General features: G+C 49.7%; 7 protein-coding genes across 30 annotated transcripts; 5 read left to right on the forward strand and 2 right to left on the reverse strand.

Moving 5' to 3' along the window:
* The first annotated feature begins 3,318 nt into the window (after positions 1 to 3,318).
* On the forward strand, positions 3,319 to 10,841 carry LOC122391391. Of its 4 annotated transcripts, XM_043385225.1 has the most exons (8): positions 3,321 to 3,459; positions 4,767 to 6,941; positions 7,352 to 7,538; positions 7,906 to 7,996; positions 8,489 to 8,703; positions 9,115 to 9,380; positions 10,078 to 10,243; positions 10,575 to 10,841. In XM_043385225.1, the coding sequence occupies exons 2-8, from the start codon at positions 6,909 to 6,911 to the stop codon at positions 10,796 to 10,798; spliced, it is 1,182 nt and encodes a 393-aa protein (XP_043241160.1). In that variant the 5' UTR covers positions 3,321 to 3,459; positions 4,767 to 6,908; the 3' UTR covers positions 10,799 to 10,841. The 4 variants fall into 4 exon arrangements, with proteins under 4 accessions (XP_043241159.1, XP_043241160.1, XP_043241161.1 ...); XM_043385226.1 differs by lacking the exon at positions 4,767 to 6,941 and having other exon boundaries at positions 3,324 to 3,459; XM_043385224.1 differs by lacking the exons at positions 7,906 to 7,996; positions 8,489 to 8,703; positions 9,115 to 9,380; positions 10,078 to 10,243; positions 10,575 to 10,841 and having other exon boundaries at positions 3,319 to 3,459; positions 4,767 to 7,357.
* Positions 10,842 to 14,278: 3,437 nt separating this feature from the next.
* Positions 14,279 to 22,113, forward strand: LOC122391393 (calcium-independent phospholipase A2-gamma-like). Of its 5 annotated transcripts, none has more exons than XM_043385227.1 (10): positions 14,279 to 14,438; positions 16,725 to 17,095; positions 17,278 to 17,415; positions 17,773 to 17,927; positions 18,382 to 18,500; positions 19,022 to 19,227; positions 19,573 to 19,669; positions 19,989 to 20,083; positions 20,502 to 20,730; positions 21,012 to 22,113. In XM_043385227.1, exons 2-10 carry the CDS (start codon positions 16,742 to 16,744, stop codon positions 21,263 to 21,265), a joined length of 1,647 nt encoding a protein of 548 aa, XP_043241162.1. In that variant the 5' UTR covers positions 14,279 to 14,438; positions 16,725 to 16,741; the 3' UTR covers positions 21,266 to 22,113. The 5 variants fall into 5 exon arrangements, with proteins under 5 accessions (XP_043241162.1, XP_043241166.1, XP_043241165.1 ...); XM_043385231.1 differs by having other exon boundaries at positions 14,349 to 14,370; XM_043385230.1 differs by having other exon boundaries at positions 14,363 to 14,384.
* A 216-nt stretch (positions 22,114 to 22,329) lies between these two features.
* Positions 22,330 to 31,269, reverse strand: LOC122391394 (mismatch repair endonuclease PMS2-like). 5 transcript variants are annotated; one of them, XM_043385235.1, is made up of 15 exons: positions 31,210 to 31,269; positions 30,862 to 30,945; positions 30,337 to 30,482; positions 28,551 to 28,710; positions 28,140 to 28,345; positions 27,856 to 27,995; positions 27,272 to 27,488; positions 26,719 to 26,811; positions 26,186 to 26,350; positions 25,660 to 25,870; positions 24,559 to 25,436; positions 24,095 to 24,240; positions 23,649 to 23,876; positions 23,270 to 23,396; positions 22,330 to 23,000 (listed from the first exon to the last, which is right to left on the reverse strand). In XM_043385235.1, the coding sequence occupies exons 3-15, from the start codon at positions 30,454 to 30,456 to the stop codon at positions 22,935 to 22,937; spliced, it is 2,757 nt and encodes a 918-aa protein (XP_043241170.1). In that variant the 5' UTR covers positions 30,457 to 30,482; positions 30,862 to 30,945; positions 31,210 to 31,269; the 3' UTR covers positions 22,330 to 22,934. The 5 variants fall into 5 exon arrangements, with proteins under 5 accessions (XP_043241170.1, XP_043241171.1, XP_043241172.1 ...); XM_043385236.1 differs by having other exon boundaries at positions 30,671 to 30,945; positions 31,210 to 31,250; XM_043385237.1 differs by lacking the exon at positions 30,862 to 30,945 and having other exon boundaries at positions 31,210 to 31,266.
* Positions 31,270 to 31,563: 294 nt separating this feature from the next.
* Positions 31,564 to 45,912, forward strand: LOC122391395 (survival of motor neuron-related-splicing factor 30-like). Of its 6 annotated transcripts, none has more exons than XM_043385240.1 (7): positions 31,564 to 31,638; positions 37,010 to 37,097; positions 42,748 to 42,877; positions 43,249 to 43,327; positions 43,587 to 43,745; positions 44,779 to 44,905; positions 45,057 to 45,912. In XM_043385240.1, the coding sequence occupies exons 2-7, from the start codon at positions 37,044 to 37,046 to the stop codon at positions 45,210 to 45,212; spliced, it is 705 nt and encodes a 234-aa protein (XP_043241175.1). In that variant the 5' UTR covers positions 31,564 to 31,638; positions 37,010 to 37,043; the 3' UTR covers positions 45,213 to 45,912. The 6 variants fall into 6 exon arrangements, with proteins under 6 accessions (XP_043241175.1, XP_043241176.1, XP_043241180.1 ...); XM_043385241.1 differs by having other exon boundaries at positions 31,564 to 31,621; XM_043385245.1 differs by having other exon boundaries at positions 31,614 to 31,634.
* Positions 45,913 to 45,946: 34 nt separating this feature from the next.
* LOC122391397 (peroxiredoxin-6-like) lies at positions 45,947 to 55,810 on the reverse strand. Of its 4 annotated transcripts, XM_043385247.1 has the most exons (7): positions 55,720 to 55,798; positions 49,099 to 49,189; positions 48,484 to 48,627; positions 47,829 to 48,059; positions 47,123 to 47,195; positions 46,792 to 46,877; positions 45,947 to 46,468 (listed from the first exon to the last, which is right to left on the reverse strand). In XM_043385247.1, the coding sequence occupies exons 2-7, from the start codon at positions 49,182 to 49,184 to the stop codon at positions 46,435 to 46,437; spliced, it is 654 nt and encodes a 217-aa protein (XP_043241182.1). In that variant the 5' UTR covers positions 49,185 to 49,189; positions 55,720 to 55,798; the 3' UTR covers positions 45,947 to 46,434. The 4 variants fall into 4 exon arrangements, with proteins under 4 accessions (XP_043241182.1, XP_043241181.1, XP_043241184.1 ...); XM_043385246.1 differs by lacking the exon at positions 46,792 to 46,877 and having other exon boundaries at positions 55,720 to 55,810; XM_043385249.1 differs by lacking the exon at positions 55,720 to 55,798 and having other exon boundaries at positions 48,484 to 48,683; positions 49,099 to 49,184.
* Positions 55,811 to 65,781: 9,971 nt separating this feature from the next.
* Positions 65,782 to 123,975, forward strand: LOC122391398. 5 transcript variants are annotated; one of them, XR_006258340.1, is made up of 22 exons: positions 65,843 to 66,058; positions 67,981 to 68,171; positions 68,541 to 68,770; positions 68,951 to 69,099; positions 70,415 to 70,522; positions 71,521 to 71,619; positions 75,568 to 75,719; positions 79,264 to 79,416; positions 79,895 to 80,060; positions 81,743 to 81,921; positions 86,236 to 86,633; positions 98,346 to 98,433; positions 113,268 to 113,403; positions 114,483 to 114,578; positions 114,886 to 116,661; positions 117,190 to 117,411; positions 118,685 to 118,818; positions 119,300 to 119,421; positions 119,953 to 120,171; positions 120,734 to 120,832; positions 121,433 to 121,510; positions 123,312 to 123,975. XR_006258340.1 is itself a non-coding variant. In XM_043385253.1 (22 exons), the coding sequence occupies exons 2-22, from the start codon at positions 68,136 to 68,138 to the stop codon at positions 123,336 to 123,338; spliced, it is 4,617 nt and encodes a 1,538-aa protein (XP_043241188.1). In that variant the 5' UTR covers positions 65,843 to 66,058; positions 67,981 to 68,135; the 3' UTR covers positions 123,339 to 123,975. The 5 variants fall into 5 exon arrangements, 4 of the variants coding, with proteins under 4 accessions (XP_043241185.1, XP_043241187.1, XP_043241186.1 ...); XM_043385253.1 differs by having other exon boundaries at positions 121,483 to 121,510; XM_043385250.1 differs by lacking the exons at positions 65,843 to 66,058; positions 121,433 to 121,510 and adding an exon at positions 65,782 to 65,802.
* An 8,189-nt stretch (positions 123,976 to 132,164) lies between these two features.
* On the forward strand, positions 132,165 to 237,201 carry LOC122391400 (rho guanine nucleotide exchange factor 2-like). The gene is made up of 27 exons (XM_043385254.1): positions 132,165 to 132,228; positions 132,519 to 132,610; positions 135,432 to 135,539; positions 155,799 to 155,887; positions 169,416 to 169,524; positions 176,596 to 176,686; positions 179,372 to 179,448; positions 180,159 to 180,253; positions 181,089 to 181,204; positions 183,306 to 183,401; positions 184,970 to 185,042; positions 186,384 to 186,529; positions 189,699 to 189,731; positions 190,146 to 190,183; positions 191,646 to 191,740; positions 192,023 to 192,127; positions 194,850 to 195,130; positions 196,923 to 197,109; positions 198,724 to 198,878; positions 229,984 to 230,116; positions 231,208 to 231,362; positions 232,752 to 233,069; positions 233,789 to 233,931; positions 234,208 to 234,341; positions 234,558 to 234,667; positions 235,122 to 235,320; positions 235,607 to 237,201. Exons 2-27 carry the CDS (start codon positions 132,556 to 132,558, stop codon positions 236,471 to 236,473), a joined length of 4,008 nt encoding a protein of 1,335 aa, XP_043241189.1. The 5' UTR covers positions 132,165 to 132,228; positions 132,519 to 132,555; the 3' UTR covers positions 236,474 to 237,201.
* Positions 237,202 to 274,346: the final 37,145 nt, after the last annotated feature.

The raw sequence follows: 274,346 nt of genomic DNA on the forward strand, positions 1-274,346 counted from the left end.
TGTAGCGAGATACAGGTTCCAGGACAAGTTCATCGTGTTTATCTCGCTAAGACTAATCAATTGATATGCACATGACCTTTTTGGGTCAGGTCGTGACCTAGACCTGGGGTCAAATTTTCAGTTTGACCTTTCGGTCATCTTATATAGCATTGTTGAGCTCGAGACCACGCGCCTTGATGAGAGAAATGCTATGGTGATTAAATTGTTGACCCAGCAGAAGTTATGGCCGTTATGTCAGAAGTTTGCAAGAACAAAAAAAAGTTTCGTCAATAATTGCTATTTTGGCGATTTTTGGCGCCTGGAGGCCCAACCGTCGACCTGAGGTCAAATCTGATGCCTAACTCCAGATACCTATAAATGTGCTGTAAATGGGCAATCAATTCTTTTTTTTCTGCGCCGCTCTAGCTCAACTGGTTCTCGAGTTAGAGCGTCTGAAACTGAAATTCATCGAAAGCCGGGAGAACCGGGAACATTTTTACTGTGCTGATCTCTGGTGACCTTCAAAAGGTATTACCAATCAGGCATAACCCGCGTCCTAACCCGTCCGAAACGGCTCCCCCTGTCCTTTTCCGTCGATATCTCCTAAACGGCTAAAGATATCGCCACCAAACTTTAAGGACCCCTCCGGGTATCAATTTTACACATTGTGACCAAAAATTTTTCAGAGGCTTTGATAGGTTGGCCAAAAATGACGTCAGAATGACGTCATGTTCTGCCATTTTCGACCGAAAAAAGACCTTCGCGAGAAGAGCTGTCAGGCCTACAGCTTTGAAGCTACAGAAAAATGACCAAACATAAAGGTGTAGAATTGACAGGGCTACAAAACTGCTATCTCAGATTTTTGAAATTTTTGAGTTTTGACCCCAAAAATAAAAAAGCAGCTTTTTGGATATATTTGCCAAAAAATCCAAAAAGTTTTTTGAGTTTCGAAAAAACCGGAATATGTGTGATAGTAGGTACCTACCGTCTTCTATCTACATATCAAATTTCAGATCAATATCTTGTTTTTTGGCCAAGTTATAGCGAAAAAAAAAACTGTTCAAAAATGATGACGTCAAATTTTCAAACTTTATTTTTGGCAATTCTAGACCACGTAGAGCAAAAAAAAAAGACTACCATAGGCTCCCCGTGACGAGCTGCATCGAATCGATACCCATTTTATGCAAAAATATCAACTTTGAAATTTGACCTAATTTGACCTGACCTTGACCTGACCTTTACCAAAACGTGACCTAAGCTGGCCCCAAAGGCTGCCTGACCCACATAATCGCATTTGTCATGTAAAATGGACCATAAAACATGTATCACACGACACTTTCATATTGTGACCCCCAGGTGACCCTCAGTGACCTGACCTCTGTGACCTGCCCACATAACACACCCACATGGTAACCATATGGGTTTTAGATGGGCTAGGTGGGCTCACATGGGCATGGGAAATATATGGGCTGCCCACATGGTAACCATATGGGTTTTAGGTGGGCTATATGTGGGCTTATGTGATAAGGGGAGCACATGGGCTGCCCACATGGAAACCATATGGGTTTTAGATGGGCTGGACGGGCCCACGTGGGCATAGGAAGCACATGGGCTGGAATGCATGGTAACCATATGGGCTTTAGATGGGCTAGGTGGGCTCACCTCAGCAGGGGAAATACATGGGCTGCCCACATGGAAACCATATGGTTTTCAGATGGGATAGGTGGGCTTTTGTGGACATGGGAAGTACATGGGCTGGAATGCATGGTAACCATATGGGTTTTGGATGGGCCAGGTGGGCTCACATGGGCATGGGAAATATATGGGCTGCCCACATGGTAACCATATGGGTTTTAGGTGGGCTATATGTGGGCTTATGTGATAAGGGGAGCACATGGGCTGCCCACATGGAAACCATATGGGTTTTAGGTGGGCTGGACGGGCTCACATGGGCATGGGAAATATATGGGCTGCCCACATGGTAACCATATGGGTTTTAGGTGGGCTATATGTGGGCTTATGTGATAAGGGGAGCACATGGACTGCCCACATGAGAACCATATGGGTTTTAGATGGGCTGGACGGGCTCACATGGGCATGGGAAGCACATGGGCTGGAATACATGGTAACCATATGGGCTTTAGATGGGCTAGGTGGGCTCACCTCAGCAGGGGAAATACATGGGCTGCCCACATGAAACCATATGGTTTTCAGATGGGATAGGTGGGCTTATGTGGACATGGGAAGTACATGGGCTGGAATGCATGGTAACCATATGGGTTTTGGATGGGCTAGGTGGGCTCACATGGGCATGGGAAATATATGGGCTGCCCACATGGTAACCATATGGGTTTTAGGTGGGCTATATGTGGGCTTATGTGATAAGGGGAGCACATGGGCTGCCCACATGAGAACCATATGGGTTTTAGATGGGCTGGACGGGCTCACATGGGCATGGGAAATATATGGGCTGCCCACGTGGTAACCATATGGGTTTTAGGTGCGCTATATGTGGGCTTATGTGATAAGGGGAGCACATGGGCTGCCCATATGGAAACCATATGGGCTTTAGAAAGGCTAAGTGGGCTCTGGGCATGGGAAATACATGGGCTGCCCACATGGTAACCATATGGTTTTCAGATGGGATAGGCGGGCTCATGTGGACATCAGAAGTACATGGGCTGGAAATGCCTGGTAACCATATGGGTTTTGGATGGGCTAGGTGGGCTCACATGGGCATGGGAAATATATGGGCTGACCACATGGTAACCATATGGTTTTCAGATGGGACAGGTGGGCCCATGTGGACATCAGAAGTACATGGGAGCTGGAAATGCATGGTAACGCGCGCAAACCGGAAATCCCGCCCGCCATTTGCAAACTATCTGCTCATGCGCAATGCGGTCCTTTGTTCTGGCGGGCAACTTTGCTAGTAGGTTTTAATAGTAGGATATGCTGACAACCTTTGTTTGACTTAATATGTCATCAGTAATCTAGATAACCTCATTATTTTAAATATGAAATGTAAAACGCAAGAACAAGGAAATATAAACAGTCATTTCGGGGATTATGGTGCTAGTTGATTTTGTATTTCGCTGACATTGGGTTCTGTTCTAGTATCCCTTTTTATTTTCTTTCTAAAAATATAATTTTTTGGTACTCATAAATAATAGCAATACAATAATAACAAAATTTCATTTGAGATATTATTCAAATTGCTTAGTAGGTTGTTGAAGTAACTAAATTCTACCAAATAGCACTAGGGGGCGCGCAGGGCGCGTTCAAGGCACGCAACTCACGCAGCCTACCAAGGCTATATAAACGCATCCGAGACGACGCCATTTTCTTTTTCGGCTGTGGCGCGTGCGGGTGAGCCTGGTTTACGGACGCGGGTCGCGCAGTACAAGTACAAGAAGTGTTTAAGCCTTTAGATACAAGTTTTGCATAGGTTTTGTTCAACATCGTCTCTGCAAGTGGATGGTAAGAGCCCTTCTGTGTCTTCTATCGTCTAATGTCAAAATTTGCACTCGTTTTGCACTTGTATTACCTGCATTGGCATGACAATGATGTGTGTTTGGGAATAGCGTGATCAAGATTCTTTCAGTGTGATAGATCGTGGTGTGTCACATTAGTTTGGGAGGAGGTCAAGTTGTTGAAAATAAATAATAGGTTATTGCTTCAGAAGTGAAGGATGCACTTAATGTGAATTGTGAACAAATCCCTTGTGGAATTCATTTTCTCGAATTGAGTATTGTTGCAGATTGTTATGAATGGCTTGTGGCTTTTTTTAGGTAAGTGACAAAGGCAGATAATGGACCAGTTTTAATTTTCAGGGAGTAGGTATCTTAATATTAGGTATGCCATTCTTTTGTAATGGCTCTGTTGTTGTAATGACTGAAGGAAATAGTTCACTTTTAACACGGGGTTTGGAACTGGAATAGCAGTTCCATAGCTTGAGCTGAGGCAACCACATTCATTCATTCATTCATTCGTTTATTGACCGTGGGTATGGGGGGGGGGAGCTTCAGGAGCACAAATCAGGAGCTTTTACGGCCCAACGATCACCCTAGGCAAAGATTCCATTTCTTGTCCCGAAAAAGTGCCTTGCTGATCAAATGCGTGCCTTGCTGAAGAAATACCCAAAATGCAGCCACCTCAGCCTCAGCTTGGTGTCAGCCAATCAGCATGCTACTTACAGCCAATGGGTTTGTTCTACGCAATATGATTGGTCAATGCATAATAGGGTTCCGCGTCAAACAATATTTTACATAATATAGTTCCTCCTATATTAATATATAGAAAATAATCTTGTGAAAAGGTTTTATTTTATTTGCTGATCATTTTGAGCATAAAAAATCCAAAATTCATTTAAGTGACTATCCCACATTTAACATGGGGTTTGAGTTGAGATAGCCAAGTTTGCGGTGAGGTTCAGAAACCACTATCTATCTAGGTGCAACCCCCGCGGCAGTTTTTTTTAGGTTGCAGTTTTAAGCGATTTTTCAACGAACAAACCCATTTAAATCAGAATGACTAAACGAGGTGACATCACACTAACGGTCGCTCCATGTTGAAGATAGGGCCTTGCACAAGGCCCATTTTCAAATGAAGGGAACAAATTTCTTCAACACCAAGAGGCCGCGGGGGTTGCAACTTAGATGGATAGTGGTTTCTGAACCTCGCCGCAAACTTGGCTATCTCAACTCAAACCCCATTCCCTTTAAAGGGAATAGTGAGATTCCATGACATTTTTTAATGATCCTAGTTTAATGTACATTATATTACAGACAATGGGCAAGACATATACCGGAAAGAGTTACAGCGCCAGGAGGAGACGAATTCTTCAGAGAGTTAATGAGCATCTAACAGTAATTGAAGAAGAGCATGCTGCTGAAAATGGATTAGGTGTTACTGATCAGGGCGCTACTAGGAATGACCATGAAGTTTTGTCATCAACAACAACTGAAGAGTATACTGCAGGCCCCTCTTTTGGGGAACAATCGCGAGGTTATGATGCATGTTCTGAAGAGCAGGCATGCAAGGAATCTGATATACAGCTCAGTATGCCTTCAGCTGAGCATGGGCATGCACAGTTGATGAGTCATGAGCAGCAAAGCTCGCTAAATCCAGGCACTGACAACAGAACTGGCCCTAGTCACATCAGTGACATTGATGAGACCGAAGATGGTCAGCATGCAAAAATGCTAAGAGAGTGGGCAATGAAGCATGGCATCTCGCACATGGCAGTTACTGACCTTCTGCATATCCTATCCGAGGTACCTGTTCCAGGTATACCAACATCTGCCAGGACTCTGTTAAAGACTGAGCGATGTATAGATGTCAAGAAGAAAGCAGGAGGTGATTACTTTTATTTTGGCATAAAGGAAACTCTGCAAACCATTGCAAATCACCTTGAGCATACAAGTAGCAGCATGAGCACTCTTTCTCTTCAGCTGAACATTGATGGACTCCCATTGTTTAGAAGCTCACGTACATGTCTGTGGCCTATCCTATTCACTGTGAAGGAATGGCAGAAAGAAGTGTTCATGGCTGCAGTGTTCGGGGGAACTGAAAAACCAGCTTCCTTGACAGAGTTTCTGGCTGATTTTGTGGAGGAGATGAAAGTACTTGAAGCTAGTGGCATTCAGGTTTCCAGCAGAAACTTCAAGGTTTTACTGACATCAGTGGTTTGTGATGCACCAGCTAGAGCATTCTTGAAGTGTGTGAAAGGCCACAGTGGGTACCATTCGTGTGAGAGATGTGACCAAGCTGGTCGTCATATCCAGAACAGAATGACTTTTCCTGATATGGGTGCAAATGTTAGGAATGATCATCTTTTCAAGCAGATGCAAGATGAAGATCACCACACTGGCATTTCACCACTATCAGTGCTGAATGTTGGGATGGTTTCTTGTTTCCCTCTGGACTACATGCATTTGGTCTGCTTAGGGGTTATGAGGAAGCTGGTAGCCCTGTGGCTGCAGGGTCCTTTACTCTGTAGGCTTCCTGGGCACGCAGTTAGAGAAATATCAGAACGCCTGAAAGGTCTGTATGGAAGTGTGCCTCAGGACTTTGGACGACGACCAAGGTCATTGAATGAATTCCGGATGTGGAAGGCAGTGGAGTTCCGACAGATTTTGCTGTACACCGGCCCAGTTGTGTTGAGTGGTGTCCTTCCAAAGAAAAATTACCACCACTTTCTTCTTCTGTCTGTTGCCATGCGCCTTCTCCTGAGTGAGAAGCCGACTGCGGAGGAGATTGACTATGCTGAGAAACTGCTACGCATGTTTGTGGTGGAGTTCCCTGCATTGTATGGCAAAGAGAATGTTGTTTACAATGTGCATTCCCTCATTCATATCGCTGATGATGCCAGAAAGTTTGGGGGTTTAGATGGCATATCTGCTTTTGTGTTTGAGAACTTCCTGAAGGACTTGAAGAAATTGGTCAGGAAGCAGCATCAGGTAGTTCCTCAGATAGTGCGTCGGGTCCTCGAGGCACAACAGGTTGATTCTTCACTAAAAGGGCTCGAGTCTAGTGTACAAGGTGAACACTTCAGTGGGCCAGTGCCAGACGAATGCAATGGGCACTACAGACAGTTCACAAAGTTGAACGGAAAATTGGTACTCTCCATCAAAGACAGGGACTGCTACATTGAATGCGATGGAGGAATTTTCAAGATACTCAACATCATCCAGGACAAATCGGGTGAGGTCAAGCTTGTGACCGATCAGTTTGAAAAAGTGGGGGATCAGTTCAGCTTCCCTTTGCCTTCATCTAGTCTTGGCATTGTTCATGTCAGACAAGGATCAAAGAGGATGAATGTTACTGACCTGAAGTCCATCTCTCACAAGCTTTGGTTGATGAAAGATGCTCATGGCGTTTCTATCGTAGTTCCACTGCTTCATAACGCCTAGAAAGTCAGATTGCCAATGCTGTTCTCCACTCCATGGCATCCAGTACAAGTGAGTGGAGATTGGCTGGTTCCAAAGAAGCAATTTTTTCCTATCAGATTCTTATTGTGTGGTATGTTCACACTTCACATGCAGATAAATTAAAAATTAAACGTTAAACGTGTTGATCAGAGAAAATTTCTGCTCTCACATTAGTTTTGTGAGATATACACTTAGATCTGGGATAGTCGAGCAGGCTTTAACTATAAGGTAGGATTCATGAACATGCCTTTTAATTACTTAATTTGTCCATGCTGTCAGTCAGCCAAGAGTGTGCACATTGCGCACCTCATGAGAAAACGTTGCCATGGTACTGAGACGTGAGCCCAAATAATCATTTTGAACTTTTTTGTATGGTAAGGTTCTCAATGGTTATTGAACAAGTGTGGCATGCAGTGTTGATGTTGATCACTTTTCCCTAGGCCATGTATGCCATCGTGGAGTTCGTGGGAGAGAACAGCACCGCTATCATCGCCCAAAGATGGTTCGTGGACGCAGAGGAGACTTCTTGCTTTTGGCCTCCAAGGAAAGCTGATGAGCAGGCTAGAAACCTTGCCCCGGCTTCACCTTCATGGAACAAGCATGACGTCAGGGTGCTTGGCAAAGCAGGTATGGCATCCCATCAGGCTAGCTTTAATCTTTTGCAAATGATTCATTTATGAATGAAAATTTTGCAATGATTCATTTTAAACCTTAACAATACTTTATGTATATCCCTGTAAAGTGAGTCAACAGTATTGTTTAAGCAGTAATATACTAAAGCATGAATTTGTTTGCGCTTTGTGTCAACCTGAGAAGTTAAATTTGGATTCTGTAGGAATTGTCATTTTCCAAAGAATCTGATAATTTTGTTGCAAAGTTCTATCAATACTAGGAAAGAAATGACGCGTCTAGAGGCACCCCTCCCCATGTGCATTTTAGGGTGGGAAAATCGCATGTGCGGGCAACGATTAACATTTTATGTCATTTCCACTAGCAACCTATGAGCGAGCCAGAGAAAAACTGACCCGAGCCGACGAAACTTCGGACCTGCAGACCGAGGACGAGGAAACTGCACGTAAACGGCGGTAAGTGTTTCTTGTGCTAGAAATACTGAGAGTTTAATAGGTAACCAATTAAGAAATAGGAAAACAAGACTGCTCTTATTATAAGATGCAATCAATATGAGGAGCCACTTAACTATGACGGATGGCGTCGTCCATGACGGGTAATACATCACACCTCGAGAAGTTGCGGGTAATGCTAACACCTCAGGCTGTTTCACTCGCCAACTACCTGCGCCCCGTGAGGAATTACAGTGCCAGGGCATTGCGAGCAACCGAGCAAGTTTATTTGTCCTTGGTCCTTTCCATTTAATTTTCAATATTCATATGAACACATCAAGTTAATATATCATTTGAGCATCACATGCTTATCCTCAAATTAATGCTTTATTACATGTTTTTATGCCTTTCGCTAGCCTCAGTGACTCCAGTTGAACGCAGTTTAATTATGTACTGTGTGTGTGGGTTTATACACTTGTTTGTATGTGAATTGAGCATTTGTGATGTGTTTTGCAGCCGGGTCCGGCACAGAGCTGTGTCGTCCAGCTCGGAGTCCGGGGAGGAAGAGGAGGTGATGATGCGGGCTCCTACGCCGCCGCCCGCTATGCGCTGCACCAAGAGTGCGACAGCACGCCCGACCGTCCAGCCGAAACCGTCTGGCTCCAGCTCTGCGCCGAGCACCTCAAACGGGTCCGACTGTCGACCTTCCACGAACGGACAGAGCGGTGAAGGTAATTTGTTGTGCGGCATACTGTGGATGGCAGGATTTTTTTTTTCGCAAGCGAATTAAAAAGGTTAATGACGCCAGTCACGTCGTCATCAAGCAAACTCATGAATGTTATTTAAGTAATGGACACTGACTAGGTAGCTAAGGGTTAAGTGTTTCGCTTCTTGGTATGCTTTAAATAAAAATGTGTAAATTGACCTTATGCTTATAACTTCGGAGAATTTAATTGAAAGAAGGTCTAGAATACATTTTCGGACTTTGTTTTCTTTAGGCGAGATCAAGCAAAAATCAAAATTCAAAATTCAATTCATTGTTAAGCGGTATTGATTATTGCTTTCATCATAGCGACATTGATTTTTGCTTTCACCTTATGGTTGTCAACCTTTAAGGGATTGTTGTAATCGTGTCGTTTCAGACCAATCTTCAGTTCGTGGACTATTCGAACACTTGATAACGATGCTCGAGGACTACAAAGAGCGTCAAAATGAGATCCGCGAAACGCAGCAGGTCCATGGCGCCCTGCTGCACAGCATCCTGCGGCGGTTAAACGGCGGCGGCAGCGTCCCAGCCACGGCGGGAAGACTGCCGAGCGGAGCTGCCGGCCTGCCTCTGACCTCGATGGACGAGTTCAGAAGCCTTGAAGAGAGGCTGGGTGCGGACGAAGAGTTCGTGCAAGCCATGGTAAGTAAAAAAGGACAGTTTTTTTCAAACGGAACATAAAGCATATGTCACACGGCAGTTTCATATTGTGACCCTCAGTGACCTGACCTGAGGCCAGTTTCACCAACAAAAATAGACGGCTGCGATTTTTTTTTTTTTGACAAAACGATAGTCTTAAAATGCCATTTACTGCTGAAAATACTAATCGCTGACTTGAAAAATGTAACAGCTTAGCTTTTAAGTGCTATATAATTTGGTCAGCAATTACTTTTTTCATGTGTTATTTTTTTCAAAAAATAATTGCAACCGTCTATTTTTTGTTGGTGAAACTGGCCACTGGTGGTAGTGACCTTAAATAGCAAAATATTGTTTGACGAACAAGTCTCCGTCGATGATTTTCAATAACATGTGACGATTTTACAACACATTTCTTGAAATGCCTGTAAAAGGTGAAAATGCGACTCTTGACGTGACCTGTGACGTCATCGGTTTGACCGAGGTCAATGAAATTGGGTCACAAGGTAGTTCCCCGGTGGGGCTATCGAACGCTGTTTAAATCTTTAAAGTCGGCCGGTAACTTTCCGAGATCTGGGGGGGGGGGGGCGAAAGGCCTCCCCCCTCTACGGGTGGTAGGGTCCGCTGATAGACCTACGGGGCGCGGGTTAAGTTATCGGTTAGCCCGCCCATTACGTTAATCACACGAGGTCTGATTTCACAGGTGCTGTACCTGGGCGACAAAGGCGGCAGCACCGTTGGCGAGTGTGTCCGCCGCGTCATGGCCCAACTGATGAGGAGCGGCCTTGGGCAGCGCTTCAATATGAATGGGGCCCAGCGTCACGGAAAGACGGGCTTTAGAGCAACGAAGCTCTACACTGTCGTCTACAGTAAGCACATCTTCTAACCCGTTTTCTTAATACATTTCTATCGTGATGCTCATTTTATGGATAATGAAGTAGACAATTGTTTTTCTTTAATTACCTCATTAAAAACGTTACCTCACCAGTTTTGCTTTTATCACAGTATAAAGTTCTCGCTTCCTTTTGCTTCAACTGCGTTTATCTGAATTACCAGAAGCAACGCACGACTCTACCGCCAGCAAGACGCCTTTCTGGGCGACAAACTAGCGAGTGCGTCAGTTTCTTATTCTACATCTCGCTAGCTCATAACGGAAGGATTTGCTCGCTCGTAACAAGCTTTTTGTTGTTTTTTCGACAGGGGCAGTCAAACAGAACCCGGCCTTGTCGGTCACCGAGAAAGAGATCGCCAACGCCATCGGCAAGTGGCTGGTGAACAGCCGAGACCGCGAAGGCTACAGGACGGCGCGCCAGGCCACCAACAGTAGCGGCGGTGGCAGCGGGGGCGCCGACACCAGCAACGGCGGTGGCGGCGCCAACGGCGTCGAACAGAACGATGTCGCTGACGAGGGCGGGGCGGTGTAGTGCATCACCTAGTGTCTCGCGTGGAATATACGTTTAAAGGAAACTGTCGTAGTTGTTGATGTATGAATGTACCAGAAGTGAAAGGAAGCGACGTAGTTTTAGTCCACAAAAGGACCTACAGCCAATCAGTAGTTTACCATGTAGTCCTTGCGTGGGACAGCTGACAAAGTTGCCTATCGCGATACCTGTTTGATATTCTTGTGGGCAGCACATGGTTATCAAATGGGATAGCCTGATATGGGATGAATGGAGCAGCCACGTGGCTACCACAGGGGAAGCCCATATCGACAGTTCCGAGCAAGAACATCCTAAGTGTCAAATTTTTTCGAAATTGAAAATTTTTATACCATTCGACTCAGCTTGTCGAGCTGAGTCGAATGGTATAAAAATATCAACTTCGAAAAATTTGACACTTAGGATGTTCTTGCTCAGAACTGTCGATATGGTTATGAGGTGGGGCAGTCCATATGATTACCATATGGAGCAGCCCATATGGTTACCACATAGGAAAGCCCATATGGTTACCACATGGGGCAGCCCATATGGGTACCACGTGGGGCAGCCCATATGGTTACCACATGGGGCAGCCCATATGGTTACCACATGGGGCAGCTCATATGGTTACCACATGGGGCAGCCCATATGGTTGCCACGTGGGGCATCCCATATGGTTACCACATGGGGCAGCCCATATGGTTACCACATGGGGCAGCCCGTATGGTTACCACATGGGGCAGCCCATATGGTTACCATATGGGGCAGCCCATATGGTTACCACATGGGGCAGCCCATATGGTTACCACATGGGACAGCCCATATGGTTACCATGCAGAAACACCTTCCAATTATGTGTGGTGCCCATATGGGCAGCCCATGTGGGCACCATGTGGAATAGATGGGCATGCCCATATGGTAACCACATGGTTATGATGTGGGTGTGTTATCTGGGTGACCTGGTATCAGTGACTTCAGATAGCGAAGTATGTGTTTGACGAACAATGTACCATGACATCGATGGTTTTCAATAACTTACCAATTTAGGTAGGTACTCGATTTCACTGCACATTTCTTGAAATGCCTGTGAACGGTGAAAATCCGACCTTTGACCTGACCTGTGACGTCATCGGTTTGACCTAGGTCAATGAAATTTGGTCACAAGGTAGTTCCCCGGTGGGGCTATCGAACGCCGTTTGAATTTTGAAAATCGGCCGGTAAATTTCCGAGATCTTCGGGGGAGGCCGAAACGCCCCCCCCCCCTCCCCTACGGGTGGTAGGGTCCGCCGATAGCCCTACGGGGCGCTGGCCCCAGTGGCGGCGGAAGGTATTCTAGGATAGGGGTGCAAACGATATTGAAGCGCCCCTTCCCGCTGGGCGCCCCTTACCATATACACGGTTGTAGTAAACACAAACAGTGAAGAGACGTTTGACAATGTGTTGTACCTGTTAACACGTTCAGAATTACAGTTTTTATGTAACGAGAAATAGTTAGGTACATTCCATAGCGTAAATGTAGCCTTCATAATGTTCGTTTAGAAACAACCTCATCACCATATCATAAGATTCTCCGAATAAGGCATATCGAAAAGAGTTCCACGGTTCCAATACCTTTGTGTGGACTAGTGAATAACCCGCGCTCCAGTGGCGGTCTCAGCCAACTTCGCCCTAGTGGGGGGGGGGGGGGGCATATGTTACCACCCACCTCTAACTAAAAAACTAAGAGGGATAGAAAGACGCGGTAAAAAGCAGTCGATAGCTCTTAATCCGTACGTTTGAAAGTATTTCGATCATTTTTCATCTTAGAGCAATATTGGGGTCACTAGAGGTCATCAAAGGTCAAAATTTGCCAATGGTCATTATATTTTTCAGAAAACATGCCATTATCTCTGATCTCAGGAACTATGGTAGCTAGAAAAACGCATGGAAAAGCAACCGATAGCTTTTGAACTGTTCACACACACAGCTTTTGAACTGAACACACACAGGCGCCCCTTTTGCATGGCGCGCTTCTCGAGTGGCTGCGCCCTCCTAGCCTTTATCGCCTGGCAAGATTATATTCGACAGGGTCGGCAGCATCTGCCTTTGTTTCAGATAAGGATGCCCTCCACTCTTCAGCATATCAAAAGATACTTTTCCCACGTCATTGCCACCCTCTTCGTGTCACAAGTGCCTTTATCAGTTGCGGTGTCGCACTGCTCAGCTTTATGGCTGCCGCACCTCTTAACTTCCTGCCTCCTCTACAGATTTTCGAGGCGCCCCTTTCCATAGCTTTAGGGTGCAGCTGCCCCCCTGCTTCCGCCGCCACTGGCTGGCCCTGCTGGCTGTGTTACTCGTTGCCATGTTTGTTGTGCAGTGTGCACGGTGTCAGCCTAATGGAGAGAGAGAGAGAGAGAGAGAGAGAGAGAGAGAGAGAGAGAGAGAGAGAGAGAGAGAGAGAGAGAGAGAGAGAGAGAGAGAGAGAGAGAGAGAGAGAGAGAGAGAGAGAGAGAGAGAGAGAGAGAGAGAGAGAGAGAGAGAGAGAGAGAGAGAGAGAGAGAGAGAGAGAGAGAGAGAGAGAGAGAGAGAGAGAGAGAGAGAGAGAGAGAGAGAGAGAGAGAGAGAGAGAGAGAGAGAGAGAGAGAGAGAGAGAGAGAGAGAGAGAGAGAGAGAGAGAGAGAGAGAGAGAGAGAGAGAGAGAGAGAGAGAGAGAGAGAGAGAGAGAGAGAGAGAGAGAGAGAGAGAGAGAGAGAGAGAGAGAGAGAGAGAGAGAGAGAGAGAGAGAGAGAGAGAGAGAGAGAGAGAGAGAGAGAGAGAGAGAGAGAGAGAGAGAGAGAGAGAGAGAGAGAGAGAGAGAGAGAGAGAGAGAGAGAGAGAGAGAGAGAGAGAGAGAGAGAGAGAGAGAGAGAGAGAGAGAGAGAGAGAGAGAGAGAGAGAGAGAGAGAGAGAGAGAGAGAGAGAGAGAGAGAGAGAGAGAGAGAGAGAGAGAGAGACGGGGCCCACGCGCCTCTCCCACACGCGCCAGCCCCCAGGACCCCAGATCTTCCGCGCACGGCGCCCTAAAAATAAGCCAATGAGATACAATGTTGTGGACACACCCGTGCGCTGATTGGTCGAAAAAGTGGTGTGATGTGTGGTCCGTGGTGTGGTGGACGGGTCACGCCATGGCCCACTTACCCACAGTGTATATAAATACCCATGAATTACTTACCCATGAATTGGGTATGAACGAAATATATTAAGTGGAATAATGACGTCATTAAAATTATCTCTTCCGGGTTTTATTAAAACAGATTGTAGACGAAATTGGAGTTGGTGTCTTATGTTAACACATTATTGTCGTAATTTTAGAGACACAAAATGTTTTTCACAACAATAAACGCTTTAATGATGCTAATTTTCTATGTTTTTCGAAGCGAAATAAAATTGGCGTCTTTCCATTCGCCAACAAATCGGAGCGAGCTGATGACGACATAAGCTCAGGATACCCAAAGATAATGTTGTTACTGCTAGGCAAATGTGACGCACAATGGCCTTGAAAAACTCAGATTCATAACAAGCCCAACAAGCCCATTCATAACAAGGAACCAATACCCACTGTGACTTTCCCAAGGGACGTAGGAAGGCAGAGAGGCGATAGGGGTAGGAAACAAAGCGAAGGAGGAAGGTATGTTTGTGATTTTCCTGTTTGTAGGGAAATTTGATTTGTGAGAATTGGAAAACGAGTGCTGCGAATCCTGCATGGGACGGGAAGAAAGGTGTCTGTGTGCCGTTCTACCTGTTGAAACTTATCAGTGACAGGCCACAGGGTGAACGTGAAGTGAATGGGAATTTAGGGTGGGGGGGGGGGGGAGTGGCTAGTATAACTATTATATTTGTTTTCTCTATATGGCTTTGGTCTGTGTTATGTCATGTCATGTCAATGTCAACTCAGTCGGGCACACTGTGGTATTTCCGATCCATTTATGGAAACGTTTCCATTTTTGGAACAATGTTCCAAAAATGGATACGCCGTTTCCAAAAATAGAAACGATCTGTTCCATAAATGGAGACGCTGTGTGCATCGCTACCTTTAAAGCAAACTGGGCATTGATTGGTGCAATTTGGCATGCGCAGGATGCCACCAATCGACAGCCAGCATTCTAGTTTATGTTCCTGTTCTCCGACTTTCCGATCAGAAAACCGAAAGTTGACGAATGAGGCGATGCTTATAACATGTTGACGTGATAAAAAATTCACACGTTTTTCTAATCGAAAATAATAACATTTATGAATGTTTTGAACAAAAAAAATAACGTTTTTAACAGACTACTGAAAGACTGACCCATTGATTGGAACAACCACATCACCGGGAACTTCAGTTTTTCATTCATTATCACGCTGCGTTTTCCGGTGTACCAGCGGCCTGGTGGTCGTCAATCTTTGATTAAATCGCATGAAAGTTGTTGCAAAGCCCTATTTGGAGACTTAAGTGGGCATTTTATGATATTTCAAATGTGCTGAATATGATCGTAGGCTCGGATCAACGTAAATCTCCGTGCAAATACGTAAAAAGCAGGATGGAAATAAGGTCTGCAACGTCGTCACACCAAATACCATTGCATTCTGACGATGAATTTATTCATTCTAGCTCATGTGTAACATGGATATTAATTTTATATATTGAAATGATATCTACGCTTTATGTATTGCCCACTTTGGACCACATCTGTCCAGTAGTTTCTGGGAAATCTTAGTTTTAGTTGACTTTTGAATGTGCTCAAGTTGCGGCTCGTAAGGTATTATTATCGAACCCGACGTCCAAGGTAACTGCCGAGAGCCGAGATGCTAAACCAGTCCCAAAACATCAAATTTTTAGTTGCATGTGAATTTTAAAAACACATTTAAGCTAAGTTTGCACACATTTGAACTTCAGCGTTTCTATTTTTGGAACATCGGCGTTTCCATTTTTGGAAACTAAGTCTCCATAAATGGATACGATTCAGGAGCATTTTAAAGACGTGAATTTTAATGCATACGACAGCTTTCCATGCAAGAAGACAAGTGCTTTTGGTGTATCTGAGCTTGTTTTACGCGAAACAGTTGTTATACATCGAATCCAGCCACCCGTGGCAAGAAAATATGTGCGGAGATGTTAGCGTTTCTATTTATGGAACGAGCGTTTCCATTTTTGGAACAGAAGAGTAGTCAAAATTGGAAACGTTTCCAATAATAGAAACGTCTCCATAAATGAATCGGAGATACCACAGTGCGCCCGACTGAACTCATATAAAAATGAAATCCAAGTTATTTTTTTCAATTGAAAACAAACCTTTTTTGAGGAGTAGGTAGGTACGTACATATGCTGTGACCTGCATGAAATGGCATATTTCTGGATCCTCTAATAAAACTATTATGTACAAACTACAAAGCCAGATGGTATGGTAGCATATTACATCAAAGCATACCTATCATCTGAGAAGAATTTGATTGGGTTAATAGATCTCGACCTCAACATATTCTTCTAGAGCCCTTAAGACCTTGATATTTGATTCTGATTCCTTTAATAAATGCTGCTTGAGATGTGAGAATGGGTCCCAAAGTTCTTGGAGATGATGGGTCAAAGTGGCAGCAACTCCCTTCCTTTTTCAGGTACCTATAGTTCAGGAATTCCCTTTTGTGGGACATATTGATATCCTTTTTGGCATAAGTACTGAATGCTGAACTCTTGAACAGTCTCATCTATCAATTTCCAGGAACAAAATGCATCCTACTTTGCTGTTCCTATTTTCAATCACCAGCATCTGGTGAATCACTATAGTCTGTTACATGCCTATTGCCTACACACCATAACAAACTTATGTTTTGTACGAAAGGCTGCCGTAGCGTTCTTAGGCACGTTCTTATTTTATAAGTTATATTTTTGTGCTAATTGATTGTAACCACTTGCTAATTCAGTCATTTCTTCTTTCAGATTCATGCTGATTTAAGATGGCATCAAGAACACAACTCAGAAATGCTTCTCTTCATGTGAGGCTTACCCAGGTTCTCAGGGACTTGGTGCACAGAACCATTGGTGAAGCCCAGGCAACTAGTCCTGTGCAAAAGATTGTCAGCGATAATCAAGCAAAAGTACCAGAACTGCAGTCACAGTTGTCTTCAAAGTCTTCTGTTGAGCAGGAGGCCAAGTCAAGTCCTCCCCAAGAGCCTCTTCCTACAGCCAAGGAACAGAGAGTGCCCCCAGATGTCAGTTCATGGCAAAGTTACATGAGTCTTCTGAAGATTCCTGAAAAACCTCAACCAAAGGTGGTGCCTAAATGGAAACTGGAACTGGCATCAGCAAGGGTATGTCAAAGCAAATCAGTGTTCTGCCACCTGAACTGTTAAATCTTCTCAGGATTGTCATAATCCATGTCTGCCAATCCCAGCCCATTTCACATGTGTGACAAATACTAAATCCCCTGAATTAGTATATAAATTATTCACATGGAATTCTGACATCCCCCATGGCTCCGTCTGTCTGGTAGGGCGGCATTGACGCTCGCACCCGTGACCTGGTCGGTCTGGTTCGCTCCGCGCGCACCGACATGTCACGCTCGCGGCGCGTGGAGGACCTTTGTCGCCACCTGCAGCAGCACCCGGAGGCCATCAACCTGGCCTTCATGGTGAGAAATACCGAGTCTGACCGACCTGCGAGGGATCGTATTGGCTGGGGAGCTTGTACCGTCGTTGGGATGATGGAAGTTTGGGTGATGTGTCGTGGCTGGGAATCAAATAGATCGTTTTCGGCTGATCGCCAGCGGATAATTTGTCGCCAGCGGATTTACGGTGGTTTTCCGGTCAGGGATGACATAAAGGAACTTGTTACGCTTTTTATAAGACTTTATAAAATTGTTGCACAGTAACATTCTTCGGTCAGTTTCTTTCGTTTGTCTGAAGTGTTGTTTTGGCGAAGCGTGCGTTGCCCGCGGGGCTGTCATGGTGTCATCCCTGACACGGTATGTACTATGTACCGCCGCCAGGAGGGCGCCGTCTCCTGCCTGCTCGCCATGTACGAGGAGACGTCCGACAAGGTGGTCCAGATGCAGCTGCGCGAGGCGCTGGCGCTGCTCGGTTACGTGCGGCCCGTCACCGGCCGCGGCATCCGCATCCTGAGCATCGACGGTGGCGGCATACGGTTAGTGGCCGCGCGCGCAGCCGGTGCCGCCGTGCGAACGGGCCGTGACAGGGCTGGGTTTCAGGGCTGATCCGGCCATGAGTGGATTTACGGCTGAGATAATGACCGATATTGAGCTATGCTGAGAGGAATATTTTGCACGCCGTACGTACTCGTTCGGCTCTTGTCCGCACAGCAGTCTAACTACGATAGTGCGTCGGGATGATCGAAGTTAAAATTGAAATATAATTTACGATAGACATTAAACGTGATCCATATTCTATCGTATGGTACCGCGGTCGTGCATTATCAGCTAAGGTCTGTCAGTCTCTGCATTCCCTTTCCCTTTGATTCGTCACATAATGGGCCGTAAGTCTATCGGTATGTATCTGTCAGACTTTATCATGCTATCCACCATTGTAGCACGACATTCACCGCTGACGCGTCATTTCACCGCCCTGTCGCCGCCCTGCAGGGGTATCCTGGCCATCGAGCTGCTGCGGGAACTGGAGCGCCTGAGCGGGCAGCCGGTGTACCAGATGTTCGACCTCATCTGCGGTGTGAGCACCGGCGCGCTGCTCGCCTGCCTGCTAGGTGAGCGAGGGTCGGGGCCAGCACACGGGAAAATGATGGGCACTAAGTGAGAGCTGGGTGGTGCTCGCTTGCCTGCTGGGCTAGTCGGAGGCGATGGTGCGGGGGAACTACTGGATGCGGAGCAGGACAGCAGCGCGGGAAGCTGCTTGTTACCTGTCGTCTAGAATCGGGATCAATGACTCAGTAATGGACAGAATATGTGCGGTGACCGCGGGACCAGTTACACTCACGGCTCCCGGGTCACTGGGTAGGATCTCTGTAGGACTGTTAGTTGAGGGAGACGGGCTCGCGAACGGATGGAGCAAACAAAGTGCCGGAGGTTACAGCGGGCGGGCCAGGTATTGAGTGCTTCCGTACCTTTTAACGGGATATTATGCCTTATGGCGAGATCAATTGCCGGAACTTCTTGTAAAAGCTTAGTCCGTCTATTGGGTTACACCACATAAACGACTCATTTTAGGTGTCAGTATGCAATACATATCACTTTCTCCTACCGATAATAACGGACCGGCCGCCTGCAGGTCCCCTGAAGCGGTCACTGGACGAGGTGGAGGAGCTGTACACCCGGCTGGGCACGGCCGTGTTCACCCAGACCCGGCTCAAGGGCACCACCAAGCTGCTCTGGGAACACAGCTACTACGACACGGAGGCGTGGCGCGTCATCCTGCAGCAGAACCTGGGCATGCAGCCGCTCATCGCCTTCAGCCGCGACCAGGCGGCGCCCAAGGTACCGAGCGGGACGATCGAAACATGTGTGGTTCGAGTCGTAGATTATTGTCCATGATTACCTTTCAGGGTGACGTCTATATGGGATGACTGTGGAAATAAGTCGTTAGGTTTTTTTCGGAGGCGACTGAACGTACTGACTTATATAATTGACGCATGCCAGCGGTGACAGTTTTTTCACATCAGTCTTTGCGCTGGCCAGCCGTCTGTGGTCAGTCAAGTCCTCTAGACACAGCTTGTTTTTTCGGTAAATGGCGTAAACAACAAAAAACTAATCCGTTTACTGTTGGCCCAGCTGGCTCCCGAAACTAGCGTCGACGTGACTGTTTTCTCGTCTCTCCACCAGGTGGCAGCCGTATCGACGCTGGTCAGCAGTGACCAGCTGCAGGCGTTCATATTTCGGAGCTACAACCACCCGCACCACGTGCAGTCGCACTACCAGGGTACGCACTGGATGATGGACCTACATGTGCTCGGGGGCTTTCAGTTATCCAGAGGTTCAGTGGTCCAGGTTCAATGTCACTCGACAAGGTTCAATGTTAGTTAGTGTTGTTCAATGTTAGTTCAATGTTCAATGTGCATTCAGCTTTTACAGAAAGAAAACGATTGGTTGACAACAGTACTCATAATATGTTTATTCCCTTCCATCGTGTGAATAAGTCGTATCGAAACGACAGTAGGACACTGGTGCTGCCTAGTGCCTGCAGTGGTGATTAGCCTGTGCTGACCCCGATCTACGGTTGCGTTTGGCGGCTCCGGCAGGCAGCAGCCGGTACAAGGTGTGGGAGGCGGTTCAGGCGTCGGCGGCGGCCCCTGGCTATTTTCAGGAGTGTCGCATCGGGGACATGCTCCACCAGGTGAGAGCCGACAAGGGTGGTGGGTGGTGGACAGGCTCGTCACGCTGCCTCTGCCGTGGAACGGTGAGCGTTGCTTGGCGCTCACTGAATGCTATCTTCTCTTCATCGTATTTATGAATTAGTTTTGTCGCATCCATTTGATAATGTAAATGTTGCTGCAATCTGCATATTTATCAGCTTCAGCATTTTTCAACTAATATCACATTAGCCACCTACACCAGTTTTCTTTCTTGTGTACTTTCTTCGACTTTCACTTCTCCGATGTTTCGTGGAGTTCTCTTCAAGCGCTTTTGTCAAGCAGGCTGCCTCGTAGTGTCAGTGTCTGCATTCTACAAGATTGCCAAGGTGCGATGGTCGTTTCAGCACTCCCACATAGTCCTATCGCCATGTGCTCACCTCACACTCTCCTTACGCTCAGGACGGCGGCATCCTGGTGAATAACCCGGCGGCGATCGCCATCCACGAGGCGCGCCAGCTGTGGCCGCAGGAGCCCCTGCAGTGCGTGGTGTCGATCGGCACCGGCCGGTTCGCGCCCAGCATGCTCAGCACCCGGCCGACGGCCGCCGCCGCCGCCGCCGCCGCGCCCGACGCCACATCGTGGATGACCAAGATCCGGAAATTCGTCGACAGTGCCACAGATACTGAAGGTAAAAGATTTGAGTGTGCGTATTCTTTGCTTTCGCTTTGTGTGTGTGTTTTTTTCGCTTTTACTCAATGACTGACACGTTGATGGAGTTTATTACCCTTTCTTACTTTTGTGCCCTGTAAATGCCTGTTTCACAATTGGTCAAACGTTAGATTCCTTTCCGTTTAGTCTGCGCTGATGGATGACTTCTCGGAGCATTTCCCCTGGATTTAGTCTGTCAGTCTATAACAGTCCGAGACAGACCCGGGCCGACCATTGACCGACCCTCCTTCCCCATTCCAGGTGTGCACACCATTCTCACGGAGCTGCTGCCCACTCATAGCTACTTCCGTCTGAACCCCTACCTCACAGAGAACGTGCTTCTCGACGACAGCCACCCGGACAAACTGCGCCAGCTCAAAGAAGACGCCCGCATGTACCTGCGCAAGAACTCGTTCAAGCTGGGCCGCGCCGTCACGGAGCTGAACCGGCAGAGGCGCCGCCACCAGCGATTCATCGACTGGATCCACCTGAAGCGCGACACGCACGGATTCTGAGCGGTGGACTGCGGAGACCGGGTCAACCGGAGCGACGGCGGAGGGTGAGCTTAGCGGGTGGGTACGGAGGGGAATGGGAGGAGTGGTCGAGGTAGTTTGGGCTGCTAGATAAACGACCTGAAAGTGTTGGAAACCGAGCTGCCTAGAAGAATGACCCGAAAAGTGTTGGTGATATTATCGCGCAGATAATATTGTGGGCTGGGAGACTGGAGGAGGGGTGAGAACTGGCACAGTAGGACTAGACGGATTTGTAGAGATACCTCAGGTTCTGCGACGGTTGGGCTCAAAGCGCGTGTAATATTCGATAGCTGATGTCGCGCATGGTCACATTTGCGGGCATTGGACGACCCACTGCCCTGAGTGACCTATGTCCCATAGACGGGGTCCTTACCGAGCGCGTTATAGTTGTTCGACGAAATAATCTATAGATAGATTTCCGCATTTATCTCCCGCGAGTGTATAGTGTACTGCGACTAACGGCCAGCCTCGCCGTTATGTGATTGTTGTTTGTGCGCGCGCAGAGTGATTGCTACGAGAATGCGGTACCTGAAAATTGTGAGATTTGAGTGCTTGTTACCGTTTTATTGTATGTGAACTTGTAAGTGACCCAGACCAGCGAATGGTGCGGTGACGATCCGAATGCGAACTCGCCCCGATTCCTTCTTTGAAGATGTGCTTGTTTGTGTTGTGAAGTCGGCACAGCTGTGCTGCCCTGACGTTTGTGAACTGGTGCGGTTGAAAGTGATACGTTGCGGCTGACATTCTAGTCATGTGCAATGTGATGTGTGCTGATGTGCAATGCAGTGTGATGAGGCAACCACTCGGAAATATATGCATTTCGCGCAAAATTTTAGTCTTTCAGATGGTGCTTGTTATGAACCTGAAATCTTCTCTAAAATCTTTATTTGATACTTTTGGCACACGAGGTGGTGGCAAGCACCAATCATATCGAGTATTGACAGACGTTATTCACGGCCCATTTTGAAAACCACAGAACTGGACGAGGAGGATCGGCTAAATGACCCTCTTATTTGAACGTTACCTGAGCTTTCCTGTGCGACGGCCAAGAGTTTGTTCGTCATTTATTTTTAAACATACATCATGTATTCGTACGAAGGCATTCGGTCGTTGGCACACTATGGAATACTGTTTGAATGAATCATTACCCACCCGTTTTATGGGGGCGATGGCTTTACATATATGCGTTAGCACGGGGCAATTGCGACCAAGAGAAAGTGACGACGAGCACCTACAAAAATATGCACATCTAAAAAGTGTATAAAACGTCAGAAATGTTGGGTATGCACCAGTCACAGCTTTACCAGTAACTGCGAATGGAAGCAAGATTATGTGGCGATACACAATAAGACAAGTGGCGTACTCGTCTATGACAATGACAATCACAGCCGAGCAACAATTCTGCAATGCTCCAAAGGCAGGAAGGTGTGGGGGACTAGCCTTCAGGAATTCTATGGCAGTACGCCATCGACATGGCTCAAGTCCCGCAACACGACGAAGCTGAGCTACTACATTCATTCACAGCGACAAGCTCTACGGTCTGCCGCTGCCCTGATCCACATATTCTGCCCGGCCAAGAGTCCTTCAGATACCGGTCTGACGCGGGCGTTCACCGCTTCTAGAGCATTTTGAGGTACTCCGTCGCGGGCGGTCACGATTTCTCCAGCATGTTGAGGCACACCAGATGGCGCATCGTCGGCCGGCCATGGGGACAGTTCTGAAACACAGCGGACATCATGATTCATCACAACATAACACAACGGGGTTAACTCATCCGGACTCCGTAGCATTTCATCCAAACATTTGACCTATCGCAACTGCTGGCCTGAGTTGAAGACACGATAGGTACTCATTGATAATTATGATTGTATCATATCCTGCAAATAATTCTCAATCTCAATTCTTAATCTCTATATTCTAACGTGATCCCCCAAACTTCGTCCCAAAATCTGACCCCCCCCTAGGAGTCTGCCTCCGGCCACTCACCCAGGGGTGGTCCATCTCGGCCATGTGCTCCACCAGCCGGGCCATGCCCGAATGAGAGAGAGCCGTGCCGATCATCACAGAGGTGCGGCACGCGCGGGACGCCAGAACCGCGCGCACCCGCGACGGCCTGCCGGGCACAGAAGCGGTCAGCGGTCACTAGGTGCCATTTCATTGTTTATTTAATCAATTACTGAGTAGGTATTGATAATGTATAGGTATCGCAATTCATTCATTGCCTACAATAATTTTTGGTGGCCTGAGAACCTCCATCACACCAATGTATAACTTGAGAGCCACCATCGTAACGGGTTTTGCCTGAGAACCTCCACAATTAATGCCGAGATCTCATCTGAGAGTCGCTGCTGCGGCGCGGTCTCACCTGAGGGCGGCCAGCGGCCCGGGCGACTCCTGTACCAGCCAGATGAGCTCCTCGAGGTCGGATCGGCCGCACACCACGCCCTGGACGGCGGGCGCCGCCAGGAGGCGCAGACGGCGGCCCGGCGGCGCCGCCGCGTCCTCCGCCACGTGGAATCCGGCGGCCGAGAACACCTCCGGCTGGGAGAGCAGCGTCTCCTCGGAGGTGGCCGGCAGCTCCAGCTCCTGGGGGCTGCCCGGGGGGGGGGGGGCTGTCAGCTCCACTACGGGTGAGGGATTCATGGTATTGTACGTCTTGTGCACGATAACTGGGTAGTACCACTGTTAAACAATAGAACAATGAAAATGGCGGCTGTAGCATAAAAGTACATTGACGGGAAAAATGCCGCAAGGACTCGCTCCGTTTCCTGCACGGGACACAGCCAGTCAGTCCTGTCCGAAGCTACTCACACAACTAGCGGCTGTTTAGAGAGCGGCTGTCGACTGAGCCGCTCGAAGTTGTACTTCTCGTCGGTGGCATGCTGGTCAATCAGGAACAGGTCGCGTCCCAGCTGGGTCACCAGAAAGCCCAGGTTGAACTGGCCCACCACGCGCATCTGCACAACACACCACCGATCATTTGTTAGAAATCGACCAGTGGATAGTGATCAACAGAGAAAGATACAGTCACACACGTCGATAAGTTAGGCTTATAAGAAGACCGCACTGTGCGATGAAAATATTAAGCTACCTTCCTTAATCGCCATCTTCCACGTATGTTTGGTGATGACATGCTGAATCAGGTGATTTCGCGATAGCTGACAGCACTTGTCAGAAAACCCGTTCCTCTGTTCGTTGTGGTTTAGGAGCATGCAGAAAGCGAGGCCATCATGCGTCCATCCCCAACCCCGCTCCCACTACTGTACCGTGCTCACCTTCAGAAAGTCTTCCTTTTTGATCTGCAGACTGAGCTCCTCCTCCGCGGCCGAGTTGTCCGACGGTTTGATGCCGGCCCGGAACCGCCAGTCCCGTCCAGTACCGCCGCTCTCCGCCGTGGCGCTTTCCAGCTCCGTCAGCTGGCGCCGCAGCTCCTCCATACTAAACGCCATCCGCGCGCGCCTCCGACCCTGCCGCCTCGCGCCGTCATCACTCTCCTGAGAGGAGGACTCGGTAAAGCCGGAGTCGGAGGATATCACCGTCTCCACCTCCACTGGCTCAGAGGTTGGTATGGATGGGCCGACAGTGCTATTGGTTTTGTCCCGCTTTTGTAGCGCTTCATCTGACAGAGATTCCCATTCGTTCACGACCCCAGCTGTTCCGTCTACTGAAACTTCCATCACACCCAAACACTCCATAGTCTCAGAGTTCGTCCTCGGAGTTATGAGACCGTTTCCCTCCTCGCACGACGGCAGATAACCGTCTCCCTCCGACGACTGTGTCAACTCGACCACATCAGCGTCTTTGATGCGCTCGGCCCCACTGCATGTCGCCACTGAACTGTCCGTATACGATGTCTCTTCAGCAGCGTCGCAGTCGGTTTCCGGATAAATGACAGCGATTTCTGAGTCACCATCGATGCAGTCGTTTGGGACGGCAGCAGCGGAGACGGCAGTACTGACCCCAGAAGGGACAGCGGCGGAGGTAGCTAGCGGAGCACCAGAGGGCGTTAGCGGAGCACCAGAGGACAGCAGGCGCTCCCCTGGACTCTCGCCAGCGGTGGCAGGGTCGTCAGCGATTGCCTCCCCGCCGTCTGGTCCTCCGTCAGGTTTCTCCTCAGACGGCACCCGACGGAAGAAACGGTCCAGGCACTGGCCTGTCGAACGGAGGCAAACTGTGGTCAGGGAAACGCAGCTCCTAGGATGACAGTAAGGAATGCAAGAAAATCATCAAAAAAGAAAAAGAAAAAAGGCATCAATAAATCAGACAAATTCTTAAGTTGGGACCCTGGTAAAGGCAAAGTCTCGAACACTTTCAGCGTCCCAGGTAGATACATGTTTTTTATATGTGTTCCCTAACATTTGTCGACTCCGCCTTACGTTTGCTGCTGTCGGCCGCTGCTGACGTCGAGTCCCCGTTCTTTTGCGCGCTGCGCTTGATGGCCGAGATCCAGTCGCCGGACGGGCCGCCCGACGGAGACGATGACGTCACTGGGGGCGACCGTGACGTCACCGGCGGCAGACCGGGCGGCGCCAGCGCAGCCACTCTGAACGATGACGGCAAACTCTCGAAACACTGGACCAGCGACTCCTGCGAACGGCAGAAATAATATAAGAGCTTAGTCACGAATAAAGTCAAGCACGCATTAATGCAGCGAAGTATTGCTAATCTGTCATGAACAGGTGCCAGATGTTTTCAACATTAAAGGAAAAATGCTCCCATCCGTTCATGTCGTTCAACGAGCATCTGGTTTGGTTTGTAATTCCTCCATCAAGCATTTGAATACCCAACAGAAATATGTAAAATCCTTATAAAACGCATTGCACGCGCCATTTTTACCACAGTATCTCGAACCACGCTTTTGCACTCATCCGAATGACAAGATGGAGAACTGTTTCTACTGACCTTGACACAAGCGAGCAGGAACTTTTCGTTTTGGACGAACAGCATGCGCTTGTCGGGTGTCACGTTCACGTCCACATGCCGTCGGCTCAGCGTCAGTGACAGCACCAGGAAGGGACTCTGGTGGCGGTTGTAGCTCCGGTATACGTCGTTCGCCAGGCGACAGATCTGTGCAGAGTGGGGAAAAGGTCGCAGGTACGGCGCTACAGTTACCTGATGACATTACGTTACGATAGTTTCATATCAATAGGCCTGTAATGCGTCGATGCGGGCGAAATCGTAAAAACTACGACATCAGGACACTTAAAATGCAAAGTGATTGGTTGTTACCACAAGATCATAGACCAAAACATTAATGACCTAGTCAAGTAAAATAAAACTGCCTGGGCATCTGATCATTGGCATATTATGAGAGTTGGGTAAATACGTTTCACAGAAGAAAAAAAAAACGCATAACAAACTGTACGCATGGTAAGCAGTATATCTTTCCCATGTATTCTGTGAGAGCTGATTAACCCCAGCACCCTCGCACGTACCTTGGTATGATCACACGGACGGCCGTTGATGGCGATAAACTGACGGTCGGTCGCGCTACGGCCCTTGCCGTGCTCACAGGACGACACCAGGCCCTGAATAATTAGAATAAACAGATGAATAAATGATCAGACGTCCACCCTTGGACGACGGAACATACATGGTCACTGGTCATTCAAATTACTGTCTACGATCGTCACGATGTAGCCCATATTGATGATGTTTCAGGAAGTGTCCTCCCCTTCCGTCCAGCATTCTATCTTTATCCATATCCCACCAGATTATTTGCCATGAACACTCACCTAGAATAACAACCATGCACCACTCAATCTCGATAACAGTACTTAATCTTGCGTCGGTTACAAAACATGAGAGTATCTGATCTTCGTTTACCCAAGTCTTGACTCTTGTGCACAATGAAAGAGAAATTGCATGATCGAAAATAATGTTCAAAATGTGGTTAAAAAAGTCAGTCAGGCTCAGGCACAGGAACTCAGGCAAAGCAACCGGTATATCTCCAGCCCACCCAGTTCCAGCGCTCCCCATCTGTCGCACCTGCACCGTGACTTTGGGCTGTGTCCGCTCGGCCGCTGCGCCCAGCCCGAACTCGGCGCGCGTCCCGTCTGACGGTACAGTCGGCTGGAGCGGCAGCAGGGTGGCCGTCTGCTTCTGACCGAACAGCGCCGTCACGCGCTCGGGCAGCGCCGCCACGGCCGGAGAGCTCAGCAGCACGCTGCGCCGGCCGGCGGCCGCCTGCTGGGTGCACACCAGTCTGGAGAGGGACGGGCGGTCACGGAGAATGGCACGACCAAGGTCTGACGCAGCGGAGGGGAGGGGGTGTGATGGAGCCTGGAGGTCGAGTCGAAAACGGCGACAGGTCGGCGATCGTGAAAAGTCTGGAAGGCAAGTGATGAGTGAAGATCAGAATGACCGACTGACGGCAACACGTTGTACAGTCTGGTGACTGAAGTTAATGTGAGGTGGGCGAACCTCTGGATTCTGAATGGTTCTGCAAATCTAGCCAGGTAACTAAACTCGGCGTGCGTGTAGATTACAGCAAACAAAGTAACTACTGAAACCTGCCATCTAATAGTCGCTCTGCCTCAGCTGATATGACCCGACACCGTGTGCTGACTGACCTGACACCGTCGGCAACCAGGGCATATCCCCAGAGCAGCTGCAGGAGGTCAGTGACCTCACGGCGCGCCCGGCCACAGAACTGCCGCCGCCGCACCGGCAGAGTGCTGAACAGCTGGCGCACGGTCACCGTCGTACCCACCTGAACGGAGGACCAGTAAACACAGTGTAGCAGCAATAACAGCAACGCATGAAGAAGATTACGGAAAATAAAAACATCAATTAGAGCAAGTACTTTCCCGCTATTGAAACAAAGAGTATTGTGTTGTTTTTCATCCGTCCTTACCTGCCGGGCAGCTGGAGTTCGTTCGATGAGACGACCGTTTATATCAAACTTGAGTCGGGTGGCGACCGGCGCCTGGCGGTGACGTGTTACCATGGACACGTCGGCCAGTGCACACAGCGACCCCAGAGCCTCCCCACGGAACCCGAACGTCCAAACGCCGGGCAGATCGTCAAACTCGCGCAACTTGGAGGTGTGGTGCTTCAGGGCTGTGGACACAATACAACCCAGCTTTGAGTGCTCCAAAAACCAATTTTTACGAACAGTCTAACAAAACCGCTCAAACGTAATTGAAAAAGAAAGTCAGGTTAGCATGCCGAAGAAACGTGCCAATAGCATCATTCAAGCGGAGCACGCACTAAAAATTTGTGAAAATACATCTTCTAAGTTGCCATAAATCGTGCAATGACGTACCTACGGCCTCGAAGTCGTCCGCTGTGATTCCGTTGCCGTTATCGATGACCTCAATGCTGGTGGTGCCGTGGTCGCAGAGGTGGACCTCCACCGAAGTAGCGCCGGCATCCAGCGCGTTCTCCAGCAGCTCTTTTACCGCCGAGCGGAGGCTGGTTATCACCTGGATAAAACAAAACTCAGTTAGTTGGGTGAGCATACTACGATAAAAAATACCCCAAAGGCCCTAACCTACCTTAGTCGGGGAATTGAAATTCACTTGCCCTAAATTCCTCTAAGGAATATCGTGGAAGGACAGTTCCCCGCGGCAGTTACACAATGGACACGAAGGAGCTCAACTCTCGTGTACACACGGGAAGGGGAGACAGTTTTGGGAGCCATTGTTTCATATGATTAACCCTCGCCCGTGTAGCCCGAACGGACCCCCCCCCCTCGGTTTTTCGCGAATAACTCGCGTAAAAACGGCTGATCGCGACGAAAATTTCAGCACCATCGAGTTATTCAATTTTACACCAATCCTCAAAAATTTCATGACCCTGGCCGAAGTGACCTTTGACCTATTTCTCGAGACCATGTTTGGCCGGAATCACGATTCGGCGTATATCGGCTCGCATTAGCCGCACGTTTGCAGTCTTTTCGTGGTTTCAAGCGTTCGAACATATGATATGACGCTGGTCCCATGCATTAGGGTGGGTGTCAAGGTCACCTGAAAGTCAGATGAGGTCACTGACCTTTGATGACCTCGGTTCACACATATTTCCATGTTTCACATATTTCCAGGCTAGTTTTTTTTTTTTAGCTGAATTCGAATTTTAGCAGCATTGTGAACATTTACGAAGTAGTTTTGGTGCCTTTGTAAGATGTTACACAGCTGTCAGAGGCGGATGACACGTACTACGAATAACCGGCAGAACCCCTACTGGTTGACCTGACCTGACCTGACCTGACACGACCTGGCCTAAATGCATGAAGACATCATCTGTGATGAAAACTAACATGATATTCGTAGTCCACCCCGAAAAAAACCCATAGCAGCCACACTTTACGACGTTCTAACAGGTCCCGATTTTCCCGAATCTTGGGTCATTGCCCTGACCTGAGAGGTCAACCAATGACCTAGGACCTTAAACTTGGGTATCATCGGCTTCCTCTCGTCACGGGTAACACGCTCATTTTTTCCGCGAAGCTCTAGCTCGATCATGGGTCAAACGGCAAGGGGGTCTAACAGGCCTCCCCCCCCTTACGTTCGCGGCTGGCTAAACGCCAATACGGGCGAGGGTTAGTTGAAAAAGTATGAATATTTGATGTTCATGTGTCCATATATCCATACATCATATGGACTCCAGCACCTTGCACGTCATAAACACAGTGAAGCATACCCATGTACCTACACACAGGAGAGACTGGCCTCAGATCAGCAGGATATAAAGTCACTTAGATATCATTACACAAGGATGGATTATATTCAATACCTATGATTCAGACCATCCTTGAGTTAACTTTGCATCAATTTGTTAATTAAAAAGGAAATCTGTACATAGCCAAAATACAAACTTGTGCTGTTTGTTGTCTCACTGGGCAGGGAGTTGGTTATATGGACTCAACCTGAACTCAACCATAGGCATGAAGCAGGCACAGTTCATCTCTCTGTTATTTCTGGGTGCCTGATACCATAAACTCTGTTATTTCATTTTTTAAAGAATCCACACAGTAAGAAGTCAGTAACACCAGTTACTGACACCAGCACCAGTACTTACTGATTAGTTATTGAATTCAATTTCCTCCTCACCTGGCCAGAGCAAATATTGTGCACAGTGCCTTTATCAATTCTCTTGATTGATGCCTCTTGGCTGGGTTGCACATTTTCTTGAGTTTCAAAGTCAGCCTCTTCATTGACTAGCTTTTCCATATTGGAGCAATGTTGATCTGCAGTTCCTGAAATACAGCCTTTGGCTAGTGATACAAATATGAGCTTCTATAACACTAACAAGAGAAATTGTTTGCTCATATGAACTATTTTACATAATTCAATCAGGCATCTATACTGTCTGGTATTGATTTAGTTTAAATTGAGAGCATTTTAGGGGCTTATGAAGACCATTGCATATTGTATATGTAGGTACCTATGTGATGAGAGCCGGGAGGAGTTGGTGAGTGAGTATGCCACAATAGTGATGTGACAGCTGTTTTTTTTTTTTTTTGCTATTCGGTTTACTTTGCCGATAAGAGGATATTCACATTTCCTTCACTATGATGATAAATTGGCTGAGTGGCCAGCTGTTCCAATCCAACACCCTGCCACTTGAACAGTCACCTCAGGGGCTGCAGGTGACCAGGATGAAGTAAGCCGTATCACTGATTGGCTTGCAGTGATGGCCACTTACTGTCTCCATTAAACCTGAAAAGTGTGGCAAAAGACTGAACTGAGGTAAAGAAAAACAGCACCAACAGGGATGGGATAGCAATTCAAATTCCACACTAGCCAACAATCAACACCAGTGAGGCCAGAAATACATTCTAGCCAACATTTATAAATAAAAAAAACTTTTACCCGAACAAACCAAACTTATGAAGTGCAAAAACTAGGGTATATAGAACAGCGTCAAGCTGGTTGAAGCAGTTGCAAAAAAAATGTAAAGAGTCATATCGAGTCGCATGAGACCTGCCCAGTTGCCTATTGCCTATTGACGACTCAATGCGTGTAAAGCGACGGACCTCTATTGAAATTTGGCGGTACATTCTCTTTCACAAACGTCACATGTGCGCCAGTTTGTTGAAAAGGTTTGAATAGTGTTCAATTTTATTACTTCAAAGCGCGAGTGTTTCATGATATATTTCTATTTTCTTATGTATTCTGCCTTCAGAATTCAACAAAAATGTTCTAATTATTTTCTTTTATTTTGCAATATGCCCTGCCAAAAAAAATTAAAAACACGTAACCTTTTGCCAGATCTTGCTGAACTTTTCTTGGTGAATCAGCAGCATCTGGGACTACTATGTTATGAATAGAACACACATTCTTTTAATGCGTTTTGTTTGTTCGTTTGTACTTTGTACTACGGCCTTGAGAGTTTGTACGTTTGTTTGGTTTGTACGTTACAGTTTGTGCCTTGGTTTGTAAACTTTCTGTCCCTCCGGGTTATTTCAATTTATAAGAGTGATATATGGCATAGTATATGACATATTTTGTCTCTCTGAAGCTGTGTTGGTGCTGGAACAATTCACTTTTTTTTTTGCCCAGGGGACTAGACCAAGACGAGGTGCTCAGTGCTCACTGACCCAGACCTGGTTCATGGATGGTTTTGGATTGATTAGATTTGGAAGCATTGGATTGAACGGATGTGCATGGATACGGGGCGGGCCCTGTTCAAGGCACTGCACTTAATTACACCAGGTGGTGCGGTGGTGCTGCGGGTTTCCATGAAACCAACAAATTTGAATGCTCGCATTAGGATCAGGCAGATTGCATATCGCAATGCTGAAGGGTCATGGCAAAATAATCTCAAACGCTGTACAAATACAATAGATCAATAGTGCTCTCTTCAGGAAAACCCTAGAAGAGGGTAGGCTGCCGGAAGAATGGAAAACTGCCAAAATCACTCCAATATTCAAGAAGGGATCCAGAAGCAAGGCGTGTAATTACCGACCAGTAAGTCTGACCAGCCAAGTTTGTAAGATACTTGAGAGGATCATTCGAGCGCAACTGATGCATCATATGGAAATCAACAACTTGCTCAGCAAACATCAACATGGCTTCACCACCCGGAAATCATGCCAGTCAAACTTGCTGGAGACCTTTGAGGAATGGACAGAGGCACTGGACAATGACTTGGATCTGGATATAATATTCCTCGACTTCAAAAAGGCGTTTGACACGGTCCCCCACGAAAGACTAATCAAGAAGCTCAAGAGCTATGGTATAGCTGGCAAGATCTCTGACTGGATAGGAGATTTCCTACGAGACCGTAGACAGCAGGTATGTGTTGGTGAAGGACTATCCGAGTGGGGTCAAGTCAAGAGTGGGGTGCCTCAAGGTTCTGTGATAGGACCAACGCTATTCCTACTATATGTGAACGAGCTGCCGGAACTAGTAAAGAGCGGTATCAAACTCTTTGCTGACGATACAAAAGTCTATCGGACCATCAATGGAGATCAGGACACAAAGGCATTACAGGAAGACCTAGAAGTACTGTCCAAATGGTCCGAGGATTGGTTGCTCCAGTTCAATGTAGACAAATGCAAAGTGATGCATTGTGGTAGAAAGAACCAGAGGGCTAACTACACCTTAACTCAGGATGGAATTGAACACCGATTGATGAAAACAGAGCAGGAGAAGGACTTGGGAGTGTTAGTGGAGAGCAACTTGAAACCTACATTGCATTGTCATCAGGCGGCCAACAAAGCAGCAGCGGCACTTAGAAGGATAAAAAGAGCTTTTGTCAACTTTGACAGTAGCAGCTTCAAGATGCTATACACAACGTATGTGCGGCCTCACCTAGAATATTGCATGCAAGCAGTTGGTCCCTACATGGCCCAAGACTTCAAGGAACTCGATAAGATCCAGCGCAGAGCAACCAAACTGGTAAGAGGGCTGAAGAATGTACCTTATGAGGAGCGACTTAAGCGGCTGAAGATGTATGACATGAAAAGGAGGCTGCAAAGAGGCGATCTGATACTGATGTTCAAAATCATGAGAGGGATGACTGGACTAGAGTTCGACAAGTTCTTTGAAGAGAACACAGAGGAAAGAACAAGAGGACATAACAAGAAACTGAAAGTACAGAGAGCCAGACACAAACCGAGAGCAATGGCCTTCTCAAGACGCAGTGTGCAGCACTGGAACTCTCTGCCGCAAGGTGTGATCGAAGCCGAAACTGTTGACAGCTTCAAGAACAGGCTAGACCGACACTGGGCCACAACCATTCCTGAGTAATTTGTCTTTAAATCACGGCCAATGACCTATGACCGATGTGGACACCAAATAGACCATTGTCTAATCCTAGTCCACTGAACCTATACCTATACCTATCACTGCAGTGTCAGGCTGTGAAACACTGTCCAGATTAATCAGATCAAGATTATTGTTCATGGGTTAAAGTCCAACTTCACTTTTAACCCACGGCCGGCTGGGGGTCCTGGATTTCCACGCCCTGCTGAGTGCTGGCAGCTGGGGGAGGGTGTTTGAACACCCCCCTTCTAACTCGGCTCCTGGGCCACGTAGCGATACATGGAAGGCGGCGTTTGAAAGAGCGTCATAAATAAGGAAGAAATCACTTTGGTCACTTTTTGGTCAGTTCATAGGTCAGGTCAGGTCTGCTCACAAGAGGTTATTGAAGGCCAAAATTCGCTGATTTGTAGGTCAGATGCTGACAATTTTCAACAAATTGATGCACAGCTCTGAAACTAACAAAGCTACAGTGCTGCGGATAAGCTAATCTGATAGCCCTATTAATGCTCTTTCTGAGTAATCATCTGGGATTTGGCCTACCATCAACGGTTTTGCCTACAGGGGGCAAAAACTGCCAAAATAGCTGATTTTTTGGAAATGCTTTTCTGCAATAAGTTTTGATTGAAACCTTGCACAAACTTTCTTTTACCAGCATCGTGTTCCTCTCGTCAACACGCTTTGAATGAACTATCATTTGACCTTGAAAGTTAACTTGAAAATTTGACCTCAGGTCAAGCCTCAAGGTCATGACCTGACCGGTAAGGGTCAAGTTGCATATCAGTTGATCCGTTTCGTCGAGTCAAACACAACTAAAGTGTTTTCATTGCTCTAGCATGCCTCTATCAAAAGTTATTAGGATGCAAAAAACAGCCAGATACCATTGGTGAACTGAGATGACTTCAGGGGCAAAAAAGGGGTCACAGGTACCATTTTCATGTTCAGTGTGTCAAAGATGCTAGTAATTCGCACATAATTCGGTGTTTTAGAGTGTTTATAATGACTTTCGTCTAAAAAAGGCGACTTTCAATTTTCTCCTATTGACATAATGAGCAGGTCGCAAAATTGACCTGACCTCAGGTCATCGATATCAAAATTCCAAGACGAACATTTTGCACATAATGTTGCTCTTATCAGTCTCTGAGAGTTTCTAAGTGATAGGTCACTTGGTGTAGCTTTGGCAGACATGAAACTTTTTAGGTATGTAGGTAGTGAGATCACTTGACCTGACCTGATGACCTGACCTTAAGTGATCTGGGTCTGAAATTTTCACAACCTATGTAGAAAAGATGTATGATAAGGTGTGCCGCAAAAACCATAGGAGGGGGGGGGGGGTGTTCAAACACCCACCCAGCAGGGCGCGGGTTGAAAAATGTTGCATGTTCTTACATAATTTGACATCCTGGATCCAAATACGATACCCAGTCAGCATGTGGCGTGACAGAGAAGAAAACAAAACAAAAAGCATGACTTAACCTTACCTATTTACCTACAACCTACCAACCTACAACTAACAAACCTTAAAACCTACAACCCATTAGGTATTCATATTTTTAGTGGCTCTAACTTACGTTACTGGCCTCGCGAGGAGGGCGGCGGCCTAACTACGCCAAGCTGTCCTCACTAAGACCGGTGGCCACTGGGGCATTCCACGTCAAATCAAACACCGAAATCCGTCATCCCCTTCGATTTTTCTGAAAATTTGTAGGCAGACTGGTCATGGTTCAAGACTGAGTTACGTATAATATTTTCGAAATTTGATAACGTATCGCTGAGATATAGGTCATCGAATATAGCGAAAAATGCCACACATCAATTTTTTAAATGGCTATAACTCTGGTTCCTTTTCTGGTATCAAAATGATATTAACAGGGTCTTATAGGCAATTGATAAGGCTTTGATTTTTAATTATAAAATTAAATTGAAGTGACCTTGAAATGCATTTGACCTTGAATTAAAACAGAAAAACTTAAATAGCAAAAAACACGTCACCTTCGATTTGGGTAATTTTTACATATTATGTCCGTCACAATGTTCCTAACCATCTGTGAAAAAATTGGAGTGGGCCATTCATAACTTTCGCGGCAAACGCCGTTTTCATGCATCAACATCACGCAACCGCGCGTGACCTTGAAAGACAGAGTCAAGACATGCTTGCTTGTGTACACTTTCTGAAATGAATTATTGCTGATTAGTGATATCCCAAACTCTGCGAGAATGGAAATGCATAGTCATCGTAGTCAAGCATTCACGTTCCATAGTAAAAGTGTCTCAGGCAAACGGTATTTTGCGGTGAATTTTGAGCCGTGTGGAAATGCATCTGAAGTAAATTCAACGAAAACATTATCACGCAACGATGTCTTCACGTCTTTTGATCTTCACTATACGAAAGAACATACATTTTTTAGTATGTATGGGGAATTTCTAGTTAATCCAATAATAAATATGGCAGTTAGAGGCCTGCTAAGAGTAACATGTCACCGGCTGAGGCGGGCTCGGCCAATGCGGGAAACGCAGCAATCACAATTTTGTGTTTACACGTTCATATTTCAATTGTTTACCAACCGATTTTCAAAATTTTTTCACCATAAGATTGCCTGTACATTTCTTAGTCTTCTCACAAAATTTGACGCGAATCGAACGTAATCAGCGGTAGGGAGCGCGATGTAAAGACGGAACCGTTCCGTTCCGTCCCGGCACAGTCTACAATTCAGGCGGCGCGTAGCGGTCGACGCCGGCTGCCGAGTCGCCGCGTCGCCATGCGGCGACAGGATGTTCACTTTACACCGCTATTACTAGAACAGTTGTGAACCGATTTTCTTATTGCTTGCACGATGAGATGTCCAATTCAATTCTTGACAGGTAGCCATAATTAATTTCGCATTAATCTTATGATATATTGGCGAAAAACAGGAGGGGTGGGCGAAATTCGCTCTTCCCCCTCCACTGCGCGTGCTAACATACGTTTGCATATGTGCAATTTTCTTCAAAACTTATGAATGGCCCACTCTAATTTTTTTCACAGGTTGTTAAGAATATGGTAGGCAATAAAATATATGAAAATGAGCCAAATCGAAGGTGACGTGTTTTTTGCTATTTCAATATTTGTGCTTAAGAACAGAGTTAAGCAAATTTCAAGGTCATATATTTAAGTAGGTGCAATTCTAAACAAATGCTTAAGAAATTACCTAAACAGTAAGGTTTATTTCATTCAAATCAAACAAGTACAACCAAAGTTATGGTCGTTCAAAAATATAAAGATGCAACATTTTGTAAAAATTTGATGCCCTATATTTAGAAGACTTGTGGTCAGAATGTGCAAAAAACATCAATGTAATGTCCGGGGCCACACAGGAACTCGCTCACAAATTTATAATGAAATCGCTGATGGTAAGGTGCAAAACAGCCGATTTTTGTTCGATTTGACGTGGAATGCCCCCACTTTAAAAGTAAGGCAACATGTGGTAGGTACCCACCTACTTTCTACAGTATCACTAACCTGGAAACCTTGTTTCAGATTATTGAAAGGCTTTTTCCATTCACAATAAGACATGGCGGAAGATCTGGTTGACAATTTGAATACATACAACGAACAGCTGAAACAGGTATGTCGTGAATGGAAATGCAGTTGGTGGCTGCCATACCTTTGGCCAGAGAGGAATGGTGACCAGCTGGAGTATAATCTTTTGAGTGCTTGTGACTGGGTTGTAGCTTTCCCTACAGATCATTTGTCATATTTTGGTCTCACATCTTGAGTTTTCACAGCTTGTCAGCCAGCTGTCTGCTGTTTTTGCGACCGTTGTCATGTGTCATTTGGTCCCAAAGATTGGCGTGGATGTTTTTGTCGTCGTGCTCAGTGTGCGTTGCTGTTCAAACGATCCTGTAGTCAGTGGGTACCAACTAATAACCCGGCGGCAGTTGGGCCTCCGCATCTGCCAGTCGCTGGCGGGCAAATTGTTGGTATTAGGTACTGGTGCAGATGTCACACGAAGGTTTTCCAACCAAGGAGGCGTGCTTTCCCGGAGATGTTTCTTTCTAACTAAATCAAACAAAGACCACCATATGTCTCTATATCAGATATAACGTGGTCTATGAATCAAACCAAACCAAACGTAGCTCAGCCTACAACCTGCAAACTTGCAACCAAACCAACAAGCCTACAGTGCCTCTCATTGGTTGGAAAACCTTTGTGTGACATCTGCAATAGTAATGCTTATTTGCTGCCCCCTCCCCCCCCCCCCCACATACATAGCTTCTCTAAAGATATTTTCACAATGTTGTAAGGTGGATAAGCGAAACTCTTGCACGCATTTTTTAAAAAATAGTTTGCCAAAATGTTATCCAAAATGGACGTCAACGGTCAAAGTGGTGTAAAAAGTCTAATTTTAGATTGACTTTTCTTAGTTTCTGATAGATTTTGATAGTTTTGGATTCTTAGTTTTTAACCGATCACTGGTCAGGAACTAGTTAAAAATGCACTGATGGCAGGACTGGTGCCGTTAAGTTCATTTACCGTTACGTTTCATACTCATCAGGTTACGTTTTTTTTATATAAATTTAGTCCGAATGGTTGAATGGGCGGATTTGAGGAATCAGAGCCCGCACTAAGCATAGCTTGTTGTGCTGACCCTGACCCCACCACCCGATCGCGCAATTCCAGTTGTATGGCAGGATTTTGTCCGAACGTTTAACGTGCCCTCTCGACTGGACACGGTCCCCTCCGCTCACTCACGTTACCTGGCTTCTGTGCGGTCTCTGCCACAGACACGCACGCCATTACACGTAGGAGCTAAATGTGGCCGCCCGCACCGGGGCTTGTACCGGGCTCTCACTACCCGTTAAGCGTCGAATTCCGGCGCTTTTATCCACTCGGCCACGGAGAGGACAACATTTTACATCATACATTTTCATCATGTTTCGGAGACATCATACAAAACGTAAAGGGGGTCAACTTTATTGCCCTCCCCCTCCCAGGCGGCTCGTGGGTTAAGTTCCTTGACCGTGCTTTCTTGATATATGGAGATAAACCCTCGCCGGCACAGGGGGGGGGGGGTTGATGCACCCCCCCTAAGGTTTTTCGCGAATAACTCGCGTAAAAAGCGGCCGATCGCGACGAAACTTTCAGTACCCTCGCATTGATCAATTTTACACCTACCCTGAAAATATCATGACCCTGACCCAAATGACCTTTGACCTGTGACCTCTTTTCCGAGACCATGTGTGGCCGGAATCGCGATTCGGCGTATGTCGGCTCGCATTAGCCGCGCGTTTGCAACATTTTCGTGGTTTCAAACGTTCAAACATGTGATTTGATGTTGCTCCCATACATAAGGGTGAGTGTCAAGGTCGCCTGAAGGTCAGGTCAGGTCATTGACCTTTGGTGACTTCTGCTCACTTTTTCGAGTTTTACATGTTTCTAGGCTAGTTTTTGTAGCTGAATTCGAATTTAGCAACCATTTGAACATTTACGAAGTAGTTTTGGTGCCTTCGTAACATGTTACGAAGCTGTCAGAGGCGGATGACAGATACTACGAATACCCGTCACGACCCCTGCCGGTTGACCTGACCTGACCTGACCCGACCTGGTCTAAACGCTTAACGACATCATCTGTGATCAAAACTAACACGATATTCGTGATCAGCACTAGAGGTGGCAAAAGATGAAAATTTTGGGAACCAGACTCGAACCAGACCCGGCTGGATATTTCTGGAACCAGTCAGACCCGGTCTTAGTTGGAATCGGAACCAGTTGGACCCGTTCCCCAAAAGTCAATTAATACAAACTACTTGTAGGTATCGTTAGTTGCATCGGTTGCATCAAGTAAAACAGCCTATTTCCCACTGGGAATACTCACGAGCTATTGTGTGCAAAGAAACATTCACTTCATTCACTTCATATTTTGCAATAATGTGTAGTGTGCAATATGTATAGTTTATGGAAGGACCCGGTTGGACCCGACAGAAAATTTCCTGGAACCGGTCTGGACCCATATGGGTCCAGACTGGTTCTTTGGACCGGGTCCTCGGGTCCACATTTTGCCACCTCTAATCAGCACCCCGAAAACCCCTTAGCAGCCACACTTTACGACTTTCTAACCGGTCCCGATATTCCCGATTTTTGGGTCATTGACCTGACCTGGAAGGTCAACCGATGGCCTAGGACCTTAAAATTGGGTATCATTGGCTTCCTCTCGTGACGGGCAACACGCTCGTTTTTTCCGCGAAGCTCTAGCTCCATCAGGGGCCAAACGCGTGGGGGTCGTACCCCCCCCCCCCTTGTGCCGTCGAAGGACTCAAAAATGGTCTGTGCCGGCGAGGGTTAACAAGCAGTTCACACTCACTTATCAGTTGTTAATGCGAGAATCGATGGGACTAAGACGAATGGTACAAAACGCTCTACTAGCTTTTCTGCGCGAACGTCTACGACCCTTATTTATAATAGCATTGGGCTGAGACAGCTTGTTTGCGTGGCAATCAAGTAACTCATTTGAAGAACCATAAAGCGGCCAGCGATGTTTTGATTTGTTGACATGCGACATGCGATTCTTTCTCAGAGTTAGATATGGATAATGCTGATCACGAATATCGTGTTAGTTTTATCACAGATGATGTCACAAACATTCTCACTTAATTCTGGGCGCTTTACAATCCCAACACTCTGACTATTTAATTACGAGGCGGGATGGGCGTGTCTCGGTGGGGTGGCGTCGGCAACGGGGCTCTCTGGACAACCTCTAATGCGCGACGCGTTCGGCTTGGTGGCGGCGACCGGCGATTTAGTTTGTTTGAATCCATTTTAAGTTCTTGTATATGTGTGTATGTGTTTATTTGCTTGTATGTTTTTTAACAGAGATGGTGCCTCGAATTAAGCACTTTCGAGTGCTTTTGCACCAGTTCTTACTTATCTTGATTTTGTGTATTCTTTTGTTTCTTAACCCGCGCCCTGCTGGGGGGGGGGGGGTGTTTGAACACCCCCCCTTGTGGTTTTTCGCGAATATCTCAAAAACGGCGGCGCGGAGGCGCCGCCGTTTTTGGTACACCTTATCATACATCAATTCTACACATGTTGTGAAAATTTCAGATCAAGGTCATTCGAGGTCAGGTCACCAGGTCACTTGAAGTGACCTCACCTCATAAAAAGTTTCAATGTCTGTCATAGCTACACCGAGTGACCGATCGCTTTGAAACTTTCAGCGATTGCTAAGAGCAATAGCATGTACAAAATGTATGTCTCAGAATTTTGATATCGATGACCTAAGGTCAGGTCAATTTTGCGACCTCCCCATTGTAAGTCAATGGGAGAAAATTGAAATGCGCCTCTTTTGGATGAAAGACATTATAAACACTCCCAAACACCGAATTACAAGTGGTTTAGACACACTGAACTTGAAAATGGTGTCCGTGACCCTTGTTTATGCCCTGAGGTCATCTTAGGTCACAAATGGTATCTAACGGTTTTTCGTAAATAACTTTTGATAGAGGCATGCTAGAGCGATGATAACGCCTTAGATGTGTTCAGCTCGACGATACGGATCGACTGATATGCAACATGACCCTTTCCGGTCAGGTCATGACCTTGACCTGAGGTCAAATTTTCAAGTTGACCTTTCAAGGTCAAGTTATAGTTCATTCGATGCGTCTTGACGAGAGGAACACGATGCCGGTAAAAGTAAGCTCGTACAAGGCTTGGGTCAAAAGTTATTGCAGAAAAACTGTTTTTGAAAAAATCGGCTATTTTTGCAGTTTTTGCCCCCTGCAGGCAAAACCGTTGACGTTAGGTCAAATCTGAGAGAATTACTCAGAAAGGGCGTTAATAGGGCTATCGAATGCGCTTTTCCGCGGCGCTGTAGCTCTATTGGTTCCCGAGTTATGCGTTGGCTTCTTGGAAATTTTCGACATTCGACCTGGAAATCGGCGAAATTTTGCCTTCAATGACCTCTGGTGACCTGACCTTTGATCTGACCAAAAAATTGACCGAAGTGATTTCGTCATTATTTTTGACGCTCTTTCGAACGCCGCCTTCCGCGTATCGCTACGTGGCCCAGGAGCCGAGTTAGAAGGGGGGGTGTTCAAACACCCCCCCCCCAGCAGGGCGTGGAAATCCAGGACCCCCAGCAGGGCGCGGGTTAATAAACGTGATGATGATGATGATGATGATGATGATGTCTTTAAGCATTTAGACCAGGTCGGGTCAGGTCAGGTCAGGTCAACCAGTAGGCGTCGTGACGGGTATTCGTAGTACGTGTCAACCGCCTCTGACAGCTTCGTAACATGTTACGAAGTCACCAAAACTACTTCGTAAATGTTCAAATGGCTGCTAAATTCGAATTCAGCTCCAAAAACTAGCCTAGAAACATGTACAGCTCGAAAAAGTGAACCGAGGTCACCAAAGGTCAATGACATGACCTGACCTTGACATCCACCCAAATGCATGGGAGCAACATTAAATCTCATGTTTGAGCGTTTGGAACCACGAGAATCTTGCAAACGCGCGGCTAATGCGAGCCGACATACGCCGAATCGCGATTCCGGCCAAACATGGCCTCGAGAAATAGGTCACAGGTCAAAGGTCACTTGGGTCAGGGTCATGAAATTTTCAGAGTAGGTGTAAAATTGATCAACTCGAGGGTACTGAAAGTTTCGTCGCGATCGGCCGCTTTTTGCGCGAGTTATTCGCGAAAAACCATGGGGTCCATCCGCCCCCCCCCCCCACCTACACATGTGAGGGTTAAAAATAGTTTTATCTAACCAGCATTGGTGGTTGCAGCAGACTGATTGTGACAAGTTATCTCGAATCTATTCAACATGTGACTCGCGTTACCCTGAGACGTCTCAACCTTTGGCTCAAATGGCCTATACATATTGTGAATCGACTCGACTTTGATTTATTAAGCTTTCAAATTGTTTGATTCGCTTCAACTCATGACTTAAAGAAAATGACCGATTCTTGAGTCGATTCATGATTCGACTCTTGAGTCGTATACAACCCAATAATGAGACCATTTAAGTACCGAAAAGCTGTAGGATATTAGAAATAAGGGGATGGCATTGGTCTGAACGGCCACCATAGTCAGCGCTGCTGAGGCTGGCCACCCGGTCTTGCAAACGTCACCCGTTTGTCGCAGTCCTAGTTATTCCTAGACATACATAGGTATCTGAAAACCAATCCATATATTTGCAAATGTCATTCCACTTATGTATGGATTGACGGCTAATGAACGTTTCTCGATATAGTTATGTTCTTTTTGCTTATAGGTAGAGGCTGCTCTCACAAATAATCCGTCAGATGATGAATTGTTGAAGTTGAAGAAAGATTTGCTGGAGGTTATTGAGCTCACGACGGATCTTATCCGCGCTCAAGCTCCGGGTTCTTCGACGTCGCAAGGTAGGGACGTTGTCTTCATTTCCGTTGACATTCTGAGTCATCATACTGATAAATTTGGTAAAGAGCTGTACTTGATATTGTCTGTTATTCTTCTCAATGTTGACAATTATCGTAATTCTTCTCGGATTTTCAAAACATTTATAATTATAGGTATTAGGTTGAAAACTTTCACAAGCAGATATTTTACCAATTTAAGTATGAAAATGATTTGAATCAGCAACTTAACCTGTTTGGATAGACCTGTTTGGTATTATTAGGTAGAACTACGACATGAGCTTCCGATTACCGGCTCGTGTTTGTTTTTACCGATGTCCATATGTCTATCTTTGCTGTCCTTTTTCTACGCATGACGGGTATGGCGATGTTTGCAGATTCGTCTGAGGTTCAGGAGCCGATCCGCGACTGGGAGGTCGGCGACAAATGCTCAGCCATCTGGTCGGAGGATGGACAGTAAGTGCCTCTCATGGAACCACTACGGACGTTCTCGGTGTCAAATATCATCTCGGGCCTCGGGGTGGTGTTTGTTACTTGTCGGTCCTCGGACGTCCAATGAAATTTCTGCTGTTATATGGCGACAGATACATGGCCAAAAACAACACTTCTCAAACAAATGCTGATGATTTCCTCTTAGCCATAGCATTCTGTCTCTTACGAGTTGTGTCTTATGCATGGAAGAACAGTGTCACTGACTTGGTCGCCGCACCGGCAGGTACTACAACGCGCTGGTGGACGAGGTGACCTCGGACGGACAGGTGATGATCCACTTTGTCGGCTTCAAGACGGCCGAGGTGACGCGGCTGGCGCTGCTCCGCGACCCGCTGCCCGAGCAGCCCAAGGCCGAGGACGGCGCCGAGACCTCCAAGTCAGGGTGAGTCAGCTGCAGGAGCCCGGAACGGGGGCGACGTCGCAAGGATAGCTATTATGCGCATCTGGAACCATTCAGGGCGCCTTTCTTAGGCACATTTTAAGGGACGAAAACGAGATAAATGAAGCTGGAAAATGGTAAAGCTTTGTTACTTGCGCGCTAAGAAGCATTGTCCCATTCACATTTCATGTTCCATTATTTGGAAGGCCAATATGTCTGAGCTAGCTTGAATCGTATCTGTCTGCGTCTTGGCAGGTAACATTCGAGAACGATGTTGATTGCGTTACGTATAAAGGTGGAAGTGATTTCGCGGGCAGCGTTGTGGTAGACTGGTGATAACTCACCCAACTGCGACCTCTGCAGTGTTTCAGGGCCGTGAAAACGGCTGTAAGCCGTAGATGGCTGTCGCACACCAAACCACCGATTTTGACGACGCTGGACAACCGTACAGTGGATTTTGAGTCCATTTTGTATCTGTACTGTCCGTATCGCCCCCTTTATTCTCTTTCTGCTATAGCTGTTGGGAATAATGTCGTGTCCATCGTTGTCTTTTTCACAGTGCCTATAACTGATTGCTATTAAAGTAGGTACGATCTTTGTTAACGTATTATTTATAGAGAAATAGCCAGCCTGTAGACGTATTTCAGGTGACATTTTACTTGCGGCCATCGCTATTGTAAGAATTAAAGGTAGGGATGTTGTGCCATCGGTGTCGCTACATTCCATTCAGGTGTAGTCTCCCTTCCAGGCGCACGAACACGACCCGCCTTCCCGGTGCCTACCGAAGCCTGAAGATGCCTGGGAGAAGACACCGACATTCCGGCACCAACGCCCAGAATCCCGACCGTATTTGTGTCCACTACAACGGTGTCATTGTCTGGTGCCCCCTGTGTTTTGATCCCCCCAATATCGAGACAATGTACCGACCAACTCTTGTCGGTCTCTAGACCGGATGCACCGGCATGAGTGGTTGATGAGTTGCAGGAGCTAATAGTATGTTGATATTAACGTTCCCTTGTATAACGTCTGATTTCAGGCGGAAGACGAACCGTAACCAGCAAGAGTACTTGAAGCGCAAGAAGCAGAAGAAGGTACAGCGTTTCAAGGAGATGGAGGAGGTTCGCGAACAAGAGAAGAGCAAGTGGCAACAGTTCAACACCAAGGTAATTTTTGCAAGGGTATATTTTGTTGTCTTACCTGTGTGTCCATTCCCGGTTTATCTTCCCGGGGCGGATCATCAAGCATTTAAATGTTGATTATTCTCTTCTATCATCGGCATCTGTTGCAAGATAATCACAGCATTTTTATCTACAGGTAAGCAAGAAGAAGAACATCAAAGGCTACACCAAGTCGTCCATTTTCAAAACGCCGGAGGCTGTGAACGGCAAAGTGGGCGTTGGAACATGTGGCATCGGAGGCAGGCCAATGACCTCGTACACCACAGCGGACAAGTGGAAACGCGGCGTCTAGCGAAGCCTAGAAGCGTGTGTGGCTGGTGCTCTCGCAAAGAACCTGTCCGTTGCCGCGATGTCGCGTTGACATCTCACGGACTGGATCGGACGATCGTATCTATCCTCAAGGATCTCCACATCAGTTCGGCCGCGGCTGCAGTGAGTTTCCTCTCGCTGCTTCTCGTCAAACTGATGGGTCAGATACGTGAGTGGGTGCTTCTGACAACCCGAGATGCCTGGCGTTGGAACCAGACACGCTGGTGAGGCTGTCTGCCAATGATTGCTCCAGTGTTCACATAAAGACCTTCGAGCGCTGGAACTCGGATCCGCGCGGACGCCGTCAGGACCTCCTGCTGGCCGTTCCGTGTGTCCGTGCGAACCGTTGCACGGATTTGTGGTGTGCTGGGGACGCTCGAGTCATCGTTGCCCATGTCGTGTGGACGTGACCGATTCGAAAGTTGCGCCTGTGCTTGAATGTGTCAGGAGGTGTGTATCTAAGAGCTAGGAACTGTATGTGTGCCTGCCTATACATGTGGATGTGTGTGTCATGGGCTGCTGAAGTCGGCGAACTTGATCGAGTCTCTTTGTGGGTGGTTGAATGTTTCTTCCTTGTTTTCACACTGGAGACTGCAAGTCATATGATTGACGTGTGCTCTACTCTTTGGAATGTATGACGATGTGTACAAAATTAAATACAAATGAACATAAGTTACTTATCACTGATCCGGTATTCTGCGATGTTATACCACCACATGACTGCAACATTTATTTACACATTGTGAGGATTGTCTCCAAAAGAACACCGAAAAGGATGAGGAGACGAGCCATAAGTCGCGAGCGAACGCACCCGTATCTACGAAATAGGACCGTCAAAGTAAAGTGCTAAAATCGGTTGCTTGGCGTTCCGTATTTGATTTGCGAACTACGCGAATAAAACCACGAGAAACAAAACACACGAACATACAACAGGGAGCGCAGACAGTTTCCATTGAATTTCCCTCTGCGAATACTACTGAGATCAGCGTTTGAGGCTCTCACTACCTCACATACATCTCACTGCGTCAATAGTTAGCAGAAACATACTCGCTATGCCGCCATTATCAGTATCCGTTTTCGTCTCGGGTCCGTTGCTGCCGGGCTGGATTAGTTGGGCATGGGCGTGGTGCGCAGGTACTGTTTGCCGGAGGGCACCGGGTGCACCTGCACGCCGGCCGGGAACATGTCCTTGGCCTCCTCCATGCTCAGGAACGGCACCACGAAACACTTTTCGCCAACCTGGAACACAATGGCACTCTGTCACAGGAGGCTCGCAAGTCAGGGTGGGCTTGACTTATGATTGATACTTCAATGGCAATGTGATTCAAGTGACCTTCGTTTACCACATTTCCTTCTAAGGACCGGGCATAACTAAGAGTATACCAAGGCGCCATGGGCTTAGAAATCAGATGAATGTACAAGTATACGACGCTTTCCATTTCCACCTCGAGCTGTAGGTATGAACACTATCCCGGAGAGCAGGTGGTCATGAGCTGGCTACGTACGGCGGCTAAGCAAAGGAGTTGCGTGCATGTGTGTGTGTGTGTGTGTGCATCACTTACCACGCCCGTCTGGTATTTCTGCGTTCAGGCTCCTCGACGGGAGCCTGCTCCTCAGATACGGGTTTGCGGCGTATAGGCCGTCTCGTCTACCAAGGACGAAACCAGGAGTACGGATTGGTGGAAGAAATAAACAGAATCGTGAATAACATTACAGAATGAAAGTAGGCGCCGGGAAATGTAACGTAAAATCATGCTTAACTTAAGTTTTTACCGAAGCGTAAGCTGGGAGCATCTCCCCTATTTTAGCTTCCTTTTCTCTCTAATAACCCTACACCTTGTTCGTAATATCAGAGAGCGGTCAGTTGGCAAGGCGCCTCAGTGGTGTCCTCACCTGCCACTGCTCCGGCGTGACCACCTTGTGTTTGGCAGTGACCAGCAGGGACTCCATGATGCGCTGGATCTCTCTGGAAACGGTCAGCGATCAATAAGAGCTCATATCGTTCATATCTTGTAGGACGCCGACGGGGAAAGACGAGAGACAAGTCAGTCTTCAGAGGTGCCTCACGTACAGAACGCAGCACGAGATCGGTTAATTGACGGCCAACTATTCAAGGCAAATTAAAAGCTGTCTCAGCTGGTTGCCCGTCGGCGGTCGGACAGAGGGATATGAGTGTCCGAATAAGCAAACTTGGTGACGGGAGCCTGCTGTGCGGCATGTCCGCGCAACGTTCACATCCTCTACAAATCCGTGTTAATGAGGCACTACGCTGGCAAAGTTTTCACTCTTGTGTGATGATGATAGGAACTTGTGTTTATGTACAAATGTGGTGCCCCATGCTGATCACTAATCCCTGTTTTCAGAAGAATGTCCTTCCTACCGTCCTGCGGAATGCCTGCTATGTTCGGCTGATTCCCGGCTAAATGCCAAATGAGATTATTAAATTTCAGCCCTGGATTCCGGGTCATCTGCCGACCGAACTCTTCCAATATCGCGTCTGACCCGTTCCTCCCTTCCCGACTCCCGCTGTGGCCCTCTCGTCCCCATGTACCACCCGTGCACCTGCACCTGCCACAGCACCCTCCAACTGTGCACTCACGCAAAGTTCCTGCCGGTGGTGCCCGGGTAGAGCATGGAGAGCTTGAGCCGCAGGTCGGGCCCGATGATGAACACCGCACGCGCGGTGGCCGGCTTGTTGTCGAAGCGCGGCTCGTCGGGGTCGATCATGCCCAGCTTTTTGGCCAACTGGCGCTCCTCGTCCGAGATGATGGGGAACGGGAACGGGCCGGAGCCGAGCCCGTTGTACGCGCGGATGTCCTCGATCCACGTCCTGCCGAAACGGGCATGGGGTATTACTAGGGCGCCTGAACGGAACGGCACATGCAACCGCGTTACGATTCCCGACTTCTAGCTGACCTCAGGTCAACAGCATTGAAAAGCGAAACAACTATGCCAAACTCGATGAGATGCTCACCACGAAGTTTGAGGAACATCTGGCCTCACTCTGAGCTGGATGAGTGCAAAAATAAAAGTTTACATTTGACCCAATAAGGTACGGTAGTTTTGTGACCTGGTGAGGTGACCTGACCTAAGGCCAACGGGACTTGAACTTTCCATGAAATATGTATAGTGACCCATGCACCGTTTTTATTTTATCCGCGAAAATGGCTTTGGGGTTGCAACACTTTCTGTCCGCACTATGGTTAAACGGTTCCTTTAGATAGACGGGTCTGCTAAATTTCAGCTGCACTCACTTGTGTGACGAGACGGGGTCGCAGGAGATGCAGGCCATTTTGACGCCGCGTCGGAGCAGTGCCGGCGCCATTTTGGCCGCGGCGCCCATCTCGGTAGTGCAGACCGGCGTGAAGTCGGAGGGGTGCGCCAGCAGGATGCACCAGCTGCACAGCGGTTCGGCAGATATAGCCGTCAATGCACGTAGCTGCATTGTAGCTGGCTGATATGGAATACCTCGGTTTCTTTACTAAACGTCCTACTTAGAAGACGTGGTTTTAGTTTGGTGTGCATTATTTGGTCACCGTCATATGTTACCGTAGTAAAATTATTTTCCGTAGGTATCGGGTATAAGTCATAAATAATCATGATAAGCCTAGCATCTGTCTGATGATTAAAAAGGAATAACTCGTACCTCCTGTTTGACTTTTTTTGAAGGAGGTTAAAGCGGCTAGTAACTTTTAATCAAATTATTATAGTTTTCCCGATACCTACCTAACTAAGAACTGTCAGATGTCACCGAAATATTCACAAGCATGGATGTCATTCTTCACCAAAGGAATAATATGACTTAACCTATTCTTTTCAAGTTCAAAGGTTGCCTTTGGTACATCGGCACTAGGTAGGTAGGTACTTACGATCCACGGATGAAGTCGTGAAATCGAATGTGGCCCTCGGTAGACTCCGCCTCGAAGTTTGGAAATATCTCGCCGAGAACCACCATTTTGTCTGTAATAAGTTTAGGTTGTGTCTATATTATGCTTTTCAGGTTATGGTGTTTAAATAGGACAATTAAAATATATTGATGCTTCCGACATCTAATTCAGCGAGGACATAGGTATAAAGTCATGTCGGCATGTCATGAGCAAATAAGGCGTTTTCCACACGCAGTTAGGGAACTGTAAATTTAACGCTCTTATCCAAAGAGATTCTGGGAGATCTCAGATAAAAAAACTTGTTAACGTCTAACGATGAGCTCGATCATGCAGATGTTCGGCATTCGTCCAGCCGCGCAGCGTCAGCATTGTCAGTGACATGCGGTACAGCATAACACGCAGGCGTTTACTACTGGCGCCACCTATTGGAAGGAATATAAGCATCACGTCGTCTTCGATTGGATCTGATACTATAAAGCTTTTCATTTAGCATATCCACATAAAAGATGCTGCTGTTATCGACCTCATCACATTAATAGATCACATGGATGATTTTTAGGCATATTTTAGCAGTTAACTGTTGATGTAGCGGGACGGATAGCACTTAGCAGGAGCCAGGGTAAAGAACTACAAGTGCTCCATAAAGGCTTATAAGGTGTTATGAGGTAATTTTTACTTTTTAGGTGTACAGGGCTTACATAGCCTTTACCATTCACTAGGTTCGTATTTATTCGTTAGTGATTGTGTCTCACAGTTGAGCTTGCACAAACCGACTAATCTATTTCGTGTCTATTTAATTTTTTTACGCTGCAATCTAAAACTCGGGGCTGGAAATAAAGTTGGTATCATTTTATGCCGGTATCCGTAGACATACCTATAAGTCCGCAAACAGTAGAGACTAGAGGGCAGTGGCGCAGCCAGGGGGGGTCAGAGGGTCAGCTGACCCCCCCGAAATTTCTGTCGGGGGCCCGCTCGAGAGAGAGAGAGAGAGAGAGAGAGAGAGAGAGAGAGAGAGAGAGAGAGAGAGAGAGAGAGAGAGAGAGAGAGAGAGAGAGGTCCTAATCTAATTGGACGAGCCCGCTTCGAGAAATGCCTACTGGGACACCACGGGTGAGGGGTCGGCCTGGGGCCCGGGCCCCGGGAGAACGGGCCCGGGCCCCCTGGGTGGATGGGACCCGTGCCCCCGTGGATGGGTCCGGGCCCCCCGGTGGATAAGGCCCGGGCCCCCGATGGATGGGGTCCGGAGCCCCCGGTGGATGGGTCCGGGTCCCCGGGAGAACGGGCCCCGAGCCCCAGGTGGACGGGGCCCGAACCCCCGGGAGAACGGGTCCGGGCCCCCGGATAAATGGGGCCCGGGGCCCCCGGTGGATGGGCCCGGGTCCCCGGGAGAACGGGCCCGGGCCCCCGGGAGAACGGGCCCGGGCCCCCAGGAGAACGGTCCCGGGCCCCCTGGGTGGATGGGGCCCGGGCCCCGGGTGGATGGGCCCGGGCCCCGGGAGAACGGGCCCGGGCCCCCTGGGTGGATGGGGCCCGGGCCCCGGGTGGAAGGGGCCCGGGCCCCCGGGAGAACGGGCCCGGGCCCCCAGGAGAACGGGCCCGGGCCCCCTGTGTGGATGGGGTCCGGGCCCTGGGAGAACGGGCCCTGAGCCCTGGGTGGACGGGGCCCGGATCCCCGGGCGGATGGGGCCCGGGCCCTTGGGAGAACGGGCCCTGGCCCCCCGGGTGGATGGGGCTCGGGCCCCCTGGTTGACGGGCCCCGGAGCCCCGGGTGGATGGGTCCGGAGCCCAGGTGGACGTGGCCCGGGCCCCCGTGTGGATAGGGCCCGGGCCCTCGGGTGAATGGGGCCCCCTAGGGCGACCCGCTTGCTCCGCAACGCGAATAAGGGGTATTTTCGATCGGTGGGCGTTTGGTTGGTCTTGTGTCCGTGGGTTATGTATCCATTTCGGTCGATTGCCTTTTGACGGCTAAGTATTTTGGTTTTGGGAAAAAATATCCATCGCATCGAGGTGCTCGTGTCTGGTAACCATACGTTCTACTATAGAACATGTCAAGTATATTTTATAACATAGGTTGACGTAGGCTACCTATTGAAAAATGGAGGTCATCGATGAATTACTATGTAAAGGTTTGAAACGTTTATATTTTTAAGAATATTGTAGCTCTTCATGCAAAAGCGATGAATGGATCTTGGACAACATTGAATGCTCTTTTCAACTATGCCATTTTCAATTGTCAAACGTACCAGTTTATGCAGCAAAACCCGTGTAATTAAGTAGGTAAGTCATGAACAAATGCCATTTTCTTCAGCGATTTGTTCCACCTTGTTTTTGATCAATTAGCTTTTTACAATTTTTCCATGAGAGGCGGTACGTTTTTCTTGACAACAGGCGTTGTTTGAACCCGCTCCGTCTGACAGTCACCCGAAAATAGCATTAAGTCCAAAATCAGTCCAAAAGTCAATTTTTCAAGCATAAGTACCCTTACGGGTGCACGTGGCACGTGCCATCCCTGCACCGCACACCATTCGATAGCCCTTCGATTATCATATACGATACTGTGCTCCCCGTGCCGATCGGACCCACGGTTACCAAGATACTGCACGGGGACCGGACCCGTGTCGGGCAAATTTAGCTATTTTCGCCCGATTTTGCGAGCCGATTTATACATGTAAAGTCTATGACGCAAATGTACACTTTTTGAGCACGCGCCATGTCCTCACCACCGGCCCGATTGAGCTGAGACCCCTCACAGGCACGTTGCCCATCCTTGTTCCATCGGTTGCGCAAAGTTCAGCGCACTGGGTGCAACGGTCCCTCTAGCCTATACCTACCCCGCGCTAAGTAACACCATGCCGGGACCACGGTAACATACAGAATCTACGTCACCACATCATCACACCACAACAAACCCGGCCCAAGGCAATACATGTCTCGTGAGCGCGTTAACCCTAGAACGCCTAGGGGGGGGGGGTTGTATCAACCCCCCCCTGAGGTTTTTTCGAAGTGCACGCTAAACGGCTTGTCGTAGCGGGCTGAAATTTTCAATACCCTCTGGGGCAACCTTTGCGCATCTTTTGCCGAAAAAAAATTGATCGGGTCATGTCAGGTCACGGAGTTATGACGTCATAAGAGGTACAGCCTCCGGCCGACAGTTACCAAACGTGTGCGCCGAATCCCTAGGTTTTCTGCCGGTGATACCCACATTGTTTGATGGATCATGATGAAACTTCCCATGCATGTTGGGGCAAGCATTGGCTATCGTGTGGTGCAAGAAAATTGACCGGGTCGGGTCAGGGGCCGATTCGAGATGGCGCACTAGGAAGCTAGTAAGACTAGGCGACCAAGTGACACTTGAATGTAGTGACACTAAGCGGTATTTTACAGCAATCGGCTAGTGGCTCAGCGCGAACCGAAATCGCATAGTGACGCTTGAAATCAAGTGTCACTAGGGCCTTAGTGCGCCAACGTGAATCGGTCCCAGGTCACGGAGCTATGACGTCACAAGAGGAACAGCGTCCGGTACTATTTTTGAAAAGCGCCCGAACCACTATTTTGCTAATTCTTGTCACCTCAATGGGAATATGCAGCAATATTAGCTTCTATAGGGAGCAAATGGACCTCCCAAATCCAAAAATACAATCAGATTTCAAAAATTTAAATTTTGATTTTTCGAATTTCTGCCGCCGACTGTGACCTTGCCGACTTCCGGCGCTCCCAACGCGCCATTTCTAGAGCTAGGGAAACGAAATACATACCAAACGATAGAGAATTGATCAAGGAACACGATAGTGAAGGTTTCAAGTCGATATCTCCCACCGTTTTGCCGCAATCGCCGCGGAAAGTTGAAAAAGTTTGATTTTTTCGGAAAATTTGACCTTTGACCGGTCATAAGTAGGTCAAATGTTGACCTAGGACCAAAAAATATACCACCAATCGCGAGATCTCGTTGAGAGCAATCCGTTGGTTTTTTCCGCTAAGCTCTACGACCTTCCGTTTCGAAACGCCAGGGGGGGGTCGTAACAACCCCCCCCCCCCTGGTCGTTCGTGTTATGAGAAATGGCCTGGTCGTGCGAGGGTTAACCCTCGCCGGCACAGGCCATTTTGCGTCCTTCGACGGCACAATTACGACCCCCTCGCGTTTGGCCCATGATCGAGCTAGAACTTTGCGGAAAAAACGAGCGTGCTGCCCGTGACGAGAGGAAGCCGATGATTCCCAATTTAAAGGTCCTAGGTCATTGGTTGACCTTCCAGGTCAGGTCAATGACCCCCAAAAGTCGGGAAAATCTTGACCTGTTAGAACGTCGTAAAATGTGGCTGCTATAGGGCTTTTCGGGGTGCTGATCACGAACATTATGTAAGTTTTGATCACAGATGATGTCTTTATGCATTTAGGCCAGGTCGGGTCAGGTCAGGTCAGGTCAGGTCAACCAGTAGGGATCGTGACGGGTATTCGTAGTACATACGTGTCAACCGCCTCTGACAGCTTCGTAACATGCTACGAAGGCACCAAAACTACTTAAATGTTCAAATGGCTGCTAAATTCGAATTCAGCTAAACAAAAACTAGCCTAGAAACATGCATAGCTTGAAAAAGTGTACTGAGGTCCTCATAGGTCAATGACCTGACCTGACCTTCAGGTGACATTGATATCCCCCCCCCCCCCTATGCATGGGAGCAACATCAAATCACATGTTTGAACGCTTGAAACCACGAAAGAACTGCAAACGCGCCGCTAATGCGAGCCGGCATGCGCCGAACCGCGATTCTGGCCAAACATGGTCTCGGAAAGTAGGCCAACTTTGGCCTACTTTCCGACCTTAAGGTCGGAATTTGACCTTGAATTGACCCTTGAATTGACAAATGACCCTTAGGTCATTTGGGTCAGGGTCATAAAATTTCTAGGGTAGGTGTAAAATTGATCAACGCGAGGACACTGAAAGTTACGTCGCGATCAGCCGCTTTTTACGCAAGTTATTTGCGAAAAAAACTTTAGAAGGGTTACATCAGCCCCTTCCCCCCTGTGCCGGGAGAGTTAAAACTTCTTGTGAGCGAATTCACGCAATGAAGAAGAATAAAGGCACAATCTACTACAGCAGCCAAGGATGACTTGGAACAGGCACATGGGACTAGTTAAATAGGTATTGCCCGACAGAAGCAGGCAACAGTTCCGATTGCAAGGGGCACATTTCGGCCTCGAAAGATACGAATTCTTACGTCATAGTAACATATTTCTGTCGTGGTCAATTTGCGTAAAAATGGAACACCGGGTGATTACCGAGCTATTGTTCTAGCCAAATGTTCTGATTCAAACTCGCTCAGGGTTATCGTGCAGGTAAAGGGGGCCCGCTCAGCAGAATGTGCATGAAATATGGAGAGATTCTGAAAAATGGGTGGGGGGCCCGCACACTAGGGGGCCCTCTTTGGAGGCGATGACCCCCCCGAAATGAAATCCTGGCTGCGCCACTGCTAGAGGGTATAGTTGCGAATGGGGAATGGGGATTACCTAATATAGGGGAGAGCGGGGCCAGTTGAAACACGGGGTCAGATGAAACATGGCTTTATTTTCAACAGTATGCAACATATGGCGTTGCCGACACCACTGCGCATCCGCGCTCGACCACTTCCTTTGTCAACGGCGTTTGGGCGGCAAACGGACATTAATTTTGATTTGACACTTGTTTTTGTGTTTTTGAGGGGCGTTTGGGAGAAATCGTTTTTATGAATATTTTGTGATATCTCACATACCTTTGTTTGCTGAAAGAAGAACTCCTGGCTCCGGAATAACACCTTATTTGGCCCTTCATTCAGCATGATGCCGTCCCTCCAGCTCGTTTGACATGTACTTTACGGTGCGTGCGAGATGGCGGGAGCGGATGGGGTCAATTGAAACGCTTCTCTGAGGGTCAGTTGAAACAGGGCCACAGGCCGTTTCAATGGACCCCGGTGACCTTTGCAATGGTTATTGTTCAGGGGCTGTAAACATTAAAGGAAATAGTCCACCTTTGAAATGAGCTTTTAAACTGAAATAGTAGTTTAATAGAGCTCAATTTTTGACCCCTTTATCTCCAGCCTTTTGCTTGAAAGCACACTATAGCCTGAGATATTTCTCATTTTTCTCATCCGCCCATTTTACCATAGTCTATGTACTTTATGTCACCTATTATGAGGAACTTTGCACTTTTAGCTTTCCAACGACCTATTGAATGCAGCATTTGGAAAAGTAAACCGGACAAAATATCTCCTTAAGAAAGTGGCCTTAAAGAGGAAAACATCCCATTGATAAGGATAGGTGCAATTGACCCCATGGGCTGATTCAATTGACCCTCGCATCGGGGTCATTTGAAACGGGCGTAGAGCTGTTTTATAAGCATGCGTTTGGCAGCAAAATATGTTTGAAACATAATTTTACATATCTTAGAATAAAGCCAAAAGAGCATATTTTGTCATGGCATTGTGCATTTTTCGATATGACAACTAGATCTCGCTGTGCATGTCAATATATAAAAAGTGGTTCAACTGGCCCCGCTCTCCCCTACTATTGGCTGACGGATGTCTAATAGTTCGCTAGACACTATAGGTGGGACTTCAAGAATGACAGCTCACCTTTAGACGGCACCGACCCTATGTCTGTCCACCTCTGGAACAGGTTCTGTGAGACGTCTGCGTCTGTCTCTGTCTCCGTCTCTGTACTGCCCGGACCTGTGAGTCGGCTTTTATTGCTCGCGGGCACAGAAGTTCGGCGCGACTCGCACAAGTTTATGTCACGTGTTCGATGGAAGGCGGAGCTAGGGGAGGCAGTAGGCTCCGGTAACAAGTGACGGTGGCTATCGACCGATGCTTTTCGCACTATGTGGTACTACCAATAACCCTCGCCCGTCCTGATCGCCAGCGATTGCTAAGTTGAAAAACCGTTGTTCGTTGAATCTGTGTCCGTGGGGAATACGCTGAGCACTAAAAATAATCGTTACCTTTTATATGTATAGCAGCGTTCGGAGAGCACACTTTTTGAGACAAAATTTATGCCGGACCCTGTATACTACCTCGTCTGCCACCAGGGTGTTAAGTTAGCAGCCCGTATGATGTTCGCTTACGTTCATGCCGTGTATCAGCCCGGCACATCAACACATGCCATGCCCAATGACAATGTTTGCTCACATTACATTACGTTTTATTTTAGAATCACCAGTCAAAACATCTGCGAGTCGCTCACGCACCGGTACGCCAATCATATCACGCTCAAAAACGCATACTTACATGCCCTTCGCTCCGCGGGGCTGATGTATGATATATCTGTTTTCACGACGGCTATCTGGTACACATTTGGTTCAGATTAGGTGCAAATTTGGTGCAGATTTGATTTGGTCAAAATAAGGTTCATTGTGTTTCTTAACCCGCGCCCGGCTGGGGGTCCTGGATTTCCACGCCCTGCTGGGGGGGGGGGGGGTGTTTGAACACCCCCCCCCCTTCTAACTCGGCTCCTGGGCCACGTAGCGATACGCGGAAGGCGGCTTTCGAAAGAGCGTCAAAAATAATGAGGAAATCACTTCGGTCAATTTTTTGGTCAGGTCAAAGGTCAGGTCACCAGAGGTCATTGAAGGCAAAATTTCGCCGATTTCCAGGTCGAATGTCCACAATTTCCAAGAAGCCAACGCATAACTCAGGAACCAATAGAGCTACAGCGCCGCGGAAAAGCGCATTCGATAGCCCTATTAACGCCCTTTCTGAGCAATTTTCTCAGATTTGACCTAACGTCAACGGTTTTGCCTGCAGGGGGCAAAAACTGCAAAAATAGCCGATTTTTTCGGAAACAGTTTTTCTGCAATAACTTTTGACCCAAGCCTTGTACGAGCTTACTTTTACCGGCATCGTGTTCCTCTCGTCAAGACGCATCGAATGAACTATAACTTGACCTTGAAAGGTCAACTTGAAAATTTGACCTCAGGTCAAGGTCATGACCTGACCGGAAAGGGTCATGCTGCATATCAGTCGATCCGTATCGTCGAGCTGAACACATCTAAGGCGTTTTCATCGCTCTAGCATGCCTCTATCAAAAGTTATTTGCGAAAAACTGTTAGATACCATTCGTGACCTAAGATGACCTCAGGGCATAAACAGGGGGTCACGGATACCATTTTCATGTTCAGTGTGTCTAAACCACTTGTAATTCGGTGTTTGGGAGTGTTTATAATGTCTTTCGTCCAAAAGAGGCGCATTTCAATTTTCTCCCATTGACTTATAATGGGGAGGTCGCAAAATTGACCTGACCTTAGGTCATCGATATCAAAATTCTGAGATGAACATTTTGTACATGCTATTGCTCTTAGCAATCGCTGAAAGTTTCAAAGCGATCGGTCGCTCGGTGTAGCTATGACAGACATTGAAACTTTTTATGAGGTGAGGTCATTTCAAGTGACCTGGTGACCTGACCTTGAATGACCTTGGTCTGAAATTTTCACAACATGTGTAGAATTGATGTATGATAAGGTGTACCAAAAACGGCGGCGCTCCGCGCCGCCGTTTTTGAGATATTCGCGAAAAACCACAAGGGGGTGTTCAAACACCCCCCCAGCAGGGCGCGGGTTAAAAGTTGTCCACTTGGGGTGCACAGATGCTTAAAGACATCATTTTTCAAATTATCAGACATTATTTTCGATTAAAACACTGAAATAAATTCATGATATAAAGAATGAAGATATTTGTGTAAAAGAGACTAGGTGCAGATTTGGTTAAATCAGGTGCGTTCGGCAGATAGCCCGTCGTGAAAACGGCTGTTAGGGGAGAGTGCCCAATCTGCGCCCGGTCTCCTTATCGCGCCCGCGTCATTTTCTGTGAACCCAAATAGGTCGATTGGTGTTTACAAAACAAGTTATTAGGTAATAACAGTCATCAAAACAATATTTTTCGACCTACCACCACCAGCGTAAGGTTGTAAGCCGCGTACTTGGAGTGGTTTTGTAAAATGTAGTGGTTTCTTATCCTGAGCCTGCTTACTTATTGAACTGTTACTGCTGTTCGTGAGGAAGGGTGGTTAAAAAGTGATTTTAGTAGTATTATGGTATACCAGTATGTTCAATAAGTAAGTTCCGTTTTGATATAACTCGCTTATTTTTTGGCATATCTCAACCAGACATGGCTCACGGCTCGACGAACTCGCCCTGCAGGCGAACGCATCGGTCCCATCGTTTGGCCAGGTCCTGAATGGCCGCACGGAAGCTTTGAGTGAGGGTCTTTTCGCCATACTGGTAAATAGCAGACCCGAGTGCAGACCGCGAGCCGAACCTCCGGTCCCAGAGATTTTTCTTCATGTCTGCGAGCAGCCAATAGTCACTGCGTGCAACGTCTGGAGAGTAGGGATGGTGTTAGAGCACCTCGATGCCCTCTGCCTGCAGGGCATCCCTCGCCACGAGGGCACGGTGAGGAGGCGCGCTATCCTGGTGGAGGATGAACCGACCACGGGCCTTCTCGAGGCGGCAACTGGCGATTACCTACTGGCAGGAGATGGTCTCTGATGATCCTGGCGTAGGCTTATGTTTAGGCTTTCTGTTATCGCCTGGGCAGAAATCTGTCTGCTGGCCATTACCATCTCCTCCACTTTGGCGACGTTAGTGGCTGTGACCATCGTCCTCAGCCTGCCTGCACGTGCCAGGTCGCGCACGCTCTCCCTCCCCTCCCCAAACGTTTTCTTCCACTTCCGAACTGCGGAATCACTAAGAGCATGGCTCCCGTACACATTAACGAAGTTGGCGTGGATGTTAGCCGCCGGTTAGCCCTGGATAGCTAGGAATCGTATCACTGAAGTCTGAAATGGACCATAAAACATGTGTCACGTGACCGACGCATGATATAATATTTCCGTGACCTGTGATGACCTGACCCTGACCTGAAAATCAAAGTACAAGTTTGGAACCCTAAGGGTATCTACAGTATCTGTTCATGAGTGTGTAAACCAAAAATGAGCCTGATCTGACTTGTAAGGCGGCGGCCAGAGCCCAAAATGTGAACAAGCCAAAATGCTAATAATTTCTACTTTGACCTGACCTGTGACGTCATCGGTGACCTCGAGGTCAATAAAATTAGGTTTCGCGCCACAGTTTTACCGGGGCTATCAGACACCGTTTGAATTTTGAAGATCGGCCCAGTAGTTTCGGAGTTAGGAGGGGGGGGGGGGCTATGAAGAGCCCAGTGGGGCGCAGGTAAATTGCAAAAGGCAGGAAAAGAGACAGCGTTCAGTTTAACTTCAAATAAATTCCGTCCCAACTTAACCCTATTAGTGGCAGGGGGGGTTGTTTTTATCCACCCCTCAGGTTTTTCGGGAATATCTCCGAAACCGCTGAAGCTACGATGCTGAAATTTTCTGACTTTTCCTAAAACTAAATTGGGCACATTCCCTGAAAATTTCAAGTTCATAACTTTACCAGGGGCGGCTCCAGAGCACTGGGAATTGGGGGGTCCTATTCGTGAAGCGAGTCATTTGGGCGAAGATCACGATGCTGCACCAGTTTTACGAACAGTGAATGAAAGGTATCATGTGATAACATATACAAAGTTATTGTGCATCCTCTTTTGACACGTTTTTGCTATAATAGGCGGATCCAGGCGTCCAAAAAGGGGGGTTATTTTTTACCTCCCAACATAGGTGCCCTGACACCGCCATGCATGACCAATACAATTTTAGTCGTTCTCTCATAAGAAAATTGTAACATAACAAGACCATTGCCACCCTTTTTAGAAACAGTACCAACAAAAACCTTATTTACTATACTTTTTGTGTACCCCCAATCTCAATGATCTGTATCCGCCTATGATTTTTGAAAATGCATATTTTTAGGATCCATGTGCATTCCTGGTTCATTCTCTATCGATCGGCAAAAGTTGCGTTAAGATTGGTTCAGAAACCTGGCCGTGATAAACAGTCTAAAATGTATCTGCAATTTGCCCTTTTTTACCCCCCTCTACCCCCCTATTGACATTTTTTAATTTTATTTTTTTTAGAAATGTAGATCTCGTTGAGCCAAATCGAATGCCGTTTGAATTTTGAAAATCGGCCCGTTAGATCTCGAGATATCAAGGGGGGGTCGTAAACAGCCCCCCCTGCCACTAATATGGGGTAGCCAGGAGCCTGCCACTAATAGGGTTAAATAGGTATTTTAACGAAATTCTTTGCCATGGTATCCAAATAGTTACATATCAAAACCATACCAAAGATGACCGAAATTTGGTGTATTTTCGATGACTATTTTGTAAATGGTGAGACTTAAAAGTTAGGAACGTTTTTATTCATGGTGTGTCAAAAGTGGAAATAGCCGCCCGGCTTTAGTTCGCCAGCCTTGTCAATAGATGGCAGTACCACAATATGGGCAGCGGATCGTGCAATTGACGTCAAATTTTCGTTATCTGCTAAGAATTGAATGGCGGATCTTTTCATGCAAGAATCAAGTAAATCGGTCCACAACTTTTCTAGCAACAGAGATATGAAGTCAAACACCCTGCCAGAGTGGCGGCGCGGCGGCCGGCGGCAGCCTGGGAGACTGGCGGCGCTGAACGGTTCCGAATTGGCACTGCACTAAAACTTGTTAACTGCTTGGAATAGTTATTACTAGGGTGACCCGCGTGCTCCGCAACGCGAAAAGGGGTATTTTCGATCGGCGGATATTTGGTTTTTCATGTGTTGGTTGGGTTATCTATCCATTTCGGTCGATTGCTTTTTGACGGCTAAACGATTTGGTTTGGAAAGAATATCCATCGCATCGAAGTGCCCGTGTCTGATAGGCATGCTTTCTACTTCAGAACCTGTCATTATAGTTCAGTGAACCTGTAAAATGTGTTTTATAAGTTAGGTGCGTAGTTTTATGACAAATTGAAGCCGTAGATAATTTTCGCTAAAAATGGTTTGGCAGAGGTTTGAAACATTTATATTTTTAAGAATACTGTTGCTTGTCATGCAAACGTGATGATTGGATCTTGGAGAGAATTGAATGCTCTTTCCAATGATAGTATTTTCAATTGTCAAACGTATTAGGTTAAGCAGCAAAATCCGTGTAATTATTTATTACCACATTATGGACAAATGCCATTTTCTTTAGCGATTTATTCCACCTTATTTTGATCAATTAGCTTTGCACAATTTTTCCATGAGAGGCGGTACATTTTTATTGCTAATAGGCGCTGTTTCAACTCGCTCCGTCTGACGGTCACCTGAAATTAATATGAATTCCAAAATCCGTCCAAAACGTCCATCTTTCAAAAGAAAGTGCCCTCCCCGGTGCACGTGGCGCGTGCCAACCCCTGCACCGCACACCATTCGATAGCCCGTTCGATTCTCTACACGATGCTGTTTTCCCCGTGCGGGTCTGGCCCACGGTTACCGAGATATTGCATAGTGGTGTCAATCGGTTACCGAAAATTTCGGTTACCGAAAAGATATGCTGACCGTTTCGGTAATCGGTCGGTCAGGCCCCCCAAAATTCGGACACTTTCGGTCACCCTGCCATTGAAGCCATTTTCAAAAAGAGAAAGCATTCCATTTTTGCCTAGTTAAAATGAGATTTATTGGGATGTTAATGACAAAGAGTTGCAAAATTTCCCCCAAAGGCTACAAGAGATGCCACATTTTGGCAACTTCAGTAGCCATCCCACCCAGCAGGCAGCAGCCACCCATTGTCCAACCACAACTACAAGCAGGCTGATTTTGACTCAGTTGGGCCCACAAGTACACACAACAATTTTGAAACTCTATTCCAGTCTAACTGTTAAAATGTCACCTGTATCAAAGAAGTATTGCCTACAAAAATCATTATACAGCCATCAAAAATGCAAGGAAAAAAGAACTTGAATTACTGAAATGTGTTTCTGAAGACTGGACAGTTAGCACTTAGCACTTAGCAGTGATCACATTTACATTTCACAGGTGTTCTACTATTACACATTCTCCTTTAATGAAATGCTGAGGTCCATGTGTTCCTACCCTTAGCAATGTAACTTCTACCACAAAATGTAATTTGTAGTGACTAAGAATTGACTGAACTTGGACTGAAATGCCATTTCCCATTATTTTCCATCATAATTTACCAAATATTATAATTTTGGGGTAGAGTAATAGCAAATAGAATTTCGGTCAAATTTCGGTCAAATTTTGGCTTGGGATGTTATCGGTCGGTATTCGGTCGGAAATTTTTCCCAAATTTTGGTTTCGGTCGGTATCGGTCAGACATTTTTTGGAAAATGACACCACTAATATTGCACCGGGACCGGACCCGTGTCGGGCAAATTTGGCTGTTTTCGCCCGATTTCGCACGCCGATTTATACATGTAAAGTCTATGCCGCGAATTTGCACTTTATTTATCGTTCGAGGGCGGATACAGTTTTAACCCGCGCACCGAAGGGGGTCTGCGCCAACTTCGTACAGACGGGGTGCGGGCGGATGACCGCCCCCCCCCCCTGAGATCTCGAGAACGAAGCAAGATAGCGACAGGCGGTAAACGGCATCGGATACGCACGGACAAGGTCTACAATTTTTACTAAGGTCATTTTCAGGTCAGGTCAAAGATGACGTCACAGGGGTCAAAAAAGTCAAAATGGCGGCGCTATATATGGAGAGAGTTTTTTCTCGAATAACTTTCGAACTAGTCAAGATAGGAACAAACTAAGGGCACCATCGTGATCCTCTCGTCAATCCGCATCGAATGATATATGTTGACCTCGAAAGGTCAAGGTCAAAGGTTGACCTCAGGTAACGTGACCTCGAGGTCATCATGTATATCATTCGATGCGTCTTGACAAGCTGAACACAATGAGACCATCCGCGCGGCTGTATCTTGTTCCTGTACGGAGTTATTGGCAAAAAACCGCTGGTGACCTTTGATGACGTCACATGACCTTACAGCTGCCCAACAGCAAAACAGACCTCAAGGTAGTGAAGGTTGATCGTATATGAAGTCATGTATGGTATATGGTGCCATTCCGACCCGTTTTAGTGGTAAAAACAGGGAGTTGATTTTTCCCCCATTGACATAATGGGGAGGTCGAGAAATTGACCTGACCTTAGGTCACCGATATCAAAATTCCGAGATAAACAAATTGTAGATACTAATGACCTCATAACATCCTGCGACTTTCAAAGGCCTCCGACATCTACTGTAGCTCTGGCACGGTGACAAAGTTGCAAAAAAGTGACTTGAGGTTGGGTTATTCAAAGTGACCTGGTGACCTGACCTTAAAAGTTAGGAGGTTCAAACTTGCACACCATGTGTAAAATTGATGAGCAAATAGTCTTACCAAATTTCGCGGCGCTACGCGCCGCGGTTTTCCCGCTATTCGCGAAAAACCTCAGGGGGGCGGATATCCGCCCCCCCCGTCGGTGCGCGTGTTAACAATACAAAAAAATATTTTTGCACAGCTCTATTCCTTGAATAATTCTCTTCAACGCCTCATTCCTAGTTAAGCGAATTAGCCCACCCTGGTTGAATAAATAAGGCGATCTCGCCACAAGGTCGGGGAAAACCGACCGAAAACGGCCGCGCTCAACGTTAATTTGGGCATGCAGACTCTTAAAATCTCGCATTGGGCGGGTAGGGTTTCCCAGGTATTGGCTCCAAAACACCGTATTCGGCTCCCAAATACGTCCAAGTGACCCGCCTCGTTCCTAGTTAAGCTCTAATTAGATCAAGTGACTCATAGGGAGCGAAAAAGCGACAAAAAGCATGAATTTCCCTATGGCGGCGGGCTGCCGGGTTGCCAGACGGCGCACCGGCTATTTCCACTTTTGACACACCATGTGAGCTACCTGGTACATATACCCAACAGTTTAGACGGAATTGTCCTAGCTAGATGAATACCTGCACTCTGCAGTAGGTATAGCTATTTGCGGCGGGCCGAGTGCCAAAGGAAATCCAGGACGGGGATTGGGACTTCGGCGTTTTTTTTTGGGGGGGGGGGGGGTTAATTCGTTTCCTGAAAGATGCTGCCCCGACGTCACCGCACAGGCAAAGCCCCGAGAGACGGACACGCGAGTCCCAGGTGCCGGCCAGCCGCCGCATTTCACTCGGCGGGCACGCCCAGGCATGCCTTCCCCGTCGGAGGCAACCATACGGTAGACAAGCCTTTCCCCTTCCAGGCGGTGGGGGGGGCATTTTTTGCCCCCCCTTTAGTTTTTTCAATATATCTCAAGAACCGCTGCGCCGATCGTCACCAAACTTTCAGTACCCACCCGGGAGCAGCTAGCGCACATGGTGACCAAAAATTTTCCCAAAGGCTATGATAGGTTGGCCGCTAATGACGTCAGAGTGACGTCATTTTTGCCATTTTCGACCCAAAAAAAGGTTTTGCGGGAAGAGCTGTCAGGCCTACAGCTTTAGAGATACAGAAAAATGTTTCACACATAAAAGGTGTGGAATCAAAAGGGCTACAAAACTGCTATTTCGGTTTTTCGATGTTTTTGGATTTTGACCCCCAAAAATCAAAAAATAGATTTTTTGATTATAATAGCCAAAAAATCCGAAAAGTTTTTTGAATTTCGAAAAAAAACAGAATATATGTGATAGTCCCTACCGCCTTCTATCTTCATGCTAAATGTGAGATCGATACCTCTTTTTTTGACCAAGTTATAGCGAAAAAAATGTTCAAAATTGATGACGTCAAATTTTCAAACTCAATTTTTAGCAATTCTAGACCTCGTAGCGCAAAACAAAGACCACCATTAGACTCCCCGTGACGAGCTGCATCGAATCGATACCCATTTTATGCAAAAATATCAACTTTGAAATTTGACCTTTTTTGACCTGACCTCGACCTGACCTCCACCAGAAAGTGACCTTAACCGTACCTGATGGTCTTATAACCAACACCATTGAGTTGGAAATGAAAAACTGGCCATAAAACATGCATCGCATAACCTTAGTAGTTGGGCTCATGTGGTGACCCTTGGTGACCTTTGGTGACCTGACCTGTGACCTGACCTGGTATGACCGGTGACCTCTCATAGCAACATATGTACTAGACAACTGACGCCTCATCGCTGATTTTCGACAAAATGCGTTTTACTCGGTGTTATAGCGCTTTCCCTAGAAGCCCCGTGAACGATGAAACATTTTATCTTTGACCTGACTTGTGACGTCATCGGTGACCCCGAGGTAAATGAAATTTGGTTTCCTTCGACAAATTTGACAGGGCTATCGAACGCCGTTTGAATTTTCCGGATCCGTCCAGTAGTTTCGGAGATACGGGGGGAGGGGGCAAAAAAATGCCCCCCCCCCCCACCGCGCGGAAGGTGGCTGGTAGGCCCACCGCCTGCCGGGTTAACGCACTCTTGCTGTTTCCCGGCCCGCTGCTCCACACACACACGCAAGTCACACACAAACGTCGCGATTGATTTTGTCCCTTACAAGGAATCGGTATTGTGCGTCTGTCCATGAAGCTATTTCAATTTCTTTTCGAGCAGAAAATAGTAAATGTGCTTCAGGGAGTAAAGTCATCTTGCTTCAGGGGCCCAGGAACCCCTAGGATCCCTCCTCAGGTGCGTCGCTGATCCATTCCTTGCTGCCACACAGTCACCATGCCTTGCCTTGTTGCCACACCTCTAGTTGCAATTTTTGACGGGGACTAAAAAATTAGTATACCATGGCCTTGATTGTGCGATATGTAAATATAGAGAACCTTGATTCTGCGACGTGTTGTTGTTGCGCTTCAATGTATGTGTGTGTGTTGTGATGAAAGGAGGCGTTTTTTTGTTATTATTTGTGCTCGTATATCCGTCGATCCTATGTTATAATTGTTTGTTGCAGTTTGTTCTATTTTTATTTTACATGGGGAATGTCCAGATGTTGATGTATGCTGGTAGAGTGTCATTGTAGCTCAAGCTGGCAAAGGCTCTAGGAACGATTGGACGTAAAAAATAGATGTTAGTACCTACCTACCTACCTACCTACCTACATACCTAACGAAATTGTAAGTAAAATCAAAGACTTGTATTTAACATGAAAATTGAGCTTGACCTACATATGAGACTGTGTCAATAGGTGGCGTGTATGTTGTACAATTATTTGCTCTACCGGTCATGACTCAGAGCGATTTGTTCTGCCCCAGGGCGCCGCACGCGCCCCTCACTTTCCCAAATCCCAGAGGAGATGGCTGTGCGGCGTGCACGCTCTGGTTGATGGCTACCGCCAGTCGGCTGGCCTGCGCTGCATTGCGTACGAGCTGGAAGCTCTATTACAGATTACTGCACCACATGTTATAGAGGTTGCCCTGATCTGTTGGGCTGGAAAATCGGCACGGAGCAGTTTTACTATATCTCTGAGTGTATTTTACCATAAATAATGTGATTAAAAAGTGCCAGGTGCAATATCCTCATATCTTTCTAGTTGAGGTTTATTTGCCATTGGGTCTACAGTGCAGGGATATTTCTATCTCGCACTCCTCTGAGATGCAAAGCAAAGATAAGAATTTGTTATCTCTGCATCTCTCTGAGATGCAAAGATAAGGTCTCTAGGGTTCATAGCCAAAAATCAAGAGTTCAACTGATGATGGGTCAATAACTGAATGGCATTTTTAATGGCTGTTTATGTATGAAACTTATGAAATAAAAACAAACTACTCTAAATCTTTTTTACATAGATGAATACATTTAAATATAATATTTAATTAATTAAGAATAAACCTCAACATAGAAAGATATAGGATTCCTCATGGCTCACTCGTGGAAGATTGGATATCTTTTCCTCACGTGTTACAGAAAAACCTCACTCCTTCGTCGCTCGGTTTTTCAGTAACCCGCTTGGAAAAGATATCCTTATCTTCCAGTCAGAGCCATGAATAATCCTCTATGTCTCACACATGCTGAGCTGACCTAGCCTAGGACAAACATGGCCTGTTCCAGTGCCTCCAGAAACCTCCAGAAAGCTTTAGAAAGCTCTAGAATTCTCCAGAGGGCTTTCCAGCACCTCCAGAAAGCTCTTGTCAAAGCTCCAGAAACCTCCAGTAGCCTCCAGATGTAAGGTCTTTCTCTGTTGGTTTACTGGAGGCTCTGGTCTACAATTATGGTGCACATGTGACAAATATGAATGTAATCAAAGGATGTTTGACCATTAATTTTACAAATTGAATGTGCAGAAAGTTATTTATTATAAAGTTATTTTAATTTAAATGAACTGCTTAATCTTTCTTACTAAAATTAAACAAATTTTGTTTTTCAAGAATGAACCATCATCATTCCTTGGGTATCCCTGACACTAACCTCCAGAAATCTCCAAATGGCATTCCTGCGCCTCCAGTAAAACTTCTGGTAGAGCCTCCAGTCAAGAATTTCTACTGGAGGTGCTGGAACAGGCCCATGTTGTGGGTAGTCGTAAAGGGACCTAGCCTTACCTACTCACCTACAAACTATTTACTTTAAACCTACAAACCTACAACCTACAAACCCACTAACATACAACCTAAAACCTACAAACCCACTGATATTCTGTTTTTTTTTTTTTAGAATGTCATTTTCTTTTTCAGGTAACTAGGCACTGAGTTGTAGACTCAAATTTGTGTATTGTTGTGTAGCTGATTATGTTCATCTGCAGACTTTTCATTACAATTTGAATTACAGTAGGTAATTACTTTTCATTCCAGTTTGCTCATGTGCTATGGAGAGCACCAATTCATTCAAGTGTTCTTGTTTGAAATAGATGCTAGACTCATAGACTGCTAGTCCCTCAGATAGATGTGTTTACAAAGTATTCCAGTTTTACATAATAAAAGGAATAGCCAAACATATCCATTAAGTTAGAATTATATAATGCCTCCATATTTTGTATATTTAATGAAATGGCTCCAAATATCTTATTAGGCTATAGTACCCTGACTCAATACTGCTTTGTTTTCAGTGAGTGATTCTTGGTGAATCCACTTGCTTTTCATTCCTTGAAAATGCTTCAGATTTCTAAATGAAGCCAGCTTTTTCTTATGATTTTCAGAACAAAATTATTGTCACTTCAAATTGATTAAGTTATAGGCTCTGAAGCTACTTGTGTCTGGAAGCATGCTGAGATTTCTGAAGGACTCTAAGGCTGCTGTGGTAAGTGCCTTTGGGGTGTTTTAGTTAGGTTAGGTGCCTATTTGTTTATATGATTTATCATTTTGTGGCCCTGCTGTGTCCAGCTGTGGGTAATGTTTGGGAGAAAGATCAGGATAGTTATAACTCCTTAATTTTCTCTGAAACTGTGGAATAAGTTTGTTTCATGAAAAATCTTTCTATTTTTATTTACAAATTTAAAATGTTTTTCCTTTAAGATTTATATTGCAAACTCAGCAACTTGTTCAGTGACAGTGACGTCTTGTTGCAGTACCTACATTCACTAATGTATGCAATGCATCATTCAACAAGGTGTGTGTCTTCAGTGATGTCAGATCTGGGCGTTCAGTGACATGCCTTTGCCGTTTGCAGAGCCGGCAGTTTGCCGGCGGCGGCCGCGTCCATGCCGTGTTTGGTAATGAGTCCTGCGACCTGGACTCGGCGGCGGCGTCTCTCACCTACGCCTACCTGCTGAGCTCGATGGACCGGGAGACACTGTTTGTGCCCGTCCTCAACATACCGGAACAGGAGTACCCACTGAAGACGGAGGTGACCTTCTTCCTGCACAAGCTCGGCATCGGCAAGGAGCACTTGGTGTTCAGGTGAGTTGTTCTCAGAAGGTGGACGATATATTCTGCTTTATTTTATCTTTCTTACGTCGATACGACCGTTTTATTCCACCTTTCGTACATCGATACCACCATGTGTTTGCTCAGTCAATGATGAGTTCGGTATCCATCCGCCTGCGTCTAGCGCCTGACCGCCGTGTGTGCCTGGGACAGGCCCGAGTTGGACCTGGCCGCGCTGCACCGGGCCGGCCGTCTCCTCATCACGCTGGTGGACCGGCACCGTCTGGACGGTCCGGACGCGCCGCTGCAGCCGTGTGTGGTGCACGTGCTGGACCACCACCAGCCCGACCGGCCGCTCTCCGGTTAGTGGCGACTCGGAACGGATATATATCGTACTGAGGGCTTGGGGAGAACTCACCCGTCTAAGGTCAGTTCTGGCGTTTATCAATCAGGACGCCAAAATAGTAGGGTAAGGGCGGGTAAGAGTACGCGGGCGATAAGAGTACGCATCAGCTGTTTCGGTTGCTTAGCAACGCGGGTTTGTCGAGTTCATGAAGTGACATGAAGCCGCCAGTGCGTGCTTGTCACCAACGGAACGTGGGCGTTGAGCGGCGACGCTGTTGAGTTTAAGGCGATAAATATTATTTTCGAGCGTTATGATATTATTATGGTATTGTACAATAATTTTGATACTTGGCAGTTGAGATAAGGTACATTTCCGTGATTGTTGAGGGAAACTTGTGAGGTTATCTGGGGAAATACTGTGCAGTGCAATATTCTGTTTGCGAAGTTTTGCACAACGTTTCGGGGTTGTTTTGTGCGCGAATTGCATGTACGGTAAGAGGACGCACTGTTCAGGAGGGTAAGAGTACGCAGAATTATACATTAAATCGAATATACAGAAATATAAAATTATTAATCTATCGCTCAATGACGTTTGTTTTTTAGGTATATCATCAATGGAGCACTGTGATGCAGATGAGTACCCGAAATTCTTCCAAATACGAGTTATTCTCCCTTTTGATTGTACATTTTTTCTAAGAAACACACGACATGATTATTTCCTGATTTATAGACTTGAAAGATGTATTTTAGGTTTTTCTTTGTGGATACTAGAATTAACTTAAATGCCTTCTGAGTTTGAAGTTAAGCATTTGGACAGTACAAGCTGCATAGGTGTGTGTTCATATGCTTGCGTACTCCACCCACCTGGCGTGCGTACTCTTACACACCCCATATGGTAAGAGTACGCAACTGCAGCGGTTCAGAAAATGTCAGTTTTAGACCACTTCCATTTACGCTGAAGGATCGTTGCCCCATGGGTTGATAGCTAATTCAATGAACTTTAATATTCCCTATTTGCGATTTCTTTCTTTCAAATATTAAACAAATGAGAGCAAGAAATCCACTAAGTGCGTACTCTTATACGACTTCACCCTACAGTAATGGAAACTGACTGTTATGTTAGTCTAAGGTTTAACTTTCGTTTTAAGTCTGATGCCAGCTATTCGTCCAGTCAATCCTTTGTTGTCGAAACGTTTCGAACTTGGCCGTCGAACTCGCACGCTGACGTCAGTGTCACGCTACCTACTCGGTCTCGTGTCGGATTTACTGAACTGGAACGTGGCGCTCTCCTGTGGCGTGGTACCGCAGCTGAACTGTGTCCGTCTCCGCCAGATGACGTGGTGATCGAACCGGTCGGCTCGTGCTGTACCCTGGTGGCCGAGCGACTGTTCCAGCTGAATCGGAGTCTGATCGACCGAACGGTGGCCGACCTGCTGCTCGGTACGTCTCCAGACTGGAATGTGCCGAGGCTGGCCGGCCTCACATAACGAAATCTAATCTCAATAGGTTTATGCTTTTTACCTCCGGAATCATAGTAGCTTCCGTCGCGGTTTTTGCAGCTTTTCAGTTGTCCCCGGGTGGCACTAGCGAGCATGCTTGGACAGCTATGGCATGCATGACCCTACATCTGATTGGTGCCGACCGTCGCTGACACTTATTGTGCCTGGTAGGAGGGGATGGTAGCTGACGGAATGAAAGAGAATAGAGACCAATACTCAATGGTTGGCGTTCAATACACATTTCATTTCCCTAATAGGAAAAGCAATAGGTGAACATTTGTCAATATTGCTACATTTGATGCATTAGGAGCAAAGTTATATAATTGCTTTACAAATAGCCTATGCCTTTGTATACAATGTGCAGCTGTGATGTCTACTCACATACAGACTGCAGTCCATGTGCATAGCTTGTTTCCCAATAGCTTGACATTTGACGCACTGACATAAGGCATTTTACCTCGCGAAGCAGCCAAGACGCTCGACCCGGAGCTGGGTGTTCTTCATTCAAACTGTTTGCCTGTCTGAACCTACAAGCTGAAGATTCAGGAACGGCTGAAACAATTTTGTCGCAGTAGTCATGATAGGCATTTATGCGCTACATACTAATTAATTGATCATTTTATCTCGTTGCGCTCATTTAATAGACACATAATCGCCATGAAACCGAGTACCAAACTTCTTGTCTGCTTGTGGTGTCCACCGCGACCGCTCCGCTGTCGCTGGCGCCCCTTGTGTGACTGTCCCGCTGTGTGACTGTCCCGCTGTGCCCCGCTGCCGCTGTGTGACTCCCCCGCTGTGCCCCGCTGCCGCTGTGTGACTTCCTCAGAACCCGCTGTTAGACTCCCCCGCCGTGTGACTCCCCGCTGTGTACCGCTGCCGCTGTATGACTCCCCCACTGCCGCTGTCTGACTCCCGTCTCCCACCCCGCTCCGCTGACAGGCACCATAGTGTTGGACACGGTCAACATGTCTGCGGCGGCGCAGCGCGGTACGCCCAAGGACCGACTGATGATCTCCTTTCTGGAACCGCTCTCCTCAGGTGAGCGGCCTCTGCCACACTGCGGACTTCACCCGGACACCGCTCCGACACTGGTGACACTACTGTGACACTGGTGACACGGATTTGACACCGCTCAGACACTGCTGACATTGCTCTGACACTGCTGACATTGCTCTGACACTGCTGGCGCGGCTTTGACACTGCGGATACCACCCTGACATCACCCCGACACTGCTGACGCGGCTTTGACACCGCTGCTGCACTTCTGACACATCGATTGCAGGCGACTGCTGCAAATATGCGGAACGCTCTGATCAGCCGTGGCCAGCGTTGGTCCCAGTCACGCATGTAACCGTATTATAGTGGTTGTCCGCAATTACAGGGTGTCTCAAAAGTTCGTTGACAGGTACCAGCCATGCTTTTTTGTCAATAATTCTGAATCAACAAGAAATTAACAGTCGAAATTTTGTATGGGCATTGGTGACAACCTTCCTCAAGCAGTCTCATTGTTTTCAAGTGCATTCGACCCTTCATGAGCTCACAAAAAGGGTTCACCTCTGACCATGGGTCAGGCACGAAAATGTAGGTTGCAAAGTCGGGTATGTTGTGAAACTCTCTGTTTCAGGAGTAATGGGAATGGTTAAGTCGGAAATGACACATGGCTAAGTGTCGGCGAGGATGAGTGCAACATGATGATCATCTCATAAAAACGATGGCTAAAATTTTTGAAGGACGAAACCATGCGAGACTAACGGCGTTTTGAACGACCCTCGCACGACAGCAGACTCGTGTTCCGGAAAGCAGCTGAAAATGCGGTCATAACTATTGAAAACTGGCAAGAAGCTCACAGACAGAGGTTACCCATTTTCAAAAGTGCAGGTCATCGTAAAATAAAGACAAATTATAATTTAAAATTGTTTATAATATCTATAACGCTAATTTTTGGGGACAATAACACAAAAATCGTCAATGCCAAGGACACCTGACCCTCCAAAAGTGTCAGTTATTGTAAAGTTTTATCTAACGAAGTTTCAAGAGGCAGATCTGCAGCGAATAATTTTCTTTTAACCCTATTAGTGGCAGGCTCCTGGCTACCCCTATTAGTGGCAAGGGGGGGGGCTGTTTACGACCCCCCCCCCTGATATCTCGAGATCTAACGGGCCGATTTTCAAAATTCAAACGGCATTCGATTTCGCTCAACGAGATCTACATTTCTAAAAAAATAAAATTAAAAAATGTCAATAGGGGGGTTTAGGGGGGTAAAAACGGGCAAATTGCAGATACATTTTAGACTGTTTATCACGGCCAGGTTTCTGAACCAATCTTAACGCAACTTTTGCCGATCGATAGAGAATGAACCAGGAATTCACATGGATCCTAAAAATATGCCTTTTCAAAAATCATAGGCGGATACAGATCATTGAGATTGGGGGTACACAAAAAGTATAGTAAATAAGGTTTTTGTTGGTCATGTTTCTAAAAAGGGTGGCAATGGTCTTGTTATGTTACAATTTTCTTATGAGAGAACGACTAAAATTGTATTGGTCATGCATAGGCGGTGTCAGGGCACCTATGTTGGGAGGTAAAAAATAACCCCCCTTTTTGGACGCCTGGATCCGCCTATTATAGCAAAAACGTGTCAAAAGAGGATGCACAATAACTTTGTATATGTTATCACATGATACCTTTCATTCACTGTTCGTAAAACTGGTGCAGCATCGTGATCTTCGCCCAAAGGACTCGCTTCACGAATAGGACCCCCCAATTCCCAGTGCTCTGGAGCCGCCCCTGGTAAAGTTATGAACTTGAAAATTTCAGGGAATGTGCCCAATTTAGTTTTAGGAAAAGTCAGAAATTTTCAGTATCGTAGCTCCAGCGGTTTCGGAGATATTCCCGAAAAACCTGAGGGGTGGATAAAAACAACCCCCCCTGCCACTAATAGGGTTAAACACAAAATCCCGATAAAACGACACGATGGACAGGTTTGGGCCGTTTACAAAGCAGAACCTCTCCCGAGGAAAACACTCCTCAACCGAGCGAAGGTCTTGGCATGGGGAATGACGAGCGCTTGGAATTTGCAAAATTTGCACAATGTGTCTGAGAAACAGACGTCCGACACAATCTGCTACCATATGATGCGAAAAATTTACTCCTGGCACTTCCCGTTTGTTCAGGACTGGGGTCGTTTTGAAAAGGAAAATGGCGCTTGGGATGTCGGCGCCGGTCATTCATGAAGGAGTTAGCGCCAGAGAATGCCTACAAAATACTCACGAATGGTGTCGATGCAAGCTGTCGGCTTTCAGGGAAAATCAGATGTTGCCGGGGAGCTAGTCAAAACTAAATCCGACGCAGAAACTGCAGGGGATTCCCCTGCAAGAGCTTGAAAGCTGGTAACCTTTTATCAGCCTCCGGCAGCTGACGGAGCAACAAAAATCGGTATGGGCAAATATTTTTGGAGATACAGCAAAGGGGTTGGTTTCCAACCTTCTTAATCAGTTGTCAAAGCATGCATATTTGTCTAGTGTACACACAGACACCAAAACCTTATACTTTTGGCCGGTTCTTATATGCTTTATTGGCATGGGAAATGTGTAAACGAACTTTTGAGACACCCTGTACTACTGAGTTGTATCCCCGTGTCGCGTTATATTCTAGGCCCGCTGCAACTCCACAGATAGAGATCATGGTATCAAGCGTAGCAGGAGGGAGCTCCCTAGACGACCGAATTTTACGGCCCATGTGATAGCCCCAACGGCGACATTTATGACCGGCTCGAGGAATGTCTCACTCTTGGCTGACTCGTGAGGTAAATATATTTTTAGGGGGGGGGGGGGCTCGTAAAAAAACGCTTTTATTGAATTAGGTAACAGAAGCCCCGTAATAGCATTGCTTGACACAGTTCTGACAGCTGACTGGTGCTGTTGCGATGCAGACACTGCGCTAACGCTGCTGACATCGCTCCTGTCACCCGATACTGTGTCGGACTGCCGCGCTGATCAGCCTCCCCCTCCCGGCCCCACCTTTGAGGGACACACCTCGCGCCTCTCCCGGGACATATCCGTCACTTACAGTATTGGGCAGTGAGCGGGGCGCTATCCGACCGTGTGTATTGTGCGGCCATTCGTGCCTGCGCTGGAAGTTGAAGCTGGTGGAAAGGTCTTTTTTTCCAGAATCTAGCTTCACATATGACTGTTTTCCAAAGCGATGCTATCATTTCTCTGCCTGTTTGATCGATGGATTACGAAACAAACTATATAATCGGTACAAAGCTATTCAATTTGCTTATAATAGCCGTGCAATGTGTCGCTGTCTATCTGGTTTCATGTAATTTGTTATAATGTCATTTCTTCCGCCAACTCATCACATAATATATGTGCGCATTACTAATACTATGGAAGACATGTGTTTATTTCGACTCTCCGCTGGCATCTCACAACTGGATACCGTCGTTTCTTTCGCAATAATTCGCGCCGGTACTGAAGCTGCCTTCCCAATAAATTATGTAACGCCGGCCGGTACCGCGTCTCCCCAGCACATAGCTCGGTCGGGTCTGGGCTGCCTGTGGTGGGGAGGGGGGCGCCTCTGGGTAGGGTGTACCGTCACCGCTCCCGCGTCGGACACCGTACCCTCACAGTCTCATGTAAACAGTACCGGGTGCCACCAGTGCCGGCCGCCACTGCAGCGCAGCCGCCCGGAATAAGTCACAATAACTGTGTGAGGTTAGGAAGTGTTGCACTGTGGAGACGACACTGCACCTCGGATCGTTTGTGGATGAGCGTTCGTAGTGACAGCTCCCGATTGAGTAAGCGGTCGTGTCTCGCCGACTCTGGGCGGTTTTTCTCGTGGCACGAGGTGTGTTTTCGTGTTTGGCACACGGGGCGAGTGCCGGGGGCGGGGCGCCGCCGGTCCGGCTGTCCGGCCGGCCGCGGCGGCGGGCGGCCCAGCGTCCACTCTCAGACTGACCCGGTGCGGGGCGCTGTGCGGCAGGCGACTCTCCCGACCAGCTGTTCGAGATGCTGCAGCGCGCCAAGGGCGACGTCAGCCGGCTCAGCAGCTTCGAGCTGCTGAGCAAGGACCAGAAGGCGGCTGAGGGCGCCGCGCTCTCGGCGGTGGTGTGCTCAGTGCCGATGCTAGTCAAGGTCAGTACGACGCACCCCTCTTCAGTCGAGGGTGATGGGTATAGGTGGTCACTGAGACTGGTGGGGTTTTAACGTTTTTGTTTTTTTTTGCTTTGTCCTCGTTCTGCGGGTGGCGGTTGTTTGTTGATGAGGAGCGATGCTCTCACCTGTGCCTATATTTTGCATCAACAGCCACCTGAGTATGGATGCTGGATACAAGGGTGAAGTGATCTTAATTTAGCTTGATACGGAAGGCAGTTATGATCTGAAGCTTAAAACCTACATTGGTTTACTTTGAGCTTTCATTGGGTATAGCACAGCACAGTTTGATGCATATACCAGGCCGATCATTTTTTTCGATGCGTACCTACTGACACTCATACGAGTGCAACAAATCCACGCTTGCCAGCTTAATTTTACTTTATCTGACTCCCTTTCCATCTTCAAAGCTGGTTTCCAATCAAATATCCCGAAAATTACGAACAGAGTACCTGCTATATTTTTATTTCGTATCTGTTCCACCTGGACGATATGTCAGTTCTTATAACTGCCATCTCAGCGGCGGCCGGCTATCGTAGTATGTGTGTTTAGTGAGTCATTCATTTCGTTCCGTGCCCTTATCGGCCGGCACTAGGTGCTGAGGCCCACACAGCCTCTCGGGGACCTAACGCGTCCAATGCCCTGCTGGAATGAGATCGTTATTTGGAATATGACCGATGGACGCTCGGCCGATATCTGTCTCAGTGTCTGTGCTTATTATTTTAGATCAGCTGAATACCGAATGTTCAAACGAAGTGCTCCATATCTGTTTTGGGCGGATAAACTGAGTGAAATGTTTTATGTGGAATATTATTGTGTGTCGCAGGTAGGCATGGCTAGGAAAATATATTTTTCTTTCTTTCTATTTCTTTTTTCTATTGCAGTTATTATCTTTTTTACTGCCTACCATACGCCGGGTGTAGCAGTGAACACTTGGGTGACCCCGACCCCGTCACAGCATCTCCCAGCATCGGCAGCCGTCCACGCTGACCCCCTGAACTGAACGCCGCCGTCCTCCCTGCCCGGGGAGGTATTTGTTTACGGGCCGAATTTCGTGTCAGGTCCCCGAGCATTGGGTGGCTTTGACTGCCCCTTCCGCGAGTCACCGCCATCGGGCCCGATGCTGTGGTGCATCTGGCCGGTCGAGACGGTACCCAAGTATATGTACAAGGAGAGGCATCGCGGTCAATCAGTTTTTTTTTTTTTTTTGTCGGAAAACAAGCAATTTGATGATTCAGATTGGTTACTTATTGTTTGCCAGTGCGACGAATAGTTGTCATTTTTTTCCAGAGTAGCGCGCCATGAGTTTCAAATATTATTTTTAATTGGGTTTCGTTGTTCTCGCTAGGACCTAGAAATGTTCTTGCATGAGTCACAAACATGTCTGATCTACATGATCACCGGAAGACAACATACAACGATTGGTGGCGATTTTCCTGCCACAACCCTCGCCACAGCAGTGTATCATCGAGAGTGCAACGTCGTTCGGTCAAATCTTTTTATTCGTTAAACCTGCCGTATTGTGTAAGCTGTCTTTAATGAATGCCCCAAATATCCCAGCGCCGCATCCCCTGCGCAGCAAACAGTGAATGTGTAATGCCGAACGGCCTTGCAGCACCACCCGGGCGTAAGATGGGACGATTGCCAGCTGACTCGCTGATGCTCAGGACTCGGGAGACGTAGAGAATAGCCAGAGTCGGCGTCGTTTTGATAGTTTTCAGTATTGTATTACACCAAATACGACTGAACTACAGGGTGTCCCATAAGTTCGTTCTCACCTTATATTTGCATGTAAAACAGAGTAAATTGCGTTTTAATATATTTATGACTTGTCAATGTGCTCCTCAGTTCATGGGCAAACACATGAATACATGCTGCGGTATGCCAGCCGGCATGTTTGGCAGCATAGCAGGCTCGAAGTTAGCCCAGACTGACTTACCATTCGCCGTGAGCTCCTGGAGGCTGGAACAGCGCTTCGCTTCGACAAGCCACGATTTCAGTATCCCCAACGTATTTTCATGAAATTTGGATCTGATAAGTTGCCTGACATGTGATCTTGCGACAGACGCCTGTCACACTCTCCTGGCACCGCTTTTGAGCTTTCCTTGACCTGCTCACCGATGCAGTGTCTCGCTTGAAGATGGGTCTACGACCTCCCGGATGCCATTTTCTCCTCCAAAAATGTGTTCATATTTGCGGTTTGAGTTAAGCTAGAACGCTGAGATTCCTTCCAGATCTTCTTGGAGAAGCATTCTGCGTCCCAAAACTGTTTTTGGAGTACCAACCGCATCCTGGTCAGCGTCTGGACGCCTATAACCCCACAATACCGTGATCTTGGCCTTTTGCACAGGAAAAAAGCGGGACAAAACGAAGGCCTTCTCTTTCGCCTTTATGGGGCTGTTTTAAGATTTGGACGAGTGTTTCATCTCGAACATGGACTAGGTAGTCCAGACGACCACATTGATGTCATCGGCCCTCCAATTTTTTAGCCTCAGGCATAACGAAACACATGTTTAGCCATTTTAAGACATTTTCGACTGTTTTTAGTCCTCCGGTAAGTCTAAAGCTTAAGTCACCCTGAGTTATGTACCCCGAAAAATATTCTTAGACAGCTGATAATCTATCCTGAAAAGTCAGCTTATCAACTTTCAAACGTTTTAACCTTTTTGATGGCCACTTTGACGCCAGACAGTTTTGGCCACATGGCTCACTCCTGAGGCCTGACTGGAAAGAGGATAAACTTGCAGTGATTGACTCCCGACAAATCATCGGCGTCACTTGTTGACTGCGCGTACAGTTAGCGACAGACATTGGCTACAGACTGGTGGGCTTCAATCACCCTCAATCGTCACGAATGGTCATGTGCTGACTAAATACCGAGACGTACCCGTATCGGAGACCTCTATGTTGCGGCGTTAGCCACCTCTGCAGGAAGTGGACTTTCTAGCAAAAACTATTTTGTCTAGAGAAATTAGTTACTGTGGCGCATATTGTTACCAGCCTTGGCAACCACACAAGTTCAGTTACGAACCAATTTCAGCGTGCCTTTAAGCAGGAGAGCCTCTAAACGTAAAATTTAGGTGAGAACGAACTTATGGGACACCCTGTATATGCCATTCGATATAAACACGGATCCTCTGGTGTCCTTGCACAGTGTTGTGAAAAGGCCGGGCTTGCTCCGTCACTATTTGTTATTGTATGCGAGACCTTGGTCAACTGAGCTCATGCAACACATATCTGTTATCGCGCATAGCTCATTGAAGAAGTTGCTCTGGGTTGTTGCTTGTCGTTAACCAATTGCTATGTAGCAGGCACGGTTACCATTTTCCTCCTTAAAATTATTGGTTTCTACCACATGCAAAATATGCTTACGCTACCATTTCCAGACGCATTAGCTGTCTTTCAGTCGCAGGTTTGTATTTACGTACCGGCGCATTGCCAGCACATCAGCATTCCCTAACGTTCTGACAGGCCCTCCCCTCCATCCCTCGTCCCCCGATGACGTGTCGCTCTGCCCTGTCCGCAGGACTTTGTCCGCGCGCCGGACGCCGTCTCGGCGTGTAACCAGCTCTGCCAGTCGACCGGCCGCGACCTGGTGGTTCTGCTGGGCAGCCAGACGGGGGCCGAGTTCAGCCGCGACCTGGCCGTCTTCTCGGCTAAGGATGAGGCGCGGAACCAGGTCAGACAAGGTCGCCGCGGGGCTACCTCGGGTCAGTGGTTACCTGGGGGTGACGACAATGGCTGCGGTAGCCGGCATAGATGAGGTCACCGCCTGTTGCAGTTATGCTAGACTATATCTAACGCCGTTATATTGTTTCAAGTGATTTGCGAGTTCACCTTGCAGCTGTTATTTAAAGTTTTGTGTAGTGAAGTGTCGTTGGCTTGTCTGTTCGACGGCATGGCGATTTCTATGACTCAGGTACCTGTCACAATCAGGACATGTTGTCAATGTAACTGCCAACTAGAACGTAAGACACTCGGTTTGCCAGTAGTCATTTTCTGCTCTACTTGGCCGCGATTTAGGGTTTTGTTTACGCATTGCGAACACCAGCTCCGGCGCCCCGCCCCGGTGTATTTTGTACGGCTGATTCGTGTTTACAGCTCATGACTGGCTTGCCAGCCCTGCCTGACGCTCTGTTTCTATCTGTCATGGTCAGGTGTGTGCCGCCCTGGAGGGTGCCGTGACGCCCTGTCTGGGCCTCAGTCGAGTCAGCTCTCCTCACCAGCGGCTCACGCTGTTCAGCCAAGCGAACGTGGCCGCCTCGCGGAAGGCGGTGTTGCCGCTACTGCAGGCGTACCTGGCGGCGCTGCCGGCCCCGGCAGGTCGGTAAATCACCCCCCGTGTGCCGCCGCTGTCTGTCCCGGCGGCTGATGTACGAATGGACAGACGGGCGAGAGGACAGGGATCCGGTTGCCGCGGTGGCAAGTGTGTTTGTGGGTGGATAGGGCTAGAGGCTAGGCGCCGGGTTTTCTCGGGTTTTAAGTCCACAGATGCCTTTTTTGCTGTTTTTATGCTTGTGTAGAAGAATGAGCTGAATGAGCTGAAAGAATGAGAATAGAAAAATGTATTGCTGGCAATGGGATCGGGCGCGTAACTAAAGCTTGTATTTCACAAGAGTTTGAGTTACAGTTGAGTTAATTATAGCTTGCACTTTCAGGTGAGCATTGCAGAACTATACTTTGTATTTCAATAGAGTTTGAGTTTGAGTTCAGTTAACAGTAGCTTGCACTCTAAGTTGAGCATCATACCGCGCAGTGACATGACAGCATTGTCGCTGACATTCGGTGTGACTTTGTGGTCCCGTGTGATATAGAAAGGAAGTGCTTTCTCATGCTATCCATTCGACCTGATTTTACTTATTTATTTTGCTCGTTTTTTACCTCTTTCCTCAATACATTGTTATTTTCCGATACCATTGTTTCATCCTTCCATTAATCTAATATGTGCTATCACAGCACGACAATGATCCCTGCGATTGAAACAAATTTACAATGTGCATGAAAAAATATTTTGCCGCAGCCAAAAGCCTCGCGTCACAAGGTTTCATCCTCGTTGTTTCGTTCTGGTTAGGTAATTATCTATCCTAATATTTTCTCGCTTAGGATCACTCTCCCAGGCTCATGTTTCGCTGACATGCACATTTGTACTGCTCATGTTACGGGGAAATGTGATCCATCGCTGGCGCACCTCCTGCGCTGCCCTGTGAGGATGCGTACCAGCGTACCGCTGGTAACTGCAGCGGTCCCTTGAGTGTGAGGTGGGGTTGTCACCCTAAACTCGAGCCAGACGTACAGCGCCTTTACCGGACAATTGCTGCGCAGGATTGATCGAGCGGCTTTGGTCGGCGCTCACTTCTAGTTGCACTTTGCTTAATTACATACCTATTACCTATCGTTGATTGTTTATTTTCATTGCTAAAACTGTCTATTTCACCTCGTAGAATGGTACTGCAATTGGTAACACCTACCTCTAAGCATCTGTCTGCTCAGAAGCGGCCGTCTGTTCAGATCAGCTCCTCCCTATCCTGGCGTCAACTCCGCGCGATACGTGCTATCAGTCCCCCTCCCCGCACACACACACACCGCGCCAAACCGAAGGCCGTCTCGGTACAATGAAAACAAACAGCCTATCGCTGGACTTTGCGCCCCGACTCTGGTTTCCATTTTGGGAGCCTGGGAGCCTGATGGTATCATTCACACATTCGCACTGATATATCGTATCTTTGCAGTTCCGTCTGTAGCTCTCTCTCTCTCTCTCTCTCTCTCTCTCTCTCTCTCTCTCTCTCTCTCTCTCTCTCTCTCTCTCTCTCTCTCTCTCTCTCTCTCCCCTCTCCCTCTCTCTCTCCCTCTCTCTCTCCCCTCTCTCTCCCTCTCCCTCTCCCTCTCCATCTCCCTCTCCCTCTCCTTCGTTCTGTCTCATCTCACTCTTTTACTCTGCCCCCAGGCGGCCCCAGCCATATCCATTTCTCTGTTACCCTCCCGTAACCACCCTCACGTCTCTGCAGGCAGCGACTCGGGCGAGCTGTCGCCCGTGGGCCGTCCGACTCCGCGCAGAGCCTCGCCCCCGCCGTCTGCGCCGCCTCACCCCGCCCGACCAGAGGTGTCGGCTGACCTGAGGCCACCGAATGGCATTGACCTGGCCCTGAGCGCCCAGGTGGCTGCGCTTCTGGAACCGACCAGCACGGTGAGTACGTTACGCGGGCCGACCAGCACGGTAAGGGGACCACTGATCGCTCCTCAGAACAGTACAGCGCGGGATGTGGCAATGCAGGTGAAGGTAAAGTGGAATAATGGGTGATTTGTGTCACTTTGTAGGCATTCTGTTTATAATCTACGACCGCACACAATTAAACACGCCTTTTTTAAGTGCGGGAACTTTCATAGCATCACATAGCATGACTTGATACATATTATTGAGAGGCCCTCCGACCTAAGATTTCCGACCTAATGGTTATTCAAACGCCCATTGCCTGGTATTTCAGCTGATTGTTTCCACTGGAGAGCAACACTTTCATTTTTTCTACAGTGGGTAGTCTGGACATCCTAAAGAGATGAACTGCTCGCGGGTTCCTTCTCCTCTCTTTATGGTCGCGGTTATTAGCAATACCACGGCCGATGCGTTGCTCAACAACTTGCAACACCTTTGGAAGGTCGGCTTGCAGTCAAAATATGCAACGGTTTGAAACTTTATTTACTCTCCAACATTAGGACGGACGCCTAATGAACGTCATAAAGCTTTATCGTTGCGCCACCCCTAAACACAAACATTTATCGTGAAACGGACACCCACGACGATGGCAGTGAGAGACAATTATAATCTCATGGTATAGACTACCAAAGGCCCTGATCTTTTCCCCCACATTAGTCAAAGCAAGTGCGCATTACAACAAATATTTCCATAATCCACATGCATATGAAGGTGATCCTTGCGCACCGTGCCGGTTTCGCGACATACCTACAGTACAGTCAACCAGTGTAAGTTTTGCCTGTATAACCTTTGAACCGTAAATTGAAATTCTATTTACGGGTACTTTTATTTTAGCTAAGATTGGATCGGCGCTCCCCGCTGCCATTTGCACACTGATCGCGTTTGCAGCAGCTATGACTGTCCCGGCATCTGCAACGTATTTACGCAACTATCTAAAACGGATAACTACGGATGCGCTATAAGTAGGCTCCCGCTTTACCTAAGTTTACACATTGATAACTGTAAAGTGCTCGTCATTTTATTGATATCTTCGCGAAAGCTGGTCGACATTTAAAAGGTTCATATGAGACCGACGAGCGCTTGTGCTTCTAAATCCCCGAGGTAGGATTTCAACTTAATCGGAACTATTCAGAGCTGATTAATTTCATCCAGCTATGTTCGCACAGTCGGTGCGTCCGTGACGTTGCCGGTGTGGCTGGCCGTGCTGGACGGCGACATCTCGGAGAGCTGGAACTGCACCACGACGATGACGTAGGTGAGGATGGTGGAGAGGATGCCGAGCAGGGCGGAGCGCCGCAGTCGGAACAGGCCCAGCTCGCCGGCCGAGTCGAGGTCGCGCGCCGCCGACCGGTGCAGCAGCGCCAGCTCGGTGGCCGCCGGCGGCGCGCTCTGCTGCGGCTGCAGCCACTCGAGCCGCAGCAGCAGGTCCCGCCAGCGGCCCAGCCGGCGCAGCAGCAGCTGGCACGTCTCGCACGGCCCGGCCAGCGTCACCGCCGCCATCGGGATGTACCGGTAGAGCACCGAGACGGCCCGCTGGCCCACGGCGCCCACCTGGGTCACCGACAGCGCCACGATGATCTGACTGAGCACGCCGTTCAGCGTGACGGCCGTCAGCTCCGCCGTCATGGCCGCCGTGAGGCCGGAGAAGGCGTCGGCGAGGCGGCGCTGCAGGCTGCCGAGCCGCCGCAGCCGGGCGGCGTCCACCGTCCCACCGTCCCCGAGTGTGGTCTCGGCGGCGGCCGTCACCGAGCCGAGCCCCGTGGCGATCAGGTGACCGGCGAACATGAACTTGACGGCCACCATCTGCACAAACAGCCAGACGTAGATGAACGGCGCGTCATTCAGCAGCCACTCACGGCAGCGAGATGCCGACTCCGAGCACTGCTGCTGGATCTTCCCAATCTCCCAGCCGACATGCAGAGCCGCCAGAACGACTGTGAGCGCCCAGGCGCACTCACCGGTGCGGCCGGGTTTCTGGAGAGGCCCGGCCAGCTCCGGTGTGTCTCGCACGTCTCTGAGCACGTCCGAGATCCTGTTCAGAGCGACCGCGTACCTCCGTCCGCCGCCGGCCAGACACACGGTGATGGTGAGCCAGAAAGTCAGCAGCACCATCCCCACAAAGCCAGTGGCGATGACTGCCCTCAGTAGGGGCTCGCCGGCGCTGCGCAGCTCCAAGAATTCCCGCACGGCGTGGATAATGATGTAGAAGTTGTAGGCGGTCTGCAGCGTGAAGAGGGCAGCGCCGAACAGCGCGTAGGTCCATCCTGGGCCGGACGACAGGCCGGTTACGCGCAGCATGACGAGAAACGACCGCGAGGCAGCCGTGAGCGCGCTGTCTCGCTGGGACGGACCGGAGGCTGGCGCGGCGGGCCGGGAGGAGCTATCCGGTCGGACGGCGTTTGAGCGGCGTTGGAACATGGCTGGCCGTGTGAACGCTACTGGCGGAATGATTTAGAATGGTATTTAACCTGTAAGGGAACAGATTCAGCTGTTGTTGACGTTCTGATGAACTCGTCTTGCACCGTGCCCTCTAGTTCTTCGTGTCCTCTCCAGCTAAGTCCTACCTCGATGATGTGCCATGCGCGAATGCCGCCGCACTCAGTCGCCAAGTGGTAAAAGCCTGGAAGGCGGTGGCCCCATAACGACAAATTGCGGCCAAACACCAACCGCGATGTGTGTCACATCCGTGTAGACGGTCACACAATATGGGAGACCGCCAGTCAGGTCACAAACGGTGCGAAAGTGCGAGCAGGGTCGATCATGTTTGCTGAGGTTCGACGTTCCGGGCGAAGTTTGCAGTCACCTACTGTACCTTTTTCATTTTGTGTGGGTGTAGGATGCATGGCTGAGCAGGGCCGTTATTGGCGGCTGTCGCTGTCATTTGTGTGGAGTATGCGTTAGTGCACCTTTTCAGCGTCGATGTTGTTGGTTCTGGAGTTGCTGTGGTGTTTTTAGTCAGGCCTCAGTCGATATCGACTTCGGAAGTCAATGTGACAGGTTCTATGGAGTCGGCGGCATTGGCTGACATTGAGGTGTTGCCAACCTTGGCCTAGTCGCTCATGTGCTTTATTCATAAACGAATCCGCTTCTTCTTTGTAGCGGAGCCTTTCGGATTGGAAATTCTGTGGAATAGAGGAATGTTATTAAATTGTTATAACGAAAACTCTGGTTTCCATTTACCGAATGAAATATAATTTGTTAGTATTTGGTGTGTAGGCGTATGGAACTATACAAGTCTCCGTCTCCCTGATGGTAGACACTGACTGAATGTGTTGGACATCGCGTGTCTCTCTGTTTTGGTTTGCACTCGTCATATGCCATACTATCCTAGCCAAGGATGTAATATAAATACTCTTAACCATTCTCAGTTTCGCCGAAAAGAGTACATATCACGTCGTTAGCTGTAGCCGCCTGTACCTCGGATAATCCAAAAAGAAGAAGAAACAAAACGGTCTAACCCATCTTGTCGTGAAGTAATCGTGCGTGTGTGTGAGAGATTGATCGAATCTTTCCAAAAATGTTCATGATACCTTCTTTTGGCCTTAGTAACCTCGTATCTGACTCTGATCCGGCGCTGTCAGCTGTGTCACCTTACCTGACATGTATGTGAGACTCTTACTTGACTAGCGTCATTCAGACATTATCTGACTTGCGCCTAACCTTCACGGAGCTGGATGAGCCAACCACCCGATTTTTATCAATCTGGCCAGTTTGACCTCATGTGACTGAGTTTGAATAGAACCTGCGGCAGTATCAAATTCGCATGTGGTCTATGTACCCCCCCCCCCCCTCCCCGGCCCTATACAGAAGCCTGCCCAGCGCCGGATCCCTATCTGTCCTATATCGGACCCCATCTGCCCTGTATCAGGCCCCGCCTGCCTATATCAGACCCAGCCTGCCCTATATCAGACCCCACCTATCCTATATCAGACCCCACCTGCACTGTATCAGACCCCACCTGTCCTATATCAGACCCCGCCTAGTGTCCTATATCAGACCCCGCCTAGTGTCCTATATCAGACTCAGCCCGTCCTGTATCAGACCCCGCCTAGTGTCCTATATCAGACCCCGCCTAGTGTCCTATATCAGACCCCGCCTAGTGTCCTATATCAGACCCCGCCTAGTGTCCTATATCAGACCCCGCCTAGTGTCCTATATCAGACCCCGCCTAGTGTCCTATATCAGACTCAGCCCGCCCTGTATCAGACCCCGCCTAGTGTCCTATATCAGACCCCACCTGCCCCGCACCCGACTCCCTGCTGACCGGCTGCCCCTCGCTCCGCCCGGCAGGCGGGCAGCTCCCAGAGCTCAGCGCACAGCTCGGTCCCGTACACACCACAGAACAGCGTGGCGGACTCGGACGCCATCGCCGACGTCACGCTGCCGTCCTTCAACTCGCGCGAGCTGCTGCAGCGCATCGAGCTGCGACGCGGACCGCTCGGCGGCTTCGAGGGCGCCGACGACATCGGCGCCTACCCGTTCACACCCAAAAACAGCTTCGTCGAAGAAGGGAGCACCCTGGAGGCGACGTATCGGCACATGAACATGGCCGAGCTCGACTCGGACGCCATACTGCAGCGGGTGCACGAGAAGAAACGTAACAACGAGCTGTTTGACGACATTGAGGAGGAGGAGGCGGACGTGACGGGACCGGCGGCGGGCGCCACCGGCGGCACGCTGGTCGACAGGTGAGCTAGTGACGCGCCGCGGGCTCAGCTGCATGCCGCCGCCGCCTCCGAGCCGCTCGCTCCCTGTGTGTGTACACTGTACGTGTGAGTCGGTGTGGGTGGGCCGCGCCGGGCCCAGAAAGCTGCAGTGTGTCGGCCAGTACGAGCGTCCACAGGCCAGCGAGGCGCGAGGTGCCGACAGATGCAATACCAGGGGTGCCAGGAGATCGTCCGGTTTGGGCTGGAGGCGGGGTCGGATCACGGGGGTCACTTGGAAGGGGGCTCGGCTGGAGTCGTTATATTGGCCAAGTCCAGTTCTCACTCTGGGTACCGTAAGGGCCTGCGCCCGCTGGTAATGAGGTTTGCGCAGGGCCCCCGGGCGGGCCTGGGCGCGCCGTTATGAACTGCCACCTGACCTGTCTCTTGGACAGGCGAGGGGGACAGTGACAGTGACCCCAGTGGGCGGGCTCTGGGGGTCCGAGACAGTCAGCCGGGACCGGTGGCGCCCTCTCACCTTAGCCAGGCTTTCAGATGGCGCTGCGATAGCGGCTGCGCCTTTTGGGGATGCCTCCCAGTGGAGCGCGAGGCGCGGGAACTGGGCGTCCTCCCTGTTACCAATAGTCACATGCCTGCTGGACAGTTAAGCGTACCGACGGCGCATTGTTTTTACTGTTTGCTGGGGTACGGGCGTCGCTAGGTGAACCAGACCGATCATTTACATGTTCTACTTTGTTCAGTCATGGAAACAATGCGCTTTGTTTCGAATTTTGGATTGCCTAGCTATTTGCATGCATAAACGCTTTTAGTCAATGATAAGTGATACATTTTAAGTTGTGCTTTATATGTGTATCTGTTTTCGACGTACACCGTATGGCCAGAACTGTCGCCACATTTATTTTCCGCATGTTAGCACGGCATTCACTGCGCACCGATGGTGCATCGGCTGGTCAGTTGGATTGTTTACCCCGGCCAACTCCTCATGATCCGTGATGGCGAATATATACTGAGTGATGACGCTTGTTTTATTTTTCTTTTGCTCGAAGACGCTTATGCTTGCTGTAGAGCTCTGCACGATCCACATGCCAGACATGTACCGACTCCCCTGTGGTATCCGTATCGATGGATAACGCTGCCGTCTGCATCTCTAGTCATCCTGCTAGTTGGCGCTCAGTAATGGGTTCTGAATCAGAGCCGCTCAATGCCAGCGACGGCCGATGCTGTAGGCCAGACTGAATCGCCCTCTCAGGACTGGTCGGTACTTTCTTTTGAAACGCCATTGCCTACGCGACATGGAGGGGACATTACGTCACTTTGTGAATTACACCTGCTGGACACGTTTCACCTTCCATACTTATTGCTGTTCGTCAGGGGCTCCGCCACAGGGGGGGTCGGGGGGGTCCGGACCGGACCCCCCCAATAATTTTGGTGTGGGGTACAGACCCCCCCAATAATTCATGTACATATCTCAACTTTTGCTTTTATTCTCTTTAAAGAAAGAACTTAAAAAAAGTTTAACCGCGGAATATTTTTTTGGTCTGTTTTCAGTATTTCGTTCTAACAAATAATTAAATTCAAAGTTTTCAAGAGTTCATCACCAGCCCGAAGGCCTCACTGAGTATCTGAGAGTGCAGTTTCTTCAGGTCCTAGACAGTGCACTGAGCCATCTCAAGGATAGGTTTGACCAGGATGGGCTAAAAGAAGTGGCCATCGTTGAGGGAGTTCTGCTGGGCCAGCATGACCAAACATCGGTGTCTGAGGCGAAGGAGCGGATGCACTCGTGGCCACCAGAACTGAAGGTGGACGAGCTACTCTCGCAGCTCCGCGTGTTTTCCAAGAAGCATCCATTTTCGACACTCAGAGAAGCGTGTGAGGGTTTCTCAGGGCTCAGTGAAGATGCCCGAGAGCTCCTGCCTCAAGTGAGGCTTCTGCTGACCTGGCTCCTGACAATGCCCGCGAGTACGGCGACGGCGGAGCGCAGTTTTAGTGCGCTCCGCCGTCTCAAAACATGGCTGCGTTCAACGATGAGCCAAAAACGACTCAACGCTGTGGCCATCTGTCATATTCACAAGGACACAACCGAGTGCATCGACGTCCGCGAGCTTGCCCGGCAGTTTGCTTAAAAAAAAAACGGCAAACGTCAGCACACTTTTGGATCATTTGAGCTCCAGAGTGCTCCCAGCTCCTGAGCTCGCCTCCCAAGTGGATTTAAGCGCTATGAAAAGCGACGTTAAACAATGTGAACGTTCCTCGCAATACAACTGCTATGCTCTGTAGATTTTCGTTTTTGTATTGGTGTTCCATTTCTATTATCAACCACTTTTATTTTATCATTGCTGAGTACCTCCATTACAATTTTGAAATGTATCAGTCCTAGCAGAAGAACAGCTATTACAAACACGGGAGAAATAGGTGCACTGACAGTAATATGAGTTGCTGATATATTTATTCAACATTACACTAGGTACTTAAGTAAAGTTTTGCATGTTGATCCAGTCCATATAAGGTTATGCACTGTCCTGTCGGACCATAATAGGCGCGGGAACCGGGGGGAGGGGGCAGTGGGGGCAGCTCCCCCCAACTCTGGGGCCGTGGGGGCGGTGCCTCCACAGCTTTGAGACGGAATACTGCACTTTTTTGCAAATGTTTTTTTTTTGTTGTTGTTGAATAAGCCAAGGGATGAAAAGTAAATGGCCTAAAACCGGTGAGAAAACGGGATTTGGGGGTACCCTAGGTTGATCTCTATTATGGTGTGCCCCCCGCAGTCTGAAGGTAGTTCCCGCGCCACTGTGTCGGACCCCCCCAATCATAAAAACGTGGCGGAGCCCCTGTGTTCGTTGCCACGCATGTAGCCCATTGCCCACGCAATTAATTTGCACCCGTTTCAGGTATGACTATTTTTATAAGCACCCGAAAACGTTTGAGCAATGAAGACTTACATATGAAAGATGCATATAGGTACGCGCTATGGTCCTGCCGGTGACACTTTACTCTTTAGTGTTTAGCAGTTCTGTTAATGTGCACAACTGCGTACCGGCTGCTGTTAGTGCAGCTGCACTGTCCTCAGCGTCATCACATCACGATTGTTTGTGTGACCCGGTATGAACATACTGGCATTGCTCGCAGCCGCCCCGTGGCACTGAGCGCTCGTGCAACACTCTGCGCAGCAGTGGGTGCTAGGCAGAAAGGCACCTCCGGTGTCCTCAGGAAGGATGGAAAATTCCGGTCGGTCGTCTCTGGGGTGCAGCCCGCCGCGACGCCACAGCGTTAGATTCCATTAACTTTCGTGCTAACTTTTTGATCCCGACTCTGGGTGGTGCAATCGGTTCGCCTGAGCCCTGAACTCTGCTGTTCGTCCCATCACCATCAGCGCTCAGACTGAGCTGGGAAAAAGATGGTAGTCGAGAAGCGATGGGGCTGCTTCCGTGCAAGGATGTTCGACTTCGGACATCATATCTAACCGCCGCGTTGACAGAAAACATACTGGGCTAATAATGTGTAGTACACATAGTGTAGTACGCATGTGGAGACTTCAACGCCAGAAACTGATTTTCATCGAAACTTTGACATGATGCGGCAGGATGGGTTTTTATTTCTAGGATCTTTTTCTTATACAGCTGGCCTTCTACCGTGCAGGAGCAAAAGAAAACCATAGGAGCACCATGATTTGAAATAAAAAGTTTAATTACGACACACCCTAATGTGTACCTCGTTCTCGGCGACTAGCCTCCTGCTGCCCTGCCTTGCTTAGAGGGTCGCTATTGTGTCATAGCATCCCGGTAGCAATTAACCACCCTTCTGCCATATACCGGCCGCCCTGGGCTATTTACCACCCCTCCCGCTATTTACCGACTGCAGGCCATTGCTGCCGGCCGGCGCGGCGGGCGGGTATTCCGAATTTCCCGTGCTGCGCGCCCGGTCGGTCGGTCGGACCGGTAGACTCTGCCGGAACCGGTGGAGCCAGTGGTGGCGGCTCTGATTGGTCCGCTCGCCGCCGGTGGAGCGCCCCTCCCTCCCGACCCCACTCACGCTCGCATTGCGCTCGCAGCGGCGGCCAGTCGAGTTCGAGTTGGGTGTTAGGGTGTGTGCGGCGCCCCGCTGCGGCGGTGACCGGGAGGTGGAAGCGGTGTTTTTATCAGTGATCGTCAGTGTAGTGTCCACCTGAGGCGGAAGGTCCTCCACAACCCTTTCAGCGAACGGTGGGAGGCATCTTACTGGAGGGGATCTCTTACACTCGCTCTTGCTCAGGTAAGAATCATCCGCTCAGGTGATAGCTGTGCCGGTGCCTGTATGCAGTGAAGGCCAGCCTGTGAGGGCGACTGGGGTGGCCGGTGACGTCATTAACCAGTTACTGGTCCAACTGGCCAGCAGCGCTACTGGCGGATCAACCTGCGGTGGCCAGTCAGGGCACGCACTCAGTGCACTGCGTGGCGTACCCGGTGACCTTGACCTCACCTGACCAGCGACCGCCGACCGTGTCCCTGCAATCCCCCCACACTAACGCATTGCGTAACTTCATCCGTAATACATGCTCAGAATAGCGGGCCTGAGCCCTGAGCCCTGAAATGCTCAGCATTTCGGTCGGCGTCAGGCACATCGATAACGGCCGCCCGACCCGCGTATTTACAAATTGCAACCGAGCTCCGCCGTAGGGTATTTTATTTACGCCGTAGTGTATTTCACTTGGGGTATTTTCCACCATACATCTGCCCGAGCGTGGGGTAATTACAATTTGTCGGCGACGTTAAAAAATGATGCAACTTTTTTCGCAGTATAGGTTATCGCATGTGCATATTTTTGCATTTTGGCTGCGATTTTCCCTCGCCCGTATAGGGGGAGGGGTTGAACGGACCCCATCGGTTTTTCGTGAGTAACTCGCGTAAAAACCGTCCGATCGCGACGAAACTTTCAATACCCCCGAGATAACCAATTTTACACCTATCCTTAAAATTTCATGACCCTGACCCAAATGACCTTTGACCTGTGACCTATTTCTCTGAGATCATGTTTGGCCCGAATCGCGATTCGGCGTATGTCGGCTCGCATTAGCCGCGCGTTTGCAAGCTTGTCGTGGTTTCAAACGTTCAAACATGTGATTTGATGTTGCTCCCATGCATTAGGGTGGGTGTCAAGGTCACCTGAAGGTCAGGTTAGGTCACTGACCTTTGATGACCTCGGTTCATTTTGTCGAGTTTTACATGTTTCTAGGCTAGTTTTCGGAGCTGATTTCGAATTTAGCAACCATTTGAACATTTACGAAGTAGTTTTGGTGCCTTTGTAACATGTTACGAAGCTGTCAGAGGCGGTTGACACGTATTACGAATACCCGTCACGACCCCTACCGGTTGACCTGACCTGACCTGACCCGACCTGGTCTAAATGCTTAAAGACATCATCTCTGATAAAAACCAACACGATATTCGTGATCAGCACCCTGGAAAACCCCACAGCAGCCACACTTTACGACTTTCTAACAGGTCCCGATTTTCCCGATTTTCGGGTCATTGACCTGACCTGGAAGGTCACCAGATGACCTAGGACCTTAAAATTGGATATCATCGGCTTCCTCTCGTGACGGGCAACACGCTTGTTTTTCCCGCGAAGCTCCTACTCGATCAGGGGCGAAACGCGAGGGGGGGGGGGGTCGTACCAACCCCCCCCCCCCTTGTGCCGTCGAAGGACGCAAAATGGCCTGTGCCGGCGAGGGTTAAGACTATGCGAGTCTTTTTCGTCGTTGATGTTTCAAATTTGTATCATATCTCAGGGGTGGTAATGCTACCGCTGCCTCGCGGCAGGGTGCCCCTATGGTGGCACTGGCGCCGCCACTGACTGAGTTTAGGGCCCGACTGGCCTCACAAGAGGACCAGTCTGCACCGAACCAACCAAAGTCCAGACCCAGCGTAGGACCAGTCTGGACCGAACCCGCCCCAGCGGAGGACCAGGTCTGCACTGATCCAGCCCTGCAGCGGTGAGCGGAGGACAGGGTCGGGATCCGGGCGGAGAACAGACAGACATTTCAGCCACTGGATTCTCCAGCACACTGGCTTTGATGCAGATTGCAGACCAACGCCGTCTAAGCCTTTGCCTGCGGTTGGGCGGTGCTTGTGGCAGATGGCTCTTCAGACACCTGCTGAACAAGAGCAGGTTCTTGTTCAGGGGATCGCGACTTTTTCCAAGTCATAAGCTGTTAGCCCAGAATGATTGAAATTTGAAGGTTCTATCGGCATCACTCCCCGTTCTTTTAGGGACTTTTAGGTAGCGCGCCGCCCCGCATTAATGCATCGTGGCTTGAATCAGGCATCAGTGCGCGTTCAGAAACCGAGCCCTCCTATGCCGTTTGGTTGAGCGCCTCCAACCATTCATTGGCCAATGTTGCTCCGGTAATACTTGACGTTGGTGGCGGTATTCTGTGACACTATGTCCTATTGGAACATCGCTAAGCAGCTGAACATGCTCCAGATCTGAATATTGCCCTGATGTTTGACGGTGGCGAAGGCCAGCAAGTTCGAGCTGCTGGTCGCCCATACATGGCCGATTTGACGGTTCAAAGGATAACACAGCTCGAACGGCTGTCGGCTGCCCATCCAACCAGACCACCTTACCCTTATCTTTCTTCGACCAGTGGACCGTGGACGCGACCTGGCGTGAAGCCAAAGGTGGTGAACTGGTTGTTTTCCCGTCAGTTTCGCTGTCTTTTTCAGTTTGAAGGGCACTAGAACCAAGTTAAAGGGCAGGTAGCGGTGAACCATGATATGGGACCTCTTATTATCCGACTTGGTAAGAATTCGAGTCAATTTGCGGATTGATTGGTGCCGTTTCCTTGCCGCTATCTTGATGACTCCTCACCACTTGAGAAAGGGCGGCTTTTTTGTGGTCGCGGCCGGGCTGAGTCTGCCACCGAAGTCCCAGCTTATTATGCCTCAGGCAGATGTGCAGTTGGCTGCTGCTGATGTCCAGCTGCTGACAGACCAGCTTCTGGCTCATGACGCCGTGGATGCCGCCATGCAATTTTACCACGAAAGGAGAGATTGCATCCCTTTCTCTCGCAACTGCCTTGGACGACAACTACCATGTGAACCCGTCTGTGAATCGACTCCTACTCAGAGAGAGCAAGAGTCACATGACAAGGTCAGGTCACTGCTGAGTTGAAAACCGATAGCGGAGGCACGTATTCATCCAATATTCCCACTTCTAACATCAGATAGGAAACTTTGCAAACAGATATGGCGAAAAATAGATGTCCAGATAATTTCGTTACACCCTGTACTAAAGTAGTTTTGGCGCCTTCGAAACATGTTACAAAGCTGTCAGAGAAACGTAGCATGTTACGAAGCTGTCAGAGAAACAAAATTAGCGTTCTGCCCCTCCAACTTTTGCTGATTTTTAGAACTTCGTTGCTTAGCAAACCAATCTTGTTCGCAATAAGGAGCTTTGAAATGTCTGTGTAATGCAAAATGTTGGTTCTGTAATTAAAAGAATTGATTCAGTGTTGCACATTGTCTAACTTAATCGGGTATTGTAGGTTCGACAGCTTTTTGCCCCACCAATTTTCCTGGAAAAGCTCCACCCTTGCCTATGGGGTAAAACATAAGGGACAAAAACACAAAACAAGACAGATAAAAAACAAAACAAAATGGACTCATTACCTAATGAAGTTCAGGCTGGAGCAAAAACATATGTGATATGCATCTATGTCAAATAAGAATGAAAGATTAAAATCAACCTGACCAAGTGACCAGGCCTTACTGTCTGACCTGATCCTAACCACCTCACTTCGCCTAAATGCGCTGGTTTGACAAGTGATATATGATAAATGTGCTATTTCATAATTGTCTCCTAACTGTTGAGTGATCAGAAGATTCAAATAATCAGGGTACAATGCTGTGCATAGTGCACACTAATCATATTGTTTTTGTGTAGGCCCTCTGCGCATTTTTGTGTGCACTGCTATGTGCACCTTCAGTAAAAAAATGTGACTGGTGGTACATGACAAAAAGGTTGCACAACTGTGAAGTTCATGCCCTTGGGCTTCCTGGTGCCAAATGCCTATAGCTATAGCAGGATCAGTGAGGGTTGTAGCAATGCTACATACACTGTGCATTGAAGATATTGAAACAAAGTTGATCCATAATTACTATGCTTAACACCTAATCTAAGAAGAAACATAAATGCCCAAATGATACCGCTCTCTGGTCAACATCACACAAATTTATTGACAATACATACTTTGCAGGTACATATTTACATTCATAGCAAATACTTTTAATTTGATTCAGTAACTAGGTGCTAGTAAGCTTGCATCGTTGCAGGTACAACAGTGACCAAATATTAAATCATAAAAAAACCTTCTTGTGGCATTCATCACATACCATTTTACCGAAGAAGTACCCATCTACCATGCAATGATTCTAAATTTTGTCCGCAATCCATCTATATCTCAAAGTTGAGATTTCCAGGTTTTGTTCGAGTATTTCAAGTTTAATGTGTCAGTTCTGACACATTAAACTTGAAATACTCTAACAAAACCTGGAAATGTACAAAAGGAGAATGCAATACTACAAGAACTATGAAGTTCTGAAATTATTCTCACATGCCAGAATGTTGAAACTCTACTTTTGTCGTCCATTTCCATGTTTGATTGAGCCATCATACTGTTTTCGCTCTTCAGTCACAGTCATAAGCTTTTGCACAAATCTGGAATTTTTACCACATCATCTTGAACCATGCTCCAGTCTTTCCAACAAGGTCTGGTACTATGTAGCATCAAAACAATTTTGATTTGTTACAACAGCTTCAGATCATGATAGGCTTGAATGTTACACCACTTGCCAGACAAACATCTACAAAATGTGTATCAATTTCCAAACTAAGCAATTAATGATATCAGTATTTGCAGTTTCCACACAATGTTTCAAAATTGTATTCTATTTTTATATAAAGAAACGCAAATAATCTTCAAATTGTTATTGAAACACTCCCACTTCAAGGGTTCCAGAGGCAAACAAACATTGCGCCAGATTTCGTATGAAATGCGCCATCATCCTTAAGTTTCTACCACAGACGGTAGTTCAACCGCAGCCGTAGTGCGAAAACCCCTGCCAACCTTACCAAACGGCGGAGCTCGGTTGCAATTTGTAAATACGCGCCCGACCCTCGCTGGGCTCTGGTATTAACTGGATTATTTGCCAGCTGGCGCCGTATGGTGGCGCTAGCAGAGCTTCTAACATATAAATGCTAGATATAAAAGAATAAATATTTACCTATCAATTTTTCATTTGAAGACATTTGAAATATTTGTGTCCATCTTACTACCTGGCTTATATATATATTAAATACCTATCGTACGTCGCCAGCTGGCCAGCCAGCTGACGCAATCCAGTTTTTACCGAAGCCCCCCTCGCTCCCCTCCCCCTCCCCACCCTACCGCGAGGGCCGGGGGCGGTCACCTGGTCGGTAAGGGGAGGGGAGGGACGGAGGATTAGTGGGGCCAGGTGGCATTGCGGTGTGTGCGGCGCGTGCTCAACTGAACACTGACAACGACATGTGACACGTGACAGTCACGAATTGTTGGATAGGAACCCGGGCATGGTTTACTTACCGCCACACCTGAGGACATGTTCCAGCGTGAATCAGCTTTGTGAGAGGTTTTATCTGAACAGGATGTGGCTTAATTCGGAGCAGTGAGCGGCGCTGCACCGTGCACACAGCGGAGGCACTGCATCGCATCAGCTGTGCTGTCGAAACCGCCAGCACCGGTACAGCATGTAGACGCGTTCGCGGTTCGCGTGACTTGCGTGGTTCCGTTCAACACGGCACATGCAGCATTGACTGCCGAATGACACAGCCGCTTTGTGTGGAGCTTGAGTGCCTAAGTGCGTAATGACCTTGTCGGTAACGAGCCCAAACCACAACAAAGAACAAGGATGAGGAGCCTAGTAATAGTGATGGCTTTCAGAGCACAGTAGGTACTGCACTTTGAGGTTTCAACTTCGATTTCTGATTGGTGCAGGTCGCAGGAGTTTTGATAGACTCTTAACTAATAATATACTCTTCCCGGATATTTCCTTGCCTAAGCGATCCGTCATTTTCTATGCAGGTCTATCCGTACTTTTCACTGCTCTGACCAGCTCATAACCCCACGTCTTATCCGATCTGTGAGGCAGCTGGAGGGCGCTGAGGTAGCAGTCCGATGTGGGCGGATCGGACGGGCCGACCGGACAGCTGCTAACTCCGGGTATTTCACGGTCAGACAGCGCGGCCATTCCTGGTGATCCGCGGACCTGAACGGACCGAGCCGGCCAGTCACTGCCGCGGCTGATTCGCTGCGCTGGGATACTGGGCAGGCGCTGATACGCCGCACTGGACAGGTGCTGATATAGACGTTAGCTCACTGGACAGTTATAGACAGCGGCTGATCGATCACACTAATGCGTTGTGAAAACCAGTAGATGCCGTGCCTATTCGATTGAGACTGAACCGCCCTGTCGCGTAGTCTTACCGGGCTTAAGTCTAGAGGTTCGCTCATGTTTTGGCAATCTGTGGTTAGCGAAATGAAGTTGCTCACCCATCGTTTGTCCATGGTCTGGTGCCGCGTTACGGAGAGCCTCAATCTCGCTGAGGACATTGACACTTCCTGAGAGACGAGTGGATGGGATTTAATCGGGCGCTTAGCTTAGATGGAATGGGACTTATCTTGCCTGAGAGCGAGTAGATCCAAAGGGAAGTTATTCCCACGGACACTCAAACCTCGAGCTGCTCGATTTAAAGGTGCAGTGTCTACTCAAAAGCAGCATTGTGATGAATTATTATTTATAGGTGCTAAGCTTTTCCAAATGCAGTGGACAATCGTCATGAATCCCAGCAGCGGAACTTCTTGTTCGTCTCCCAAGACAGCCTTTTTAGGTAAAGCGCACCTTTGGCCCCTCCCTGACGTGCTGATGTCCCGGCCCGGCCGCCCCCTGTCCCTCCGTGGTGCCCCGCTGACCGCGCCCTGTCAGCAGCAGGGTGACGCAGAGCGTGGTCCCACCGGCCGCCAGATAGCGGGACACACCTGCACTTACCCTCCACTCTGGGCCGCGACACGACCGGGCCGCGTGAAAAGCCACGCCCAGCCGCTCGGCCGGAACACTACCGTTCGATTCACGTGTTCTGAATCAGCCAGTCTGGAGGTGCGGCGCAAGTCGTGCGCTGCTAGCTTTCGTCGGGCTTTAATGAGTTTTGAATTGCTGAATTGATTGAAGCGAAAATTCCGTCATTTCGCACCTAGGAACGTGCAAAATCGAACAGGTAAAACTGAACTGATATCGAATTATTGATATCCACATTCCGCATGCCTACTCTTTGTGTTAGCTGTGGTGTAATTTAGGCATGCAATATGGCAGACAAGAGCCCGGTGACGTGCTTTGCACTTTCCCGCTACTGATTCTTGTCTTTTTGGCTGGCAGTTTGCAGCAATACCTACGTAATGCACCGCTCACCAGCTGCCTCCCCGCTTGCGTTATTATCACGGTAACTTCACGCCGATGTTATGACATTATCCTTATCACGCAGGTGTTTTGTCATACCTACCTACATAGAACCACACCCCAGAAGTTATTGCAGAGTACCAATAGAGACTGTCTATGATATCTACTGACGTTTAACCCTCAGTGCGTAGTTAAACGTTAGGGGTCTAGCACTGCGCTGTCTCAGTGTCGTCGCCGAATGTCCTCACGCTGCGTTTTGTCTGCGTTCCAGCCGGGCCCCGAACGGTGTCACCAGGCCGGGCCCGCAGCAGAGGGCCGGCGACCGGTCAGAGGCCGGCTCCCGACACTCGGCCGACACGGTGAGTGGCCAGATGACCCGGCCCGAGCTGATCTGACACTGATCTGATCCTGAGTCTGACCTGACCTGGCCTGGCCCTGACTCCTGACGTCTGACCCTGACCTGATCTGATCCTGAGTCTGACCTGACCATTATCTGGCCTGACTCTGACCTGACAATGACCTGGCGGCTGACTCTGACCTGGCTGACCTGAGACGAGCCATTATTTGACCCTGTTTGTGATGGAACGTTGAACCCACCTGCTCGCAGTCGTTTGCCATACAATTCACAACCTTTTCCAAGTCTTTTCCGAGCTTCGTCCCATGAGAAGCTGCGCTACATGAACTAGGCAGCAATCTATAATGGCGCGCTTGTATAAACTGTCGACGGCCGAACGGTCGGTTCGAGGAGCTCATTATGTGCTCTCCCAGTCTCCAGCACGCCCACGCCAATCTCTCACGCTCTGGTGTGCAGCAGTGGAGCGGCTGCAGTGCGCGATACTGTCAACACGGTGCCGTCAATCTGATGAGCCGTAGACTCGATCGATCACACACCGCCGTCGAGAAGACTGCGGCGTAACAACCCCGTCCCAATAAATCAGCTGGCGAGCCCGTTTTGTGGCTATCTCCTGCTCCAGTCCGTCAGCCCTTTTCAATTTGGAGGAAGAAGGGAGAGGCTATCGCACCTGGAGTAGTAAAGTAGTCTTGCCTGGACAGGCGTGTATTTCGTCACAAAACATGGTCCAGAATACAGCTAACCGCGAAGTGCCTTGCGCTTAGCAGGCGCGACCGGCCAATTATTTCGCTGTTACGGAGTTGAGGGAATCTGGAAAACTTTGTTCCTCGGCATGACTTTGTGCTGGATTTAGTAGTTTGTCGTGGACGAAGGGCTGTTGTGTTGTCGCGCACGGTTCGCGGATTCTGCGGGAAAATCCCTCGAGTCACCGCAATAACCGGGCCGCTGTGAGTTATGTCCAACTAGTGGCTGTATCCTCAAGCGCTGTAATACCGGGTTGGCTGTGAGCACGACTGCTGTGATGTCTGCTGAAAAGCCGCAAATGTCTGCAATCTCATTGCGTTATATGCTGTTGAGCATTTATGGTCTGGCTGAGACTTTTCCATTTGTCTGACTGAGAGCTCCCCACCAGTACGCCGGGACAATTCGTGTGCTGCTGTTGGACGCCTTTTTCAGCCCGGAGTCTGTCGTTTCGCATTGCCGGCTCTACCAAAGTTCAGCTGATTCGTTCTGACCGTTTAGGAATCCCGGAGATACCGCACCGGTCTAACTTACGATCACCTCTGCAAGTCTGGCTGGATCCCGGGGCTCTCAGCTGGGACTTTACGACCAGACAACGCCCGACTCTGCCAGGGCGAGCACGGATGTCTGCTCTCGACTGGAACCGTCTGGGGGCCGTCTGGTGCCACCAGGGAGACCACACTGAGTCGAGGACATTGCTGTTGTGCGAGTCACTCGCGATAGCGGCCGTATTCCCCGTGAGCGAGCGCTGCGGGCTCCCGTCCTCCGCCGCTCGGCCCCAGCGTGTGACCGGCCTCCAGCTGCGCGCTGGAAAACACACCGTTACGGCGGTCATTGTTTGGATGCTGCTGGGTCATACCGGGTCAGGAATGGTGGGATCGTAGCAGGTATCTGTCAGTGCTGATCCCTTAGCGGCAAGCGGCCGTGTTTCAAAACTATGGTGGAGTTTTTAGTGTTTTTGAGAGATGGTAGATGCCTAATACAGATTATTGCCCGAAGCGGAGAGGTGATTCGAAATGAGGTATTCCTCCAGCAGGCATCCCCTTGACTTTATTCCAGAGATGCCAAGCGCATGCTCTTTGAGTCAAGATAACCATCCATGGAAAATCTAGAAGCTCGAGACCGAAATCTGGCTGAACTGCTAGTCCTCGGACTTATGCTTCGCTCGAGTTCGTGCCTGGAGAGCGCTGACGCTGACACGGCGGTCCGTGGAGTGTCACTCGTCCGGGCCGTCCCTCGTCGGACCGTGACTGGGGCCGCGCGGCCGGCACTTGGCGTGACCCCAGTGACCCGGATGTGACCCCGGGTCACCGGCGTGAGGTTCCCGGTGACCGGGAGCGGCCATGGTGGTCGGGAGGTCAGAGGGGGTCCGTTGTGGAATGTTTGAGGTGGTGGCTGACTGTGAGTGAGGTGATACGTACTGGAGACAACTGTGCAGAGAAGATATGGGAGCCGGGAGGGGCATGTCAATTCTCAACGCATGCCGCTTCGAACGGAAAGCTATATGGTGGATAACTGATAAGGTGGATTGATTGGGAACTTTTAGCCCAATATTATTTTAAGTACCTACTCTCTTGATTTTTACCTACATTTTCATTACGGGTTTACTGCGAGTCTTTCATGTCATTTCATGATATGAAATAGGTATTAGGTATAATTTATTGATAGGTATGTATTACGATAAATGCAGCCATGATTATATATAATGCCATCCGAATCCATGCATCATGCATGTGTGCTAGCCACTGTTCACTCTACACCCTACACCCCCTTTGTCTGTCAAACCGGTTGGTGACTGTGCGGACCCTGCCGCTGACTTGCGGGGCGGTCCAGCGGCGGCCCTGTGTGTGTCGTCATTCCCCGGCAGCGGTCAGGGTCAGTGTGTCGACCGGCCGACCCGTATCGGCGCACCGATTGTACGGAATCGCCGGTCCGTGGCGGTCCGAACTGGCTCGGCGCGCCGCGAACCGCCCGGTCGCGATCGCCGCTCAGCCCCACCGAGATCACTGCCCCCCGGCCCGGCCCGGCCCGACCCGACCCGGCCCAGCCCGGCTAGAGCCGAGCGCTGTCAGTTCCGGTGCGTGTAGCGGTGGTGGCAGCGGCGGTGGCAATCACGCGCCACCGTTACACGTCCGTACCGCCCCGGGCCAACTCCGCGAAACAAAGGACGCCGAAAGCCGGCCGGAACATGCTGGCGCGGCTCAAATGATGACGAGCTGTTCCGGACTGGACGCCTGCGAGTGTTATGAGTGCTTTTGTTGAGGTCCGCTCTTTTGTTGCATGTATGCTGCTTTAGACGTCTTTTTTAGGCTAATCTGTGATATATTTTGGTAGTTCCCTTTTACGAGCTGTCATCCATGAAATAGAGGTTCAAACTACCGAAGCTCGTTCGGAGTGCCCGGCTGCCCGCAGCGCTCACGGAACTGACTCAGCCCGCAGCACCAAGGCCGCTCTCGTGACTTATTCACGGGGCGGAAAATTGTCTCTCCGGTCGACCGCTCCGAGCTGAGGCCACCGTTTGTCGCGTGTTGTCGACCGCGTCGCTGCAGTATTCACATTCGGGAAGATGACAATGTGCGGCGCGTGGCGGCGCTCCACCGCCGGAGCTCGCTTTAGGAGTGAGGTGAATGGCAAATGTGTATGGTTTTCTGTCGCAGATGACCTGTCACAAACAGCCTTAGCAGCAAATGGACGCGGTCCAAGCGGAGAACTCATGGAAACTTGTCAATGACACAGAATACAGATTGTCTCCAGCGCTATCCTGGTTTGCCGGGGTTTGACACATTCAATCAGATGATAGCTTAAATCCGGTCAGCAACCCTTAACATGAAACCGCGGCGAGGCGAGGCGTATCGGGCTGCGATCAGGCAGCGGGTATCGTTGCCGTGCCGGCAGTATCTGTCCACAGAGCGGCTGGCGGCGTCACTGACGTCCACAGTCGCCCGCGGCGCAGCGGGCGCCCAGTGTCGATAGCGCCGACCTGCCGCGGTCGGGCGGCTACCCGGAGGTGACATGAAGGTCAACGGTCGGGCGACAGCGACGGGCTGCACGCCCAGCTAAATCCCCGCTCCACCCACGCCTTTGTCTCTCCCCCGCCAGCCTCGCCCCTGTCTCGCCCTGTCTCACCCCGTGTTCGTTGAAGCCGCGTGCCGTGTCGTTGTCCGCGTTATGTGCAACCATTCACCTCGGCGCCTGTCGCGGAGGGAGGTGGTGAGGGCGGGTCGGCATGTCCGACAACCACTCTGCTACGGTCCGCCGCCCCGACCCGCCGCCCTACCCGCCGTCCGCCGTCCGCCGTCCGCCGTCCGCCGTCCGCCCCTGTTTGTTCCGGCCGGCAAACGGCAGCGCGTAGGAGGACATGGCCGAACCGAGCTACGCGGTGGTCTCTCAGCTGACAGGACACTCAGCAGACACTCGGGCGTCACTCGACCGCAGCGGGCACTCTTCTGGAGTCCGCACACTCCACTCGGCGGGCTGTCAGTCCACTCCACAGCCGCTCACTGGTCGGTCAGCGGGACGCAGCTTGCGCTCAATAGCCACTCTCGGACCAGCGATATTGGCTATCTGTCTGAGCCAATTTGGCGTTGCCTCTGACGGACCAGCTGCTGATAAAGAGAGAACCGAACGGGGCAGCGTTCGCTCGCAGCTCTATTCGCCTCCCCGGTCCACTCTATAATCACGCGCTGTGGACCCCGCCTCTGTGACGTCCGCCCGTCTGATGGGTGGCCACGACCGATAGTCAGCGTCCTTACCGTCTAATGGTACTGCTCGGCCGGCCGGCGCTCGTCTGACCCTCTGCGGCCGCGGAGATCGATGACGTCTGGGGCGGAGAGACGAGCGGCTCGTGCGGTGTCCGACGGACGGCGCGGCACACAGGTGGCTCCGTTCGGATCACTCGCCTGTCGCCGGAGCGGAGCGGCGGTGACGGATGAGGACGTGCCGTCGCGCGGTGCTCCGCCCGGCGGCATGGCAACGGTGGTCCGCGCCGCGACTCTGTGTAATCCTGGCTAGTGATTGTACGGGCAGGGCAGTGCGGTGGCCGCCGGGCGCAGTAGCCGTTTTCCTGGTGCGCCGTCTGGGTGTGTCGGGTGGTTTGCGGTCATTCTGCCGCCGTTTATGGCCTGCACTTACCCACTGTCAGTCGCAGTGTTGTGGAGCCGGTGTATGTGCCAGTCACGGCTGCTTAGCTTGGTCATTGTCGCTCGGGTGCCAGGCAGGCGCCGGTGAGTCGTTTGTAAAGTCGCGGTGTTGGCAGCCGTTTGCGCCAGCTTATTCCACGACTGACTAGGAACCTCGGCACTCGGGCCAGTTCACAATGATAAAACGAGCTGTCATTGCGGGCTGTCGTAAGGCGCCCAGGGCGGCCCGGACCGGTGCAGGAGTTGTGGACTGTCCTGAACATTTCATTGGGGTTTTCTTGCTCGTACTGACTACAGGGACATGTAGGTCACGTGCGGACGGGGACAAGGTCTACCCTCATCCTTCCTCGGCCGATTTATTAGGCTGCTCCGGGCCTCATGTCGACCTCCGCAGTACGAGAGGGCTGCCGCAGCAATGTGGGGACTGGAAGCGGGCCGAGCAGGTGTCATTTCCTGCCCGGAACCCGCCGCCGAACCAGCCGCTGCCGATGACGCTGCTGACGCCCGCGGCGCCGCGATGACGCCGCCGCGGCGCCCGAACGATGGCGGTTTCCGGTCGCTGGAAGCCGATAAGGCCGGCACAATACCGCAATGGCTGGTAATGGCTCACGCATATGGAGCGGGATTGCCTGTGGTCACTGGTGCCGGGAGCGCACAATGATATCGCGGCCCGGCATCGAGGCAGTGGCGATATTGTTTTAGGAGAAACCGACTTACCGTTGCTAAGTTCTGGATATGCTACCATGCGTATTTTATGCTTTCAATTAAGCAGTTTCACTTTTTTACACACCTTTACCTCAAACGTTGGCTCCTATGGCTTAAATTGGTAAGCATTTGTTATTTTATATAGGTAAGAAAGACTTGTATAGGTTCATCCAAGATTCTTACAGCTGTATTCATCATAAGTCATAATACCCGTTTTCGAGTGTCGTAGACCACATTAAATGTAAAAACTCCCCTACGCCATTCCGACCGGAGAGGCCTTTCAAGGCTGAGGCGGCTATAATTGAATTCGCATGTCGTCGGTCTGTGCGACACAATGCCGTCGCCAGCTGGGCCAGCCCCGTTCCCGCTGTATCCGCCCCCTGCCGCTGCCGGTGCCGCCGGTGCTGTAGTTCGTCCTTCACTCGTCTCCTGTCACCGGGCCGTCTCTCAGAACCCCGGCCGACCGTCTGTCCATAAAGCCCCGGGCGTGTTTGACCGGCCCCACCTGGGGAGGGGGAGGGGATTGGAGGGAGCGTGGCCGTGATTGCGCCAGTGCCAGTCGGCTGTGGACTGGACTGGATTCCTGGATTCCTGTGATGGTTCCGTGTGGGAGAACATACCCGGTGCGATGTGACTGGTTGCGGTTTCGGAGCTGCCGTTGCAGGCTGCGCATTTTTTTGGTAGTCGTGCGATGAGCAAAGTGCTGCAGGTGGCTGTTAGTGTTATCTCTGTGAGATCAGTTTTTACCCATGCGTTACTTAGTGAATGCAAGGCTCGATTCGAACACTGGCAACAGGAGCTGTCCCCGCGTCAATGCTGCAGGGCTGTTCAGTATAGCCCTCGTTCTTACTGCTCACTGCTGCCGAACTCAAGGTCAGATGCCGGCAGGATCAATGTCAGCATGTCTCCACAGGTCCTCAATAGCACCTCTCCTGAGGATTCATTGTCCTTCGTTTCTCGCAACCACCGAGTCGATCATAATTGTGGTCTGGTGTTTTAGCAGCAGAAGGTGACAGAAATGCCTTCTGACTGACTCAGAGAGCGCCAGCCGAGTGTTGACCGTGCCTGGCCCCGCCGTCTGCCGGCGGCTGGGAGTGCCTGAGCCGCGGCTTAGCTCGCCGATAAGGATCGTGAGCCCTCGAGCTCGATATCTGCACGGTCGTGGTCGCCAAGTTCAGTACATATCAGCGGAACGTGCCGTCTGGTGCATTATCGAACAGCGGGTAACTGTATACCTATTACCTACTCGGTGAGTGGGTACCTTCGCGAGCGATATGGTTTGTGAATAGAAGAATTATGTTGGCATAGCCAGATATAGACATTTAACTGTGAATGATTATACGTTTATGGCGCAGTCAAATGGACTACTTGACCTTGATATAAGTGCACCCGGATTTCGCAGCATCGAGCCCTTGCCTCGTGCCCTGAACCGCTGAACAAACAGCGCTCAAGGTCGCGGCTCCGGCTGTTTGCCCGTTCCTCACGGGGAGAAGCCGCTGGCGCTGACCGTAGCCGGCGCCTGCAGGGCAGTGGCGGTCAGCACATACGCGCCGTCATCATTCGAGCTATGTGCAGTGTGTACACAACCCGGCGGCGGGCCGGCGGCGGTGGCGGCGGAGCAGTGAAAGTGTGCCGACCTCTGGCGGCACTCCGTCCGGCGGGGTCACCGCTCCTCCAGCTGACACGGCGCCCGGCCTTTCACCCAGCCCGTGACCCTGCCGCCGACGGCCGCCGGATCGTCGCTGGGAGGCTTCTCAGCTCGCAGTTCGATCAGAGCGGAGCCGGCCGCCACTCTATCGGGTCTCGATCGGCCTCGAGGCGGGATGACGCCAGAAATGGGCGCAGAAATAACGCTAGAAATGACGCCAGAGCTCGCTTCATGGTTTCGCCCGATAACGGCAGCGAATCCACCGCTCGGGCTTCGATTTACGGTCTCTGCCATGTGCCGATCTTATCGCGGTTAAGGGATATTTCCTGGATGCTTTCGGGGTCGTTACAACGCTGCATACATCGAATTCTTCCCGGCAAACTCTTGTTTTCCTTCGGTAATACTTGTTTTCCTTCGGTAATAGCCAACTGCGCGGACCCATCAGCTGATGGTTGTAGAGTTGGCAGTCTGTGACTTCTCTACTCGACTGTTGGTCAAGGTGACCAACGTGTGCTTGTCCCAGCTCATGCCACTTGACACACAGCTGGCAATATGCGCGTCAGCTACCATCTCCCTCAGCCCTGCGGACCGCCCGCGCCGTCCCACGCACACACTCGACCCACTGCGCGGCAGTGCCGGACAGGACAGGACACAATGGCCGGGGCTGACGCCCACGATGTCCTCGTGGGCGGGCCGCGCTCCGCCCTGGCCCGCTCGTCGTGCCATCCGCCTGACTGACGGGCGGGCTGGCGGGGAGACTGGCGGTCGATGTGTGGACTCAGAGATACGGACGGAGACGGGCAGTGACCGGCAAGGCATGGTGGCCGACGGAGGGCAAGTAGGCAGACGGCAAGCCATGTAGGATGTTGAGATAGGGTAAGGTGGTTACAGGGAAGGCATGAAACGTGGATGAACGGAAGTGGCCTAGCAGGGTGGACAGACTAAAGGTACGGGGTGGAGGCACGGTGGACGGAAGGAGGGGCATGCGACGATTAATGTTTGAAAGAAAGGTGTGGCGTTGTGGCCAGGGATGAGCCAGTGGCGGCGATCCTCCGTGCCCGGCCGGCCGGTGGAACCACCGCTGCCCCCGACGGACCACCGCCGGCCCTGTGGGACCACCGCCGGTCCTGTCGGCTGGCCCGCTGGGACCACGGCTGGCCCGCCGGCCGCCGGTACCGGGTCGATGACGCCGCCGCCGGGCCCGGCCGCCGGCGATACCAGCACGGCTCCGTGAGAACGGCCAGTAGCGGCCATTCATGCCGGCCGGCCTGCTTCGGCCCTGGGCCAATTCCGCCCCGGTCGACCGGCCGGTTCCGGTGCCAACTGGCCGTCCAGGTCCGGTACTGACCGGCCGACCACGGTCACGGCGTATCAGCCGCAGCTGCCTCAGCCCGGCCCGGGAGCCGGAGCTTGCAGCCGCGACTCTGCACTACCTCGGGACAGAACGGGCCGCGGCGGGCTGAAACGCGGACGGTGCGGCTCTCACGACCCGGTCTGGCTGACGTGACCCCGTCACAGCCGGTCTGAGTGAGCCGTCTGCCGCCGACGGACTGGCCCCGGGGTCACGTAAGCGAGCCGTCATCGCTCCACCGTTCCGTCACCGGGGTTCTTTGTGCCGTCAGCGGCCGGTCTTTGGTGTGCTGTCCCAGCTCGCCATCAGCTCGTTATGATGAAGTCATGTCTGACGAGGCAGATGGCCTATTGTGCCTCCACCACTCCCTAAAGTCACACATCGACGCAGTCATGTGCTGGCCATGGCCTGTTCGTGAGGCTGTTTTCCGTGGAGTGGAGTGGGACTTGGTTCTATAGTGCGTAGCTTGTGTTGGTGAAATAATCCTCGACTGGGTATCGGAATCAGTTTCGCGACAATGCAGTCGTATATAGGTACCGCTTTTCATCGTGTTTTATTTGCTTTTTTAGTTGGGGACGTTGTTAACTATAAAAGAAGTTTGACCAGGCCATTTTGCTGGTCGGTCGTTCAGTTATTGAAGTCGAAAATGAGTGACATTGCCGCTCAGTCATGAACTCATGTTTTTTATTTGTTCGCCTTCGTCATTTCGCCATTGGATAATTATTGTTAAAGCGGAGAGCTAGGTGTTCTGTCACACTGTCGTGCTCCACCCCATCTTATCCCGTTCTGTAGCGTCTTAACTCCTAATCATAAGGTCAAGTAGAGCCTGCAGGGTTGTTGGCAAGATAAGAAAGGGCATGGCCCACCTAGGCAAGATTTGTATCATATGCCAGAACACGGTTCAATCAGGCTTTCACGATTTATACCCAAGGGCGCCAGAACCTTCTTGGAAATCAGCCGAGCATGCACAAATTGCACAATGCAAATGCCGCAATGACGTTATGTTGCGTTATGGAATATACCTGTCGGCAATGGGACTGTTCTTTGATTGTTTCCAAATAACGACGTTTTATTTTTATTAATTGATGTACCATGGTAGGTTCCTTTTTCATGATTTATTTTATCTACAGTGACCTTTAAAAGCTACCTTCTATGAAGCAGGCAATTTATCCCATAAGCCTTTGGAGCTTACCGGCAGCGAACGCTGCAAAACCGTTTAATTTAATCTGCATTCTGCTCGTGTGAAATTGCCCAAGACAGCTCGACTTTCTCCAGATTATTAAATACGCACTGGCATGTCGTTTCTAAAGCGGCTAACCGGAAAGAGCCGCTTATCTAGTACCAGCTATGAGCTAGCTATCTTATTACACGGTCAGACTTAGAAATGCTTAGTCAGCCCCTGGTGCGTATTAATTAGCCGCCCTACTGTCTACTGAGGAGAGGACGTTGGAGCGTCGCCCATTAGGCTCTTTCCGAATAAACAAGGACTGTACTGCGGCAAATATCTATAAAAATGCATATCTCAGATGATAGGTTTCGTGATGTATATGATCAGTTTGTCAGTGCAATTGGTGACATACCTACATTATAATTCAATAGTAGAAAATGAAACCGGTCATTCTTCCTTCGGTCATTAACAAGAAACACCATCAAACTTAGATGGGAAAATGCATCATTACCCCCTAGATTATATCAGTCCCCCTTCCTCAAAATTGACACCCACTCACTCAGTTTGGCTCGGAAATCCATGAACCCCATCGGATTGTAAGTGTCCGTGTGTTGGAAGTGCAGGAAATGTATTCGCCGTCTTCACTTCATATATTCCTGACTGATCGATAGAGAGGTATGCGCTGTGCGCATTGCGTAGGTGTGCGTATGAAGTAGGCGAAAGTTCGTGACTAATAATGCGTTTCAGCAATGCGCCGCGCAAATTACGCATACCGGCAAGTGGAATGACAGCCAATACTCACACACACACACACACACACACACACACAATGTTTATTATCAGAGACAGAAAGATTCTGGAAGAATGCAGCAGAGGGATGCAAAAGCGCAAAGCGCTTGAGTTTGAGCATCACTCTGGAAGAAGAAAATACAAACAAACAGACAAAAACATACCAGATGAGATCCTGAACTTAACATACAGAAAACATTAGATAGGCAAAACTCAAAGCATACGAGTTGGCTGTCGCCGCCACGACAGACACCGAGCAGTAAAGCAGTGTGCGCGAGCCACCGCACGGTCAGCCCGGAGCGCCACGTCCAACCGCAGCCTGACACCCTAGATCAAGGTGGCATCTTGGTGTTGAATTTAGTGTTCTGTAAACCGGTTTGATGATAAAATGAATTTTTGAAAGAGATGTGCGACCGCGCAGCCGCTCTCATCGTCCAGAGTTTCACCGTGAATAAGGAAGTCAAGTTTTTGCTTAGGAGAAATTTCATTTAGCTCAATACCTATTTGATAAGAGATAGTTTGAAACATTTCTAGCCTTAGTGGTTCGTAGAGTGGACAGTCAAGGATATAATGCCGAACGTTCTCGTTTGGAAAGCCACAAGCACACATTGATGTTTCACTTTTTTGAATTTGGAAGAGATGAGAGTTCAGGTGACTCATTCCGGTTCTTAGTCTTGTGTGTAAAATATTTCCCAATTTAGACCCAGTTTCATAAAATTTCGGAGGCTTGGTCACCCCCAGCCGCTCAGAAATGGTCTTTTTGAAGGATGTTCGTGGCAGGGATCGGATGGTTTCGGGGAGATCATTCCAGTGTTTAGCTGTTAATGGAAAAAATGAATTATGGTACGAAGTGGTCCGGCTAGGTGTTGTTGTATGTGTACTGGCATTCCTTAAGACTCGTCCGGTGTTTTCAGCGCGTGTGTGAGGCATTGTATTTTTAATATATTGTGGTGTGTACTCTTCGTGACTGTTGAATGTGTGATAAAGTGTTATTCTATGCATGCGTCTTCTTGTCGATAGTCTATCCCACCCTAAGTCGAGTAAAAGCTTGTCAGTCGGTGTTCTAAATAAGGTTGCTGTCACGAGTCTTGCCGCTCTGTTTTGTAGTCTCTCGAGTCGCATGGCGTCGTGTGTCGTGATATGTCCGTCGTATACTGTGTCGCAATAGTCGAAGTGTGGTCTGATATACGTCTTATAAATTTGGTCGAGAATGGGCCTGGGTACGTACTGTGCAATTGGATATAGTGGGCTTAGTGATTTGTTGACCTTTTTACAAATTTTGTTGATGTGATGGTGAAAATGTAGGTCATTGGAGAATGTTAATCCCAGATGAGTGTGGTTTTCATGAATGGGTATGGGATTCCTACCAAATGTGAGACGTGGTGCTGTGAAATTATTTCTACGTGAAAATGTTTGCTGGACTGTCTTTGTTGTGTTGAATGTAATTGCCCATTTTCTGCCATATTTATATATTTCGTCAAGGTCGCGTTGAAGTGAAAGTTCTACGTCGTGGAGGTCTGTCGTTGAGTGGGATGCGTGGAGAGATGTGTCGTCTGCGAAAAGTAAAATTTCATTGTCGATATTTTGTTGAATTCCGTCAAGATACATTAAGGCTAAGAGAGGTCCGAGTACAGAGCCTTGAGGACAGCCAGCGTTAACAATTTGTTGGTTCGAAAAGGTGTTGTTTATTTGCACTCGTTGTCGTCTGTCACTGAGGTAGGAAGTCAACCATTTTAACAGTGAGTTAGTTATGCCAAAGTCATGTTTGCATTTGTATAATAGTCCTTGGTGCCAGATCTTGTCAAAATATTTTGATATGTCCAGTTAAATTACTGTGAAGTCATGTCCTGAGTCGAGTGATTTGTGCATGTTATGGGTCAAATAAAGTAATTGTTGTTCCGTGCTGTGCTTTTTCCGGTATCCACTCTGTTTGTCAGTCAATAATAAGTGTTCTGTTAAATGATCATAAATGCGTTTGTGGACAATTTTTTCAAAAACTTTTGAAAGGGAAGATAAAAGACTGATGGGTCGGTAACAGGTATAATCAGATGGTGATCCATTATTTTTATATATGGGTTTCACATTGGCCTGTTTAAACGTTGAAGGATAAATTCCAGACGCGAGAGACTTATTAAACAATTTCGAAAGTGGGCCTGCTATGATGAGTGCACATAATTTTAATATTTTTACTGGGATTTTGTCCGGGCCAGTGGATTTATTAGAGTCAAGGGAGTTTAAGATTCGTAGAACTTCTCTCTCAGTTGTCTCAATTGTACCGAGGGTGGGAATCGGCGTGTGTCCTATGTTGTCCATTGGTACGGTGTGCGAATTTGGAATGTCGAGCTTTGCCTGACTGGCAAAGTAGTCGTTTAACAATGTCGCCTTTTCGTAGTCGTCTGTCAGTACTTTTCCGTCAGTCGTTTCTAGCGGTGGAATGATGCTGTCAACTGTCTTACCTGTTAATTTGCGAAGTGTTTGGTGGTACTTGTGCGGGTCTTGTTTGTGCTGTAAGAGTTTCTGAACTTGGCTTTGTATGTGGGTTTGTCTTAGTCGTTTGTTTACCGCCGTTACGATGTTACGCTGATATTTCCATCTTTCCCAGTCGTAAGTGGTCTGAGTCTGTTTAGCCCGTCTGAAGAGTCTGTCACGCTTTCTTATTTGTTTAATCAAATCTGATGTCACCCATGGTTTTTTACGCTGGTTCACTGGTATCTTCTTATGTGGTATTGATGTCTCGGCGGCTTTTAAGATGGCAGATGTGAATTGTTCCGCTGCTATATCTACGTCATTGTCGATAATATGATCCCAGTCCGTGTCTATAAGAAGTCTGGTAAAAAGATCAGCATCAAGTCTCGTATAGTCCCAGATTGTCTTAAACGTAACGTCAGTGTTTGATGAACTGTGTGTTGTACGCAGTGATGTGATTACAGGAAGGTGGTCCAAAGTTGAGAATGCTGAGAGCGTGTCACTGTGTAGAATAATGTCAGTATTATTTGTAAAAATTAAGTCTCTCAGATTACTGACGTTGTCAGTTATGCGTGTTGGCTGTGATATGAGTTGCTTCATGTCTAGCATGTTAAAAGTGTCGTTGAGCTGGCGATCAAAGTTTGTGATGCCACTATGCTTGTGTTTAGTACTATTAAGATATATATTTCCAGCGTTGAAATCCCCTAATATTATTATAGCTGTGGGTGAGTGGGTCTGTGCAAGTGAAACGCTTTCAGTCATTCGATAATGGACTCAATAGCCAATTTATCCTGATCATTCCTTTCCGGCGTGGCCGCCTTGCCGCGCGCTGCATCCGCGTTCCACTCCCCTTTCCTCGGCCCTCTGTGTGCCGGCCGGAAGCGAGTGGTTTCCGGCCGACCCCTCAGCCACCGGGCAATCAGAACAGGTCGATTCCCGGGCTGTCGAACTGCGCATTTGACGCGGCAACAGCAGACGCGCGGCGCGGGTCGGTCTCGGCTCCCGCCCCCTGCCGCGGCGGCGCTCCGAGCCAAACAGACAGGTCTGCTCAGGTCGACGGTGGTGCCCCACCGGGTTCTAAACCACGGCCCGTGAGCTGTGAGCCACGATAGCGGCCTATCTGTCCGGCTCAGGTCGGCTGGGCGTGGCCGGTCGGCCGACACTGCGGCGCTGTGTTGTCACCGTTAGAGTCCATTATCGAGTGATGACGTGGCATTGTCCCCAATCTCGTTATTTGGGCCCCGTGTGTCAACGATGGTGTCATGGTGTCCGTCACCGGTGTCACGGTGTTATTCACCAGATTGGGGCCGGATGGTCCCAGTCTATTACTGGTTCCAGATGGACGTTTAACTTTTACCGTTGGGAGGTTCTAATTAATGTTACTGGCTATCTCTTTCCCACCGGTCTGCTGAATTCCGACGTCCTTTCGTTTGAAAACACGCAATATTGCTGGCTGTTGTCCATATTTCATGTGCAGAAATATGTCCCTTCGTTCCACACAGACCGTCCATTAGCGCCGGCGAAAGGTGTCTGGTGTCGCCCGCCGGCTGACCCCGAGGTTACAAAGAAATTCGGCTCCCTGCTTCATATAAATTTCACCAGAGCCATTAATCATGGAACGTTCTTGCGTCGTATATCACCGTTCTTGATAAATTGTTCACGAGTTGAGACATTTGCGATTAAATGCACCACCCTGACGAGCTGTAATTGGTAGGAAGCGCAGTCTTCATCAGTTATTCATGATTACCATAGCTCCATACCATAGTGTAATGTGTCTTCACCTATAAAGTAAAGTTGGCCCCCTAGACTGAGTCGTTTCGTTGTTTGTTTTCAGGGGAGGATGCGGACGGAGCGCGGCACGGGCTCGGGTACCGCGACTCTGACCCAGACCGGCGCCGCCGGCGACCCGACCGGTAGCCTGAACGGGGACAGGGCGGCCCCGCAGTCGCCCGGGGCGGGATACAGAGCCGGTGAGTGTCCGGTGGGACGAGGTATAGGACCGATGAGTGTCCGATATGGCGGCGTACAGGGCCGGTGAGTGTCTCATGGGGAGTTGTAATAACTACAGAAACTACAGGAACGTTTGAGGTTTCACATAGACTGGCACGTTACACTCTGTTTCGTGAATCCAATGCGAGTTTCATGCTCAGTAAGTGCTCTATGCTGACCAGTTCCTGGGAGTCCTTCACTCCCAGTATTTTCATTCCCATGGTTAAGCGCTGTCAGCTCACTAAATTATTCCGCTGGCGTGTGTCGTGCCAGCATATTGCATACCTCTCTGGAGGATTTTACCCGCTTAGCTTCGCTATTTCAATTACAACAGCGCTCTGTGCTTTATGAGGCAATTAGTTCCTCGAGAGTGGGCGTTTTCAGACATAACACATACGCCCTCGGCGCAGCACTGCCGTCACTGCACGGCGTCCAGTGTCCTCCAGTGCCACTCTGAGAGGTGCTCAGTCCCCGCAGTGTTTATACCCAGTGCGGTGGGTCGATTTCTCACCACATGCCATCACGTTGCCGCCCCAGTGTTGGTTGTGTCACAAAGACGTGACTGCATCTCGTGTCTGTGCGCCGGACTTGCGCGCCGCTTTCTCCAGCCGAGCTAAATATTTGGACCGGTCCGGATGTCCCGCCGCGGCCCGTCACTCTCGCCCGTTTGCAGAAACGGCTCTGTTTGTGGTCTGTCCTCTCGACATGCTTATATCACGACATGTGTACGTCATATTGTGTGCGTATACGTCAGCCTGCCTCAGCTCATGTGTCTGCAAAGAGCGTGTGCCGTTTTCCGTCGGTCCAACCTCCGCACTGCGTCCCTGCCCGCATGCCAGTATTTCCCCGCCCTGGTATACCGTCTCCGCATGTCTGACCGTCTCTCCCAGTTGACCTCTCAACATCACTTAGTCATACCATAGTCATACTTAGTCATCACTTAGTCATACACGACTAGACGCCAGGGGAGTTACCTCTCAGCTCTCCCTCAGCTGCGTATATCGTCCTAACTCCTCCCCACACCCCGCTCCGTCTGACCGACCCCCGCCTGTCCACACAGCGGCGCTCAGTCCGGTCGAGGACGGCAGCCTGTACGACGACGACACAGCCACCTTCAAGTCGGCGCTCTCCTCCTCCGAAGCCATCCGGCGACGGGGTCAGTATCGAGAGAGTCGTTAGCTAGCCTCATACCAGTCGCTGCGGCGGCATCTGTGTCACGCCGAGCTTGTGAATGGCCGGAGCATGCTCTTAGTTAAGCCTTGCAATGGCTGTTTTGTCGATGTTTTTGCGTGGTCTTGCATCATCTTTTTGCGTTGCGCGCCGGCTGTGATGTGTTTTGCAATGTTTGCACACGCCGTAAACCGTTTGTTTGTCAACCTCACGGCCTGCTTGTTGTAGCCAGTCTGCAGAGGCGGACCGCCGGCTTACCAGTCTGTCTCTCTGACCTGACCTGCCCCACGCAGACTCCCCCGCGGCGATGTCGGCGGCCACTGACGGGTCCGGCGATCCCGTGCCGCCGGGAAGCACCAACGGCACTCCTCCGGCGGCCAGCAGCGACCCGGCCCGGCTGTGGCGCGCCGGTGACGGGCGCACTGTGCGAGACCGGCTCGAGCACGGCCTCAGCGGCGGTGGCGACTCGTCCGGGCCGCGCTCGGTCAGTTTCGGCGAGCTGCCTCCCGGACACCACGGCTCACCGGGCGGCGACGCCGGTGGCGGACCCGAGTCGCTCAGTCAGCTCAGCCTGACGCCGCTCGACGATGACTACTACGAGGATTTCACGCTGCCCGGAACCCACGAGGGAGTCATGTCGCGACAGAAGAGTTTCCGGCGCCGTGTGCGCGATACGCCAGTCTCTGAGCCGGACGCTGACCGTATCGAGCACCTGGTGCGGGCGGGCGAGCTGGAGCGGCACGGCAGTATCAGGAGGAAGCTGGTGGCGCCGGCGGCGTCTCTAGGGGACTCCGGCAGTCCGGGCCGGTTCGGCCACGACCTGCGGGAGATCGAGCAGCTGATGGAAGAGGAGGGTGAGCAGGTGGCCATCGATGACCTTCCCAGCCTCGGGCCCGTGCTCGGCGCCTCCACTCCCAAAACCCCCGGCGAGCCGACCGACCAGCCGGCCTCGCTGCCGCCGTTCAGCGACGAACCGCTCAGCATCGAGATGAGCAGCACCATCATGAAAGTGCGCGAGTGTCTGGACCAGGAGAAGCTGAAGGACATTTATACCATCAGCGGTCGGCTGCAGGACATCCTGACCCAGGAGGACATTCAGGAGATCCTGGACCACCCGGAGATGTTCGCGCAGCTGCTGGGTGAGGGTATCCTGGCCGAGCTGCGCAGTTCCATGAGTGAGTCGCAGCATGGCTCGCCGTCACGGCCGGCGGCGGCGGCGGCGGTGACCACGGACGGTCCGTCGTCTGGTTCGGCGAGTCCGGCCAGCGCGCGGCACACCATCACTGTGCAGGCGGAGGTGAGCGCCGAGCAGGCCGAGGACTCTTCCTCGCCCTCCATCTCCCCCTCTCCGTCGTTCGCGGAGAACAGGTCCGCCAGTGTGGTGGATGTGTCGGCTGCCGCGGCTCAGTCCGCAGACGCCGTGTCACCCGTCCCCAGCGAGGCGACGGAGGTCGCCTCTCCGGCCCCCTCCCCGCGCAGCAGGATCCTCCCCCCGGCTGAGCTGACCTCGGATCACGAGTTGACCGCTCCGTCGGACCGCTGCGGACCCTCGTCGTTACCGGCCGAGCCACCGTCTCGCGCCGACGCGGCGTCCCCTCCGCCGGGCCCGCTGTGGAGGAGCGGCTCGCTGCGCCGAATCGGCGGCCACCGGCCGCTGGAGGCGCTCTTTGCCGAGAGTGACGCGCGCCCGGTGGCCGGGCAGAGACGGATCGTGGCGCCCACAATCAGTCTGGACGACTCGGAGACGCCCGAGCGGGACGGTACGTTTGAAGAGCCGGTCGGCAAACCCGCGGACGCCGACAGTGGAGTTAGCGAGACGGGTACTGCTGACTGGCTGGCCAGCCGGGAGAACCTCGAGGCGAGCCGGGAGAACCTCGAGGCCAGCCGGGAGAACCTCGAGGCCAGCCGGGAGAACCTCGAGGCCAGCCGGGAGAACCTCGAGGCCAGCCGGGAGAACCTCGAGGCCAGCCGGGAGAACCTCGAGGCGAGCAGAGAGAACCTCGGTCCGGAGGATGACGCCGAGACACCGTCAACACCAAAGCCTCATAGTCGTCCCAGGCCGTCCCCAGGTAAGGTGTCACGGACGGTGGACGAGGAACACTTACGTGGGATCATGCATGCTTGTGATAATCATAGGCATGTCTTCGATATTTCTTGTGCAGCGTGTGCTGTTGTAAAGCCTGAGGTATGCTCAGTTTCCAGTCACAATGTTTAGCCGAAGCACAGCCATACTTCATTTGTTAGAGATGAGATGCTGACCACTGTGGCCAGGTCTGTTCAGGCATCCCCGACCTGAGTACTGATGGGCTGTACCGACTTAACTTATATCATTATCTGAGGCCTTTTCAACAAGGCATGCACCTCCGCTTTAGTCTATGCTTTTTCGTGAGTTCACTCACGTTTTTGCCTAAATGCTCTAATGAAATGAGCCTAAAGGGGTTTAGGTGTGACCGTTGGGATGTGATATACGTTTGCTATTTTCTACAAGCAAATGGCGTGCCCGCTCTAATAAAACATTTTCGCTCATAGACACACACTCACCAGTCACCACGATGCCTAACTCCCATCACACTCTAATTACGCCCCCCCCCCCCTAGACCGGCCGTCCACCCTGAGCGGGGCGCCCCGGCGCAAAAAGATCAGCGTCTCGGCGGACGTGCTGGCCGACCAGGACACCATGTCGGGCTCGAGTCAGCTGGAGAGTGAGGATGACGGGGCGGCCACGCCGACCGAGGCGCTCGCCACATCCGAGCTGCTGGATACACTCACTCCGGACGACATCGAGACGCCCGACGAACTGGAGGCCAGCATCTTGGAGCGTGAGTTGGAGGCCGGGGAGGGAGAGGGGTGAGGGGAGGGAGGCAGGCCAGGCCAGCATCATGGAGCGTGAGTTGGAGGAGGGAGAGGAGAGAGGTGAGGGGAGGGAGGCCAGGATCACGGAAATGATTTCATTTTCGACTTTTGAAGTTCGTGATTTATGCGAGATAAAGGGCATGATAAATGACTAGCAATAATGTAGAGTGTAGACCGTTTAATTGTATTGAAGGAAGACAATGAAACTCCCAGTCTAAAACACAATTATTCTCATTCTGAATAAATGAACCGAATATCCCATTGACCGTTCCAATTGGTATTAAGCCAGTCGTGACATGGATTAATTTTAGTAAGCCATTGTAAGGTCCGGTTCTCATCGTGGCTCTGTGTAATAAAACAGATGTGCAGCAATCGAGCACTAAATTTAGAACTATCAATGTTTCAGTTGACTGCTCTCTAGAAATGCGCCACTTGGCTTCACTACTTTCTGCTTTTGTGCTGTGTCCGCTCGTCACAATTGGCTTGTCGGGTCTCATCGATTATGTATGCTGTTTGCGTCTGTAATTAGGCAGATGGGGCTTGATGTGCGTTGAACGGTCTCTTGCTAGCGTATAACGCTCGGGAGACGATTCGGAAGCGCCCCCCTACCGTGAAATGCCATCGATCAATGTAAACAAACACATACCAGTTACCGATCACCGTGAGGCTATACCAACAACGCGAGTTCCCTGTGGAGCCGTCTGCATATTTAGGCCGCGAGATTGTAATGTTTTCGTCTTTATCCATGTTATTCATGTCGTGTCAATATTCGGCTTTCGTCACCTCCAATATCTCCATCAGGTCATGGTTGCCACCATCATCGTTGACTCAGTCTTGGCGTCTGTCGCTGTTTTTAAAGTCGCCAATGCTCCCATCCCCCGATCCCTGCGGCGTCTTGTCCTGCCGTGCTTTATTGTTGCTTCAGCCACCGAAATGTTCCCCATTCTCGGACACTTCCCCGCACAGTTGGCAGTTGTGGTGTATGTGACGCACCCAGCCCTGAGACGTCCAGTCCTCTGTTGGTCAATTTCGCCTGCTGAGCCGATCCGAGAGTATAAATAATGCCGACTGTGTGAGCCAGTGAATTGTGATCCCCTGGTCCCCCAGCCCCTGACACTCCCTATCCCTCTCTGTGGGTCAGGTATGCCGCCGGTAGATACGATCCCCGAGTACACTGCGCTGACGTGTGGGCCTCCCCCTGCCCCCGAGTCACTCTGACCCTCTGTCTGCCCTGCTCAGGTCTTCCGCCGGCGGAGCCAATACCCGAGTACACGGCCCGGGAGGAGATAAACGACGAGCGCGCGTGGCGCAGCTGTGTCGTGGCCGGCCTGGAGAGGCGGATAGACATGAAGGTCATCGAGCCCTACAAAAAGGTCAGACAGGGGTGACGGAGCTCAGTGTTTTGGAAGGGGTTAGAGGAGAAGGAAGCCAGACAATACCGATTCGTCGGCAAGAGTATCACGTAGTGTAGTTTTTCGGGTATCATTGAAGCTTGAAAGGTTTTTGACTGGGGAGTAAAACTCGGTCCTGCTATTGCCAAATGACATCGTCGATAAGATATGCCGAAGCAATGTAACGTTATTGTAATCTGAGCGTTCTATCTCGCCGCTGAGAAAGTCCCTGGTACATTCAGTCAATCTTTATCAGTTCTCTGTGTGCTGTCACTGACCGTGTGCCTCCGGAATGCTGACAAACATGTGCCCCGCCCTCATCTCCTGGTGCTGTCCCACGGCGGATACAGAGGTTAACCGCTGACCTGTGCCCCGCTCTCAATTTCCTCAGGTACTGTCACACGGCGGGTACCTGGGACTGGAGGACGAGTTCTGACCTGTGTCCCGCTCTCAATTTCCTCAGGTGCTGTCCCACGGCGGGTACCTGGGCCTGGAGGGTGACCAGGCCATCATTGTGTTCTCCGCCTGCTACCTGCCCGACCGCAGTCGGAGAGACTACTCGTACGTCATGGACAACCTCTTCCTGTGAGTACGGAGACGAAGGTATAGGGTGATTGGCTTGGCTGGCTCTGAAGAAAGTCAAGGAATTGAGCTCTAAACTCTGGCAAATTATTCATACGCTGACGACGCACATGATGGTGATATTTAGTACAAGGATCGGCAATGGTAACTGATGCTAACTGCAAATGGTCTAGGTCCATACGAGAATGCAGTGCTGGAGGGTGGATCAGTTAGATTTCTGCCAGTCTGGGTTCTCTTCTGTCTGGGGGATTAGCAAAGACACGGGATTCTGTACTGTTCGTATACCAACATGCCAATCACGTACACATTCCCACAAAATGTCATAAAATCCAGGGTCACTGTTCAAAGCCCCCAGCCCTGTCCGGGTCGCAGCTGGTACAAACTTTCATCATTCGCTCCGAACGTGGCCCAATTTCAGCCGGCGCGTCTCTCATGCCCCTACAATCGCCTCACGGGCGTTACTCCTGCTGCTCTGCCCCTCTCGGCGTTCTCTAACCCCTCCCTCTGTCTGACGGCTCTCACCGCACCCAACAGGTACGTTCTGACGACGCTGGATTCGCTGATCGCCGAGGATTACATCCTGATCTACCTGCACGGCGCCACCCAGCGCTCCTGTATGCCGTCGTTCGGCTGGCTGAAGCGCTGCTACCAGATGGTGGACCGGCGTCTGAGGAAGAACCTCAAGGGGCTCTACCTGGTGCACCCCACCTTCTGGGTGAAAACCATCGTGGCTCTGACCAGGCCCTTCATCAGGTGTGTTAGCTGGGGAGGCGGGATAGGACGGGAGTGGGACCCATTAGAGCGAAATAAGATGGTGAGTGGGATAGCGGGTATTTTGTGGTGGCGACTTGGATAATCTTACAGCAACGAATAATTAGGGTGCAACCAATGGTTCTTCGCCTATCTCACATTCCATAGAGATGATCATTGCCGTTTTCTTCAATGAATTACGACGTGTGCCTGTATTTATGAGGCAGTGGGTCGTTACTGATAGCGATTCCGGCGGGATTATCAGTCTGGCACGAGCTTATCGTGATTTGTGGCGAAGTTGAGATATTACTGAGGTCTACTTGAGACGGGGCTCTTACAAAAAGTGGCTCTTTCCGTGTTGAGTACTTTGTATTATTGGAAGTTGCAGTTAATGTTTCAATTACATTGATGCCTTGCATGGTGTTCCTACGTGCGCACTGCGCATTTACTTCCCACGAACAACAATGCGTCCTTTTGGTTGATGCGCATTGCTAACCGTATATCTACCGACTGTGTATGTGGATTGAACCGCCTTTCTCACCCCCCAATCCCGCGATTTTCACAGTTCAAAGTTCAGCCGCAAACTGCGGTTTGTCGCCAGTCTGATGGAGCTCAGTCAGCTGCTGCCCATGGATCACGTGTGCATCCCCGACCGCGTCAAACAGTGAGTGGCGCCGGTCACGTGACAGCTGCGGGGGCGTGCTATGGGGGCACAGCGGGACTGCAGGGGGAGAGCTTGTGATGAGTTTTCTGCTTGCGGGTGGGACTATGCCAGGGGCTTAAAATTAGCCGTGGAGCAGCGTTTAAGGCAAGATTCACCGTCCTTCAGTCTTGCCCAGGGAATCTGAGTGAAGTGGCTGTGACTGTTTTAGTCCGTTGTCTGGATGGCGTGAGCTGTAATTGACATGGTTTTCGTAACAAATTGATGTCATGCAACTGCAGTGATTCATTCAATGCAGTCGCACGGAGGCTTGTATCCCTCTTAGATCTTGTAACACTGATACTCAGGGAACATGGGAAGCGGGTTGTACGATTCTTCTAACAACTGTTTGTTCGAATTTTGTGAAGTTCCAGTGTAAACACCAGTGTTGTCCCGTGTTCATCCCTGGGGAGTTTGCTTCGGCAGGGTCGATTATGCTCAGCTGGCCAGTTCTCGGATGTGCAGCTGACTGTATCGCGATCAATTGTCCGATCTTCCCGCGTCTGTCCAGTCGGGTGTCTACTAACAATTTACTCAGTCGGACCCCCTAACTCTTCCTTCCAGGTTCCAGTCTCGATTAGACACCTAACCCTTCTCTCTGCTTTCACGCTAAGATACGATGAGATAAAAGCGAGCCTGCAGGTAAAGACACGCACCGACGGTAGAGGTAACTGGCTCTGTGGCATGTCGGTCCGAGTCGCACGGGAACTGAGAGTGACCGAGTGACCCCCCCCCCCCGTCACCCCCTCCCCAGGGCGGCCGAGCCCGCCTCCACCCCGTTTGCATGGCTGTTGGCATGCGTCGGAGGCAGCTCGTGTTACCACTGCGTGGCCGGTAGGTGTCGCTCTCGCGAGCGCCGTGTGTTCTGGGACGCTCAGGGGCGGGTGGCGCCACCTGTTGACGCTGGCTGCATGTCAAACTGCCGCGGACAGACGCTGGGTGGCGCAGTGGTCGCGCAAGTTGACGGCGCGGAAGGATGGGCTGCACGAAATTGACGCTGTTTCAAGAGCGAGGAGATCGCGTTGGTGTGCGGAGAGCTTCATGAATATCGCGCCTGGCCTGTCAAGGAAATGTTCATTCGTCTTACAGTTTCGGCTGATCGCTGAGGCCGACGTAAAACGTCGTAATAAAGTAACGAAATGACAGTGTGCCACAAAACAAAAATACGTTGGGGTCCAATTGTTTCGTTCCCTTTACATAGTATGAGCGAGCAGTAATTAATGTGTGTAACCCTTATCTTTGGGGCATCGAGTGGAGCATGTGTGAAACGTAGCGCTTCCTGTCGTCTAAACTAAACCCTGGAGCCCGTCGAGCAACACATCGAATTATTCGCGCCGCCAATCGTTTGACATGTCACTGTCACTAGCATGCTGCTGCTAGGCGCTATCGTATTTGCGAATGAACTGTGGCTTGGGTAGATTCGAATCACCTGTCGTCATCTTTGGATGGCGTTACTCTTAAAAATGTAATTCGGTACCTTTTTATTCGCTGCCGGCTGCGATAAGTGAACTAGAAAATGCTAGGACACTCAGGACAGGTACCGCCTGCCAGCTCGATTCTAAGTCCTCCAATCATTTTTCACGTCACCCCAGCCCTCGGCCACTGCAGATGATTGTCCCCTTGGGACCTCCTGACGGAGGACCATAGCCAAGGGGCTCCCTGTGGCGTAGGTAGCTCAACCGGCCTCCAAGGCAGCCACTAGGTCGGCGTCCCACAGGCCACTGCAGATCCCATGCTCCGGCGTTCCTCCCCTCACCGTGGCGCGGCGAGACAGCTGGCTTGCACGAGGAGCATGGTTCCAACGACCTCCCGCTGTGGCTCCTGTGGTTACTGTGGTGGCCGCAGGATGTGTGCCGATTCGCCCAGTGGTTCATGTGTAAATGCTATGCGCCACCAGCATTCAGTTCATATGCATGATGCTTTTTATGTTACGATGTGTTTGGTGAGGCCGATGTTACGACGTTCTTTGCATTGTATGCTGGATTCTGAAGGTGTTTGTCGTTGCCGGTGTTTATATCGATGTTATAGCTGTTTAGGGTAATGGGAAATGTGTAGTCATTTCACGAAACATTAAGTTAATTTGAACGTTGCAACTTTAAATGTTTGTCGACCATCGCGTAGCGTTCTTTATAAGTCGTCGTATTTTTAACTTTTAAAGACATAGAAGTTGTCGCTCTATTTTGATATGATTCGGCTTACCACAGTTGCACAAAATTTATGTTGAATGTCCACACTGGCTTTGTTTCCTTAGCGGCTTTTTGTTACCCACTCCAGCACCGCCGCACCCCGCCAGCTTAGTGCGACATCACCCACCTGTCTCGCATCTTTCACCGATAATTCAACACAAGTCACAAGTGTGAGATTAATTTTATTCAATATCCATCGCGTGACATGTGTGTTGTTCTATCTTAGCCGTAATTGACACTGCCCAATCATTTTTCAGACTAGACTTCCAGCTGATGATCGCTGAACGAAAGAAACAACTCGGCATACGCTAACCACTGGGCCGTCTTCACTGCTGCGATCTGTCAGCGGGACGGAGAAGCTTCAGTTCACCGTACTGCCGCCGCCCGTATGGACTGCGGCGGCAGGATGATGCTGCACCAGTCTAGTCGCGAGAACTGGCGAGGAATGGGATGAAACTATCCCGGAGACTTCGATTTGATACCGGCTGCCCGAGAGGGGCGGGGAGGTTCTGAAACATTGTTCTCAAACGAGACACCGCCATCCCTCCCTCTGCCCAGCTGTGACGGTAGTGACGCGAATCACAGCCGTCGCCGAGACGCGATATGTGCATTCCATTTTTTGTGTTTGGGTCGCCCGTGTGAACGCGCTGTCTCTGTGAAGTCACGTGAGTGAGTTTGTTACTGTACCGCTTGCGACGAATATGACCGCGGAAACGGCGGCTGGGCGGACATGTGAACCAAGGCCGTATGAGAGGTGAACAATATAATATCGTGGAGAAGTGTACCTATGGGGATGCAACGTCGCCTTAATTTTGATGGTATTTAAACGATTGTTAACATTTGTAGTACTTCTCGTACGTTATCCTTAACAGCAGAATATGAGAGAAAGGGATCACAATTGAAATACATGTGTGATGTGAACGACGCTTTGTAATTATTTCCATTGTGTCAATCTGCTAGGCCTACATCGATAACTGGCATGCGCCGCATGAATTTCTTAGCTCGACATTCTGTTCGAAATAAGATGTACGTGTGTGATGCCAATGTCTAAACTCTAATGATCGTAATTCGTTTCACCACACCCCTTTCCCCAAGCACGTATCACAGTCTCGCACACATTTTAACCCGCGCCCGGCTGGGGGTCCTGGATTTCCACGCCCTGCTGGGGGGGGGGGGGTGTTTGAACACCCCCCCCCTTCTAACTCGGGCTCTGGGCCACGTAGCGATACGCGGAAGGCGGCGTTCGAAAGAGCGTCAAAAATAATGAGGAAATAACTTCGGTCAATTTTTTGGTCAGGTCAAAGGTCAGGTCACCAGAGGTCATTGAAGGCAAATTTTCGCCGATTTCCAGGTCGAATGTCGAAAATTTCCAAGAAGCCAACGCATAACTCGGGAACCAATAGAGCTACAGCGCCGCGGAAAAGCGCATTCGATAGCCCTATTAACGCCCTTTCTGAGTAATTTTCTCAGATTTGACCTAACGTCAACGGTTTTGCCTGCAGCGGGCAAAAACTGCAAAAATAGCCGATTTTTTCGGAAACAGTTTTTCTGCAATAACTTTTGACCCAAGCATTGTACGAGCTTACTTTTACCGGCATCGTGTTCCTCTCGTCAAGACGCATCGAACGAACTATAATTTGACATTGAAAGGTCAACTTGAAAATTTGACCTCAGGTCAAGGTCATGACCTGACCGGAAAGGGCCATGTTGCATATCAGTCGATCCGTATCGTCGAGCTGAACACATCTAAGGCGTTTTCATCGCTCTAGCATGCCTCTATCAAAAGTTATTTGCGAAAAACTGTTAGATACCATTCGTGACCTAAGATGACCTCAGGGCATAAACAGGGGTCACAGACACCATTTTCATGTTCAGTGTGTCTAAACCACTTGTAATTCAGTGTTTGGGAGTGTTTATAATGTCTTTCGTCCAAAACAGGCGCATTTCAATTTTCTCCCATTGACTTATCCCAGCTAACAGGAAACGTTACTACAACGTTGTCACAACGTCGTGTTTCGGTAAGTTGCGAAATTACGTTTTAATTACGTTGTAGCAACGTTCTGAACGTTGTGAAGCCATGGTTTGGTCCGAAAGTCGTGGTAAAACGTCGTGACAACGTTTTATTGGTACGTTGCAGCAACCGCGCACTTGCAGCATTATATTTTGATAATGCATGGTGACATATATGGCCATATAATGCATTTCCTTTGACTTTCAATGCGCATATTCAGTTTTCATCGTTAAATTTGACATATTTTAACACTTGGACTGTTCACGTTGTCAGCTGGTGGTCGCCAACACGTTGTTAAAACGGTTTTTCACAACCTTGACATTATAGGTACTGAATAATTAGCGGTGTTTTTACAAGTAAATTCTGATACCTTTCTCTCTCTATCTCTCTCTAATATATATATATATATATATATATATATATATATATATATATATATATATATATATATATATATATATATATATATATATATATATATATGCAAGTCTGATTGAACACAATCGCACTTCTTTCATTGATAAGCTTCTTTTGTAGCTTCTCAAGTGAGCGTACCACCGCACACTGGGCCGATCGCCAGGTCTAGCACGACATGGGTAAAAAAATCGAACTTTGTGGATGTGCAATGAAACCTATACCAATTTGTTCAAAAATGATCATACTACATTGCTGTGGTCTTTGTTTTCCAACACAATTGCTATTTCATGGCGAAAACTCAGCTTAAACACGAACTTCGGAATCGTTTGGACCGAACTCGTCCCCCGCACTCTTCGACAACGTATCTTTGATCCACGAAAACAATCACAATTTGAGGAGGAATTCCACATCTATATACATCAAACGATAGCTCCGGGTCTGCAGAACACACACAACCACATGAAAATGGCAAACTCTTACTTGGTTATGATGTATTGGCACCGCAAAGATTTAAAGACGAAAATGTAATTCCACATAATTGATGTCACACACAAATAGACTTTTAAAAAAAGTACCGCAGAGTACCGCTTCGAAAATCTCGCTACATGTCAATGATTCATTGCACTACAAGATCCAACAGTCATTTTTTGCGACTTTTTGCGACTTTGGATGTAGCAGCCAAACATCAACCCGCGCCGGACCGGTGCTCGGCGTCAAACGCGCCGGGCCGGGAGGTGTTGATTGAACACTCCCCTTCTAACTCGGCTCTTGGGCCACATAGCGACACGTAGTAAGTGGCATTCGAAAGAGCGCCCGAAATCCCAGATGGAGTAATTAGTCATTTCTAGGTCAGGTCAAAGGTCACGTCACCAGAGGTCATCAAAGGTAAAATGTTGCATATATCAACATTTCTCGAAAACCGGCCCTTACCTCGGGGACCAATAGAGCTACATCGTCGCGGAAAAGTGCATTCAATTGCTCTTTTAGCGGTCTTTCTGAAATAAGCCCTCAAATTTGGCTTAACCCTCGCCCCTAGTGGTGTTTTTCCAGCCGCGAACGTATAGAAGGGGTCCGTTGGACCCCCCGCCGTTTCGCCCCTGATCGAGCTAGAGCTTCGCGGAAAAGACGAGCGTGTTGCCCGTGACAAGAGGAAGCTGATGATACCCAATTGTAAGGTCCTAGGTCATCGGTTGACCTTCCAGGTCAGGTCAATGACTCAAAAGTCGGGAAAATCGGGACCTGTTAGAACGTCGTTAAGGGTGGCTGCTATGGTTTTTTTGGGTGCTGATCACGAATATAATGTTATTTACGATCATAGATGATGTCTTCATACATTTAGGTCAGGTCGGGTCAGGTCAGGTCAGGTCAACCAGTAAGGGTTTTGCCGGGTATTTGCAGTACCTAGGTGGCAACCGCCTCTGACAGCTTTGTAACATGTTACGAAGGCACCAAAGCTACATAGTAAATGTTCAAATGGTTGCTAGATTCGAATTCAGCTCCAAAAACTAGCCTAGAAACATGTAAAACTCGAAAAAGTAAACCAAGGTCATCAAAGGTCAATGACCTTACCTGACCTTCTGGTAACCTTGACACCCACCCTAATGCATGGGAGCAACATAATATCCCATGTTTGAACGCTTTAAACCAAGAAAAGACTGCAAACCCGCGGCTAATGCGAGCCGACATACGCTGAATCGCGATTCCGGCCAAACATCGTCTCGAAAGAAGGTCACAGGTCAAAGATCATTAACCCTCGCCGGACCTATTGGTTTTCTACATACGCGCCGGCCGAGGGGGGGGGGGCGGGTACGACCCCCCCTCGCCGTTTCGCCCCTGGTGGAGATAGCGCGTCGCGGAAAAAACGAACGTGTGCGCCGTTACGAGACGCAGAGATTGGTACCCAATTTTAAGGTCCTAGGTCAACCGGTGACCTCTGAGGTCAGGTCAAGTGCCCCAGGGTACGGTTCAGTTTTTGGTGAATAACTTCGCAAAAAACGGCCGCAGAGCCGCGATTTTGGCAGCATCGTGTTCGCCTCGCTCAATCGCGTCGAATGATATACTTTTTGTTCGGGTCAGGTCAACTTGGGGTGTTGACCTCAGGTCAAGGTCAGGTCAGCACCTTAAGGTCACGAAGTTGGTCGAAAGAGGTCATGTCGCATATCATTCGATTCGGCAGGTCTTCCTGAGTCCATTGGTGGCTTCCCCGACTCGCTAGCTCAATTTGATCAAGAGTTATTGACGAAAAACTAATATGACCATGATGACGTCATAAATGACGTCACGAAAGGTCAACATTGCAAAAGTGACTCATCAAACCTTGCAAGGAGTGCATCAAATCACGATTCTGTGTGCTTGAGATAGTTGGAGATCGTTCCTGGAGCCAGAATAGCAGTTTGAATTTTTCCCCATTGACTTATAATGGTGAGGTCACGAAAATGACCTGACCTCATATGACCTTTAGGAAAAATCCGAGATTTACAAGTTGTGAGACTCATAATGGATACTAGATCCTGCAAGTTTCATTTCCCTGTGACATCTCCTCTGGCAGTGAGGGCGTTGCGAAGTTGCGACACCTGAAGACCGTGCAGAGGTTCACTTATGACGTCATAGGTCAGTGACCTGACCTGACCCGAAAATGCGGTTGGTGTCAAAAGATCCGGCTTGAATCAAAGGTCAGGTATGCCAAGTTTCAGCTCTCTATCGCCAGCGTGTTCGGAGCTATCGCGAAAAAACCCTATGGGGGGGCGGCACCCGCCCCCCCCCCCTCGGCCGGCGAGGGTTAAGGTCAGGGTCATGAAATTTTCAGGTTAGCTGTAAAAGTAGTTATCGCGAGGGTACTGAAAGTTTCGTTGCGATCGGCCGCTTTTTACGCGAATTACTCGCGAAAAACCAAGGGTTCCGTTCGAAGATTCAGGCCCTGTCGCGCTAGAATGGCATATCGGCCCACTGTGCACCGCTTTTGCAGTATGGCTGAAGCCGCTAATTAAGTCACCAATTAATGTCATAAGTTACTTTAAACTGTAGTTATAGTTAGGTAGAGTTATAGTCTGGTGTGTCCGTATTATTTAAAGTTCGTTCTCGCGACCGGTTTCGTTATATTCCATAACATTTTCAAGCAAAACGAACAAAATTACACCCTACACATAAATAAAAGCAAATAAGTGTTTTGCGAGCCAATACCCAAGACCTTTTGACAAATTGTCTCGCTAAAATCGATCTACGTCTCGCATCCTATTTCAGTTGGCACCACGCAGGAAAGGAGCCACTAAATGGATTGAATTGATTGCTGCCTAACTATACATATATATATATATATATATATATATATATATATATATATATATATATATATATATATATATATATATAACATGTGTAAATTGCAAAGCGTCATTGGCATGTTTTGCAACATCACAGGCGGAGCTAGAGGCTTGCAACTATCCCTATGTAAACGCGACTGTTATCCGCGGCTGCCAGCAAGCCACGCGGGCCGCCACTCAGGCGAACGGTGGCTCGCGCCCTGACCTCGCCTGAGGGGCCGTGACGTCAGTGTCACCGGCCGGCGTATCAGAGCCAGCCGGCCGAGCCGCAGTCTACGCGGCGCGAGCGAGCAGTGAGGGCCGGCGGCGGGCGCGGCTGAGATAGCTGGAAGATGAAAGATAGCGCCAGTTGTCTGCGTTTGATGCGATTGTTGCTTTGACTGGTAAGTCAAAGTACCATTTACGAGTAGCATTTGCAAGATTGCGCCTTGTAATATCGTGCGGTCTAGGCTATAGTTCATTGTAGCTCTAGCCTCTAAGGTGTTGACATGTTTGATCTAGCCTGTCGCACTGTTACGGAAAGTGGTGCAGGTATTTTTGTGATTTTTTCATGAATTGAATGTCTGATTTTCCCTCATGTCTTCCCGCAGACGTCCTGCAACTCGTCAGCGCGCCTTGTGGCAGGCCTACTGTCGGCAATGCGGTAGCGAAGTGGCTGTCCGGAAGCTGCGACCGGAACGGGGGGTGCGCAGACCGTCTAGTCAGGCACTGCCAGCTGCCTAGGGACATCGAGGCCGCAAATGAGCCGGTGCCTAACGGTCCGCCGAGTGATCCTCCCAGCGAGGGTTAGTGAAGAAGTGAACTTCCACCAGTTCTGGCGTGCTAGCGGCTAGCGCCAGAGCCAGTAGAACCCGATTCCGTCCCACGCCCCCATGGGGGCGCCCCTGGGCCCCATGCCTTATCACCGATGCCGCCGCCGTCGTTTTTTTTTTTTTTTTGTAAATTGACCTGTATGATGTATTGAAATATGCACTTCTTACATGCCTTTTTTTACAAGTCTAGAGAACGGGAAGAGAGCGTCGGAAACACATTCTGAGTATGTTGCGAACACGTTGAGAGGGCGTTGCGAAAATGTTTAGGACGTTTACTCAGGGTCGCAGGGACGGCAATACGAAGTAGCGACAACGTGGTGCGCACGTGATAAAAACGTCGCAGAGACGTTGCCAAAGCGTTCTATACTCCTTGTAGTCACGTTGCGGAAACGTGGTGACAACGTTCCAGAAACACTGTTGGTACGTTACAGAAAACATTTCATAACGTTGGCGGGACGTTGTAAGAACAGTTTTGGGACGTCACGGCCACGTTACAGAAACGTTGTGATGACATTCAAATGCATGGTCGGATGACGTTGTCACGCCGTTGTCTGGAGTCTACAAAATTACGTTGTCACAACGATAAATCGGGACGTTGTGGTAACCATTTGACAACGTTTAAACGACGTTGTAACAACGGCAAATTGTTAGCTGGGATAATGGTGAGGTCGCAAAATTGACCTGACCTTAGGTCATCGATATCAAAATTCTGAGATATACATTTTGTACATGCTAATGCTCTTAGCAATCGCTGAAAGTTTCAAAGCGATCGGTCACTCGGTGTAGCTATGACAGACATTGAAACTTTTTATGAGGTGAGGTCACTTCGAGTGACCTGGTGACCTGACCTTGAATGACCTTGGTCTGAAATTTTCACAACATGTGTAGAATTGATGTATGATAAGGTGTACCAAAAACGGCGGCGCTCCGCGCCGCCGTTTTTGAGATATTCGCGAAAAACCACAGGGGGGGGGGGTGTTCAAACACCCCCCCCCACCCCAGCAGGGCGCGGGTTAATCACGTCCATGAGGTGCATGTTCCGACAAAACGTATCCGCTCTTCTCTCACACACGGTACAAAAGGGACGAGCCACAATATAATAGTAGGTGCTATATCATTCGAACGAGATTGATTTAGAATGGAACGCTTGGTAGATGACAGCGACAGCACCTGCTACCTGGACGGTCTGGCACATCCATGACGGCTGGAACCACCCGAAGGCACGCCGCAAGCATTCAGGAGAGAAATCCAGCGCCCAGAAGGCCGTTCTGACGTTCGATTTTAGCTTAGCCGAGCGAACGACTTATGACCGCCAGCTCCTTTGAGCTGGAACGCCGCCCGGCACCAGGGTATGTTTACCCGGTTTACATAGCATATTTGACGAGGCTCTAGCTCGTTAATTTGGCGATAAGTTCGTTGCAGTGGTCTTCAAATATTTAGAGGGGATCATTTTGTAAATTGTTAAGCACCATTGGCATCTTTTGCAACATCACGGACGGAGATATAAGCTTGCAACAAACCCTATGTAAACGCGTCTATTGAGTGAAGGGTAGGTAGCCCAGCGCCCTGCCGGGGGAGGGGCGCGACGGGCCGTCTACTGTCTACCTACTTAGCAAACGAGATGGCATGAGATACTACATAGGCACATTACTGAGAGGTCGGCACTAGTTTTGGCCCGAGGGGTGCTTTTTTAACTGATCGGCTGCTCCGCCTCCATCTAGCCAAGTGGTGTGTAACTACTAACGTAGGTAACTACTAACGGTAACTACCAACGAATCGAGGGGCTGAGGGGCGCCATCATACATCGGTGGGTTCTTTTTCCTTGCGTAGGTACACTCTCCTGGTCTTGGGGCGCCTGTCGTGGGAGCGCAAAAAGTAGGCGTGACAAACGAGTATTGGGGTGACGATTTTCGAATTTGGGGTGGCACCCGCCTCCCCAGAAGTACGAGAAAGTATCAAGTAGGTGTAGGTACAGTCCACCGCTAAAGTAATGTGTGGTTTTACCAATCTGGACGGATGGCTTTGACTGGCGATTTCTTAAAGCGGAGTTACTGAAAAGAAGACGCCAATAGATAAAGTTGCAGCTGCAGGGGTGACGATACATGTAAGCTACATTCAAAGTTTGCTTTGTAGTCTGGCGAATCATTCCTAAGCTTCAGAAGCAAAACATACCCATGACTGAAACCGCACATTACTTCTGCTGCTTGCTTCTGCTGTGGACTGTACCTATACAAAGTTACACCGCTACTCGTCTGCAAGAGCACAGGTTGGTCCAGGGGTTGGTCTACGGCCTTGGGTTGGTCTGCAAACTGCGGCCCGAAGAATAGACCCAAGGCCATCCATAGAAGTAGACCAATTGGTAAAAAAACGAAAATGGCAGCCTGCAATTGATGCAACTCCCTTTTGAATGGTGAGTGATGGTTTTCGGAGTATGGGCTCGTATGGGAGCTTGTCATTGGATAAAAATATGACGTCATAAGACCAGAGTTGGGACTATCGGTATTTTTTAAGGCTATGGTCAGATGAATAATCAATTGTATTTTGTGCGTCGGCCGCGGTCGGCGGGTCGGCGGTGGTTTTTGTATTTTGTTTTGTCTGGATGACCTCGAATAAGGTAAATTGGCAACAATTTTCTGATCATTTTTGTTCGGGAGTAACTAAGAGCATTTTTAACTAAGCATTTTTACGTTCGAGCTACTACGCGGATTATGCTGTAATTCAATTTTCATAACAACTTGAACTTGTGCCATCACAATGTTTTGACTTGACTCAGAAATTGAAATACTTTCCTGATTCATGCTTACCTAGATTTGCAACACATCCAAGCCATGCATTTATTACAAAGTGAAAATTTATTTAAGCTTCCAGCTGATGCATACCAATACCAATTGTTTTTATTCACAGGCTTTGACTTGATTGCGACTGCCATCTGTATTTCAACATGGATGCTTCAGGATACCAGAAGAAAAAGCGTGTGCAAATAGTATTTTCATCTGGTAAGTAAATTCATCCGTATGGCCCCCATTGCCTCCACCTTCCCATATCCCAGACTGCAAAGTATGGCAATTTCGACGAGATCTCGTCGGTGCGGGCTTGTTCGGCTGGTGCGGATTTTGGAGTGGTGCGGTGCGGATTTTGCCTGGTGCGGTGCGGACTTCGCTTGGTCTTCTTACCCGGCCGGGTTTCCTTGTTGACTGTTCTTAGGAAAGCCCTACAAATCCGTTCCAGCCACGGTGACGCACGGTGACGGAGAAAGGTTTTAAATTTACTCTACGGATTGCGGCAGAACAAATCCATTCTCGCCCCGGAAATTAACCCGCGCCCAGCTGGGGGTCCTGGATTTCCACGCCCTGCTGGGGGGGGGGGGTGTTTGAACACCCCCCCCCTTCTAACTCGGCTCCTGGGCCACGTAGCGACACGCGGAAGGCGGCGTTCGAAAAAGCGTCAAAAATAATGACGAAATCACTTCGGTCAATTTTTTGGTCAGGTCAAAAGTCAGGTCACCAGAGGTCATTGAAGGCAAAATTTCGCCGATTTCCAGGTCGAATGTCGACAATTTCCAAGAAGCCAACGCATAACTCGGGAACCAATAGAGCTACAGCGCCGCGGAAAAGCGCATTCGATAGCCCTATTGACGCCCTTTCTGAGTAATTCTCTCAGATTTGACCTAACGTCAACGGTTTTGCCTGCAGGGGGCAAAAACTGCAAAAACAGCCGATTTTTTCGGAAACAGTTTTTCTGCAATAACTTTTGACCCAAGCCTTGTACGAGCTTACTTTTACCGGCATCGTGTTCCTCTCGTCAAGACGCATCGAATGAACTATAACTTGACCTTGAAAGGTCAACTTGAAAATTTGACCTCAGGTCAAGGTCATGACCTGACCGGAAAGGGTCATGTTGCATATCAGTCGATCCGTATCGTCGAGCTGAACACATCTAAGGCGTTTTCATCGCTCTAGCATGCCTCTACCAAAAGTTATTTGCGAAAAACTGTTAGATACCATTCGTGACCTAAGATGACCTCAGGGCATAAACAGGGGTCACGGACACCATTTCCATGTTCAGTGTGTCTAAACCACTTGTAATTCAGTGTTTGGGAGTGTTTATAATGTCTTTCGTCGAAAAGAGGCGCATTTCAATTTTCTCCCATTGACTTATAATGGGGAGGTCGCAAAATTGACCTGACCTTAGGTCATCGGTATCAAAATTCTGAGATATAAATTTTGTACATGCTATTGCTCTTAGCAATCGCTGAAAGTTTTAAAGCGATCGGTCACTCGGTGTAGCTATGACAGACATTGAAACTTTTTATGAGGTGAGGTCACTTCAAGTGACCTGGTGACCTGACCTTGAATGACCTTGGTCTGAAATTTTCACAACATGTGTAGAATTGATGTATGATAAGGTGTACCAAAAACGGCGGCGCTCCGCGCCGCCGTTTTTGAGATATTCGCGAAAAACCACAAGGGGGGTGTTCAAACACCCCCCCCAGCAGGGCGCGGGTTAACGTGATGACGACGTCATTAGAACGAAGACTGGTTGCGGTGGTGACTGGTATGTCACATTTGCGAGCAGCTGGTTTGAATTGCCAATCAGCACGCTACTTTGGAATGACGTCATTAGTTTTACTCATACGAAAGTTTGTCGGGGCGATTTTATCAAGGCTCGTCAAATTCACACGTGACATTTAGCATGTAGAAGGCCCACAGAGAGGGGAGAAGTTCCGAATGTCACGTGACCCAATATGCCCTCTGGCGCCCTTTTGTCACCGGCGTCCGTCTATTTGCTCTATTTCAAACTTCCGGTACAAGTGCGCGGCGCGGTCCCGTGGTGAGCGTTGTTCGTGAAACTGAAGTTGGAGGGGAAATAATTATAGTGAGATGAATGAAGTCCATTGCATTATAATTGCCTGTGGGTTCGGTGCGGATATTTTGGGCTCTCGGCTCGCTTTGGTGCGGATTTTCCGGCTCAGTTTGAAGGGCTGGTGCGGATTTTGAACTTGGGCCGGTGCGCCTCGTCGACCTGCGTGCCATACTTTGCAGTCTGGCCCATATCTGATTACTTTGACTTGTTTTCATGTTGGCCGTTCTCCGTATCTTGTTCTGCCTGTCTCTGTGCACTGTGCACCACATATAAGTTGTGTGCCCCCATTCAGTTGGTCTTTTCATTGTCTTTTCCTCTGTGACTGCCATCGGCCCTGTTCAGTGGATGTGATGGGCCACACGCCTACATAGCATTATTCATTTCAATTTGGGTGCATTTACCAGTTTAGTGCCACAGTGCATGGGACATGATGGTGTGCTACTCTGACTGTGCTCCATACCCAGGTACCTCCTCTGCATTGGCTGCTGCATGGCTACAACTGTACTACTCTGTCATATTCTACTCTAACCTTCCCAATGACATTCTGCTTTACTATGCATTGCTGCTTTTGTTACGTCACCTAGCCTAATTGGAACTAGCCTAACATTTGGAACCTAATTGAATAAAATATTCTTTTGGTATTTGGAAAATGGAGATGTGAGTGAATGATGTTTCAGTTTGGAAGTCAATTTCAACGTAAAAGAATTGATACACTTTTCCAATCAAATCAAATGACCAGTTCTTTGCAGCAGATCTTGCAAATCTATATCCACACATCGAGGGTGAATAAACCTACTGATGTCAAAGAAGGTCACTAGTTCATTTGGAATCCTGACTCACTGTTTATTTTTCAGCATACCTTCCTGTAACCAGGCAACATCATTGTCAATACCTACATGGATGCGCCCTGCTCCTTGCTCTGCAGACTGACTGTGTGACCTGCATCTGTTGCAGATGACGAGGGTGACAGTGCCGCCGACAGTGAGGAGGACATGGTGACCCATTTCCCAGTGTCAGTGCCTCCAGGACAGGCCACCAACGGCAGGGTGCCTGTGGTCCTAGGTAAGTGGAGCTATTGCTGATCATAGATCACTTTGCGTGCCTGGTTGGATGGGGGGGGGGGGGCAGAGCAGGGTATTTGGAGTGAGAAAGGACAGCTGGTCAGTGTTGGGCGGCATGGGTCTGATGAGGGAGGATAGGAGGGATAATCAGCGTGGATTGGCTCTGCAGCTGGTGTACTGCAGCCGGTGCGCTCGGCTATCCGCTCTGACACCTGCTCGGAGGTGCGCCGGCGAATCAGTGAGGACGGCCGTTCCTCTATGTGGAAGGCTGTCCGCTCGGTAGTGGGCGGCAGTAAGGCGGACAGAGCGCTACCCGATGCTACCCCAGATCAATTGAACCAGTTTTTTGTCGGTGTTGGACCACGTGTAGCGAGAGAGGTGAGGGGATCAGGGGTATCCCCTGACCTCCCCTGTCGCTTGCCCCGTGTGGGTGCGTGTTCGTTTAGTTTGTCACCGCTGACCCTGACTGAACTGCGTAATATTGTGTTTGGCATGAACGGATCCTCCGCCTGCGGCGAGGACGGCATCACCATGCACATGATTCGCCTGTCTTTTGATGTCATCGGAGGTGTGTTCCTCCATTTGCTCAATTCCAGCATCTCCAACGCCGACGTTCCTGATCCCTGGAAACATTCCCTCGTCCATCCCATCCACAAGTCCGGCGACCCCTCCGATCCTTCCAACTTCCGACCCATTTCCATCGTTCCCGTCTTTGCCAAAATTGTAGAGCGTGCCGTCCACCAGCAGCTCTTCAATTACCTCTCACAAAACCATCTCCTATCCCCAACTCAGCACGGATTTCGTCATCGTCACTCGACTGAAACCGCGCTGATATCCATCACCGACCAAATCCTATCATCCAACGACCACGGCGACCTCTCCCTTCTCTGCCTGCTGGACTTGAGCAAATGCTTTGATGTGATAGACCATCAAAAACTTCTCACTAAACTACAACTTCACGGAGTAGAAACGACATGGTTTTCGGCCTACCTTCAAAATCATACCCAGAGCGTCTGCTTCACAGACAATCTGGGTAACATCAAAAAGTCATCTCCTCTTCCCAACAACATCGGCGTCTTCCAAGGTTCTGCTCTCGGCCCTCTGCTCTACTGCGTCTTCGCGAACGACTTATCCTTGTTCACCGGAGACGCAGTGGTAGCACAGTACGCCGATGACACACAAATTCTGGTCTCTGGCAAAAAATCTGACATGCAAAGCGTGGTCAGGAAGATGGAAGCAGTGCTGACTTCCATCGACCTTTGGTTCCAGGCCAACGGCCTCAGAGTTAACGCAGGAAAAACTCAGCTGATGTTGTTGGGAAGCTCTCAAAATCTGCGCAACGTTCCCGGCCTCTCTGTCAAATTTCGCGATCATGATTTACTCCCTGTCTCAGAAGTTAGAAATCTCGGTTTAACATTCGATAGCACGCTCAGCTGGACTAGTCACATTTCTTCTCTCACAAACCGCTGTTTCGGAACCCTTCATGGTCTATCACATCTAAGGAACCACCTCCCACCATCGGCTGTCACCGTCATCGTCCAAGCCCTCGTTCTCTCGCAGGTCCGATACTGCATCTCAGTATACGGCAACTGCACGCAGACAAACCTCTCTCGGCTCCAAAAAATAATTAACTATGCTGCAAAGGTGATTTTCGGCCGCAAAAAGTACGACCATGTATCGGACCTGCTGGATAACTTGGGCTGGCTCAGCGCTGAGCAGCTTGCTCAGTATCACTCTCTGTGCCTGCTGCACAAGGTGCGGCGATCAGGCGAGCCAGAAACCCTGGCTGCCCAGCTGGTGCAGGTATCGCAGACGCGGCAGCGATCCACCAGACAGGACCGCAATCTGTCAGTCCCACGATCGCGGTCAGCGATGGGGCAGCGCCGGTTCTGCTGCCGGGCGCCCCTCGCCTACAACCAGCTCCCGTCAGAACTGACGCGTCTACCGGCCCACCTATTTGGTCGGCACCTCCAATCCCACCTACGGGGAGGCGAGGTGACTTAGACAGCGGCCATGAGTCTGTATGAGTGCATGTGTATGTTTGTTTGTGTGTACGGGCTTTGAGCGTATTTATCACGTTATTTTATGTTATGTCTCCCATGCAGAGTTTTAGCCCTGTACGAGCGGCCGTAATAGCCACGAGTGTATCGTGGATGGCTTCAATACACGTCTATGTCTATGTCTATGTCTACTCGTAATGACTATAAAAGGGTTTAGAGGCCGGATGCAGGGCATGCCGCGGTTGCAGACCCGGATGAAGTATGGTAGTGTGCAATCACTGGGGCACCTCCCAGTGGCCTGTCCACTGTCAAGTGGTTACTGGCATGACTTAGTCGGACGGTGCCGTCTTGCGGTCCCACCGTGACACGCGACAAACACCCTAGTCTGTGCGGTGCTTCCGGGCGGTCGGCGCAGCGGCGCCATCTGCTTCCAAGTGCGGCTGAACTCTTTTCAGCTCGAGTTTGGGGAGTTGGACGGACAGTTGAAATATTAATGGTATATCTGCTAACTTCAACCTGCTAACAACTCATTATCAAATCTCATTTCCTTACAAATTGACTTCAACTATTTTACCGTTTACGCAATGTGAGCTAAGAGCTTGTTGGAAGCAGGGACCGATTCACGTTGGCGCACTAAGGCCCTAGTGACACTTGATTTCAAGCGTCACTATGCGATTTCGGTTCGCGCTGAGCCACTAGCCGATTGGTGTAAAATACCGCTTAGTGTCACTACATTCAAGTGTCACTTGGTCGCCTAGTCTTACTAGCTTCCTAGTGCGCCATCTCGAATCGGCCCCTGGTCCCAAGTTATGGCACCCTACCTCCCAATGGGTTTTCTTCCTTCCTATGTACATTGGATCACGCTTTCTTCTGGAATATCATGCGTGCATGCAAACATACATACATGTTAACCCGGCGGCCGCTGGGCCGCCCCGCGCCACCCGCCGGCCGCGGGGGGGGGGGGCTATAGTTGCCCCCCTTTACTTCTTTCTGCGACGATATCGTCACAACGCGAAGAGATACAGGGTGTCCCGAAATTGATGCGCGGTTGTTCTATCCTCAATAACTTATAAAGTGCTCGAATTTATTTCACGGGTTATATGTTATCATAGTCCCTATTCAGTTGCATACACGGCCTATTGCACTCTAGCGTGTCACGTTTCAGGTTGTCAAGAGTCTCTCCTTTGAAACAACGCCATGCCGTTTATATCTTCTGAAACAGCCTCTTCTCTGAGCTAGCCCGTGGAAGCTTGCTGAGCTCTTTTCTGACGATCGTCCAGATAATTTGGATCGGGGACAGGTCCAGACTGTTGCCAGACCATGTCCCCTTCTCCCAGAGGCCTGGGAGCCTCGCTCGGCACCAGTCCTGGGTCTTCCTGGCGTGATAAGCTGGAGCCCTTTCTTGCTGGAAAATGGCCCTGGACATGTCCGACAAAAGTTTGAGTCTGGTTTTTGAACCATTTACCTTTTCCCTCAGCATCTTTGTGGCATCAGTCTTCTTCAGCACCCCGTTGACATAGTATGTCATAGTAATAAGCAGTCACGGTCTGTCCCCGAGGCACCTCGTGAAGCTCAGAGCGCCTCTGTAGCTCATCATGCTCCAAATGAGATTCTTCAGCAGACGTTTCACCGTCTCGACAGCGGACTCCTCAGAGCTGCCGTTGGCCCACATTTCGATCGTTCTGGCAGTTAGAGGCTTAGAGACCACAAAGGGCACCTTGTCACTGAAAAGGACGCATCTCCAGTCCTGAATGGTCCAGTTTTTGTGGGTCTTGGCGAAATCCAGCTGCCTGCACTTCTGGACCACGGTAGGCCAAGTCTGCATCCTGAAGCTGAGCAGCTTCAGCTTCAAGATAGTCTTCAAATACTGGTGGAGGGTCGATTTGGATGCTGGGACATGCATCTCATTCAGTTTTCTTGTCAGCGATGTTGAATGGTGCTTTTTAAAGGTCGACTTTGCAATCACGATTTTCGCCACTCGGCTCAAGGCGATCTTCCGCCCTCGAACTGTGCTGTTCTTGAGTGTCTCTCCTGATCGTTTGCAGTCCATCCAAAGTTTAATTGTCGCAGAGTTGACGCCCAATTCTCTGGCATCCGGAACCTGGGTCACACCATCCTTGATCATCCCCACCGCGCGGTAGCGGATCGGTAGTTTGTGCCTTTTCACTTTTGGTGATGTGCGGTTTCTCCACGTTGCCTGTCTGGACAAGAGTGGCCTCCCGCGCCCACTACCGGCCGCGGTCGGGTTAGCCGCTTGTTTCACGTAATCGTGTGACCAGCAAGATGTCCGTGGTGCCAGAGCCGGCAAAATTGCAGTTGTTCAGCACTCGGGAGGGACAACATAACATGCAACACCAACCGCGCATCAATTTCGGGACACCCTGTAGAGAAGCGAAAATTCGCACACCTCTTCCTGAATACCTAGCCGAGGTTGTGTCCAAATTTGGTGTCGATTCCATTTGAAATGACGTCACAGTGACGTCAGAAATCAAATTATAGATTTGCGACTCTCAGTTTCCTCACGATCTATCCGATATATGAAACCGAATATAAAGAACCAATTATTGGTCAAGAGCTAGTTGGAAGTGTACTTAGATGTTTTAGGATGACAGCGGGTACTGTCTAGTTCATTTACAGTTGAGTATCATGCTCAGCGACATCAGAAACGGTCCATATCGGAAAACGACAAAACTTTATGACGTCACTATGACATAATCTTAAGAGCTACAACCATCAAACTTTCTCAAACATTGCCTAGATATTCAGTTGAAGCAAAGTTTCACGGTCGTAGCTCATCAGGTTTCAGAGATATTCCACTAAACGTAAAGGGGCGGGGGGGGGGGGCACTTTATGCCCTTCCCCCAGCGCACAGTGGGGATTTTTCCGATCTAGCGCCTCTTAATTCCAAAAATCTTTTTTGGATTTTTGTTTATTTTTTGTGTCAGTGGGGCTAAGAAATGTCTGAATTTTTCATATATGGCATTGTTTTATCTGTATGTCCACAGCAAAACTAGGAAAAATGCGCCCAAAGTTCACTCATGCGTGATTACTCAATGGGCTCAGCAAGGCCCGAAAGTATAGCTCAATTTCATTGTCCTGTCCTGTTGGTTTTAATCTCGCAAGGTCTTAAAGTTGCATATCTTCTGAAAGGCACCTTTATTAGGAATGGAATGGCAGACAGAAAGTATGCCACAACCTTACTAAGGTCACAAAAATGCCATTTACAAAAAAACCTTATAGACACCATATTGAAGAAATGGTATTCTAAATAAATGTAGGAAATCAACAATGTTCTCCACACTTATCCACTCCGAAATATATCCTATCGAATTTGCCACTTTCTCCTGCACAAGGCAACGCCTAGTTTGGCTGCCGAAATTTGCCTGAACACGGAATATCCACATTGGAGTATCTTAACACCCCACTCGAGGAGCGCTAGGGCAAACAGCACGATATAGGTATGTTCCGGACATTGGCGAATAATTTTACTTCGTGATTTATATGATGCATATTTTCTGAGACACATTCATTATAGACACCATATTGAAGAAATGGTATTCTAAATAAATGTAGGAAATCAACAATGTTCTCCACACTTATCCACTCCGAAATATATCCTATCGAATTTGCCACTTTCTCCTGCACAAGACGACGCCTAGTTTGGCTGCCGAAATTTGCCTGAACACGGAATATCCACATTGGAGTATTACCCCACTCGAGGAGCGCTAGGGCAAACAGCACGATATAGGTATGTTCCGGACATTGGCGAATAATTTTACTTCGTGATTTATATGATGCATATTTTCTGAGACACATTCATTAGGAATAGGATGACAAGCGTAAATTATACATACCGTAACCTTATTAACCATCGCACATGTGGGGAGGGGGAAGGGGTCGGATAAAACCCCATGGTTTTCCGCAAATTACTCGCGCAAAAAGCGGCCGATCGCGACGAAACTTTCGGTGCCCTCGAGATCATCAATTTTACATCTAACCTGAAAATTTTATGGCTCTGACCCAACTGACCTTTGACCTGTGGCATATTTCTCGAGACCATGTTTGGCCGGAATCGCGATTCGGCGTATGCCAGCTCACATTATCCGCGGTTTCCAGTCTATTTGTGGTTTTAAACGTTCAAATATGTGAAATGATGTTGGTGCCATGCATTATGGCGGGTGTCAAGGTCACGTGAAGGTCAAGTCAAGGTCATTGACCTTTTGATGACCTTGGTTTATTTTTTTAGTTTTATGTACTTGTTTCTAGGGTAGTTTTTGGTGCTGATTTCGAATTTAGCAGTCATTTGAATATTTACGAAGTAGTTCTGGTGCCTTCGTAGTTCGTACCATGTTACGAACCTAGGTGACACCTACTATGGATGGCCGGCAGGACGCCTACTGGTTGATCTAACCTGACCTGACCCGACCTGGCCTAAATGCATAAAGACATCGTCTGTGATCAAAACTAACATGAAATTCGTGATCAGCACCCCAAAATACCCCGTAGCACCCTAACTTTGCGAAGTTTCAAGAGGTCTCGATTTCCCAACTTTAGTTGGGTCATTAAACTGATTTGGAAAGTCAACTAATGACCTTGGACTTTGAAATTGGATATATTCGGCCTCATTTTGTCATAGGCAGCACGCTTGATTTTTCCGCGAAGCTCTAGCTAGATCAGGGGCCAAACTGCTGAGCCGGGGGTCCAATTGAACCCCTATACTATGTTGATTATGCAAATTTACAGGTAAAATTCTCACCAGGACACACCAGCCAACATCTGTGCACAATCTGGCTACAATGCTACCTATGGTTTGCCCTCTACGAATAAAGACGTGCTAGATCGGAAAATCCCCACTGTGCAGCGGCTCGCGAGTTAACGAATATGATCTGAGTCTGATTTATACCAATGGCTGGACTCCAGTTTTTTACCTTCGGCTCTGGGCCTCTGCGTCGGAACAAATCCAACAAGACACGCATTTTGTAATGTCCGATACTCCTATGCTAATCGACAATCAATAAAGGCGTGCTTGGATACACGGCGGATAAGGTCACCGTTCCCGAAATTGCCAATCAACTGGTTATGATCGCCGAATGATTATCAGATAACTAATACCTAAATGATTTTTCAGTTAAGTAATGTGACGAGAACTTCAATTTGGACATCGTTTGATAATCTGTATTACAATTATGCTTCTTACAACAGAAGTGGGAGGTGCGAACCTGTTCATGCTTTGTTAACTTTATGAACTTCTTTGGTGCAAACCTTGGCGGTTCATAAGTTTTTCTCGGACTGTTTGATCGGGCGCTCTGTTCGGTCTGCCTATATAGAACTGTATGTAAAATATATAGCACTAGTATTTAAAATAGAACTGCTCTGCTCCGCAGGGGTACTAGCGTGTACCGCTGCACCTGCCATTTGCCTTGTCTCCTACCGTCCGTATCGACATTCCTGAGGCCTCTTGCACCAAACTACCTAGCTAGGTAAAATCGAAAAATCGGTTTCAGAATAAGCTAATCTAACGGTGGTAAATTTGTTTGCAATAGCCCAATACATAACCCTACAGGTGCTTGGTAAATTTGACATGCAAATTGTCACATTTGAGTCTTGGATTGGGTGTACGATGCAAAATAATCCAAGCATTGGTGCAAGAGGCCTCAGATCTCCCGTGTATTTTTCCCGTGCCGCTGGACCTCTGTGGTAGGTGCGCGACCCGGTCGTTGATTACTGCTGATCTCGACCGAGGCTCGACCGGCGGTATTTCGGGCGGGCGGGCCAGCTTTTTCCTCCCCGAGGTCGCCCTTAGTCGATCGGTATTGCGGCTCTCGACGTCGTGTCATCGATGCGCTCGATGCGGATTTGGGTGCAATATTCTGCCTCCGGGCGTACAGGTCATGTGAACAGGCGCGGTGGAGAGCGGTGCTGCCGGTCGCCGGCGCGGCATATGACAGTTCGGCAGTTCAGGCGCCAGTTGACTGTAAGCGGGAGCGGGGTGCTTAGGTGGAGGGACAACTCTTCAAACGATAGATGGGGATCCGGATGCAATATGATCTGTCCGACTGACAGATCTACTGTACGTTAAATGGTAATTGACTTCCGCGTCGGTACCTTTGGCCAGAGTCCCGTCTCCTGGACTAGATAGTTCGATCGGTTTATATGATACAGAAGTGTGGGGAACTGGATGGATGTTCCCATTAACGCGTCAGTGGGAACATCCATCTTTTCGCGGGTGCCTTGGTTCCGTGCCATTTCCTTTTTAATTCACACTAGAGGGACAGCATTACGCGCAGCGTAATGAATCAATTTTCATTAAAATCGGCCCAGTAGCGGCCGAGTTATTGCCAGAATAAATGTTGCGTCTCCTCTTGGCCGGCGGTGCTCTGTTCCGGTATCCATTGCCAAAGGTCAGTGACCTTCCGGCTCTGATTTCACCCAGTTTTGAAAGCGAAGAAACTGAGCCTACTTCTCGGTTCGATGAAATTAATGGTGTGAAGTGCTCTAGCGAGGAACATAGCGAGAATAGATACGTGAAGAATCATTGACCTTTTCCTCGAAAATGTAAAAACAATGCCAAAAGTTATATTGAATGCGGTGAGCTTTCGGCTACAAGCCTTCGTCAAACCAACAAAATGACACGATACCGTATCGTGTCATTTTGTTGGTTTGACGAAGGCTTGTAGCCGAAAGCTCACCGCATTCAATATAACTTTTGGCATTGTTTTTACATTTTTGAGGAAAAGGTCAATGATTCTTCACGTATCTAAACTGAGCCTAAGGCGCGTGCTCTCTGCTCGAAGCCGGCCGCGGCCCAAAATGCCGCAAAGATGCGCCCGCCACGTGCACACCGCTGCACGCACCCCCTCGAAAAGTTGATACGACAAACCGATGCACGCGTCTGACTTGCGCCCAAAATTTCACCCCCGTAGCCCGCACCGTTCCGGAGCAATAGCCCGCCAAGCGTGACGGACGCGTCACATACATACATACGGACTAGAGATGCCACAAATTTGCAATTTCATTACCCGCTCCGCCCCGCAGCTACCCCTTGCCCAACCACAACTACCCGCAAGCTGATTTTGGCTGAGCCGAACCCGCAAAAAACCCGCAATTTTAAAAACCTGCTTTTGCAAGAAAAAATACAGCTGGGTCAATGCTAGAGCTATATAAACCTTACTTGCTTCATTGCTGTGCAGAAAAAGACAGCCAAACAAATAGTAAGGACTTGAAAATGCTATGCTAAGTCCTCAGGAAGTGCACACTGGATAGTGGAAAATGAATGATGCATCAATACATTTGAAATTCCTTTCTGAAAAGAGTTCAGTAAAATCTTTCTCTCACCTTATCCCTTCAGCATTGGCTGAAGATCAAAATTTCACTCTGGCTCCCTCTCAATGTTAGGCTTCTGGAATGATATTGTTATCATAATGAATGTTGATATAAAAAGATATGCGATTTCCAGTCAAAAATAAATAGTGACACGGTGAATAATGAGTATCCAGTAGGGTGACACTTATTTTTGAACTTTTGATATTTCAGGAGCGAAGGCCTGGATATGGTGTGAAACCATGTGAAAATACCTCCTGTGAATTTTCACATCGATCGAACATATTTAAGAGGTGCCCCAAAGCCAATTTTTTGGGAAACGTACACCAAAAATGTATAGCGCATTTTTAATTCAATTTTTGATAAAGTACAGATGCAATTTGGCTTTAAACGAATCGTTGGGGGTGTAAAACGTCGATAAAAAAATCCCCACCCCTCCAACAACCAATAGCAATTTGTTAAAAGAACACACCTGGCACGCGCTGTCATGAAGGCACACCACCCTGTCCGGCGTGTATTAGCCTCTGACTAGGGGTTTCATGGGAGCCTAAATCCCACTCACTGCTGCTCAGCTAACGTCGAATAGCGCACGTCTGGGAAGCGCCGATGTTCCCCGACAAAAAGTAAAAAAGACACACTGACATACAAAAAGGCACACCACGCTGACCTGCGTGTATTAGACCGTCGATGGGAGTCTCGACAAAAAGTAAAAAAGGTACACCTGGCACACAAAAAAGCACACCATGCTGACCTGCGTACATTCGACCCTCGCTGGGGGGTCTCATAGGAACCAAAATCCCAACCACAGTTACTCATCTAGTGTCGACTTGCGGACGTCGGGGAAACGACGTCAATGTTCCTCGACGGCCTGGAGAAGGAACTGTCTTTGTTCCTCATCCTTCGTGAGGATGGCGCAGTAGCTCTGAATCAGAGCCACGCCCCGTTCGGCAAAATCGTTGACAACCTTGAGGGACTCGGCTCGGTGGCTGGCGAGCTGGTAGTCCTGGCGTTCCGGCCACTCGGCCGGGTCCACCTCAAGGAAGTCCGACGAGTCAAGGGCGTCCACGAGAAACTTGGAGCTTGACGAAGCAAAGTCCGGCAGCGTCTTCCTCGTCAGTACAGTCAGGTCAGGCTCCAGTGAAATCCGCTTGGGCGGATCTTCTGCGCCGTCGCGGCCAAAGGAAGCCACGATCAGCCTCTTCTCCTCCAACGTGGTCCTCGCGTCGAACAGAGCGAGTGACACCAGCTCCTCGGAGAAGTACCAGAGATGTCGCCCAAACGCCTTCGATGCTTCCCTTGTGATTTCCTCGTCCTCGTAGGATAAGAATGAGCGGTAGAAAGCTAGGTCCTGGGCCGGAGCACGGGCTGCCAGCGGGGCTTCGTACCACGCCGGTACATACAGCGTCGCGAAGAAGAGAACGAAGCGGGCCAAGTTCTTCTCCACCGCCTTGGTGAGCTTGAACTGTCCGCGGAATAAAAAGATCAGTTTACGTATATCAGTTTGCCCATCCAGCGAGCGCGGTGGTAGGCTCCGGGCTTGGACATCCTGATTCCTCCAGGGAGAACGCCACCCAAGACAACGATCGTCAAGTTGAGGAGTTCTCGATAGTCTGCGTACTTTGAAGTTTCTCCTTGCAGAACAATAATGACTTCGTCACTGTTGGACGGGATCGGCTCGATTGGCTCGAACATCGCCTGGTCGATGGATTCCCATTCGACTTTGAAGCGTATAAATAGTTGGATATCGGGCCCAGACGACTGTGCGAGACAGGCACCGAACGACTTGTCGGCCACGATCTCAAGAATATGGTGCCGGCAGGCCAGGTGGAGGAAATTCCGCCCGAGTCGCTGTTGGACGTAAGTACAAGCTCCGCCGCGCACGCCGGTGTTGGAAGCGGTAGTGTCGAAAGACGTTCCCACAAAACGCGTTCGGCGACGCCCCAATCCTCCAGGCAGCTGACAACCGCGGTGGCAACATCGTCACCCTTCCCGCTGGGCAAGCGTGGGACTTCCATGAGCTTGTTAACGCCATCCCCAGAAACGAGGATGGGAAGGCGCTCAGATGCCTTTGTGTTGGTGATATTAGCGACGATCTTTCCGTCCCAATGGACGACGAGGGGTACGCCCGGAGCAAACGTCTTCCGGATCTCCTTCGCCACATCCTCCCTGACGCGCCTCCGGTGTCGTTGGATCGACTCCCGGTTGACTACAAGGTTCTGGGGGATCGGGTTGTACGCCTCAGCAGCAGCGTGGAGGATGTGGACAGCACTCCGGTCAGATGTTCTTGTTCGATCGAGCGCAGCTGCAATCTGCGGGGTCACCGCCGAGGCTCGAGCTATGCGACGTGTTGGGGGAGGAAGCATTAGCAGAAGAGGGCATCAAACGCCATATTGGCTTTGGGGCACCTCTTAAATATGTCCGATTGACCTGAAACTTCACAGGAGGTGTTTTCTCATGATTTCACACCACGTGCAGGCTTTCGCGCGTTGAAATCTTCATTTTGGGATTTCCCCCTATAAATAAGTGTCACCCTAGTATCCAGTCGATCTACACATAAAACAAATCATGCAAAATCCCAGCAAAATCCAACTAACCACCAATGAACCACGCATTTTTGGAAACATGCGTCAGAAGCGTCACCAACAGCTGATTGCAAGGAATGTTACAGCGACTAAATTATTGCAGCCGTAGTTAGTGCGAACTTGTTGCGAAAACACCGTTGTATATTGCATATTCATGTGCCATTCTGATAAAATTATTTTACACAACAGCTAAAGTTTTACAATTCAGAGGTTAATCACCGGTTAGGAAATAAAGAGACAGTAAATACTAAATTAAATGTAATAATTTTATAGATGGTCATTGGTCTTAGTAATGTTCTCCGGCTGGTTCTCTCGGCATACAAATGATAAGGACGTAAAAAAAAACAAAAGAAATAAATGCGACCAGCTATGTGGTTTTGTAACATGTATAACTGCTATTTTGAGGTATTCAAAAATCAAGACAGAAAAATTGATTGTAAAATTATTATTGCGTCATCAATGACAGCTTTCCTTCGCCTCAGAGACCAAAATTGACGAAGTCAAATGCCAATCCTTGTCAGAATGTCGGAAGTGCGCCAGTATTGTATTGCGTTATGTTTGGGCCGCATGCCAGTCAATATTTTGATTTTTTTGTAAGGGTAATTGGTGTGTTATTTTCGTAATATAGGGTGGGACAGAACATAGAGTAGGATAGGTAATCAATGAATTTGCATCAAATTTTGTTTAGCTGATAGCTCTTTTTTATGCCGACCAGACGCAAATAAAGTAACATGTGGCATTTGCTCTGATTTTCAACATCTCATTTTATTCTGGGTTCTTCCATAGTGTATATCTAGTGCACACTGCACATAGACTTCAGTTCAGCTTCCTATAAGTTTGCTTTCAGGTTCTTTTATGTTTTATGGAATGCTTTCATCAGCATTTATTTATGTTTTGTAGTTTGTTGCTTGTACCCTGGTTTGGTCATTGCTAGACTGTGGATGCTATTGCTGGTTGTTTTCAGTTTTGCATTTGAAATGTGCTTCCTTGATATATTTTTATATTTGGTTCTGTTTTAAAAGTTGTTTTGATGAATATTGTATTGTTAACCTGAGCAAATGCACTTGGCATTGTGTTTTGCATCTAAAAAAAAAAAAATAAAATAAAATTTATAGGTTCTTAAGTCTGACCGCCAAATACCCGCCACACTACAAGTTTTGCTTCCCGAACCCGCCAAAAACCCTGCGGGTTTTGAAAACCCGCAGAAAGCGGGTTCGCGGGTTCAAAAGTGGCATCTCTAATACGGACGTTCTGATTTTTATACATGTAAACTAGAGGGACAGCATTACGCGCAGCGTAATAAATCAATTTTCATTCAAATCGGCCCAGTAGCGGCCGAGTTATTGCCAGAATAAATGTTGCGTCTCCTTTTGGCCGGCGGTGCTCTGTTCCGGTATTCATTGCCAAAGGTCAGTGACCTTCCGGCTCTGATTTCACCACTGAACTCTATAATGTGGAAGGCGCATCGGCCGCCAGATGGTGTCCAACGGTGCCGCCATGTTGCGCAGACCAGAAAGCGGCCGCCGCCTGTGTTGGGGAATAGGAAATTCGGGACTTCGATTTACGTTTGCGGCCGCTGCATCCGTTACGTTCAAGATATGTAGACACGGAACCCAGCATCCTACGCAGAATTGAGTGGAGAACAAGATGACATCTTAAACAGGGCCTCGGCTAACATGTTAACTGGTGGGCCAAATGGCCCACCAGTGACCCGAAATGGCCCACCAGCCTCAAAGATTTGGCCCACCAGTAATTTTCCGAAAAATCTAAGTTTTCACATTGTTCACATTTCAAATTGAATTAGCAGATCTTATCGTACATTTTCAGGCTGATAAAATACACATCGGTGAAACACATTCTTGTGAAAAAACTTCAACCTATTGTTTGCAATATCCTCTTGGGGTAAAAAGTGGACTATAGTACCCGCAACTTAAAAAAATGATCGTCGTTGCCCGCCTAATACCATCACCATTCCCGGTTTCTTGAGACAGCCGTAGGTCACACTTCACCGGATTGGACCAATGGACGAGAAACGGACGGCGTCCGGTGATGTCCAGGGGATGTCCGTTCGTTTCCGTTGGACGTCCGTTTCTCATCCGTTAATATCCGTTCCATGTCCGGTGGTGTCCGGTGTGCTCAACCGGACACCACCGGACATGGAACGGATATTAACGGATGACAAACAGACAAACAAACGGACATCACCGGACGCTGACAGTTCTCGTCCGTTCCTCGTCCGTTGGTCCAATCCGGTGAAGTTTGACCGAGGCTTTAAATTTCATGCAATAATCGTGAAAGACGTCTGCCTCTGTTAATTACAGATAGTGTCGGCGGCCTCCAGCCGATCGAGGTCTGCGAGAGTTCTTGCAAGCTTTCCGATCGATCGAGTGGTTGCAGTCACATAAGCATCTGCCGCAGACCAGTCGGTTACAAGAAAAACTACGAATAAAGAACAGCCCAGTTCAGACGATCGGGGATAAGCCTGCGAGCGATCTCAGACGGCTCGCCGATATACACGATATACAAGCCAGAGTCAAACTAGAGGTAGTGTCGGCGACTTCCAGCCGATTGAAGTCTGCAAGCGATAATATGCGTCTTCACGACCGGTATGATGCTTGCAGTCACACATCTGACCAGTCGGACGAATTTCGAACCGTTCACAGTCAGCGTTCCAAAAATTTCTCATTTGGGCTGAAGATGACACTCAAGAATAAGACTTGGATAATTTTCCACTCTCACATTTTGGGTGGCTAGAATTTTCCACTCAGACACCCGCAAGAGAAATCTGAAGTTTGGGACACTGTTCACCAGAGGTGTACATAACTTTTTTTAAAGAAAATATTAGGGTCGCGCAGTGCGCTTGGGCTTTTGAGTCAATTCTTTTCCATGCGACACCAATAGGCTTAATGATCATTTTCAGAGATGTTGGGGTTGCCGCTACAACCCCCTTTTGGGGTTCCTGCTACAACCCACTTTATATATAAAGTTGCACTCGTGCTGTTCACAATTCCTCCCGATCCACCCGACAACGCCCGATCCCGTCCGACCGCTTCCGAATCTTCGACTAGTCGGCGAGCGATCCACTCAGGGCTCGCTGAATTTTAACATCCGATCGGCCGTAAGTTATCGTCCAAAGTTTTATAATCTGCGTCAATATTTTGTGCATACTTGTGCGATTTTATGTGCACCGCCGGAGTATCACCACTGAAAGGGTTGTGGGACCCTACTCTCTCCTCGTGGGGGGGGGGGGGGGTCGAGCCCCGTTTTTTTTTTACATTTTTTAATGCCATCCTGACGTTTTTTGCAGAATAAAGTGGCCGAAATCTGGGGAGAAATCGAAAATTGTGGGGGGGGCTATGGCTACGAAGGTCAGTCCATGTCGCTGCCCAAGTGGCCCACCAGTCAAAATTCCTTAGCCGAGGCCCTGATCTTAAAAAATCCTCGACTACAGGGAACTTACACGTTAAACCCTTATAAGTCAATGGGGAAATATGGAAATTGCTATTTTGGCGCCGGGAATGATCTGAAACTATCTCAAGCATATAGAATCGTGATTTCATGCACTCCTTGCAAGGTCCAATGCCTCACATTTGCATTGTTGTCCTTGCGTGACGTCATCTGTGACGTCACAAGGGTCATAGCCTTTTCTTCAATAACTCCCGATCAAATTGAGCTAGCGAGTCGGGAAAGCCACCAATGGACTCAGGAAGACCTGCCGAATCGAATGATATGCGACATGACCTCTTTCGACCAGCTCCGTGACCTTGGGGTGCTGACCTGACCTTGACCTGAGGTCAACACCCTAAGTTGACCTGACCCGAACAAAAAGTATATCACTCGATGCGCCTGAGCTAGCTGAACACGATGATGCCAAAATTGCGGGTCTACGGCCATTTTTGGCGAAGTTATTTACCAAAAACCGAACCCATGCCTTTGATCACTTGACCTGACCTCAGAGGTCACCGGTTGACCTGAGACCCTTACAGCGGGTTCCTACCAGTCACTCTGCGTTATACTTTGCCGCATACGACCACTTTACCGCTTAATTCTAGTTTAATTAGCGGCGCATTAGCGAGGTGGGTTCAATCAACCCCCTCGGCCGGGGCAAATGTAGGTCCGGCGAGTGAATTTGAGGAATTCTGAAGATACGATCGTGTTCCCCACTCAATTCTGCGTAAGATGCCGGGTTCCGTATCTACGTAACTTGAACGTAACGGATATGGCGGCCGCAAACTTAAATCAAGGTCCCGAAATCCCTATTCCTCAACACAGGCGGCGGCCGGTTCCTGGTCTGCGCAATATGGCCGCCACCGTTAGACACTACGGCCAATAGGGTTGAAGCGGCAGTGCTCCCCTGTGGATTTCACCCAGTTTTGCAAGCGAAGAAACTGAGCCTAAGGCGCACCGTTCCAGAGCAATAGCCCGCCAAGCGTGACTGACGCGTCACATACATACATACTAGAGTTGCAAAGTTTCCCTACCGCACTACCGGCATGCCGGTAAATTTTCACTACCGCAGGTTTTTTCGTGGTATCTGGCATGTCTTGCCGGTAGCATGCCGGTATTTTTGATTTTACACAAAAATAGAAAATATCAGCATATGGTTTAAACTTTGGGCACTAAGAGGCTATCAAATTATAATAACAGCAATATTAGCCACTGCAAAATACATTTTGTGGTAGAAGTTACATTGCTAAGGGTAGGGAATGGATAACACATGGACCTCAGCGATTCACAGGTTTCGTTATAATTAGGAGTGTCAAGAATCTACTGTGGTCAATAAATGGAAGAATACTTATTCATGCTGCAAAAGCTCGATCAATCAGTAAGTCTAATGGTATGTAGGGGAAAGTGGGGTAAGACGGGCACCTTAACTTTGGAGCCATTTTTCGGCCCGTTAGAAACACCATAGAAACGGGAAACTGAGTGAAAACCTTCTTTAGACATTTTACTTCCATTTGTCAGAAGCTAAGACTCAGACCTGATTCAACAAATAAACTGCAGCTATTTTTGCAAAACCTTGCAAAAACCCGTCTTACCCCACCCCATGGGGTAAGACGGTCACATGGGTAGGGCAAGACGGCCAGCTTCTTTCACCAACCAGCACAGCTCGCAACAAATGCCCGAGATTAGCCGCATTGATACAGTCGCTCGTTGGTCTCAAGTGCTTCGGAAATGACAGTATACGAGATTCGTGCAGAAGGCGTATGCTCGTATATAAGCCCAAGTTCAGAAGCCATGTAGAACCCTTTTCACATTCATTATTCGAGAATAAACTGTGCCGAAGGAATATTGCGAACATGTCTGTGAGTATCGGAATCGATCATATTTTAATTAGGAATGCTTCTTTTTTCCTACAGCAACAAAAATATTTTCACCATTACAGACCCATTGGATTCATAGTTGCCCGTCTTACCCCAAACTCAATGTCAGAAGTTCAGCACGATTGTTCTCTGTGGACAATTTGATGCAAACAAAGCAAATCCGCGGTAAATGAACACTGGTGGCATATGAGTGTACCACAAGTGATTGCGAGTTTTTAACTCTATAGTGCTGCACACAAAAGCTTGCAAAATACATTATGGATGTTTTCAATGAAATGCGTGTTTTAAAGAAATCAAAATAAAAGATTATCGACCGAACACAAATTCACCACACTTCAATGGTGATGTGTAGTGGGAAAGGCAATTCTGGTCCTAATTTTTCTCGCTCGTAGCGCTATTGGTTTGGTCTGCAGAAGGGGTGCCCGTCTTACCTACCCTGACCGTCTTACCCCACTTTCCCCTAATCGGTAAAATACAACAAAATAAATAAATGTTCATGACAACGTTCCCTAGAGGAAAAGGCAGAATCAAAACACCACAAAACACATTGTTTGGAAACTGGCCTTGAGTCCTGAGATGTGGTCTGAGATACTCTACAAAGTATTTGACACTGAAAATCCAGCTGAAAAGGCAGGTATTAGGTAGCCCTGAGCCTGACTTTGGTCCCAAAAATGAAATGAAAATCAAATAAACTGGCATTTTGTCTCATCTTTACAAGAAAACACAATATTCATACAAAATAAACAAAGTGGCGCAGAATAACAGGGGAACCAAGGATTGACTTTTTACATCTTCTCTCCCCTGATGGAAGGATGTAAGATGATGACGTAATATTTATTCGTATGCCTTTTTGGTTTAATTCCTGAAAGGGAATGCATTTTCTTGTAGTGAACTAAACTCACAATGTTGATTACATCAGAATTCAATATCGTTTTGGATCGTTTACATCAACAATCATTTATGAGGCAGTTTGCTACAGTTCAGAAACTTTTTTTTGCAGCAATTTAATCAGCTGGTTAAAAGTATCTGTTATTATGGCGCATCTGTTTCGAAATCTTTGATAGTTGATAACCTTGTGTTTGGAGAGGAAGATTCTTCGAGAAAGCGGTTATTATATCGTTTTTATGCATATTATTTGGTGACTGTTTTCAGGACAAGTGAGTTTTTCACATTTTTTCAAATGATTCGTATCTTATTCATGAGCCAGCAAGCCATGGCGAAAAGGAAAAAAAGGTGTTGATCTCGCTTCCTCAGGCACATGGCCGAATCTGTAGGTACTTTTTATGTTGTAGCCATCTAGATTTCAAAATTTGATTTTGGTTGGTAGGTTCCTGCAACATTTTAGGAGAATGTGGAATAGTAGAACACCTCTGAAATGTTAATGTGATTACTGCTAACTTGAACTGTCCAGTCTTCAGAAACAATTCAGGAATTTAAGTTCTTTTTGTCATTGCTTTTTTTGATGCTTTTTTCTTACTGCTTTTTTGTAGGCAATACCTCTTTGATTACACGTGATATTTTAACAGTTATAGACTGGAACTGAGTTTCAAAATTGTGGGTATTTGTGGGGCCAACTGAGCCAAAATCATCCTGTTCGTAGTTAGGTTGGACATTGGGTGGCTGCTGGGTGGGAACTGGGATGGGTACTGAAATTGCCAAAGTGTGGCATCTCTTGTAGGGGTAAGCTAGAATCAACATTGCAGGTTTTTTTAGTATGCCGGTAATTTGGTGGTGTTTTTGCTTGGGTCGTGGTAGCATGCCGGTATCCCAGAAAATTTTTGTGGGGCGGGGCGGTGCCGGTAGCAGCCTTTGGGGGAAATTTTGCAACTCTAATACATACATACATACATACGTACATACATACATACGGACGTTTTGATTTTTATATATGTAATGGGTGCCGATGACCAACGCCTATGAATGGGCGCAAAATGACCTCGCAGTCGGCGCGCCCCTAACCCCCAACAAACGAACAGACCAACGTCTATGGGTGAAGGCGAAACATGTCATCATCAGCACCATCCGCTGATTCCCGGCGTCCTGCGGTCAGTGGTCACAACATAATCGTACTATTTCGTCATCTCATACTGTGCATGGAGAGCTGCAATAGACACCGTGTCCTGAGCGGGGGACGGGGGCTGGGGAGGGGTCGTGGTCATGTCCCCGCCCGCCTGCATGTTCCCGGTGTGTGTCAGTGTGTCAGTGTCGCCGGCGCGGGTGCGGGCGCCGCGAACGTGTCGACTCGGCAGTCGGCCGGCTGTGGTGGTGGTGGTGCAGCCAGCCATGCTGCAGACGCGTGTGCTGGTGCGCTGTCCGCGCCGGTGTCCGGTGTCCGCTGTCACCCTGACCTCACCGGTCAGCTCGGTCGAGTCGCCGCCGCCGCTGCCGCCGCCTCCCGACTCGTCAGAGACACTGTCAGACGATGTCTGCGAGTCATCGCCGCCGGCACCGCCTCCCGAACCGCCCTCGGGACTGCCTGCTGCCCCGGGAGCGCCGCCGGTCCCCGTAACACCGACCCATCACTGCCCGCCGTCCTCTCCGCCGCTGCAGCCGCTTCTCGACGAGAGTCTGCCGTCTATATCGTCATCCTCGCCCCCGCCGCGATGTCCGAACCTGAGGTCTTACGCGCACACTTCCTCGTCGCCTCCGATGATCTTTTACACCCCGCCTCCTCCCGCCTCTCCGCCTCTGATCGTATCCTCTTCGCCTTCTCCACCTCCCTCCTCTCCGCCTCTTATCATCTCCTCTTCTCCTCCTCGCGTTGTCTCCCCTCCCTCTCCGCCGCCTACCTCTCCATCCTGTTCTCCCTGTTCGTGTCATCCACTTCTCGGCGAGTCGGTGCCTCTGTCACGCTCCTGTTCCCTCCGCGTGCTCTCCTCCTCTCCTCCTCCCTCGGGTCTCTCGCCTCCGTCGCTCTCTCTGCCGTCCTCGCCTCCCTCACACTCTCTCCCATCCACTCCTCCCGTACTGATGTCGCACGCGCCTCCGGGCAGTCCATGGCCGCCGCTGATCTACCTGTGCTCCTCGTCTCCAGAGGATAACATCAGCCATCTGCACGCGCTCCAGGAGGACATCCAGAGGATGCGGCAGCTGACGGCGGCCGGAGACCGCGGAGCACACAAGGTCAGTCGCCGGGGCGGGCTGGTGGTGGCTGCAGGTGATGGAATGTGCCTCTGAGTGAGGTGGGCGTCTTGTTTGTGGGTGTCCAGGTGCTGGGGCTGCTGGTGTTGGTACTGGTACTGGTGTGGGGTGCTGGTGCGAGCTTCATGATGAACTTAAACTGGTTTTCAATTGGTAAACGTGGTGAACCTTATCGCTTGTGTTTTTATTCCGTTGGTATTCAGAGGTTGGCCATATCTCTTGCTCATGGAACTGGGAGTCATCGGCTCTATGATATGACGATCCGTTCACACTTAACGAGCAGCAGAATGGACTTTGATTATTTCACGTCAAACGCTTTTCTCCATTTAACCACAGCTGTGGTTAAATGGAATAGTCGGGACCTGTGCACAGGTCCCGACTACCCCCTCTGATCCCGCTATTCCAACTAGCATCAACGTCCGTGGCGAGGCCAAATCGCTTTGTGTCGCTTTGTAGTAGCCGCCAGCGCACCGGTACTCAGTAAAACGCAGAGGAATGTGCGATACGGGTCGGTATTCAGAGTCATACCGTGTACCGTGGTTCCACTCTGCTGCACTGTCGCCGCAGAGCACGCTCTATTGTGCACTGCGGTGCACCAGCGGATATACCGGGTGTTTCACAATAAATGCTACTTTTGAATAGCTTAAATGAAGATCTTACTTGTTTGTAAGCGCGTAAATTTTATATGCAGTTTGCTGCAAATTTGTTGCGGTTTTTAGTCCTTATATTTTTTTTTTTACAAACCGTCAACGGTTCCATCTGTATGGACGTGCAATGCCAACACCGTCAAAACGGGTCAATTCGCCGTGTACAGATGATGAGGCGGTATGGGTGGTCATGCATTACGGCGCTTTGCGGAGTCTGACCGCAGTGCGACGGAGTTTCGGTAGCCATTTTAAAAGGAGGAAGGATATTCCGTCAAAAATGTTTTTCAAACGGGTGGTAGAAAGGTTCCAGAAGACTGGAAACACGAGACCAGCCCCGCCTCCTGATCGGACGGCGATCCCAGAAAATCTGCTTGAAAAGGTCAGACGGAAGGGTGGCATAGTGGAGGACCCGTGAAGGGTGCTGAACTGAAAGTTATATGTTCATCAGTCCTACTGTTCTGCTGTCTCATGTGGTAATACTCATGAGCCATATGTAATACATGTCACTGAAACATCGTCGTTTGAAAAGCAACATTCATTGTGAAGCTTAACCCTGAAGCTTAACAGAATTGACCCGTTTTGATGGTGTGGACATGTACGTACATAAAGAATGCAGTTGATGATTCGTCATAGTCTTTGTAAGGATAAAAAACCCGAAAGAATTTGCAACAAAATGAATATAGAATTTATGGGCATACGAATAGTTGAGGTCATTTTAAAAGCTTACCAAAAGTAACGTTTATTGTGAAACACCCTGTAGGAAGGCCGTGCTGGGCATTGGGGACATGCTCCCGGCTTTTGTAGCTATGCTCGGCCACAGCTCTATTCGCGATAAAATATTAACTTCAATGCATGATGATTCTCGTCAAATCGTCGTTTTTATGAAAATGCAAACGTGCTTATCTGGATATCACTGCCTATAACATTTGAAAGGCCACGGATTCATAGTTTCCTCTAAAGCGGCCCCTGGTTTTGTCATCGGCTATCCTGAAAGTGAACACGGCACAGAGCGTGCTCACATGTGCTGTGACATGAGATCGGCACGGATATGACTGATTGAGCAGCGTCCACGGGATGTGCGGGGTGGCACAGAGGGCACCTGTGGTGTGGCAGTTCCTGTAGGAGAGGGATATGGGGACAGGTGTGGGTGATGTCTGCTCGGATGAGCCCGCAGTTGAGAGGTGGGTCTGGTCATAACAGGGCGCCTGCGGTCAGGCAAATGGTCAGTTAGTCGTTTGTTGTACGCATACTCATTATTCACCATAGGGGATGATATAGTGACTTTTCTTCTGACATCAGGGCTCTGAAGAGTCGGAAGAGTCTAGCCTCAACCTCTGTAGGGATTTCCCATGTGCCCTAATTTCCTATGTGTTTGGATTAGTGTCTGGCTCGTATAACCAAACAGTTAGCTATGATCGCTGAGCTGCGATCGTAGGACCAGTCAGCCGACCCTGACGAGGCCGTGCTACACCTCAAAAGTCCGCCGATTGGGACCGAACCTGGCCGCTGTGCGGTGCCGTGCGGGTGTGGTCCGCGGTCCCCGGCCACCTGTTGTTCCGCTGCCGGTATACCGGTGAGGCGGTCAGCGTGCGCGCGCCGGCCGGCCAGACGGCTCGGCGGCGCCGGCACCCCAGTGTGGGCCGGCGGCCGACGGTGTCAGGGGTCAGTGCGGGACGCCGACAGGAGCTCCGTGACGCCGCCGGACCAGGAGCCAGTTGAGGTTAGGTCGGCCGCTCACTTCTCAGTTCCCACCCTTGGTCACATAGTTGACCTGCCATTAAAACTAACTGCATATAGTTTTTCTTATAAAAAAGCTAATGGGAAACTGATTTCTGTTTTTTTTTTTTGGGGGGGGGGGGGGGCGGGGGTCAAAATGTAAATGCCATTTGTGCCAATGTCCAATACTATGATTTCTAACATATAGTTATGCTAGTATTAAAGTCACAAACAGTATAAGCCCTAAAGAATAAAGATACAAACATAATCCATTGTGCAAGAGCGATCACATCGGAGCAGGGGTAGTGTTTTCAATGTCGACATCTTATTTTCTCGACTCATTGTAATGTTTTTTCCCTCTGCTGAATGGCAGGGCCTTGCTTTTCATCATTATTGTTTTCTTCGGCGAGTTTGTCGCATTGTCTTTCAGGAGCCGTTCAGAGAGTAGTGGGTTACCCACAGGAAAACTTAAATGTCATTTAGTATTGAACCATATTGGGTCGCCTAACTCATGAAGTAATGTTCCACGCTGAAGATAGCATTGACGACTCACAATATTGTCTCTCCGGACACATTTAAAGTTAACCGATGGCACACTGTCCCATAGAAGATATTTATATGACCAGACTTATGCACTGCTCGTTTCGGTCTGTCTGCCGCAGTCACGTTGATCATGTCCCTGTCCCGTCGCTGCCTTCCAACATATAACAGCTACTCGTGGGTTGGTTGTTCTCCAATCATCCCGATGTCTGCCTGATCCTCATTAACTCAGACTCAGCATATTAGTGAGGTGTCCTGGCAACGATCGTGTCTGGTAGTTACGGTGTAGTTCCTACTTCAGGCTCATTTCATGCATGATGGGATACTGTCCTGCCTTGAGCTGTTCGGCGCTAATTGATATAAGTTTATTAAACTTGGGGCTCTTTAAGTCCAATTGCTAAAGCTCAGACACATTCATCAGTTTACGTCGCTGACTCGCTCAATCAGCCATAATTGATCATTAAAACTCGTTCCTTTCGGTGCGAAACAGAGGAAGCATATGGCTGTGGTAGTGCAGCCCACCGCTAAAGTAATGTGCGGTTTTACCAATCTCAACGGATGGCTTTGACTGACGATTTTTTAATGCGGAGTGATCGAAAAGAAGACGCCAGAAGATAAAGTTGCAGCTGCAAGGGTGACGATACATGTAAGCTAAATTCAGTGTTTCATTTGAGTCTGGCTAATCGTTCCTAAGCTTTAGAAGCAGAACATACCCATGACTGAAACCGCACATTACTTCTGCTGTGGACTGTACCTGTCCTTGTGTGAAATTTGTGGGTATGTTAAATTCAGAACGTTCTCAGAACTAGAAGTGTATTTTAGTGTATTTGTGTCGTACATTTTCGACATCGAGGAGCGGCGACACGGCTGTAAATGGTCTCGGTACTGTTTTTCCGCCACTGTCTGCCGATCTCCGATGCACCCCGCGGGAGGTGCGCCACGGTACGGGCGTGCCGCGCCACAAATTGGCCCAAATAATTCAGCGCCCGCTGCCGGTGCCGATGAGCTACTGCGGCGCCCTTCTGTGCCGGGTGTGCCGGGCGGGCACAGGGGTCAGGGAGAGACACGGCGCCGACCGAACGCCGGGAGCCAATACATGACACTCCGCCGTGACCTCCTTGTCATATCGGCGACCCACGGTGGGTCCTTATGGCGTTTGTGTCGTCAGCCGTATATGCCGCCCATTAGGAGCTCAGCATACCGTCCGCATATCGTCCGCAGATCGAGCTCAGCATATCGACGTGGCTACGCCCAAGATTACTTGTATGATAGCTACGCCAGTTTTCACTCTCTTGCCTTTCCATGCAATTTTTGATGTGCATCGAGGCCTTCGAGCAGCAGTGTCATTCAGTGCTTAACCACACGTAATATTTCCCCTCTGGCCATGCGCCCCTCTGTTCCTTCTGCGGTCTGCCGTCACTAGAGCGAGCTAGTTTGGTCGTCTCTGTGGGGATAATTTCATCCGGCACTGCGGCGGAGCTTGTAGTAGAATCGCATTATTCCAAGTTAGCGGTCGCCGGTGATTACCGCCTGGAACTCAGCACGTATATGTACGGAAACGTGCTTCGTACGTACGGATCGCCGCTGATTGCAGCAGTGATCAATCAGCGATGTTGGTGTCATGTTATGCTACTCACAGCTCACATTATTGGCTAGGTAGAACTGTCTTTCACTTTATATCACCAAATGATATGTTACTATTTGTATGTTACCTCGGAATTTTCCCAAGGCTCACCTGAGGCTAGGTCGGTCACGTAGCGTTTCTACATATATCGTGATCTTATGTTACTTGACAAATTGATCAATCACTAACCCATCGTGGTAACACTTCAATTGAGCCCAATATTTTGGTACCATCCCCCGTAAGTTGGTTGCGTTTTTCATAGTTACTGACCTACTCGACCATTAGCACCATCCAGCTGCGTTCTGTCACCCCTACCAGCTGCAGTATTGCTCTCGCCCGGCATACCAGTGTCCACTGCCGGTATAAACCCTCCCTCGACCGGTGTTTTCACCAGGCCAGTCCCGCCATATCGTTCCGCATCGCGCTGCCGAAAGGTCAGCGTCGCCACCCGTTCATCGCACCGGCCGGGCCGTGTCGACCCTTCCTGTTGGCGGCTCACTCGCCGGAGAATCAGCTGTTTGGCCGAGCTGGGCCGGCGTGGTGTAAACCTGCGCTTCAGCGGCAGCCCCGGCAGATCAGTCGCCACCAAACCCGGAAGGGGGCGGGGTGTGACCATAAGCTGGCCAGCAGGGCACCGGAAGGGCTGGGTGAGTAGTTATGATGGTGAATCTGAATTCTTGGTCAAAGGTATGTAAAAGTTTTGCGGGATAAAATGTTAAAACGTGAACGTGTGATGTTCATATAAAATTATCTGTCGAGCTGCATCGTTTCTCTGTTATCACTGTTCACTCAGGGCATTGTTACCTGTCATGACGCATCTCACCAGTTGTGTTCATAGTATCACCTCACAATCTCCCGTGGCGATGTTGTTGAACGTTGCATCAGTCGTATCTCGTTTAACGGCAGGCGCACTTCGAAGACAGGTGGCTATTTTCACTCGGCGGTGGCTATTTTCACTCGGCGCGCGGCTATTTCCACCCATTGTTTTGGCCGAGTTCTGACAGTGTTTGCGGAGCAGAATGTCAGACGGCCGCCGGCGGTGCGATGACGCCCCGCTCGCTGCCGGCGTTAGTCACAGCACATCGTGGACGCGGCGGAGCGCTATTCCTAACAAGCGTCGCTTCACAGGTCGACGTTTATCGGTGCGAGAAGTGGCCCATTTCGCAGATGGCTCGCGCGCCGGCCGGGCCGCGTATCGCTCGTTGCCAGGGGCTGGATTGTAGGGGTGACGGAGCACGCGCTGACGCAGGGGTGGTCCCTGGGGCGGGGATCTGGGTCGGGGTCGGGGGAGGGCCCCCGGTGGGATGCGGGCTGGGTCGGCCGGTACCGTGCTGTTTGTGACGCGCTGTGCTGACGCAAAGCCCTGGTGCGATGTTGGCCTTGCACCAGTCTCTGATCGGGCACCTCACGGCGGGCTCGCCGCTGAGCCGGACCGGATCGGACCCGCCCTGCAGCCGAGCCCCGGGGGCTGTCCCCTGCCGGCCGGGGCGATGGTAAACTTGGCCGTCACCGGCCGCTCCCAACCAAACACATCCCCTCCTCTGACGGTGCTCCGGCTGCCCGGAGCCGGCGAGCCGCGGGCGATACACGCTCTCGTCCCGCCCTGCCGTCGGCGCAGCGGTCCTACCGGTGGTCTGGTTGGAGCGCTATTCAGAGTGACCAGACGAGCAGTGTCTCACCACAGAATGGACGCCCGAGCGGCGCTCTGCGGCCGTCGATCCCTGGCGATGATCGCTGGCTATCGCCCGGCCCGCCGAGACGCGAGTCTCAGGGACGACGACCGAGCTGGTGCGTCACTGCCTCAACGGTCCTTCATCGCCCGGGACAGTCTATTCGTGAATCCGACATCAGCTGTCGGTCAAACCATTCGTGGGCCGGGCGCCACTCGAGGCCGGGCTCATCAGCCGGGCTGCGCGCGGCTGAACTCCAATTTCGGCGCTGTTTGCACCCACTCCAGGCGCGTCATCGTGCCGGCCGGCGATTGCGGCTGCCGGCAGTCGGCCGACTTTCATGTGAGATTGACTGCGGGGTGCGCCGGACTCGCCGGCTGGACGGCGGCTCTGCCGAACAGTAGCAGGGGTGATGCGTCCTTGTTGTCCAATATGGCGGCGTTATTTTGTGTACCTACTACCTATTGGTCAGGCAGCAAGGTTATGTTGATATCAATGTAATATGAAACTGAATGAGGTTTCACTACGGAGTGATTCCATGCCACGGGGTATGATGTCTGGGTGATGTCACCAGTCTGCAATACTATAAATGCACTTTCATAATGTTATGCCAGGCTGTTTGTATTGCCGGTCAACCACCGTGTAATAGCTTCAGATATTTCAGTTGCGTGACCTGGGCGCTACCGCTGCAGTCTGTTATTTTTAGTTTTTAAATTGTTGCCTCACCAGTGTAAAGGTCACTAACGCCAATTGCAATCACAAAGTGACTGTCATTCCCCACATCAACGATATTTTACATCGTGTGGCCGTACTTTCTGAAGCTGGAGTCAATTTATACAACTTAGTTACTACATAGGTCTTGTCAGCAGGTATGCACAGTGAGGTGAATGAGAAGCTAATGCCGCATGGTTAATTTTGTAGTGTGCGTGTAAAAACGTATGTGTACAACTATTTCACCGATCGTGCAATTGAAAGTAGCATTGGTGAGGGTCCAGCGCCATTGGTCCAGCGCTGTTTGGACCCCTTAGGATTCGTTCGAATTTCTCGGCAGTTTGCAGGAGTCCCGTAGTGCTTTTCGATTGGGGCCTGCAGTTACCTAAGCGGCCTTGATGCAGGTCACTCGGGGGTCAACTTACATGCCGTGCGAGTATCGAACGTATGCGGGTGCTGTGAGTGGGACTAATTTACTCTTTTTGTGGAGAGCGCCTGCTTGGAAAGGTCATACGACCTCTCATATGTTTGCATTATCGTTACATTTTCATAAAAACTGACTTGTTCGAAAATAGTTCTTAGTTGGTAAGTAAGGTCCGATTACTTACGTAAGCGAAAAAAAAACTCATGATCGTATTTTAGTCTCCCTTCGTTTACAACCGTCAGGAAATTTGGATAATTGGAAATGATCTTTTTCCTTGGGAATTATGAAGCATGGTGAAAGATGGCCGCAAGTAATAAGAGTGAATTTACGGAAATAATTAGTACTGGGATCGTTGTTGCATCTTTAGTCGGACGATGCTCTCAGGTTTGTTTAGCGAAACTAACTCAAGCATTGCCTTTTATCCGCCATTCGATCCTGACTGTAAGCACATCCATACAGACATACCTACAAACACGTCCGTTCCTAGTAAGCTGATTGCCCGTTGCCAAGGAAAGGCAGAAGAGACCTTTACCGGAACCGCTGCGCCTGGGGCACCCGGATTCTGTTTGAAACGCATTAGAGCTGGATTAAATTGCTATCTACTGTTGCCGATACATTGCGTAAAGTAACTATTATAATACATTCATCAGTATTTTATGGGTACATAATACCGCTGGCGAGCCGCATCAAAATCCCAACAAACAATATCAGTATCGAAAAAGAATGACTGAAAGCTCTGACCAACAGAACCTGCTGTAGTATTATTCCATGTAGCTTTATGACCGTGTATTTATTGGCCCGGTGTGTTCGCAGGGAGCGCAGTAGTCGCCGTGGAGACGTAAGCCGGGGTAATAATGATGTTGGTGTCGGGGGTGGTTTGGCCATTTAACGCCCGGCCTACTGTGTCGTCCAATTATACATCTGCGGGCGCGCTGGGCAAATTGGATGGCCCTGCAGTCGGTACAAACAGTGTCGCTCCAGAGCCCGTTAGGTCCAATGCCCAATTTAGAGTTGAACTGCTCGATTCCGAAGTGAACTCAATTCAGTGGCGGATTGTTTAATTATGAGGTGGTCCGGCCTGCTGAGACTACTCCTCCCAGAGTTGTGTGGATACAGTAGAATGGATCCATTGGCGCTGGTTTGAATACCGTTCGATGATGGGTAACATCAGATGTGTGACATCACTCACAGCTGATCATGATGTGTCCGCCGTCACTGATAGAATTGATGTCGGTGATGTGGCTGACGCGCTGGATCATAGACTTTGGTATACAGAGGTCAATGGCTGGATCAATTTCACCTGACCTTATCGTACTGCGGGTACTGAACGGAGACTTCCCACACGCCCTGCAAACGATGAAACTCATGCAACCGAGTTCACTGTAAAGACAGCTGTCACCGTGAGGACAGGCGGCCACTGTGCCCCACTAGTTACAAATTAGCACCCTCTAAGGGCTTTTATTTACATCAACCTTTTTCCATGGGTATTTGTGTGGCTGGCCAATGGCCATGTGCGTCTTTCTAATGCGTTTTGCCGATGTTTCTGAAACAAAAAAGTTCAGCCAAGCTTGGCCTGCTGAGAAAACAGTATGAATAATTAGATTAGACTGGTTTTGAGCACTGAAGACCACTGAAGTGAGAAGATCCAGAGGTACTGGCGGTTTCTGTATGGCTTCTGGCAGTAAAATTGCGCCCAAACACGAAACTTGCGCAAATACGAATAGGAATTGCACCCGACGATGCACTCATGCCCACTCGCGTGTGTTTAGTTTTATTCCAAGTCCAACAGGCGTTGCTTGCTAAGACAACCTTCAATGACAGTCGCTGGCAACGTTCGGGAAGTTATACATTCGCCACTAGATGGCACTGAATGTGAACGCCTGCAGTGATACTGTGCCGCATAGCTTACGGTGAGGCGCCGCGCCGCTCCTCCCATAGTTACTCCTGCGCTCAATAGGTGGCTCTGGTGTCAAACGGTGGATAACATGCTAAACTACATCGCACAGCTGGGTCGTCTTGACTGTTGTTTTCATGTCTTGATGCCAGCGCAATGAAAGCTTGAATTAGTACCTACCATCAGGGGGATGTCGTCCCGGTTCTCCCCATGTATTATTCGCCAATCAGCTTAACACTACCAGTGACGTCACTGGTGGATCGCCAATCGGGGCCGTCCGGCCGGCCGGGCCCGTGGAAGGCCAAACGCAGACGTTTTCAGAAAAACGTAAGCCGTATAGATACAGTCGTGGATGGAGTTTTGCTGTAATTCGGCTCTCCAAGAGTGCGTCAGGGTACCACCAGGACCCGGATAAAGTTCATAGTGAACCGGCATCTGATAAAACCTGCTCACGGCTTAGCAGCCGACTTCGACAAAAGCTTGCCGGTCATCAATCCACCTGCATCTCCTCATCTGCTTACTGCCTATATCGACCAGTTACTGCAGCCGTTTTAGAGCGGCTCACGGCCGATAACACGCCGGGCGTGCGCTAGCCGCCGATGCAAAGCGCTAACCATTAGGTGCGCGTGGCCGACTGCCGCCCCGATGGCGCTGGCCCCCGGCACCGACACCGGCGCGGCGCCGCTGACCCATGGGGGGGGGGGGCTGCTAATGAGTTGAGCCGGAATTGGGATAGAAGCCGGTATGGGATTGGGATAGCAACTCAGCTAGACTAAGGGATTGTGTTGTGCCTTCGGTAGGCCCCCAAAATCACCGGTGCCGTGCCCTCAGGGCCGCCGGTTATGAAGCCTTTGGAGGCACTGGTGTGGGCACTCACAGGTAGGTACCGGTGTGAGGCCCTCAGAGGCATTGGTGCGGGGCCCCCGAGGTGCCGCTGTAGGCCCTCTGAGGTGCTAGTGTGTGGCCCTCAGAGGGGCCGGTGAGGGTCCTCACAGTTGCCATTGTGGGCCCTCAGAGACACTGCAGTGTGGGGTCATCACAGTCGGGTGGGGTACCCTTAGAGCTGCTGGCTCGAACCCTTTATAAGCCGACAGGGGCTCTCAGAGACCGACAAGGGGCCCTCAAGAGGTCTGCGGTGTCTTAAGGAGCCCTGTGGAGTCCTTAGAGACCAGCAAGGTACTCTCAGACGCCGGTGGGGGCCCTCAGAGTCGTCGGTGTGGGGCCCTCAAAAGTCACTGGTGAGTGGCCACTGGCCGTCCGATGCGAAGGTCCCGTCTGAGGCCGTCAGAGGCTCCGGCGTTCAGCCCTCAGAGCCGCCGATAAATATATGGCCAAGAAGCACTGGTTTGGGCCTTTGGGACTTCATTCAGGGGTGCCGGTTGAACTCAGAGGTGGCAGTGTGGGGCCCTCAGCTGGGCACCGGTTTGGGGCTTTCACAGCCGCCGGTGAGGGCCATCGCAGGCGCCGTTGTGGGGGCCTTCAACCATTGGTTTAGGGGGTCATCACAGGCGTGTGTGGAGCCCTTAGAGCTGCTGGTCCCTGATAGGCCGGTAAGGGCCCTCAGAGGTCGCCAATGGGCCCTGAGAGGCCGGCAAGGGGCCCTCAAATGCCGACAAGGGACAATAAAAAGCCAGTGTGTGACTCTTATGGAGAGAAGTGTGGCTATTCGGAGAACATGAGGTGTTCTTTCGAGCCCTGTGGGGCCATTCTGAGTCGAAAATGCCAGCGTGGACCCTCAGCCGCCAATTGGCGTCGCAGGGCCCCTCGGGCCCGAGAGGCCCCCTATCCGATGGGGGCACGTGCCCCCTGCCTCCCCCCCCTCTGGGTGCAGATAGAGAATGCAATCGGCGGTGCGGGACACAACAATTGTAATCGTTCCTTCTCCCGTCGCGAGGTCGCCCATCCGACCCATATCCCAAGATTGTCAACCCTGGGGCTCGGGTCGGCAATGTATCGGCAAGGAAATCAGCTTTAGGTGGGTAAAAAGTTATTAAGAGTCATTAGTTGTCGTTACGTTTAGTAATAACAACGATAAAGTGCCAAATGTACCCGACACACGGCTTGGAGCCGGGCGCCGCGCGGTCTCCACCAGTGACGTCACGCTAATGCTTAGCGACCGGTCCATTGGAAATTGCGGGATGATTCTACCTCTCTTATACGGCCTTGCCTACCATAATGCATTACGAACAGGGAGCGACTACACCTTGTGGCATGCTTATTCAAAAAGATGACAACTACCGTCGACAACCTCGAGTTCTGGGCTAACTAACTATTTAGGACCTTCCTTTCCTGATGGGTCACGTTATGTCACAGTGTGCTGTGCTTACAGCAGTGTCTGCCTGACCGTACATTGATCTGACTGGTCTTAGTAGCGACGGATTTCGGCGGCCGGCGGCGCCCACTGAGTCCGCATGCCCCGCAGTGCGGTCAGTTAGCCCGTCTTCCCCGCAGTGTGGCCACCGATGGGCAGCTGCCGCCGCCGGCCGGCCGCCGCCGCTCCGTCCCGGCGGTAGAGCGCTCCGCAGCGCCCCGCTGAGCTCCGCCGCCCGTCTGAGGAGCCCGCCATGCAGGAGCGGTGGCGGAGCGGCGCGGCCGTACCGTTGTCGCTGCCGGCGCCCACCGGCGGGCCGCCGCCGCAGCTGCTGCTCAGTCCGCGCTCCAAGCAGCCGCCCGAGCTGCCGCCGCCCTCGCCGCCGACACCGCCCAAACTGCGCACACCGCCGCCGCTGTCAGTCAACGGAGCCCGCCGCAGCCCCTGGAAACGCGTCAAACTGCTGTGCCACGTGCTGCTCTGGAAGTCTGTGACATCCACAGCGGCGCGCGACAGCAGCAACGCGCTGGTAGGCCGCCGGGCCGGCGAGCTCCGGACTACTGCTGCGCCCCGCGACTGTAGCATGCCGTCTGTTTGGTGTCATTCCGCTCGCTGCTGACTGGCTGTGTGTCCCTGCACCCGAGCTGGACACGAGGCCGCCCGCTGCCGCCTGCGGTCGCTGTGTAGACCCCCGACCCGCCTTGGCCGCTGGCTGGAGGCCTCGTCCGGCGCACGCACTCACCCGACTGATCAGCGCCTCAAGGACGGCGCTGGCCCGCCTGAATGACCGACTCGCGTGCCGCGCGCTGCCGCTCTGCTAGACAGACGCGTGCTCTCGTGTGTCCGCTGCCACTCTCCTGACGCCCGCTCCCGCGCGTGTCCGCTGCCTGCGTCCGCCTAGCGACCGCTGTTGCTCGGATCTCGTTTGTTTTCCGCCAGCCGTTGTATGTTTGCCGTTGCTCGAAGCCTTTGGTATGCGCTCCCATGCACGTCTCGTCCTGGCTGGATGTAAGCTCTGGTCTGAATGAGTGCGTGCCGAATGGATAATTGTTGTGTGTTCGTAGGTGCTTTTCTTTTCTTTTTTTAATTTAGTTTATTTTGTTTTATTTTATTGTAGTTTAATTTATTTCAATTTTTGTGTGTTTGGCTATCGTGTGCTCAATTAGAGAGGCTGCTTGACAGGTTTTCAAGTGCTTTTCGTAGAAGGCAATGTTTTAAGCTGCTTTATTTTGACCTGACCCTTTCCTGGATATTGAATGATTTAAAAAATGCTCTAAAAATTTTATGAATGCGTTTCCGTCTAGAAAAACATCAAACATGAAATTTACTTTGTTGATATAACCTATTATCAACTAGCAAAACAAGCTGCAACGCCCATGGCGTATGACAGTATCCTGCATGCCCGTTCTCGCCGTGGGTCTGGCCTTGCTAGAATCATTGAAACTACTCAGCTCAGTTTCCGTGACTTGTGACGACGTATTTGATAACACGTTTCCTTTATTTATCCTCAAACATTTACATTTTGAAATAACAGTATGGTCTAACAGTATTAACAGTATAATTATTCCACGTTTTCAGGAATCTGCGAACATTTTCTACACCTATAAGCGCTATTTGTTCAGTTTCGCCGCCATACATATTGACAAAGGCCCACAGAACCGCTGCATTTCTGCTGTGTCTGTGTAGCTATACTGTTGCGTGCATGCTGGATGTTATTTGGATGTCCCTGCCGTCTTGCGTGTCCGGATAGAATTAACATTGTGGAACGAATCATTTATATGCTTTTGCCTCCTCAGTGCTTCACGGCAGTGCAGTTTTCAATACGGCCGCACCTTCAGCAGATATCCGCGTCTCTGTACCTGTGTTCTCTATGCTGGCAATCTGTTAATTAGTACGCCAGGCACATGTGGCCACTGCCCGCGTGTCTAGTCGCTGCGTGTTTCTCTAGTCGCTGACGGGTCCCCTGTCGACAGGTGGTCCACCGGCGCTACACCCGACTCAGTTCGTCGTGTCCGTCACTGAATCAGGAGTCGGACGAGGACCCCACGGACACACTGCCCTCCATACAGGTTACCGCACACGGTGAGTCAGAGCGCACCCCACTCCGTGACGCTCTACACGCGCTCTGCTGATGACATAGTACCCTGCGTGCGGAGTCGTACCGAAAAGGCCGCGGCCGGCTGAAGTCACACACACTCCAGTCGTGCTGCTGACTGCATGACGTGCCAGCGACCAGTGTGGATGTCACATATGACGTCATGTGTGTTTCGTGGATGTGACATGCTTAGAGTGGTGGGTGGTCGGATGGTTGTGTGGACTTCCTCTGTCCAGCGGGGTATTGTGGTGAGCGGGAATGGCGATTACTGCCGTCAGCGTCAGACTGACGTCGCTGACGTGTGAAGGTTGGGTCTGACAGTGATGGCAGGGAGGGACCGGTGGGTGTTTGGGCTGATGGCGGCTGTCGATGCTGAGCGGCTCAGAGCACATTGCGTTGACATCAACTGGTTGAGACGCGAAGGACTCAGCGGCGAAAAGTTCGTAATACCTGAGCCACGCTGGAAGTCACTGGCGGATCCAGAAAGGCAATCTTGGACGCTGCGGGGGGGCATATACCCCAAAAAATTCTCCAAATTCCCAAAAACTCATCGGGTTTCGGTTCCTTTCGCACTGCTGTGCAGTTTAAAACAAACTTTTCTTATTAAAAGTTGTTTAGTGTTCGTTTTATACTTAAAAAAAGCAAATTTTCGTCGATTTCGGGCGCTGCGGGGGGCATTTGCCCCAAATGCCCCCTCCCCACCCCTGGATCCTCCAGTGCTGGAAATGCATAGGCATGCATTCTCAGCCCCCATCGCATAAGAATCGCACCTAACTCATTTTCAGTACTGAAGGGGAACACAGCGACGGTTTTGATATTTCAGGGCATTTATTGTGAATGACAGCTTTCAATTGGGTTTGTCAGCCCTCCGGCAATCACGACGCTATTTCTGGTGCTGAAACATAAGTTGTCGACCTCTCATTTTGTTGCTATGATGGCCTTGCAACATAAGGCTCGTTACTTTAGCCTCTCGCATGAATAATGCTTCCGGACTGGAATGCTAGTAAAATGAGCCCTTTGAAGAAGCTTGCGTCGTCTGATGCTTGGCATTCCTACCTCAAAACTGCGACGGTATTCAGAAATGACCGAGCTTCCCAGATGCTGTTTCCGCCTTGTGTTGCTGCGTTTCATTCGGTTACCGTGGCGTCCATGTCATATCCCGTGAGTCATCGTCAGTCCTCACAGCCTCTCCTTTCCTCTCAGCGCTCCGTTGACTTTGTTCTGGAGATCTCCACCCGGTACCTGCACCACCCCAGTCGCCGGCGTTACCTGGAGTCTCCTCTCCCCCCTCTCTCTCTGCTCTCTGCCTCGGCTCCCTCTCGCCAACTCCAATCGGCCACTCTCAGTACTGTCTCGGCGGTGTCGGGATGCGGCCGGCCAAAGTTAGCGGCGCCGCGGCTCGATAGCGCGCCAGCCATGTGGGACATGTCCCGACCACATATTGGCTAATGAACTTTGGCCGGCCGGCCGGCCGGGCGCGCCGTGTCTCCGTGTGTGCCGCCGTTTGATCCGGGGGCTGCCTCTGACGGCCGCCCGCCGGCCGGACACGTCTCGAACTGAGCCCCGGCCGTGGCCGTAGGGTCACGTGAGAGAGCAGCGGTGGCGGCGGCGGCGGGCACATGTGCCGCATCGCCCTGCACCGCCGGTCAATAGGACGGCCCGGTCGGCGCCGCAGGAGAGCAGAGCAGGGGCCGGGCTGGAGCCCGTGACGCAGCCGGCCGGTCCTCCCCAACGCGGTCCTCCGCTGCTCCAACAGCGACGCGCCGTGTCATAACGGGCCGCAGTCAGATAGCAGGATGGAATTAAAATGACTGCGGACGGTTCTGGAAAACGGTGCAGGGGCGTTATTTGTGGCTGCTTGAGGCTGATGAGAAGACTCGCTCATTTAATTCGTTGTCGGTTCTCCCCAAGCGTTGATGGTATTTTTTTTTTTAATTTCAGCTTTAGAATCAAATACTCTAGCCACCCCTTTCTTACTCGTTCCCTGGATTCCCCTTACTCGCTCCCAAGTGGTGAGTGGTGTTTGAAAGGTAAAACAAAATTATTCATGAACTAAACATGTCATTGCAACATTTGTCTTATGTTGTATTCAATATCTGAGGCCTCTTGCACCAAACTACCTAGCTAGGTAAAACCGAAAAACCGGTTTCAGAATAAACTAATCTAACGGTGGTAAATTTGTTTGCAATAGCCCAATACATAATCCTACATGTGTTTGCTAAATTTTGCACGCAAATTCTTACATTGGAGACTTGGACTGGGTATACGATGCAAAATAATCCAAGCATTGGTGCAAGAGGATTTTGGTGCAAGAGGCCTCTGATGAAGATGGGATGAATATCAAATCCCTGATAATCTCTTGGTGGCGAGATGTATTCGATCGTATTAGCTGTCGCTGTCGCTCCGACACTATTGGCAGATGCCAGGACGGGCCATTAATGGGCCTGGATTACCTTACTTGGAATATCGGGCAGGCCAAGTTCCTGAGGTCGTTTACTGGCTTTTTCAATTGTATTGCCTGCGTTTTAAATCCTTGCCACTCATGTAACACTCACCACTACGAGAACGGCTACGTTTTGATGGGTAAATCCTTGCCACCGGAGCAAAGGTCATCTGCAGCCGTCTTTCGTTGCCAACAGAATTTCACCTGCCTTTTTGTTTGCTTCTTTTTGGACGTCTTTTTGCTTGATTACCAATGCATTCGTAGGAATTCTTTGATACTGACTGTACTGTTACTCGCATAAAGCTGCAAATGAATTCACCCAAAAGTCCGTGCGCAGGTTTCTTTTCATGATAGTTTTTTATATGCGCTACTCACTATTTGTCCATCACTGTTCAGTGTTAGGCGCATTGTGTTTGAGCGCATCCGAGCTGGGGACGTTTCGGTTCAGCTATTTTGACATTAGCTGAAGAAGCTGCATTGATGTTTGTTGCGTGAGTAACTGAGTCCATTCGTTTCAAGAGCACTTGTCCCGCGGCGTACTCGTATCCACTCTTACAGTCATCCCGCTACATTGGAAAAAGATGGTCTCTCCTCGCCCGAGAGTCGACTGCGAATAGATGCGGTCGGTACGAACTGAATGTGACGAGCTGTCCTGATTGCGGAGCCGCCTCTCGGAAGGCACAGGATGGCCGCGGCTCTTTGGGGCGGTTCTCTGAGCAGTCTGATCTCGGCAGTCTTTCAGCGACGTCCTCAGGGAACAGAAGGACCCTGCCGGTCGCCTCGGCTTGAGAAGTCGGTCGATTTCGCTCCTATTGTGGTCGCTCCGCTGCCGCAAAGGCTCAACAGAAAACCGCGAGAAGAAGAGGTATCAGTCGGCTTTCGCACGGGTTTTCACGTGTTCATTCTGCTGCTACTATTGGTATGAGGGCTCTGAGAGTCCGTTTTATTTCCTGCTCTAAAAACATGGAGCAAAAGAAAACAAAATGTTCGCTGGGTGCTGATGAATATTTGTTTCTTCTTCTGTGAGTAAAGCAGGTGTCGTTTGATTCAGCACCTCGCCATGATTTTCGAATTAACAATAGGTCCCGTTCATTTTCATCCTCGTTCATATTCAGTGTGCTGGTCGGTCAGCGCCTGTGTAAAATCTCTCACCCATATTCATATTCAGTCCCCCGGTCGGTTAGCATTGAAGAAGTTCTCCCACCCAGCAGCCAAGTCGGTCATTGCGTACCTTCCATGGCCGGCGGGCCCCGAACAGGCGCGGCGCAGGCAGTCCGCGGTACGGTGGCTGGCCCTGCCCGGCCACGCCGCTGCGCCGACGGCGAGTTTACCCAGGCGCGGCCTTATGAAGGCACTGCGTCACCTGCCCCCCCCCCCCCCGGCGGTGGCCACCTGACGGCCGGCCGGGGGGGGGGGCACGTGACAGGCCCAGCCGCGGCCGACCGGACCCACCCACCGAGCTCAGCCCGGGAGGCGGGCAGACCGCGGAGCTGGGACATGAAGGTTACGGGGTGCGGCAGAACGGAATCAGTGCTCGGGCTGGGTCTGGTGCCAGCTGGTTGGGATTGGCCTGATCTGGCTAGACGTGGTCTGTTTTGATCCAAGTATATCTGGGCCATCTATGTGATTGTTTGTTGTTGTTCCTCACCCGTATTCTGAAATAGTAGGAAATGTATTGAAAGGCTTAATTTTGAACCTTAACCCTCGCCCTGGCAGGGCATTTTTCATAACACGGCCTGGCAGGGTAGGGGAGTTGATGCGACCCCCTCGTGATTGGCTCCTATGGCACCTAGAAACACCAAATTTGGTAGGTAGGTGGGCCCCCTGGAGTTCTCGCCCCTGTGCAAATTTGGTTGCTCTAGGTCAATATTTAGGTTTTTTTTTTGGGGGGGGGGGTATAAATGTAAAAATTTCGCTAAAAACAGGTCAACAGTTTTTCGCTTATAACTTTTGATCTAATTAAGATAGAGAAAAAGAAAAGCACCAGTGAACTCAGCACGCCAAGGCGCGTCGAATGATATACTTTTTTGCTTGCTTAAGTGTACTTAAAGTTTTTCTTAATTTTTAAGTAAACTTTAATTAATTAATTAAGTTCAAGTTAACCAAATTGCATCATATCGCATATCATTCGATTCGGCTGATCACCAGGAACACAATGACACCATTTTTTAAGCTCTAGCGTCATTATGTGCCAAGTTATTGGCAAAAACGTCATTTGACCTCAGTTGACCTCATTTGACCTGACCCATGGATAAGTACACCAAACAAAGAAGCACCAAGTGACCTGTTGTTAATAACTATGGTTTCAAAGCACAAAAGTGATGGAACAAGGCGGATATCTCCAGTATTTTCCGAATTTAGTATTTTCCCATAGGCTTAACATTACGACGTAATGACCTCTAACTGACCTCAGGTCAGTGACCTCAAAAAAACCGAACTATATGTTATAAAACTCGGTGAACTTAGCACATCCTGAAAGTTTGAAGGAAATCAGTCCAAAACTGTGAGTTGGACAGGTGCAAAAAGAAAATTGAAATTTGACCATGACCTTGTACCGTTTTTTCTGACCTGGTGACCTGACCCGAGGTCACTCGGACTTGAAATTTTCAGGTAACAGTAAAAAGGTTGCCCCATAGGCTGTGCCAAATTTGGCGGCGCTGCGCGCCGCGGTTTTTACGATATCCTCGAAAAACCTTAGGGGGGGTTGCATCAACCCCCCCCCCCCCTGCCAGGGCGAGGGTTAAAAACCATCAAACTAATCGGATTATATCAACTCTTTCAATTGTCTGTCCAGTCAGCTTTGTGTATACAGATTTGTGGATTCATTTCGATACAGTTCGTTGCAGAAATAATTGCCTGGCGGTCGTGGAGGTCAGCCGCCGGTCCTGTTTTTACTCGGAAATAGCCGGTGGTGGGTGGCGCCGGGCCCCATTATGGTGTGACCGCTGGGGGACACCGGGTAAATGGAGCCCGTGCCGGTCATTGTAAGTCGATAACGGCTCGTCGATGGACTCGGGTGGATGATGGACCACGGCCCCATCAAAACCGTGATCGATGGGGGAAAACTGCTCCGCCTGGTGAACTCAATCTTAGGGCTGGACATGACGTTAACATGGAAAACTTCTTGATGATAGTGTTGTCAGTGTGACCATAAGTTACAAAATGTCTCTTCGTGATGAAAAGAATAAATGAAATGAAGCCATTCGAACTTTCATTATGTTCTGCATGTATTTATACCCACGACAGTGAGCTGGCACGGAACTCGCCTTTGCTATGCCTTGTTGTGATTGTTGTGCCGCCGACTATTTTTCTTCGGCGTCTGCGATCGGGACGTATTAGGTCGTTCAATAAGTAACGAACAATCGGTCATAACTTCTTTATTTCTTTATTTAACACTTTAAAACTTTCACCGATTATAGATCAAATGTTTCTGAATGTAGCCTTTGCCTCAAACCAGTCGCCGCCCGCCTGCACACACTTCTCCCAGCGTTCCGGCCAACGCCGGAATTCCGCCCGGAAAAACGCGTTTTCCGTGTTTTTCACCCAGTTCTTGACAGCGCACCTGACTTCAGCGTCGGTCTCGAAGTGTTCACCACGGAGGCCATCCTTCAGGGGACCAAAGAGGTGAAAATCTGAAGGAGCCAGGTTCGGACTGTAGGGCGGCTGGGACATGATATTCAGCCCTGTCTCGCGATCTCCTCGCGTGTGGCGTGAGACATGTGCGGACGAGCGTTGTCATGGTGTCATCCTGGTGGGCTTTCTTGAACCTGGGCGGACTATGGACAGCGGGCCGCTACATCACAGTCCTGCAGGAGACTGAGAAAAGCAATCCTGAAGAAGAGGCGCGGCTCGGATGTCAACAACATCACCATACACCATGACAACGCCCGACCGCACTTGTCTCACGCCACGCGCGAGGAGATCGCGTGACAGGGCTGAATATCATGCCCCAGCCGCCCTACAGTCCGGACCTGGCTCCTTCAGATTTTCACCTCTTTGGTCCCCTAAAGGATGGCCTCCATGGTGAACACTTCGAGACCGACGCTGAAGTCGTGTGCGCTGTCATGAACTGGGTGAAAAAGACGGAAAACACGTTTTTCCGGGCGGAATTCCGGCGTTGGCCGGAACGCTGGGAGAAGTGTGTGCAGGCGGGCGGCGACTGGTTTGAGGCATAGGCTGCATTCAGAAATGTCTGATCTATAATCCGTGAGAGTTTGAAAGTGTTAAATAAAGAAATAAAGAAGTTATGACCGATTGTTCGTTACTTATTGAACGACCTAATATGTTACGCACTCTCCAGTAAACACCGTTTTCGCGCGTTCGACGTAAACAACACGGCCGGAGCTTCCGCTCTGTGAGTGCTCTCTAAAACAGTGTGCGTTGTACGTCTTCAGTCTGACGCGCTGTGTTATCTCTAATGCGCCTCTCTCTCTCTCTCCTCTCTCTCTCTCTCTCTCTCTCTCTCTCTCTCTCTCTCTCTCTCTCTCTCTCTCTCTCTCTCTCTCTCTCTCTCTCTCTCTCTCTCTCTCTCTCTCTCTCTCCCCTCTCTGTCACCACCTCTCTACCCACCACCCTCCACTGTGACTCTGACCCTGATCTGACCTCTCTGCCTCAGACACGGCCCAGCACCTGTCCGCACTGCCCGGCGATGACCGCAGGAAGAGCTGGTCGGGACGGGACGGCGGCGACGGCGGTCTCCGCAGCAGGTGAGCGGTGACGTGGTGGGCGGGGACGTCACAAATGTGATGTCACAAACGGCTGATGGAGTTGAGTTTGTCAGTTTTGATGTCACACACGGCTGTGTGTCAGAGGTGTGCCGGTGACTCGCGTATGTGCGATGCATGTCTCGCCCAGGGATACTGTGGGATGGATGTGAGCACACGCCGGCGGTTTATGATGGGTGGACTGAGTCGCGCTGTGGTGGAGGGTTGTGCGTGTCTGAGGTTATTTGTGTTAGGATGAGGAACGAAAACCAGGCGATGGGATTTTGTCGATTGTTGGATGCATGGCCAGTACATGACACGCGCAGCTGCAAGTGGTCATGGGTCGACGAGCACCTGAGTAAACAAATTGATCGAATTCAGCACAGTTAGATCCCTTGATGTATCCACCTGCTAGTCAGGAGAAGCACTGTACCGCTTGACAACGAGGAACACCTGCTGCTGCGCGGCGGCTGATTACCGCCCAGATTAGCAGACGCCGAGGGTCATTGGTTTTCGGTGCGCCGCCGCGGATTAGCTGGGCCGCCTCCCACACCGGGACTAGGTCATTGCCGGGCGCCGGTGCCGGGTCGATGCCGTGCAGAGATCCCCGCCCAGTCATTCTGTCCGTCCGGAGGCCCACACCGTGCCACTGAGCCGATGATTATAATCAGCCCCTAAGCAGCTGAATGCTGCTTCTGCTACGTAAGGACGGTGGGTGGGTGTCTCCGCTATAGAAACCTCGCTTCTGCCGCCTCCGATGGTCAGGGGAACTGCTCTGGTAGCGGGGGTTTGGCGGTGGGGGCGGGCTGTTAGACCAGGGATAGTGCAAAAAGGTACAGAACGAGCCTGACCTTGATAAGAAGTGAATGTAAGCTGCGGGTATTAAAGGACTCAAGAAAGTCACTCAGCTGAATAACGGAGGCTTCTCACACTGGGGTTAGGATGTTTTGTTGGAGCCTGTGAAATGGAACACCGTGCTGCCACAGAGTAGTGATCCGAATGGCGGGCTTTCCTACATGTAGCTGGCGGCAGCGAACCCTGACGTCTCGGTCAGGGTGACGTCTCGCACACGGTCTGAGACGGTTACGATACGGCGGCCCACGAGGCCATCCTTTCTGCAGCGGGCGGGCCCGGCTGACTGATGAATCCCCGGCTCAGCGGCGGTACCTATCTGAGCGGCACGCGCCGAGACCGGCGAGTGGCTGACGACCGGCCGGCCGACCCGTCACAGACGGGGCCCGAGAGAGCTGGAGAGGGAGGTTCACAGGCCCGGGTGGAGCACGGATGCCTGGAGTGGCTGGATTCGCAGCGTGGCTAAAGAGCAATTCACACTGAGAGAGATTCAGGGAAGAGGAGGTATATCCCACAAGATATTCGGTGGCTTCTGAGTTGACAACACCCAAGGCTTCCGACAATAACGTGGTTTGATGGACTTACCAGTATTATGGTGATTCAACAGCGACACAAAAATAGGTCTTTGAAGCTTCACGATGATGTAAAACACAAACTTATCTACATAAGGGATCCTGACGCGCTAAAGACGAGCCTCCATTTTTGCCTTTATGTCCCTCGATGATGGCTGTTTCCGTTAAAGAGTGTCACACACCGGCCCCGTCTACCCCGTACCCTCTGATGGAGCAGACGAGGACAGACTGGATCAGCGGCTAATGTCGCTGACATTTGGCCCGTTCAGGCTGCTCATTGACCTTGGTCAGGTATCGGCTCCGCTTCCTCAGCTCGGAGAAGTCGATCGGTCGCTCGGTCCCACGCAGGACGTGTCCGAAGAGCCTGGAGCTCCAATGGTGTGAATTTCTGAGGAGTCTTTGCCGTCCGACGATATGACGAGTTTTAAGTCGTAGGGTCTCACGATGTGCGTGGGTACGGCGCCGTCCGTCCTGGTGAATTATTTCCAGCAGCGGAGAAGAAATGGCTGGGATTTAAACACGGCTAATATGAGGGGATGTCTTCAGATGGGAGCTAGACGTGGCTGGCTTTGCCCGTGTGTAATGGATTATACAGCGTATGGTCCCTTGGGATGAAGTAGGTGTTTACTTGCTCGATAGGGGCTTATCGCTTATGTATGGGTACACGCAGTTCTCCGAGCGGCGAAATGCGTGTAGAGTGTTACCGGGAAGGAGACGCAAACACGTCCGCTGCTGAGTTTCCAGTACGACGTATCGCCGCCCCGGCTGCTGGTCCGTGCCGTCCAGACCAGCCCTGCGGCCCCGGCAATGCACGATGGTACGCTGGTCCGTAAGCCAGTGTGACATGGCCGGCTCGTGGCTCGTATCCATCCCCGTCCAGTCTCCATCTCACTGCGTCGTAGGTATTCTTTTTCCGACAAAACTGAGAATAACACGTAGTCTTCGAGTCACTCGATTCGATTTTATCGAAAAAAGAATACCTACCACGCAGTGTAATGAGGGCTGTACTTTGGCCACCTTAGTGTCTGACACGATTGCTGTGGGTCTTCTTCCGTTCGTTTTTTTTTGCAATGCCACCTCCAGCTGTACCTGTTTCGTCCCTACCCATATGAGCCTCACCGCTGTATCCCTCGTGTTGCCTACCCGTGCGTCTTTTGCGTCCCCTTTATGTCTGTTCAAGTGTTTCCCACCCCTGTGTGTATCGTGCTGCCCACCCGTCTGTCTGTTACGCTCCGCCGGTGACCGGTCCTCGCCCCTCCGGCAGTGTCAGTCTCAGCAGTTTGGACTCGGACGCTGACGACGCCAGTCCCGGCGGCCAGACACGCAGTCCCAGCAAACAAGGTCAGTGAGACGAGCTCAGCGGTGCCAGGGACACAGCGACAAACAGCGCGATCACCGCATGGCTGGGGAGCTGGTCGAGTTTTTGGTGTTTGGTGGTACGAAATTTCACCATCAACTCAGCTCGGTGGGTTCGGTATAGTTAGCTCCATTTATGTAGCGTTCCAGTGACTTTTGCACATTTTTCCAACTCTTGGCTCGGTGTGTAATGTGTATCCTATAAGCTGTGCTAGAAGTCCCAGCTGCCGACTCGGCTCTGCGCGTTGTTTTTCGTTTCAGTTCCATTTCAGTCTGCGCTCGCCGAGTGCTAATTAAGTTGTTTGTGCATAATCACATTCAGCCACTTTGCCCGTTTAGCGGCGGTGACACGCCGTGCCTCGAGGGTATTCCGCCGGTGGTCCCGCTGTGACTGCTAATCTGACGGGGTGGGGCTTAGGGAGACAAATCGTGGTCAATGCTCGGTCACGAGACTGCGTTCTCCCCTGGGGCGAGTGTCTGTGTATCTTTCTTCTGTATGTGTGTTGGTCAGTGTCCGTGGGATTACTGGACTTGGTTATCCGTGGCTATCTTTCTGACATGTCCATGTCATTTCAGATGACCTGCGGCTGGCAGCCGGTGTCGGCTCCGGTATCTGCCATTCTGTTGACCCGTCCGTGTCATTTCAGATGACCTGCGGCCGGTGTCAGTTTGCTGACTCGTTTGTGTCATTTCAGATGACCTGCGGCTGGCGGCCGGTGTCGGCTCTGGTGTCAGTGTCAGCACCGATGAGCTCCGCTCGGCCGGACAGGCGGGCGGCGTTCCCCTTCAGGTCAGTGGCCTCTGTGGAACGGGGTGGACAGCACGACCGACTGCACGGAACCACTGATACGGCAGGCCATCACGCAGACCGTCACGGACACTCCTTCTGACGAGCCAGCTGACCAACACTCAGAAAACGTGACGAACTGTCATGGGCCGCTAATGGACTGTCACGGAACTGCGGAGGACTGTCACGAACTGACGGAGGACTGTCACGAACTGACGGAGGACTGTCACGAACCCGCGGATGACTCACGGATCGCTTACGGTATTGACACTGACTGTCACTCTATTTCATTAGTTTGACCATCACCTGGACGTGTCGGTGTCATTTTGACACACTGACACGGTGGCACGCTGACATTGATACTGACATACCGCGGCGTCCGCACTGGCTCGGAAACGGTGACCTTGCTAGGCGGACACACGGGCTGAGATTATGACGAGCCCCATTGCGCTTTTAGCCTGATATGTTTGTTCTGGCGGGGCTGGATTCAACTGGAACACAGAAATAGAATGAATGGGTGCGGGTTGCCAGAGGGACGTGGGTTCCGTAGCATGTGCGCCGGATACTGGGGAATGTCGGAAAACCCGGGACGCTGAGTTACTAGGCCACGGCTGAGTGGAGCGCCGTCATCCGGCCCGTGAAACGTCACGATGATGTGGGCTGTGGCCGTGGAGAGACGACCCGTGCGGGTCCGGTCATGATGAAGGGGGGGGGGGGGTCCCTGGGGGACCGGGGGTCGGTGGTCTTGAACTTACCTGGACCCGTTATTTGCGCAGAGAGCTGACGTGACTCGATGTCACCTGACCGATGATCTGACCGGTGACCTGTGACCCCTCAGGGCAAGCACGGCCGTTCGGCGGTCGAGCCGCGCTCCAAGATGCAGAAGTCCGTCTCCACACCGTCTATGTTTGGCCAGCACCGGGACGGGTCGGAGGTCGACGCCGGAAAATTGACGTAAGTGACGTGACGTCATCTGACGTCAGTGTGTAACGTGAGTGTGTGGTGTGCTCCGCACCCCTCCCCCTCCCTGTACTGTACATACAGGGTAGGTGTTTTTCTGTTGGTCTGAGCTCCCTGAGGAACGCCGCAGAGATTGGTGTTGTGGATAAATCGCTTTGGTAGTAGCTGTGGCTCTACCGGTAGCGTACGCCACTCTCCGTCATGCATTGTTGCTAATTGTGGCGTACTTGTCTACCTGTAGAAATGCGTTGGTGTATCCTGTTGTTCCCCCTGTGGTACACGGCAGACATACCCTCGTGGCCCGTCTGTATACCTACCCAGTACCCAATGTTGTGTAAGGCACGAGTACCGATGTATATTTTGCGCCTACCATCCGTGGCCATCCTCTCCTCGCCGGTCTCTCCGAGTCTGTAAGACAACTGGAGATGCTCAGTTTCCACTGCGTCTGCCGATCCTGCGTAGTGATTGGGCTGCCGCCCTGCAGTGTCCTGTCCGTGTCGTCCTTACCACTCCGGACCGGTTGAGGGACTGTCCGCCAGCCGTGGCGTCTGTGAGGGGAGGGACAGGGGGCACTGCCCGTCGCCCAGAGACGGAGGGTAAGGTCAGAGGTCACCAGTCCAGTTAGTGTCATTATCTGATTAGTAGCGGGGGTGGTGGAGGGTCGAATAGGTCCCATAAGGAGGGCATGCGACTTGTCAGCATGCATAATGATTTGATGCACCAAAACAGCACTCGAGTGCTCAATGTGGCCGATCTATTGAAACCAGATTGACATCGAACTACGAACACATTTATCTGTAATCTGTGACGTAATCTGTAACTTATGTCAGCTGAATTAGGCGATGCCTAAGACCATCCATTTATTTGTCATGTCTGTCCGTCATATGGAGATGGAGGGCAGCAGATATAGTCTGTCGACCGTGTGACCTTTGGCGGCTGTGTGGGTGCATCTCGGTGACCGGGCGGGCTCGCTGGGGCGGTCCCCCAGCCACCAACACCACCCCCGCCGCTCCGGACAGCAGGCAGGGCCCCTTAGCCGGAGCCAAACGGCCGCCAACGCCCGGTTACCGCCGGCGCTGCAGAGCCACAGACGAGAGCACGGCGGCCGGCGCTGGATATTTGATGGAACTGAATGGGCTTAGCGTGCCACGGCCAAACACAACCGCGTCACAGTACCGGGCTTGGTAGGGATCCTTAATTGGATTGGACTTATTGTGCGTCTCACTGGGTGAATACAAATTACAAGTCAGATGAAGAAGCACAAGGCTGCTAGTCTGGTAATTAAATTATGGTATCAGCATGTGATGAACCATGCGTACTGCGTAGGCTTTGCGAGACCCATGCTTTGCCATTACCTTGCCTGAGTTAGTCGGCTCATTTTTCCGTTTTTCATTAGGCGCATATTGTCGTGCATCTTCAAAGTTGCACGACACCCATATGCTATCTAGACAATCCCACACACCCAAAATGTCATTGCATCTCACTCACTCAGGTGTTTTACATCGAACAAGTTTCTGGCAATCGTGACGCTGGTCGCTCCATAACTATCGTAGAGTGGTCCGTGCGCTCATTAACCTCTAACGATAGCACCGTCCCTCAGTCTGATTACCCGGATCGTGATTATCCACCCGCTCTGTCACCTGTCATGCCCCCGCCTCTGGGCTATGCCTGACTTACCCTCTCTTACCCCTCCTCTGCTCCGCCCCCTTGCGCTTCCCCCTCTGATGTGCACCTCCCCAATTATGAGATATTTCCCCAGCCGGCTGTACCCGGTGTTTTACGGCACGTGTCGTTGTGTCGCACACTCAGAGGCATCTCCCCGCCGCCTCTGAGTGTGCCCTTCCGTTGTGGTGTTTTCCAATGGCTTTGCAGTGTTGTAAAACACTACACACCCCGAGTGTGCCATTGTCCTATAAAGCGCGGTCCCCAGTGTGCCTTTTCCTCTCTTAAGTGCCACGTGCCCCCTGTAGTGTCTCCCTGTAGTGTCTGCCTGATGTGTGTCCTGTCCCCTGTAGTGTCCCTCTGAGTGTGCCCCGCCCTGTATGCGTCCGAATTACCCGCACGTGGCTCGATGCCCTGTGTGTGTCGCCAGCAGCGGTCTGCTCAGTAACGACTCTGATGACGACGAGGAGCGTCAGGAGCTGGCGTCGCTCCGCGGCGGCGCTGCCTCCGCCGACAACTTCATCAGAGAGTGAGTCTCGGCACGTCACAGAGACACCTCGCAGATAATTTACGAACAGACAACTCAGAAATAGTGTACAGACACCACAGAGAGAGTGCGGACAGACATCAACCTCAGGAGCTTACGAACAAATGCCTCACAGAATTCAGAAGGAGTACGAATGGACATCACAGAGAGAACATGCTAACAGACACCATTGTGTTCAGAAAGCTACCCCAGAAGAGAGTTCACATACAGCCTCTTCGTGGAGTGTTTTAGTCAGGATCAGGTATGTCACACAGACTGCATCTTATTCATAGAGTAGGTATCTAACTAATTACTTTCATCGATACACGAATACTATACAAGGATAGCGTCTACGGACAGAACGAGAGGTGGGTGCCAATGGAAAAATGATACTGCTGCATATTAGGGGCATATACATATACCGACAACTTCGTTAGATAGTGGCAACATATTGGCATATTAACGAGGATGGTCGGCACTGTCGCATTTTCATGTGGGCGAACTCGGTACGCCCGCGCGCATGATACTACAGAAATTTGCTCCGTTGGCAGTTTCAGCAGTGAGTAATATGCAATGCACAATACACATACGCAATACATATGCTTTGAAATGTATCGCGAGCTATTGTTCTGTGGGAAGGTAACACGCTAAGCTGGACGGCACTATTTGTCAGCAAACAAACTCGCTGGAACCACAACGCTGCAGGCCGGGCCTGACCTTTTCCGTATAATCAATGGCTGCACCGTAGGAGCAGCGGTCTTGTCGGGGGCTGGAACGTAATTCATGATATCATGGGGTTAGATGCTTCTGGTTTTGCATTGTCAATTGTTTGAGATAGGAAGACTTATCATGCTTATTGTTTGCCAAAAATTGATGGAGGGGTGTATTGGCTTTTTTACACAAAAGTTTTTTTTTACATTTTTTGTTCTGGTATCCGAAACCTTGCTCATTTAGGTACAACATTATTAAGAAAAGTGTTGTAAGACATTTCGATCTCATGTACTCATTCAATTTCAACCTACAAACGCTATCGAAGGCCAGTTTCTCCCTGCTGATGTTTTTTGTCTGGTAATATACGTTTTCTGTCTAACAAGGTAATGACGGAACCATTTCGTAGCCGACCCCCTAACCTTCGACTGAATTCAGCGTTCTTCTACATTCACACCGCGCTGAGCCAGCTTCTCTGGCTGTGTGCGTCTCGTTCGGCTGTTCGGTGGCACGGCACGCTATCCCGGGGTAAGGGACGGGGCTCACATGTCCCCAGAGACATGGCCGGGCTACCCTGGCTGCATATTGAGCAACCGAAACGTGCGCGGAATCGACAGCCGACGGCACGGCAGCCCGGCGGCGGCCTTGAACGTCGCTGCGAGACGCTGGAAGTGGTGGCGAAACGTGGGCCAGCAGCACGCCACTGATGGTAGCGTAACTCGTGGCTGAGCGAGAGAGCTACCGAACAGCAGGAGCTTTATATTTCTCTCGGGAGGCTACGGGATGGCCATGCTTTAAGTCAGCTAATAATGTCGATAAGAAGAACATCTAGCAACTAACATTGCTATTCTTTCTTCCAACAGCCCCTCGTTCTTGGAGGATGACCGCAACAAGCAGCGACGGAAGAGAAGCAGCATCTTCTTCCGCAAGAAGAAGGTACGGAAGAGGGAAAGAGTATGTTTTTCGTCACCTATACTCCATGAAGGATATACCGTACACGCAACAGTGGGCGGAGTCCTTCATGTGGGGATCCCCCCTCGTCTTTTGGCTTAGCAATGTCGATAGCGGTTTGACACTGTCCTTGCGATTAGGGTACTCCCCTACACATCGTTACGAAACTAAGTTCATTTTATAGCCATCATATTCCGAGTGCATTGGTGAATTAATTCGCACCTACACTCTTCCAGCAGATCGCCCGATAATGACTTGCCGCACGACCCATCGTGCATGCCCTCTGATCTATGTTGGGAAGGTCTCAGTTGCATATTGGTAGTCCCGGAATGGAGCTAGCGGTGACACTGAGCGCATGTGCGCAATCCTGATGTTACGCTTCGATGAGTTATTAGGGAATATTGGCAGTGAACTTGATAATTAGCTGTAGCTAATTACACTGACGTCATACGTCATAGAAACGTCACAAGTCATCGAGACGAGACAGCAAACGGAGCAGTGCTGAGAAAGTTCCGCTGCAGCCCCATCAAACCCAATCCAGCATTTCCCGCCGCTCAGTGCCACATACTCCCTGCGACAAAATCCCTTACTTGAGCTGCCCGAGCGGGGCAATCTTTTCTTCTTGACCACCATTTTTCTCGGCCGGACGACGGAAATTTGTCACCGAGAACAGGACCATTTGTGTGTGGAAGCGGCCGTCCGCGGTCCGTCGGGAATTTCTCTCCGTACGGCGGGTTCTGATCCGAGAGACAGAGCGGGCGGAGCGGAGGACAGAGGGGCGGGGGAGGGCGGTAATGGCGGCTCTCTGTCTGACACGAGCTCCGTTTAGGCATCCGATCGCGGCGCGGCGAGTGCATTAGACGACCAGTAACGAGCTGGTACGACCTGCGCCGGCGAGTGAACGGTGTCCGGTGGTCGGGGGGGGGGGGGGAAGGGAGAGAGCTGGGAGCGAGAGAGGGAGGTCCACCGGAAATTAACCTCAACAGAGAACAGTTCTTAGAGAACATTAACGCGTCTGAACATATGTGGTCATTCAATGGAGTGACGCTAGGTTATGTAATGCCTACTCAGTTTACATCATTGTCATTCCGATTTTCTGCCATTTAGCGTTCTTGTAACGTACAGTGAGGAGTCCCTACAATTATGAGCTAAGTTAGGATATTTTGCACTATCTCGACTCGCTAGAAAATCAAACGGCAACCTGTCCCAGCCTGTTTGTATTCATCGTCTCTCCCCTTTTCACACTGACGAGAATCCATCCGTGTATTATCACCTAACGTGACATGACGTAAGCTCGACCTGACCGGCTCCGTGTCTAATTCTCAGGACAAGGAGAAGGCTAAGCCGAAGCAGACGCAGTCTCTGACGCTGCTGCAGCGCGGCTCGCAGGCGGTGGCCAGCGGCCGGTGGCTCAACAACACGACTCTGGCCGCGCCCAAGGTCTCCCCGCCGATCGTCGACATGGGACGCAAGTGAGTGGGCCGCAGTAGAGGGACATTGGTGGTGTTGGTGGTGGTTGGTGTTAGTGCCCCTGGTGATGGGAGCTGGTGATAGCTCGGATCGGCTAAGACTGCCTATTGAGAGCTGTGTATGTGTACATACGTTGGATGAAGCGAGAATAATTCCGCCGTCTTTCCAAGTCCTCAGGCTGTGCCACTGTCTGCTGTTATAATCCCCCAGTCCCACTTCCTTTTCCGAACGAGACGCGACAGAAGAACTGACAACTGCCTCAGTTTCATGTACTAACTACTTCTATTTCTTTTTTCAACTTACTCTTAGACCCAGACTTATCCTCAATATTTCACACATGAAATACAAAAAGGTGTAGAGAATAGGTGAACTATTTTAATTTTTGAATGACAGCTGCTATTGGCACCGCTGTGCAATACTTACCTAGTTGGCTGCTATTGACGTGTCCCCTGCCGTTCCCGTTGACCCACCCGTCCTATCATATCCGCTCTGACCCGTCCCCGCCTCGTCAGGCTCCTCCTTACTCTCGGGTTTCATGCTTTGCTGTCAGGTCCTTTCTGGGCATTCGCCAGGCTTTTGAAATGCATCAAACCCCGCTGTTGACGTACCTCTAGCTTTCCTCTGTATCTCAGCTGCATTAGCTGCTTTTCACTGGAGACGAGTCCTGTCAACAAACTTTTTTGCAAAGAGCTACTTATGCAACCTTTCAACCAGCTGTATGGTTCTTTCGTTATTTACCGACAGCGGTTTTTCAGTGGATGTTTCTCGTACCCTAGCTAGCTCGACAGATAGCATGTAATGCTGGCTGGCTGTTGCATTACCCTGACCTAAATCCTATTATCCTAGTCTTTAATCCTGACGCGTCCAGACCTTCCCAGCCCCATCGCGCTCAGCCCTGGTCGGCCGCGCGCGCGGGCGCTCCGTGGGTCTGTGCTGACCGCGCCCGCCGCCGGTGTCGGTAGCTGCAGCTCGCCGTCGCGGCTGCGGCCGGCCGGCCTGTCGGGACCGTTCCAGTGGCGGCGCGTGGCTGTCAAACTGGGCGTCAAGTAAGTGGCCGCGCCGCCGGCCGGCCGCCGCTCTCTGCCCGTCCGCGCACTGCGCCGACCGCGCGAGCCTGCCACCTTGGTGTTGTGCTGAGTATCGGTGTTTGCCTGCTGGTGGCCGCCGACCGGCCCCGACCCGGCCCCGGCGCCCGCCCGCGCCTGGACGCCGAGAGCCTGACGGTGTCACCAGCTTCTTCAGCTGGTACTTCTTTACCAGGCGGCTCGGGTGATAAGAAGCTCACTTGAGGCCGGTTTCTTATCCGTCGAGATCGACCGTATTATGGCGAATGTTTTGTGTTGTCACAGTTTTGACAGTGCGCATGTGCACTAACTCCGGACTTAGTGGCGAACTGACTGGCCGCTAATCGCTAGAATGAATGTATTTGCTCTTCGGTTATTTTTTCTCTTTTAACCTACTGAAGCATCGTGACCGTTTTGGAAATGGCAAACCGCGGCGTTTTCTGACATATCATCTCACGTTTCTATGACTTTGATGCTTTATATCTCGTCTGATTGTCCCGTATCGTCAATGGACCAGCCCGTTCTTCTGAAAGAGCTACCGCCTCTTTGTGCAGTGAATATGGTCAGCTCTGTTGTTAGCGTCTGCGCTCGCTGTTTCGTGCTATCAAAGCTCTTAAACAGCTGTGCTGTTCTATGTGTCCAATTATGCACTGTTGTGACATTTTCTGTCTGTTCTATGTTAGCTGCATTCCTGTCTTCTGCACAGGTGTCTTCTCCTTTCATCTCTTCTTGCGTTCACTAAATGAAGCCATTATCACCATTGTCCCCCTCGTCGGTATGTTCGCACACTGCTGAGTGTTGATTCACCTAGTTATATCGTATGTCTCTGATATTTCGTCACACACCTACGTCACAGATCCGACTGATCACCGACCTTCTCGTTGCCCAATGAAAGCGCAGTGTATGTTCTATCTCCTGATACGCCACGTTTCACAAATATTCGCTATCATTCCCTATCGGTGGAGTAAAAGGTGTTACTGCTAATGTCTTCCTCAGTAGAATGTGAACAGCTGCAGTGTCGTTTTGTCTATACAGTGTCGTTTTGTCGTTTACTCTTTATAGTCTACACCCCAATGTCTGTGCGAGCTGCTTCATTGTCCCTGTGAGCAGCTCCATCATCCGTGTGGCCGTCTCCAGTGCAATCCTGAGCAGTTTCAACAGCGGACATTGTGTGTACGTCCCTTGAGAGTAGTCTGGGCTCTCTCAATTTCTCTCTGTCCTCTTGTGGTTGGTGGTGGGGAGGGAGGAGGCTCATTTCCGCGCCGCAGGTGCGGCTCCGTCCGGCGCCGCTCCCTTCCATCGTAGCCCGCTCTGTAACTCAGCGGCCCAGCTGGGCGCCCGCCTGGTCCGTGCCTGGTTCTCCACCCGTCCCGGCCGGGTCCGCTCCACCATTGATCGCGGTACTGAGTCGGCCGGCCTCCCCGCGGCCCTGAATCACTCCGCTGCTCCGTATACCGACATGTAGCGGCCACCGCTGGCTCTCCGTACCGTACCGCGGCCGCCAAAGGTGCCGATTAGATTACGGCGGCGGCACAACGCACAGGCCACGGTCCGACTGGCAGTGTGAGCCGTCCGCTGTGAGGTGTCCGCTGTGAGGTGTCCGCTGTGAGGTGTCCGCTGTGAGGTGTCCGCTGTGAGGTGTCCGCTGTGAGGTGTCCGCTGTGAGGTGTCCGCTGTGAGGTGTCCGCTGTGAGGTGTCCTCTGGCCGACCGGGGAGCGGCCGGCCGCGTGGGGTGCAGACGGAACGGAGTGATAGTACACGCCGGCCCTGGGGTCAGTGTGGGGACTGGGTGAGCCATGTATTTAGTGTAGGGACTGGGTAGGGGTAAGTCGTTTATTCGGTGTGGGAACTGGGTGAGGTGTGGGAATGACGGGGGTGTGGCGTTATGCGGAAAAATGTGAAAAACCGTGGTGTTATCGCAAAGTGTGAGGGTATGTGGTCCATCGCAGAATATGACACTCGATATATGACTAGTGTGCGTGTATTCCACCCGTCCTCTGTAAAGTGACTGAGTCCCTTGCTCCGGGTACGTGTAGCAGCGTCTCGTCGGGGACGCTGTGGACTCCCCGGCCCACCGAGCTGACATCGGCTCCCTTTGTGTTTCAGTAAATCAACGTCCGATATGGAGGACCCTCTGCTGTGAGTATAGCTGGGCTGGCGGCGGTGTCAGATCTGATTCATAGCAGACATTCGTCATCGAAGAGATTGATGTAGCTGAACAGTCGCCCGCGTACAGAACTTAAACTTAGAAAGTGTATTATTCAATGGCTCGGGAATGCCAGCTGCAATGCAGTTTGCACGGATGCTGTGACTTATACATATACAGAGCTGAGGATAATCATAAACGGTTAGGTATGGCTTCCTTTTCGTACGGAACCCATGCCCTCCACACGTCCGAATTTCTACTGTACATAACTTTACCGTAATTGCTAGCCTACTGACGAAATAAAGCTCGTTTTAGCCTCTGATTGAACAATGCCAATAGCAGCGTCCGTCACCCTGGTCGTTATTGTGGTCTGTGACAATAATGTTTCTCTCCGTTATTTTTGACAGGCAATACGACGCCTCAAACTTCGGAGATCCTTTTGACAGTGAGTATTGGTGATGATTTTTAGAAATGTCGATCTGTCGCGTTTGTCAGAAGATAAACCATTCTGCCTGTTCGCCAGTTAAGCGTCACTTATACATTGCCTTCCAGTCTGTTGTTTTGGTTCCGTTTACTCGCCTTTGTGTGCATTTGGTCAGAGTCAAGGGAATTTGAGTACTTGTGCATGCCGTGCTGCTCAAGTACCATGTGGATGTCGCTAAAAACCTGTCGTGTTGCCAGGAAATATTGTGGTGGCCGTCTGTCGCCCCCCCCCCCCCCCTACTGTCCCCTGTGAGTCTGTATCATAGTACCGTACCCCCCCCCCCCCCCCCCACACACACACACACATTCTGTACCGAGCGCCGTCCACTGCCCTTTCCGGAGTCCCCACAGACACAGGCCGATCAGCGATGCCACCGGTCGAGTGACGCCCCCTCCCCCCCCCCCCTGGCGGCCGCTAATGGGCCACCGAGTGCGTTCCGTTGTCACTCTCGTCACCCACACAACACACACGGACACTCGGCACTGAGCGTCGGCCGTAGTATTGGACGGTCTCCGTACGCACAACGATTACCGTCCGGTGGCGGCTGCCGACTGTCGCTGTTTTGCCGGCCGTTGTGTAATTCTGTGTTGCGCTGCCCGGCGGTGTTGCGCTGGTCAACAGGTGCCGGGCGGCAGGTCAATGGTGGTGCTGGCCGAGCTGACGGTGTGACCGCCCAGGTTCCCGGGGTCGCCCTACTAGTCAGGGCCGCAGTTTACGAGCGGTCGATGGTGTATGATGGATATTGATGTGACGCGCCCCGGTGCAGAGCCTTCCCTTCCTGTTGTTTGCTCATACCAGTCCATTGTGTGCTATAAAGTCCTTTCAGTCCGTCGCTGTCATAGGAATGCTTTCAATAGTGCTCATTGACATCATAGTGCTGTTTGCATTGCTCGAAGGTCAGCAGCAGCACTGCTAAATTTCAGCCAGAACTTGGGTGGAAACAAGCGCTGTTCGCTGTTGCCGGGGGCTGGCTATGCCATGCCTTCAGCTTCCCTCGCTTTATGACGCCACTTTTCATATGATGACCTTTAGCTTACACAGTTGGCTGACGACAAGACGTCTGTTGTTTGCACTGACAGTGCGACAGTGCGTTGCGGTGCGCGTGGTGTAATCTGTGTCACATGCCACCCACTCCGCAGCTGTGTCTCTGTTATACAAATCGATGGCTCCGTGTTTGTTTGAATGTTTGTCTTCGTTTGGCTGTGTTCCGGATTCGTGAGGAAAAGGAATCGGTGTGTCCCAGCCTACCGACCATTTCCATATTTGTGACATTTTTTTTACTGACAAGTATTTCGTTTCACCGTCAATCTGTCTGTTTCCGTGTACCGTGTGTGTGTGTGATCTCGACACTACTGTCTTTGTGAGCCCTGCGGTCTATGTCGCGTTTGTTGCGGAGAGTGACGGCGTCCTCTGCCGCCCCCAGCACCGGTCATGTCGCTCGGTGACTCTGTGGATGACCCCGATCTGAAGCTGCTCGACGAGGAGTCGGAGGCGTGGAGCGGCTCCGTCGACCGAAAGGTCGGTGGTTTGTCAGATGGCTGGCGGTCAGGTCGCGATGAGGGATAGATTACGCTTTGACAAACGAGTTACCTAGTTCCGTAGGGTAGTTTAGTCTAATGTCGAAAAGAAGTACTTCCGTTTTTGAGTCTCATGAAATTCGATATTATATGTTTAATTCAAAACCTTTTTTATGTGGCATACGTTTGATCTCTGCTCCTTCGCGTTCACGTTGATCAATAGCTGAGGATCCATTGTGCTTCTTACCAGCCGCCACTGTAACCCATTGATTTACCGCCGCAGATTCTGAAAGGCCTCACCGAGAAGCAGATCAAGCGACAGGAGCACGTGTACGAGTTCGTTATGACCGAGAAACACCACTGCGTCACGCTCAAGGTCATGCAATGGGTGAGTGACCAGTTACGCGCCTCTCAGTGCTAAAAGCTCAGTCTGTGTTTTGTGGGGCCTGCGTTGTTTGAAGTTCAGCTACCGCCAGTGACCGGTGCACTTTGAGCGTCGAAAAACCCAAACTCATCGGAACTTCGGCCCCGCCCCGGGACGTATCATTCTCACTTACTTGTGTTATTTGGCTCAATCGCGTCCCAGCTCAATCGCCTAAGAACGCCCGGGGCCGGTGGGCATTGGCGCAGTGGCGGCGGCTGCGGGGGCTTGCCCTCGGTCACAGAGTTTCTCGCCTTCTGCCCTAGCGGCGCTCCCGGAATGGCCAGCAGCCCGGCGGCCCAACTGAGTCCACAGAATCTCCGTCGCCGTCTCGGGAAAGGTTGAGGCAGGGAGCAGTCAAATGGGCTCAGTCGAGGCGTTACAATGGGCGCCTCTGAGCCGGGATGATGTCGTTTGGTGGCCATTTGAAGCCAGCTCGGCGACATTTGAAACAGAATGACCTTTGTAGGCGATTGTAACAACTACCACACAGAGGCTCTCAGTTCCTGGCAGATTGAGTCGCACGGGTTGCAAGGCCACCAATGACATAACTGGGGACAGGGACACTGGGGCCCTCGCCGGCCGGCTCTGCGCGGCATCACCGCGTGTCTGGGTCGGCGGCACGGGCTGCCATCGCCGGCGCAATTCTCCATAGTGAGGCGGCGCTACTCGGAATACGAGCACGTGACTGAACCGGTAAACGAGGCCGTAAACGGTGAGCCGGCCGGCGCGCCGCGCGCCCTCCCCGTCCGTCATTAATTCACACGGGCTGTTGTGACGGCCGCGTCCTCTGTTGCCCTGCTCCGGTGCGCCTGGAAAATTAACGGGCAGACTGAGTGTAATGAATATAACAGGAATCTCAGCTGTAATGTGATGAGGCCGGTCACTGGGCACAAACCAGCCGAGTTCCGAATTCATAGCTCGCTGATATTATTAGGAACGGGTTCTGAATATGATCACTGTAAATGAGCTAAGCTAAGTATGCAGGATGATATGATCCAAGTCATTTAATTATGTAGTATGTACCCTGACGATCTTATCAGATCCATGTATTGTCCCTTTTAAATACGCACCTATAATAGTGAGGTTCTTCAGCTACTGAAGAATAAAATTTGCACATCATCAGCTGTATGAAATCACTGCGTTTCACGTCGTACTACTCTCGCTGTCCGTAAACGCTGGCATACCGTACTTCAGTTGTGTTACCGACCACCAGCCGGCAGACACCATGTGATCGACACTGCCCTTTACTGTCCTGTGGCGGCTGCAATCATCATTGGGGCTTACTGACGACGGCCGTGCCTGGCTCTCCACCGCGCCCCGCTCACCCGTACGGTATCGATCGTTCTAGTCTCCTCTCTGTCGTTTGATTTCACCGCGGTACGAGCGGACGGGTTCATTTCGCCAACCTCACGTCACAGTACGTACCGGCCCGATTAGATTCGACGGCAGTGCGGACACGCTATTCGTCCCGGTTTGACACGCTATGCTTGGGGTGTTAACAGTTGGCTTGCTCGAGGATGAGTTACGATATTATTCAGTGAGGTGGGATTATTGGCTTAGGCTTGGCTCACACGGTACGATTATTTGGTTGAGGGTAGAGCTCATTTATGTTATTCGGTTGGCGTGGTTGCGGTGCCTGCGCTTTAGCAACACGTCCTTGGTATTCTGAGGTAGCGGATTACGATAGAGATCCATGACCTGCCATTTGGGAACATTGCGTCTCTAGTCCAGTCCCCATACGGCTAATCCCCATGTGGTCTGCCCTGGGTAGCGATTTTCCCCATTGTCCGCCCTTGGTAGTAGTTCTCTGTAGTCTGCCCTGGGTAGCCATTTTCCCCATTGTCCGCCCTTGGTAGTAGTTCTCTGTAGTCTGCTATGGGTAGCCATTTTCCCCATTGTCCGCCCTTGGTAGTAGTTCTCTGTAGTCTGCCCTGGGTAGCCATTTTCCCCATTGTCCGCCCTTGGTAGTAGTTCTCTGTAGTCTGCTATGGGTAGCGATTTTCCCCATTGTCCACCCTTGGTAGTAGTTTTCTGCGGTCTGCTATGGGTAGCGAGCTCTCCCATGGTCTCCCCTGCACTGCCGTCCGCCGTGGCCCGCTCGGCGGGGCGCGGCGCGGTGCGGGGCACGTCTGCACTCGAGTACCGTCTGCTCGGCCGGCTCGGTGCGACCAATATTGATGGTGGCACGACGGCCGGGCCAGCGGCGCACCTGGGACCGGTGCGGGGAGGGGCCGCGACGCTACCGGGCAGGGAAGTGTGGGGAGAGGCCGCGACGCTACCGGGCAGAGCTGCGGCGGCAAACACCGGCTTAGGCGAGACATTGACGGCCAATAGACCGTGGGTGGGCCTAGCTAATTACTGTACGAACGTTTAAGTGTTCGGATTATTCACATATACGTAATAATTACTCGTGCATTAAAATGATATGTGAGGGGCGTTGACTTGTTGACTTTGCACCTTATTACTTCTAACCCTGAAAGGTACCGTCAGGATGTGTGTTACGTGATTGACACCGCCTGAGCTAACGCGATTCCTTATTCACGCGAAATCCGTGGCGGTGCATGGCTGTCTGATATCACCCTGAGCCAGGAACCTGCTTCCCTAGCGTAACTCCCTCCCTCTCCCTATCCCAGTCAGGTGTTCGCTGATGGTATGTGATGTTACCTCCCCCCCCCCCCCCCGTCAGGTGTTCGCTGAGGGCATGCGGAAGGAGCTGGGCTACACAGCCGAGATGGTCAACCGGCTCTTCCCCCGGCTGGACGACCTGATCGCCGTACACATGACGTTCCTGCGTCACCTGCGCGAGCGTCAGCGGCGCTCGCTCTACGTGGAGGAGTTTGGTGACCTGCTGCTGGACGATTTCGGCGGCGAGATTGGCGACAAGATGCGCGACTGTTACGGCGAATTTTGCTCCAAACACACGGAGAGCGTGGCGCTCTACAAGGACATGCTGAAGGCGGATCGAAGGTAGGTGGGGCGGGGTAATGTGCCGTGTGTGACCGGGTGTGTGTGGTGTGGAAGAGTGAGGGGAGTGAGAGAGGAGGGGAGATATGCAATGGGTTCCCGTTTATGTGATTGTAATGTTTGTGCACTGTACAAAAACGAAAAAAGAAGCACAAGACTTCAGTGTGGAGCTGACATTTGATCAAGTCTTTCTGTATGGATTGCTGGTATGGATGTCAAATTTTGGTGTAAACGTCTTATCAAATGTCTCTTACCTTGTTTTCTAACCACTTATGTAATCTTTGTTCGTATAACTTCAAATTTGTCCCTAATTTTAGGGTTGGGGCTCGCAAAAATAGTATGAATTTACAGTGTTATTTGCTGTTCTCGTGGGGATGGGATGGATTCTTTCATTCGAGCTTAGCAGCGGAATGCACGTTACACTAAACTGCAGCCTCTCAACAGATAAATGTCACTGAATACTGATACCTTCCGCAAATGCCAAGCATGATAAGACGAGGCCATTTGCGCATACCAACGGTATCTTGTGAGGAAAACTGCTCAAGTGTCAGTGACTGGGGCTTTTCAGTCTATGAGCTTTCCCGCTGACGAGTATGTTGTCTTTCTCTCTGCACTTCAATTATTTCATTTAAACATATCCGGCGTGAAAAAATGCGATCATTGGCGCTGTTTGTATACATAGGCTGGATGTCACTGTACCGTTCACAGCATGCAGAGTTCTGAATATGGTCGGGATTCTAGGAACACTGCCGGATGGTTTGGTTCTTCTCAGCTCCATTTGAAACTAAAAGCTGTCTTGCCTGCTTTTGTGAAAAGATAATGCCGATGGATCGCTTGTCAGGCCAGTTATGTCGTAATTGGGGTTATATGTTGGGTTTGCGGCGAAGTTTTGAGTGATTTTGTGCAGTTGGGTCCGTTCTTTTCTGACCGCGAATCGGAAGCTTTTTGTTGCTCTTAAGTCTCAACTCAGTTGTTAACTCATTGAAAGTTTCTTAAGTCGTATGAAGACATACGATTTCGGCGAAGGCTTTTGGCAAGATTGCCTCGCTTGGGTAAATAACAGCGAGGAAGTTGTGTTGATGGATCGTGGGGCTAGAAAGTTGTGGAACAATATGATCTCAGGCCCACTTCTAGAAAATACTTGAACTGCTCTAAGACGTAAACGAATGTGCTATTTTTTGGAAGATAGTTCCTACTCGAACTCATGTGATTTCACTACCTACCCCTAAGGTTGATTTTAAGACGGTCGGCAGTGGTGAAATTGGGCGTTGAAGTCGCGTGGTGGGTGTGGTTATCTTTCTCAATATCATTTGAGTCGCGAAGTTCGCCAGATTCGCTTCCGAAAAAGTAGATGAGTACTTGAGGGTTCCTTATATGATTATGTGTTCTACTGCCGTAGTATTCCGTTGAACCTAACACATGCTACCAACTGGTTTTGTTTGTCGTGCAAAGGCTTACGCTGAAGGATTAGTCCTTTATTCAGGATGGTGTGCTGTTTTAGAAGCCAAACGAGCTGTTGTTTGGGGTCTAAGTCTGCTTTCCCCAATTCATTTGCAAGTGAAAGGCACACGACTCACCAACTGCTGATATGTTTAAACGGTGCTATGTGATCCATTTGATGCTTCCTGTTCCTTTATATAGGTGTTCTATTTTAGTTGCTAAATATGTAAATCGTATTGCGCTGCCACCACCCTTGCCTTTCTCCGTTTGCTTATCACTGACGCGGCCCGGTGGTTACAGACTTAGCCCATGTTGCGGTACCTCCGTCTGACCTCTCCCGTCTCCCCTGCCTCAGATTCCAGGAGTTTATCCGACGCTGCAGCCTGCACCCGCTGCTGAAGAAGAAGGGCGTGCCCGAGTGTATCTTGTTCGTCACCCACCGCGTCACCAAGTACCCCCTGCTCATCGAGCCACTCATCAAGACCAGCCGCGACCAGGAGCACGAGATCACCAACCTCACCAAGGCGCTACAGCTGGTCAAGGTGCGAATGGAAACTGTTGCGGGACGGGAGGGGGTGGATGGGACATCCTGGTTGCCCCCCCCCCCACCCCACCTCTCCCCGAAAGGGCTGGAGGGAAGTTAGTTTGCGGCCGGTGAATTAACGGGACCCACTCGTGGGTGAGATGGTTAGTCGGGGCCTGTGTGACCTGCCGTCACGCGCTTCCTGCCGAAATAGGAGCGCTGATGTGGCCTTGTCTGTCGCTGCTGGTGCGCTGGGGATGGTCGGTATTTAATATCGCCGGGCCGCGACGCTCGTCCTTTGTCGGTGCCGTGCTGGGCTGTAGGACCGGGGAGGGGCGGGGTGCTGTGCTGAGCTGTAGGACCGGGGAGGGCGGGTGCCATGCTGAGCTGTAGGGAGGACCGGAGAGGGGCGGGGCGCTGTGCTGTCGGACCGGGGAGGGGCGGGGTGCTGTGCTGAACTGTAGGACCGGGGGAGGGGCGGGGTGCTGTGCTGAGCTGTAGGACCGGGGAGGGCGGGTGCCATGCTGAGTTATAGGACCGGGGAGGGGCGGGGTGCTGTACCGAGCTGTAGGACCGGGGAGGGCGGGTGCCATGCTGAGTTATAGGACCGCGACCGGCGGTGTCAGCGGGCAGTGTCAGCAGCGGCGCGCCGGGCCGGCCGCTGAGCCGCCGTGGCTTTGTCCGACCCGGCCCGAGTCTGTAGGTCAACGGGCGTGGCCCGCGGGACAGGCACTATTGTTTCCTTTATCGCCGAGCTGGCAGTAAAGCTGCGATGCAGAATTACGCAGTGGTGCTGGCCGCAGCGGCGGTGTGGTGGGTGGGACCACGCGCGCTGTAGAGGTACCTATATGACCCGCTCGTGTCAAGGCATTGTTCATAAACCCAAGCCGCAAGGACGAGTCAGGGACAATGAGCGCACTCTGGTGAAGGGGGTGTGCGCGTGAGAGCGGCAGCTCACTGATACTCACTGTAACAAGCGCAATTTCATAGGATATGAGTATGTTTACGGAAAGTGGTTTTAATAGAAGTTTGTGACAAGATTCCGTGATCTTAGATTGAGTGTTTCTCAATTTTAGCATGACCGTAACACGCATGTACGTCTTCTGTAGTGTGCTTCACCTGTGGCATAATTTATTGGATTGCGATCGACTCGACCTTGGCCGTGAAATATTCAGGGCCTGGTGCGTACCTACTGCATGATAAAATGCGGGCGCCCCCATTTCAGGCAGACGAGACGCGAGCAGGGACTGTGACCACTACCGATGTTGGGATGCAATGGTTGAGTGAAACGCAAACCCGGCGTTATCCTAGCCTTTATCCTATTCCATTTTTACCCTGCATTGCTCTTTTTTATTTGTGACGACAAAAAAAAAACAATTGAATAAGCTAAATCATTTTCTTTACGGCGATTCTCTGAAGCTTTCAAACGTGTGTCGTTGCTCAATTTTGCATCACCAACAAGTGGGCTTTCAACCTCCATTTATGTTCAGCCCGCTTCCTGAAGCTAGCCGACTTGGCGACTGCCACCCGTTCCGTTTGTTGATCTGCTTGCTGTTTGCTTGTTTCTCCTGGTTGACTAACGGCCACGGTAGCTGTTTCGCCGCCCTGACGCGTTGCGCGTCCCATTTTCCAGGAGATCCTGGTAGACGTGAACGCTCAGGTGGCTGAAAAGCAAAAGGAGGCCCGACTCCTGGAAATCTACAACAAGATCGACGCCAAGTCGACCGCCTTCTACAAGGGCAAGAAGTTCAAAAAGTCGGATCTGCTCAGCGGCAACCGACGCCTCATGTGAGTTGCTGCGGAGACGAGCAGGAGGCGCTAATTGACGGTTCGCGGTGGTCTGTTCGCCTTAGATAATGAGATCGTGTTCCAGGGAGGTGTGCGCTAAGGCCGTCTGTTGTTGGCTGTTTTTTTTCCCCTAATCGACTACCACAGGCGCGCTCACGCAATCCCACGGTGAGGTCTGGGGGCGCTGCTTATTGGGCAGGAGAGCTGTCCTCGTCTCCAATATTTGGATCTGTCAGCGCTCGAGAAATATGAAGTAATGTTACTCTTATATATGGCTGATTCATATTGTGGAGGCCAGCATATCAGAAATCATCAATATCACGCACGTCCAACTATGTAGTAACTACGACTTACGCTACGGTCGGACACCTTCGCCGGCCACCACCCTGTTGTGAAACTCCTGACAATGCCGCGGAGCCGAGTAAATATGTTCTCATTCCACGCGTTCCATAGAAGCTCATTTCATCAGCTGCTCATGGGCGGATTTCATCATCTGCAGGTGCTCGCACGTCCTGGCATATAACCTTGCGTAAGAGCTGATGCTTCCATGCTAGTTTCTCATCTGTTTATCATGCCTGTTCAATGTCTACCGCAGTCTGTCGCTCTTTTATCGCCTGTTACTTTCTCCCCCTCTGTCCGCCCTTTAGTCCTTTTACTGACGGAGCAGAGACCGTCCTCATTTTCCTTTTCCTGTTCCTGACTGAGTCCTCGCGCGAGTACACTCCTCGCCGCTGTGTTTATGTGTGTGTGTGTGTGTGTGTGTGTGGGGGTGCGTGTGTAAGCACTCACTTGTCAGGGCCGATGACGGGATACACACCAACCCGACAGGACCGATTTCCCTGTCAGGACCGAAAACCCGGTCCTGACAATTCCAAGACCGGGGCCATGTTCCTTGGCCTCTAAACATGCCCTAGGGCCATTTTGAGGTCGGTCCTGTTAAGTCGGTGTTCTGTCAATATGTGTGTAAAATGTGTGTGAAAATCGGCCGCCGTATACACTCTTCTGTCCGGTGGCGCCCCCTAATGAAGGGTCGGGCGGCCCATTGAAGCTGTGGTCCCTCCCGCGACCTCCCGCAGAGTCCAATTTGTTCCGGGTAGGGTGGCCGGGCAGGGTCGGGCCGAGCCGGGCAGTCGAAGTAATTAGCTGAGGAGCGAGTGGATAGTAGCGCTGGGTGTGCTGCTCAAGTTTCGCTGTAGTGACCAGCGGCACGGGCCGATGCTATCAGTGTTGGTAAAGACGAAATAAGAATAGACTGATGATCGACCTTACCTGACGTCACCTAACTCACCCTACCCAAAATGCCCAAATAATATATCATGAAACAAAACGATTGTGAAACAATTATGACAAAACGATTGTGACAAATAACAGAAGCGGTTGCGTGGCGTTTGATGTGGGTAAAAAGCAGGGATGCGGAGCCGTGAAAATTTCAGACGGCTCCGGCTCCGGAGAAAAAATCGGCTCCGGCTCCGGCTCCGGGTGAAATGCGATGGCGACTCCGGCTCCGGCTTCGGCTCCGAGTAAAATGGTCCGGCTCCGGCTGCTCCGGCTCCGGCTCCGGCTCCAATACTCAGTACATCCCCTATGCAATTAAATACGGGTGGAAGAAACAAGATGATGGGATTGGTGCGCGCTGCTTCTGTGTTTGCAAAACAAGGCTATTTTCATATTTTGACTACCGCATGTTTTACTGCCTTGAACTGTCAAACCGAACTTGGTCAATAATTTTCCTCTTCAAAAAAAGGAGCCGGAGTCGCCCCCTTTTTTGACGGCTCCGGCTCCGGCTCCGGCTCCGGGCAAAATATGCCGGCTCCGGCGGCTCCGGCTCCAGCTCTGGCTCCGGCTCCGCACCCCTGGTAAAAAAGTATGAAAATAGTTTTGGTGACCTGAGGTCAGAGGTCAGGTCAACGACCCTGAGCTGAGGTTTTGGTGTTTCGCAAATAACTAACAAAAATGGTCCGAGAGCTACAGTGGTACTATCGCATTCGTCTTGTCAAGACGCGTCGAATGACATATATTTTGCATGGAAAAGTTCAAGTTTTATGTTGACCTCATGTGACCTCGAATGACCTTCTTTTTACCTAGACACATGAATGGTAGCTTATATATACGATTCGTAACCGCTGATCACGAATCTGGCATCCAGTTTGCTGTAAGCATTCATTTAGAGCCTTAAGATGGCAAGAATGTCTTCATCATTTGGCCGACTTGAATCAGTGAAAAAACTTTTAGCAAGGAAACTCTCCTGTGACCTTGACCTTGTAGCAGCCTTGTATCGTTGGATGAAACTGGGTCGCACCAGACCTTTGGCGGAATGGTAATGGGAACGAAGCACCACGCACTTGTTCTTTAATTTCATGCGTCTTACTTGCTGGTAAATACCAGGATTGCGGACTGCGGAGTCTGAGTCCAAATCTGGTGGAAGTTCTGACCGGAGTTAGAGTCGAAATAAAATCGATTTTGGAATCCGGAGCCAGACTCGGGGTCGGAGTCACCAAAATTCATCGACTCCGCAGACTTGTCATGGCTGCGGAATCGGAGTCAGAGTCTATCGACAGTTCAGCCCGGAGTCGGAGTCGAAATTGATTTTTGGAAGCTTGAGTCGGAGTCGAAGTCAGAGTACCCGAAGATCAATCGACTGCCCGGCCCTGGTAAATACATCACCCGTCGTGACCTAGTTCCCCTCACTTTTTCTGCGAAATTACGTCGCTATGTGCCAGCAAGCATTTACAATGTATCGCAAAAGGTCTCATATAAGGATGTCAATTTTGGAACCAGGGAGCCATTTTCAGTGGATCTGAGCGGCGCTGGGATTAAATTCGCGCTAAATTGGTGCTCGGCCACACTGTGCAGCGGTTGCTGAGATATTAGCCTTTTAAACCGATGAAAATGACGTCACTCTGACGTCATTTCTGGCCAACCTATCATAGGCAATTGAACAATTTTTTAACACAATGTGTAAAAGGAATGTACGAGAGGGTAGTGAAAGTTTCGCGACGATCGGCGCAGCAGTTTTAATGATATTGCGAAAAGACTGGAGGGGACAAAAATAGCTCCCCCCCCCAACAGGACGAGGGTTTAAAGTGTTACAGGCCGGGCCGGTCCGAGCCGGGCCGCTCCTACCGAGATTTGTCCGTAATATTGAAAAGACCGCTTCGCTCCCTCGCTCGCAACAAGTAGTATCTGATTCTGCTCACTATTATCATTCTTGCAATTGAAGGAGTTTCAGGTCATTGAAGGCACATGACGGAGTGCAAGCTACTAGCCTTGCCTCTGTTTTGTATTCCGACTTGTAGCCATGCAGTCTCTCGGTGCTTTTTGGTCGTAGATCGGGGATGGATATGGCTAATCCTTTCCGGAATGCCGCGCTGGCGACGATCGGGTGGGAAAGGGAGGGCAGGAGGGTAGCCGCGTCCCGACTCCAGCCAGGCGTGACGAGAAGGGGTGACCGTCCGTCCCGGGGAACGCGGATCCACGCAGGCAGCTGATGTGGCATGGTTGCGCAGTGCTCATCTCAGGCTTAACACGCGATGAAGCATCAGCTCGCGTTTTTTATTGGAGTCTTGCTAGTTACTGGAGGGTTTGTTGACGAAAGTCTACAATTGCTTCGTAAATAAGCACCCGGCAGTTGGTGGGGGTATTTCGCCACCCGCCATTTGCTGGGGGGGGGGGGGGGGGGGTAAACGCCCCCAGCCGATAACTCGAGAACCTATAGACGCAGCGAAACGCACGAGAGGGCAAACGAAAGAACACGACGATGATACTTCCTACATTTATCATGCTCCTCGCAGCAGCTCTCAACGATATACGAAACAATAAACTTCAATCGATTCCCTAGAGGTAACCAAAATTTGGTGCGGCTGCGGCGCGCCGTATTTTTAGCTATAGCGCGGCGAAAAAGTGGGGATGTACCTACGCCCCCCTCCCCATCTACTCGCGGATTTTAAAGGAATTATCAGGCCCAGGGTTTGAGAATTTGCAAGGGATCGACTTGTTTTTGCTATTGCTGGATTTCAAAAGCAGTGCTGATTCTAATGATATGCATACCTACGCACTAATGGTCACTCTTCAGACTGGTATTTAGTGTTAATGCCAGTAAGACACCTTGGGGGGGGGGGGGGCGACAGACGAGCGAGCGAGGGGGTGGCCCTTGCATGTGCGTAATTGCGAGGGGGATGTTACTTCCAACTGACTTGTGCACGGTTGACGGTAGTCGGTACCCTACTAACCGGTCTCTAGCGATGTACCAAGGCGATGTCTATAGGTGCCCCCCCCCCCCCACCTTAGGATTTTGTTTTGAATCGTCGCTAATATGAAAAGGCTGTGAATTTGGTAAAAAGTACAGTCCACAGCAGAAGTAATGTGGGGTTTCAGTCATGGGTATGTTCTGCTTCTGAAGCTTAGGAACGATTAGCCAGACTACAATGAAACTTTGAATGTAGCTTATATGTATCGTCACCCTTGCAGCTGCAACTTTAGCTATTGACATCTTCTTTTCGATCACTCCACATTAAATAATCGCCAGTCAAAGCCAACCGTTGAGATCGGTAAAACCCTACATTACTTTAGCGGTGGGCTGTACTTACCTGATTTTCCCGAGTTTGTTTGGTTTCGGTATTTTCCCATGGTTTATGCTTGTATTTGCTTTGGTATCGGTATCACGATTTTCCTTAATTGACATCACTAGTATGGTGTATAGCAGCAGCTTAAAGGACTTTAACCCTCGCATGTGTGCGGCGTTTGCCAGCTTCTAACGTGTAGGGGGGGGGGGGGGGTTCGGTTGGACCCCCCTTGCCGTTTGGCCCCTGATCGAGCTAATGCTTCGCGAAAAAAAAAACGAGCATGCTGCCCGTCACGAGACAAAGCCGATGATAGGTACCCAATTTTGAGGTCCTAGGTCATTGGTTGAACTTCCAGGTCAGGTCAATAAACCCCCTCGCGATTGGCTCCTATGGCACTTAGAAGCGCCAAATTTACAGGGTAGGTGGGTCAATACGAGATCACGCCACTGTGAAAGTTTGGTGACTCTTAGTCAATATTTAGAGGGCATTTGAGGGGTATGAATGCAAAAACTTTACTAAAACATGTCAAACGTTTTTCGCTTATAACTTTTTACCTAGTAAAGATAGAGCAAAAATAAAAGCACCAATGAACTCAGGACGTCCGCATGCACATCGAATGATACACTTTATTACCAATTTAAGTGAACTCTGGAATTCAGTTGCCGCTAAGCTAGTCCAATTTTCCCCTGACCTTGTACCGGTTTTGTGACCTGGTGACCTAACCTGAAAATACTGGGACTTCAAATTTTCAGGGAAGGTACGAAAAGGTTGCCCCAGAGGGTATGCAAAATTTGGCGCCGCTACGCGCCGCCGTTTTTACGGTATTTGCGGAAAACCTTAGGGGGGGGGGTTGCATCAACCCCCCTCGCCGGGCGAGGGTTAATAGCCGTTTTCACGACGGCCATCTGGTACACATTTGGGGCACATCTGGTAGAGATTAGGTGCAGATTTGGTCAAATTAGGCTCATTGTGTCTCTTAGCAGCTATCAGCTAGGGTTGCACTAATTGCTTATATGCCTGCTTTGTCATATTATCAGAGAGCATCATCGATTAAAACACTGAAATAAATTCATAAAATGAAGATATTTGCTGTAAAAGAGATTAGGTGCAGATTTGGTCAAAAAGGTGCATTCGCCTGATAGCCCATCGTGAAAACGGCTAATGACAACTGTGTATTTACTTTCTTCTTTTATCGCTCCGAAAAGTGCCTATCAGAAACACAGACCGACATGATGGCGATGCTTGTGGTCATGATACGGCCACACTCGTGCTTCTCGGCGGGTTTTCAAGCTGGCCGCTGGCCGCTGGTCTCTTGTGGATTCAGCTGCGTCCACGTGGGAGAAATAGTGACCGCATGAACGAAAGCGGAATGTGGGAGCGACCTCCCCTTGGACGTTATCTAACACGTGAAATTTTGGCGGCCACCATTGCCCTTTGTATCAGACCCGGAGTCGGAGTCGGAGTCGGTCAGGAGCCCGGAGTCGGAGTCGAAGTCGGATTCGGAACAGCACTACCACGACTCCAAAACCCTGAATTACAATGTGCATGCATGTACCCTTCAGAGTGTCTCCAGCGTAGGGTCCTGATGAAACATCTCTTAAAGTTTTCTTAACCCGCGCCCCACTGGGGGGGGGGGCTATTTATAGCCCCCCCTCCCGTTTTTCTGCAATAACTTCCAAACCGCTTGACGGATCGACGCCAAACTTACAGTACCTTTGGCTGCATCGATTTGACACCTTGTGTCAAAAGTTGAACTTCGTAGCTAACATAGGTCGGCCGGAAATGACGTCAGAGTGACGTCATGTTCGGCCGATTTCGACGCAAAACATTGAACAACGGCAATCGCTCCCAAGAGCTCAGTTTTTAAGCTAGATCCAATTTCTTTGCATGAAAGGACTCAGCATTGACCGCGCTATCAAACTGCTATCTCGAATTTTCAAAATTTTGAAAATTTCGAAAATTTGATATAATAATATTCAAAATTTGTATTTTTATATTTTTTCAAAAAGTTTTTGACTTTTCGAAAAAACCGGAATATATGTGACAGAACGCATGATTATGACTAACTCTAGCAAGTTTTAGCTAAATATCTTCAAAAATGGCCAAGTTATACGCATTATTGCAAAAAATTCACAATTATTAATTTTTCAAATCAATTTTTCAGTACGTATTTGACATCGTACACCAATATAAATGGCACCATCGTGTTCCTGAGCTCAAACTGCATCCAATAGACACCTTTTTTGTTGAAAAATTTTAACTTCAAAATTTGACCTTTTTTGACCTGAAAGTGACCTGACCTAAGCTAAATTCGACTCAAAATGACCTCAAATGACACAGACGACATCAAATTCGAAATCTATGGCCTAAATGGACCATAAAACATGTGTCACGTGACCGACGCATGATAAAATATTTTCGTGACCTGTGATGACCTGACCTTGACCTGGAAATCAAAGTAAAAGCTTGGTACCCTCAGGGTATCTAGAGCATCTGTTTAAGAGTGTGTGTACCAAAAATGAGCCTGATCTGACTTGTAAGACGGCGGCCAGAGCCCAAAATGTGAACAAGCCAAAATGCTAATAATTTTTACTTTGACCTGACCTGTGACGTCATCGGTGACCTCGATGTCAATGAAATTAGGTTTCGCTCGACAGTTTTTCCGGGGCTATCAGACGCCGTTTGAATTTTGACGATCGGCCCAGTAGTTTCGGAGTTAGGAGGGGTGGCTATGAATAGCCCCCCCCCCCCCCAGTAGGGCGTGTTATACACAGACCCCAGTGGGGCGCGGGTTAAGCTGAGTGTAGCTAATTACGGTGGCCCATGAATCGATTCGAAGGTATCATAGATTATAGATTTTAGATGCAGCATGCTTTGATATCCATCAGGAATGGAATCGAAATCACAGATAAGGCACTCCCACTCGGATGCAGACGCGTGCAATGTGCATGGGTCCGAACTCCGAATCACGAAAGGTATGCATGATCTCAGTGGATCTAGGAATCCTGATTGCTCTGTTCCGTCGTTTCCCTGGACTCAGGATACTCAAGTTTTCCTCAGCCCGTAATGTATTCGAGCATAGTCCCATATACTGCGTTCTATATTAGTTTATGCTTCGTCTGTTTCGTCATTCCTTCTTGGAGCCGTGCAGTCTCTCGCCGCTTCTTGATCATCCCTGGGAGCCGGGAAGGATGGGTAGCGGGTACAGCTAATCCCTGACCACCTGTAGCGCCGTCGAGGTTCGGCGTGGGAAGGAGGGGAGGGGGGCTGGATGGGGACCGGTTCCCCTTCGCGAGGTGTGACGAGGAAGGGTGACGGCTCTGTCCCGTGGAGCGCTGACCCACGCAGCCGATGTGACTCGTTATAACTTGTAAGTTTGGACGCATTAGTTTCCAAGCTTTTGTCAGCCTTGGGGACCGTAAGTAGGTATGCCTCGAAGCGATATATCCATTGGTCACCGCAGGAATTGGAAGTCGTGGTAGCGGTGCTTTGACACTGACTCCGGACTACTTCTCCGGGTTCCTGTTCAGTTTGAACTGAAAATAATTCTTCCCGGAGCTGACGAATTAAAGGGACCCTCCCATCTTTGAAAAAGCTAATGTATTGCCATTAAAGCGATGTCCTCGGGTTCAGAAAGATCTAAAATGAATATTTACCAATTTTCACCGAAAAGTATTCACTGGTTTTTAAGATAGTTTACTTTTAATTTTGTTTACTTTTTGGGATCTCCGTTGTTCCTAGCGACTTCATTTGGAAGCAATAATATGACATCCTTTTAGTGCGGCAGACGTTGCGCGCAAAGCAGCATATACCATCACGTGTTAACGATGGTTTAGTATAAGATTTAAAAATCGGTAGATCTCCGCTGACGTCACAAATTTAACCCTATTCCGGGCGGGCTCTGAAAGGTTCGATTCTGGGCGGGGGGGGCCTTTTCGCCCCCCCCCCTTCAGATCTAAAAAACAACACATCGCAGCAACAAACGGCAAACGGCGTATGATAGGTCGTTTAAAGACCTACAACTTTTACATAAATTATTTTCAGGTCAGGTCAATATTGAGGTCACCAGAGGTCATCAACGATAAAACGTTTTGAAATTAGTTACCTATATAACTTTTAAACTAAGAAACAAAGAGACATAAAATTAATATATTTTTTGTTGCTCTCGTCGAGGCGATGCGAAATAAGTATGCGATGACCTTCACAGGTCAATTTGAAATTTGATCCCAGGTCAAGGTCAGGTCAACATCAATGAGATTGTGGGGTATGGTCATGCTGCTACCAAACGACGCGCCTTGACCAGGCGAGCAGTTTGGTACCACTTACAAGTCTTAAGCACCATCATGTCGTGATTTATTGACAGAAAAACGATTTATGACGTCACATGACCTCAGATGAACTTTCCCGGTGCCCCTGTCAATTAGCGGCACCAGGATCATCACCGATGAGATAATTTTCCATAATATTGAAAGAATTGGGTGGTTTTGACTCGTTTACACGAAGCAGGAGGCGTTTCAATATTTTCCCATACATAGGTTTGCAATGTAAAGGTCACGAGTCTGGCCTGACCTCAGGTCACAGATATAAAAATTCTGAGATAAACAAATTGCACATACTGGTACCCTAACTAGAACCTGAAGAGAAGAAATTGATCCGTCAAAAACTCTAGCTCTGGCGTGATTGCAAACTTTTCTGAGGTAAGGTTATCAAACCGCCTCTGGTGACCTGACCTGACCTGACCCGGCAACTTTTTTTGTCAACATGTGCGCAATGAATGTTCAGAAAAAGTCACCGAGTATGAGCTTTCAGTCTTGCGGCGTTTGGCAATGGTAGAAGAAAAACCTGAAGGGGGGCCTTAAAGCCCCCCCCCCCGCCCGGAATAGGGTTAACCCTCGCCCTGGCAGGGCATTTTTCATAATACGGCCTGGCAGGGGGAGGGGGGGTTGATGCGACCCCCCTCGCGATTGGCTCCTATGGCACCTAGAAACACCAAATTTGGTAGGTAGGTGGGCCTCCTACTGTGTATTTCAGACCCCATGAGACCCTGTTTTTCGGCGATAATTTCTTCAGTTTTTGTCTAATTGGCTTGAAATTTTGACATTAGACATTTCAGCTTAAGCGCCAATTTTCATCAATATGGTCTCTTAACAAAATGTCAATATTTAGGGCACTTGTCATAGGCTCGTAATGCTAATTAGATTTTGCACCCGGATAGAGGCTCGTTCGCTACCGCAGCGGATTGGATGGGAGCACTGGCCAATCACGTTGCGCCGGGCGCAACTAAACTCCGCCCACTGGCCGTGACCGCGCTGGGTCTATGCCGGCTCAGTCGGCGTCAGCCCCGCGGAGAGGCCGCACGGGAGCCGCGCACTGGAAACATGTTTGATCGACAGGAAGTGTCTGAGCGAAAGCTTGCTCTTTATTCGAGGGAGTTAGTAACCGCTTCTCTGTTTTTGGTATATCAACACCGATCCAGCTCAGAATATGAAGAATAATCATAATAAGGATATTAACCTCCCCAGAACCAACATTAAATAGAGAGCTGAGTCATGCACATCAGAATATCTGAATGAATGCACATTCTGGCGCCTATCTCATGGTCAGGTCGTGCCACTATTCTGTCACCTATGACATCATGTCAAGCCTCTGCACTACTCGAAAATATCGATATGGTTGGCTGCGTCAATTGCTGTTTCTGAAGACGCTGTTATACCTATGCAGAAAACAGCAGAGTAGGATAATTAGTCGCGAGCACTTCCGATTGCCTAAGACATCGCTCCACGAGCTGTGTTCGTAATTCGGGAAGCGTTGAGAATGGAGCAGAAATGTGATGTGCGATTTATTGCGCATTGCAGAAATGTGACGTCAGAATAAGGGAAACAAGCGCATAGGCTAGTAAAGAAATCGCGTCTTTTTGTGAAACTAAAGTAACTTTTCAAGCTCTCCAATAGTGAGGCAGTAGGTTACTTGCTTACAGGTATTTTAATTATTTTCAGTTCAACACGAAAGTCTTGTGTCAAGTCAGTCCGGTGACCTCAATCTAGCCAGTTTGGGTTAGTTCTGAAGGCAGTGGCGGTCGCAGGGGGGGGGGGCCATCAGGGCCATGGCCCCCCCCAAAGGCAAATCAGGGGGGGCCATCATATCATTTGGCCCCCCCCCCAAACAACCGATGGGCCCCCATGGCCGTATGGGGCCCTGGCCCGTATTCGATTGTCACGAGGCTCGAGAAACCCACGCCAGCCATTAACAGCTCCCATACCATTCTTTGAGGGTCCTACACTGACCTCTGAGGGCCCTTCAGTGGCGGTTAAGCGTCCACATTGACCGCTGAGGACCCACATTGACCTCTGAGGGCCCTCCACTGGCCTTTGAGGGCCCCTAAACCGGCCTCAGGGGCCCAACCGGCCTCTGGTGGCCTCATTTCTGTCTCTCGAGTCCCAAGACTAACCTTTAAGTGTCTCTGAGGGCCCCGCACTGGATTCTGAAGACCCGATGTCGGCCTCTGAGAGCCCGCACCGGCCTCTGGGGCCCATCTTGGCCGTTGAGGGCCCTCCGCTGGTCTCTGGGGTCCAACGCCGGCCCATACCGGCCTTTTAGGGCCCCACACTGACCTCTAAGGGCCCCATGCTGGTCTGTAAGGACCCACATTAGCCTCTAAGGGCCCACCGCACTGGATTCTGAAGACCCAATGCCGGTCGCTCAGGGCCCGCATCAGCGTCTGAGGGCCCATCTTGGCCTTTGAGGGCCCTCCGCTGGCCTCTGGGGTCCAACGCCGGCCCATACCGGTCTTTTAGGGCCCCACATTGACCTGAGGGCCCCATGCTGGCCTGTAAGGACACACATTAGCCTCTATGGGCCCCGCACTGGATTCTGAAGACCCGATGCCGGCCTCTAAGGGTTCGCATCGGACTCTGAGGGCCCATCTTGGCCTTTGAGGGCCCTCTGCTGGCCTCTGGGGTCCAACGCCGGCCAATGCAAGTCTTTTAGGGTCCCATTCTGACCTTTGAGGGCCCCATGCTGGCCTGTAAAGGCCCACATTAGCCTCTGAGGGCCCCGCACGGGCTTCTGAAGACCTGATGCCGGCCTCTAAGGGCCCGAATCGGCCTCTGAGGGCCCATCTTGGCCTTTGAGGGCCCTCTACTGGCCTCTGGGGTCCAACGCCGGCCCATGTCGGTCTTTTATGGCCCCACGCTAACCTCTGAGGGCTCCATGCTGGCCTGTAAAGACCCACATTAGATTAGCCTCTGAGTGCCCAATTCGGTCTCTGATGGTCTCAAACTGCCCTTTGGAGGCCCTGTACTGGTCTCTGAGGGCCCTAAACTGGCCCCTAAGGGCCCAAACCAGCCTCTAAAGGTTCCACACCGGCCTCTGATGGTCCCATTTCTGTCTCTTGAACCCAAACTGAACCTTATGTGCCTCTGAGGGCCCCGTACTGGCTTCTGAAGGATCGATGCCGGTTTCTGAGGATCCATAACGGTCTTTAAGTGCCTCATACCGACACCTGAGGCCCCACACTAGCCTCTGAGGGGGCCCAAAGCTGGCCTATGAGGTCTCTACACCGGCCACTGATGGCCCTATTATGTTCTCTGGGGGCTCAAGCACTACCTTTGGACGTCACGCACTTGCCTCTGAAGGCCCACATCAGCCTCTGGGGCCCTACCTGGGGCTTTGAGGCCCTTCGCTGACCCTTGGATCCAACGCCGGCCTCTTTGGGGTCTGACACCGTACTATAAGAGCCCCATTGCAGCCTCTAGGCGATAGGTATCGATGAAGCGCTATCGATGGGCCGATAAGTGTAGGAACCATGGGTGCAGTGGGCGCAGTTGCAACAACAATAATTCTGCATAGGGTGCAGACAATGTATTCTGCATCTACAATAATCTGGAACAAACCCCCTTTTCTCAGCAACACTACTTTCCATGCAGCACGACAAATTTAGGATATTTTGCCCACTATCCATCTTTCGAAGCATTTGCTACTGTAATGGTCTTCAAAACTTACATTTGTGCTCAAGTACCTAAAAAACAAAAATGAAACGGAACACGTGTGATTGAACAGTGAACAGATACCGATGACCCACTGTCAAAAGTTTTAGCATGATGATCTCAGAAAATGGCAAAGTTAGCCGTCTTTGCTTTTGCGGTAGTCCATTCACATTTGCGTGAGTTATTAGCATTATCAATGCTTTAAAATGCACTTATCGGTACCTTTTCGACATGGAACATCCTCAAAGCTCGCAATGAGCCTCCGCTCGGGTGCCGCTCCCTACCCCCCCCCCCCCCCCCCGCTTCACCGGCCATGGCCTGGATTTCTGCACCCGTGCACTACGCCCGTGGGCCCCTTTAAGCTAGCACCGGGCCCCCCGGGTCAGCGCAGGGGCCCCTTTGCCAAGTTGCCCCCCCCCCCAAACTCCAAGTCTGCGACCGCCCCTGTCTGAAGGTGTCATATTGCACCGCAATCACGTGAGTCCATCTCAAGCATACGTATAGGCATAATATATTTCATATTTCAACCACACTTCTTAAATGCTACGGTGTAACTGTTTACCATGTCTTGCAAATTTGACGTAGGCTGACCGATGTCTTGCATCAGTTCACAGTCAATTGACATCAACGGCCTTTTTTAATGACGTTCAATCAAGCAAAAATGCTGTCACTAGCCCTGAACTTAGTATCAAAGTAGGCACCTATATCTTTATCCTTTATTGATTGACAAGATGTATGTTAATTTGCAACAAATGCAATAACGAAGGCTAGTGTGCTAATTACGAGCGCTAGTTTTTGCTGTATCGTTATTACTGCAACGGCAACCGCAAGGCAGCCACGTCCAATGCGAGCCGCCCCGGTCCGGGATACGGCCTTGGGTCCGGCAGCTACTGCCCCGTCGGCTCCACGCATCCGACTGACCGGCCAAGGTCACCGCTCCGTCCGCCGGGAGGGCGGAGCTTAATGGTCACGTGCCTGTGACGTCACGCCTACGTACGGATAGCCTCTACTCCACTGACGGATTTACGGAGCTGATTTTAACATTACGAGGCAACGACAAGTACCCTAACAATTGATATTTTGTTAAGAGACCATATTAGCGAAAATTGGCGCTTGAGCTGAGATGTGCTGTGCGAAAATTTGAAGCCAATTGGATAAATACTAGATAAATTATCGCCGAAAAACAGGGTCTCATGGGGTCTGAAATGCATAGTAGAGTTCTCACCCCTGTGCAAATTTGGTTGCTCTAGGTCAATATTTAGGGGGGTTTTGGGGGGGTATAAATGTAAAAATTTTGCTAAAAACAGGTCACAAGTTTTTCGCTTATAACTTTTGATCCAATTAAGATAGAGAAAAAAAAAAGCACCAGTGAACTCAGCACGTCAAGGCGCGTCGAATGATATACATTGTTGTTTGCTTAAGTGCACTTAAAGTTTTTCTTAATTTTTAAGTAAACTTTAGTTAACTAATGAAGTTCAAGTTAACCAAATTGCATCATATCGCATATCATTCGATTCGGCTGATCAACAGGAACACAATGATACCATTTTTTAAGCTCTAGCGTCATTATGTGCCAAGTTATTGGCAAAAACGTCATTTGACCTCAGTTGACCTCATTTGACCTGACCCATGGATAAGTACACCAAACAAAGAAGCACCAAGTGACCTGCTGTTACTTACTATGGTTTCAAAGCACAAAAGTGATGGAACGAAGCGGATATCTCCAGTATTTTCCGAATTTAGTATTTTCCCATAGGCTTAACATTACGACGTTACTGACCTCAGGTCCGTGACCTCTAAAAACCCGAACTATATGTTATACAACTCGGTGAACTTAGCACATCCTGAAAGATTGAAGGAAATCAGTCCAAAACTGTGAGTTGGACAGGTGCAAAAAGAAAATTGAAATTTGACCATAACCTTGTACCAGTTTTTCTGACCTGGTGACCTGACCCAAGGTCACTTGGACTTGAAATTTTCAGGTCATATGTAAAAGGGGTGCCCCATAGGCTGTGCCAAATTTGGTGGCGCTGCGCGCCGCTGTTTTTACGCTATCTTCGAAAAACCTTAGGGGGGTTGCATCGACCCCCTGCCAGGGCGAGGGTTAAGGGGGCATTCAAATGCATTAGCCCCTTAGAATCTGAAAACTGCAAGTTTGAAATTAAATATATCCGAATTAAAGCAATTATCGATGTTGTGAGTACCCAAACCGGTAAGTGCAAGCTAGGGACCCCATTTTGGCCATCTCAACTCAAAACTAATGTTAAGGTGGGATGGTCACTTAAAGCCTTGCTCTGCGGGTGGAATATGCGCATTACTTCGTCATGTCCAGATTCTAGCTAGAGGGTAAGCAGACTACACTACGTTATTACTTGAAAATATGCGCCGTACCCGCAGTCCGAAGTAATGTAGCTGCTACATACAGATGTATTACCCAAAGTCACCGCCCTGCTGCCCACTGGCGCCCTTCCCACCTATCGCGCCCTCCTTTGAATTTGGGCGGCCGCCCTCCTCCCTTCCGGCATCATCGTGTTGAGCACTGACTTGCTACCCATTGGCGCCCTCCTTCCCATTGGTTCCCTCCTACTGAATGTTGATCGGGACCCTCCTACCTATGGGCGCCCTCGTGTTGATCGTCTCCCTCCTATCCACTGGCGTCTTCCAGCGGTTCAAGCTCGCTGCAGCATCGCTGTGTCAACGCCATCGCCATCAATCAGTAGTGGTTTTAGTTGTAAATGTTGCTGTTTAGCTGGGACATGGTTTATGCTATATGCATAAAACGTTCTTTTGACACCAGCTTTATTGTTTTAATGGAAGCTTTCAAGAGCACTTCGGCTCCCTTCTTCAGCCAAGTTACGTAGAAATACTAAAAAGCAGTAATACAAACATCGAGATGTCGTTGAATTATTATCAGGTATCATAAAATATTATCAGGTACCTTATGCATATACAATATACATACAGTCATTGCAGCCACGTCACAAACTCACAATAAACTCGAGAAAAGAGGACAAACACGTTCGCTCAGTCACGGACGGACGTGGCAGTGCACTACAGCCACTCGTCTATGGCCGAGTAAAACAGTAGGGTTTAAACGTCATTTTCAGCGCTCCCCGCTTACGCAACCTCAATGTGAGATATTGGCAGCAAGGTACTGATTATAGTAAAATGATATAACTTTACATAATAATGTGTTTTGCCTTTTATCTGACATTGATCGTAGCTAAGATTTTGTGGTAAAAAGGTTATATTCTACATTTGAACAGTACCTACATAGTTATAACAGTATCCTGTGCCTGTATAACAGGAATATAAAGTCAACTTTTTCATGAACAGTGCCGTTCTATATATCTACTGCAATGGTAACGATTTAAGAAATAAAAAGAACAGATATAAGTTGTCATGCGTAAAGGACCTAACTATGTACATAGATAGGCATAAAAATAATGCCTTTCCTTAGATATTGTATGTGTTTCATCTAGGGCTGTAGTTCTGAGCATTTATGATTTAACCCGCGAGTTGCTGGTGGGGGGGGCGTTAAACGCCCCCACTTTTTTTGCTGGGCCATAGCATAAAAACGGCGCGCCGCAGGCGCGCCAAATTTTGGGTACCTGTAGGAAACTGATTGAAGTTTATTGTGACAAAGTTTCAAAAAAATCGGTCGGAAAATTTTTGAGATATCGAGGTTTTAGTGACGTCATGATTTCTGAGTTTTCGACCAAAAACGGCATATGTTCAAAAAATCATATAAAATCACAAAATAGACATACAGACATGCCGTAAACGCCATTAGACTGCCAATACCTTGAACAATCAAATGGCTATCTTCGATTATTGATTATCGTTCCGAATTTTCCAAAATCTTGAACTGAACCTTAGTAATTTCTCGTGACTTCTTCACGACCATGATACATGTATTTCTTAAATTGAGCTTTTTGAGCCAAACACGTACACAAATGACAAAATGAATATCACCATCGTGTTCTACGCCCCAAATTACCCATAAAACATTAGTCACAGGCTGCGAATATCAGTTTTGATTTTCGGGGATATGTGCCTACCCGGTTGACCTGACCTTGACCCTGACCTATGCTTGACTGACCCCTACATGGAGCTGACACTCTTGTAGACCTTATATGATGGATTTGCACCGTTTTGACAGAGTTTATGACGAGAGGCGCCCATTGCGAAGCCCTGAAGTCCATGCTCAACTGAAAGCCCGATTTCAGGTGTTTGACCTGACCTTGACCCGACCTGTGACCTCAAAATTCAACTTTAAAGTACTCATCTGAAGCGTCTCGTCGCGTTCTTTCGTTTGCCGCCTCGTGCGTTTCGCTGCGCCTATTGGTTCTCGGTTATCGGCTGGGGGCGTTTAACGCCCCCCCCCCCCCCAGCAAACGGTGGATGGCGAAATACCCCAGCAACTGCCGGGTTAATACAGCAGTCCGTGTACTTCAGTCAAGGACGTAATGGGAACTCAAAACTTCTTCACCATTATACTATGCCATTACAACCAGGGATGCGGAGCCGGAGCCGGAGCCGGAGCCAGAGCCGCCGGAGCCGGCATATTTTGCCCGGAGCCGGAGCCGGAGCCGGAGCCGTGAAACAATATAGCCCGGAGCCGGAGCCGGAGCCGGAGCCGTCAAAAAAGGGGGCGATCCGGCTCCTTTTCTTAAGAGGAAACATAGATAACAGTAGAACAGGAACAATTATATACCTAGTTCGGTTTGACAGTACAAGGCGTAAAACAATGTGGTATTCAAAATAGCCTTGTTATACAAATACAGAAGCAACGTGTACCAATCCCATCGCCTTTTTTCTTCCACCCGTATTTAATTGATCGCATAGGGGATGTACTGGGTAGAAGCCGGAGCCGGAGCCGCCGGAGCCGGATCATTTTACTCGGAGCCGGAGCCGGAGCCGGAGCCGCCATGACATTTCACCCGGAGCCGGAGCCGGAGCCGGAGCCGAATTTTTTCTCCGGAGCCGGAGCTGGAGCCGGAGCCGTCTGAAATTTCCACGGCTCCGCATCCCTGATTACAACTTGAGAAAGCGAAAATAAAAGAGGGCATATACATAGCGAAAACGAAAAAATCAACACCTTTTGAACACGTCGATCAGGGGTGCCAATGAATATTGAACGGTGTGCACCGTGTGTTTTCAGTGTCAGCGTCCAGCAATGTGTGCTTTGTGTTTTACATAGATGTTTCTTTGTAGAGCGGTTACTGCTCCATTATCTGGACCTGTATATTTTTGAAAGCTTCATAAAGTTGTGTGACAATTGTAATGTGGCGCACTGATGCCTATATACAAGGGCCTATACGATTTTGACCTCGAATCAAACAACATCTCGATGTTGTGTATTACTGTTTTTTAGTGTTTTTACGTGACTTGGCTGAAGAAGGGAGCCGAAGTGCTCTTGAAGGCTTCCATTAAAACAATAAAGCTGGTGTCAAAAGAACGTTTTATGCACAGCAGTGTTTTAAGCATGATTGGCCTTGTGCTTGTGCAAACTGTTATTAACCCTCGCCTTCCTAGAGAGTGGGGATGGAACACCTCCCCCCCCCCGCTGCGGTTTGGTTTTTAGCTGAGCGCGCCGCTGCCGTTTCTGGCACACGTTATCATGCATCTTTTCTGCATATGTTGTGAAAATTTCAGACATATAGCCTGACAAACCTAAGAGAGAACGGAGCTAAAGCGCCTCGAAACACGCAACACGTGCACTGGACATTGAAGATAGCCTACGTGCAGGGTATATGCCTACGTGTGCTTAAATTTGAGAGAATTTTTCTCGGACGTATTGGAAGTTAGGTACTGTGGAATCCGCTTAATAAATCCACGGATAATAAATCCAGCCGCATATTATGGCCGCTTGAGCTGCTTACGGATTTTCGCCATAGATACCCGTAGTAAATAAATCCGCTTAATAAATCCACGTACTCCGCTTAATAAAGCCACTAGGGAGTTCCGAAGTCCGCAGCGAAATCTCCCCATTCAAAATGTGGCATCCAACCCGCTCAAAAAGAACCGCACTGGAGCAGCGGTCTGCAGCAGTTGAACTTCCCACGACAGAAGGAGTTCAGGGATATCAAGAGCGCCATCACCAAGCACCTCAGAGAAATGTTCCCGGCAAAGCAGGCACCCTCAACTGTTCGAGTCAGTTTCGTTGGCATAGCAGGCATGACGGGGATTGACCGCGGATGGACATGTCGACTTAATCGCTGTGACGGCTTTGCAGTGTGCGCTGGTCACTTTCAGGGGCTCCACTATGGTCGCAGCTTTGGAGGATGTCCATGTCCAACCCTAAAACGGTCGCCTTTATACATTAGACTGCACCCCACTGATGTGGTGGAGTCCGTGGCCACTTTTATTGGTATAAGTAAGACAATGAGGAATGTGAGCCTGTACGCTTGTATTGCAGGGGAACGGAACGTGCAGCTGCGATACATGCTTTTTGATAATAAAAAATAGCTGACTCCGGTTAATAAGGCCACCGCTTAATAAATCCAAAACACCTTGTCACCAAGGTGGATTTATTAAGCGGATTCCACTGTATCTATACAGACACGTGCATCAATAACCGTTGCACTTTAAATTCGCTCTTTCTTAGCTTTGTCAGACTATAGGTCACTCAAGGTCACTGACTCGCTGTGAAGCAGTACGATAGCTCCGAGCCAGACGGCATGGGTGTTGAGATGCTCGGGTCGGTTCCAACTTCTCGCTGGCATACCGTGTGCCTGGGTCCCGGCCGGCCAGTCGGCTCCCCTGTACCGGGCCGAAGGGAACAAAGAGACGCCGCCGCCGCCGCCGCGGACAGCCGTCGCAGAGGGTCGCCGGCTGACCGCGCTAAGCCATGCATCACCCGCTGTCACTCACCGCCGGTCACCGTCAGCTGGGGAGACCGCGTGGGGAGGCCAGTGGCGAGGGGTCGAGGAATTTCTCGTGTTTGGGCGACACGATAAGCTCCATCACGAGACACCGTACGTGTCACGGCATGGTGGCATTTCATTGAAAGATGAACATGCCTGATAGGTATGTTTCAGTTATAAGCAGCTTAGTTGCAATAAGAAATGTGAAACAATATTCCTGCACACTGGCGGATCCAGTCTTGCATTTTTTGGGGGGGGGGGGGGCAACTCATGCAAGGAACCAAACCTAGGGTACCCCTAAATCCTGTTTTCTCATCGGATTTAGGCCACTTATTTTTCGTCACATCCCTAAAACAATAATAAGGCTGCGAAGGCTGCCGACTTTTGGTCCCATTCTTTCCATGCAACGCCCATAGGGCTAATGTTCAGATGCCAAAATCAAAGGGATAGCACGGTGCCCCGGTGCCTTCCCCGTTCCGCCGCCTATGTACCCGACCCGTGCCTTTACATATATTGCTTTGAAAACACTTCAAATTGATTTTGTCGACCAGTTATCCCGCTACAGGTCGGTGCTTGGCGCAGCCTTCGCGGGCTGGGAGGTGTCGGTTGGAACTTGGACCCCCTGATCTAGCTAGAGCTCGCGGAAAAAAAAACAAGAGCGTTGCCCGTGAGTGACGAGAGGAAGGCGATGATACCCGAGTTTAAGGTCCTTGGTCATTGGTTAACCTTCTAGGGCGGTGTTTCACGGTCGCGCTGCCAGCCGCTGCCAGCGCATTCCGCGAGCTAAGGTCAACCTTCGGTAGTGTAATTGTAAGTTAGGCTTGTTGATGTCTCCATGCAAACCAAAAGCGCTAACAGCGCTGGCAGTGGCTGGCAGCGTGCCGTGAAACGCCGCCCAGGTCAGGCCACAGACCCAAAAGACGGTAAAATCAGGACCTGTCAGATGAACCTCCTAAAGTAAGGCTGTAATAGGTTTTTTTGGGGTGCTGATCACGAATTTCAGGTTAGTTTGGATCATAGATGATGTCTTCATGCATTTAGGCCAGGTCGGGTCAAGTCAGGTCAGGTCAACCAGTAGGGGTACTTATGGGCGTCCGTATAGCAGGTGTCCACTACCACCGGCAGCTACGTAACATGATACGAAGGCAGCTACGTACCATGATAACACACAATGATACGAAGGCATCAAAGCTTCTTCGTAAATGTTCAAATGGTTGTTAAATAGGTACTAAATTTAAAATCAGCTAGACGAAACCATCCTAGAAACGTGTTAAACTCGAAAAAAGCACCAAGGTCATCAAAAGGTCCATGACCTGACTTGACCCTAAGGTGACATTGACACCTACCACAATGGATAGGAGTGGGACCAGCATCATTTCACATGTTTGAGCGTTTAAAACCACCAAAAAAACTGCAAACGCGCGGATAATGTGAGCCGACATACGCCGAATCGCGATTCCGGCCAAACATGGTGTCAAACATGGCCAAACGTAGTCTCGAGAAATAGGCCACAGGTCAAAGTTCACTTGGGTCAGGGTCATGAAATTTTCAGACTTCGTCAACATGAGGGTACCTACTAAACTTTCGTCGCGATCAGCTTCATGATAACTTAAACGATAACTTCAAATGTATGTATGTATGTATGTATGTATGTATGTATTGACGATCAAGAGCACTCCACAATCGGCGTGGCGATTACACTCCGAGTCCGAGTCCGGTTAGGTTAGGTTCAAACGTCGATCGAAAGATAAATTATACAATAGGTAAGACCTTCTTGGGTGAAGACAAGACCAACACATTTATCAAGCTCACAGACTTTTAATGATACGGCAGTTTCTCTCTACCTACTAAGCTACCTTCTCACATTAATTTTTCTTAGGTGTTTTTTTTTTGGAGGGGGGGGCAAAATATAGGTATGTTGGCCACCCTTTCAGGCTTGGGGGCATGACCCAGTGGCCCCCTGGATCCGGCAGGGCACGGGTTTATTTTACTCCGCTAGGCCCTTTGAAAACTAACCCTCGCCGGCCGAGGGGGGGGGGCTGGTGCCGTCCCCCATAGTTTTTTTTTCGCGATGGCTCCAAACACGCTGTCGATAGAGAGCTGAAACTTGGCATACCTGATTTTTTATTCAATACGGATCTTTTGATACCAACCGCATTTTCAGGTCAGGTCAGGTCACTGACCTAGGACGTCATAAGTGAACCTCTGACCGGTCTTCAGATGTCGCAACTTCGCAACGCCCTCACTGCCAGAGGAGTTTTCAAAGAGAAATGAAACTTGCAGGATCTAGTGATCTAGTATTCATTACGAGTCTCACAACTTGTTTATATCAGATTTTTCCTAAAGGTTATATGAGGTCAGGTCATGTTCGTGACCTTACCATTATAAGTCAATGGGGAAAAATAAAAACTGCTATTCTGGCGCCGGGAACGATCTCCAACTATCTCAAGCACACAGAATCGTGATTTGAAGCACTCCTTGCAAGGTGAGATGCGTCACTTTTGCAATGCTGACCTCACGTGACGTCATTTATGACGTCATCAAGGTCATATTAGTTTTTCGTCAATAACTCCCGATCAAGCTGAGCTAGCAAGTCATGAAAGCCACCAATGGACTCAGGAAGACCTGTCAAATCGAATGATATGCGACATGACCTATTTCCACCAACTTCGTGACCTGGGGGCGCTGACCTGACCGTGACCTGAGGTCAACACCCTAAGTTGACCTGACCCAAACAAACAATATATCATTCGACGCGCCTGAGGAAGGCGAATACAATACTGCCAAACTCGCGGCTCTGCGTCCGTTTTTTGCGAAGTTATTCACCAAAAACTGAACCACACCTTGGGGCACTTGACCTGACCTCAGAGGTCACCGGTTGACCTAGGACCTTAAAATCGGGTACCAATCTCTGCGTTTCGTAACGGCGCACACGATCGTTTTTTCCGCGACGCGCTAGCTCCACCAGGGACGAAACGGCGAGGGGCGGGGTTCGTACTCGCCCCCCCCCCCTTCGGCCGGCGCATAGGTATGTAGAAAACCAATAGGTCCGGCGAGGGCTAACTAAGCTGTTTTCAAACGGTCTGATATTTCAGGTCATGGTTTGCCAACGGCCGGTGTGTTCAGGCTGTTTCATATGGCCTGACTGGGCCAGGCCGTTTGCAAACGGACAAAATTTTCATACGGCCTGCAACATATATTCAGATTTCAACATGTCGTAGCATCAAAAGCCAGAATTGCCCTTGGATGCCGTAAGGATCCTTTAAAAAATAAGTGACCCGATCTAAGGGGTCCGTCGGGTCCCGACTGACCCCTAAAGCCTGAAACAGACTCTTTCCGCAGTCAGGAAATCGCATGCGAGAGCTTATTCAAATGCATGGAAGCACGCTCGCATCAATCGCACGCACCTTCCGCAAGCGATTGATGCGAGAAGAATTGCAATGCATTTGAATAGGCTCTCGCATGCGATTTCCTGAACGCGGAAAGAGTCTGTTTCAGCCTTTAGAGATTGGCCTGAGCTCTGACCGAAATAAGTATTTTACCGCTATTCGCGGAAAGGGTCCCTCATATGCTTCTTGTACAATAACCAAACAAAGCAAGTTTTTCAACGCAAACTCAGTGAGTGTTCCTAAAAATGTGTTGCGCATAACTATTCCGTGAATGAAAAATTGCCGGGTCATGTCAGGTCAGGCTACCAGAGCAAGTATGATACACTTCGAAAGGTAGGCTATTGAATAGCTGCCAAATCGCTACCAAGTTAACAGCGGAAAGGAATTTCTAAGGGAACTACACTATCAAAAGCTAGAACTTACCAACAATGAATAATTTTAACCCGCGCCCCAGTGCAGTGGCGGTCTCAGTCAACTTCGCCATAGTGGGGGGGGGGGGGGGCATATGTTACCACCCACATCTAACTCAAAAACTAAGAGTGCTAGAAAGACGCAGTAAAAAGCAGTCGATAGCTCTCAATGCGTACGTTTGAAAATATCACAGTCATTTTTCATTTTAGAGCAATATTGGGGTCACCAGCGGTCATCAAAGATCCAAATTTGCGAATTGTCAATATATTTTTCAGAAGACATGTCATTATCTCAGGAACTATGATAGCTAGAAAAACGCATGGAAAGCTATCGATAGTTTTGGAACCTTCTTTGGGTAAGGTCTTCATAAAAAATGACCTCAGGTCAACGGTTTAGCCTCCAGAGGGCAAAAACTAAAAAAATAGCTGTTTTTACGAAAAGTGTTTTATGTTTATTTGCTCATCACCAACAGGTACAGATAAAACCCGGTTACAGGTGAAGTCATGGATAAAAATAACTTTTAATGACCTGATGTTCCTTTACGGTGTGTTTCACGGCCACATTGACTGTCCTCAGCTGCTACATCAGTTTCAGCTGTCGACACCTGTCAGACGCAACAGGTCCCCAGCTCTTTGGCATATGCCGTTTGCTCGAGTGGCAACGATCAAAAACAATACCTTCTGCCGTATCCCATCGAGGTGCAATGAGCTTTTAAGAGACAACACATCCCTAGACTTCTTTTATTCTCCGATATCAGTGTACAAGGCCTCTGTAAGGCTCCATGCTGCACAAGCTGGCTTTTATTGAGCTTTTGTCCGTCCGAAGGGTTGCGTGTATTTATATAGATTTATCTTATTTTCAACAATATCTTTTAACTAAAAATAAGCCACGACATTTCTATTGCCAGAATCGTGTTCCCCTCGCCGAAACGCGTCAAATGAACTATAATTTGACCTTGAAAGGTCAACTTGAAAATATGACCCCAGGTCAAGGTCATGACCTGACCGGAATAAGTCATGTTGCATATCAGTCGATGCGTCACGTCACGACAAACACAATGAGGCCATCCCCAGCGTTCTAAATCGAGAGTTATTGGCAAAAATCTGTTTGTAGCCTCAAATGACCTCGGATGACCTTCCTAGAGTCTATCAGCAAAAAAGACACCTTGGTCGTCACGGGTGGTCAAAATCATTGTGATTCTGAAATATTTGGACTGTTCCTATGCGTACACACGGATCTTGAGGCATTTTCATTTTTCTCCATTGACTTATAATGGAAAGGTCACGCAGGTCACGCGGTCACGTGGCCTGACCTTAGGTCACGGATATGAAAAATCCGAGATATACATATTATAGGCGCCTTAACGTCATGCATAGATAACATGATTCATGTTATCTATGCATCATGCAATCCACCAAGTTTGAAACCTCTCTGACAAACACTGCAGGCTGGACAGTGGACATGATTGCAAATTTATTTTTTAGGCTTGGTCAGTTAACTTGACCTGGTGACCTGACCTGACATGACCTGGGGTCAAAAATTTCACACATTGTCCAAAATTAATGTACATAAGGCTACTCCAAGCGGCGCGGCGCTACCCGCCGCAGTTTTTTATTCACACGCAAAAAAAAAACGCGACAGGGTAGTAACATATGCCCCCCCCCCCCCCCCACTGCACAATGGGACCGGAGCGAAAATTAGCGCGACATCGGTACTTTTTCATGTTTCGTGCACGCTTTTCCCATGAAAGGGATGATAGAATCATACAAATGGTAGTCGGTGTACTTTCTAAGCAATTTTTGATAAATTTTATTAACCTTCCAGGCGGTGGGGGGGGGCATTTTTTGCCCCCTTTAGTTTTTTCGATATATCTCGAGAACCGCTGCGCCGATCGTCACCAAACTTTCAGTACCCTTCCGGGAGTAGCTAGCGCACATGGTGACCAAAAATTTTTCCAAAGGCTATGTTAGGTTGGCCGCTAATGACGTCAGAGTGACGTCATTTTTGCCATTTTCGACCCAAAAAAGGTTTCGCGGGAAGAGCTGTCAGGCCTACAGATTTAGAGATACAGAAAAATGTTCCGGACATAAAAGGTGTGGAATCAAGAGGGCTACAAAACTGCACTTTCGGTTTTTCGAATTTTTCTGATTTTGACCCCCAAAAACCAAGAAATAGATTTTTTGAAAATAATAGCCGAAAAATCCAGAAAGTTTTTTGAATTTCGAAAAACCCGGACCATATGTTATAGTTCCTACCGCCTTCTATCTACATACCAAATTTGAGATCAATACCTCTTTCTTTTTGGCCAAGTTTAGCGAAAAAACTGTTCAAAATTGAAGACGTCAAATTTTCAAACTCAATTTTTAGCAATTTTAGACCTCGTAGCGCAAAACAAAGACCACCATTAGACTCCCCGTGACGAGCTGCATCGAATCGATACCCATTTTATGCAAAAATATCAACTTTGAAATTTGACCTTTTTTGACCTGACCTTGACCTGACCTCCACCAGAAAGTGACCTAAACCACACCTGATGGTCACGCACCAATACCATTGAGCTGGAAATGAAAAACTGGCCATAAAACATGCATCGCATAACCTTAGAAAAGTTGGGTTCACGTGTGGTGACCCTTGGTGACCTTTGGTGACCTGACCTGTGACCTGACCTGGTATGACCAGTGACCTCTAATAGCAACATATGTTCTACACAACTGACGCCTTATCGCTGAATTTCGACAAAATGCGTTTTACTCGGTGTTATAGCGCTTTCCCTAGAAGCCCCGTGAACGGTGAAACATTTTATCTTTGACCTGACCTGTGACGTCATCGGTGACCCCGAGGTCAATGAAATTTGGTTTCATTCGACAAATTTGACAGGGCTATCGAACGCCGTTTGAATTTTCCGGATCCGTCCAGTAGTTTCGGAGATACGAGGGGGGCAAAAAATGCCCCCCCCCCCACCGCGCGGAAGGTGGCTGGGAGGCCCACCGCCTGCCGGGTTAATCAATCATTAGTAATTTAATTAATTAATTAATTAGTTAGTTAATTAATCAGTTGACCTGTGCTGACCTCCACTCGGTTCGGTCACGTGATAAGATGGCAACACCTGTCAGGTCAGGTCATGACGGCACCGGAAATTCCGATGAGCAAATAATGTAGCCACCAAAACCATGATAGGAATCTGGTGGCCCACATGACTATATAACAAATTAACCCTCGCCGGACCTAATGGTTTTCTACATACGCGCCGGCCGAGGGGGGGGGGGCGGGTACGACCGCCTCTGACAGCTTCGTAACATGTTACGAAGGCACTAAAACTACTTCGTAAATGTTCAAATGGTTGCTAAATTCGAATTCAGCTCAAACAACTAGCCTAGAAACATGTAAAACCCGAAACAGTGAACCGAGGTCACCCGAGGTCACCAAACGTCAATGACCTGACCTGATCTTCAGGTGACCTTGACACCCACCCTAATGTATGGGAGCAACATCAAATCACATGTTTGAACGTTTGAAACCACGAAAAGCTTGCAAACGCGCGGCTAATGCGAGCCGACATACGCCGAATCGCGATTCCGGCCAAACATGGTCTCGGAAAAGAGGTCACAGGTCAAAGGTCATTTGGGTCAGGGTCATGAACTTTTCAGGGTAGGTGTAAAATTGATCAATGCGAGGGCACTGAAAGTTTCGTCGCGATCGGCCGCTTTTTACGCGAGTTATTCGCTAAAAACCTTAGGGGGGGGGGTTGCATCAACCCCCGCCTGTGCCGGCGAGGGTTAAGGTCCTAGGTCAACCGGTGACCTCTGAGGTCAGGTCAAGTGCCTCAAGTTACGGTTCAGTTTTTGGTGAATAACTTCGGTCAGGTCAGCGCCCCCAGGTCACGAAGTTGGTCGAAAGAGGTCATGTCGCATATTATTCGATTTGGCAGGTCTTCCTGAGTCCATTGGTGGCTTTCCCGACTCGCTAGCTCAATTTGATCGGGAGTTATTGACGAAAAACTAATATGACCTTGATGACGTCATAAAGACGTCACGCAAGGTCAACATTGCAAAAGTGACGCATCTAACCTTGCAAGGATTGCATCAAATCACGATTCTGTGTGCTTGAGATAGTTGGAGATCGTTCCCGGCGCCAGAATAGCAGTTTTCATTTTTCCCCATTGACTTATAGTGGTGAGGTCACGAAAATGACCTGACCTCATATGACCTTTAGGAAAAATCCGAGACATACAAGTTGTGGGACTCATAATGGATACTAGATCATGTAAGTTTCATTTCCTGTGACATCTCCTCTGGCAGTGAGGGCGTTACGAAGTTGCGACATCTGAAGACCGTGCAGAGGTTCACTTATGACGTCATAGGTCAGTGACCTGACCTTACCCAAAAATGCGGTTGGTGTCAAAGAATCCGGCTTGAATCAAAGATTAGGTATGCCAAGTTTCAGCTCTATATCTTCAGTGTGTTCGGAGCTATCGCGAAAAAAAACCTTTGGGGGGGGGGGGGGGGCGGCACGGACAAAACTTTAGTTGGCACTTGGCAACCTTGTATAACTCCTGAGGTTCTGTTACTCACAGCTTCCGGCCGTCTCGCGGTAACCGCGCACGGGCAGCACCGGTGACCTGAAGTAAAAAAATGACCCTCATTTTCGCTGTGGCAGGCTGAGGCAGCTGAACTATACATTTTCTGAAAGGTAATTAATTAGTAAACACCATAAAGATAAAAGAAGAGCGGGACCTAGCGGGACTTTTTATATCGGCATTCCAGAATATCTATAACAGCAAAATTAACTCACAATTTGAAAAGCATCTAAGGAAACTTAACATGTGAAGCGTATTTATATATTCCGTTATAAGTTTTTCTTTCCATCGTGAAACCCACGGTCTTAACTATCAGGCTAGACCCCGAAAATATTGATGAAGCCGTCTAATATTTTTTTTTTGCCTAAATTAGCTGCTACTTTTCTCCGTGCGAAAACGGGTATACGATGCTTGTCAAGGAACTTTGTGTTTGGGCTGATGTGGCGTGGACGCTGTACACCATCACCATGGACGAAAAATATTTGCAGATTCGTGGTCCATGGACATTTCTGAACTATGTGACACATTTTAACTAAATTTGGGAAAGGTCGGCAAATCCACCAATGTCGCGCCAATTCCGGCGGTGGTCCCATCGTGGCACTGGCTGGGGTGAAGGTTAATGACCAATTCCGGTGCATTTGGGGGGGGGGCTAATTTATATTGCCGCCCCTGGTGAGTTACGAATGGGGGGGCCTTAGCCCCTGCCCGCCCCCCTGGATCCGCCAGTGAACAATATAACACAAATATGCCCTTACATATTCAAAATCGATTGTTCAGCTCTGCTGTGTGTGTACTACACAGCATGGCCAGAAGTCGCTGTAAAGTGGCTCATGCTTTATGAGTGGAATGCCTACATATTGTACGAGTAGGTTGGGTTCGTATTTGCTGTGATGGAATGGACCCCTTCGGTCCAATGAGACCTTTGTGGGATGTGACATCGTATTAACACTATTATTGGCATCATTTATATCATATGCAATCCCACCAATGCACTCATAAGCGGGCAGGAACTTTTCATACATCATGAGAACCGCAGATTTCGGGCCAACATATGACGGCATAGCTATATAAACTGAGGTAAAATATATCAGGATACACTAAAGGACATGATGTGGAGTTTGCTAATGTAACTAATAATTGAATGAGGACTTTACTCCAGAAGAAATCGTTCGGGTCGGAGCTTTCGAATTGTATTCAAATGATGCCAATTTGAACAGGAATTCAGGTGCTATGCTACAGGATCGCTGGCTACCCATTATCCGCAGTGCCTGCCGCTAAAAGCTTGTACGATTTTGACTTGTCTTTTTTATATATTTCACGCTTCCCCCCCCCCCATTGGTTGTTGCATATGGCTACTTTTCTCGTGAACTTTATATCCTCCTTTTATTAATGTTATTTGTTGTGAATGTTCTAGTCTATTGATGGAGTGTTTTTGATCATTGCTATCATTTTTACTCTTCACCTATTGAATGATTTTCTTCGTCGTTTATAGTGTATTTTATATACCTGGTACCTTTGTTAGCCTATTACCTATTGATGTTGCATACATGTTTATATCACTTGCTATATATAGGTAGGTCTTTATTACTATTTATCACTTTACATATATAACCTTTGTTAATTAACAGATTTAGGTATAATTAGAATGTATATCGCCATAGACTACTACATACTACGATATGTAGTAGTCTATGATATCGCTTATGAGATATTTTCTTCTTTTTCATATATGTTAAATGTTCTATCATAGAATGACACGTGCTATTTATCTATTTTACTATCTGTATTCTGTGACATGTCATTGTCTGCCAAAGACGAATCGCCCTAAATTTTGCGACCGATACCCCCGAACCCGATTACGATACGCTGACGAAGCTTTGTAATACAATTCGAAAGCTCCGACCCGAACGATTTCTTGTGGAGTAAAGTCCTCATTCAATTATTATATATCAGGATAGTATAAATCAAGTTATGTGGCCGAAGTATGTTGTATGGCGTAGGGATGTTACGCGTAATTTGATGGGCTTACCCGCTCTGCAAATATTCACAACTTTACAGGCCGCTGACCCCCCCCCCCCCTCCCCTCCTCCCTCCTTGTCCCGGCGAGCGGTACGCCGGGAGAACTTACACGTGCATGGGGCCAGCCCGTTTTCCTCCCTCTTTAAACCTTACCTCGTTTGCCTTCCGACCGAGCCACCCTCTGTCCCTTCACATTCCGATCCTAATTAGGGTCACCGCACCTGCCTGACGGACTGTCAACCACCCAGCGGGCGGTCGGTCCTGACGGGTCGGTGCTCACACGCAGAATATCGATATCATTGTACGAGAGAAATATTGATTCAAAATGTTTTTGATTCTTGTATATGTGCTGTAAATAAATGTTTCGATCTTAAAAAGCAACTACCCTCCGTAAATCACCCGGTCCTGTCAAGTCGGTGGGGTGTCATGGTCCTGACGAGTGAGCGCTTACAAGTAGGGGTGTGTGTGTGTGTGTGTGTGTGTGTGTGTGTGTCGATCGGGCGCTGCTCGGCTCACCCGGGCGCCGTAAACAGCGATCTGCAGGAACCCCCGGCTCGTCCGCCCGAAATAACAGCCGCCCCACTGCTCCGATGGAGATCTGTGACTCCCCGGCTGACGGCCGAGCTCGGCGGCTCTATATCTCACCCCCGATCCCCGGGGCTCTGCGCCGGCCCCGCGCGGCCGACGGCCAGCACTGCTTTATGCATCTCAGCGGCGACACAAGGTCGTATTTGCATCCAGCGTGCATTTGAAACATCGGTGACATTTACGGGGCATCCCCGTGGTGGCGGAGATCGTTCCGGGGTTTCGCGGAAATCGGACGGAGATCGTGAGATCGTTCTGGCGACTGTCGGAGGAAAATCTGTTCCGTAGACTGTTCTTGTAAAATGTTTTTAGTGTTTTCGGCATATGGGCGGAATGTTTTGACATTGACAGCGACACGATCAGACTGGAAATGGTCAGAATGAATCCCGCTGACTTATTCCTGCCTAACTGTTCAAGGAGTGAGTGGCCATTTCCGAACACTGAAACAACATGGACAATGTTGACCATCTGCTGCCACAGCTCAGTTGTTTGCGTTTCACCCTGCTCAGCATACGTGTAGTAAACGGAGCAGCACGCGATCGACACACGCTGGTACTCATAAACACAACTGCGAGGACGCTGTCGTGGACTTCAATGCTATTGTTGACAATCTGAACTGCTCACTGTGGGTACCACTAACCCGTGCAGACTTCGCGTTCCCAAAACTAAAGTTTGTCAAACCTCTCACGTGCCTGTCTTGTTTCTGTAGGTTCGAGGGCAGCGCGGCGCTGATGCAGGCTCGCGGCCGGCCGCTGCTCGTGCAGGTGATCGTCATGTCGGACGTGGTGTTCTTCCTGCAGGAGAGCAACCAGAAGTACCACTTCGTCTCACAGGAAGGCAAGGTGAGGAGTGCTGCCGGAAGGATGTCATGCTCTGAATGATTGCGTGATGCATGCAGGTTGGTGTGCTGCTATAAGAGAATGTGCTGCGTGGTTCAGTATGTGAGCCTATTGGTTTCAATAATGTAGCTACCATCCCTTTCTCTACCTCTCCTAGCCGACTGAGCTTTTCAATAACAAGCCCATCATTTTTCAAAATGGTCTCGGCATATGCTTGTGATGCTTTCCTATCAGGCTGGGTTCCTATGTTTACGGCGCGATTTCGGGCCGATCAGACGGGCAGCCGCTGATTTGTGCATCCCGCTGGCCCATCGATGCGTTTGTATGTTCTGTGAGAGCTATCTGGGACGCTGACAACGCTCGGTCGTCTATTCCTGTCACTCTACCGTCTCAGATGGAAACTGAGTTGATGGGTACTTGTGTATCATAATCACAATATGGTCGGGGTGGTTTGCCGGTATTGTACCTGCAGATTATTGTGTTATTGGGAGCGTCTCGTGGGAATCATGGGGCTGACCAGAGCAGCGTTTGGGGAAGATGGGATCATCGCTCGGCACTTGCTGGTTGCTTGTCGCTTCTTTGGGGCGGTGGCTTCTGGTGGTGGTAAGAGATTCCCCGCGACCGAGACGATTATTAACAAACTTGCCGGGAGAACTGCCGACTTTTAAATTTATGCCGCCAAACAGCCAAGCTGGCTATTTTTTGCGATTGTGTTACTCCATTATAACGAAGTTATCTTTCGGCATTGTATTTTCGGTGGCGTTTGCTGAAGAAGTTAGGCTTGATTTGCTTTCCTGGGATAGAAACAATGCAGAAAGCCGAATGCCTTTTGAACGCTCCCGGCTTGGCTGTTCAGGACTTTATCTTGACAAGTCATATTCCTCTCTTTCCTAGATTTTTGCCTCTGTTTTCAATTTTCCCTTGTGTTTGCTTCTTTCCGTACAGTATTTCTTTTTTTCTGTCTTTATCTCTCTGCTCCCCCCTTGGCCCTCAATACTGACCTGACACTACTGACTGACTGACTGTCATACTGGCAGTACTGACTGACACCGCACTGACACCGTACTTCACCGATCCCCCGTCCCCCCTTACAGGCTGGTGTGGTCTCCCTCCAACGACTGCTGGTCCGCGACAAAGCCGGCGGCGACAGCCGGGGCATCTACCTGATCTCCAACCTGAACGAGCCGGGCATGTATGAAATGGACTGCACTATGCCGAGGGACAAACGCATCTGGATGGAGTCCATCAGGTGGGTCCTTGTCAACGCCAGCGCTGGGTTATTTTATGTCTTTTTGGGCGGGCAGATTGAAGGTCTATGTGCTTCTATGATGATTTTCAAAGGAATTGTGGAAGAATATGTCTATGTTACGTGATCAGCTCATATGCGGTGTAGCGGTATATTCTGTACGAATCTCTACTCTTCCCTGCCGTGCGCCGGTGGCACGGAGTCAGTTCGTGCCCGTCGTGTGCGGCGTTTCCGTGCCGTGACACGTTTCGGCGTGTCGTGTTCCGTCTGATTCGCTCCGGCGGACTCCGCTGATGGGCTGGGATTTGGTGGCTCGATAGGGCCTCTGTGAAGCGCCGTGATGGCTCCTTTTGTGGTCGGTCGGTAGGGTTGGGACGTTGGATTTAGGCGATCACTCTGATGGTCAATTAAACTCTCCATAGACTTAGACTTGTCGGAGGAGAACGATGTTATAGCGACTTCGGTGGAACGGGGATGGGTGTGATTTGAGCCATGCATCGACTTTTTAGTGATCCAAATGATAAATCCGGGGAACTTCACAACGGTCTTCCAGCTACGTCCCTGGAATCGCATCAGTCATACCTACTGTGGAAAAAAGATGAATTTTGGTGCAAGACAATGTTTGATTTCTACGCCATCAATCATGATCACCCTTAGTCTTGTAATTGCAGTAGTTTTTTTTGTCAATCTCATTGCAGGAGTTGTGTCACCCTTTTTTCAGCACATATTTTTTCCGCTCCCTCTCTGCCTCGTTGTCGCTACGTTTGGTATGTCGTCTGTTATCCATGTCAGCCTCACCGGTGATGGGGACGGCGAGATGCTGATGAACTGTTGTTGTGCCGCTGTGTGTTTGCATGATAGGCACACGCTGAGGCTCGTCCAACCAGCGTTATTTCACTCGGAGAGCGCCCCATATTGGTGTTTTCGTACAAATCCATCATCACTCCCCACCACTCACCAGTTAATAACGCTCCATCCTGTGTACCACCATCCCGGCCTGATCCCCCCCTCCCCCCTCCCCACAGTGAGGCGGTGAAGCAGTGTCCGTACGACCACCATCCGCTAACCCCCCCCCCCTCCCCGCAGTGAGGCGGTGAAGCAGTGTCCGTACGACCCCCCCCCCCCCCACTAACCCCCTTCCCCTCCCCCACAGTGAGGCGGTGAAGCAGTGTCCGTACGACCACCATCCCCTAACCCCCACTAACCCCTCCCCCCTCCCCACAGTGAGGCGGTGAAGCAGTGTCCGTACGACCCCCCCCACTACCCCCCCCCCCCTTCCCCCTCGCCCACAGTGAGGCGGTCAAGCAGTGTCCGTACGACTACCCCCCCTCCCCCTCCCCACAGTGAGGCGGTGAAGCAGTGTCCGTACGATCCCCCTTCCCCCTCCCACAGTGAGGCGGTCAAGCAGTGTCCGTACGACTCTGTGGACGCCAATGACGGTGAGGAGGCCCGCGCCCAGTCGGAGGCGCAGCTCACCCAGGTGCGGCAGCTCAGCAAGCTCCTCAAGGACAAGGACCTGCAGATGGCGCTGCTGTGTGAGGAGAAGCTGCGCATCCAGGCGGATATTGTGGAGCTGATCCAGCCGGACGATCAGCGACTGCAGGCGGCCCTCGGCTCGATGACCTTTTCGTGCACACATCTGGTGGACGATGGATTGGAGCCGACCGAGGCGCGACAGATGCTGCAGACCGCCGTACAGGAGGCCACCAGGTGAGGGAGGGGGAGGAGAGAGAGAGAGAGAGAGAGAGAGAGAGAGAGAGAGAGAGAGAGAGAGAGAGAGAGAGAGAGAGAGACGATGGGGGTGATGGAAGGGTGCCAGACGGCGGGGGGCATGCAAGAGGCTACCTGGTGAGGGGTGTAATATTACTAATTAACTTTCATTAACTAATTCTTACTAATTAGTTAATGAAAATTGTGGGCATATTTCACCAGCAGTAACATGTTTGTCTTTATTCGGTCACTCAGGGCACTCGGGACGTATCTAAAATCGGTGTTTTTACGGGCGTTCGTGACGTTTCTAAACTCGGCAGCCGTGCGGGCGCACCACCCATGTTGACTAGTTTGGCAGTGAATGCCAATCATAGTGAGCTGTTTGATTTCCGATACGCCGCTCGCTAGACGCCAAGTCGTGTTTTCCGTCTCAATATTTTTTTTTTAGAGAGGGCGCAATGGCTACGAAGCCACGCTGGGATGTGTTCCGTACCCATGAACGACACCCTTTTTCGCCTAACCAGTTGTCAGTTGGGATATATGTTTTTTTCCATGTCTTCATCCCATCATAATGTGAACGTTTCGCCTACCCCAGTTTCCGTCCCTGTCCTGTCTCGACAACTGACATTTCCGTGGCCGTGCTCTCGTCCATCTCTACTCCTCCCTCTACGTTGAACTCCTCTACCCTGTAAGTCACCAACAACCCTCTGTGCCGTCAGGCTGGCGCCACTGCTGTTCCCGGCCCAGGGCGCGCTGGCCCGGTCCGCCAGCTCGGTGGGAGAACACCACAGCAACGACTACGTGTCGCCCATGCTGCCCAAACGAGCCGAGACGTTCGCCGGCTTCGACAACAGCGCGGCCAGTAGGTGCAGGGACGGGACGATAGGGGTTCTGTTGTGGGGGTTTTGTTGCGTTCTCCGTGTTAGAGTCCATAGGGCAGTAGTTCATTGTACGGGAAGGGGAGGAAGGAGTGGTTTATCAGTGATTTGGATACGGGACTCTATTTTTATCATTTGACTCTATTTTGGTTTCTCGCCAAAGAAGTGACTAATGCCTTCTCACCGTGCCTCAGGCAGTACTAAACTAAAAACGTGTCTGAGAACTCGATGTGACGTATCTGTGGCGTGCTGACCCGCAGCGCCGGTAAAGCGCCGTGACCTGAGCGAGGATAACATTGACGAGGCCGCTGAGGACCAGGAGCTCGGTGAGGAGCCGGGGAAGGAGCAGGAACAGCAGCCGCAGTCACAGGAGCCGGCGCCCAACCGGACTCAGGTCAGTGAGGCCCGGCCGGGTGACTCCAGAGGTCGGTACAGCTAGCGTCAGCCAGGGTCGGCTAATGGTTACACAAGTCTGGTCGGGATTGAAAGGTCTACCATTATCAGCTGGCAGATGAAAAATTGAATGTCTGTTTATGTCGATTGTGTTTTAGAAGCGATGTTAGATCTGTTGCTTGTTCTCTGTACTACTGGTTCCGTTTTCTGTCGCCAGGCGTCACCGGTGCTGTCGAGCGAGGCGTTCCAGCTGGCGGCGCTGCAGATGCACCGCTCGCTGTCGACCATGCTCTGCGTCATCTCTCAGTCGGCAAATAATGTCGAGCTGTGAGTGACACTGAGAGACTGATTCGTTCCGTAGGGGTGGAGTTGGGGTGCTGTCGGCGGTTTGGCTGTGTGGGTGACCGGCCAGTGTCATTTGGAGTTGTGATTTAATGAGTAAGGGAGTACAATGCCCGTGTAACTGGGAAAGTTGGGAGGGGCTTGGCGACGGCCGTGACAGCGTAACCGTGGATACGTAACGGGGTTAAGGGTTAGGTAAATGAAGAGAAGAATAGAAGAATGAAGATGAGGGACGGGCGAGACTCTCGCCGCCCCGCTGACCGTGTCCCTCTCCTCCCGTCAGACTGAAGAGCTTTGTGCAGGAGGGTGGACGGACCCCAGTGACTGTGACCGTGCTCCCCTCCCCCACTGACCCCCCCCCCCCCTCCCCCCCGTCGGACTGAGGAGCTGTGTTTAGGAGGGCGGCGAACCCACTGACCCTACCTCCTCCCCCTCTCAGACTGAGGAGCTGTGTCCAGGAGGGCGGCGCTCTGGGCCGCGGCGGCGCCGGCAGCGGAGAGACCCGGCTCAACGCTAAGCTGGAGGAACTCAGGAACCTGCAGGACCGCTTCACCAAGGAGAAGACCGAGTGGAACAAGGACAGAGACAACCAGGAGAAGTGGATCCAGGGCAAGAGGACCGAGCTGGCCAAACTGCAGGTACGGAGCGGTGATCGGGTTTAATAGTCGGGTATACTGAGTAGGTAGGTGAAAGGACATATTCCACTGCACCCCACCGGCGCGCTGTATGGGCTATATATGTGTGCGTTTGTTCTAGATAAGTTGGTAGTCATGACTGCTTCATGGTGTGTGATGGACCAGCTGGGCGTATGCAACCATGCCCAACGGACTCTTGATATTTTTCTTCTTATCAGCGTTGATTGATGCCCAGCTATTACTATCCCGGCCTGTGCCTGACCCCGCCGCCCCTTCCCTCCGCCCACAGGAGCAGCTGCGGCAGGAGCAGAGCGACGTGGGCCAGCAGAGGGAGCTGCTGTACCGCCAGCTGGACGCGCTGCGCTCACAGGGCATCCTGCTGTCGCCCAACCTGCAGGTGGTGACCACCGCGCAGCCGGCCGCCCCCGCCGCCGCCCCCGCCTCCGCGGACGACGAGAGCGGTCCGGCGCCGCCGCCCGCCACCTCCGGAGCGGCCGGGCCCGCCGCCAACCGGCCGGCGCCGCCCAAACTGAAGCCCTCCAGCTCGATGGTGCGCCGAGACGGTCCGCCGCTGCCGGCCCACCTGCTGAGCTCCATCAACCAGCAGAAGGCGGCGGCGGCGGCCGGCGCGCACCCACCGCCGGTCAAACAGGAGTTGCCCATGAAACTGGCCAAACTCTCGGCGCTGGGCGGCGGCGGGGGAGGCGGGGGCGGAGAAACTAGGCGGCCGCCGCCGGCCGGGGGATCGCCGTCCGCCGCGACCGGACCGCAGGGCGGCTCGCCGGCCGGCGTCCAGCAGATGCTGCCCATGAAACTCAGCCAGGACCGGTCGGGCCGCAGCGGCGGCGGCTCCAGCTCGGCGGGTTACCACCGGCTGACGGGCGGTGGTGGTAGTGGCACCCCTCAGCGGCAGGCCGCCCAGCGCACCAACACTTACCCCAAGATGCCGTCGCGGCCGACGCCGCCGCGCCGGCCGGCCACCACGACGGTGACACACCTGGTGACCACCAGCCAGCCGACCTCCACCGTCAGCGGCGCCGTGCAGACGCGCTCGCACACGGCCGGCCGGCCCGAGCTGCCGCCGCGGCCGGCCGCCCCAGCCCCCAGCTCGGCGCCGGCCGCCGCCGCCGACTCCGAGGAGATATTGTTCTTCTGAGCGGCTGGGCGGCCGCTGGAGACGGAACATTCCTGCCGCGCTGTGACCGCGGCCCGCACAGGCCGCGCCGACACCCAACCTGTAACATTCAGAATCTAAGCGAGACTATTTTTCTGCGCCACCGGGCCGTTTGTGCCCGCCGGCGGAGCGATCGCCGCCCGGCAGGCACGGACGGTGATTTCTTAGGCTCCCAGGCGGGGCGAGCGTTTTACGGCGGCGGCCGGCGAGTCGGTTTTGGCCGCCGGCCGCGTGCCGCCCGTTGTTACAGCGTCTCCTGAGAGGTCAGGAGAGCGAGCTCGTCATTCCAGGTGCCGCCGCCTTTGTCCGGCGGTGGGGCGCGGCGGCGGCGCGGCGCCCCGAGCCGCCGACTGTGCTGTTTTACCTACTTACGGCGGCGGCCGCCGGGGAGGGCCGGGAGGGGCAGAGGTGTCCCGTCCTGGGGACGGGGCCGGGTCGCTGTTATCTGTGGGGAGGGGTGTCACCCAGCTATCGATCAAAGAGGGGAGAGAGACCGTCCGCGCGCCGCCAGAGCTGTATTTATTGGTGTGTCGGCGTTCCCGCAGCCTCGTACGATTTGACCAGATGTCCAGCACGTGCGACCCGGAGCGGCGCGGCACGTGCCTGTCGGGGCCCACGTGCCACGTGTCGCGGCAGCTATCCGCGCTGACAAGCAGAGGTGTTTTGTAGTAAGCGAATGTACCCTCTCACCGCCGAATAAACATGTTTGTACAGCCACGGTCCAATCGTCTGAGGTAGCCAGTTTATGATGTGAGGAGCGGCGGAAAGCTGGAATCCGACGGTGATTGCTGCTGGAGTGCTGACGGCGTGACTTTATCCCGCTGCGGTGGTGGAGACAGATCAGCTTTCTGACCGGCCTTCGTGCTGTATTTTTTCGGGAACGAAAATGTTTTATGCCGATGTGGCCGCGGAGCGACGGCCAAGTGGGATTTTCTCATTGGTGCTCATCAGGGCCGGCTGGCGTTAGCTGTTATGCTGACTCGCGGCGTCTGTAATTATATCCTCGTTGAAAAAAGCCGCTGACAGCTCAGGGCCTGCGGAATATCAGTGGCGAGTCGGCTCGGCTCGGCTGGTACGCCATTCTGTCACCGGCGTCGCCACCGTCGCCGGGTTTGGAGAGGTTTGGCCGAGCCTGGTTGTTCGATGCCCCATGTCCGTAGATCTGAGATCAATTCGTGATGAACTCGCTGAGGAAGAGGGGGAGAGATGCCGGTGATTTCACGTAGCTCTGCCCACCGACAGTTCGAGAGCTACGGCGACGGCGACATCGTCCCATCGCTCTCGGCAGTGTGCCGAGGCGACGGTTGACGGTTCCGTTGCATCGGTAGACTGTCCGGCACGCCCCATATGTTCCCTCACGAGGACCGGGCCTCTCGGACGACCTGACGAGCCATCTCGCGTCAGTTCCCGCGACAATGCTGACGCTTATTCCGAAAATAGCGGGATGTTTCCTGCAGAAACGGACTCACGTACACAAGCCGGGTATAAAGCGTTATTTCGCGCGTCATAGAACACGACATTGCCACTGCGAATGTTTGCCCATCCAGCCTAGGGAGCAGACGCCTAACTAAACCGCCGCCTGTGTCCCACGCACTGCTCCAAAAAATAGGGGCTTTGAGACGGACATAGAGGAGGCCTTAGCTCTAAACACGACTCGTTTCGGCGGAAACATCTGTTATTTTGATAAGCATGTTTGTGAACATAACGTGCAATTAAAAATCAAACCTGTTTCAGCTTTCATGTGAGTGTAGCCTCTGGCCAGGCCCGGCAAAGCCCTACGATATTTAAAGATTCGCCCGAGACTGAAATTATCAGGGAGCGTTCTAAGCCCGTGGGAGGATCAGATTGTCTCGGAGTCCGTTCTACATCCACCTTTTGTCGGTGCGAGCCTTCGGGACGATGACAAAAGTTGTCTGTGAAATTGAGTTATTGGGCAATAAAAGTCCGCGGCGGGATGTGGAGGGACGTGTCTGTTATTTATACGGGAGCGGATATAATTAATGACATCTGGCGTGCCGGAAGCAGCGGTCGATATCTGCTCGACAACGCCTCTGCAATGTTGACAGTCGCATATGTGGACTAGGATTTACCTGACGCACCCTGGTGTGGGAGTTGGGAGGCGATGTCTTCATAGGACTACTTCGTAGAAACCTGTGTTGACCTAGCGAGGTCGTGCTGACATGAACCGGCCCCGGGCTAGGACGTGATTGGTTCCCGAAAAATATCGCTGACAAGCTTCCTACGGGCTTATGCGCTTATATTTACGTTACATATTACGTTCCATATTATTAAGTTACGTTACATATTGTTTCATTGCGAGGTTTAATTGGGGCTATTTTGCACAGTAGGCCGCGAGTTGGGGCCTAGACGTTAACTGCACTATTATTACTTCAATTACCTAGGCACCACAGATTCGGAATCACGCCAGCCAATGAATGCAGCTCACACGACTGGTCGTCTCGACTTAATGCATATTACTTCAACGTAAGCTTAGCAGTGGACTTGCATCGCCTATGAGGTATGATCGTTGCTTCTCAAACCCACACCTCCCCTCCAGGCTCAGTACAAGGTTGCGGTGCCCAGTGTGCGCGGAGCTTCATAACGGCGGTGGTGGACCGCTCCTGGTGGTGCAATTTCTGAGTATCTGACTCGGCCAGGCGGCAGATAACTGTCGGCTGTGCCCAGGGGTGCCGTCATCTTGTCAGACTCGGATCTCCTCGCCACAGAAAGGTCACCACCCACCGTGCAGGAAGGAGGACTGTCAGTCCCCATCACCGCAGCCAACTGCTTATTGGTGCAGGAGCCGGAGAGTGGATGTTGGTGGCAGTGGTTTCCGCATGCGATAAGATGAGCGATAAACGATAAACGATAATTATCGCTGTTAAGTAAATCGGTTATCGTTATCGTTTATCGCTAAATTTTCAAAAACATCGCTCATCCACTTATCGCAAGTTACAAAAATTATGAACGATAAACGACAAAATGTAAAACGGGATGATGGAAAAATGGAAGACGATCGACAGTGTATGCCGCGCGACAGTATGTGTGCGCAGCCTGTTGCCATCTGCTAAGTGTACAGATCTGTCAGACCAATGTCAGACGGCCGACGGGTGGTATAAATTTGCGCGGCGGACCGGGCAGAGGTCAGTCACTGGGGGGGGGGGGGGGGGGGGGTCCACTCCCGCATATCTGGGGGAGTGAACAATTATATAAATGAACTTGCTCCAGAAAGTCAAACTCAGCATACAAAACTACGCCAACTTGGCTCAGGTTTCCGTCTTTGTACACTTTAAGTACACTTATTTAAGCTGTATTTCTTATCGCTTTTGTTATCGCTGTTAAAATTTTTTATCGTTATCGTTTTATCGTTTATCGTTTCGTTATCGCTGTTAAAAAAAACAATTATCGTTATCGATTTATCGTTTTACCGCTATCGTTGTTAAATTTTTGAATATTTTTATCGTTTATCGTTTATCGTTATCGCAAACCTTTCTTATCGTTTTATCGTTATCGCAGGTCCGAAAATTAGTTATCGCGTAAAGCACTGGTTGGTGGTAGTCTGAGGTGTAGCGCACCCGCGCGGTATTTCCCCAGCTATTTTTATTCAGAAACTGACAGCGCGAACACCAAACAAAACAATTTTAGCCACCTTGCCTCGGTAAAGTAAAGGCATATCAAGTAATGATTTGCGAGGGGAGAGAGAGGGAGAGAGAGGAGAGAGAGGGAGAGAGAGAGAGAGAGAGAGAGAGAGAGAGAGAGAGAGAGAGAGAGAGAGAGAGAGAGAGAGAGAGAGAGATGTCGATTGTCGCATTTTTGAAATCGCTCGTCGCATCAGACTCTGATAGCGTAAGTGCTTCTGCGATATCAATCAGCTATCGCAGTTTGTCCGTTGTAGCAGGACGAACAAATTAACAACTCCATCTGATTGCGCCCAGGCCAGAAGTTTTTTAATCAGCCTCATTGTCTGAGTGTCTATTGATATAGGCGTCGAAGTTTTCTTTTCGATTCCAGCAATCTAAGGGTATTTAATATAAAATATTTAAACTATATACCTACCTACGTACGAAGTTTTCTTTTCGATTCCAGCAATCTCAGGGTATAAAATATTTAAACTATATACTATGCTTTTCTCCCATTCGCGAGAAGACTGTATACAGGATCCACCTTCATATCCTGTCGATGCCTAACACTGCACTTGTCCAACCACGCACACCAAGAACTTGGTGTCAAGACTCTTCGAATCGTGGCTCGCCAAGTCGGTCGTGCGTTTATAATAATACGAACCCGTGGGACTCTGTCCACTTAAAACTTTTGCAGGAGATAACTCAGGCTATGACGTTTGCATAGAGTTACGCGCCTCTCGAAACCAAGTAGCCGAGAGCCCAGATTGGCCGCTTTTCTCTGCGGGTGCCGCGGTCCCGTACACGGGATCTCCATTCATTTGCAAATCAGATTGTCTGAAGACTTAATTGCAATTAAGCCGGAGATTTCGGGCTCAGCTGAGTCACAGAGAAATGAGACCGCGCACATTACTTCTGCTGCATGTATAGCGGCGTGGGCTGTTTTTAATGTTGATCGTCCGGCCCGCTGGCCGCTGACGGTATCTTGGTTATACTACAACCCCTGGGCTGTTGGGCGACGTACAATACTCCGACCCACAGATAAACGTGACGCTGAGACACTGTGTATATGAATGTGCAGTATACGGTGTTGAAAGGAAGGAAATGTCTCGGATATGGATCGACCATTTGTCTCATTTCAATAACACATGAATAAACGTTCATCCGATCGGGCCCGCGGGGGGGGGGGGGGGGGAATTCCAACCACCACAGCCCGGAAGGGGCGTTTTTCGCCCCGCCCCCACCCCTTTCTAACTCTGTAAATAAGGGAGCTACGGAGACAAAAGCGGTATAGCAAACGAAACGTCTCGACGAGACGATTCTAAAGCACCTAAAGTTTTTGATCTCAGGTCAATATCAAGGTCAAGGTCAAGGTCAAAGCGAAAACCAGCAAAAAAAAATCACCTAACGCGCAAATAAAAAAGTATTTTCGGGAATGCCCCTGCCGCGATTAATGTGCCTGCAAAGAAGTTTTATTCCCAGAGCAATACTTTGGCCAGAAATGTTCAGTGGTGCCATTGCCTGGAATCCGTTCCGGGGAATCTGTTGGAATCCGTAATCTGTTGCAAGTACCTCCTATATTTATTCATTTATGATCTCCCAGTCCGTCCTGGGAGAACGATAAGGGCGCACTTATCTTTGTTCTCTGCATGCGGTAGGTAAATCACGCATTTTCCATGCGGTAAAGCGACTCGGTCCGCCCACATCTGAATGCGGCAATAGACTGCCGAGGACATCTGGGCGCCGTTTCAAAAATTCATGTCCTGCGGCGCTTGACAGCAATCAGCATCTGTCACGGCGAGCCATCGCTGAAAGCTGTGCCAGTGTCGCCTGCGCCAATGACTAATGTCGCGCTCCACTGGCCACTGATTGGCCGCAAAGGCCAGGTCACGTGACCCGGCCGACCGGGCACTGCCGCAGGCGGGCACACGGGCGCGCCGGCTGCAATGGCCGCCATGACTGGCCGGTGAAACGGACGCTAGTCTAAATCTCGGTAAGTATTAAAAACAGCCCAAATCCTCGGCATTATGTCACCAAGCCGTGGAAATATCTGACTTAAAACATCTTAACTTTGGGAGAAATTTAATTAAAGTCGAGTCTTATGTGATAACTGTCGTCGGGCCGGAAACAGAAGCTACAAACAGCTCGCGGCTGGACCATCCTCTGCAGGTCTCCGAAGTCGGATCGTTCGTCGGGCCGGTGATGGCGAATCCAATTCCAAGTAGTTTAGCGTCTGACACTGAGAGCGATTTAGCTGTCTCGACTCTGGCCTGTCACTATTTAATGGCCTGCATAGCCGAGCGGCCAAGGCGAGGCGTTTCTGGCTGTTCCGTCGAGTTCGACGCGGCTCACTTCTAAGGACCGCCTGACTGTGACAGCAACAGCATGCCTCACAAATGCTTGTTCGTCGAGGCTGCAAGAAAAGACATCAAGCTGGACGATACATCACTGCTGATGCGCCGTGGGTGTCGGTCGCTGCCATCCATGCCAAGCACAAGCGGACGCGGCTCAACTAGCGGACGATTTTTGGAATCAGCACATCCTGGGCATTTCAAAGAGATGAGTCAGACGCCGCACTCTCCAATAGAATCTAACCCTCAGATGCGCTCCCCCAACACGCTATGATTCCCTGATGACTCGTGTGCTGAAGGCGACAGGGCGGGACGTGGCAGCGCGTTCCCTAGGGAATGCTAAGCATCGGTTGGGTTCCGCGACGCATCACAACATCGGACACTGACAATACATGTCGTCACCGCCGCGGCGCCGCAGCTCGGATTTCAAGCCCATCGGTCCCGCAGCGGCGCTGGGGGGCGCGGCGTCCGGGCGGGAGGCCAGGCGGGCGCATTAGGCCGAGAGGCGGGCGGGCCAGCCGGCGGCAGACGGACCGCTGTCGATCCACTGGCGCGTGGCCGGCGCCCAACCAAACTCTTTCGGAGCAAATGAGGCACGAGAAGCTTTATCGGCGGCATATGACCGCATCCTCGCTTAGCAGACGCAGAACAAAGTGCTGCCGCGAACTGTAGTGGACCGGAAGCGGAATAAAGGGGCGCTGAATGGCGTGGTGTCTGAACATTACCGAGAAATAAACACCCGTTTTGTCATATTTACCACGAGCTGTGCTAGGCATCAGCAAAGACAGTAATTTATGGGTTATAACATCTTAAGCATGACAAATAGAATGCATCAAGGAAATTGAAACGCTATTACATATTGTTTGTATGACTTCTGAGTGGAAATAACGTCACGGAAATTGCTAACACATGTAACAGTCAATTTAGCTTTGAATGATTAGCACATCATGCAGACTCCGAGATGTGCGGTAAGGAAGGTTACCTTTTCATGGGCTTGAACAAACTAGGCATGTGTTTGTTGCGGTGAATTCTGGAAAACGAAACAAATATCTACCAGTCCATACTCAGTATATAAACTGAACACCTTATACCTTCTATCCCTCTCCCATTCAAAAGAGCAAACCAAAGACGGACACGTTGACCTATACATCTATTCTATACAATGGTCACATCGAGTAGCATATAATAATAATACAAATATGTAAATGTCACGGCATGTCATCTCCAGCGGCAAACATGGGCCACTCGTCCAGGCCATCGATTCCCATTCGGGGCAGGCAGCGGTCGCCCACGGCCACACATCTCACCATCGATGGCGACATGCGGCGGCCGATCCCCGGGCGGCGGAGCAGGCGCCGCCACGTCACGATTCGGCCGTAATTTTACGCTCGGCCGACGGCTGGCATCGGCCGCTCTGCCGGCTGACAGCCTATTCAACGCTGGCGCTGGTTTTTGTTGTCCGTTCCGTCTCCGCGCGATGTCGCAGGAGAGCCGACAAGGTCGTGGAGGCCTACCGTCGCGCGCGCCTGCAGGGACGCCGCCTGGGACCGGCCGCACACGGCAACACTCTCAGACTGGCCGTGCCGGCTGTCAGCCGTGCCCGACTGCAAGCTGGCTGGCCCAGTCTGAAATGGCTACAGGAAAGGGTCGATTGGTTGGTCGTAGAGTAGGTTTGAATAAAGAGGAAGGCATAAAACAAAGAAAATAATGCCGTCTGACGGCCGAACGGGAGTGAACGAGTTGGGACGAAAAAATTGAAAGAATGTGGTGCTCACAATTACTTATCGTGTCAATGCGTCATATGTAGTGAGTGCGTTTGTGAAAAATGACGCGCGCTGCAAAACGTTGACCGGAAAATATACAAACGGAGGCAGAAGCGAAAGGCTATCGGTTGTTTCTTTTGTTGCAAGATGTTGACGACCCCCCGACCTTCTGCGTCATCCTTGGCCTTGCGTACGTACCACGTGATTTGATTAATGACTACAGATCACAAACATGATTGAAGACCTATGGTCACGTGATGTTAACACTCGCCGCGTGTTCAAATGCTAGTTTGATGTGACTGCTCTGTTGCGCAATCGTAAATCAAACTTTATTGACCGGAAGTGTCAGGACGTCTAGCAATCGATCAAACCAAAAAGTGTCACAACTCACGAGTCACAAGGCCAGAGAACGAGGAGGTTCTTCAAAGATCCTGACTGGGTTTCACTCAAGCTTCAAATTTAAGAAATTTAAGCCCGTCTGTTGGCTAGGAGGTATAGGTACCTGCCTGGGTTTGCTCTAATTCCAGAAATGCTTACCGCCGGTGGGATTAAATCCCAGCCCGGCGTCGTTCCGAGGGGCCAGACGGCAGACAGCACCTATAGCGGGACACGTCACACCAGACGAGCTGTGCAGACAGCCGGTCTAGACGGGCGGCTCTCGCCGTACTTCAGCCGTGTTATCTTGTTAGCGATAATCACACCCCAGTGCCGACGGTGTAGTCCTGTCAGCTGTGAAACAACGCCTCAACGCCTGGGCTGGCGTCAGTGGTGCGAGAGGTACAGAACGCTCTCGGCACTGTGAGACAACCCGTTCATGTGCAGCTGACCATGCCAGACGTGCGGTCTGAGGATTTCTTACGGTAATGCATTTCTATGTCGTGCTATTTTTACAAGCTATTGAGCGTTTTTACGGATGGTGAAGCACTGATCACGTCACTGGCTCTGGTCACGTCACTGGGTCGTGTGCTAGTGACGCGGTAAGCAGACTCGTACGTCAAAAGCCGACTTTGCACAAGTCAGCGTCTGATTCTCAGTCGTTACTCATCAAAACACGAGTGCGAGTGCAAAAATTATCAGCCTCTTGGGCGACCGTCTGGATACCTATCAACCCAGAGCTAACTATGCTTAAAAATAACTTCTTAAATAGTTGTCTTCATTCTCTAATCACAGGCATTATTCAATGTTATCCGAGGCATGGTTATTGGTTCTCGCATTCGGGATAACAAGGCAAGTGTCATAGCAGTGAGCACTTCAAGAAATGACATTGTAAGCGGATGCATAAACATCTGGGAGTGCCATCTGGACCCGCTCCGTCGTTACATTTCCCTTACATCAATGATGGGCTTCGTTCGAAATGCTCTCCACTCTCAGCACATATTATTGACAGGAAATGATCAGCTAACATCGCTCCTTACCCAGCAGTTACTGGTCCGGTACGCAGAACCTACCTACATTGCAGTATACATACATCCGCGTGCACCGGGTGCCGTTCCAATGTCGACCGATTTGTGAGCGCCCTAATGGAGTCTCCCGGTGCAGCTATAGTTAAACCGGCGTCCGGGTCCCGAGTGATTCCAGGAGTCCACGATCCAGGCGTCCGGTTATAGCGACTGATAGAGAAGCTCGGTCAAATAGCGCGTCCGCTGAAACACCCAGGATGTATTGGTCAGGATACGGCTGCGGTCTCTGTTTCTCTGTCTGTCTGTCTGTCTGTCTGTCTGTCTGTCTCTCTCTCTCTCTCTCTCTCTCTCTCTCTCTCTCTCTCTCTCTTTCTCTCTCTCTCTCTCTCTCTCTTTGCCTACCTGTCTATCTGTCTGTCTTTCTCTCCCTCTCTCTCTCTCTCTCTCTCTCTCTCTCTCTCTCTCTCTCTCTCTCGCATTCATCAGTCTATCCCAGATCGTCCGTGGCCTTCCTCCTTTTCATGTCTGTGTTGTTGTACTTCCAAAGCCCGGCCGACATTCTATTGCGCCGCTCTCCACCACTCAGGTCTCCTTTCTGATCGCCCGCTCGTTGACGGCGCCTTCAGGGGAAGTTTCTGAGACAGGAGACAATGTCCCCTGAGGCACGGCAGGCTCCGTTTGATTCTCCGTCAACCCGCCTCGGGAGGTGGCTTCTTGTGTTTTCTCCGGTTCCACCTGAAGAGGAATCGCGATTGAAGTCTGTGCTTTATAGGCTTTTCCTGAAGGGCGGTTGGGTAAAGCTCCGGACCGGGTAGCTCCATTGTTGTGCCGAACGGCTGGTGGTTACACTGTGTGGAGTTTGGACTCTGGCACGGACCGCTGGTCTCTGGCACGGACCGCTGGTCTCTGCCGGGAGCGAGGGACGCTCGTCAGTTGAGGTCCGCTCCGGTCACGGCTCAGATCAATACTGCAGATGAGAACGCAGTCGTTCGTGGTCGTATCCGTCCTACACAGAAATAGGTACCTACACGCATACACAAACGTTATTTGGTTCAGAACCGGAGAACTTTACATATTCACTTGATATATCACGGCAGACTGAACGTGAACGTTTACACCTTCTCCTCAGAGGCGTTGAGCCTGTTTGAAATTGTTGCCCGTGAATGGGAGCTTGCCTGGCTGCACGGAATGCTGGTCATTGCTCTGTTTGCTGATTGCGCATTATTGCGTATAACACTACAGCGCACTTAAGCGCACACTTGCGCTTTCCATACCTGCAATGTTAATGATTTTCAGTGTAAGTTCTGCGAGGTAGGTGTTGCCGCATAAGCTAGGCTGCTGGTTGCTGTAGCGCTCCTTTGACCTGGGGCGCTGCTCTTAGAGTCAATATGAAACGCCAGGGAAGTGCTCAATGCTTTAATTGGATTGGATCCTTATTCCTTACCCTATAGAAACTGACTTGATATTTTGATCATACTTAGGTATTTTGCCGAGGAATTAGGCGTGGACGTATATAAATTACATGTCTGTCTGCAGGCACGGGTAATCGAAAGTACAATCAGTGATTTGTATAAGCTACATTACAGGTCAGTGTAAGTAGTCCCCTTGTTCCATTTCATGAATTGAAATATTATGATTTGCATCGACTACTCTGCACATGTTTTCCGGCAACGGTATCCCCATCAATCCTTTCAGAAATCTTTCAGGCTTGCCCGAATCCGTGGCTCTCATTCACTTGGCTCCATCCATCCGTTCATCCATGCATCTCGATCCCCACAATGACAGCCATCCTGGATGCTATTGGAAGCTCCGCTCGAAACGAAATAGTTTCTCGGAAAACTATAGCATTGTATGATAATCCGTCACATCCTACAATGCGGAGCCATCGGCCGTGCATATTTACGGCTGCCGGCAGCCGGAACGCGGCTGATCAGCGACACATTTCGTCCCGACCTCTGTATTGAGCCGAGCCGCTCTCTGCCTCGGTATAATAAAGAACGGTGGAGGCTTGCGGCCGGTGGCCGTGCCGGCTGAGCGGTGGAGCGACCCTCCCCACAGACCGGGGTCGATCGCGGTCCGTTCACAGGCACCCCGTTCGTCCCAGTCATGTCTTTTCATCAGCACGGCCGGCACCGGCCGACGCTATTTACGGCCGCCGGTTTCCGCCCAGGCGCCCGCGAGAATGCGCCATTTTTCGCCTCCTCACCAGGGGGATCTACCGCAGCTGGGTGATACGATGCGATCCATCCGCGCTCAGATCCCACATCGGTACATTTATTCAAGGGCCACTCAGCGCCTTGCAGAGTCCCGCGGAAGGAAAACCAACCAACGCAACGCTCGTGCGTCTTTTGGCACCCGGCGCCGCGCTGGAGTGGTGTAAAAAGCTGTCAGCCTGCCATAATCTGGAGGCAAACATCAACTCGACACCCAACAGGACGCTGCCAAACTGCTGCCATATGCCAATCGTCACCAAATGCTGCAGTTCCAAGTTTATAGCAATGGATCCGACTCATCCGAAGGCTGCTTTGTGATTTCAAGTTGGCGAAAGTCGCTGAAAAAGATAGTAAGCAGTCCAGTCGGCATGTCAACAATCTGAGCGTAGAAGTTTTTACTTCTTTCTTGGCAGTTGCCACTGAGAGCGTGGCATTCGTTTATCTTTTGGACTTGCAAAGCTTTAGGTATGACGTCGTAGTTAGCGACCTGGGTTGATCTGAAAATCAGGTAGGGGAAAGTGGGGTAAGACGTGCACCCTAACTTTGGAGCCATTTTGAGTGAAAAAATACATCTTTCTTCCAGTTGTCAAAAGAGGGAACATAGATCTGATGCAACAAATAAACTGTAGCGATTTTTACAACACCTTGCAAAAAAAGTCTTGCCTCGCCCCATGGGGTAAAACGGCCACATGGGTAGGGTAAGACGGCCAGCTACTTTCACCGACCAGCACAGCTGGTAATAAATACTCGAGATTAGCCGCATTGATACAGTCGCGCATTGGTCTCAAGTACTTCGGAAAAGGCAAGATACGAGATTCGTGGAGAATGCGTATGCTTATATATAATCCCTAGTTCAGAACAGAAGCCTTGCAAAGCCGTCTTTCATTTTCATTATCAGAGGATAAACTATAGTACTCTACAAATGTCTTCTGTGTTCTTAGGTTCAGATCTATCGATAGGTATGTGCATGCTTCTGATTCGATTGATAACTGTAAACGGGCGCTGGAAGTGAAAGGTTCGCTTGATATACGAAAGGTGCATTGCAAGAAAGCACATTATTTCAGAAATACACTTTCATTTTATCTTGAGCGTTTTTGGAATGGGCCGGATGAATTCGTCATCAAACTGGTAAGGGATTTCGTTTGAAGACCACCGATATTTAATAATATGATGGTCTTCAAACGAATTCGCTGGCAAATTCGATGACTGGATTGGGCGGCGTATGATCTACTGGTCATCTGACTATGGGTTGATTAGGGCCTAGTTGGGCCCCTAGTTTTGACCTAGTTTGAGCTTCATTCGTTAAGTAGGAACAAGACGATGCTTCTTTTGAACATCGTCACTAAACAAGCCGCCCTCGTTTTGACATTGTTTTTCGTTATTATTGTTACTAGGTACTTTGTTATCATACACAGCATTAACGAGGACCTGCTTCCAAAACAAGGCAGAAACGCTCCAGCTATTTTTGGGACGTGTTAAAAACTAACCGACACCTGGTAACTGTCATCTGACGAACACAAAACAAGCCAGGGGCTCGCAGCGTGTGTCAAAAGTAGGATGCAAAACTAGTCTGTACCCCCGACATTTAGCGTTGAGAATCATTTGACGAGGGGCTAGTCAATATTTTTTACAGTGTATACCGAAGGAATATTGCTGAGATGTCTGTGAGTATCGAAATCGAACACATTTTCCCCAGAAATGCTTCTTTTTTTCTTACGGCAACATCAACATTTTCACAACCATTGGATCCATACTTGGTTGTCTTACCCCAAACTCACTGTCAGAAGTTCAGCACGATTCTTCTCTGTGGACAGTTTGATGCAGGCAAAGCGAATCCGCGTTATACATTAACACTGGTGGCATGTGAGTGCACCAGAAGTGATCACGAGTTTTAACTCTATAATGATGCACGCACAAGTTTGCACAATACACTATGAATGTTTTCAGTGACAGAGTCACTTAGTGTTTTTAAAGAAATCAAAATAAAAGATAATTGACTGAACACAAATTCACCAGGCATCAATGGTGGTGTGTGGTGGGAAAGGCAACTCTGGTCCTAACTTTTCTCGCTCGTAGCGCTATTGGTTTGGTCTGCAGAGGCCAGCGGGGGTGCCCGTCTTACCTACCTACCCTGAGCGTCTTAACCCACTTTCCCCTAGATGGAAAGAAGTCCAACTTGAATGAGAGGTGAAGTAGCGGAAATCTTGACTTTTAGGTGAGTGAAAAGCAGTCGTGAAAAAAAAAAACAGCAAAGCCTGGGGCACCAAACCCCTCAATCGGGAAATATTAATTCAAGTTTTGATAAGGCGATTTGGTTGAAGGTCACCTTTTTCGCCGTTAATTTGTGTTATTCAAAGCTACCATAACTACGTTTCATTTCATCAATTTAATTTTTCAAACTGTATATTGGGGAAGGAATGACCCAAAAATATTATCTTCAACATTGTCAAGCTCACGTCGCCTGGAAAACATGTAACAACTCATACACTAAGAACAAGGCTCTTTCAACTATAGGTACTCGTACATACTTGTGTACCTACCTTATATGCATTGTGCATGCTAGGTTATATCTCATTTAATTCACTTGAGACTTCATCTTATTTCACCGTTCCCTCTACCGTCTACGTAATAAAGAGAAGGATAACTTACTATGAATAGCATGGCGTGTTGTGATATATAACAAAATATTAGACACAATCCTGGTAATCTCGCTGCTGCTGAAGCAATCTCTGGCTGGAAGCCACAGTGCGTGACATATTCCGAATGAAATACCGATACCGCTTGACACGGAAACCGGCCGGCTGTGATCCCATTGTGAGCCCAATCGTCCCGACTGACGTCTGGGACGACTGCCGCCCCCGTCCCCACCTCACACGCCGGTGGGAGGGGGGGGGGGGGGGGTGATGGGGTAAAGTACGCTGAGGCAGAGCTCCTGAGATGGTCTGGGGCACCTTTCCCAGCAGTGGATGAAAGCTCCCCTGGGCATAGAGTCCTCATTTCTGCCACTAATGCGCCCTGTGGAGAGCGCCGAAGACCAAACGCCACTGGCCGCGGCTCTGAGGGGAGTGGCGGGAAGGGAGGGCTCAACTTCGCCTCCCGGGTCATGTATACCAGCCGGATGCAGTCCTGGGGGAGCCAGCTGTTTGGGGCGGCCGCTAACGATACCAGCATGGTGATCACAGCGTCTGTGGAACTTCAAAAGGAAAACTTCAATTCAACGGGAATCAAATAGTTGGTCGTAACACCTGCGAACTGTGACCTGCCATAGCCGTACTTGAAGGGCAGACTGTAACCAGGAATGCATACTAGGAATAGGAAGAATACTGGGGCATTGGCAGACGGTTTACGTTATCAAGAGTTTAAAACAAATGATCCGTATAAGGTGGCAAAAGTTAAGTGGATAGGAACCGTGCGAGTTGGTATCACTTGAAGGACGATTAGAATTTTACGATAAAAAATGAATGCATTCGTAACGTCACTGGCTCCTAAACCATCAGCGCCCTTGCGTGCTGTCAGCAAATTCATCGAAATCACGACCACGACCGTTTTCTTCTAAAATGCCACCGAGAGACCCAACAAACAATCCAAGATGTGACCCAATCACATGTCACTTAGCGTCACTATTGACGGCTGCCTTACGCCGACGGCCGACACTTTGAGCCGGGCACTTGACGCCTCAAGTTATATGCCCGACAAGCTACCGTGCTCGCTCAGAGTGCGTCTCCTGCGCCGCGGCCCGGTCAGACGGAGCAGCAGAGGGCTAGAGAGGCCATCGGAGCTGATGGTCGGCCGACGAGAGCGGCTGGAGGGGCCGGATCTGCCCGACCGGCTGTGGCGTAATACTGAGCTGCTGCGGACTGAGAGCCGCTGCGTAGTGGCGCACTTCAGTGTGTTGGGATGAACTATGGTGGGATGCTGTGCTTGTTAGTGACGCCGTGTCGTCGCTGTGCCTCCATACCGTGCCATCGTACCGTGCGTTGTATTGTATCAAACTGTGTCGTTGTTCCGTGTCGTATTTCGCTGTTGTTCTGTGCCATCTAACCGTGTCGCCTTTCCGTATTGTCGTATACCGTATCCCCGTATCGTGCCGTTGTTCCGTGTAGTGTCGTTGCGTACTGTGCCGTACTGAGCAATGCATGCCGTCTCGTTGCGCAGTGCTGCGCTGCCATGAGGATATTGTTCGAGTAGGTTAACTGCAATGTGAGGCGCAGGGAGGCCTGGTGTGCGCGGTATTGAAGCTCCGTACTGCCTTGCCTTGCACCGCTGTGCCACCGCACCACTGCACTGTTTTAAGAAATGTTTATTGGGGTATGTGAAGCCAAACTTCAAAGGATATTACAGAGTACAGACACTAAGCACAATAAGGTCACAGCGTCAGCTAGCCGGAAATCACTCCAGAATACCCTACAGATTGAGCAACCGATTCGAAATATTCGTCGCAATCATACAAGTTAATTAGCCGCAAATTAATTGATTACTCTGAAGTTCGAAAGTTCATCGTTTGAAATTGAACTGCCTTCGGGCTCAATTAAATAAACCCTTACATTACAGCTCGCATGGGAGCGGAACCGGCACACGCCCTCAAAGGCGCCGTTTCTGATTGCGCTGTTGCTCGCCGCACCGGCAGTCCACCTATCGATTGGACTACGGCTTCACCGCGCTGCGGACAAGGCGCGACATTTCAGCACAAAACTTCACGGCGCCCCGCTACAGGCCGGCTTGCCAACTTCACTTTTGAACTCGCGCAATTACCCTCTATTGCAGCACACTCAATCAGTCGGCTCTGGACACCGGCGCCCGGGCCGCGGCGACTTGTGGAGTGCCGTCCTGCGCCTCCGCTCGCAGAAGAGGAGGGGAGGGGTGGGGGAAGGGGACAGGCCCGGCAAACCAATTAGATGCCGACAGAGGCGTCATCACTCTGCCACGAGCCACTGGGCGTCCGCTGGAGACGACCGGGACGCCGCCGCCGCCGCCGCCGCCGCACCCAAATTGCATGCAAATGAAGAGGTGTTTGTTGAGCCAGGTCGATGTTTGCTGTGACACTGGGCCCGCCGTGAGCATCCAATAATAGCGCCCCGGGGCCTGTCGACAGCCGGACGGCCGCCGCCGCGATTTGGTTTGCCGCGCTGTTGATCTATTCAGCAATGTTGATTAGTGCTATCCATTCCCCCGGGAGTGATGACGTTATACATTAAATCGGCGACCTGAAGGCATAGATCAGCCAGATTTACTGTTGGCGCCGAACCGAACCAGGCCAATGTATTGGTTCTGTGACCCAGCCCTGAGTGAGACGTCATGCTGAGCCGTGATAAGGTAAAGCCCGTGCCATTGTGTCGAGCTGCTGTGATGCTGCAATATGAAATTTCTTACCCGAAATTCAATGCAATTGAGCCAGTTTGACATGGCTTTAATACAATTATTTCTACTTCTTGCTTCGATCGCGGCGAACATCTGCCTTTATGACGTTCCGCATGGGATCTTCGATACAGCTCTAGGAGACGAAACGACAACATTTGAGGCCGCGAGCCATGCGGAAACCTTGTGGACGCCCTCGGCCGAGCATCGACCATCGGCCGTGACTCGGTTCGCGGCCATCGAGACGTCCGACCGAGACATCCGATCGAGCCGTCCCGCCGCTCGCCGCCGTCTGATCGCCGCGACGGGCCCCGTCGGCGCCGGCGACCGTCACCTCGGCCCCAACGACCGTCACATGGCGCCCCGTGGTCCGTGCACTCGTCCGTTTGGCCGTCCATACGTCTGCCCATTCGTCTGTCCGTCCCATTCTTCAGTTTATTATTCGCCCGTCCATCCCTCCATCTTCTATTGGAGCATGTGCTTGTCCGCAGTACATTCGTCTTTTTTTCGTACGTACGCCGTCGCCCATCTTTCCGTCAGTCCATCAATCCCGCAAGATTTACAAAATATACGCAAGACCAATATTATTTTCATTAGACCGTCCCTCATTCTCATTTTCATTTTCGTCGTCATTTTCAGATCATATTTTACAGTCGGTTACTATCCTCTCTGTCATTCCTGAGTCCAGAAGTCAGTCCCTGGTGTCAGTCGATTCGTCCGTGCGTTACTTCGTCTGTCCGTCTGCCTGCCTTCCGTTTTGCGTTTTTCGTTCCGTATGCGTTCTTCGTCGCTGCAACCGCCAGTCCATCAGTCCGTCGTCATCTGGCCCGTCCCATCAGCCCATGTGTCCTGCCCGTCCCGTCAGTCCATCCAGCCAGCCAGTCCGTCCCATCAGTTCATTCAGTTAGCCAGTCCGTCCCATCAGTCCATTCAGTCAGCCAGTCCGTCCCACCAGGCCGCCTGTCCGCCAGTCCGCCCCATCAGTTCATTCAGTCAGCCTGCCCGTCCCATCAGTTCATTCAGTCAGCCTGCACGCCCCATCAGTCCATTCAGTCAGCCAGTCCGTCCCATCAGTCCATTCCGCCAGCCCTGCTCGCCCCTCCGTCCGACTGCATGGCTGACGGTGCCGGGACATTCGGTCTGCGCACAATGGGCTATCACGATCACCGCGGTGATAGCATTAACTTCCCGGACGGCGACCGACGCCCATCTGTCAACAAGCCAGCGGCGCCGGACCCGTCTTGCTATCGACAGTCGGCAGCCCGCCGCCGCCGCCGACGGCCGCTCATACAGCCGATAAGCGCCGGCGATTCGGCGGGCGGGCCGCTCGGCGTCAGGCGGGGCGGCGCGGATCAGTCTTGCGGCGGCGGCCGACCAGAGACGGCGCTGGCGGGGGCGGGGGCGGCGGCGGCGGCCGTGCGGCGGCCCGTGTCACTGCTGGTTAGCCGCCCAGCGGCTGACATTGCCGGTCTGCGTGCTGCCGATGGCCGCTCATTAGAGGCATTAGGCCGCGCCGGCGGCGTGCCGCGGCTGCCGACCGGTCACCGAGCGGAGAGAGGGGGCAGAGCAGAGGGAGTGGGCGGGCCGGCGCCGCCCCCGCCCGATGGGAGGGGAGGAGAGGCGGGCCGCCGCCGGTGCCTCGGGCCACCGGATATCGGGCCTGTTCTGACGAGAATCGGGAAAAGAAGAAGGAAGAGGATAGGAAGGACAAGGGAGAGAGGAAAGAAAAAGACGCAGTCGGACATACCAACAGAAAGATAAATATGACAGAACGAGGATTAGTGTCCAGAAAAATGGCGATAGGCTACTACGAGTATGATAGCCTAACATAGCTAATGCTGAGGAGAATACGATGTTGCAGGTTGCGGAATCCCTTCAAGATGAACCAAGCGAGGAGCGCACTGAAATCATGCATCGTCGTCGTGCATACCAACAAGACGATAATTTGGAGACTCATTTCCTTGAATTCCAGCATTTGCTGCCACTGCTTTATCAGAAGCGAGGTTATATAGACTTTGAGGAAGGCGTTTTCATGCATACTGTTACACCGAGGCCATACTTGAGATTCCTAACAAAACCTGTACATCATATGATCAAAGCTTTGCAGCGTCAACCGTCAAAGCTCTCCATCCAGCATCATTTTCTGTTTCTATCGCACAAGGAATGGTGTCGCTTAGGCTCTGTTGCCACCGCGCCTTTAGCGAGGACTCTGAAATGCTAAACGGCCCTCTCAGCATCTCCAAATGAAACCTTTGTGCCCGAATCTGAAGCTCAGCGCTATCCTAAGCGTGTCACGCAACGACCCCAGCTACAGTTCAGTAGAGGGCTTCGGCCGACCGCGGCCCTCCGCCATTGCCCTCAATTCCAGCCAGCATCTCAGAAAGAATCGGTAGGCAAGAGATGAATTTGCTCGATGTTATTATAAAACATTGAAGCTGGACGGGTCTTATTGTAGATTGGTGCAACTGTGACATCCACTTCTATGTTTGGTGGTCGGTTTTAGTCTGTAATCAAGTCACGTTGGATCCAGTGAATGTAATGAAAATGTTTGCGTACTTGTCATTTGGTTTATCACTTTGTAAGCCTGCGCACCTGTTCGTGTACCTGCTCTTTAGATTCGTTAGGTATGTACACTAGCGTGCACTGCCTCCATTTGGACGCATTATCATGAAGGGGAGACGCGGCACAAATTAGAATGATTTTTCATATGATAATCAATGTTAACTCAGGTGACGCTCCCAACATCATCAATCGTTCTTTAAGCACTAAAGCTTTCCAAATCGTTTTATAATCCGACTGAATCGACTTACAAACAGTCCAAAGAATTTAGTTCCAGTTTGCGTCTAGTCCATATCAGACATCTGGAAAACATCTTCATCCTGCAGATAATCCTTTAATGCATCATAACAGCGGAACTTCGCAAAAACAATCATGTGTCGGCCGCTCTGAAAAGGAGGGATGATTATCACAAATCTCGAAAACTTTACGCCATAAGGATATTATCTAGGAGGTGGTTTCGCCACACATTGCTGAATGCCATTTTCTGACTTCCTTCTTCTACGCTTCTCTTTCTGTTACTCTGTGAAGACAATGGGCCACACACATTTTCATGGGCTGTTAATAGTTTTAGCCGATCGAAGACAAAATGTGCGGTAAAGTCTAACGCTTATGTGAAACAATCACAGTTGGTATTTGATTAGCAAATTTTATCGTAGGTTTGCATTACCACTAATTACCACCAATCACCGAATTTCTTTTTGTTTACCAGATATCTCTTGCTGCTTAGAGCACGGGGATGCATTAGGACAAGACGTGAGTTTAAATTCCTTTAACGTTCTCTGGTTCACATGCTCCTTTTCCCCTGCCCCTCCCTCCCATCCTCTCTCGTCACCGCTCTCTCTGCCCGCCGAGCGCGCAGACCGCGCCGGACCGGATCGTCCCGCTCTGCACCTCTGCCCGCCGCGCCGCGCAGGGTCGCCAGTCGGTGGCCGGCCCAGTCGGCTCTGCGCTCACCAGACGGACTCAGAGGCTGCCCGCCGGGGAGCGCTCGTCTGTCCGCAGATCCGCCTCCGGGGAGGGCCGCTCGTGACTGAGGAGAGTGGCAGGGCAGAGAGCCGCCTGTATACTCGTACCGCCCTGCGGACAGCGGGGGAGAGTGGGCAGGGAGGACGAGCCGTCAGTGACCTGAGTGGCCTGGTGACATCGCAGGAGGGTTAAATGGTGATTGGATGCGACCTGATGAGGGGTCAGCTGACCTGGTGTGACCTGATGTGACCCGAGGTGACCTGGCGTGCCCGTCGTGGCTGTCTAGCGGTGACAGTTGCATTTTCCGGCCGCTTGGCCGGAAACACGGCGAAGCAGAGTGTTTACGACGAACAAGCGGTGTTGGCTTTTTGCCGCACAATTAGTGAGACCGGCTCTCCGCTCGATGGGCCAGTGCTGATCTGAATGGTGGGCTGCCGCGCTGAGCCGCGCTGAGCTGTGCTGAGCCGTGCTGAGCCGCGCTGAGCTGAGCCAGGCGGCTCTCGAGGGCCGGTTTCCGGGCGGTGATTTGCTGCGCTCCGTGTCAGCGGCTCCGGCGGCGGTCCGGGCGGCCGAGCTGCCGACAGCGCAGAGCCCGCAGCGCGTTCGTCCCTCCCTCGGACCGCCGCGATGCCGCCGGCGCTGGCTCTAGTGCTCCTCTGCATACTGGGAACAAAAGGTGAGTGTCGTGCGGGCGCCGGGGGCCGGCCGGGGCTGACACGGCGCTGGGTCAGCCGGCGCCGGCCGAGGGTCCTCCAGAGCCGCCGCTCCGCTCCGGTACCCCTCCGGCCCCGCTCTCAGCCGCGCCTATCGGAACCGGAATCAGGGCCCACCGAGACGTCCGGCTGCCCTACGTCGAATACATCACAGCGCTCTGAGGCATGGCCGCATCAATCACCCTCCGTCGTTCAATTTCGCCCGGGCATAAGACCGACACTGGAAATTCAATTGGCCTGCGGGCGATGTTGTTTGCTCAGCTCTGGGGAGGTGGTCAGAACAAGTAGATTAAATTCACAGCCCTCTGGGAGAGAATTCCAATGTTGGTATAGGAGTGCAAATCGGATTAGCTGACAAACTAAATGGCACGTGAGCGAAACATGTGCCCGAGCACGAATTGATACGTCAATTTAGCGGGCCCTTTGAGGGCTGACCTAGTGTGTGTGCGAGTTTCTGCGACAGAAGTCCTTTCAAGATAATCATTATTCAAACTTCAAATATTGGTCCAGTGTCCTTATCAAAATGCGTAAATCTTGACCTAAAGGTGATCCTGAAGGGGCATGTAATCGAGTTATCGTTTTGCCTTAATCGAATTGATATTCAATATCAATGGTAGTGATATCAAATTTACTTTGAATTTTATGAATGACCCACGGCGGCCTGATTTGACATTATGCTAAGGACGTCCAGTGTCAAAGATCTTTTGCTTGGCTTATTCCAATTAAAGGTAGCGAAATTATCCTAATATGAACTCAAATGAAACTCGATATAGTTACAGTTTTTGAAGTAGGTGCCTAGCTATTTTTCTTGTAGATTTATCTGTAGGAATCGGTCATAACAAAAAGAAAAAGAAAAAACTTCCACGAATTCGAACACAATTTAATCAGATGATGTAAAATTAATGTAGAAGAAACTACAGCAAATTATCCTTACCGTCATTCGCATCCGTTGCTAAAAGTCTCAACTGTGCTTGAATCATGTAGCTGTGCTGTGTAAAACTAAAGTTTACACCAGTTTAGGCACACCACACCTCTCCGGCTATTTTTTTAATAGTTCAAACCTGCAGTAATATCGAATGAGCATTGTACTGGCATATTTAATGATAATTTCTATTAGCCCGCTCCCTAATGGGGTCTGCCGAGCAACGCGGTCTGATGGGGGGGGGGGCATTTTGGCCCCCCCCTAAGATCTCGAGAACCATGCAACATAGCGACAAGCGGCAAACGGCGTTGGATAGCCCCAACGGGGAACGACCTTGTGACCCAATTTCATTGACCTCAGTCAAACCGATGACGTCACAGGTCAGGTCAAAGGTCGAATTTTCACCGTTTACAGGCATTTCAAGAAATGCGTTGTAAAATCGAGTAAAATGCATTTCATTGAAAATCATCGATCGATGGGGAAATGTTCTTCAAACACATATTTTGCTATTTGAGGTCACTTATACCAGGTCAGGTCACAGAGGTCAGGTCACTGAGGGTCACAAATTAAAAATATCATGTGATGCATGTTTTATGGTCCGTTTTATATGCCAAATGCGATTATGTGGGACAGGCAGCCCTTGGGGTCAGTTGAGATTATTTTTTGGTGAAGGTCAGGTCAAGGTCAGGTCAAATTAGGTCAAATTTCAAAATTGATATTTTGCATAAAATGGGTATCGATTCGATGCAGCTCGTCACGGGGAGTTCAATGGTGGTCTCCGTTTTGCGCTACGTGGTCTAGAATTGCTAAAAATTGAGTTCAAAAATTTGACGTCATCAATTTTTAACAGTTTTTTCGCTATAACTTGGCAAAAAAGGGGTATCGATCTAAAATTTGGTATGTATATCGAAGAGCGCAGGGACTATCACATATATCCCGTTTTTTCGAAATTCGAAAAAAATTCGGAATTTTGTTGAGTTTTTCTAAAAAAATCATTTTTTTTATTTTTGGGGGTTTAAATTCCAAAATTTCGAAAATGCGAGATAGCAGTTTTGTAGCACCGTCTTTTCTCTACACAACCACATAAGGAACTTTAAAATTGCTTGCTAACTGTAGAATTGGTGAGCGTTTCAAGATGTCATGTTTTTTGCTCATTTTTACTGGAACATGACCTTAATTTGACCTCAATAACTCCTGACCCGAGGTGACCTGTGACTTGAAATTTTGTGTGAAGGTGTCAAATTGATGTTTGGTAAGGTACCAAAATTTGGCGGCGCTCGCCGCCGTTTTCTCGCTATTTAAGAAAAACCACAGGGGGGCCAAAATGCCCCCCCCCCATCAGGGCGCGGGTTAGTACCAATTGAGTTATATGTAATGCATACTTACTTCAACATTATAATTGTATTGACTTTGACAACACTTCTTACTTGCCTATAATCTTCAGGGGCTACAATTATTCTTACAACAAATAAATATGCCGCGGTGTTTTTCACTTTCCCATTTCTGAGTGTATGTCCAAACTGCAATGAAAATACACTTTTTTCTTTGAAGCAATACCAACTACCAAGATGATCGTGCACATAAGCGTTTTGGTAGGCTGTCTCTCGGATATCGTTTAAAAGCATCAATTATCTTAGAAGAAGCGTCTTTTACAAAATACAGTTTGACATGGTTTGACATACATATGTCTTCATGTATTCAATGCTCATACAGCCAACTTTCGGCGGATGCATTTCTCGTTTGAAGTTCGAATACTTGGGACTTGTTTTTATCGACAAGACGTTTAACATTCGTATGGAGGCTTGGCCTCCAGAGTTGACAGGAATCGCGGAGCACTTAGGGCCTTCAACGGCCATAAAGCAGGCGATAACTCCCCAACTTAGTGGAGCGAAACGATGTTCCGGGTGGCTTCAGTACAATTTCAGTGTTTGAGCAGCGTTACCCACATCCAAAGTTAGGAGAACAGATTGGAATATGCTGCGTCCTGGAACTGAACAACGTTCAGACTCCTAAAAGGACAGTTGTTTTGTGGATGTGGCTCTATTTTTATCGTGTAGGATAATTCGTGAAGCGCACCTGAGAAAGCATTCTGAATGGACATCTCGGACGACGGCGTGGCCGTGGTGTAACACATAAATCTGGTCCAGGGTGAGTGTCAGTGCGCTCTGGACTGTTTCATGACAGCCCGCTACCCAACGCTACCAGGTATTGGCGTTCGATTTCCATGGAAACGTAGGCAAAATTGGTAATTCTGCTTACGTTTCAATGGAAACCGAGCGTCACTGCCTAAGAAGAAGTGTCAGTTAGGGGCGTGCGGTGGAACGGAGGCTCGGGGCCCAATATTGTAACTTGCATCCATAGGCGGCGGAACGGGGAGGGCAGCTGGGCACCGTGCCCCCCTTCGATTTTTGCAATTTAACATTAGCCCTATCGGCGTTGCATGGAAAGAATGGGACCAAAAGTCGGCAGTGCCCCCCCTCCCCTTAATTGAAGGTGTTCTGCCGCTACTGATCAGCTTCCAGGGACATCGCCAACTCAATGCTCTATATGTATTGTTGTTGCGAAAGGTGTATAACATCTTTTATTTCTGAATATATGTTCATTATTAAATTTTTCACACTGTTTACGAGCACTTGCACCAAAATTGTGCCAATCAAATGCTTTATTGAAAACATACGAGTCATCAGTCGTCAGCTTCCGTATTCCAAACGTTTTCTTCCCCATCTATCCCCATGTTTAAATTTTATTTCTATCATACTTTCCCCCCTCTCTCTCTCTCTCTCCCCTCCGCCCTCTGTCCCTGGGACCCTCTCATCACCTCTTGGTCGCCTCTCGGCACTTTGGCCGCCTCAGTCGTTTCCGTGTTATGACCGGCTAAAGCTGTCACTGACCTGATGAAGTGTCCTTCACGAGACTGCTGCCACCGGTTACGCGCCGCCGTCATGGACCTTACCGACACCGTCACCAACGCCAGAGAAGGCTCTTACCGACAGTATCACCACCTTCACCATAGCCCACCACCACCGACATCACCACCAAAACCACCATCATTACCACCATTTCCATCACCGGCTGTCGCCATCGCCCTTACCACCAATACCCCCGCCTCCACTACCAGTACTTTTATCTCCTGGCGATGGAGACGTGGAATTAAAATTCCCGATGCCGTGCGACGCACACATCACTATGCAGTATGCACGGCGCAGGGTCAGGGGTACGCCGGCCGTGCTGCCGTTACCAACCGCGCCTCTCGCGCGGGGTCGACCGCGCTCTCGGGGCGGGAATTTGGTGGGAGACGGTGGGAAGGGGTGGTGGGGAGATTATAGTTGAGATTTTGGTGTGGGGGAAGGGTGAGGACAATATGTTTCTAAGCGTACCGGTGAGGGAGATAAAGTGTGGTGCTGCAGATAGAATGTGAGTGCATTGTAGAATGGGCGCCAAATGACACAAAATGCTAAGATGGAGCAGTTTTGTGCAATTGCATTTGATGTTTTTTTTTCTGATTTAGGTATTCATTTTTATCTTGTGTTTAGTTTATTTTGCTTCTATCATTTATTCCACTTGGCATTTCTATTGTTTACTTATTCCTTGATAAGGAGTTGAAACGAGTTTACTCAGACATCGGAATGGCGAGACATATTAGGGCCAGGAACAATAGCAATTGAAAACAATCAGTGACGCCGTAAATTAGCAAACATTTTGTTGGTAACCCTAACGGAATTTACTCACTATTCAGGCTTCGCACTTAAGTTGTGATGAGGTCTGTAGCAAAACTCAACCAAGCTGCTTCAATAGGATTTCAGGTGCTTGTAGTCTGAGCTTCAAAACATATTGATTTACCTAAACAATGGAATTACAATACATTGATATCTCCTCCACCGAGTGCCATTATATTACCTTTAATGTTCGATCCAGCTTTGTGTTGGTGTCGCAGCTTACAAAGCCATTAGGAGGTAAACCTCAAATCCTGCAGATACATAAGAGATGTCATCAGCACATTCGCAGGAATGGAATGTCCAGTCCAGACATAACACGCTAATTACATTGGTAAACATTAAAACCGCACTCGATGCGACGCAACGATTAATTGGTGCATTCTAAGCCTGGTAACATTTATCATGACCGGCGGGTGCTAATATTCCAGCACTTTTCCTGAAGAGAAGAGGATCAAATACCCGCAGGAAAAGAAGGAGAGGGGTTCCTAGATCAGATGCCGATCTTTTCGCGAGGTCAGCCCCCTGTTCGGGTTGCAAAAGTTGAGCTTCAAGGCTAAATTATTTATATACACTGTGGGCTAAATAACGTCATCGTGACAAAATCGAACATTTCCCTTTGAAAGACGCTGGATTTCAATTGAACTGCTCTGACTTGGAAACACTTGAACAGCTGGAAACTATTCGCGAAATTGATGCCCACCATATGATTAATTCACTGATTTCCATTTCCTAAATGCTGATTAATGGTTAGCTCCCAATGACACTATCCTAGGCCAATGACATTGCAATGCCGGTGCGAAAGACCAAGTCCCTACCCCACTTCAGTCTTGCTGTTCCCACAGCACAGGCTGCCGCTGGTAGCCCAGCCGCCCCCCCCCCCGTCCCCGAGATGACGCTCCAGAGCGGGTGTTCAGTCCAGCGACCCCGCTGTGCCAACACCAAGTCATCTGACCGCAAACAAAGCGCGCCGGCCGGCGAACAGGGCCGCTCGGCTGTCGGTCCGCCGGTGATGTATTGCACCTCAGTCCGGCCGGGTGCCGCTCCGTGTTGGGACACTAATCACTCACATTTATCACACGTAGGGTGGGCGATGCAGCAACCGACTCCGAGCTGCTGAACTTTGCCGGCCGACACATGATGGCCTCTGGCTGCGATTGATAACGATGGGTTGTAACAGCTGTGGGATTGAAAAGTTTCTCACTGATAGGTAAGTATCTATCAGTCTACCGACTGCTTTTTGGCGTAGCCTTGCGCGTCTTCCTAAGAAACTGTTTATGGTTCTGTTGCAAAGTGTTTCAATGCAAGCCGGCTTCAACAAACCAACTCCTTGCAGTTCACTACCACTTTTGCAGAAAACTCAGAGGTCTTTCGACCTAACTCATTTAAATGGCATCGTCCTTGAGATAGGACTATTCTATCAGTCAATCCAAACGCTTGGTATACAGCTCATCACTGTCAACTCAAAGCAACTCATTTAGCCTTTGCAACACACTATCAACTCGATCGCTCTGAACCGGTGAAGCTGAAAATAATTCAGCTCCCTCAGGGATGTCCTCAATTTAGAGTGGTACACAGCCTATATCGAACAGCCTGAGTGTAGAGGCTTGGAACTGAGAAACATAATAACATTGAAGGTGATTCCAGCAAACAAATCCGCCCATTTCAGTTCTGAAGCAAATGCGTTGGGTATTAAGAAGCGCGCTGCGTCATTGGTTCTGGTTCATTTCACTCGCCATTTCCATCTGTCAATAGTTCCTAGGATGAAAGTGATTTTCCCATTCGATAAAGCACTAGCCAGTGCCATATGTCCAGCTGGCTGATTTTTTAGCTGGATTTGCTCTAATGCGCGGCGCAGGTAGATATAATTAAAACCACATTTACGAATACTTTGAAATGTGAATTTAATTAAAACCACATATACGAATACTCTGAAAACCCACAAACCTTAAGCTTTAGATGTTATTTCATTTATAGTGGACTACCCGAGGCAGTAAAAGATAAGGCAGTAAAACATTATTTATCAGCATCGCCGTTGCGGTGCGAACATCTGCAGTGAAGCAGACTCTTTCGGCTGTATATTTTTCGGGTGCTGGGCAGCTCGGAATGGCCTGGACGTTTATAGAATGCTTGAATATCTTCAGTTTAGAGCCCGTAAAACTTCGGAGCGCACTCGGGCCGGCATTTAATCTGATAGTGCATTTCTACAGACGCACTGGCCTCTAGCAGAGTCGGTAACACTGCTTTGTTGGGCAGTCTTCTCTCGCTTCAGATACATGCCAGATTGCGTGACCGTGCGCATTTTACGCTTTGGTCAAACAAACTGTAGCGTGGATGGAGTTCAGGCTAGGTGATTTACGACTCTCCCGAGAGTATAGTAACCCCGTGGCTCTTCCCAGCCTGAAGATGGATATCTGAGGCATAAAGGTGTACATTGGTTGTGTCGGACGTGATTGAGGCTCAGCGATAGGTATGAAGATATCAAAACTATCGGTATCTTAGCATCAAAATAAAGTTATGAAAGTTATCGCGCTTCATTTAAAGTGAAATTGTTCTTCAATGCGTTAGTTAATCATCGACGCGGGACCACGGAACAAATAACAAGGGGACCATGTAAAGATAAGACTAAAAGAAGCATCTGAACTTGTAAGTTCAGCAAAGGATGCAGTGATTCTCAAGCACATAAATATGCGGGTCAAATAACGCACCGCTCACAATAATCTTTTAAGGAAGAACAATTCATCATCAGGATCACTTTAATCATGCTCTGCTTCTCTCGAATTCACTCGGCCACGGCACCAGTAGTGCCAGAACTCCGGTCTACAAGTTTGGGAGCTCCGACGTGCGCCCACTACGGACGCTGTTTGTTGTTTGTTCGCCGGCGACGCCGCAGGGTGCACGTCCACTTTGCGTGCTTGCTGGCAGTTTAGGACCTTGTATGCGAAATACCCAGCCGCTTAGTGATGGAACGGTATCAGTTCAAGGGCGATGGTGTCCATCGGTGTCAGACGTTACTGTTTCAAGGTAGTGTGCCACCTTCCAATGATTTCCCATTTTATTTTTCCTAGGATAAGAAGCTTCTGTTTTTACCTAATATCGCATAAAAAAATCAAAAATGGGCATGGAATAGTGCCTTTTTCGCCTAAAAGTTTATCGGTTTTTCGATATGTATAACAACTGTAGTGGGCTGACCTGCAAACAGGCGTCGGCAACAATCGCGAATGCGGCGCACATGTGACAAAAAGCAAAGGTCATTATAGAGTTACGACGTACGGGAATGAGTTATCAGCTGTCTAATCGTAGACAACACAATGTCGAACTTAAACTGTAAGCCTGTATTGGTATTGTTTCTTTTATTTGGCTGTCGAACATTAATTTATGGTTTGAAATATGATTTTATGTAAAATAATTGATATGAAACAGCCGTCTCTTAAGTTATGACCCCATTTCACCACACGCAAGTGGCAGAAATGACAATGATCAGCTGACGCATTTTTCTTGGCCGAAGTCAGAGCGCGCGGCCCGACGCACCACGCGTATTTGGAAATTCCGACCTCGACGAGCATCAGAAGCCACCTAACAGGCGTGTTCGAAACCGCAGGAGATGATGATGAACGGGTTTATCGAAACTTGATTGGATGAGCCTATCGGTAATAGCGATTTTAGTGTGTGCATTTATTGTTCATAGTGGTGTGAAATGTGGTTGGGGTACGACCGACAACCCGTCGGGGCGAATTTCGCATTGGGGTACTCAAAATTTGAAGAATTTAAGACGTTTCCATGAGTTTTGAAGGTAAGGATAAGTTCTAAAAATCCGGTTCTCTTTATCCGGGTCATTAACTCCATATGGTCCAAGAAAGCTGGCACACTACCTTTCATTATTATAGAGGAGTGTTTCTTGTTATGTGGATGGAATAATATTACGGATTGACATGCAGCTCATTCACTGCGCGCCACCAATTGCGAACGGTCTCACGAATCAGCGCTAGTTGAGCTTGTTCTAGTGCCGGCGATTTCAGTGTAATGCTCTGAAAAATCAGCTTTGCTTAATCAGAACCCCTCGTCCTTGAGATGTCGGCACAAATGCTAAAAAATTACTTCCATGATACTTTATTTTTTTTTACTTCCTTTTGGAGCGTTTACGTACACTCTTCTAATTACTTCTTCATTTTAGGTGACTATCTATACAAATTATCGGTTGACATTTAACGGGTGTAGGTATGTACGGCAAAGTTTTTAAATAAAACCCCCACAGCCGCACCCAAGCTATCGGACTAACCGTCCCTCAGCAACTATAGAAAGTCTCAGTGTGAGTATTTTACAAGACAGTCGTGACGGCGGCCTTTGCAAGTTGCGACGCCCCTTCCATGGCATTGAAAAGAGTGGCATTCCTGCGGTGATCAGTCATCGCCGTCTGCCATTATTTGTATGCACATTACAGAACCGGTGGACGCGTGAATGCGGGGAGGCGGCGAGCCTATCCCCGCCTCACTGCTCGCTTCATGCGGGCGACGCACGCTCGTGGCGGCGCAAACATCTTGGTGATATATGTGAGACGAAGGCGACGACCGAGCCGGCAGCTGCGGCGAATGCGGCGAGACAAACGACGATCCAGGAGAGCAGCTACAGTTGCGCAGATCGAACCCTGGGAAGCCTGTGTGAATAAAATCTGAGTTCGAACTCATGGTGCAATTTCCAATTCTTCGAATGGATTTTGTCAGTTACCCTGAATATCTTACCAGTAATGAAAACATTATGCTTCATATATTATTTATCTGTGCAAGCGAATGCATCAGCTCGACGCATGTTCGCACAATAGTGTAAATGAAGACTGGCGCAGCGGGGATGACCGATCGCAATGATTCTGTATCGATCATCGGTGGCCGGTGGCTGGCACCATGCGCGCACCACCTCATACCCTGGAGATTACCCGACCACAGCGGAACAAGGGTAGGAGATCAAAGAATCGCCGATATCGATACTGATAGAGCTTGAAGGTTAGCTCTTACGAGCATCGATAAGCTTAAAGATTGCAGTCTTCTTTGTCGGCATGACCCATTTTAGCCACAAAAGTCGCTCATTGTTTCAAAACGAGGACAATAAGCGACAAAAGGCAGAGAACTGATAATTTACAGGACTTGGCCAAATCGTCGTAGAGGCTTAGGGACTTCATAGTTACATTTGCTGTTGTTCGCTGCCATTCAATTGCATATTAAATGAATGCATAGACAAAGCTTAGGACAAATTTATCATATCTTAGTTTTTACGGGAAAAAATAACTTGGTTACTTTTATAAAAAGCCTTTTTTCACGAACAAAAGGACGGACCTCTAGCCACGGTCGGTCATTCCCTACCTTATCCCTCGCGGGCCCGGGGGGGCGTTTTTCGCCCCCCCTGGCGAATATTTGCGATAACTCCCGAACGCTTAGGGATAGGAAGGCGAAACTTTCAGTACCTTTTCTCCCATTAATTTGACATCTTCTGAAGTAAAAAATTTGGACCTAGCCCCCTTGATGACGTCACAAGGTCCATTTTTCTAGACCCCTGCACGGCAAACTTCGGCGTCACAGACGCAAACTTCAAATAGCTGCTAAAAATAGAGTTTTAGAGATAAAGACAAATTACGAGCACGGCTGTGTAGCGTTTGACCTAGAAAAAATAGAAAAATAGTTTTGGTGACCTGAGGTCAGAGGTCAGGTCAACGACCCCGAAATGTGGTTTTAGTTTTTCGCAAATAACTTCGACAAAAATGGTCCTAGAGCTACGGCAGTGGTACCATCGCATCCGCCTTGCCAAGCCGTGTCGAATGATATATATATTTTGTTAAGAAAAGGTCAAGGTTTATGTTGACCTCATGTGACCTCGAATGACCTTTGGTTGACCTTGACACATGAAAGGTCGTTTATGATGGATTTGTACCCGCTGATCACGAATCTGGCATCTATTTTCCTCTAAGCCTTCATTTAGAGCTTCCGGATGGCAGAATTGTCTTATTTAGCATTACTAACTTGAATCAGTGAAATAGCCTCTAGCAAGGATACTCTTCTGTGACCTTGACCTTTGAGCAGCCTTGTATCGTAAGATGAACCACAAATAGGGAACTGATAAGCCTCAAAACATTTCAAAACATCTTGAAAGTTAGCACGCAAGATGTGCGAAAAAGTGCCAAGTTTGAGGTCAATTTTGAGCGTGACCTTGACCTTGAACTTTGATTTTGAGCACATTTTCGGAATCCTCAGACTCTCTTCTTTCCTTTGACACCCAATTTTGCCGGTTTGATGCAGCCTGCCGTCCTCTAGAAGGCTTACTTTGAGATCACTACACATGTGCCAGTTTTGGCCTTTGACCTTGACCTCTGACCTTGAAAATTGACCTGAGGTCAAAAATTTTAGGTGCATTAGAATTGTCTCGTAAGGAACTTTCGTTTGGTATCGCTTTTGTTTCCGTAGCTCTCTTATTTACGGAGTTAGACAGGGGGGGGGGGGCGAAAAACGCCCCCCCCCGGGCTGCGGTGGTTGGGATTACCCCCCGGGCCCGGCCGGGTTATTCATCGCTGTAAAAGCCGTAAAATACATGTAGAAAAATAATATTTTCTATTAAGGTTTGAAACATAACATATCTTATCGTACATAGCATAGTCAGAGAGAGAAAATGTTGAAGTTGCAAGGTACACAATGCGTCTCGGCATTGTTATGGGTGAAGCTGTTTGTGGTCTCTTGTTTGCTGAACCAGGGACAGTCGGTTGGAATAGAATAGAGGGAGGGGACAGGGGGAGCCCGCCCGTCCTCAGCATCTGACGGCCGGAGGGCGTGGGCCGTGGCCTTTTCCAAGATGGACCGCAAACGATTCCGGCTCAGTGTCTGGGTTATATGGAAGAACTGAAGCACAACCTATTGAATTTATTGGTCGTGCAGATCCAATTCACTGATTAATTAGAGAACGTCAAAATATGCATTGTTCATCCGTCAAATTCCAAATAACGTCAGGCTGAAGTTGAATGTTAAATATGGATGCATTTCATATCACCAGCTATTTTATAGTACTGTTTCAAAGAAGGAATGACATATGGCTGTTGCTGTAGAGTATATAGATAGGAGAAAGCACTGGGATGTTGCAAGTTTTCAAATCAGCGCGGCTGTAGCTATCTTAACACAGTTACAACTTGTCCAGTTTGCAGTCGAAGAATGACGTTCAACAAATTTATGTTAAGAAATCTTTCAACCCTTGCGATGATATTGTTTCATATCAAGCATCAGCAGGCTGATGTTTTTTTTTTTTTGTGTGTGGAATACTTTTCTTAGAGCGAAGGGTGGGACAGGAAGACGAACTGGCATACCAGAGTGGTTAGTGAATTTCATTAGTATGTAAAGTGGTTAATTAGCCCGCGCCCTGCTGGGGGGGGGGGGTGTTTGAACACCCCCCTTGTAGTTTTTCGCGAATATCTCAAAAACGGCGGCGCGTACACCTTATCATACATCAATTCTACACATGTTGTGAAAATTTCAGACCAAGGTCATTCAAGGTCAGGTCACCAGGTCACTTGAAGTGACCTCACCTCATAAAAAGTTTTAATGTCTGTCATAGCTACACCGAGTGACCGATCGCTTTAAAACTTTCAGCGATTGCTAAGAGCAATAGCACGTACAAAATGTATATCTCAGAATTTTGGGCGATACTTCAGTTTTTTACATTGAAGTAGCACAATTTTGATGATGTTTCACTGTTTCTCCTTGGTCAATTACATAAAAAACAGCTTCAAAACACTTTGATTCGCAACATTTACCGAAATATAATAAAGAAACCACCCTATCGTCAGCACGCTACGTCAACTGCCAGGACGCAAAATGGCGACGCTGTTTTGCCTCTGATGCGCCAGATATGTAACCTTAAATAATTGGATACGACTACTAAATACAATATGCCGATAATAGACAATTTTCCTCCTAGGGGACACTGGGAAATCGGGGTTTTAGGGTGAAGGTGATTGAGAAACATTTGAGAAACGTGTTTGCTAGCGACGCGAACCAATGATGTGGCCTTGGCCACAAATAGGGGATATCTTAGGCATAGGTGGGCATCGTTCCCCCAAATTGTAACTTCGTTACTCGTTCCTCCGTTCCTTCAAAACGTGACTTCCGTTACTCGTTCCTCCGTTCATCTGCATATAATGTAACGGAAGTTCTTTAGTCCGTTACTCCGTTACAGCAAAATAAAAAACGTTAAAATGTTGTGTATTTCACACATTTCTGAGACCATTCTGACACAAATTAAACCTGCCGAGAAAGCGGAATGCCCACCAAATCTACCAAGACAGCGGGCACTGATTAGACACTAAACATTGGAACGTCTGGTGGTACCTACTGATGCGCATCACTTGTCCCCGGCCAGGTGCCGGTTGCCCTTCACGAACACTAGACGTTCCAGGTTGGCATCCGAGAGCATAGGCGGCGGAATGGGGGGGGGGGACACCGGCGCACCGTGCCCCCTTTGATCTTGGCATTTTAACATTAGCCCTATGTGCGTTGCATGGAAAGAATGGGACCAAAAGTCTACAGTGCCCCCCCCCCCTCCCTTAATTGAAGATGTTCCGCTGCCGCTTTCTGAGAGGGCAGCCCTTTTTGCACGTAGCACATCTTTTCCCATTGAGAACATGTGCTCTACTGAGGCGCTTGAAGGGACGCCCGTGTTGAACTTTGCGAACACATACTGCAACGCCGGCTCATTTCGGAAGGCCAGTACACTGAGGCCATCTTCCTTCTTCAAGTCAGGGCTGCTCAATAATCCACTATTCCGCTGCTGCATTAATGTCTGTGGGTTAGCTAAAAGATCAACCCGCTCGGACAACGAAAAGTAACGGAGGAACGAAGAAACGGACTAAACTGTAAAGTGTAACGGAGGAACGAACAACCAATGTAACGGAAGTTACTTGGTCCGTTACCCTTTTTAAAATGTAACGAGTCCGTTCCTCCGTTCCTAAAAATTGTAACGGCGTTCCGGAACGGAGGAACGGAGGAACGGATCGTGCCCACCTATGATCTTAGGTAAGGGTAAATGGAAAAATGTTAGGTTAAAGAGTTCTGGAATTGTCTCCAGGCCGGCCGAAGGCCGGCCTGGAGCCTATTCCAGAACTCTTTAACCTAACATTTTTCCATTTACCCTTACCTAAGATATACTCCTTTTCGTCCCTAGCGCACAAACGCCTGGAAACGTGGTAGGTTAGGTTAGGTTAGGTTAGGTTAGGTTAGGTTAGGTTAAGTTAGGTTAGGTTAGGTTAGGTTAGATTTGGTTTGAATCTAAAACCCCCCTCCCCCACCCAAAAACCCCGATTTCCCAGTGTCCCCTAGGATGAAAATAGTGCTTATTGTATTTAGTAGTCGCATCCAATTCTTTTAAATTACATATCTGGCGCATCAGAGGCAAAACAATGTCGCCATTTTGCGTCTCTGCAGTGTGTGCGTAGCGGCTAGCGCATCAAAGGTGGGGTGATTTCTTTATTATATTTCGGTAAGTGGTGCGAAGTTAAGTGTTTTGAAACTGTTTTTGATGTAATTGGCCATCGAGAAGGAGAAATGATCATCAAAATTGTGTTTCTTTAATGTAAAAAACTGAAGTTTTACCGAATTTTGATATCGATGACCTAAGGTCAGGTCAATTTTTCGACCTCCCCATTATAAGTCAATGGGAGAAAATTGAAATGCGCCTCTTTTGGACGAAAGACATTATAAACACTCCCCAACACTGAATTACAAGTGGTTTAGACACACTGAACATGAAAATGGTGTCCGTGACCCTTGTTTATGCCCTGAGGTCATCTTAGGTCACGAATGGTATCTAACAGTTTTTCGCAAATAACTTTTGATAGAGGTATGCTAGAGCGATGAAAACGCATTAGATTTGTTCAGCTCGACGATACGGATCGACTGATATGTAACATGACCCTTTCAGGTCAGGTCATGACCTTGACCTGAGGTCAAATTTTCAAGTTGACCTTTCAAGGTCAAGTTATTGTTCATTCGATGCGTCTTGACGTGAGGAACACGATGCCGGTAAAAGTAAGCTCGTGCAAGGCTTGGGTCAAAAGTTATTGCAGAAAAACTGTTTCCGAAAAAATCGGCTATTTTTGCAGTTTTTGCCCCCTTCAGGCAAAACCGTTGACGTTAGGTCAAATCTGAGAGAATTACTCAGAAAGGGCGTTAATAGGGCTATCGAATGCGCTTTTCTGCGGCGCTGTAGCTCTATTGGTTCCCGAGTTATGCGTTGGCATCTTGGAAATTGTCGACATTCGACCTGGAAATCGGCGAAATTTTGCCTTCAATGACCTTTGGTGACCTGACCTTTGACCTGACCATAAAATTGACCGAAGTGATTTCGTCATTATTTTTGACGCTCTTTCGAACGCCGCCTTCCGCGTATCGCTACGTGGCTTAGGAGCCGAGTTAGAAGGGTGTGTGTGTTCAGACACCCCCCCCCCCCAGCAGGGCGTGGAAATCCAGGACCCCCAGCCGGGCGCGGGTTAATTCTTCTTGTCGTGGCAGTTTAGTACACAAGGGTTCTGGCACATTCATACCGAGCCATTCGCATACTTTTCTTCCAGCTATTCTTCAATGGCATTACGTTAAGAACGGCATTTATGCTATACTCTCGAGGCAGAATCAGAGTACCTACTGCAGTGGCAACAAAATGATGAAGAATAAAAAATAATGTTTCCGAAATCGCTCTAAACGGGATGATGAAGCTACCTACATTTTAAAATGCTGGAGGAGCTTCGGTAAGCTTTTTTCGACCAAGGGTAATGCAAGCCTTTTCGTAAAAATCGGGTAGGGTCAAGGATGTCGCTATCGAGAATCGATCACTTCAAAAGTTCACTCGAGTCCGCTTCCCTCCGCGGTTGTCTTCCTGCGCTGGTATACTGTGCCGGCCGGCACTCCAGTCCTGCGGGCCAGTCTACCTATCTAGGCTGACTTACTGTGTGCTCCGGAGTCCAGGGCCACGGTGCAGCGTGCTGGCTCGGGCCGCGATGAATATTGATCACGTGAAATCGCGCACTGGTAGCTGCAAGGGGGGGGGGGGAGGCGACAACTTTTGTAAGCCGTTTATTACAGTACATACACCTTACGCAGTGGATTGCATGTGATGAGCTCCCAACCGTCATTTTTTTCGTGTTTAACGATCTTTTCAACACAAATTGTGAATGCTGACAGAGACCACCATTGTCATTGGCTCAACACGCATTGCATATATTTCACACTTCAAATTTATTGAAAAAGTAGATACAGATATAAGCAATATCAAAAGGAATGATGATCATGGTTGAAGATCCAAGCCCTGACTGTTTTGTTGTCGGCAGTATCTAAGTATTTTTCAGCTTTTTTAGTTTTACGCTAATCCTAAAGTTTGTTTAATTCAAACTGAAAATTTTCCTTTCATCTGAAAATCGTTGAGTTTATTGCTGGATTAATGCCTATTATGTAAATGGACGCTGCCATGTAGTGTTTTTCCACGAACGTATTGCTTCCATTGCTTTCGCCAATATCTGCGGTCAGTGGCGGGGAAATGCCGGCACATCTGCCCACAGCGGGCCGGTGCGGTGTGTGGAGGCGGCTCAGAGCTCATCAGGCACACAGCGCGGGCCACAGTCGGACGCGCGTCCGACCGACCGCACGGGCCCGCGGGCGTCTGCGGCACGGCGGCGGCCGGTCAGGTCGATAGGCGCGATACACGATAGCGGCCGCGGCGGCACCGTCCCGCCGCTGCCGCCGTCAACCCGTAAATCTCCTCTTAGCCGCGTGTACCGAGTCATGACGTCCGGCCGCGCGTTGCGCGCCGCACGCCAGCGCGGCTGCAGCCCCCTCTCAGTTTGATAACTTTGCCGGAGATTAATCTGCGTGGGACGCTGCTTTCCAAGACGTGTGAGCGCCGGAGGAGAGGTGCCACCCGCACCGGCCGTCGACACTTTATGGCGGCTGGCTTCCCGGCACGGCGCTGTATTCATAATGGCCGGTCGAGTGGCGGTCGGCCGGCCTCTGCTGCAGGCGGCTGGGGCGACTGAGGCCGTCAGGGCGGCCAGCACCGACCCGGCCGACCGGTGAGCCCCCGCGGGCCGCTCAGACGATCCGGTGACACGGCCAAGTGCTGCCTGAAATTGGCTCGAGATTGATCATTCCACTCTCCGGAAAGGGAGGAAATCTTGTCGTCTCATTTTTTCCGTTGCTGCTCTTATCGCATACACAAATGGACATTGAGGTGTCTGTGGGGCCAGGCTTCCCTGCTGGTGTGAGCG

The sequence above is a fragment of the Amphibalanus amphitrite genome, unplaced genomic scaffold (assembly GCF_019059575.1).
Source record: "Amphibalanus amphitrite isolate SeventyFive unplaced genomic scaffold, NRLGWU_Aamphi_draft 000435F_arrow, whole genome shotgun sequence".
Lineage (NCBI taxonomy): Eukaryota > Metazoa > Arthropoda > Thecostraca > Balanomorpha > Balanidae > Amphibalanus > Amphibalanus amphitrite.

What these genes read in the sequence shown, in the direction of transcription:
- LOC122391400 (XM_043385254.1), top strand. Translation starts at nt 132,556, where the DNA reads ATGGATGCTTCAGGATACCAGAAGAAAAAGCGTGTGCAAATAGTATTT. An exon ending in ACGCAGTCCCAGCAAACAAG is followed by an intron (nt 179,449 to 180,158) that starts GTCAGTGAGACG and finishes GTGTCATTTCAG; the next exon opens with ATGACCTGCGGCTGGCGGCC. An exon ending in GATATGGAGGACCCTCTGCT is followed by an intron (nt 189,732 to 190,145) that starts GTGAGTATAGCT and finishes TATTTTTGACAG; the next exon opens with GCAATACGACGCCTCAAACT.
- LOC122391393 (XM_043385227.1), top strand. Translation starts at nt 16,742, where the DNA reads ATGGCATCAAGAACACAACTCAGAAATGCTTCTCTTCATGTGAGGCTT. An exon ending in TGGAACTGGCATCAGCAAGG is followed by an intron (nt 17,096 to 17,277) that starts GTATGTCAAAGC and finishes TCTGTCTGGTAG; the next exon opens with GGCGGCATTGACGCTCGCAC. An exon ending in ATCGACGGTGGCGGCATACG is followed by an intron (nt 17,928 to 18,381) that starts GTTAGTGGCCGC and finishes GCCGCCCTGCAG; the next exon opens with GGGTATCCTGGCCATCGAGC.
- LOC122391395 (XM_043385240.1), top strand. Translation starts at nt 37,044, where the DNA reads ATGGCGGAAGATCTGGTTGACAATTTGAATACATACAACGAACAGCTG. An exon ending in ACAACGAACAGCTGAAACAG is followed by an intron (nt 37,098 to 42,747) that starts GTATGTCGTGAA and finishes TTTTGCTTATAG; the next exon opens with GTAGAGGCTGCTCTCACAAA. An exon ending in ATCTGGTCGGAGGATGGACA is followed by an intron (nt 43,328 to 43,586) that starts GTAAGTGCCTCT and finishes CCGCACCGGCAG; the next exon opens with GTACTACAACGCGCTGGTGG.
- LOC122391391 (XM_043385223.1), top strand. Translation starts at nt 4,749, where the DNA reads ATGTACATTATATTACAGACAATGGGCAAGACATATACCGGAAAGAGT.
- LOC122391394 (XM_043385235.1), bottom strand. Translation starts at nt 30,456, where the DNA reads ATGGAAAAGCTAGTCAATGAAGAGGCTGACTTTGAAACTCAAGAAAAT. An exon ending in GAACTCCAGCTGCCCGGCAG is followed by an intron (nt 27,996 to 28,139) that starts GTAAGGACGGAT and finishes TCCTCCGTTCAG; the next exon opens with GTGGGTACGACGGTGACCGT. An exon ending in CTGGTTGCCGACGGTGTCAG is followed by an intron (nt 27,489 to 27,855) that starts GTCAGTCAGCAC and finishes GTCCCTCTCCAG; the next exon opens with ACTGGTGTGCACCCAGCAGG.
- LOC122391398 (XM_043385250.1), top strand. Translation starts at nt 68,136, where the DNA reads ATGCTGAGATTTCTGAAGGACTCTAAGGCTGCTGTG. An exon ending in CGGGGCGGGATACAGAGCCG is followed by an intron (nt 113,404 to 114,482) that starts GTGAGTGTCCGG and finishes CTGTCCACACAG; the next exon opens with CGGCGCTCAGTCCGGTCGAG. An exon ending in GTCATGGACAACCTCTTCCT is followed by an intron (nt 119,422 to 119,952) that starts GTGAGTACGGAG and finishes CGCACCCAACAG; the next exon opens with GTACGTTCTGACGACGCTGG.
- LOC122391397 (XM_043385246.1), bottom strand. Translation starts at nt 49,184, where the DNA reads ATGGTGGTTCTCGGCGAGATATTTCCAAACTTCGAGGCGGAGTCTACC. An exon ending in GACCCCGTCTCGTCACACAA is followed by an intron (nt 48,060 to 48,483) that starts GTGAGTGCAGCT and finishes CCGTTTCGGCAG; the next exon opens with GACGTGGATCGAGGACATCC. An exon ending in TCACGCCGGAGCAGTGGCAG is followed by an intron (nt 46,469 to 47,122) that starts GTGAGGACACCA and finishes ATTGTGTTCCAG; the next exon opens with GTTGGCGAAAAGTGTTTCGT.